General features: G+C 43.8%; 5 protein-coding genes and 1 pseudogene across 12 annotated transcripts; 5 read left to right on the top strand and 1 right to left on the bottom strand.

The window, feature by feature from the left end:
* Positions 1–29,106: 29,106 nt before the first annotated feature.
* On the top strand, positions 29,107–50,897 carry CABP1 (calcium binding protein 1). 6 transcript variants are annotated; one of them, XR_004316539.1, is made up of 7 exons: positions 29,107–29,847; positions 44,665–44,695; positions 44,904–45,047; positions 46,795–46,904; positions 47,149–47,296; positions 48,682–49,902; positions 50,446–50,897. XR_004316539.1 is itself a non-coding variant. In XM_006178103.3 (7 exons), exons 1-7 carry the CDS (start codon positions 37,049–37,051, stop codon positions 50,469–50,471), a joined length of 681 nt encoding a protein of 226 aa, XP_006178165.1. In that variant the 5' UTR covers positions 34,869–37,048; the 3' UTR covers positions 50,472–50,897. The 6 variants fall into 6 exon arrangements, 5 of the variants coding, with proteins under 5 accessions (XP_032327303.1, XP_032327302.1, XP_032327304.1 ...); XM_006178103.3 differs by lacking the exons at positions 29,107–29,847; positions 48,682–49,902 and adding exons at positions 34,869–37,093; positions 41,694–41,870; XM_032471412.1 differs by having other exon boundaries at positions 48,682–50,897.
* A 13,481-nt stretch (positions 50,898–64,378) lies between these two features.
* MLEC (malectin) lies at positions 64,379–73,019 on the top strand. Its single transcript, XM_006178102.3, has 5 exons — positions 64,379–64,781; positions 70,369–70,547; positions 71,104–71,280; positions 71,389–71,446; positions 72,607–73,019. Exons 1-5 carry the CDS (start codon positions 64,553–64,555, stop codon positions 72,834–72,836), a joined length of 873 nt encoding a protein of 290 aa, XP_006178164.2. The 5' UTR covers positions 64,379–64,552; the 3' UTR covers positions 72,837–73,019.
* Positions 73,020–83,540: 10,521 nt separating this feature from the next.
* Positions 83,541–94,946, top strand: UNC119B (unc-119 lipid binding chaperone B). Its single transcript, XM_032472000.1, has 5 exons — positions 83,541–83,840; positions 86,407–86,520; positions 89,128–89,239; positions 89,369–89,541; positions 91,415–94,946. The coding sequence occupies exons 1-5, from the start codon at positions 83,597–83,599 to the stop codon at positions 91,525–91,527; spliced, it is 756 nt and encodes a 251-aa protein (XP_032327891.1). The 5' UTR covers positions 83,541–83,596; the 3' UTR covers positions 91,528–94,946.
* Positions 94,947–97,084: 2,138 nt separating this feature from the next.
* Positions 97,085–108,261, top strand: ACADS (acyl-CoA dehydrogenase short chain). Its single transcript, XM_032471999.1, has 10 exons — positions 97,085–97,306; positions 98,410–98,573; positions 104,978–105,127; positions 105,371–105,482; positions 105,900–106,051; positions 106,350–106,520; positions 106,603–106,740; positions 106,917–107,012; positions 107,222–107,278; positions 107,456–108,261. Exons 1-10 carry the CDS (start codon positions 97,156–97,158, stop codon positions 107,606–107,608), a joined length of 1,344 nt encoding a protein of 447 aa, XP_032327890.1. The 5' UTR covers positions 97,085–97,155; the 3' UTR covers positions 107,609–108,261.
* Positions 108,262–127,393: 19,132 nt separating this feature from the next.
* On the bottom strand, positions 127,394–249,720 carry SPPL3 (signal peptide peptidase like 3). 3 transcript variants are annotated; one of them, XR_004316592.1, is made up of 14 exons: positions 249,060–249,596; positions 179,103–179,180; positions 160,122–160,210; positions 154,252–154,371; positions 153,424–153,502; positions 152,009–152,121; positions 147,432–147,538; positions 146,781–146,944; positions 145,826–146,025; positions 144,657–144,766; positions 140,491–143,909; positions 135,791–135,930; positions 130,592–130,752; positions 127,394–128,603 (listed from the first exon to the last, which is right to left on the bottom strand). XR_004316592.1 is itself a non-coding variant. In XM_032471541.1 (11 exons), the coding sequence occupies exons 1-11, from the start codon at positions 249,080–249,082 to the stop codon at positions 143,838–143,840; spliced, it is 1,155 nt and encodes a 384-aa protein (XP_032327432.1). In that variant the 5' UTR covers positions 249,083–249,720; the 3' UTR covers positions 143,326–143,837. The 3 variants fall into 3 exon arrangements, 1 of the variants encoding a protein (XP_032327432.1); XR_004316591.1 differs by having other exon boundaries at positions 135,791–143,909; XM_032471541.1 differs by lacking the exons at positions 127,394–128,603; positions 130,592–130,752; positions 135,791–135,930 and having other exon boundaries at positions 143,326–143,909; positions 249,060–249,720.
* LOC102514689 lies at positions 231,578–235,375 on the top strand (annotated as a pseudogene).
* Positions 249,721–250,195: the final 475 nt, after the last annotated feature.

Genomic DNA, 250,195 nt, shown 5'->3' with positions numbered 1-250,195 from the left:
AGTCTGTCCCTTCCTACCCCCTGCCCCCTTGGCAACCACAAGTGTGAATTCTATGTCTGTAAGTCTATTTCTTTTCTGTATTTATGCTTTGTTTCTTTGTTTTTTTGTTTTTTTGTTTTTTTTTAGATTCCACATATGAGTGATCTCATATAGTATTTTTCTTTCTCTTTCTGACTTACTTCACTTAGAATGACATTGTCCAGGAGCATCCATGTTGCTGCAAATGGTGTTATGTTGTCGGTTTTTATGGCTGAGTAGTATTCCATTGTATAAATATACCACATCTTCTTTATCCAGTCATCTGTTGATGGACATTTAGGCTGTTTCCATGTCTTGGCTACTGTAAATAGTGCTGCTATGAACATTGGGGTGCAAGTGTCGTTTTGAAGTAGGGTTCCTTCTGGATATGTGCCTAGGAGCGGGATTCCTGGGTCATATGTGTACCACATTATTTTACCATGTGCAGATGTTAGTTTCATAATTTAGAGGAGTTATTGAGCCCCAGTTCCCAAAATATGTTATTACTCATCTGTACCTCAGCCCTGGAAGTACACACTACCATGATCCCCATGTTGCAGGTAAGGAAGCTAAGCTCACTGAGGTGGTCTTGCTGGGCCACCTGATTAGGGAAGGGCCGGCAAGGGGGAGACTGACTCTCAAGCCAGTGCTCCTCTCCTAATTTATCTTAGCCTCCTGGGCTTAGAAGTTTCAGAGGGGAGAAAAGTAATTAAAAGCATGGACTCTAGAGCCAGCTCACCTGGGTTCAAGTCCTGACTCATTCACATGCCAGCTGTGTGACCTTGGCCAAGTCACTTCCCCTCTCTGAACCTCAGTTTCCTCTCTGTGAGAATTAAATGACTTACCTCCATGTCAAGTGCTTAGAACAGGGCCTGTCTCATCATGAACGCTCAAGAAATGTTGGGTATTTTTGTATGTTGTCCTGAATGCTGTCTCCCCCAATTTCAAGCTCAGAGCCATTCCGTCTCCCAGCTGGTGGGTTCCGTTGTGGCTGCAGGGGAAAGTCCCAGCCCACCCTGTGCTCCAGCCTCCAGCAAGTCCTTTGGAACCTATTCTCCTGGGTGATCCCACTGTGGTGGCTGTGATCGGGATTGATCACATCGCCAGAGCTGGAAAAACGGGCAGAGCCGCAGGGCTGGTGTGGCCCAGATCCAGGGCGAGGCTGCGACGGGCGGCCTCCCAGTTCGGGATGTTCCCAGCGCCTTCCCACCGCTCATGCTTGGAGGGAGAAGGGTCTCAAAATAGCTGTTGCTTCCCCAGCACGGCGCTAGGCCAGGGACAGGAATAGACATCTGGGGGTGGCCGCCTCAGCTTCCCTCAGGAGCCCTGGGGGGCCAGGAATAGGCAGAGGCCAGACTCCCCCTAATGTGCTGGGGGGAGATGGTGCAGCTGTCAATATGTAGTGACCCACCTGTGACAGTCCAGCTCATGCAAGGTGTTGCCCCAGCTGGGCTGCGTGTTCAGCAGGTCACCGGCACTGGCCAGATACTGTCCAGGGCCTGGATTCTTAGGGCAATAGGGAGTGCCCTTCAGCACTGGCCCCTACCATCCTCTCTTGGCCAGCGAGGAAACTGAGGCCTAGAGAGGGGTTTACAGGCTTAAGATCACAACGCTGGTTAGAAGCCAAGCTAGAAAGAGAGGCAGGCCTTGGGACTTTGAGAGGCTTAACAGGGTGGTGGTTAGAGGATTAAAGGACTCAGACTATACACGTTCAAATCCAGCCTCCATTACTTATGACCTGCATACTCCCGGGCCTCAATTCCATACCTGTAAAATGGGCACAATAATAGCACCTACTTCCTTTAGAGTTTATGAAGATTGAATGAATCTTGAAACGTGTGGCTATTATGATTGTTACTATTTTCTTACCAGATTTCTCATTCATTCATAAGGCATTGGCTGGACACCTGCCGTCTGCTGGGCACTGTGCTGGGCCTGGGTCAGTGTATCTCAGTGTGGCAAGAAGAGATTGGTTGACATTTCAGGGAAGTTGCCATGTGCCAGCTACTCTGCAAAGCATTTTTACCTACATTGTCTCATTTATTCCTCATGATAGCCTATGAGATGCCATTCCCTTGCCCTATTTGACAGCTGAAGGAGTGAGTCTCAGAGAGGTGAAGTCACTCCTCTAGGGTCACACAGCCAGGAGGTAGCAGAGCCAGGACTTGAAACCTGGGCTGCCTGCCTGCATAGCTCATGCAAACCTCTGCATGATACTCTACTGGGGAGACAGACAAGTCGTTCAGTAGGTGCAGTCCAGGGGTTGCGGAGGAGGTGCTGGGTGCACGGAGGAGGGCTGCACCCTGCCGCCCTTAACCCTTATCACCCCTGCCCCCCAGCAGCCCCTTCCTGACTTCTTTCCTCTCCAGGCCCCTCCAAGTAGCCAGAGCCTTTTCAGTCTGCAGCTGTGTCTCCCTCACACACCACCCCCACGTCAGAAAGCGAGGTGGTCCCTAGCCGGCACTACCAAATTCCCGCCTCTCCTGCTCTGGGTTTCTCTGGACGCCTACTATGTGCCAGGCCTGTGTGAAGCTCTGAGAACACAAAGAGTTCATCTTTGCCCTGACATTGCTCAGGGTTTAGCGAGAGAGACAGGTACCCAAATGGCAAGAGCACCACGGAGGGGAGGGTAGAGCTCAGTGGTAGAGCACATGCTTAGCGTGCACAAGGTCCTGGGTTCAATCCCTAGTGCCTCTGTTAACAAATAAATAAATAAAAATAAACCTAATTGCCTCCCCCAACCATGAAAATCACAATAATTTTTTTTTTAAAGAGCAATACAGGGAGGCAGCTGCTATGATGGTCAAAACAGGGGCAAGGATGTGCCAGGAGGAGGTACCTAACTCAGCCTGGAGGTCAGGGAAGGCTTCCTGGAGGTGGTGATGTGTGAACTGAGGCCCAAAGGAGAAAAAGAGTTAGTTAGCCAGGAGAAGAAAGAGGTGTAAGAAAGAGTGTTCTAGATAGAAGAACAGCTTGTGCTAAGGAGGGGAGGTGCTGAGTTCCGGGAGCTGGGAGGAGTAGGGGCTGGCGGTGTGGGTGAGAGGCACTGGCGCTGCGGAGATGGGTGGGGACAGGTCACTCATGCCTTGCCGCCTTAGGTACTCTCTGGAGGGCAGAGAGAATGACATCAGGGGCTAGAAGTTTCCCTCTGGTTTCAGGGGAGGGTGGACCTCAGGAGGTTGGACTGAATACAGGGAGCTCGAGGAGGAGGCTGTTGCCTGGGGGGAGAAGAGAGACTTGGGCTAGGGTGCTGGAGGTGGGTGTGCAGAGAAATGGGCTGCTTTGTAAAGTTTTTAGAGGTAGAACTGGTTGTTGCTGTGTAATAAATCACTCCACACTTTGTGGCTTAAAACAACAACTTGTTATTCTTCATGATTCTGTCAGGTGACAGGGCAGTTCTGCCTTGTGTGGCTGGGGGGACTGGGATGGCTGGAAGGGTCTCAGATGGCCTCACCTACATGGCTGGTGGTCGATGCCGGCTGCTGACTGTGGGGGTCAGCTCGGGCTATTGGCTGGGGGGGGGCTCAGTTTACTTCCATGTGGCCTCTCCATGGGGCTTGGGCTCTTGACAGCACAGCAGCTGGCTTCCAAGAAGCAGAACCTGCCATGCTTCTTAAAACCGGACTCAGAGGTCCCAGAGCACCACTTCTGCTGCATCATGATGGTCAAAGCCGGTCCCAAGACCAGCCTCATTCGAGGGGAGGGGAAATAAGCACAATCTATTATTATTATTTGTATAAGTTAATAGCATTTAGTCCATTTACGATGTTGTACAACCGTGGCATCTTCCTAATTTCAACTTTTTAATCATCTTCTAAGAACGCCCTGCACCCATTATGCCATTGCCCCTCTCCCCAGCCCCCGGCAACCACTAATCTGCCTTCTGTCTCTGCAGACTTGCCCACTCTAGATATTTCATATAAAGGGAATTACAAAATAGGTGACCTTTTACGTCTAGTTCCTTTCAGTTAGCATCATGTTTTTGAAGTTCATCTCTGTTGTATCCTGTATCAGTGCTTCGTTCCTTTTTTGGCTGAATTATATTCCACTGTATGAATATACCACAATGTGTTCATCCATTCACCTGATGGACATTTAGGTAGTTTCCATCTTTTAGTGATTGTGACTAGTGCTGCCGTGATCATTTGTGTATAAATTTTTGTTTGAATACCTGTTTTCTATTCTTTTGGGTATATACCTAGGAGGTGGGTCATATAGTAATTCCATGCTTAACTTTTTGACAAACCACCAAAGTATTTTTTGTTGTGGGACACACAACACGGCCGGTCGGTGAGCCAGTGACAAGCGGGTTGATAAAAGAATTTCCCAGATAAAGTATGGGAATAGAAAGAAGTTTATTAGGGTGTGCTGTCATAGACAACAGTGGGCCACACAGATGAGAGGTGTCTGTGTGAGCAGCAAGAACTATTGGGGTGTTTTATAAGGTCGGTCACAAGGTGCCTGATTGGCTTGTGCACAAGGCTCTGATTGGCTGCAGGTGAGGTAAGAAGTTCAGGGTCCGAGAAGGGTGATGGGGTCTATGATGAGGTAGGCATTACCTGGGGCTATTAGTTTGTTAGGGGAAGCACACTCAATAAGGAATGTACTTTATCTGTTGAGGGATCACAGGTAGACATCTGAGAGCCCAGAAGTGGGGGTCATTGGACTTTGAAGGACGTCCGTTGGCCCAACATTTTCCGCAGCAGCTGTACCATTTTGTGCTCCCATCAGCAGTGTACGAGGGTTCGTGTTTCTCCATATCCTTGCCGACATTTTTTAAAATTAAAAGCAATCCTAATAGGCGTGAGGTGATATGTCATTGTGGTTTTGATTTGCATTTACTAAATGACCAATGACGTTGAACATCTCTTCTTGTGCTTTTTGGTCATTTGTATATCTTCTTTGGAGAAATGTACTTTGCTCATTTTTTATTTGAGTTGTCTTTCTTTTTGTTGTTGAGTTATCAGAGTTCTTTGTATATTCTGGATATTAGACCCTTACCAGATGTATGATTAATAAATATTTCCTCCCAGCCTATAGGTTGTCTTTCCACTTTCTTGATAGCATCCTTTGATGCACAAAAGTGTTTACTTTTCATGAAATCTCATTTATCTCTTTTTCCTTTTGTTGCTCCTGCTTTCTGTGTCAAATCTAAGAATTCATTTCCAAATCTGAGGTCATGAAGATTCACTCCTGTATTTTCTTCTAATTGTTTTATAGTTTCAGATCTTTAGCTCATTGATCCATTTTGTGTTAATTTTGAAGAAACAGGCACAGAGAGGTTAAGTAACTTGTCCAGTGCCACAGTTAATAAGCAGCAGAGCTAAGATGCAAACCCAGGCTACGTGGCTCCATTGTGCTGACTAGTAGGGAGAGCATTGAGTAGGGCAATTCGTTTGGGGAAGAACACTCTAAAAATGTGACATTTGAGAGGAGACACATGATAAGATGCCAGCAATGAGAAGTCCAGGAAGCTCTGTATATGGAGTGAGGTAGGGGGTCAAACTTCATTCTTTTGCATGTGGGTAAACTCTACCTCTTGATGGGAGGTCAGCATGTCCTTACAGGGAGGGGAAGAATGGTTGGGGGCCACCTTTGGAGACAGTCCAACACAGCATGTCCTGGTGATGTGTTGGCTATGATGGATTGGGTGGGGAAGGGGGAGGAGAAGGCAGGCAGAGTGACATCCACATTTCTGGGTCGAGTCACTGTCACTGAGCAGATGGGGAAGCCTTGAGGGGAGGAGCAAGACTTAGATGAAGGGAAGAAGAACTCAGTGTCCTGGACATGTTGAGTGTGAGCTCCCAGAGGCATCCAGGCACCAAATAAATGATGACTGAAACATGGAATGATGCTAAGGTTCTCATTCATCCAACAAATAGCTATGGAACACCTAATGCTAATACTAGGTGACATTTATGTGGTGCCAACCATAGGCCAGGCACTTCGCACTTTTTCTTTAATGTTTACTGTGTGCCCATTGCTGGGTGCTTTACACATATTATCTAAAATTTTTACAAAAATTCAGAGTGATGGGTATTCCTGGCTCCATTTCTCATACGAGAAAACTGTAGCTCAGTGTGGTTCCTCAACTTGTCCAAAGTTGCACAGCAAGTTAGCTGCAGAGCCAGAATTTAATCACAGACTTTCTCTCTCTCTCTCTTCAAGATCTGGGACTTTGCACTTTAAAAGAAATTGAGCTATAATGTACATGTAGTAAACCAAACAACTCTCAAGTCTGTTCATTACATTTTATATACACCACCTCCCAGGTAAAGATGTAGAACATTTCTGGCTCCCAGAAATCTCCCTCAAGCATAGTTAATTCTCACAGTGACCCTGCGAGGTAAGTAGTATTATTGTCCCGTTCTTCAGATGAGGAAACTGAGGCTTAGAAAGGTGGAGCCACTTGCCCAGGACCACACAAGGGTGGAATCTGGGTTTTAACTCAGGCCAAAGAACATGGAGCTTGGAATACTTTCCACCTGCCCCGAGATTGCTCCCAAAGGCCAGATTCCAGACTCTCAGAACCTCTGAAACCAGGCTGAGGACCACCCCACCCCCTACTGGGTGGGACTGGACTCGCGCCTGGAGGGTCCCTGAGGGCAGGCAGCTGGCCTCTATTGAAGGGCAGGAGGCTTTCCTTTGTGACTTTGTGGGGAGTGCAGGGCCAGGGAGGATACGGATCTAGGGCGAGGAGAGAGGAATGAATTGAGCTTTCCCTCCTGCCTGTCCCCATCAATCACAGAGGATTGACAGCAGGCAGACGAGGGAGGGTACAGCTCAAGTGATAAAGCGCATGCCTAGTAGGCATAAGGTTCTGGGTTCAATCCCCACTACCTCCTCTAAGAATAAATAGATAAGTAAGCCTAATACCTCCCCCATCCAAAAAAAAACAAAAACAAAAAACAAAAAAACGATGGGAGGAAAAAATCTGCTGGCAGAAGCCCAGCCGGGGCCCTTTCCCAGCAATTGGCCCTGGGGGGAAAGCTCAGCTCTGCCTGGACCTGATTGGCCTGAAGTGAGGAGAGGAGGGGGCACCACACCTGTCAGACAGCTCTGGACCACTTCCTCAGCATCCTGTGGACCAGCTGGGAGGATCCCAGGAGTGTCCTCTGCACTTCTTCCCGCCTCCACGTGTCTGCCCCGCACCCATCTGACCTCCTCTCCTGTCCCTCTGCTCCAGCTAAAATCGGCCTCCTTGCTTTCCTTCCAACCTGTCAAGCTCCTACCAGCCGCCGCAGGGACTTCGTATTCAGTGTGCCTCCATCTGGACCCTTCTGCCTCCTGGAATTCCTATGGCGCCTTATCACGCATCTCCCTTCACATGTCACCCCTCAGAGTGCTCTTCCCTGAACAAATTGCCCTATTTAATGCCCTTCCCAGCATCCAGCACAGAGGAGCCAGATGGCCTGGGTTTGAATCTCAGCTCTGCAGCTGATTAGCTGGGTGGCATCGGGCAAGTTGCTTCACCTTTCTGTGCCAGTTTCCTCAGCTGTAAAATGAGGCCGATGGTCACAGCACCTACCTCATCGGGTTGTAGGAGGGATGAAATTATGTAACAGCTATTGCCGATGTTTGGCCCATAGTAGATGCTGTACAGATACTTGCTGTTGTTCACCCTCAACCGGTTGTGAAATTATCCTGGTTCCTGGTTTGTTTGCTTGTTACCCACCCCCTTAGAATGTGAGCCCCATGAAGATGGTGGGCCTGTCACTGCTGTATGTCCAGTACCTCGGACAGTGCCTGAACCCAGGAATAAGCCCCGGTTGAATACATCGAATGGATGAATAAGCCAGGCTACTGGATGATTCTGCTTGTAGCTCCCCAAAGATGCCACGCTTGCTCTTATTTCCTGACCTTTGTGTTTGCCTGTCCCTCTGCCTGGAGCCATTCCCCAGAGGAAGGGAGGGGGCCATGAAGAAAGACGCCCCGCAGCTGCCCAGGGCTCTCTCTTACCCGTCTCCTCACTGCCTCCTGCACAAGGTGCCCACAACAGAGCAGTGAGCAAGAATCTAGACTCTCTGGGAACAGAATCAGCAGTTCCTACCCCCTTGTTCTGCAACTAGGGAAATAGGCCCAGAGAAGGGAAAGGACCAAAGTCCCACAGCCAGCTGAGGGCAACATTCTCCCAGCTGGATCCCCCCCCACCACAGATGTCACCTGGAGGCAGTTTCCAGTGTCCGTGCTATACCTGCCTTCCTGCGTGGGGCCTGGAGAAAGTGTGGGGTGAGGGGCCCCGGGATACTGCCCTCTGCCCTGCCTCACTGAGGAGGGGCCAAGGCAGCCAGGCCTAGGAAAGGGACATGCTTCTGACACTTCCATGTGACCTTGGGCTCTCTGAGCCTCAGTTTACTCCCCTGGAAGACGATGAGATGGAAACCCACCCTTTGGGGTTGCTGGGAAGATTTGTATTAAAATTCCTCTTGCACGAACACTTATTCTCAGCTAATGAATTTTATCCCCATTTTCCAGATGAGAAAACTGAGGCTCAGAATGGGGGCAGAGCAACTTGTCCAAGATCAGCAAGAAATGGAGCAGGGATTCAAATCCAGCAGGCTGAATACAGAGCTCACATTCTGAGCTATGTACGCCAGCCCTGGGCACACAGTAGGCACTCAACAGACGGTAGCTGACGGTACCCCTCTGACTCAGGCCCTAGCAAGATCTTTGACACTAACCCTTGTGTTTGCTGTTCCCTCTGCCTGGAGCCATTCCCCCAAGGAAGGGAGGGGGCGATGAAGAAAGACTGTTGTCCTCGAAGATGGAAAATGGCGCTGCTGTCCTCGAAGACAGAAGCATAGGCACCATCTTCGAGGACCACAGCCCCTCGCTGCAGACCACATCTTTTGTTAATTGTCCTTCCCTCCAATCCCCGCTTGGAGGTACAAGGGCCCTCGCAGCCTCTCTCAGATGGATTTTCGGATTTTCCCCACCTTGATTAGTTCCAGAGTCTCCTGACAGAAGCAGGAGTTATTCTGGGGCCTTGATGGCACCCTCTGGCTTCCTCTGACCTCCCGGTCCCCCAGTTGCAAACACCTCTGCCTTCGATTGCATGGTTCGTTAGGGTTCATTAGCTGCCTCCCCACAGCTCCCTTCCTGCCCCTGCAGCTCTCTGACTGGAGCCCAACACCTGCTCTCTGCTCCTGCCTCCCCGCCCCACCACTGCTCTGCCTTCTTCCCGCTATTTGGTAGAGGCGGGGGCTGTCAAGTCTTTCCTAATCCTGGCCCCCAGACTTTGCCTCAGTGTTGACCCTCCCTCCAGTTTTGGGATTTTTCCAGACTTGAGCCAAACCTCATACACCATTTGGATGCAAATATTTTGCCAGTGTTCCCACTCCCTGTTCCTTTTGGAACCTAGTCCCCAGTGTCATTCAGCCTGGCTCAAAAATTCCCAAGGATAAATTTTATGGTGGGTATATTTTAACACAATTTTAAAAAATTCCCCAGGGAATGCAGGACGTCCTCTCCCCCACCCCAGTGTTATGTCAGTGCGTGGGGCTGACATCACAGGCATGCGGCGTGGGTTCTGCTGTCCCTGTCTGTTCGCTCTGCTCCTGGCTCTTCCTTCCAGCTCAGAGCTCTGCCAGGGCCGCCCGCAGGCCTTGCTGGCTTTGCAAAAATAACTCTTGAGTCTCTCCTTGAGCTGGGGGGCTGCTTCCTTGGTGCCCCAGGCTCTGTGTTAATCCTTTCAAGGCAAAGACTTCCTGAAGCCGACACAGGCTGGGCTGGAGGGCAGGGCATCAGTTGTCCCAAGTAGTTCAGATGCAAACATCCAATTCTAGTCCCTCTCACTTTCAAGGAAAGAGGTTGGTGCCCACCTCGTCATTCATTCATTCAGACATTATACAAGCATCTATTGGTGCCCACTGTCTGCAGAGCACGCCTCTGGGTGGCCTCTGTTGTTTTCTCATTTGTTTCTGAGATAGCTCCCTGCTTCTCTTTGACTTTCTACTTCCTTCTCTAAAGTATGGGATCTTAATGGGGGTGGCCAGTCAGTCCCAGAAGGAAACAGATGGCATGCTCAAATTGGGCACTGAGGAAGGCAGGATAAAGGGAGGATCTAGGTGTGAGCAGGGTGTAGGGGAGTCGCCAGGGAGAGTGCAGTGCGGGAGAGCTGTTATCTCCCTGGGCCTAGTGGGCGGAGGGAGCAGTTCCGGGATGTTAAAGGAGCCGCCTTAAGAGAAGCTGTGACCTTCTGTTGAGGTAGGTAGCAGAGGAATAAATGTCCTGACCTCCCTCTTCCTTCTCCTTTTCGCCTCCTCCTGGGGGTTCCCCATTGACCAAACCTGATTAGAAGCCAAAGGATATGGGAGAGTATTGAGTCTGAAGTGGTCCGTGTCCTTGGGCACAGAGCAGGGTGGGAAAGGTGGAGAGTGTTCTTAGATGGACAGATAGAGGCATCAACTTATCACCTACTGCTGGTAATAGTAGGAGTAATAGTAGGTGCCACGATGCATGCTCAGTACATGTCAGCTACTATTAGTAGGGCTCATATCAGTTAGTTCCTGCTGAAAGTTACCCTGAAACTTAGTGGCTTAGTGGAGGGTATAGCTCAGTGGTAGAGTGCATACTTAGCATGCAAGAGGTCCTGGGTTCAATCCCCAGTACTTCCATTAAGAAAAAAATTAAATTACCAGCTCTCTCACCAAAACAAAAACAAAAACAAAAACAAAAACCAAGCAAACAAGAAATTTAAAAGTAAAACCTAGCGGTTTAAAACAATAAACATGTATTACCTCACACAGTTCCTGAGGGTCAGGATTTGGGATCAGCTCAGCTGGGTGGTTCTGGTTCAGTTTGTCCTGAGGTTGCCACCAAGCTGTTGGCTACTCATCTCAAGAAGTTCAAGCCTGTGGCCAGCAAGCCAGTGCTGGCTGTTGGCAGGAGGCTTCAAGTTCCTTGCCACCCAGATCTCTCCCGAGGGCTGCTTGAGAGTCCTCATGGTGTAGTGGGTTGTGGTCCAAGAGCAGAATCCTCAATGCACATTCTGACCTAGTCTTAAAAACCTCAGACGGTCATTTTGTCAATATCCTGTAGGTTTCACAGGTCAGCTTATTTATAGTGGAGGGGGCCTGGACGGGGGCAGGAATGCCAGGAGGCAGGAACCGTTGAAGGCCTTCTTGAAGGTTGGCTACCACAGTTCCCAATATATTCATGTGTTTGATTCTTCTGAAGTCCCTAGGTTATCTAAACAAAACAAAACAAAAAAACCCCTATGAATTTTATTATTATTATTGTCACTTTTCAGATGTGGAAACAGGCACAGAAAAGTGAAACAACTTGCCCAAGATTTCACAGCTAATAAACAGCCAAGCCAGGAACTGAACCCAGATGGAATATTTTTTCAATGTCATTGGGCTGTAATTTACATGTAATAAAGACACTCCAGTGGAGATATAGACAATTTTCATCCCCCCGCAATTTTCCCTTTGCAGTCAGTCCTCTTGGGTCCTGCTCCAGGCAATCTCTGACCTGCTTTCTGTCACTAAAGATTGCTTTGTCTGTTCTGAAACTTCATATAAATGAAATCTCACAGTATGTTCTCTTTTGTGACTGGATTCTTTTGTTGAACGAAAATGTTTATGAGGTCCGTCTACATTGTTACATGTATTGGTGATTCTTTCTTTTTTATTGCTGAGTAGTATTCCACTGCATAGATATAGCATAAATCTTTTATTCAATTCGCCTGTTCAATGGCATTTGGACTGTTTCCAGTTTGGGGCTATTACGAATAAACTACATAGTATAGTTATGCTAGGAACTTCATGTAAAAGTCTTTGTGTGGACATATGTTTTCATTTATCTCAGATAAATAACTAGGAGTAGAATTGCCAAATCACATTATAAGTGTATGTTTAACTTCCTAAGAAGCTTTTCTAATGTAACTATATCATTTTACACTCCCACCACGAATGTATGTGAGTTCCAGTTACTCTATACCCTCACCAACATTTTATATCATCAGTCTTGTCAATTTTAGCCATTCTAATCTATGTGTAGTGGTATCTCATTGTGATTTCAATTTGTACTTCCCTTTCAACTACTGAGCATCTTTTCATAGGCATGTTGGCCATTTGTATGTCTCCTTTTGGAAAGTATTTGTTCAGTTTTTTTGCCTGTATTTTACTGGATTGTTTGTCTTATTATTTAGTTCTTTGTGAGACATACACAGAGAATGAATATTTTTCTCAGTCTGTAGCTTATAGTTTCATTTTTAAATGGTGTCTTTTGAAGAGAAGTTTAAAATTTTGAAAAGTCCTATTTTAAAAAACAAGTCCTATTTATCAATTAATTGTTTTTATTGTTTGTGCTTTTGTGTGTCCTAAGAAATCTTTGCCCACCCCTAGGCCACAAAGATTTTCTCTTACGTTTTCTTGTAGAAGTTTTATAGTTTTAATCTTTACATTTAGGTTTCTGATCGATTTTGAGTTAGTTTCTGTGTATGGTGTGAGGTAGGGGTCACAGATCATTTTTTTTCCTTCTGAACAGGTATGTTCCCGTGCCAGCTTCCTTTCCCCACTGAATCATCTTGGCACCTCTGCAAAACAATTGATTGTATGTATGTGGATCTATTTTGGGGCTTTATTCTGTTTCATTGATTTATATGTTTACCCTTATGCTGCTACTACACTGTCTTGATTACTACAGATTTATAGTAATTCTCAAAATCAAGTAACATTCAGTGCTGCAATTTTGATCCTGTTTTTCAAAATTGTTTTGGCTACTCTAGTTTGTTTGCATTTCCATGTGCATTTTGGAATCTACTTGATAATTTCCACCAAAAAAAAAAAAAAAAAAAAAAAAGCCCTGTTGGAATTTTGATGAGGATTGTACTGAAAATAGAAATCAATATGAGGAGTAGTGACATTTTATATTGAATGCAGTATATCTCTCCATTTATTTAGAGCTTTAATTTCTCTCAGTGAAGTTTTGTAGTTTTCAGAGCACAAAACTTGCATGTTTTGTTAAGTGTATCCCTAAATATTTGGGGGTTTGAAGCTATTAGAAATGTTTTTATACATTTAACATCTCAATTTTTCATTTCTAGTACAGTTTGCCCTCCTGTATCCCCAGGTTCTGCAACTGCAGATACAGGGGGATGACTGTTTTACCCTATTTTATGTAAGGGACTTGAGCATCCATGGATTTTGGTGTCCATGGGCAGGGGGTCCTGGAACCAATCCCCCGTGGATCGCAAGGGACGACTGTATAGAGAAATACGTTTTTATACATTCACCTTGTGTCTTTTGATCTTGTTAAATTAGTTCTATTTTTGTTTGTTTTGTAAGTTCCTTAGGATTTTCTACGTGCATATCATGTCATCTGCAAATAAAGACAACTTAACTTTGTCCTTTTCCCATTTTCTTTTCTTGCTTTATTGTTCTGGCTCGGTAGGACCTCCAGCACAATGTTGCACAGAAGTGGTGAGAGCAGGTGTTCTTGCCTTGTTTCCAGTCTTGGAGGGGGAAGGATTTAGATCTTCAACATTATATATGAGTTTTGAAACATTGCCTTTTAACGGGTTGAGGAAGTTCTTTTCTATTCTGACACTGCTCAGGTTTGTTTTTGTTTTAAAATCATGATTAGGCATTAATTTTATCAAATTTTTTTATATCAGTCAATATGACCACAAAGTCAACCCAGCTATATATATTTAAATTGAGGTGAACATACACTTAGCATACAATTAACCATTTTAAAGTGAACAATTCAGTGGCAATGCACGACCACCATGTCTATCCAGTCCCTGATTATCTTTAATCCCTGCAAAAAGAAAGCATGCGCTCATGAAGCAGTTACTACTCCCCATTCCCCCTTCCCAAGGTCCTGGCAACTATCAGTTGGCATTCTGTCCTTCTGGGTTTGCCTATTCTGAACACTTCATATAAACAGAATCACACAATAAGTGCTCTTTCATGTCTGGCTCCTTTCACTTAGCGTAACATTTTTGAGGTCCATCCACATTGTAGCAGGTGTCAGTACTCCACTCCTTTTTATGACTGAATAATATTCCATTGTCTGGACACACCACAGATTCTTTACCCAGACAGATTCTTAACCACTCTTCTATGCTGTGTCTCCATGTGCCAGGTGCTGTCTTTACCTCCACAGATACGTGGAGAACAAAGGAGGACTGGCTTTGCCCAAATAGACCAATAAGAATCTTCTGGGACTTAGCCCTCTCTGTGGCAATTATGAATGTCCATCTTTTTTTTCCCTTATGGAGGTACTGGGGATTGAACCCAGGAACTCGTGCGTGCTAAGCTATGCTCTACCACTGAGCTATACCACTCCACCACTGAGCTATACCCTCCCACCCCAGTGTGTGTCCATCTTTGATCACACAGGGGTCCCTGTGTGTTCCTTCTCATTTGTAGCCATAGCCCCAGTGTCTAGCCCAGTGCTGTTAGCTGAAAAGATGAATTCTAATCTGAGAGGGCTTCATGGAAGAAGCAGCTTTTGAGGGGAGCCTTGAAATTTGAGGAATTGAGAGGTTTCCTTCAGCCCACAGTGATTGATAATGACAGCCACTGTTTATCAAGCACATACTATGTGCCAGGCACTGTAATGAGCATGTCAGCTTCCACCCGGACAGCCAATAGTGAGGGGCAGAGGAATGTTTGGATGTGAACCCAGACCCACACCCTTAACGACTGCCTTTCCAAGCCTGGCTCCAGATTAGGGTGGGGTATTTCTTCTTCACATTCTGTCTCCCCTGTCTCTCTTCTGGGGATACCTGGACAGCACTAGAGAGTACAGAATGATGCGCAAAGGCTGGACTTGGAATACCCCATGTCTTGGGAAGGACTGTTCAGCCCCTGCCTTTCTGGGTCCTTCAGACTCAGCAGAGACCTGGGCCTCCGGGGGACAGCGCCTTCCGTTCTTCCCGGTGCCCTCTCCTCCCCAGCCCCGTCTCCCCTTCCTCCTTCCTTAGCCCCTCTGGCTCATCGGGCTGTGCTGGAATCTGTGGGTAAAGGAGCAGGATTTCGGCTAAATATAAACCAGGCTGTTCCAGTTTCCAAATAGAACAAAGGAGCAGGGTGTTAAGTTGATTTTTATAAATAAAGAGAGAGGGAGTGAGAGAATATTTTTTCGAGATGTTTAATAAAATCGCCTTGTGAGAGGCAGGAAAATCACTGGGCTGCTGTGGAGGGTTTGGAGAAGGCGGTGGGGGGGAGAAAGTGGGGACTGCGTCCTCCTCCTGCAGTGGTCCCTGCAGACATCCTCGTCCTTTTCTCGGGACCAGAGACAGGCAGAGGGGGTTAAGGGGCTAAAAGGCAGGGGAGGGACATGAAGGTCCCTGGGAGGAGGACAAGGGAAACTCATCATCACAATAGTTCCTGCATATTGAGCACCCACCGTATGCCAGGTCCTGCTCTTGATTTATGCATCATCTGACCAAATGCGCACAAGTGTGAGAAGTTAGGATTCTCGTCACTGGGCGTTTTGTGATCTAGCCCCTGCCTACCTCTCTGACCTCAGCTCCCTCTCTCCCCCTGGCTTGTCCTATCCCACCACACCAGCTCCACACACCAAGCCGATTCCCTCTTGAGGCCCATGTGCCTGCCCTTCCCTGGCCTCTAGGTCTCCCAGCTGGCTCCTTCTCATCATTCGGGTCTCAGAATGGATGTCACTTTCTTTCCAACCATGTGGCTAAGTGTGAATTCGCTACATGAATGGATACATGAATGAGGCTCAGAGAGGTGAAGTGACTTGCCCAAGGTCACACAGCTAGGAAATGACAGAGCCAGGAGGGAGTCCACATTTGTCTCCCCTACAAAGGCACGCCCTTTCTACTATTTTATAAGGCTTCCAGCATGGTGGGGGAGGGGACTTAAGGAGATTTGTCTGGAACCTGGGGGTTTTGGAGGATGACCAGACACAACCCTGCGGGATCAAAGTGGGCGGGGATGTCAGGGAAGCCAAAATGTCACCATCACCTTCATCCTTAAACAATGTGTGTAACATATGAACATTAAACAGATCTTCTTTAGGTAGCCACCTAGTCAGAGAGAGTTTTACTCAGTCTCACCCAAAGGAGGGGAGGTGGCAGAGGGCTTCTCACCTCAGGAGGTGGGAGGGATGGTCAGAAGAAGCAGAGATATCTGGCACCTGCGCCCACCTGCCCCTCTTCTTTCCCTCGACCCCCCATCTCCATGCAGTGGCACATCAGGCGTGGGGTGGGCTGGGCTGCACACGCCCCCAGAGGGCCAGCGGGGAGATGGTTATGCCTCTCTGCTGATGTCAGATTCTGCCTCACCGGGTACCGTATGGCTTGGACAAGTCACCCACTCTCTCTGAGTCTCAGTTTCTTCCTGTGTAAGGTGGAAGGTTTCTTCCTGTGTAAGGTGGAAGATTTCTTCCTGTGAAATCTGCTTGGATATGAGGATTAGAGAGACTGCAGTTTCATATCAGCGACCCAGCCTTCTCACACATGGAAGATGCTTGGTGGACTAGAGGAAAGCTGCCATTTTCTTATTTATGATTACCCTTCTCTGGATTATAATCTAGTTGCGTACAGGGACTGCCACTCCATTAATCACGTATATTGAACGGCTGCTCTGTGCCGGGCTCTGGGCTGAGCCCTCTACGGGGGGGCGTCTCGTTGAATCCCCACACCGGTTCCATGGAGTAGGTATTATTATTATCATCACCGTATCATAATAGTATTAGTACCATAATACTATTAATTATCATGAATGAGGAATATGGGGCTCCCAGGGGTGAAGTGACTTGCCCAGGGTCACACAGCCAGGAAGTGGCAGAGCTGGGCCTGAAATCCAGGTAGGCCCAAGAGCAGATCTTGAGCTTTTAAATATTATACAATTCTGCCTCCAGGAACGAGAGAGCCAGCGAGCCTCCTGGTGCTGCAGAAGGTAGAGCCTGGGACCCAGGGACAGTGACAGGGCCAGAGAGGGCCATGGTGAGAAGCAGAGGCCTGGCCTCGATCAGGAGGTCAGCAAGGGAGCCCGGGATGGAGTGGTGGGGTGGGGGAGTGATGCTGTGGCTCTGAGCCTCTGACTCATTCAGACGGAGCAGTTTGACTCCCAGCCGTGGGAGCTGCTATTTATAACCTGCAGGTTCTAGCAGCCTCCGGATCCCGGAGCCCTGCAGCTACCTGAGGCCCTTCTCTCCGGGCTGCCGGGCGAGGAGCGAAGGCAAGTGGTGGGGGAAGGCCACAGCCCAGCCTCCCTTCTCCTGGCTCGGGACTCTCTGATCCATTGGCACAAAATACACACTCAGGTACCCTATGGCTCCCTCTGGGGGTGTCTGGCTTGTCATCAGCAGATGCCTGGCAACGGAGAGGCTTGAATGAGTGAATGAATGAACGAATGAATGGCAGTAGCTTCAGACTTTTTTGTTCGATCAGATGATGTCATTTCTCTGCTCCAAATTCTCCAATGGCTTTCCATCTCATGGGAGTAAAAGCCACAGTCCTTACAGCAGCCTGCAAAGCTCATACATGATGTGGCTCCTTTGCTGCTCCTGGGAACATAATTGGTACGTTCCTGCCTTGCAGCCTCTGCTCTGCTTCCTGGGACACTCTTCCCCCAGATCCTCGCATGTCTTCCTCCCTTACCTCCATCAGGTCTTTGCTTAACTGCCAACTCCTTAGTGATGCCTTTTTTGACCATTCTACTCAAAACTGCACCCACACAATACACTCCTTATTCCCCTTCCCTGCTTAATTTTTCTCCACAGCGGGTTGCCATCATCCAACCCACTACATATATTACTAATTTATCATTTTATTGTCTGTCTCCTTCAATTAGACTGTCAGCTCTAGGAGGACAGGAATTTTTGTCTGTTGGGATTACTGCTGTATCCCTCGTGCCTAGAACAGCGCCCAGTACATATATGGGTCTCAAAAATTATTTGCTGGTGGTATGACTTCACTGGGCGTTTTCATGGACTTGCTGTGTGACGTTGGACAGCTAACCTCACCTCTCTGGGCCTTAGTCTGTTAGGCTCAGTGGTCTCCCAGTTTGAAGAGTCATTGGGCTCTATCCTTTCACCCTGGTCCCTGTGATTTTGTATGTGCGTGTGTGTGTGTGTGTGTGTGTGTGTGATTTGCTTAAAGGAGAGCTAGCCAACGCCTGGCTGGATGTTTTTCTCCCAGACCGGACTTCTCTGTGCAGTGCACAGGCCTGTAGGCAGGCCTGTGCTGGCACTCTCCGGTCTGAGATGCGGCATCTCAGCAGAACGTCAGCACAGGTCCTAATTCTGTCTTCCTGCTTCTTTTTGTTTTCAGTGGAGTCAAAGCAGACGTTTCCAAGGGCATGGCAGACCCTTCTCCAGGTAACTGATGGAAACACCCACTTCTCTGAAGATGCAAGGGAAGAGTGTGTTGGCTGTGAGTCCTCATACCTGCAACAGGTTTTTTCCACTTCCTCAGGAGCCAGCTGTGAGAAGCCCACAGCAGCGCTGCCCACCTTTCAATGAGGAAACCTGCCGGAGAGCTGTAGGCCTCAGTGGGGATGCCAGGCCTATTTTTAGATCTCATCTGTTCTTAATGGGAGATGGGTCCAAACTTGCCCAGGTTTCTAGAACAATCCCTGGGACATCCTCTGCCCTCATCTCCTGAGGTCTTTCCTCAGATGCCAACATCTCAGGGAGGCCTTTCCCTGACCATTCTGCTTAACACTGCGGCCACACAATACACTCCTTATTCCCTTTCTTTGCTTAATTTTTCTCCGTGGCACTTGCTGCTAACACACCATATGTATTATTTATGGGCTTTGGAGTTTATTAGCATGTTCATACACTATCTCATTTAATTACACAATCTCTTCTGTTTTTGCACAGCCTGAATTTATCTACCCCAGTACCTGGCATCTCGTAGGCATTACTACATTTTTGTTAGAAGAATTAATTTTCTTAAGTCATGGAGGGCAGGCAAGATTGTCATTTTACAGATGACGATGAGGCTCAGTGATCACATGACTTGCCCAAAGTCATGTAGCCAGGACAGGAACCCAGGCAGGCAGCTGGCTCATAGTCACTGGGGAAGGAGAGAGGGAACCCCTTCCCAGTGGTGACCATACTTTGGGAAAACAAACTTTATTTTAGAAGCATGAGCAAGGGCCTAAGAGAGTTTGGGAGCCAGAGCAACTTGGGTTCAAATCCCAGGACTGTCATTACTTGTACAAGTCCCCAAAACCACAGGAGCCTCAGTTTCTTCATCTGTAAAATGGACACATCCATCCCTACTACATAAAGCCCTTGGGATAATTTAGTCCAATGCCTGCCACTGGGTGATGCTCAATACATCCCAAGCTGGCCTTGAGCTCCCCAGTGACCTCCTGAATCCCTCTCCCGTTCCTACACTGCCTCCTGCCTTCCAGCAGACCAGGCTGAGATGTGCAGCTGCAACATCTGAGTGAGGGTGGAGAGTTCACGTGACAAATAAACCTCCTGCACATGTGCAGCCTCTGTAAGTCACATGTCCGGATGCCAGACAAGTCCAAAGGTGTGAGGTAAGAGGAATATTATGCTTGCATTGGGACACTTGGTCCTGTCATGTTTTCACTTGGGCTGCAGCTCCAGGTCTTGTAGCGCCTGGGTATACGCTTGATGAAGACAGAGAAAGCAAAGACCTTCTAGAACCTCAGAGAGGTTCTTTTGGCCTTTTTGTTTTTGAGGGATGCTGTGCTGGGCCCCCTGGGACCAAAGGAAAACCGACCAAGGAACTGGTAGGAATGGCCACCACAGGCAGGGCAGCCCACTTGGGTTCAGTCAGGCAACAACTGAGCATTTAGGCCTTCACTGGTGTTCAACACCAGGGGTCTGGTGACACAGGCCCAGCTGGGGAGACAGACATTCCCTGGGAAGTGTCAACTGAGCGGAAACGGGAGGGATGAGTCCGAATTCGCCTGGAGCAGAGGAGAGAGGAAGGGGTGGCAGGCGGATCTGGGAACAGAGAGCACAAAGGCCTCCAAGTGAGAAGCCCGGATGGCAGAGAGAACTGAGGCCTAATGGTGGCCTGTGAAGAATTTTGGACCTGATCCTCAGAGCAGTGGGAAGCCACTGAGGTTGGGAAATAACACAGTGTTTGTGGTCCTGCACTGAATAATATGTTTGCCTTGCTTTCTCACTTAAAAAAAAATGGATTTTGAATGCCACACCCGCTGAACTAGTTTTCTTGTTTTTTATTTTTCGGAAGGAGAAAATAAGGGAACGATGGAATATGCATTTACCTCCAGGATGAAATGTGCTAACAGATGCAAACTGCCTAGCAGTCTATGTGGTCTATAAATGGCAGTTCTTCTTATCTTTCCTCTAAATTCCATTTCACAATTTCTGCTATTCCAGGAGCACGCAAGGAGACCAGTCCTCCCTACAGACTAAAGATAAATTTCATTTAAAGTATTCTGGATGGATGAAAAAACTGAATTGGTTCCAAAGATCAAAGGGGGATTATTTTACAAAATTCGTATCCAAATGGTGAGGTTCCCCCCGCCCCATCATCCAACATGTTGTTTGATTTATGGAAATGCAATCTCTATTCAACTTTTCAGGAACACATTTGTCGCATGAAACAAGACCACATTTCGCCATGTTGGAACCCACGGCGATGTTATTCCTCACTATAAAATTACTATCTTTCTGGCCACGTAGCAGGCTTTGGAATATTTGTGTGGTTGTTTTAAATCCTGGAATATATCTTCTACTAAATCTCAAGTCAGGGGCATCAGTTCTGCAGTTCTCTCTTTATAGTTGTTAACATGAATTTTGATGGCATGAAAAAGCTTGTTCTCGAATTATATTTAGCTCATACAAACGCTACTGCACAATTATGTTGTAAGGAGGAATTAGGCCTTATCTCTGAGTTGTTATTATAGCCTTGTGAAAAGGTGAACGCTGAGAGTAACTATAAAGTAGTAGCATATTGTATTATTAATTTTGCTACTTTTTTTTTAACTGTGGTGCAGAGCCTAGAACAGACTGACACGTGGTAGGTGTGTCAGTCAGGTTCTGTATAAGAAGCAGATGGCACATTCAAATTAGATCATGAGAGGAGGGTTTAATAAAGGGGCTATTTACAAAGGTTTGGGTAGAGCGCAGGGCAACCGCAGGGGGAGTGCCACACCAGGGGGCTGGGGATAGCTGGGGTCTTTACCATTCCTAGATCTGAAAGTTGAAGAGAGGGAGAAATTCCAGAACCCAGAGAGCTGTGTGGAGAGGGCTGCTTGGAGAGGGAGCAGTGACCTTTTATTAAAAGACACAACCAACCTGAGGCAATCTGGCAGGGAGGGAGCCGGGGAATCAGTACTTCACCCTCACTCTCCTTCTGCCCTCCAATCTGCTGCTGCTGCCTCCCATGCGAGGTCCCCAAATGGAAGGGCCATGCATACAGGTGAGCGTCCCAGGCCAGAGAGGAAGAGCAAATGGAAACTAGCTGGTACCGTGGGCTTCCTTCCCAGGCTGAATAGTCAACATTTAAATCTTGGTGTCTTAGGCAATGAAACCTTTAGGGATGGCCCTATGGCAGCAGGTTCAAGGTTATTATTCATTCATTCTTCAGATGCACTGAATATATTATAAAAAGTATTGTGCTGGGCATTTTGAGAGAAGTCCAGCGATGGCAAAGGAATTCCGGAAATGTAATGAATTCTCCTTCCTGATGTGAGTATTTTTAAGAACCCATCTGTCAAAGAAGCCCTTGTTTAGGGCTATGAATAGTAAATATGACCCCACTGGTCTCAAAATTGGATGCTGCTTCCCCAGAAGCAAGAGGGTTCAGTTCAGGCAAAGCACCGAGGTTTAGAATCTTGTGGCTGGCAAGTGGCAGTTTTGTTCCTTGTCGTGTTGGTACCTTTTAGGTAGTGGCTGAATGGTCATTTATCAGGCCAGGGGACCAGAAGAGGATGGATCAGTGCAACTCTGGACATTGGACTTGCTCTTATGAATGGAGTCGATTGTGGTCTCGCATTTTCTGAATCTGTGAAATCATCCCCCTCTTTAATGATGTCTTCTTGGAAGAGGAGGGAACGGGTCTCCTTTAGTGACATGACTCTGACAAGCAAATCAATTCGTTCCATTTGTTTCCTCTTTGAAAACAGCAATCCTCGAGCGTTACATAATCTAATCTTCATGCCTCGCTGGTTTGTTCTGTCCTCCCGAGGAATTGGCAGATGGTGCCAACGCCGAGACCCGCACACGCGCCTCGCAAGCCTCATGGTAGCAGGAGAGCTGCTCACGGTGTCTGTCCCTCTGCTGTGGGGTCCCTCGCTGGCATTTGTTTCCCTGGCTCCGTCTGCTCTTTAGCATTCCTCAGGCACCGCTGGCTTCTTGCCTCGGGCTCTCATTCCAAGATTAATTGGAAATACTGAAAGCAGATAAAAAGGGAACAGAAAGTGAAGTTGAAAGGGCAAAGAATTTGCCAGATCTCTCCTAAAAGCCCTCCTCCGTTAAACACTGAGCATCTTTGGCGATTTTAGTCCTGGACCTTCTTCATCCAGCCCGGTCCCCGTGTCCGTCCTTGTTGCTGGGTTACACAGAGCCTAGGGACAGGGCTGGCTGTGTCAGAGCTGGGAGAGAAGGGATCTGCTTGATAAGGTCTCTGAATTTCTCTCTCTCTCCTGTGAGTCACATACCTGCAGGAATGATTGTTCCCCAGATAGGGCAGTTGCCTGGAATCCACCTTCAGGTCAGTGATGTCATCCTTGCTTAAGGAAAATTATCTTAGCACTCTGTAAGGGGAGAAGCATCCAGCAAGGCCCTGTCAGCCAGAACCGCAGTGTTTAGCTGTCCAGGCAAAGATGTTGCCTCTACATCTCAGCTAAAAACCCGAAAACGGCAGCTTCCAAGGAAGCGAAGGCTTGGGCATCGTGGGGTGGGTAGAGCCCTAGGGTTACTTAGGGCCGGAAATCAGCTGACATGCTCTGGTTGTGGAAATACTGAAATCCTTCCATATCAGCTGGTAAACAGTTACATCTTTGTGCTCCCAAGTGCCTCCCATCCTTCTGCTAATACAGACGTCAGCTGAGAGGCTCTTATTTTGAAGTAATTCCATGAGTAACTCTACCTCTCCCTGCAGCAGTGTAAACCTTCTTTGCCATTTCGTTTCCAGCCGTGAGGTACCAGGAGGTCCGCTTGGTGTAGGGCCAGGCACAACTCCAAGTGCCACAGATGTAACCGCCCTGCTCACAGCCTGCACTGTTGGCTGACTCTGATTTTGGATGGAAACTCCAGGCAATTAAAGCATAGAACCCTCCTGCCTGTGGCAAAAAACATGCCTGGTCTTTAAAGGTCACATGTACCCTGATGCTGGCTGGTCACTCAGGATTCAAGTTGTACATACATACGATGGAAACCACCTGTCTGAAGGAGGAAAGCAAACCAAACCATGTAGAACCTTCTGTCAATTCCATTTCCCCTCAATGAGCACAAGCATAGGGGACTAATATCTATAAAAACATTTAACGTTTTCTTCTTTCAATCTGTTACTAGTTCCCTAAATGTTAGGGTAGCACCTGCTGTGCTGTTATGTGTCAGTCACCTTGCTGGATGCTGGATATCCAGGGGTGAGTTAAACCCTGCCTCTGCGTTCACGGAACATACAGTCTAAGGGGGAGACAGATAATAAAGGAGGCTGTTGTGGTTGGGGCATCCTTAGGTCATCTGAACACAGGTTGCATTTCAGCTAATGGAAACTGTACGGATGTAGTGGTGACTTTCGGTGCGTGGTATACAGACTGTCTACATTGCCAGAGTCACAGGGGTGTGTGGCATTAGTATTAAAGGAGTAATACATGGCGGGGGGTGGGGGGAGGAGAGGGGAGGGGTGACCACTTCCTGTATCCAGTCAAGATCTCAGAGAGGCTGAGAACTGCTTTGGACGAACAGATGTATGTATGTGCATGACGGGGACATTGTGCTGTACACCAGAAACTGACACATTGTAACTGACTGTACTTTCAAAAAAAAAAAAAAAAACCATGAGAAGGATGGTGATGATATGTTCTAATATTTGGAGATCTGATATGCTTGTTTGTTTGTTTTATGAGGGGGAGGTAATTAGGTTTACTTATTTACTTATATTTGAAGGAGGTACAGGGGATTGAACCCAGGACGTCGTGCATGCTAGGCATGCGCTCTACCACTTGAGCTATACCTTTACCACAAAATAGAGAAGTGCTGTTCTTAAAAGAAGATGGTAACTTCTGACCCATCAGTCATCTGTGGGGAATAGAATTTCCCTTATCTACGCTTTTTCTCTCCTTTGCCCCTGAAACCAGGGAACAAATAAATATAGAACTTTAAAAAAATAAATTAAAAAAAATTTTTTTAAAAGAGCAGCAGGATATAGCTCAGGGTTAGAGTGCATGCCTAGCATGCATCAGGTCCTGGGTTCAATCTCCAGGACCTCCATTAAAAGTAAATAGATAACTAGAAACCTAATTACTTCCCCCCAAAATAAAAAAATGAATAAATAAAATTTTTTTTAAATACAGAACTTGCTGGCTAGGAGGAGGGGTACAAACTGCACCCACAAAACCACAGGTGGCTAATGGCCTACATAGGAATCAGCTCGTGACAACCTTGGCCTCACTATCAGAGCCTCTTAGCAACTGAATTCAGTTGCCACTATTTTGAAAATCATAATTCATGTCCTCAAGACAGTCCAGTAGTTGGTTCTCCTTGGCGGTATTAATTATTTTTTGTTCTATCTGTCCTGCTTGCTTGATTTTTCTTTTTACTGAGTCTTAATTTATACACAGCAGGGACATCCAGGCTCCAGGGTGCAGTTCAGTTTTGACGCATGCATGTATATTCTTGTAACCCACATCCCTTTTCATTTTATTTTAAAAATCTTAGAATCCTCTTAAAGTGATGAACATTCATGTCCAAAGGCAGACTTCTGGAAAAGAATCCCCTATTCAGTCCACTGACTGTACCCTCCCCTGACCCTCGAAAAAAATTCTCATCCAATCCTTTCCTGAGTTCCCCAATCACCGCAGAGGACTTAAAGCCTTAAGAACATTTTGTAATCCCAGCTTTCTGAAACCTAACAGAGAGATTTTGTCATCAGAAAACAAAGGGAGAGATTAAGTATGGAATTTGATTCCGACAATGGCAGAAAGGAATCAACTAGACAAGAAACGACACGGAGAATTAATTCAAGCACCGTGGTCCAAATGCTCCGCAACCTCTTCCGTGTCTCTAAGCATGACGTACAGTTCTGGTCAGGACAGAACACTTTTTAAAGGAGTTTGCTGCAGGGACATGACATCATCAGACTGAGATATTTTAAATGAGAGATCCGTGTACATTTTAAGAATTTTGCCCTTAACCCTGCCTTCTTCCTTCTGAATGGATGCTCTTAGAAATGAGACACAAAGACAGCTAAACACACTGTTCTCTCTGGACGAATGTCGCGGTCCCAGACCCGTCTTCTCTATTTAACTGCCCTTGTATGCCAGGGTGTCCTTCCAGCGTTCCAAAACAGCTCTTCTTTTGCATAACTTTCACCAAGGGTTATGCAGTCAAAAAGTATAACAACATGTAATTATTTAATAATTACAATTTATATAACATTTAAAGGCAAGTGAGAGGCTTTATGTGAAAAGGATTTTGAAGCTATAAAAGTATGTATAATCCAAAAGGATTATTTTAAAAATCATTTCTATGTGGCAGGATACTCTGCAGTAATATATACTCCCATGATAACTCACAGTCAGAGAGGCAAGCCAGTCTCATTTTCCCCATTTAGAACTTTCCATGTCTTAAAGTTCCCATAATTTTTCTGAAATATTTCCTGAATCTGACCCAGCCTCTACGTCTGGTCATTACTACCTCCCCATCAGACTTAACAATTCATAAAAAGGCATGATGTTCATGTACTGACTGCCCTGTTCCCAAGGCCTAGCACATGGCGGGTGATCGAGCACGTTTGTTAAATGAATGAACCTAATTTCCCAGTTAGTCCTGCCTTCAGTGTGCTTTTAGACTACTCCGCAATGCATCAGCATTCTCGTTAAAGACACAGTTCTACTTCTGTCCTGTATACACTGATAAAACCTTCAAGGACTCTCTATTGTCCATGGAATAAAGGACAGGCTCCTATCACATTCGAGCGCCTTTACAGATTGGTTCCGACCACCTTCCCAGGCCTGTCTTGCCGCCCTTATCCCCTGCCCCCTAATCCACTAGACAGTTCCCAGACACCCTATGCAGGTGCAGAACTCTAAGCCTTCACCGAAGCTGTCCCCCCGCCTGGAATGACCTTCCCTTTACCTGCCTTATTCACCTGGTGGACTTTCACTTCTTTAAAATAGAACTTAAAAGTCACTTTCTCTAATGCCTTCCCCAGCTGCCCTAATGGCTCTGCCTCCGTGCTCCCATATAACCTAGCTTCTCATTCCCTTACTGCGTCTTTCTCATTATGTTACAGCGGGTTTTATCCTCTCTTTTTTATTTTTGTATTTTTTACAAATTCCTTGAGAGCAGGAACTGAATCTTACCATGATTCTTTACACATCTCCCAAACCTGACCGCTGCTTCCCGCCTCCCCCACTGTCAGGCTAGTCCAAGCCACCATCCTCGCTCACCTGCTCCTGTGACAGCACCTGCGCCTAACCCGCTCCATGTTGCCACGGCGGACTTGCTGCAAAGCCGCCAGTCTCTCTGAGTGATGTAAACAACCATATGCTTCTCCTCTACCACAAACTTGCTAGAGGCTTCCCTTGACACCTAGAAAAAACCCGAAGCCCTGGACTCTCTGCCCCCCCCCCCCGCCTTCCTCCCCGTTTTATCTCTCCCCCTCGCCCCCTTGCTCACCCAGCCCCACTTGTCTCTGTGCTTCTCCATGAAGGTGCCAAGCTGTCCCCTCCTCCAGACTTTCCAACTGTCTCCCCTCTGCCAGAAAAGCGCATCCCCCGGATACATGCATGGCTTGCTTCCTACTTCATTGTGATCTCTGCTCACACGTCCCCCACTCAGAAAGGCCCTCCCTCATCACTGTCTCAGATTAAGCCCTCCTCTCCTACCTGCTTTATATCCCTTCACAGCACGGAACGCAAGCATTTGGTCACCATTAGTTATCTGTGCATCTATAGCTGTTCATTTGTTGCTGGGGATACATTCTTTGTTTTGTTCACCACCATGTCCCTGGTACCTAACAGACCGCCTGGCAAACGACAGGCACTCAAGTGTTTGTTGAACGAATAAATAAATCTTTGTACTCCTGGTATCTAACTCAGTGCCTGGTTCTGGAAGTATTTGTAAAGTAAATGACCAAATTAATGAATTTTACAAATGAAATGGAATCTTGGCGTACATCCAGGATTATCCAGGATCTGAATGCAAGTGTTTCATCTATTTTTTCCATGAACATCATCTTTTTTTTCCTTCCATGAACATAATTTTGATTTGTTTTGTGGACTCTGACAGCATAAGTGATATAACCAAGTTCTTCACTTTTTCAGAAATGAGTCGCTGACAGAGGTCTTGCCCAAGAATATTTAGGGACGTGCAGAAAGCTGACCAAGAGTGGCACAGCAGGGCTTTAGAATACCATTCAGCCCACGTCATCCCATCATCGGCTCCAGAGGGATTTGATAAGGTACTTTATCTCCTGTGATTTATCCAGAATGTACGTTTGTTGTTAATCCTGCCTAACACTGATTATGCTGAGGTTTGGAACAGGTGAGACGCTAGTGGACCTCAGACCCCGAGAGAGTGGACCCTTTACATCTTCCTCTCCGAGTGGACATGGCAATGAGGTTTCAGGGCTGCTGCACCCCAGGCTGCCTCAGTATTTGTGCTTTAGGAACCCGAATGGCTTTAATAAGGCCATTCAGTCCTTTAGATGAGGTGAGCTGGGGACCAATTTGCTGGAGAACAAGAGGAACCTACCTGGTTCTCTTTGGCCTCTGGGCAGTTATTTTCCCCACCCATCCTGTTTTTCTTAATTCCTTGCATATGGAATTATATGCCTGCATATGCAGACAATGCAGAGAAGGATGAACCCTTGGCATGACGGACGTGTAGCATACTGGCAATCTGTCCATCTGTCCTTCTATGGAAGCTAAGCAGTGACCAGACTTGTCCTATTCTCATGCATAGATGGCATCTGGGCCAGAAACCAGGACAGGGAGAGCCTGGGAGGGTCACACCCCACCCTCTTCCAATCTCAAGTATCCTGTTAACTCGAGAGTGGTGGGTGGGGCCTTATGAGATGCAGAGGGAAGGGAAATGGCTAAACGGCACAAGTGCCCTATTGCCACCACTGGGCTAGGCCTCTTATGTGACGGTGTCCTTGGATGTTACCAAGAAGTTAGTTATGATTATAATCTGCATTTTACATAACAGGAAAACAAGGTTCAGAGAGGCTGATGACACTTGCCCAAGTTACCCAGATAATAAGTGGCAGAGCTGGGATTTGAGATTCAAACCAGGTCTGTGTGGCTCTCTGGCTGCCTACCAAGAGCAGGCATTTCTCTAACATCTTAGATGGGCATGAGGGTGAGAGGGGGGACGAAAGGTGGAGGGGCAGCTAATGGGTCCTACCTGAGACTTGAGCATCGCCAGACCCTGCAATATCCAGGTTATGCCGATGCCACCTGGCTTCTCTTCTGTTATGAGAACAGAAAATTCTGTGGCTGCTTTACTAGGGTCATCCTGGTCTCACTCCAGGGTACTGGGAGTGGATGAAGGCGCCACAGAGTGGAGCCTTTCCTTCCTGCAGTGTCCTGCCACGCCGTTTCGGCTCCGGCGTTTGTAATGACGGTGGCATACGTAGCGTGCCTTCATTCTCTTCGGGTCTGAGTTTACTGCACCTCTCTCTCGTCCTCATTTCCAAAGTTGTACCCCCTGGGCAGTGCACCCCGCCAGCCTTTCTGGAGGTACCGGCTGTTCCGGGTCATTGGGAGCCTCCGGGCGTGTTAAGGGGGCACTGCTGGCGCCACCGAGGTCTGGGCATCTTTGGGGCCCTTCGCCAAGCCCCTTTACTTGCACTCGCGTCTCCGCGCCGCAGCGCCCCCTCGGCCGCCAGGGGCCGCCCGGAAGCGGGGCTCCTTGAGCGCGGGGCGGGGCAAGAGGCGGGGCGCCGCGGTACCTGGGCAGCCCGGGAGCCGGGGGTGGGCTCTTCGGGGACAGCCGGCGGCCCCCCCAGATCCGCACCGCCAGCCGCCGGGGAGCTCGGGGCTCCGGGCGTAGAAGCTGCGCTGTCACATGGGCGGCGGCGACGGGGCCGCATTTAAGCGGCCGGGGGACGGCGCCCGCCTCCAGCGCGTCCTCGGGCTCGGCTCCCGCCGGGCGCCCCGCTCTCTGCCCGCCGGGGGCCCCGCGCCGCGCCGCACCGCGCCGCCCCCGCCGGGCCATGCGAGCGCGGGCCCCGCCGCGATGAGCTCGCACATCGCCAAAAGCGAGTCCAAGACGTCGCTGCTGAAGGCGGCGGCGGCGAGCGGGGGCAGCCGGGCTCCCCGCCACGGCCCTGCCCGGGAGCCAGTGCTGCCCAGCCGCCGGCTGCCCGGCCCCTGTCCGGGCACGCCGCCGCCGTCCGGGGACCCCAGTTCGCGAAGGCCCCTGTGCCGGCCGGCGCCGCGAGAGGAGGGCGCGCGGGGGAGCCGGCGCGGGCTCCCCCAGGCGCACTGCAGGCCCCGGGAGGCGCCGCCGGCCGCGGCGTCCCGACCTTCGCCGCCGTCGCCGCTGCCGCCGGCCCGCGGGCGGGATGGGGAGGAACGGGGGCTGTCCCCGGCGCTCGGCCTCCGGGGCTCGCTGCGAGCCCCGGGTCGCGGGGACTCGGCTCCAGCCGCCGCGTCCGAGGCAGACCCGTTCCTCCACCAGCTGCGCCCCATGCTCAGCTCCGCCTTCGGCCAGGTAAGGGCCGCGCCTCCCGCCCGCTCCCGGAGAGGCGCTCGGGACCCTGCCGCGGCTGCGCGCCCACAGCCCTCCTCCCGCTGCCCGCGGCCCCCGGGGTCGTGCTCCTCTGGTCCTTCGGCAGCCCGGCGCCCCGGCCCGCGCTCCTCCTCCCCCGTGCCTGATTCAGCACCCTGTGCGCTGTCCACGCTCCGGGCCTCTTCTGGGCGGGCACCACCTCCTAGCCTCCCTCCATGGGCCAGTATGGGCCAGCCCTGGAAGGGAGCGACCTCCACAAACCGCCAGAAGATTCGCAAGGGTCAAGGAGGGGTGCTCCGAGCAGGTGGCGCCAAACGCACTCCTCTGGCCTCCGGCCAAGACGGCCAGTGAGCGATCCCAAGAGAGCAATGGGTTTGGAGTCTAGGGGTCAAGAGTGGAGACCTCGGGGTACACGGCCTTACCTGGGGATGAGGAACCCTAGCCATTTCCTGTGTTGGTCCTAAAGACCTGGGGAAAGTTAGGCGAGCTAAAAATATGAGAAAAGAGAAGTAATGTCTGGACAGACCTGGAGGGCTATGTGGAGCTGTGGTTCAACCTGGAACTTCGGGATGTTTGAAGGAGCTTGTCACTCCAGGGATGATGTTAGGATGGCAGTGGGCAGCTGTTGAGTTGTAGGACGTGCAATAACACCCAGAGACCCCCTAGCCTGAGTTGGTGTACATTCTAGGGTCAGAAAGTTCACTAAGGGTTCGCTAGTGGCTCGTTTTGTTTCCTTTCTCTCAAGAGCCGCAGGCAGCTGAGTAGCTGCCCTTTAAAAATAGCCCCATGGTGTGTAATCCAGGTCTACAGTTTGGGGATGTGCTGCTGGGGAGAGAGGCTCAGCAGAAAGGAACCTGTGAACTTCTGAGCAAAGCTAGGATTTCCTCTAGTTCTGAGTCCATAATTAAGTCAAGCTCTTTGGCACAGCATGGAGACGGTTCTGCGGCAGCTGAGGAGGGATGTAATGCAGAGGTCTGATCAGAGTGTTTGCGTGATGTGTGGGAAAAGAGGGGGGGCCTGTGTGTTTCTGTGCTAGGATGTAGCGTAAAGAAGCCGTTTCAGGCTCCTGGCTTGCCATGCTGGATCAGAACTCCAAGGAGGCCGTGTGTGTTTTGCTTCAGATCTGCACGTTCTTTTTCAAAATACTACGCCGCAGCAGCTGATGCCTGTGGAGGTCTGACATGAAGGCAGCTGCACGTAGACTCGGGTTGCACGGGGCAGCTGTGGTGGTGTGATGGGGCAGCGGTGTGGCTTTGTTCCTGCGGGGAGCCCTCGTTAGCCGAGTTCACTGGAAACAGTTCTCCAGAGTCGAGATTTGGATGCAGAGCTGTGAGAGTTAGTGCGGTGATGTGCTGAGGGACTTCACTGCAGTGGCTTCTGTATTAGTGAGGGGGTGTCGGGTGTCAGGGCAGGAGTGGTCTGTGAAGTCAGTGGGTTTGGGTTGCACAAGGGATACTGTGTTGTTGAGTTGGTGACAGCTATTCGTCTGCTTAGCAAATATTTTTTGGTTGCCTACTTTGCCCGGGCATTTGCTGGGCACTACAGAGATGAAAGTGAACAGGGTAGCCAGGGTTCTGGCTACTTTGGAGCCTTCGGTCTAGCCATTTGGAAGGGTACAATCACACACTTTCTCGTTATTGAGTTGGCTGGTGATCTGACTTGGTTGCTGGAAAAAGAGCCCGTTCTCTCTAGTCTTGCAGAATTTGCCTGCCTGGGCCCTTGGTGAGTTCAGGGCATTTCAGCTCATGTGCTTCCTCCTTCTACCTTCTCAGTCATGAAATAAAGGCTGTTCTCCAGCCTCATGTTCTGAAATGTCACCAGGGTCACCTGATTCAGGAAGACCTAGAAGGTCCCATCAAATATTTACTCCCTCTGGACGCTCTTGCCTCTGGAGCAGCACACTTTCTCTGTAAAGCTTGGTGCGCGCGGTTTGGGCTTCCCGCTGACAGCTCGAAGGCATCTGCTCCAACCACAGTAACGACAGCCAAACCCGGCCTGGGACTTCTGTGTCAGAGTCTCCAGGCTCCTCTGAGAATTAATCTTTCCATTCCTTCTCTTTGCATGGAGATTTCTGTCCTTAGAGACAGGGTTAAGACCAAGAGAAGGGAAATGAGGTTCTGAATATAGAAACCTCCAGATAGGATCTGCTTAGGGCAAAATATAGCCCTGGGGAAGTGTATTTTTCTTGTCTCCCAAGTTCCTTTTTTTTTTTTTTTTTTAACCTTCGGTAAATCATTTAATCTCAGTAAGCCTGTGTTTCTTTATCTGCAAAATAGAATCATAGTATTTCAGTGGGTTGGGGGAAATTCAATGGGATATAGAGATATGTATAGAAACTAGCCCTGTGAGTGGCCCAGAGCAAGGGTCCATGGATGTTAGTTATTATTACTGTTGTTGTTATTGTTCGTTAACCACCAAGGGCTGTGTCAGGACTTCTTTCCATTCATAATAGAGTCAGGGAGGGCCAGAGGCTGAAGTGACATTGAGGGTACCAAGAGATACTCCTGCGTGAGGGAGACAGGAGTTAGGATTCTTCCAGTGACCTCACAGAGCAACCTTACTGCCTGCAGGGAGATGGTGTGGTTTCGAGGCTACAGCAGGGAATGGTGGCTTGGAAGAGAATGAAGCTGCAGGTTCCAGTCCCAGCAATGTCACTTCCTATTGCTGTCACCTCAGGTCTGCTATTTCCTCTCTCTGGTCGGGTTTCTTCATCCAGAAATGAGATTGACAAAATATACCTTGCAGAGCTATTATGAGGGTTATACAGGATTAAGGATGTCAAATGGCCTGGCTCCGAGTAAGTGCTATAAAAAGGTTCAGCCTTCATTAATGTTATTATTATTATTATTAATAGATTAATTGTCAGAATGAGGGCCTATGTAAGATGCTTTGAAAGCTATTTCTGAGCCAAGTGAGGAAGGCCACTAAAGGACGATGCTAAATGACACAGGACCTCCCCTAGTACCCTCTTTGTGGCCAGCTAAGGTCAAGCCACTCAGCTGCCTAGAGAGAAGATGTGGTATCAGAAATTAAATCAGAATAGGCATGACTTGGGGGCAACTCTTGGAAGACCCTTTTAAGAACAGTCTTCCCATTCCTTATCCCAAGTTTGGGAAGAAACACCTCTTGGAGAGGAGGCAAATGTGAATAAAACCCATAGCTCCACCCCATCCTTTCCCTTTCTCTAGCTATAGAGACATCTGTTCTGATTTGAGTAGGCTAGCCCAGTTCCCAAACTGCTTTGCACATAAGGGAATTCAAGGTATGTAATACATGAAAAACTGAATGACTGGTTATGTCCAGTCTTTGGACTTCAGAGTTTCTTAGTTCCTGTAGTTTAGATGAGAGAGGGAGACCACAATGGTTTTCCTCCTAGCAGCTAGAATGAGGGCTTGGATATGTTACTCATCCTGCCAGCCAAGGCGCTCCCTACTGCTCTCTGAGAGGGCTGGGAGCCCCTGTGGCTTTTCTCTGGGGCCTGGGGAAGGGGAAGAGAAGGTCAGTTTGTGGTTAACATCAGTCACAGGTGATAGGAGTGACTTCGTATCAGTTTGTAGGTTTAGTGGAAGCGACACTGGTACTTGAGACCTCTGTCCAGAGCCCAGTAAGCGATGGACCAAGTGTCATCTCATTACCTTATCTTCATAGCAACCTGTGAAAGTTAGCATTATGCTCTCCTATTTTAGAGATGAGGAAACAGGCTCAGGAGAGGGGAAGTGGCTTGTTCAAAGGTCATGGAGGAAGTAAATGGCAGGACTGTGATGTGGTGTGTCTCTCTCCAACCAACCTGCCAGGGTCACGCCATGTCGGCTGGTGGAAAGCCACATATGTGTGTTTCCTATTTGTCAGAAGCATCCACAAAGCACCTCTCAGGTTACGACCCAGCTTTCCCAGAATGCCTTAACACTGGGCCACCATCCAAGTTCAAATGCTGGCGAGAGGACTGGTCAGGGCCCAAAGCCAGCCTCCCCCCTAATCAGGAATCATCAGCAACGGGTTTATCCTTCTCATCCCTCTGATCCTATTATCCCATTCCAGAACTCTAAGTGTGGCTTCTGGAGGCCTGGGGGCTGCTACCGCAGTGCATAGGGTTGGGGAGGTAGGGCCATGCGATGTGCTTTGCTCCTTAGGGAAGCCCCTACCATTCAACCCTTCATAAAATTCCTGCTGAAGGTCGGGCCATCTGCCTGCTCAAGGTCAGTATTTACTCTGGTCCCTCAGAACTACCACCACCGTTATCTGACCAACCCAAAATAGCGTAAGCAAGCTCTGGGTTTGAATCCCAAATCCCCTGCTGCCCTTAAGCCTCCAGCTAGTGTCAGCACCCTCTCCCTAAATAAGGGTGGGGTTTCTTCAAAGTGCATGACTTCTCCATAGGGGCCTGGTTTTGCTGTCTCCGGTTTCCAAGAACAGAGGCAAATCCAAGGTCGACAAACGGGTGCTGTGCTCTGAGCTGGCCTGCAGGGGGCGGGAGTCACCAGGGCTGACCCAGTGGGTGTGCCCTGCTGTGTGAAAGGAGGCTCCTGCCAGGGCCTTTAAGACCAAGGCCAGGCAGAGGAAGGAGCATCTTCTGGGTGCTCGGCACTGTACCAGGCCTTTAGAGTGCATTATCTCATTAACCCCTCACAAGAGTCCCATGAGGGAAGGGTTATTCGAGTACACATTTTATAAATAAAGAAACTGAGGCTCAGAAAGCTGAACAAGTCCTCGAGGTCACGTAGTTGGTAGGCAGCAGGACAAGATTTGAACCCAAGTCTGTCAAATTCTGCGCTTAAGCTCTTTACCTCTATATCAGTGCTTCCCAACACTGGCTGCAGGTTAGAATTACCTGCACTATTAAACAACACCAATACCCAGGGCTCACCTACACCTACTCCGTCAGCATCCCCGCGGATTCTGGTCTGCAGCCAGCACTGAGGACCTCTGCTTTACACCGTGCTGCCTTTTCGTGTATTCACCCATTTAGTTAATATGCACTGGGTTTGTACCTGGAGCCTAACTCATCTCCCCTCTGGGGTCCATGGTGGGTTCTAGCTTTTCAAAAGAGTTTGCAGATGATCAATGTTCTAGATTTCATCTACAAGTCTTTCCTGATCCCCTCAGACCAAGTCAGATCCCTCTGTCTCATATTTTCAGAGTTTTTGTGTTTTTGTCCTTCATAGCATTTCCCTGAAATATAATTAAGTACGTTGTTAGCTCTTTAATATCTCCTGCCCTCCTGTTAGAATATAAGCTCCCTGAAAGCAAGGACCGTGTTTATCTTGTTCCCACAATGTCCCCGGAGCCAAGCATGTGGAACAAGTGAAACTTCTTTCTTCCATTTTAATAATTACTTACCAAGTACCTGTTATGTGCCACGCACTTTTCCTACGGACACCTTATAACCAAGTGTGGAAACAGAACTCAGAAGCTGGCAGAGCCAGGACTCAACTCCAGGCTTCCAGAGCCTTCCCATTCATCTGAGTCCATTGCTCTTCCCCTGACCCTGCCTTGCCGCTCTGGTCTCTGGTTCCGAGGAACAGGTCTTTGAAGAAAGCATTTTGGTTACCTATTAGCTCCTCCCATGCCAGCCTTCAACAGCGTCTTCCCCTCTTTTCCTGCCCTGGAGTTGTCAGCAACCCTCCCCCAGCCCCCTCCTCCTGTCCTCAGGGGGTGCCCCTCCCTCTCCTTATCTCCCTCCGGAGGTTTGACTGTTGAATGACTCCCCTGATTAAACTATTCCATTGTCGTCAGCAGTCCCGTCACAAGAGCTATCCAGGGACTTCCTTCCCCAGCCCTTTGGGAGCGGGCCTGTGGCACCTGGGCAGCGCCCCCACCCATCTTCCCTCGGGGGGGTTCTGACTAGTCCCCAGAAACTGGACTGAAAGTCCCTCTGAGAGGAGCCTCTCTGAACTGAAACTTACAAACGGTGCCTGTAAAGGTTTTTGCATCCTGAGAAGAGTTCAGCCTCCCAGCCTAACCCTGGTGCCCCCTACTGGGAGAAGCTGGGTGCAGGGAAACGGGGACACTTCCTCTTCTGGCTCCCCTGGCTCGGGCTGTAGGTCTCGAAGGTGACAAGTGAGGCTTTCGATGAATTCCCATCAAAGCTGGAGCCTGGAGAGACCAGGAATTGTCAGTTACCTAAAAAGTTCTACCCGTGAGACCTTGAAGACCGGTTTGCAAAGGGTGGCCTCTCTGCTCTGCACCCCGAGGAAGCTGGGGACAGATCCTTGCTCAGGATCAGACAGAGGATTAGAAGGTTCATAACCCTGGCTTGCTCCCGCCTGCTGTGCCAGCACTGCCTCCATCAGGACCCGCTCAGGGCTGGCTCTCAATTTCCCTTGGGTGGGAGAGACAGCACACTGTGAAGGAGCAGAAGGAGCTGCCGTTGGCTCAGCTGTGCGTCCAGCCCTGGAGCCTCATCCCATTTCAATGACGAGGCAAGTGTGAAAAATGGAGTGTGATGGAGAGTCGTCACAAGATCTCCCAGAGCCTCAACTGGAGCTGCCGGCTCTCAATCCAGCTGCAATTACCGGGGGGCAATTAAGATGCGTGTTTGTTCCTGGGTACTTGCATATGCGTGTGTGTGTGTGTGCGTGTGTGCGCGCGCGCATGTGTGTCTATGAATGCACACAGAAGGCTGGAAACTGAGATGCACCCTGGCTTTGGGGGCCCAAAGTAGCCTGCTTCCCCTTCTGGGTCTGCTGGCCTATTTCCCAGCCGCAGCTGCCATTCTGGGCTCCCCTCCCCGAGGCAATCTCCCTGCAGATTTGACAGCGGGAGAGGAGGGGCCGAGGGAAGGGGAGTGAACCGGGGAGCGGACTCAGCTCTAATCTGATGTAGATGATCCGGCTGTCTTCTCCAGCTTGGCTGCCCTCTGCCATCCGCTCTCCAGGCGATTTTCTCTGTGCCTGCACTCTCCCCTCCTGCCTTCATCTCCTTAAGAAAGTGTCCAGAAAGTTAAACCTCCACACACAAACACACACACAATCCACCAAAAAAAAAAAAAAAAATCAGGGAGCAGGAGCAGGCAGACGAGTAAGAGAGCACGCGCGCAAGAGAGAGGGCTCAGATCGGTCTTGGAGGAAGAGCGGCGCAGGCAGAGGGAGGCTGGGGTTGGCGGTGACTGGGACTAAGGTCTCTTAGACCCCAGGAGCCTCCTTCATGGACCCGGGGATCCTGAGAGGGGCTGTCTCAGCTTAGGATGGGCAACTGTGTCAAGTCTCCACTGAGAAATCTCTCAAGGAAGGTATGTTTTTTGGAGTTCCCAAGATGGGGTGAGGGGGGCGGTTGGGCATCTTGCCATCTGCCCCAGAGGCTGGGCGTGGAGACAGTGGGCATCTGAAGCTTGCTACCCTTCCCGTGGGTTCTGTCTAGAGCCGCTTCCCTGTTCCTACCTCCAGATTCCCTCCCCTAACAGTTTTCTATGTCCCAGGCTCTGAGCTGAAGTTGGGACTTAGAGTTGCATGGGGAGCTGCGTTTGGGAATTTGCATGAGATTTAGGAAAGAAACCGCTAGCTCCTGGGCTGTAAAGTGAAAAGCCCGGATCCTTAGGATGTGACTGGACAGACCTCAGCTTGGAGCTAGTGGGATCAGAAGAGGGTTTTGACCGTGCTGCTGCTGCGGTTCCATCCCAGCAGTGGGACGGGGGCTGATTCATCTCCTTTGAGGGTCTCTGATCCTCTCTAGTGGTCTGTAAGCCTTCAGAGTTGTGGGTTTTGAAATAGATCCTATTGCTACTGAAAGGAACCAAGGCGGGTGTCCCCTTCTACCCTTGATAATTCTTGAGTCAGGTCGGAGAATTGCAGCTAGGACCAGACCCAGGGTTGTTTCCACTGAGAAATAGGATACAGAGCAAAGGCAGATGTAAGTTGCTCTCTGTAGTAGACGTATTGCTTATACACCAGGATGATATCCTTTTGCAAGAATTCCTTTCGGAAAGCAAATAATCACCTCCAAAGCGTCTTTCCTGCAAGCCTGGGCTTACATCTGAGGGTCTTTCTTGAGGAGGGCTCTGCCTGTATTTCCAGCCCTCTGTAGTCAGAGAAGAAACTCATAGATGTTATTTAAAGGAAGAAGAAATGGTAGGGATGTTTTCCTCCCATTCTTTCATTTTCCAGACAAAGAACTTGATTACCACTCAGGTTAAGTGACTTACCCAAGGTCTCAGATTAGCTGATGGCACCTCTGTCCCCAACCCCATCCTACCTCCTCGGTTAGTTTGACAGCCTCTTGATTTAGGACATTTTGGGCTTTTCTGCTCATCGTCTTCCTCACTTAGCTAAGCTGCTCACATCAAATTCCTCTTAATCTTCACTGTTCCTTGGATCCTTCCGAGGGCTGACTGTTTCGTCTGTGCACACCCCCCCCCACCATCATCTGTCATCTTAAAGGAGAGTCTTTTGCATCAGAAGTGGCCTCCACACTGTTGCAGAGAAGCAGAGATGGATCTGAATTAGTCCAGAGGACCGCTTCTCCTGGGTTCTGTCCAGAGCTTAATTAAAGAGGTGTACTTAAGAACAAGAACTGTTCTTCTGTCCCATCCCACCCGTCTTCCCTTACACAGGAGAGCCCCTAAGAGTCAGACTCCTCAGGCCTCCTCTTTCTAGCCATATGACCTTGGCTAAATTACTTGACCTCTCTGGGTCTCAGTTCCCTAGTCCATCAAGTGGAAGTCCTAACATCTACCACCTAAGGTGATCTAAAGGGCTAAACTGCTGTGGACACTGCCTGGAATACAGTACTCAGTAAGTGCTAGTTAGTATTATCATCATAATCATCATTTTTCCACTCTGGGTTTTCTGAGAAGGGGGATGGAGGAAAAAAGGGAAACAGGAGAGGTTTTGAGTCTAGAGACCACAGCACAAGATCATAAAATTTGTTGCATTCAATTTCATGGGGTTTTTTTCATAGTAATAATTGCTTTTTTCCTGAATAGCTACAATATCTTCCATATTGGTTATCTCTTCTGCTCTTTTCTGCCAAGTAGTTCTCTTGGCTATTTTATCGAGAAAGGAGCTAGACTCAGAGATAAGAGCTTTCCTGAGATCCCACAGTCCCCTGGAAGCAAGGCTGGGATGTAAACCTAGTCTGTGTGAATCCAGGGCTGGTATTTTGTTTTTATTTTTGTCTCTAAAAGAGGCTGCCTCTCTCTTTTTCCTGCAGAGAAGGTATTCTCGGAGATGGTGTTCATAGAGTCCCGAATCTGACCTTACAGGTCATCTTAGTCCAAATTCCCACTCCCTGCGGCAATGCCCTCTCCCGCCTCACCAGATACTTCCTCACTCAACTTCTCCTGGAATCCTTTCACTGAGAGGGCACACACTCCTGGCCAGCTTGTGTTGTTAGAAAGCTGTTAGGTCATGAGGCGTGCCGGCCCCTCCTGTTGCCCTGCCACACTCGAGAGATGTCCCCTCAGCGCCAGGAAACACTGTCAGCTGTGGGCTGTTGCCCACTTGGCTTCCTAAGTGGTAGCCGGGATTTGGTCACAGACAGAGAGAGGCAAACTCTTACAGGATCTGAGCAGGGCAGGACCGGCTGTCAGGTACCATCACTGGCCAGGGAAGAACAGCAACCTCCCGGGGCAACTTGGTGCCAGGCAGGGTTATGATCAAGAGATGCAGTGGAAATTCCCCAGTCGTCACTGGTTCATCCTTTGTGGGAGAAAATTTTTCTCTACCCTTCTCACTTCTTTCCTGATTGGCAAATATTCTCCCACTTCCTCTGCAGCCAGAAGTAAATGCCTTCTGGCACCCAGTATCTCTTAAGTTGCATCATCATCATTGTCATCATCGTTTTCATCGTCATTGTCATCACCATGGCAACTCCACGTAGTCTGCTCTTACCATGCTCTAGGCACAATGAAATAGCTCATTTACCTCTCACAGAATCCTGTGACGAGCCTTGATTATCCCCATAGTACAGAGCAGGAAGCCAGAGCACAGAGAGGTGAAGTGGCCTGCCAAAGGTCACACAGCAAGCAAGCAAGCAGCAGAGCCAGAATTTGTCCCCAAGACTGAGTCCAAAGCCAGTTATACTAAAGCTCCTCCCGGAGTTCTGTGCCGCCTGCTGCCTCCTCCTGCTGGGTGCGCTTATCTGAGCCAAGGGAGTGAGAGTCAGCCAGAAACGAAGAAAAGGCTGATTCTCTACACACATCTCCTGGGATTACTTCCTGGGGTTAAGCCACTGTCAATTCCTGGGCTTCCTCTGAGCCACCCTCCCAGTCGGGAAAGTCTCTGTGGTCCTGCCCTTGCTCTAGCCTGGTCCCTGAAGCCTGCATGAGTGTGGCTGAGGCGCTGAACCTCTGCTGGCCATTAAACCAGAGTGGACTCCTGGTCATATCTGACACCCTCAAGTTCTAAGATGACCTGGAGTGACCCTTATGGCACTCTGAACTTGGGCCTTGGACTGAGGTCCTGCACCTCGGGTCTGAGTTGCTGCTTACCCTTTGAGGAACCAGTATATTGTTCCTTCTTCTCTGGAAGAAGCTTAGGAAGTTGGAAGGGAGTCAAGACTGTAGCCCCCAGTGTGGGGCTTTGGGGAGAAGGAGCATGAGAAGACAAGGTGAGATGGGGAAGTGGCTCTGCTTCTCCGCCTGGGAGGGCAGCCTACCCTTTAGATCTTAGGATCTTCTGCTGGACGTGGCCTTCTTTGAGCTGGAGGAACCTGGCAGCCGAGGGTGCAGCCGGATGGATGGGCAGGGTGTGCAGGACCCCAGAGCTCTGAGTTTCCACTGCTCTCTCTTTCCTTGGAAGGTTTGGCTTCAAATCCCCATGTAGGGGGGAGGCATCCAAGCTCAGGGCTGAAGGCAGACTGCCCAGACCTGGATTCCGGGGGGACACTGGGCATCCTGGTTGAGGGGGCTGGGGGGAATAGAATGTTATGTCTGGGCGCTGCTGTGGTCCTAAGGGGACAGTCTGTGGGCAGTGCTGACTTTTTATAGCTGCGTGGGAACCATCAGGGAGGAGGATGGGTTGACCGGGGCCTGGGAGCACAGCTATATTCGGTAAGCAGAGAGGGCCCCTGCCTCAGCCTCTGGAGGTCCTGCGGGCTGGGCCAGGCAGGGAGCCAGGGAGGGCAGGAGGGGCTAGGAGGAGGCTTGCTGGTGGTAGAGAGCGTCCAGGCTTGAGGCCACAAACTGGGTGGAATCTGACCCACAGATGCGCTTTGTTTAGCCACTCGGTGCTTTAAATCAGAAGGTCTGGCAACACCAGGCTGGAGTTATGTAATGCTGTCCCTTCAGAAGGGACACACAGCATCCATTTTGCCCCAGGCCCCACCTCTCACACCTGCCTGCTTCATTTCCATTCGCTATGGCACCTGCGTCTGCAACCTCTGGTCCAGCAGACTAGCTGATCCTGCTCTCTGGGGCCAGCTCTGACAGTCCTCACTGCCTTCCAGTGGGTTCCAGAGGAAGTAGGGTCAAAAGTCAGTGGGGGGCTTAGCCCCAGGAATTGTACGGGGCTGTTGGGAGCATCCTGGGAAAGGACATTATTCCCTGAATGCACAGGAGCCTCCCTCTGCCTGTTTCTCTCTCTGAGCTTCTGCATGCACACGAGCGTGTGGTTCTGTGCACGTGTGTGTGTGTGTGTGTGTGTGCCCGCACGTGTGCCACACAGTGGGTATCACACCCAGTTCTCCTTGGAGCATCGTTTTGGTCAAGGATCGGCGACTCTATCTGCTGGACCAGTTTGATGCCTGCCCCCATACATCCTGAGGGCTCTCTGCACCCAGCTGTTTGCCTCTCAGAGGTCTTCTCTTGAGAAGGGCCCCTTCTGGGGGCAGGAGGACCCAGCTGGGCAGAGAGGTGATGCTCTGCCTCTTTTGTATTTGCTGGGTGCTGGCTGAAGATGCGCCAGGAGGAGACCAGCTACACGGTGGTACAGATGAGCGAGGAGGGGCTGGCAGCCAGCGGTGAGCTCCCCGGACCACTCCTGATGCTGGCCCAGAACTGTGCCGTCATGCACAACCTGCTGGGCCCGGCCTGCATTTTCCTGCGTAAGGGCTTCGCGGAGAACAGGCAGCCTGTACGTAAGTTGGGCCCGATGGAGCTGTGCTCGACTTGGCTTCACAGGGCATGAGGAGGTGCTGGGAAGAAGAGGGTGCTCTGTGCACAGCAATGCGCATCCCCCAACAGACACACCTCAAACCCTCAGCTTATGAATCTGACCTCCAAACTTTCCTGCTCGTGGCTGCAAAGCACTGGGGAGTCTGTATCCACCAGCCAGAAATAATAGCAGCTAATATTGTTCGGGTTTTTTTTTTTTATTCAATTATTATGTGCCAGGCACTGTGGTAAGGGCATTGGTGCATTGCCTCAGAGCAACTCCAAGAGGTAGGTACAATTATCACCTCCATTTTACAGATGAAAAAACTGAGTTGGAGGGGTAACATGCTCAAGGTAATGGCTGGTAGGCAACGGAGGTAGGATTCAGACTTGGGGAGTCTGACTCAAGGGCCTCCTGTGCTCTGAACCACAGTACTGAATACGTGGTACCATCCAGCAGAACTTTCTATGATGATGGAAACATTCTACAATCTTCACTGCCCTGTGTGGCTCTGAGCCCTTGACATGTGGCTAGCGCAACTGAGGAAGTGAGTTATTAATTTTCTTTGATTCCAGTTCAGATTTAAATAGTCACCAGTGGCCAATGCACTGGATGGCCTCCTAGAAGTATCTGAACTGTCATGGAGAGGAGGGGGTTAATGATGATCTTACAGATTCAAACACTGGTAGGTTCTGTTTATTGAATACCACCCGCTGAACGCTTTACAATTCTCGCCTCACAAAGGCAATGTAGGGTGGGTACTGGTATTAACCCATTTTACAGATGAGGAGAGTATGACTCACACAGCTGAACGGATCTGCCCAAGGCCTTATAGCTAGGAAGTCAAGAGGCCAAGTTCTTCTCCCCAGCAGCATAAGTTAGGGAGCGAGGAGTGTGGTGGGCTCCATTCCCACCTGACCCCCTGGATTGGTCCTCATGGTTTCTCTGCCACATTGGTGGGCATCCTCGGCTCCACCACACACCACCCCCTGCTCCGCACTGGGGACTGTATGATTCAGGGACCAGCCAGACCAGCTCTGGCCACAGGCACACTGCCAAGGGGTACCCAGGTTTTCTGCTCCCTGGCTCCAGGTTTACAAGAAGTATAGAGGGGGCTGCAGAGCTGGGTCCTGGAGAAGTGAGGCCTGAGGGGTGGGAAAGGACTTGTCCCTTGTCCCAGCGAGCTTTCTCTGCACGTGCGTGTACACGCATATACACGCTGACACTTTAACTTACTGGGGGTACGGGGCATTGGGTAAAACCTCCTTTTTGGTTACCCAGGATTCCGGGTTGCTAGGAACAGCTAGTGGGTGACAGACTTAGGAAGAGGTAGGTGTTAAAGGCAGTGACCACCCCTGCCCTGGGCATCGTGACAGGCTTTTTAAGTGGAAGTCATTACAATCATCCCACAGAGACACACACCTTCAGGTGAATCCTACCCGCAGCTAGAAGCGTCACCGGCAGGACCTGGCAGCCTGCAGCCTGCTCGTTCCAAGCTCACGTACGCTCTCGGCACAGTCCTGCCATGTATGGCCACTTCTGAGTGCTGGGTCCTTCTTGTGCAGATGTTTGTCCCAAAAGATGTTGCTCAGCCGCCCCTTTCTAGAAGATTCTCAGATTTCCCAGTGCTGGGGGCCCTTGCCCCGGGGGGCCACTTTGGAGCGGGTGAGTGAGCAGCAGCCTCTCCTCCCGCCCTGACCCTGTTGGCTAGAGTGGCCCATGTGCACAGCTGAGATGCCCCACACTCACTGTGGCACACTCCTGTTGTCTGTGTTTTGCAGTCGGTGTGCCCACACCTGGAGTGCTCTTCCTCAGGGCAGGCACACCCTGCCCCATGTTCTACCCGCCCAAAGGCAGGCAGCTGTGACATATGGGGAGGATGAGCCCCGTGGACCAGTTCGGAGCCTGCAAAGCATGTCCAGCTGGGCACCGCATCCATTTCATGTCAGTCTGTCTCCCTCCTGGGCAGACCTGGGGCGACTGGCACCTCACCAGCCGGAGCCTGCCCCCTGCTTCCTCCGGGCCTGCTCTTTGGAGATGTCTCTGCCATCTGTTTGGATGCCTCGCCCCAGGGCTGCCTTGACTCCCCAAGGAGACCTGGGCCCTGCATGAGGCTGGAGACTTGTACTTTGGACCCTAGTGGCCACCACCGCCAGAAGCACTGGCTGCCCCCAGGGTCCTATGCTGTGTCTTGTGACAGGGCGAGGTTTGGGATGGGGGTCCAATGGGAGAAGGTGGGGCGGTGCCCAGGAAGCAGGGCACAGCCCTCATCCTGCCTCCACACCCTCAGCTCCTCCTCCTCCTCTTCCTCCCTCTCAGTGCCCATCTGGTCCCCGCTTTCTCTCCCCACTGCCCCTCACTTCTCCCATTGCTTTGCAGGCCGCTTCTCCTCTGCTCTTCTTGGTTTCGTCGTGGGGAGGGGGTGCCCTCCTCTTTCTGTCGTGACCTCCTGCTAACCTTGTTTTATTTACAGGCTTTTGCCTCCAGACCAGCTCTGTTCCCTGACACATTCTTGTGTCTGGAATAAGGAGCCGGGGGCGCAGGGGTTCTGTGCCCAGGCTGGATGGGGGTCCTGGGCCCCTGGGCATCTCCTGTGTCTGCAGGAGATGTGGGGCTGCATCTTTTCCCTTCCAGGACGTGGTCCAGGCACGCCTCTGCTGCTGCCCCATCACATCCCCCCAGGGCCCGCTGCCACTCGGACGGCCCACGGCTGGGCATGGTATGACTGCCGGGCCCCTCGCAGCTGCTAATAGGGTATGTTCTTCTGTTTCAGGACAGATCACTGCGGCCGGAGGAGATTGAAGGTAAGGCCAGCCCCTTAGGGGCCATCCAGGAAAGTGAGGGAAGGGAGATGCGTGAGAAGAGAGGCAGAGACACCTGGTACGGAGCCGGGCATCCTCCGCGGGGCCAGGCATTGGAGGAATGCGCCAGTCAGTGGGCCCTCGGGCTGCCTCTGCCCCAGAGGCTCTGAGCACCCCACCCCGCCACGTCCACCTTCATTCTCCTCCCCAGAGCTCCGGGAGGCCTTCAGAGAATTTGACAAGGACAAGGACGGCTACATCAACTGCCGGGACCTGGGCAACTGCATGCGCACCATGGGCTACATGCCCACCGAGATGGAGCTTATTGAGCTGTCCCAGCAGATCAACATGAACCGTGAGTCCCTCCACTGGGCGCCTCCTTCCGCCCCCGTCCTCACCCCTGCTCCCCTCTGCCCGGGCCCAAGTTCTGGGCCCACCTCTTCCCAGCTCCATGACCCAGGGCAAACCACTGACCCTCTCTGTGCCTTAGTTTCCTCACCTGTAAAATGAGGGGTGCAATACAGGGAGCAGAGCACTGCGAGTCAATCAGGGGCTATATTTATTTATTTATTTTTCTTGTTTATTTATTTATTTATTTTTTGGCAACAGCTTTATTGAGCTATAATTCATATACCATTCAATTTATTCGTTTATTTTATTTTTGTGGGTTTTGGGGGAGTAAATGCGGTTTATTTGTATATTTATTTATTTATTATGATTGTTATTTTTTATTTAACGGATGTACTGGGGATCGAGCCCATGACCCCGTGCGTGCTAGGCTCCACCACTGAGCTATACCCTCCCCCTCAATTTACTCATTTAAAGCATACGCTTCAGTGGCTTTTAGTATACTGTTGTGCAACCATCACTGCCATCTATTGTAAAATATTTTCACTGCCTCCCAAGGAAACCCTGTACCACTTTGCCATCGCCCCGAAGTCCCTCCACAGCCCTCAGCAACCACTAATCTACTTTCTGTCTATACAGATTTACCTGTTCTGGAAATTTCTTTCTTTTTTTTAATTGAAGTATAGCTGATTTACAATATTATATTAGTTTCAGGTGTACAACAGAGTGATTCAAAGTTTTTATAGATTATACTCTGTTTAATGTTATTGTAAAATACTGGCTATATTCCCTGTGCTGTACAATATATCCTTGTAGTTTGTTTATTTTATATGTAATATAAAATATAAAATTGTACCTCTTCATCTTGCCTCTCCCTCTCCCCCTCTCCCCCCTGGGAACCACTAGTTTGTTCTCTACATCTGTGAGTCTGTCTCTCTTTAGGGGACCTGTTTAAAACAGCCCAAAACCTGGCAGGCAGTAAGAGCTGAACAGAGGGAGGCTATCATTATTATGTTTCTCTGTCTTTGTGTGGCTTCTCCCAGAAGCAGAGCAGGAGACAAGGGTTTGTGTGCACAGGGTTTACTCCGTAGGGAAGGACAGTGTTGGTAGGGAATAGGGAAGTGAGGGAGCCAAGATGAGGAGCCAGGGAAGGAGGCGCTCAAGCAACTGCCACTGTGGGTGACGGCAGCTAGTTCCGCTGGGAGCGCAGGGAGTTCGTGTAGCAGGCTCGCCCCAGAGTTGTCCCCCCAGCCCTCCCCTCTCCAACTGGGTACTTATCCCCGAAGCTGCCATCAGTCACTGGCTGATAGTGTTGTGAGCAGGCCCCCAGGGGCAGCTCTCCAGTACTTCTAACTACTGAGAGAGCCTGCTGGAAGGTGAGCTCCATGTGCACAGCGAGGGTAAGGCCTGCGGCCCGTGTGTCCGTGACTTCTCTCTCTGCTTTTCTGCACCCGTGTCTCTGTCTCTCCTTCTCTGAAATTTTTTGCCTGTCTCTGTGACCTCATGTCTCTTTCTCCCATCCACTACCCCGATCCACTTCCTGACTTGGCCCCTTAGTCAAGCCCTGGCCACTCCCATGGGCCACTCTGTGACAACACCCCTTCCATGGTCACCTCTCTGTCCTCATTTAGCCTTTGCTTATCCCCTGGACCTGGTGTGGGGCAGGTCAAGGAGGGCTTGGCAGTTCTCTTGGTTGCCTGGTCAGAGACGGACAATGGTTAGATGGATGACCCAGCCCTTTCCTCTGTCCCCAGTGGGTGGCCATGTGGATTTTGATGACTTCGTGGAGTTAATGGGACCTAAACTCCTGGCGGAGACGGCAGATATGATTGGAGTAAAGGAGCTGCGAGATGCTTTCCGAGAGGTGAGTGGTGGGCAGTGGACAGGCAGAGGGTGGGTAGTGTGTTAGAATTCCAGTCCCCAGATGACTACTTGAAAGGAAACTTGAGCTCTGGATCCTAGACCAGGAGAAGCAGCTTGGGTAGAGAAGGGCTCTGGGAAGGGTCTGGGAAAGGCACAGTGATGCTGGAGAAGGGTCTCAACCTTGGGATCTGCTTCTGAAAGTCTCCGTATTGTAGCTGCCTCTCCCTCCATCCTGCCCTCTCTAGTTTGACACCAATGGTGATGGAGAGATAAGCACCAGTGAGTTACGGGAGGCCATGAGGAAACTCCTGGGTCACCAGGTGGGACATCGAGACATAGAGGAAATTATCCGAGATGTGGACCTCAATGGGGATGGACGAGTGGACTTTGAAGGTAGGTGGGTCTTGAGAGTGGAAGAGAAACCAAGGCAGGAGTGGGCATCCATAGAGCACTCCATGTGTGTATCCATCATGCAACCGTCAGTCCACTTCAACTTTCCACCTCCCTGCCCTTCCATCCTGCCACCTCTCTAATCCCCCTTCCATCCCTGAGCTCATCCTTCCATCTATCTTTCTATCTGTTCATCCATCCATCTCTTTATCTGTCCAGGTGCCCATTTATCCACTCATCCATCTCTAAACAATTAACCATAGAACCACTTATATATGCCCTTATCTATCCATCCACGCATCTATTCATTCTTCTACACATTCATCCATGCATCCATCTACCCATGTACTTCTCCCCATCTATCCAAGCATCTGTGCCTCTTGACATTTATTCATACATTTATAAATCTCTACCCATCTGCCTATATTTCTACCTATACGTCCATTGATCTGTCCATCAGTCTGTATAGTGATTTCCCCATCTGTATCCATCTACCCATTTATCCACCCATCCATCTATCCCTGTGTCCATCTGCCCCAGCCATCTCTATCCATCTATCTGTCCACCTACTCTGGCATCCATCCATGTGGGTATTTTCTGAATGCCACATTCCTCAACCTGACACTCAGGCCCCCTGAGATCTGCCCACAGCTCACCTGTCTGGTCACAGTTCCTACCATTCCTTCACTCACACTCCACCTTAAAACCATCTCACAATACTTGTGGTCCATGAACCTGCAAAGCTCTCATTTGAATATACTAGTCTTTGTGTCAGGATGCCTTTTATTCTGTTCTTCACTTGGGCTAAATTCTGTTCATCCTTCAAGACCCAGCAGTGGGACCACTTCCTCCAGCACCGCTTGCTTGATTCCCCACGTTGACTTTCCTCCTTTCTGGGCCTTCACAGCACCTCAGGCTCCCTCTTATTCTTCACACTGGCCCCTAAATACTAGTTATAGCTCTGCTTGACTCTGAACTTTGGGAGAAGAGGAACCCCATTTTCTTTCTCTCTGTAATTCCCACAGAACTCAGTACCTGACAGATAGTGAATGCTCTGTGTTTTAAAAATAATAGTAATCATACTAGTGATCATCTGTTACAGCACACTTATTATCTACCAGTCACTCTACTGAGTAGCTTTACATGTATTGTCTCATTTAATTTTTTTTTATTGAAGTATAGTTAATTTACCATGTTTCCGGTGTACAGCAAAGTGATTCAGCTATATATATATATTATATATAAATCTATTATTTATCAGATTCTTTGTAGGTTACTACAAGCTATTGAATATAGTTCCCTGTGCTGTACAGCTGGCCCTTGTTGGTTATCTATGTGTTAATCTCACACTCCTAATGTAACTCATTTAATTTTCATGATGACTCTAGGGATTGTACCATTACTACCTCGTGTTGCAGATGAGGAAACTGAGGTTCAGAGAAGTAATATCACTTCCTAACTAGTAAGAGGCAGAGCTGGCCTCATAAACCCAAGCCTGGAATTTCAGCCACTACGTACATTACACCGTGCATGACACTGTTCGAGGCCCATGGGATACAGGGCAAAAAACACAGCAAAACATTGTCTCTGCACTCCAGGAAGTTGCATTCTGAGCAGAAGAGCAAGATAAATGTGTGCTAGACCATGGATGTGCCCAGAACACAAAGACTGGGAGGACTTTTCTGGGGAGTAGCTGGTCTTCAAGGTTGAGGGGAGTGTGGCTGGGCTGAGAGAAGGCTCTGCTCCACCAGATCTGAACATTTTGGGCCACCCCGTGTCCAGGTAGGGACCCCCACAGATGACAGCCCTTCCCTGGAAGCCCAGCACCCCCATTCACTCTACCAGCATGTACTGTATGCCCATGGTGTGCCGAGACCTGATCCCTGCCTTGAGGAGCTCAAGACCAGCAAGGAAAACAGAAGCCAATAGTACAGTCCATGCTGTTTGGGGGGAAGTATAGCGGCAGTTGGGTACAGTGGGGGCACCTTTGCCAAGCTGGAGGGGGATTAGGGAAGGCTTCCTGGAGGAGGCTACAAGTAAGTAGGGTCCTAAGAGATGAGTAGGAGCCACCAGGTGAAAAAGGAAGGGGTATTTACCCAAAGGAACTGAAAACCTATGTCCATACAAAAACCTGCAAGCAGATGTCTATAGCAGCTTTACTTATAATTGACAAAACTTGAAAGCAACCAAAATGCCCTTCTGCATGTGAATGGGTAAATAAACTGGTACATCCAGACAGTGGAATATTATTCGGCACTGAAAAGAAACAAGCTAACTAGCCATGAAAAGACATAGGGAAACTTAAATGCATGTTAGTAAGTAAAAGAAGCTAATCTGAAAAGGCTACAAACTGTGTGACTCCAACTTATGACATTCTGGGAAGGGCAAAACTGTGGAGACAGTGAAGAGATCAGTGGTGGTCAGTGGTTAGGGGGAGGGAAGGATGGACAGGCAGAACACAGAGGATTTTGAGGGCAGTAAAACTCTCCTGTGTGATACTATGATAGTGGACACGTGTCGTTACACATTTGTCAAAGCCCATAGAATGTACAGCACCAAGAGTCAGCCTGAATGTCACCGTGAACCTGGAGCGATGATGCCATGTCAACGTAGGTTCCTTGGTTGTAACGAACATCCTGCTCTGGTGGGGGTGTCGATGGTGGAGGAGGCAGGGGGTATATGGGATATCTGTACTTCCTGCTCAGTTTTGCCGTGAATCTAAAACTGCTCTAAAAACTAAAGTCTAGTTAAAAGAAAAAAGAAGGGAGAGGGGACAGGTTGCAGGAAAGCTGAGGGGTGAGAGGGAGGGAAGGCGTGCCAGCCGAGATGCTGACAAGGAGATTTGTGTGGTCGCAGCTTAGAGGCTGGGGCTGAGCGGTGAGAGGTGAGGCTGGAGATGTCAGCGGGGGCTGGAACAGGGAGGGCTCTGCGGTCGCACGTTATCCAGTGGGGACCATGAGAGGTTTAAGAAGGGTCAGATATGCAGGTTAGAACACTCCTGCCAGCTGCTGTGTGGGATGGATTGAAGAGGTTGAGTGGATGTGGGGGACCAGCACTGGTAGGGACAGTGACAGTAGAGAGAGGCCACTGATCTGAGAGAGGTTTGGGCCCTGACTGCTGCTTTCTCCCCACCCCGCGCTGTGCCCTCCCAGAGTTTGTCCGGATGATGTCCCGCTGAGGCCACCAGGGCCCCTCCAGGACCGCCAAGCTCCAGCGGCGGGGAGAAGAGGAGCGGAGCCCACCTCAGCCCGCCGTAGCCGCCAGGGGCCCAGGACGGACAGGCGGATGGGGCCTGCCTGCACCCCGGGGAGGTGCCCACCCCGGACCCCCACCCCTCCGCACTGTGAAAGACTCACGACTCCTGCAACTGGAAAGGGGGGGCGCCGGCCGTCCAGGAGGCCGCCGCGCCAAGCCGGCAGAGGTCAGGCCAGGCGCCCAGTGCCATGGACCCGGCCGCTGCTGGCTGGGTGGGCCCGGGAGCCCGCCAGCAGGCCCCACACAGCATGTCCGACCCGGGGCAAAGCCTCTGCCGCCCTCCTTAGCTCTGTGCCCATCCTGGCTCGCCTCAGACCTGTTATCTCAGAACCAATAAAAATATTTCCAAGAGAAAGGCCACCGTGGGGGTCTCTGCTTCTCAGGCCTGGTTAGATGACAGACGCATTGCCCGAGTAACAGCTGCACGCCCAGAACTGGCTGAGCATCCCTGCCTCCAATATGGAGCCCTCATTAGGTCCCCAGCCTCTTCCCGGCTCATCTCAGAAGCTGGTACTTTTCATTGAAAGGGAGACCAGGGAGTAATGTCGCTGGGTACACAGCTTTCCCCAATAGTCGGGTTCTCTAAGGAAAGGAGGCGGGCTACGGCTTGGGTCTGCCTCACTTCCTGCCGCCCTGGGGCTTTCACACTAGTCAGGGAGACAGACATGAAATAATTACATCCATATGTGCTTACAAATTGTGATCCTGCTTTTAAGGGAAAATGCAGGGACCTTCGGTGGGGTAGAATAAGGCCTGGCCTCCTCTGAGGAGGTCAGGACAGGCTTTCCTGAGGAAGTGATGACAGGGTTTCTGCCCTGGAGGAAATCCCAGTGTGAGTTGAGGAGACGGACTGAGAAACAGCTGCCGTCCTCTCTGCTGAGTGGGAAACAGGAGGGGATGGTAGTTAGGCCCTGGGTTTACTTGCTGTGTGACTTGGGGCCAGTCACATCCCCTCTCTGAACCTCAGTTTCCTCATATGCAACAAGGGGACAATAAAGGATACTGAAGTCCACAGTAAACGCTCTCAGGGCATTGCACTGTCCGCCTCCAGGGGCCACTATTCCCATGATGGCCATGGAACTGTGCAACGTGGCATTATTAACCACGACCCATTGTAATCATTGTACTTCATTTCTATAAGTGAAGGGCTGAAGTAGCCCAAAGGAGAAGTTTGTGGGTAGAAGTGGCCCAGAATCTTTGACAAGTTTGCGGCCTAATCGGACAGGTATGTGGGATGGACCTGTAGACTCTGAGCCAACGGTTCTCAAACTTGAACTCATTCATCAGAATCACCTGGGGGCAGGGGGACAGTCTAGCTCAGTGGTAGAGTGCGTGCTTAGCATGCACAAGGTTCGGGGTTCAATCCTCAGTCCCTCCATTTAAATAAATAAACAGATAAATCAATAAATAAACCTAATTACCTCTCCTCCACACACTGGGAGATTTATTTGGATTTGTTCAGCCACAGATTTGGGCCCACCCCAGTGATTCTGATTCAGTGTTTGGAGAATTTGCATCTCTAACAAGCTCCCAGGGATACTGATGCCGCCAGGACCTCAATGCTATAAATCCCAGACACGTGGGAGGCAGGTGTAGCTGGGAGAGGCTGTGCGCTAAAGGCTGGAAGCGGGAGGTAAGCGGAGAATCCCTTGCCTGTGTGCTGCGGCAGAGGGGGATCCGTGTCCTCAGGTCTGGCGGGGACTGGCAGGGAAGGACTGTGGGCCCCCAGCCAGAGGCCTGGGTAATCCTCATGTCCCTGAGGCCAGGGGGCCTGGGAGCTCCAAATTCACTTGAATAATCCAATTCTGAGATTAAGCCCTTGGCTCCGTGCCCAGCCTGCAGCCCTGCTTGCTCCTGTACGTCGCTCTGCTCAGAGACCCCAGACCTGCACTGTTTCTGAAATCCAATGGCCTTGAAGGGCCAGAGGAGCCATCTGTAGGAAGGGGGCTTCTGTGGGCATCTCTCTCAGCTGACAGAATGAGCCACTGGGGGCACCGCAGGGAGAGGGTGGAGTTAGGATGTCAGCTAGGACATTTCTGTCCTCAGTATTGTGGCCTGCTAAAATCATAGACGTGGTGGCTGTGATAAAAGACTTGAGAAGATGCCAGGCTACTTCTTGGAGGAGGCCTCCTGCTCAGGACAAAGGGAGGCCTCTCTAATACTGAAACCAGAACTCCTCCCCTTGGTCACGTCTTATATTTAAGCGTTCCTGATTAGATCATTTATATTTACTTTCATGTGATCATGTATTATTTGATCTCACACTTTCCAAGAACTGAGACTCATTTTCCTAGATGGTCCCTATCTCAGGCAGGAATTCTTTCTGCAAACTGCACCCCCAAATCTTCTCCCCTCCAGGGGCTGGGGGTTGGGGGAAAGTTTGGTGTGTGTCATCTTAGAAAGGCTTTCACTGTTAAGGTCTTTTTTATTTTTTACAATAGTCGTAAGTACTCCTTATTTAATGTACTGCTGGTGATGTGTACATATTGCATTGAAAGAGCAAGATGAGATTTTTGCAAAAGAAAAAAGTCTGTGTTTTGAAACACTCTGGGACTAGGATGTTGGCAGCTAAAGACATTTGGATGTCAGCTCATGGTACAATCTATTGTCCATGCAATGCCTTTTCAGGTTTTTTTTTTTGTTTTTAATGAAGTATAGTCGATTACAATGTTGTATTAGCTTCTGGTGTTCGTTGTCTGTAAAGTCTTAAAGTGAGGCTAGATTTGCCTCCTTGTGACCTGTAAAGTCCAAGTCATTGACTCATTCATGTATTCTTTCAATCAGTGTTTATTGAACACCTAGTCTGTGCCAGGGTCCCTGTCTTCCAGAAGCTCAGATTCTAATAGAGAAAACAAATAAGAAATCAGACAAGCCTAATGTAGTAGTACAGATGCTATTTACCCAGTTACTTCTGAAGTTAGCCTGAGAGAAGTGAGGGTACTGATGTGGAAAAAACGTGTTACAGCTCAGTTGTGACAGCAACCTGGATCCGCGGGCGGGAGACCAAGCAGCGCTCAGGTAGTTGCAGAACTCCAGTTTATTACGCCAGCTCGCCTAGGGAAGGTAACCCTTCAAGCTCTTTTTATAGGCTGCCAGTTTTACACTTTGCAACATCATATGCAAATAAAGTATAACAGAAGTTGACCAACCAGGAACAAGCTTTGTAGAAATAGACCAATCAGGAGTGAGCTCCATGCAAATAAAGTACTACACATGGACCAATCAGAAGTGAGAGTAATACCCAATCAGGAGTGAAGAAAATAACCAATCAGAAATGAGCTCAGGGAACCAATAGAATTTTAGGTGTAAGTTAGCAGCTTTAGAGGCAGAAAGTGAGATAGAGCTTCCCGGCCAGGGAACCCGACGGTGCTGGGAGGAGAGCAGCGGCCCTGCCTAGGGGTCCTGCCAGTCTTTTTATGGGGCTTCCCGCCTCAGTACTAAAAGGCACCCGCCCAATCTGGTGGGGTGGGGGTGGGGTGGAAGGGACAGATTTGCTAGGACCTGAAGGATCAGCCGTGCTTAGTCAGAGGAAGTGAGGGGAAGAGGGTTTCTGGTTGAGGGAACAGGAGAAGCAAAGGCCAGGAGGTAAAGGAAAATGTGGCTCTTTTGGGAAACTAAGCAGAAAGGAACTTGCCTGGTGTGCTGGGCTGGAGGGAGGAGCAGAGATGATGCTGGTCAGAGAGGCAAGGCCCGACCACACCGCAGACCTCGGAGGGTGGAGAGGCTCAGGTGGGACTTCTGAGGGGCTGCCTTCTAGTGTGAGCTGGGCCCACGGGCAACAGAAATTTTGGTGACTATAAAAGGCTCACCTTTGGAGACATGAGCAAATCACAGAGCAGATGGAGGCAGCTGAGGGCAGCCAGGAAGCATCTCTATAGGAATGTGGTTGAGAACCTGGGTCTGATCAAAAGTGAAAAACACATTCTGTGTCCTTGATAGAAGAACACACCCCTCGAGGTTTGGCCAAAAGGAGAAAACCCTGAGTCTGACCACGCCTCTGGATCCAGCGGGCAATTGGGAGGACATTTAGAGGACAGAGGACAGAGATTCCATCCATCCTGTGAGTATTCCATCAGTAAAATCCCAGACTGAGAAACTTCACAGGTCAAAGGGCTCAAGTTCTTCAACAGATAGATTACAAGAAAAAGAAAGGGGTGGAGAAGACTTGTAGATTAAAAGAGCCTTGAAAGTTATCACACTTTTAAAAAACTGGGCCTGAGTGAATGACAGTGTCTAGGGACATGCACTTGAGTGAAAAAACCCCTAAAGAAACACCAAGGAATTAGTCCTATAAAAGTCTGAACAGTGGTTGCTTTTAGACAGAGGGAGAGGCGGCTGTGATTGGAGGGGCACAGAGAGGGACTTTTGGGGAGTCGGACAGAGCTCTATTTCCTTCCTTTTTCCTCACGCTTCAATCACTTGTTCAACCTGCCTTTTATTTTATTTTATTTTTTACAGTTGACTTACAATGCTGTGTCAGCTTAAAGTTCTATTTCTTGACCTACTCACGTGATCATTACAAGCATGTTTGCCTCTCACCAAGTCGTACATTTGTTCTGTATGTTTTTCTGTTTGTCTTGTTTTACAATAGAAAGAGGTTTTGTTTTGTTTTTTTTAACTGTGAGCTCAGGAGCCAGCCACCTGGTTTCAAATCTCACCTCTGCCACTTTATAAGTGGTGTCATCTTAGATAAATTTATAACACCCTCTAGGTCTTAGTTTCCACATCTGTAAAATGGGGATGATGTTACAGGGTTGTTTTGAAGATTAAACAAGCTGGTACTTGAAACCCTTGGAACAGTGTCTGGCACACAGTAAGCATATACAAATTTTTCCTATTATTCTTACGATTGCATTGTTTTTCCCCATTCCTTATCCCTCTTTCCCATGTGTCCTCCTCCTGCCTTCGTGATCCCCTCTCAAGGAAAGGGGAAGGGGGAGCCAACCTTGGTATTCTTTAATAGCGGTGGCTGAACCTCTCATTGACAGTGACAAGATAATCACAGCTTAAGTCTGGGATCTGGCTCTATGGCCAGGGAGTGACCGTCTGCACAGTATGGTCCAGCAAAGTGGCCCTGACGCTGTTGGCTGTGCCTGTGGCTTAGGCTGCGAGGCCAGAATATCCCTTCATCCCTCTGGAGGTGCCTGCCACCTGCTCCCATTCTCTTGCTGATGTCTATCTTTCCTAGAATGAGGACAAAGGGGCTAAGTATTATGATCAAGGCATGGGCTTCGGTGGTTACATGAACCTGCTTTCTAACTCCATTTGGGCCACGTAAGGAAGTTAAGGGATATACGTGTTAAGGGAGTCCTTCTTCCTCTTTGAGCTTTGTTATCCATTGTTAGTGATAATTACACATATGGGATGGTGGTTGTGTAGAAATAATCTGAGCATAATATGGAATAGAGGGCCTAACTCAGGGCCTTCATGCATGTTGTTCCCTCTGCCTGGAATGCTTTTCCCTGCATTCATTGAATAGCTGGATCCTTCTTATTTACTGGAGCTGGGCTTAAATGTTTCCTTGACTTCCCTATTGAAGGAAGGAAAGAAGCCACTGCCATATCTCATTTACATTCTTTAGAGCATATACGACATTTCTGGCCTGGCATATCGTATTTATTATAATCTATTACAATCTGTTTTTGGTTTTACTGTTTGACGCCCCTTGCCCCTCACAAGATTGTAAGTTCCATGTTGGCAGAGACCGTGTCTACCTTGGGTCATTGGAGTAACTTCGGTGTCTAGAAGGTATTCGGCAATTATTTGTTGAAGGAATGAACAAAGTCCACAAATATATAAATATATATATTGTTCACTTCTCTGTCACCTGTCTTCCCTGACTGTTTGTAAGTGGCATAAATGCAGGCATCTTGTCTGACTTGTTCTCTGCTGTGTCTCCTGAACCCTTTGCCCTGGCCAGTGTGAACCGCACGCTCAATAAATACTTGTCTGGTGGATGGGAGCCTGGGGTACAGAGGGAGACGGCCATCTGTGACCACTGCCCGCCTGTGAAGGAAAGGCTCCAGGCCCTGTTCGTAGTGATTTTCTGACCTTAGGTCTCACTCCATTTCAATGCTGGATTTTGGGGTGCCATTTCCTTGTGCTACAGGGGCCTCAAAGCCATAGGCTGTGCCGTGGAATGGGAAAACAGACAAAGGACTGGGATTGGAGCAGACCTAGATTCGAGTCTTTGATGATCAGTCATTAACAATCTCTGGGACCTTCAGCCAGTTGCTGAAGCTTCAGTTTTCTCATCTGTAATATGGTAGCCACTAGCTACATGTGGCTATTTAAATTAAGTAAAATTCCAGAAGGAGGGAATGTAACTCAGCGGTAGAGCGCATGCTCAGCATGCACGAGGTCCTCTTCAATCCCCAGTACCTCCACTGAAATAAATTTTTAAAAATAGGATATGAAATTACAAATTTAAAAAAAATTAATTGAAGTTCAGTAAAAATTGAGGTCCCTAGTTGTACCAGGCACATTTCACAAGTGGCTGGTGGCTGCTATTTTACTAGATGGAGCAGATTCGATACGTTTCCATCATGGTGGATAGTTCTAGTCTAAAGGGACAGCTGATGAGTCAACTGGCCATTCACAACCCAATGTGCAAGCGCTGACTGTCATATCTCTTCTCGCTTCCCTAGTTTGTCCAGCTCTGCGGAAGAGGGTAGAGAAGAAACAGCAGCTTCTTTGTTTACTGATGCGGTATTGTTGTACGTGTTAAGCCCTTTTCATTCATCATCTCATTCCGTCCACACAACTGCCCCATTTTACAGTTGAGGAAATTGGGACTCAGAGAAGGGATGTGACTTGCCAAGATTGCCCCTGGTGTTCCCAACTCCAAAAACTTGTGTTCTTAACACAAGAAGAGTCTGGGAGGTGATAAACAGCTAATGCATAAGAAGTGCTGATGATGGCCAGGTAAGGCCGTCTTGGAAGTTTGCTTTATATAATTCTCATCCCAACCCTGGGAGGGTTTCTCACCACCTCATTTGCAGGTGAGGAAGCTGAAGCACGCAAAGGAAGTGACTTGTCCAAGGCCACACAGATGGGAAGGCGCTTGCTTTTTCTGTCCTCATCCCAGGCCTGGCTGGCTTCTTCCCTGTGACTCATATCCTCCTGGGGGAAGCAAAGAAAAGCCAAGTCCATTCTCCCTCCTGTGAAGTTGGAGACCAGGCCAGGTTTCTCTTGGTTCAAGTTGCCTACTTGGGGCCAGGACCAGGAGACACTGTGGGCTAGTTCCCTGCCTCTCTGGGTGGCTCTGGTCCCCCTGCTGTCTAATTACTAGAGGCCCTGGGCAAGGAAACTTGGCTTTGGGGCCAGACCACCCACCTCTAAGACCAAGCGCTGGCTGGGTGGGCTGAGCAGAAGGCAGGGCTGGCCCCCGCCCCCTCTGGGTGTTTACCTTTTGAACTTTTATTGTGAGCTTATCTTTAAAGGGGAAAAATATTCCATAAACTTAAAATAGGCGAGACTTAATTAATAGCATGCTTTGTTCTTCTGATCCTTATCCGTACAGGAAGACACACCCCTTTTTAGTTTTGTGGGTCAAAGTGAAATTGCCCCCAGGGGCTTCCAAAGAGCTGCTCCATTTTCTGCTTTTGAACTCTGGTACCCTTTGGCTTTTTGCTCCCTGGGATGGAAGATTCTTCCCAAATCTTTAGCCTGAGGATTTCACCAAGGCCTTCTCTATTTACCGAATTACCAGCGTTACATGTTACAATTATTTCTTCTTATGTGATTAGTAACCACTGTGCACTGAATAATTACTGTGCATCTGTTAAAGGCTCCCAACACCCTTACATGATGGGTCCATTTTACAGCTGAGGAAACTGAGGCCCAAAGAGAAGAAATGACTTTCCCAAGGCCGCTCAGCTCTAAGAAGTATAGCTAGGCTTTGAATCTGGGCTTTATGCCTCCACACACCCACGACTAATATTTATTGAGCACTTAGCTCTAGGCTCCGAGGTCCCATGATGCTAGCTCTTCAAATATATCCGTTTTCTTTTCCTTGTTTAAAATGTGTCTTTTTACTTCTTACAATCCTACAAAGGATGTACAGTTATTCTCTCCATTTCACAGATAAGGAAACTGAGGCTCAGGGAGGTAAATTCGTTTACCCAAAGTCACACAGTGATTAATGGTAGAGCTGGGATGTGCACCAAGCTGTGTCTGATAGGTACCCTGGCTCAGAGGAAACGTCGTAGATTAGAAGCCAAAAAAAGCCACAGAATTTGGCTCTTCATTGTGTAGGCAATTCACTTAACCCTCTGAACTTCAGTGCTTTATCTGCAAAATGGAGACAGTCTCTATTCCCAACTTCTAAAGGTGATTGTGAGAATCAAATGGCTGGAAACCAGTGGTTATTGAGAATCTTCTCCCTCAGGGTCTGAGTTTATGCCTGACTCCAGTTTGGGATGGAATTATGGTGAATTTTATCCTTGTAAAATTCTCTTCTGACTTTTCCATAAAACATGAATCCTTCTCCCACAAACAGAGAAAAAATAATTTATGTCCATTTTTAAACTATCTCCTTTAATCCTTACAACATCCAGGAGACAGATGATCTTATTTGCATTTTAGGAGAGAAGCGATTAGCACGAAAAGGAGTGACAGTTGGGAGGTCATTGAGAAAGGGACTGAACTCAGTTCTGTCTGACCCTCACATCTCCATTCTTCCCACTCCATGGAGGGCAACTCCTCCATCCTATGAGGGTTCTGGAGGGATTGAAGTTGATTTTTTAAGATAGACTTTATATTTTAGAGCAGTGTTAGGTTCACAGGAAAACTGAGTGGAAAGTACATAGAGTTCTTATATTACCGCCACCTCCCCCTGCACAACTACCCCCGCCATCAACATCCCCCATCAGAGTGGTACAGCTGATGAACCTACATTGACATGTCATTGTCACCTACAGTCCAGTTTACGTTAAGGTTCATTCTTAGTGTTGTACATCCTATGGATTTGAACGAATGTCTAATGACATGGACCTGTCGTTACAGTATCACACAGAATAGTTTCATTGCCCTAAAAATTCTCTGTGCTCTGCTTATTCATTCCTCCCTCCTCCCATAACCCCTGGCAACCATTGGTCTTAGTGTCTCCATAGTTTTGCTGTTACCAGGATGTCACACAGTTGGAATCATACAGTGATAGCCTTTTCAGATTGGCTTCTTGCACTTAGTAACATGCATTTAAGGTTCTTCAATGTCTTTCCGTAGTTTGATAGCTTATCTCTTTTTTTAGCACTGAATAATACTATAATATTCTATTGTCGGTTGTACCATAGTTTATTTATTCATTTATCTACCAAAGGGCATCTTGGTTGCCTCCAAGTTTTGGCAATTACAAATACAACTGCTCTAAACATCTGTGTGCGGGTTTTTGTGTGGATATGCGTGTTCTACTCCTTTGGGTAAATACCCAGGAGTTCAATTGCTGGACCGAACGGTAAGAGCATGTTGAGTTTTGTAAGAAGCTACCAAACTGTTTTCCAAAGTGGCTGACCATTCCCACCAGCGATGAATGAGTTTCTGCTCCTCCACAGATTTGAAGCAATTTTTGGAGAAAACCAGCCCGGCTGAAGAAGCAGGAATGCAGCCACTCTAGGGTCCTCGGGCTCTCAGATGGGGCTGACCTTCCACAGCAGGCAGGAGCCACTGGAGGCCGGAGTCCCAAGTTGTCATTGTCTGGAGAGAAATGGCCTGGGCTTGGTGCCCAGGGAGCTGACACTCTTCTCAGCTTTCCTAGAGCTCATACTCCCTGCCTGTGGACCGCCAGCCCCGAGAGCAGGCCTGGGGCTATTTGGGAACTCCTCTAGGTCAGCAACTTTGGATGTAATCCTGCCTTGGGGTCAGGCCCTCCAGTCTGGCTTGGCAGCTGGGACCCAGCCCTTTTGTTTCCTGCCCTCACCCCCATCCCAGCCCTAAGTCCCACCCCTAATATCCCCTCAGCTCCTAGAAACTTGACTCCCCCCACCTCAGTCCCCTCTTGCCCCCCAGGAGACTGCCCCTGAGCCAGACTCTCTCTGATGAGACCCCATTGTGTAGGCACTAACTTCTACTTGCAGGAAGAATGCCCCCCATTTGAAAACTGCCAGCCCCTATCCCTGTGGGCTCGTTTCCTCAGTTACATGTGGGGATAGTAAGTTATGGGCCTTTTATATGGTGCAAGAATCTCATGAGATAAGACAAGAGAAAGAGCTGGGTGAATTGAGGGGTCCAATTTCTGTTAGGAAATCTCCTGTTAAATGGTACCACCAATTTCACTAGCCCCAGGATAATGGGGTACCATTCTCCATAAGTCATCATCACCCCCAAGGGGCACAGGGTACCCTTGCACAGCAAGGAGTCTGAGGAGGCTGCAATGTCAGTGATTATATTTATCACAAGTTCTGGGCTTTCCGAAAAAGGCCTAACTCTGGCAGCCTTTCACAGTGCAGGGTGAAGGTACAAGCTGTAAAAAGCAAGAATCAGGGACCCTATTCGAATGTACATCACCTCCTCCTCTTCTCCCCTTCCTCCCCCTCCCTCTTCCCTTCCTTCCTCCTCCTCCCCCTCCTCCTCTTTTGCTTCCTCCTCCTCCCCTTCCTCTTCTGCCTCCTCCCCCTTCTCTTTGGTAACAGTTTTATTTAGATATAATTCACATACCATACAACTCACCCTTTTAACATGTACAATTAAATGGGTTTTAGTATATTCCCAGTGTTGTGCAACCCTACCACCATCGATGCGAGATATTTTTCATTATCCCCAGAAGGACACCCCACACCTTTTAGTTATCATCCTTCAATCTTCTTGCTCCCCCAGCCCCAGGCAACCACTAATCTACTTTCTGTCTCTACAGATTTGCCTCTTCTGGACATTTTCTATAAATGCAGTAATACACTATGTGGCCTTCTGTCTGGCTTCTTTCACTCAGCATAATGTTTTCAAGGTTCATCCATGTTGTAGCACGGAGCAGTACTTCATTCCTTTTTCTGGCTGAATAGTCTGTTGGATAGATATACCATAACATTTTAAAATCCATTCACTAGTTGTTGGACATTTGGGTTGCTTCTGCTTTTTGGCCATTATGAGTAATGCTGCCATAAACCTTCATGCACAAGTGTTTGTGTGAACATATGTTTTTACTTCTCTTGGGTGAAATTGTTGCTGAGTCCAAACTCATTCTGCTCACTGCACCACAGGCCAATAAATCGGGAGACAAGGTGTTGGGGCAAGGAATAGCGACTTTATTCGGAAAGCCTGCAGACCGAGAAGACGGCAGACTCATGTCTTGGAGAACCATCTTCCTCAAGTCAGAATTCAGGCTCCTTGTGTACTAAAAAGGGGAGGGGGTGTGGTTGGTTGTTGCAAACTTCTTGCTGTAGGAATTCTTTGTTCTTGTAGCTGTCCACGTGGGTCAGGTCATGGTGCCCCTGTAAAACCTCTAACAAAACAAATGTTATTTTTATTCTGCAACTTGTCATCTTTATATAAATGCAGAAGTGTTAATATCCTTAAAGGCCAGAACCTTGAGAATAGGCTCTCTTGTATATTTCAGGCTAAAGGCAACATTTTTTTACAAAAGGTGCAGAGCTAGCAAAACTAAGCCTAGAAAACAGGGCACAGGGTTAAAGCCAAAGAAACAGATCTTATATGGAGTCAGATTTCTTTTCTGTTACAAAATGGACTGAAATTGCTGAGTCAAATGGTTGCATTACCTTCTCTAATTCTCAAATCTACCCTTTGAAGTAGGAACTATTATTATGTCTTCCACAGCTGAGAAAACTGAAATACAGAGGGGTTGCCCAAGGCCATATGGTGATGGAATGGTGGAGCCAGGCTTGGAACCTAGGCAGTTAAGCTCAGATTCCACACTCATCCTGCCTCCAGAGCCTCAGAACTTTTGTTTTACCTAAGAGGTAGCCTGATCCACAAGCATCCGAATCTCAAAAATGGTACCAGGCTCCACCGTAGCCTAGCCAGGAATGTAATCTGAAGAGCCTAGTGTCCAGGGGGAGGGACCAGCCAAGTATCTTCTTCACCTTCTGGGGTGACCAAGGATCTGGGGGACTGAGAGAAGGCTTAAGGTTAGGCTTTTTGAGTCCTCTTCAAAAGTTTGATTGTTTTGTAATAGTTTCTCCTGGACTAGACTGCTCTGAGGATAAAATAAACATGGGCTCCCGGAGGCCATGTAGTATATGGCCAGAATGTGGACTCTGCAGGTCCACTGCCTGGGAGGGAGGAAGCCCCCATTACCTGTTTGTGCCCGTGTTCCCCAATGCACCACGCCCCTGCTCTGAGGGCTCTTTGAGCTCTGACTTGCCAGGTTCCTCCAAAGATGGCAATTTTCAGAGGAGAGTAGGATTAGAAACCCCAGGGCAGGGCCCCAAAGTGGCCTTGGGAGGGAAAACATGTCTGTGGGAGGAAGCAGGTCCAGATCCTTGCAAAATAGGGGGAAAAAGTGAGACTTCAAGTTACCTCTGTGGGATCTGCTCTTGGGGGCTGGGGAAGGAATTCAGGTGCATTTAACCCCCCAACCTATACTCTATATCGGTACCCTACTTTGTTCCTTTAGCGCCCTCATCATTGTTCTAACTAAATAATTGAGTCGTGGGGCTGTGATTCTCATATGAGACCCTGGGTGTGTTTTTGTTCACTGCTGCACAACACTCATTGCCTAGCAGGTAGTAGGTAGAGTTGTCAGATAAAATGCAAGAGGCTCAGTTAAATTTGAATTTTAGACAAGCAATGAACTATTTTTAGTGTAAGTATATCCCATTTATTTGAAATTCAAATTTGACTGGGCTTCCTGTATTTTAGCTGCAAAATCTGACAACCCTAGTAGTAAGGTTTAGATTTTTGTCTGGCTCTGCCCTAAACTTGCGGCTTGAACTTTTGGGCCACCCTCCGCCCCTCTCTGGGTCTCAGTTGCTCCACCTGAGAGGTGGGAGTTCGGACAGCGACCATAGCGCAGGGATCGCCAAAATAGGACAGCGCTGGGTGAACCGCCAAAGAGCAAGGAGGGAGCTAGGGTCAAGCCTGTGTGGGAAAGCCTGGACCTCCAGACTGGGCACCGCCCTCGACCCATTTTGCCAGGGCTGGGGAAGCCCCGGCCCCGCCCCTTCATAGCTGGGGCTGGCCGGAGGCTGTTGCCATGGAGACACGAGTAGCCTAGAGCCCCTCCCCATCAAGGCCACGCGTTTCCGCTGCGTTGGAGCTTTCTGATTGGGCGGCCGTCTGGACGCTACCACGAGCCCCGAGTCCGCTAAGGGGTGGGGGCGGGATCTTGCCCTAGTGGGACCCTTGCCCTGAGAACCTGTGCACGTGGCCTCTCTAGGGGAGATGGGTTTTCTGCCCTAATGCAGGGAAAAAGACTGAGTCTCAGGTCGGAAGAGTGTTCATTGCTTCTCTTACTAGAGCTTATGCTTATACCTCTCCCTGAGAAAAGAAGAGGGGGGCAGGAAAATAGGTAACGCCCCCCTCTCGAGCCTATTCAGTCCCCCAAATCTGGAGCACCGGAAGTATTGGCGACGTGTCTGTGCGCCCTACCCTAAACCTTCCCCCCTAGGCCACCTTTCCTACTCATCTGCGGAATTCCGGGGCCGCTTGGGTGCTGCACCCCACCACTTCCGCATCAAACCGCCGCTTCAACCGAACTCCAAACCTCTGCGCGCGCTCCCTCTTGTGCCTGATGGTTGGGCCGGCGCCTGAGCGTGGCCACGCCCCTTCCCGCATCTGGCAGCCAGTGGGAGGGCGCCTTCCGGCGAGGTGGTGGGTAATTAATGAGGGCCGGGCGCTGATTGGCTGCAGGGTTGTGACCGGGGGCTGGGCGGTAGGGTAGGTTGTTCCTGAGGTGGGAGGCGGCACCCGTGGCTGAGAAGGAGGCCTGAGAGCGACATGTCCCCGGCGGCTGAAGCACAGCGGCCCGTGGCGCTGTTTTTCTGAGTCCGGGGCGGCCTGGCGGCAGGCTGAAGACGAGACTTGGCGGAGGCTGCCCCCGCGGTGGTGGCCGCCATGCTGGGCTCCCAGGCGGTTGAGGGAGCCGCCGTGGCGCTTGTGCGACTGCTGCTGCCGCTACTACTGCTGCCGGCGCTCCGGGGACCGGGGCTCGGCGTGGTCGGCTTGGCGGGGGCCGGGCTGCCCGAGAGCGTGATTTGGGCCGTCAACGCGGGCGGGGAGGCGCATGTGGACGTGCACGGGATCCACTTCCGCAAGGACCCTTTGGAAGGCCGGGTTGGTCGAGGTGAGAACCCCTCGGCTGAGCCGCGGGATCCTGGGCCTTCGGTGTTGGGCGCAGCGCGCCGAGGTCTGCGGGCCCCGAGCCCCTTCCTCGACCCTGGGGCTCTGTCTCTGGAGCGAAGTTTCTCTCTACAGTTCCCTCGGGGACCCGATCAGAGCCCAGAGCCTGGCACTGGCTCGAAGCTACCAGGAGCCATCGAGGCAGAGAATTGACCAGAAGTTATATTTGGACTTCGCATCCTGCGTTTTTTAAGCCCTCACCTCCACCCGAGCTGGGAAAGTAAAGACACGGGCGGCCTATTGCCACCTCAAGGCCTCACGGTTTTTAGGTTATCGGTGTCCCTGGCCCGGTGATTCTGCTATCCTATCAAGTCTGTTCCTGGTAGATTCCTGCCGACCTAGAAATCGGCCGCTTTCCATACCCCTTCTGCAGGAGCAGGACTTGATTCTTAGCCAGAATAGAAAGGAATCTTAAGAGGATGGGCCAGGAAAGTTTGATTGTAACCTCCTCCCCCGCCCCCCTTTGGAGGGAGGAATATGTGTGCTTAAAAGTAGAAGCTGCAGGCCTCCCCAGAGGGTGGTTATATCAGAACTATACTGCACATAGGGCTGGTGGTGTGTCAACTGGGTCAGCCAGTGTAAGATTGGATTATTCTATCTGCAAGTGCCGAGAACCTAGCCTAAGTGGCTCTGAGAGGTGTGATTCCAGCTGATGGGAAAAATGACTTTGGCTTAACTGAGCAACAGGAGTTTTTACCGAGCTGGTCGGTTCTCAAAGTTAGCGTACGAATTGCCAGGGAAGCTGGTTAAAAATGCATATTCCAGACCTGTAGATTAAACCCAGGTTTCTGCACCAGGGCCCTCTGATGGAGGTCATCTGCAGACCACTGTTTGGGAAAATCTGCCCTTGACTCTGTTTCTTCTGTCAGTAGGCTTGGAAAATGGGTTTAAGAAGGAAGTTCCTTGCTTCATGTGTTGGAAGGAGATGTATGCTGTATGTTGGGTTCAGAGGCTGCCAAATTGGCAACATGCCATCTCCAGAAAACTGGGAAGCAGACTTCTCTCACTCTTTTTTTCCACGATGCCCAGATTTGGCTCTGGCCTTTCCTAAAGGGTTTAACTTAGTTCTTCCAAATTAATTGCAGCATTCTGGAGTTTGTTATATTAGGGAGTTTATTGCTTCCAAGCATGTGAGGGTGTTGGGACACAGGACTGTTTCTGAAGCCCCAAGTTTGTCTTCAGTTTAGAGCTGGTATTTATTTAGTGCTGGCATGTAGGTCTCAGTAGCTTGGGTTCAAGCTGAGTCAGGGCCATGGTCTTTAGCAACTGGAACAGCAGCCAAAGCCAGACTTAATAGCAGGAGAACATTGCTGTTATCTCCATCCTGGACCCTTCCTCTTTCTTCAGGGGTGTGGACAGGGAGGAAGGAGCCCTTGAGGAAATTAGAGACCGTTTGTGGACTTTGCATCTTGAGATAGCTGTGGTGAGACAATGCAGATGGTTCCTTTGACTTAACAGATACCAGGCTTACGGAGGTTACATTCTCCTGCGAGGTCCATTGTGCAGGGGAGGGAGCTAAGACCACGCAGGTTTAGTCCCCAGCTGCTCTCCGTATTCAGAAATCCTGTTTTAATTTGCTGGTGCTGGTGGGTTTGATTTTGTTTTCTTCTTCTCCTTCTTGGCCTGGTCAGCAGTCAGCCAGGCTCTCTGTCCTCAGGTTATTGGCTCATGGTGGCAGTTCCTTCCCAAGAGTTTAGCAGGTAAACGTGTGCAACTTACCAAATGACCAAAGCTCACGTGTGCTGGAGTCCCGTGTCGGACCCTGGCACTCTGTAAACGGGGGTTCCGTGCTCCGCCCTGGCAGTCCCTTTGGGTATACATTGTAGCAGTATTTATGCATGGTTGGGGAAGGGAGGGTGGTTTACTGCTTGGAGGTGGTTGAAGCTCGGACCAGCCAGTTCCAACATTGCACTCAGCGGGCTCCCGAGAGGAGCGTTTTGCTGGCATTAGGTCTGGGGCTGAGGAGGGATTAATCTTCCTCTCAGAAGGCAGCTCTCTGGTTTCTTTTCTGTGCTAAGGAGTCGGCACCACAAGCGGGGTGCAGCTGTTCACCCTGCCTTCCCTTGCCTGGTGCTGTCTGGATGAGGGTGTGTGCCGGGTGTTGGGAGACCCCTGTCTCCTACAGCTACTTACACTAATTGCAGTAGGAGCTGTGTGCCTTTATTTCTTTTCCCACATACCCACGATACTGTTTCCAGCACACGAGGAAAGTCCATTTTTATGCTGAATGAATTCAGGTAGTCATTGCCAAGTTAATCCAGATAGGAGTTTGGCCTGCTTTTGAACTTGCCGTTTCTCTGCAGCGTCTTTGTAGTTCAGCGTTCTCGCAGCTGAGTGGCCCCAGGCACCTAGGGGCTTTTGCTTTCAAAGGCACTTCGTAATGTTTATATTGAATTTCATTTCTGCCTGGCGGATAGCTCTTGCTCATAGAAGATGCTGACAGCCTGGGAAAGGCTTTTCTGCTTGTGTGCTTTGGCAGACTGAAGCCGACCGAAGCACCATTACAGAGAGTGACTCGGGAGCACTCGGCTTGGAATTTTGGCCTGTTGCACATTCAAGGTTCTTTTAAACTTGCACTTTCTGGGTTCCTCTTGACTCTGAGGAGGAAAAGACCTGGTTATTTGGCCGGAGGGCATAGAATGGCTTGATTTTAGCATAGAGGTGATGTCCTAAAGGAGAGATGCCTGCTAGTTCTCTGTATGACCTGGAAGAACTGGCTTTACCTCCCTGAGCCTTGCTTGCCTTCTTCATAAAACTTGTTTTGCTTTAGAAGTCAGTGACATGAGTCTGAAAATTCTCCTGTCCAGAGTAGGTTAAAGTGTCCCCTACCTTTTTCTTTGCTTGATCACCTTTCACATGGAATTAAAAGGCCAGAATGGGGCTCTGAAGGGGAGGAAAGCTGGTGAGGGGCCTGAGTCTGTTGGATGACAAATTCCAGAGGCCTAAGGAAGACCCTTTCCTTTTGGCTGGGAAAGGGTTTGGCCTCGGGGAGATAAGAGCTTGAAAGATAGCCTGAGAATCCTGCCTCTGATTTGCTTCAGGCCAAGAGATGTGTTTAGAATTCTCTCCCTGAACTGCCGTGTCAGGGGCAGGCTTCACTTGCAGGCCCTCCGAGGGGCAGAAGTTCACAGGTGGAGCATTTAGGTGGGTGATATCCCCATTTTACAGGTTGAGAAAAATGTAGAGAAGACAGCTTGTTCTGCATTGCATAAGAGGTGGCAGGGTCAGGATTCAAATCCAGGCCTCGCTCACTCTCACACCTGGGCTGATTTTCCAGGTAGCCTGGTGACTCCATCGCTCAGAATAAGACAAGCAGTGGACGTAGCATAAGCCCTTTGGCCTCTTCCCTCCCCCCACAGTCTGAGCTCTGTTGTGCCAACTTCAGTCATGTGCCGACTGTCTACACTTCACTGTATCTTAGAGAAATCTGTTAGCTGTGACTGTATTAAGGCTAAAGGTGGAAGAAAAAGTCCTTTTTGCTATTGTCTCTCCTGGGACTTGGGCAGATTCCACTTTGCACGTGGCACATCGCATGGGAAAGCCACTTGGGCTCTAAAGGGAAAACACTGAGAGGCTCTTCCAAAGTTAAGTCCGTTTTGCTCACAGGGATGAGTTTTCTTAGTTGTGTATCTGAGGCCACCATGGATTGCGTCACCGTCAGTTTCTCACTTTCTCCACGCTGCGAGGGGAACAAAAAAGATTCTCCACACGTGCACACCATTTTCTGTGTATCTGAAGAGCAAGTCTCGTTCCCGTTCCCGATCTGTAACGATCACGGTCCTCATGGAAGAAGGGGATTCTCAGAACTCAGTTGGAAAGCGGGTAGCAGTCCTTTAATCTGTCTAGGTTTGTGTCCCGGTGTAGTGGTCTGAGCCCCGGGAAGCCTGCTGGCAGCACATCCTTTGTAGTCCTACTCAGCTGCCCGTCTTTGATATCTTGAGGAGAAACAGGCAGAAGAAAAGTCTGGAGACAAAAGTGCAATGAGTTTCCTGTTCATTGTCTCATGTGTTCATCTAATCTCGTGGCTCCTGTTCACTTACAGGAACTGTTAACAGTTCTGTTTATTTTTCTGAGCGCTTGACCTTAGTCACTGGGTCTTTCAATTACTCTTTTGCCTTCCTTTGGAGAGGAGAGATCCTCTCCCCGGGAGTTCCAGAGGAGAAGGCTCCCCAGATGGCAGCTCTCGAACATCTCTTGAAGAAGCTGGGTGTCAAATGTCTTCAGAGTCACCGTATGTGATTGGAAGGTGGCTTTGAAATCTGAATTCCAAGATTTCTCCTCCAAAGTGGAGGAGAGACGAGGCCTGTGTACTGAATCACTACCAAGTCTGCAGTTTGGAAAGTAGATTTATGGAGCAGTAGCTAGCATGAGTACTCATCTCTGGGGCCGGAGTCTGGAATCTTACATTTGAGGAAAGACCTGGGTTTAGTTGGTTATGTGGGGGAAAGAAAAACACGTGCAGACCTGTCTCCTACTAAGGTTGTGCACAGTAGAGGTTTTTGGCCCTTCTGATAGCCACCCGAGTAAGTAAGAACTTCTTGCTGTTACCCCGCTTCATTCCTAGTCTGTCTGAAAGGGGTAGAGTAGCTCCCTCTGGACTTGGGCATCTTAAGCCAGAGGTGCCAGTAGGATCGGGGCACATTTCCCTTCCCCACTAGGCTGGCTCCCGCCCTGTGGAGAGGACGGTGAGGCGTCACTGTGCTGCACGCACCTTCATTGTTGCTATATGTTCATTCAGCGAATCACATCAGGTGCCTCCTTTTGAGTCAGGGACTGTGTTAGGGGCTGGGGACACAGTAGGAAACTTCTTCTTTTGGTTTGACTCAAGGAATGTTCAAAGCTTGGATGAGGTTGAGTTTTGTGAGTGTGGGAAGCTAAGGCACTTGGACCCAAAGGAAATTCAAGAGCATCGGATCCTTCTTTTTATGAGCATGTTTCTTTTGACCAGCCTTGGGACTTTTTGAATGAAAAAAAGGTTGTAAAAAGCCACTAAAGCTGGTATCTTACTTGTAGCAAAGACAATGAAGACTCTCCTAACAGATATCCTGTTTTTCATTTAGACTGAGCTTTTCTGAATGAGGAAAACAACACTCTTTGAACTTAATCTAGTGCTCCTGGCGCCCCCCCTTGTTTTATGAGGTTTCTGTGCAGCTCTCCCTCACTGGGGAACCGGCAGCTGGAGCCCCGTGCTTTGTTCTCATAATGAGTTAGACTTGCTCCCTTCCCATCACTCTGGTTGTAGTTAGGGGAAGTCGGTTTCACGTGCTTTCAAAAAGTTCCACCATGAGAGTTACGGGAGCTGTTGGGGTGATTAGCTTTTGGTTTCTTTCATTTTCCTCTTCCTAGGTGCTGGCTGTCTGCTTCTGGCCTTTGTGTCTGATCTCTTTGGAGCCAGGTGCAGTGGGGGTGGCCCCTTCCACTGGGGAGGGTTATTAGCTTTGCCCTGGAAATGCCTCTGGCGTTTCTGGGGTCTCTGCTCTTCTTTGTGTGTTTTGCCTCTGATGTGGTTTCTCTTTGTCTTTTGTCCCCAGCCTCTGACTATGGCATGAAACTGCCAATCCTGCGTTCCAACCCCGAGGACCAGATCCTGTATCAAACGGAGCGGTACAACGAGGAGACCTTTGGCTACGAGGTGCCCATCAAGGAAGAGGGGGACTATGTGCTGGTGTTGAAATTTGCCGAAGTCTACTTTGCACAGTCCCAGCAGAAGGTGAGGCCTGTTTGGACCCCTGCTTAACCAGCGGACATTGGCACTCTTCCATAGCCCTCTGCTGAGAGCTTCCCTAGAAGGGAGGAACAGAGGAGCTTTGAGGAAAGGCTGGATTCCTTTTGCCCCCTAAGATGCGGTGTCCTGTTACTCACAAGGCTGCACTTGCCTTGGGGATGGTGACAGAAGGCAATGCCAGAATCCTCGTTCTTGGCAACTCTTAAGGCTCTCTTGGTTATAATCTCTCCCTCCTTGTCAGCATGTTCTTGTTTTCAGCCCTGTTGGTTTCTTGTCCCTGTGAATTTCCTTCTATCCATGTTGAACTTTTTGTTTGTATTCTTTGTTCCCTAAGGCCAGTATGAGACCATGACAGTGAAAAAAAAAAAAGTGGCTTTGATTTGGCTCAGGTAAAGGACTCTGGCCGCCCTGGAAGAGATCCAGCCCTGTCATTCCTTAAATTACTTTTGAACTTGAAGCCTGGGCAGGGCCATGATGTCCAGCTGCTGAAGGAGTGTGACGCAGGTGATTTTGACCTTGTCTCCCTTTCTTCTCTTGGAAGGTATTTGATGTGCGACTGAACGGCCACGTGGTGGTGAAGGACTTGGATATCTTTGATCGCGTGGGGCACAGCACAGCTCACGATGAAATCATCCCGATGAGCATCAGGAAGGGGAAGCTGAGCGTCCAGGGGGAGGTGTCCACCTTCACCGGGAAGCTCTACATCGAGTTCGTCAAGGTGAAGCCGCTCCTCTGCCCTCACAGCGGGGGAGGAGCTCGAAGGTGTGGGTGCAGGGGGTGGGGTGTTTGCTGCCACGTGAGGCTGACCGCTGTTCCCGTCTCCTAGGGGTACTACGACAATCCCAAGGTCTGTGCTCTCTACATCATGGCCGGGACCGTGGACGGTGAGTTGTGTTTCTGATCTGCTTTTTTGACGTGGGCTGAAGGACATGATTGAGGAAACCCCTGGGGGATGATTTAGCTGGCTGCTGTTTTGAAAACCCTAATACTTAAAGCCAGATTGTGGGGAGCGCAGAGTCAGTTGGCTGGGATTGAAGGGTAGTGGGGTGCTAGCTTTGGAGATAGATCTGTGTTCCCATCTTGCTGTCGCCTTTTAATCAGTGGTTTGGTTTTGGCCCAAATGCTTTAACCTCACTGTAAATTGGGATTAATAATGGTACCGATTGGTGTGCCCTGACCTTCGCAGTCATTTGGAATTGCCCAAAACTTGTCCTTGTACTGTTTCTTTGACATCGACGTCCTGGGGGCAGAAAGAGAAAAAGGCAACAGGAAAGGTCCTTGCGTGTTTGGTATGCTCCGAGAGGGTGCAGTGTGCTGGGCTGCACTGAGCAGAAGTTCATTTATTAGTGTCCGTTGTCCTTGGGATCTGTTCTTAGAGGATTTCTCCTTCTCATGGATGAGGTGATCCTGGCTGCCAGCTTTCCCAGGCTGATTTTTGCAGAGAAAGCTTATTTATGTTTTTGTGACTTTTCTCCCCCATCCCACCTCCATGCCTTTCCCCAGCTCATCCTGGATACACTGAGGCTCTCATCCTGTTGTCTTGATGTCCTCCCACGCGCTGATGTTGTGACATCCCAGAGGATGTCTTGCCACCAAACTGATTTGTAGCCTGAGTCCCTCAGGAGGGGACAGTGTGTGCTGAGAACCCGGAACTCTATGGATTAGCTTTTCCTCGGTTGCTGTGTGATCAGAAGGGAACATGGGATTGTGGGAGCGGGGAGAAGGGGTTTGAAAAGGTTAAGTTCTGGGTGTCGGGTCATTGTCCTCGTGTGATCTGATTCCCTCTGGGCTCTGAAGTAGGACAGGAAGGGGAGACAGTGAGCCTCTCAGTGTGCAGGGCTTTGGCTATGTTTTCATTAAATCTAAAGAAGGCACGTGTCTGCAGCTGTCTGCCGTTCTCTGGGTGGGAGGCTGTTTCTGCTCCTTCCTGTGGGACCTGCTTAGGTTGTAGGGTCTCTTTATTGTGGCTCATTTACTGCTCTTAAGGGTCTCTTGTAAGTGCTGTGGGTCTCTAACTTAAAAAGTTTCCTCTGTCGTGCGTCAGATGTACCAAAGCTGCAGCCCCATCCAGGACTGGAGAAGAAGGAGGAGGAGGAGGAGGAGGAGGAGTACGACGAAGGGTCTAATCTCAAAAGACAGACCAACAAGAACCGGGTGCAGTCGGGCCCACGCACGCCCAACCCCTATGCCTCGGACAACAGCAGCCTCATGTTTCCCATCCTGGTGGCCTTCGGAGTCTTCATTCCAACCCTCTTCTGCCTCTGCCGGTTGTGAGAACAAAGTACCGTCCTGAACAGGGTGGAGGGGTGTGGGAAAGAAACCAAACGCGTTTTGGGTTTCTGTATTTTTCACAGTGATTAACAGACAAAGACACACACACACACACACACACACACACACACACACACACACACACACACACACACACACACACACACACACACACACACACACACACACACACACACACACACACACACACACACACACACACACACACACACACACACACACACACACACACACACACACTTAAAGGAGATGAAAAGAGGCAGAGTGAGGAGAGAGTGGCCCTCATCCACCGCCTGGTCGCAGACCTGCTTGGGTCCTAGCTCTCTGTGTAGCAGTCTCCTACTGCCTCTTCCTCTCTAGGGTACGTAGGGTAGACCGGCTCCTCCCTGGTCAGGGGTCCTTGTCTGTACACCCAGTGGAAAGGACTCTGGACTCAGAGCAGACACGGTTCCTTTTCTTTAGGTTACAAATTAACAGCAGGGCAATGTCATCTTCTTACCCACAAAGACCAGCGCTGGGAGTTGGGTGTGTTCTGAAGTTTTGTCCAGATAAGTTTTCAGATGTCCTGGGATTGAGAGTGGAGTGTGTGTGTGTTTGTGTAAAGGTGTGTAACTTGTATGATAAATTTTAAGACAGAAGGGGGATTAAAAAAGAAAAGTAGGCGCCTCCTCACTTGGAAGCCTTTCTGGTTTTAACCCAGCAATGGTTCCACCTTAAGTGTCGAGCTTTGTCGTTGCTCGTCTCCCTGACGCGTGCTGGTGAGAGGACTGTCTGGTATCCGAGACAATTAGTTTATGTCAGGTCCTCAAGTTGCCTCTGGCTTCTTACCGCAACAGATCATTTTGATTTCAGTGCCTGTTGGGGACTTGATTTCCTCTCTCTCTCTCTCTTTTTTCTTTTTGTCTTAATCTGGCTCAGTTGAAAACTCTTTTCTCACTCAACCATCCCGCTAAGTTATTGCCAAGAAGGGAAGGAGACTTGGGGATTTGGGGTTCCCTCTGCTTGAATGTCTTCCCCTCCACCACCTCACCTTACTGGTACCTCCCTCCCTGGATCTCTGAGCCAGCAGCCAGGAGGACCTGACCCAGCAGTTCTTTTACTGGCCCCTCCGTAGGGTCTTGCTGCCAGGGGACAGGGATGCTTTCCAGCCTGCAGCAACAGAACACTTGACCTTAAAAGTCTCTTCTAGTCTTTGGATTGGAAAAGGCTTATGTTAGCATAACTTAAGAGCAACCTCAGAGACTTGAGCCCTACTAAGTGACTGACCACTGTTGAGAGTACCTAGTATCTGACGTTCATTTATTCCCATGTCCCTCTGCATCACAGCCAACTGGTTTTGGTTTATGCAGAGAGCTGCTCCCAGGAGCTAGACTGACTGTCTGTATCTGGCCCAGTGATGCCTCTCCCTGACCCTAATGGTGTGCCCCCTGGTCCTCTCATTTACCTGTCCAGGGCACAGCCAGGTTCTTGGGGTGACAGGGCTGAAAGATTGCCAGTCAGCCATAGTTCTGGCAGCTCTGAAGCCACCCTTAGCATCTCGGTGTCTGTCTTGAATTCCCTGAGAACATCTCTGCAGGAAATGAAGCTTCCTTGTTCCCCTCCTTTCTGGTCCCCGCCATCCTTTTCCCAAGTAGGGTAGCAATGAGGGAGGACCCCACTGAGCTACAAGGAATTATGTGGATGGAAGGATTAGCTTATGCTTGGGCCAGAGTAGCCCAGAGTCTCAGGCCAGGCCCATCTTTTTGAAATGTGTTTGATTTTGAGTTTTGTCTTTTTAAATATGTTTTCCAAGAACTCCATGTATTTGAACTGCTCATTATGTGACAAAGTAAATAGCTCTTAGGCTCATGTCCTGGGTTTCGGTTCTTAATGAGTTCCTCCAGGTCATTATTTAGTCCTTTGAGTTGTTCTCCTTTATTTTGGCTGTGACTTTGGGCCTCAGTATTCAGGTATTGAGTCAGGCAGCTGGACGGTTGCAGCGTGAAACTGTAATCAGAGGAACACTCCTGGAGTGCTTCACACAGCTCCCTGTGTTAAAGGATGACGTGCTGTGGCCTGGATCCTGGGGACCACCTGCCTGGGGCAGTGGACGTCCTATTAATTGGGCTTCTGACAGTGGCTTCGATTCCTTTTCCATCACAGCTCCCCAAAGCTGTAGGCCACTGCCAACAGAGTGGACAGGGTGAGGAAGGTGGACTCACTGCCTCCACTTTGCCTTGCTCATTAGTTTGCTTGGGTCTCTCTGAGGGAGGGGTCCCCGCCTCCTCACCTCAGCCATCCCCTCAGTGACTCAGAGTCTCAGAAGGAAACCCTGGCTCCTGGGGCCATTTCCTAACGGTACTGTAAGCCAAGCAGCTTCGCTTCTGCCTCTGTTTCCAAGCCCGCTCCCTCCCCCTGAGTTCAGGGATAGGGATGGGCACTTTCCTCTTTGGTTGCGTCGGAAGGAAGGGACCTCTTTCTATGGCTCAAAAACTAAAGGGGAAGTGAGGAAACAGGAAGAATTATGGTGGGGGCTGGGGTAGAGTCCCCTGGAGCCAAGCCCACCCAGCTCCCAGAGCTGCCCAGGGCTGGTCACAGTTGGCTTGTGATACTGAACTTGAAAGCTTTTTTTTTTTTTTTGGTTCCTTCACAATGATATAGGTACATGAAGTTTAGGTTAAAGGGGTGGGATGGGGTACACTTTATTTTTATTTTCGTATCGTGTGTGTCAAAAATTACTCTGTTGTTCATCTTTTGCTTTTTGCACTGTTTGTCCCCACGTCTGTTTGAGCTGGTGCTAGGACTGAGAGGCTGTGCTGTAAGGGAGTCTGACTGGAGTTGGGGAGGTGATGAGTGATGCCCATTAAGGGTGGGGAAGGAGAGGCCTGGGCTCTTCTGCTGGATCCATGCTCTGTCCTAGGTTTTTAGATCCTCCTGAGCCCAATGGACCAAGCCAAGAGCAGACAGCCAAGGTGAAACTCCTTTTGCCAGAAGCGTGGCTTGGGTTCACTTTCCAGGTGGACCGGGCAAAGTGTCTGCTGGAGATGGGCTGAGAGTCTGCAGCGTAGCCTTGACTTGGCTCGGGGACCAGCTGGCCTCTGATCAGACTTTTTCTGGGCTTCCCTCATGCTGACGGAAACACGCCAGGAAACAGTCTTTGGGACCCATGTACCCTAAACCAGATACATTTTTCTGAAAAATCTCCACCATTGCGGAGAAGCTGCTCAGTGTTAACCTTGAGTTCTGGTGACTTGAAAGATGGTTCTCTTTAAGTGTCAGTGGCGTCAGACTCGCAGGAGGATCACCGGGCCCACAGGCCCACAGACCCACCTGTTGGTTTGAGAGCATGACCTTGTTTTCTTGTTCTCACTGTTTGCCTAAGAAATACTGGCCTGAAATTGGGGGATCACATTAGAGGTCACTTAGGCTTTGAACAGATGGAGTGAAGTTTGAGTTAAGTTTACCTCCCCCTTTCTGTGCCTGGGAACTGTTTAATCCAGTTTTAGAATCATGATTTAACTTCTTTTTGGAGAAGCTTCTGTTTTAAGGAATTTCTCTTCCTCCTTACCCTGCCTATACCCTCTCCTGGGAAGGCCTGGTCGTGGCTTCTAGAATCTCAGTTGAACTTCAGAAAACAGCAGCAGTATTTTCCCTTTCCTAGCACTCATATTCCTTTCCCTAGAAATCGGCTCATCTTGGGAAGCCCAGGGGGAGAATCCGCAAGTTCTTGACTCTCCCTGGGGGTTGGGGAAGGACCCACCCGGTCAGCACAGTGCCTTTTCCTCTCCTGCTCTGAGCCAGGGTGGGCATTCCCTCCAGATTCAGGTCTGGGCAGGGGGTCTTATGGTCCCTGCCATGGGGCTGCTTCCCCATCCCTTCCTCCCCCTCCCCTTGGCTGGCCAGCTCTGATCTAATTCAAGTGTCTCCTTGCCTCGAGGAGCCTTAGATGGCATCAAATGGCAATGTGTAATACTGTCCTCTGTGCCTCTCCAAAAGGACTCTTGAGAGCAGGTGAGTGTTCTAGAGTGAGAGATTAACAGATGCTCCTGTTTTAAAAAAAGAAAAAAAAAAAAAAGATTGAGGTGGGAGCAAGGGTGAGCTTTGGGCCTCCTTCTGCTGTGGCCGTGAGGGTAGGAGCCTAGGGGGAGGCTAAGTGATGGTGCAGAAGTAGAATCAGCAACACCCAGGATCAGTTCGGAAACCTTAGAAGAAAGCTGCTTATCTTCTATGGAAAGATGTAATTAGGGATCAAAAAGCTCTAAAGAAATTGCGAAGAAGCCTTAATATTCAAGCTTTGGAGAGATCAGAGTAGCTCCCTTTCAGCCCGAGCTAGGACTCTCTCTGTATTTAGACCTCTCCTGAGGCAAGAGGGCGAGATTTCCTCATTTTGTTACAAGACTTCGATTGGCACCAGCGGGTCAGCTGCCCGGCGAGGGCGGGTTTCTTCTCTGGACACGGGTGACTTGCTGCTGATTGGGTTTGTCCTTGCCCAGCTGCCTGTGCCTAGCCTGCTTTGGGTGGCCAACGCATTCTGATACGGGCAGGTGATCTGGGGACTGTCTGGGTTGGCAGGAAGAGCGCAGGCTGGATCTCTTGGGACGGGTCCCCCCTCCCCTGAGCATAAAAACAAGGAGCCAGGATGGTGCTGGCTGCCAGGGAAACAGTAGAGCCTGTTGGAGTTGGCAGAGAGGCCTTGGCACCTCTCGCATCCAGGCAGTCTTTTGAGAGGGGGGCACGGAGCACCGGGAGAAGCAGAACTCCATTCTCACCTCTATTTTGAGCTTCAGGGCTTTATTTCAGTACGAGGAACAACAACAACAAACTGGAGTGCGCTTTCCGCCCTTTCAAAGGACAACTGTCGGGAATGGAGGGCTGAGTTGCCAAGCGGGAGGGGAGAGCTGGCGGGATCGACGTTGCAGCAAACCAGGAATGAGGTGTGCTCGACTCCTCTCTTCCCTGGTGTGTCACGATCCAGGGAATGAAAAGAAATTTGACCCTGGATTAGTTCCCTCCTTGGATTTTCCTTCCACCAAGTTCTCCCACGCTCAGACCAGCGGCCCCTTCGAGCGCCAGGCGGCCCCTTCAGCCATTATTGGCCTAACCGGCTTGTCAGGAAACCAGCAAGCCCCACGCCCCCCAGACTGGGCCTGGCTGCCCTATTCTGTACCGAGTACTGCAGAATTAGTGTCAAGTTCATGGTAGCCCCTGTAGCTGCTACTCTAGGTTCCCACCCTCTCCCTGCAGAGGCCAAACCTTACTACTATGTCTGTAGCCACAGCGCATTTACGGTGACACAGTGAGACATGATTGAGGGGCTTTGAACCTGGCTGGCCCGGGCAAGCCGTAGGGGTGGATCGAGCTGTCTTTCCTTCTGGGCTGTCTCCATCTGTCCCTACCCCTTCCATGCCCCACCCTGCTCCCACCAAAAAGTTACAAAATCAGGATGTTTTTCACTGTCCATTGCTTTGTGTTTTAATAAACAATTTGCAGTGACACTCTGTGTCGGGATTGAGTTTGATCACAAAGAGGGGAGGTGATGGGGTGGGAAAAGGGAGGCCCTAAGGTTGCCTGAGGATTCTCTCTGATGAATTGGGGAGCTTTTGTCCATTTAACCACGTGTCTTGTTTTTCTTTTCACTGGGATGTTTGGTTAAGGGAATGACGTTCTGTAAAACGCTGCCTGGCCATTTCACCCAGCAGCGCATTCAAGGGAAAATAAACAGTTATTTTGTTTCCACTTTCACTGGAGCACTAGGCCATGACTCTCACTTCCAAGGCACACAGAGCCGGTAGCTGCCTCCCCTCCTGTTTTCCCCTCAGCTTCCACGATAGCTTGTGGACAGGCTAAGCCATGGGACGGTTTTCTCTGCTTTTTCCTTTTCTGGTGTGTTGTCGGTGTTGACAAGGGAAGGGGCAGAAAGAGCAGGAAGGATTTTTCCCCCTATAATTCATCCGTCACATTTTACAATTGAGGAACAAAAACTTCAGTAATTTAGCTAGTCAGTAAACGATCAAGCCCAAGATGCAAACCCAGTCTGTCTGCAAAACCCATGTTCTCTCTAAGGCTACAAGAATAGTAATGACAGGTATCACTTATTGAGCCTTTGAAATGGGCCAGGCACAGTGCCAAGCACTTTGACAGTTGTTATCTCTGTTTAATCTTCAATAGACCAGTTGGTATTAGCCTTTAAGAGGCCAGGTGACTTGCCCAAGGCCATACAGCCAGCAAAAGGCAGAGCTGAGATTTTTACGCCAGGACTTGATCTTAAATCATTACTCTCTACTGCTTTCCATTCCCCTCTGATGCCACACGACATGGCTCCAGTGCCTACTGCTGGATTCTCCAAGCAGGAATGGAGGCTGCTGGTTTGGGGAGTGGGAGGGAGAGCTTGGCCTCCTCCCTCCCTCCCTCAGTTATCCCTTGAAGGGTAGAATTCAGTGCTCAGCCCCAATAATGGAGCCAGTGTTGATGGAGTCTGTTCTCAGGGCCCAAATAAGCCAGGAGGCCCACAGAGCCTCTTTCTTAGTTTGAGCCCACCCATAACTGGAGTTCTTTACTAATTTAGACTTGGCTGTTACTATTTCAAGTAGCTTCGCATGAGCTGCCAAATGGGGAAGAGACCTGAAGAAGCCCTGCTCTAGGCACTCGCAGGCAGGGAAATCGTCTGACAGAAGGTCTCGGGCCAAGAGCCGGGGTTGGGTTAAACCACTCTTGGGTCCAGATCTTAATCTCTAAGGAAATCAGGCTCCCGGTTGGCTGGAGCCAAAGTGTCGGACCTTTCTCCATACTTAGTACCCCACGCCCCTCCACCCGCCATAGAGGAAGAGAGATGAGTTTCTCCATTTACTGGAAAGCCTGTTGCCATGGCAGTGGCAAGGGGTCAGGGCAGAACGGAGGTGGAGCGGGAGGTCTGGAGCGGGTGCGCCTTTGTTCTCTAGCGACCTGAGGTGGTAGGCACCTCACTGTCTGCTCTGGCCCTAGAGTCTTAGTTGTGTCTGTTGCTAACCACTTACATTAGTAAAAAATAGACCACTTGCTTCTTGGCTGGGGCCTCATCCTAAGACTCTCTTTCCTGGGTTTCTTTTCACAGCTTCTACTGGAATCTGTTGCTTGCTTAAGCCTTGGTCCCTAGCTCATTTCCTGTCCGCTCTGACTTGACTGTTCTTTTCAGTCACTGCACTCACCCATCCAGCTCCGTGGCTTCTCCCTGCCCAGGGTGCCTGCCCGCCCTTAGCAGAGGGGTCCTGGGGAAAGAGGCCACTTAAACGTATGGCCACAGTGACCCTTCACAGGACGCTCTCTCTGGCGCCAGCAGAGGGCTTTTCACTGCCATGTTCATCTCTTCACCATAACCCGAGGAAAGACTAGCCTGACTTATAAATAAGAAAACGAAGGCCCAGAGAGCATAAATGACCTGCCCAAGGTCACCTAGAGTGAGGACCGGAACTCAGCTCTAACCACAAAGCCCATGCTCTTAACGTCATGATGTACTGTTTTTAAGAGGGAACCTTTTATAACGTAGATAACTGAGGAAGCTGGGTGGTGGTTACATGGAGGTTTATCATACTATTCTTTCTCTGAAAAACCAAGTAACCTTTTAAGACGTAGTGATACAAAATGCATAAGTACATGTAAAAAAATTATATGGGCTGCAAAAAGGGAAAATTCATCTTTCTTAGTCCTAGCTCTTTAATCCCAAGAGGATAATGCAAGTGACAGTTTGGTGTGTATCTTGAGTTTTATATGTATGTATAGATAGGTTCATATACACATATCTACATATATATTTATTGTGCACATGTGCAAGTGTTCCTTTGGAATTCCATTAAGGAATTACTGAATCAAACAGTATATGCCTTTAAAAATTTTGAAAGTTCTGCCTTCAGCAAGATTACATGCACTTCCATTCCGCTCAGCAATCTTGTGCTGTATGACTTTGGAATGTAACAGGAATCCTTCATGGAAACAGGTGGGATATAAATAACAAATTAATGCTTAAAAAAAAAACAAAAAAACCCAAACAGCCCTCAGCCAAGGAGAGAAGTGACTGGGTACTAGGGAAATGACTAGTTCTCAGTTTCCCGGACCACAAAGCCTGCCTGCAGTCCAGCCACAACTCACTGATCCAGCGGATGCCACCTTTAGGGAGGCAGCAGGAAGGAGGACTGAACTTCCCCATCTCAGCAGAAGAAAGCCCTCTGAGGGGGAGAGCATAGCTCAGTAGCAGAGCACATACTTAGCATGCACAAGGTCCTGGGTTCAATCCCCAGTCCCTCCACTAAAAAAAAATAAAATAAAATAAAAAATAAAACTAATTACCCCCAAAAAAAGTTAAAAAAAATTTTTTTAATTAAAAGAAAAAAGCCCTCTGATGTCCTTCTTACCTTGGCTGCACCAGCTCCAGGCCCCACCTGCCTGGCCTGATTTGAGGCAGACTGCCTGGCTACTGTGGGACTGCCCTGGAAAACAGCCAGCGTCGCACCTCTCACAGTGAGGGAAAGACCCAGCTGAAGGAGAGGAGCTGTAAAGCCCCGAGCTGGTTAAAAGGGAGGCCAGGCTTTCTACTCCAGTCTTCCCATGCCTGGCCCCAGGAAACCTTGGGGTTGCCATTTAATGCAGTAAATCTCTATTTTCCTTTTTCCACCAAACAGGCTACTAGTATATGTCCTTTCCAAAAAAAGAGCCTTTTAAAAAGAGCCTTTTAACATACCTTAGGAAGATTTGGTGTGGGGCGGCAGAGGCAGATTGGTGGTTTCAGCCCTAATTTTTCCTAGTCCTTTTTAAAAAGGAATATTTATATATAGATTTTTCTTTTTGGTGTGTTTTCTATTCTCCAAAAGATAGCGTTTTTTTCTTTTTATCCACAGTTTGTAGGTAGTGACCAGAGAGTATAGGCCTCAACTCCCATATGAGGCAGTATTTATTTAAAATTCTTTGAATGGAAAAAAGTGGTCAAGTTTGAGGTTACCTTTTTTTTTTTTTTTTTTTGAGGTTGCTTTTAAACCTTAAGAGATAATAAAGCTACTTTGATTTAGAGTCTGCCTTCCAGACACAGGTCCTAAGATAGATAGATAAAATATTTAAAAAATACCCCTTCCTTCGCAATTACAAATACAAATATTCATATTCTTTTAAATTTTAAACAAATGGAATTATGTGCCTTGTCCCCCTCCCCTTTAGCGTACCTATCTTTGTGATCTCTCCACACCAGTACATAGAGCTGGATCTCATTCTTCGTAACAGCTGCATAACATGAATGGATGCAACTGTAATTTATTGTCATTTTTCAATGTTATGAATGGTCTTACAGTAAACATCTTAGTTCATATATATAGGCTAAATTCCTGGATATGGAACTGCAGGTAAAGAGGTTAATAACGTTTGTTATCATCCCTAGTAAGAGAAAATCTCAGGTCCAGGTAACTCTCATCCTGATGCTCTGAGAACATGGTTCAGTGAGCAAGTGAGTGTGGAAAATGGCTGTATGCTAAAGCCCCCTCTTGGGGATTCACAATCAAATATTAACAGTTCTGGAAATTCTTCAGTATCCACTCACTGCTGAGTAGTTCAAAAAGAATTGTTTGCAAAGGGAAAGACTTTAATTCTTTGTACACATCTTAAAATTTCCCTGAACAGTTTGGTAAGTCCCACCTAAGTGGTAATCTCTCAAAGACAGGATAGCATTTAGATAGGAACTGGGCAGCTGAGGTAGAGTCAGGCTTGGATTTTGTCCAGGAACCAGGCAAGGCCTGTTAGCCCCTCCCAAACCCCTCATGTCAAGTGAGGGGGATCCAGCAAGGCCTGCATAAATCATGTCTTGAGGCTGACCATGGGGAGGGGCTGGAGTTTCACTTCGGCCTAAATCCAGATAAGAGGTGACATCAGACCTAGCAGACACACTTTACATCATTCAGGCCCAGGCCTCCAACACAGAAGAGTGTGAATCCACAATTTCTAGAGAAGGAGTCACTTAGGGGTAGGAGGGCAGCATTCTCCCCGCTCCCACCCACCTCCTCCAATTGGTGAAATCATAATTAATTTCCAAGGCTCAGTGCAGATGTCACCCCTATGAAGCCTCTCTCTGATCCCTCAGGCCCCTCCTGTGTACAGCAGTTAGCAGTGTGGTTTGTCTTCTAGTTCATTCGTACTTACTGGGCCGGTCAAGAGGAAGGACCACGTGATGGATTAGGTACTTCACCGTCTTTCCCAACAAAGTGGGAACTCCTATGTAGCGCGGTGCTCTTCTGGCCTGTCTTCACTCATTCATTCATTCAATCATTATTGAGAGCCTACCACGTGTCAAGCATTAGCTAGACTGCCGGAATACAGTGGTGAATAAAGTGGACCCAATTCCTGCCCTCTTTTGTATTCTTATATTTCCAGGAGCCTGGCCCAGCGTCTAGTCCAAAGCTCGCACCGTAGGGTTTAGGAATGGCAATCTAATTGGAAAGCTGCCTTTTCACAAGCAGTGCCTTCACTTACCTTCTAGGCTACAGATGAAAAAACATTTTCTCAAGATGCCTCATCTACAGTTTATATGACGGAAAAATCATTTGACCGTACGAAATATTTTTTAAACATTTAGTTTGACCTTGGGGGCTTGATGGAGAATCTGGAGCGCTAAAGATGCCCGCCACCTGGCTGGACCAACATGGGCGAGAGGCGGGGCGACGCGGCCCGCAGCCCCGCCCCGGCCCCGGCCCCGGCCCCGCTCTCCATAGTTACGGCGCTGCGGAGGCGGCGGCCATCTTGGCGGCGGAGCGATGAGCGGGTCGAACTCCAAGGCTGCGTCCGCGGGCTCGGCGGCTGGGCCGGGGGCGCTGGTGGCTGGCAAGGAGGAGAAGAAGAAGGCGGGCGGCGGCGTCCTGAATCGGCTGAAGGCGCGGCGGCAGGCGCCCCACCACGCGGCGGACGATGGCATCGGGGCAGCGGTCACGGAGCAGGAGCTGCTGGCTCTGGACACCATCCGGCCCGAGCACGTCCTGCGCCTCGGCCGGGTCACCGAGAGTGAGTGCGGGCCGGCCGCGCCCTCCCCTCGCGCCGGGTCCCGGGCCCCGGGTAGCCTTCAGCACAGCCGGCCGCACGCCGCTCGCCCGGCCCCGCGGGTCCAACCAGGCGCCCGCGGGCCGGCCAGGCCGCGCTGCCCACTGCTCCGCCCGGCCGGGTCTGCGCCCCCCACCCTCACCTAGACCTGGTTGGGACGGGGTTCTCCTTGAGCTTGACTGCTCTTCCCTGAATCCGGCCACGCCGGGCTTCCCCGTGACCGGTCCCCGCTGGGCCCTCAGGCCGGGCCGTTCTCAGCTGGATCTGTTCAGGTAGGGAGCCTCCTTAGCTTAACCGGATCCTCCCGGCCCTGGTAAATGGGCCGCTACTCCCTCATTCCTGGAAGCTGCCCCCAGCTGTTAGTGAAGTTCGTGCTCAGCCAGTCCCCCTCGCCTCGTCTGCTGCCAGCTTCTGCAGCCCTCTGCCAGTCCAGACCCATACCTGCTTTCTCGGCCTTTCCCTCCACTCCGGCCCCTCCCCCTTTCCCACCTGCCTTGGCCCCCTGCCTCTATGGGTCCCAAGCGTCCTGCTTTGTGTGCAGGTGGGCTCTTCCTCAGATACACTGCCGTAGCATTTCATGCCAATTTAAAACTGTGCCGCCTTAAAAAATAAATGTTAATAAAGTTTCACTTTATGTACAAAATGCAAAATGTGAATCCTGCTTTTGACACTTGTTCTAGTGAATTAAGAACATGGCAGGGTGTCAGAAATGCATTTCTTGCATAAAATGCAACCGTCCTTCATCTTTTCATTGATGGGAGGCGGGGTAGGACGTAATGATTGCCCACCCCCTGTCGTGGTTCTCTTCCCTTTTTCCGTACGTTTCTAGGCCAAGCCCTGACTTGATGCCCTTTTTCTTGCTGCTGTGTCCCCCTAAGAGTTTGCACTCAGTGGGTTAGACCCTGCTTGCCCCACCCATCCGCTCTGTTCTTCAGACCTAACCTTGACGCAGGAGCACTCCCTTGATGGATTTAGGCTGCTGTCCTGTTACCTGTTGCACTGATTGAGTCGGCAGCCCAGGGGGGCTCAGGTGTACCTCAGGGAGCTGGAGGCTGCTCCAGTGATTTGAGGATGGCAGTTTGCAGGGGGCGGGCCTTGGTCCAGCCTGTATGAAAGGGAATGCCCATCTCCTGAAATAGCTTTAATTTGATTTTGGGCATTTTCATAACTCCATTTTCCATCACTGTTTGAATTGGGACTGTTCTTTGCAGGCCTGAGTATATCTTTAGAAGGTCTTGCTATTCTGTTTCATTGAAACATTGTGAAAAAGCTGCTTCTGTTCTGACCCAGTTTTCATTTGGGGCTCAGGGTACAGAAATGCTTATCACCTGACCTCTCTAACCTCATGCTTTCTCCTGATATCGAGGGTGGATTAGGTCCCTCTAATGCCTGGCCCTAAGCAGCACTCTCGGTGGGCACTCAGTTCCTGTGTAGGAACTTGAGATTGGTGCTGTTACTCAAACCCACCTCAGCAGCTGATTGAAGAAAGTCACAGGTCAGAGCTTGGTGACCTCTGGATTTTGTTGTACTTCTTAAAGTCTGTTCGATTCAGCGTGCTATTTGAGTACCCTCTAAAGATACAGGACCAATCTCAGCCCTCTTACGAGTTAGAGAATAAACACTAGTGATCAAGTTTGCCGTCTTACTGGAGAGACAGTTTGTAAAACCTGAAACAACTAACCCAAGCAGGTAACATGAGATGAAGTGCCAAAGTGAGTTGTGGAGAAGATGCTGTTGGGAGTCGTGGTGGAAAGAAATCAGTGACATTTTTTGTGATCAGTACTGTTTCGTTTAGCTAACCGGACTGTCGTAGGCCCTGCTTCACTTTGGCCTTATGCCCTGCCGCCTGCCTGGGTGTGGCCCACCGCCTGATTCTGTGCAGCTCACAAGTTAGGAACGGTTTGTACCTTTTCAGATGGTTTGTAAAAAAACATCTTGGGACACATGGTTATAAAACATTCATATTTCGGTGTCTCTAGTTTTATTAGAATACAGCCACGCTCACTCATTTGTGTGTTTGTGGCTGCTTTCTTGCTACAGTGACAATTGAATAGTTGTGCCGGTGACTCATCTCAAAGCCTCAATTATTCACGATCTGGCCCTTTACAGAAAAAGTTTGCTGATCCCAGCTTCGTAATACAGTCAGCAGGCATGCACTGTATTAGCCATTAGATCAGGATACATGTTTATAAATGAATTTCTAAAAGAATTCTATCCTGTTGTGACATCTGGGTTAATAGGTCATGAAAGGTCTGCAGGCCGTTTTTGAGGTATTTCCAAAGAAATTCCCTATTACCACCCCTGCTCCTAAAGTGTCACGATAATCTTTCATCCAAACCAAGTCCATGCATTTTTTCTTCCTTGGATCCCCTAATTCTCTCCACACAACTTTTACTTATAAGAGGAAGCTTTGGGGGTGTATTTTAAGTAAATTACGTAAGAAAGAACCCTGAGTTTGCTTCGAAACTTGAGGAAGAAATGGTAGTTTTGGAGGGTCACTTAATGGCATTGGTTTCTCTCTCATTTTCAGGTTATTTGTGTAAACCTGAAGACAACGTCTACAGTATTGATTTCACTCGCTTCAAAATTCGAGATTTGGAGACAGGGACAGTGCTTTTTGAGATTGCCAAGCCTTGTGTTTCAGGTAGGCCTCAATACTGTAGCGCTCACTTGACAGTTGGAGCAAAAGGTCACTGAAGCTTCATTTTTGTGTGCATCCTGTGTCATGGACTCCAGCGAGGCCCGCTTCCATGCCTCCTGCTAATGCCTGGCCTGCAGGCGTGCTGGCCTGAAGCTGAGTGGAGAGGCTGATGTGCTTTGAGTATCTGCTCTGTGTTAATCACTGTGTTCCCCATCCTTCTGTTTACCTCAGCCTTTGTGATCCTCATACCCCTGTGGGGAGTTATCACCCTCATTTTAACAGATAAGGAAACAGAAGCCCCAAATTTCCAGGTGACTTTCCTAAGGTCCTGTGCTCTTTCGTCCTCCCATATTGCCTCCACTTAGGAAAGGAATCCTTGAAATTAAACTACAATGAGGAGAGCCTGCCTGAGCCTTGAGTCCTGGGGACGCTGAGGAGGGTGATACGGAGTCCAGTCCAGATCACGAGGCACGCTCTTTCCTCTAAGTAGCGTCTCAGACTTCCCAGAAAGCCGTAGTTTGGGTTTTAATGTCCACCATTTTCTGGATGAACAGAGACCCAGACCTGTGAATTCATCTACCTAGGACTCCTTAAGTCCGCTTTGAACGGGCACTTCCTGTGCTTGGGATACAGTCCCAGGGTGCCTGATTGCAAGACCTGGGACCACACGCAAGTCTTTGGAGCTCATCCCTGGAGATCTAGCACCCCCTGGAGTTAGTCTATTAGAACACCAGCCTATTAGAACATAGTCCTTCAGAGGATCCGCCGTGGTCTGTGTTAATAACTCTTTTTGCCAAGCTTTTCGCATCTGATTTGCTATTCAGAAAATGCCAGTAAATTTGATAAGATGGTTGTTAGTATCCCAGGTAATTCATGAGAAAGTTTCAGCTCATGTTTTTACACATTCACAGCTAGAGCGCTGGCCTCCTCGGCCCACCCCATGTTCTTTGTGTTGTCATGACCTCGTACTGACCGGGGCACCTGAGGGCTTGAGCTTATGGGTACGTGTATTGGGAGGGTCAGAGCCAGCCGGCTTCCTGGGTCTGTGCTGTTCACTCCCCTGGGCTGCACGTCCCAGTGCTTAGAATGTTCCAGGGACCGCCTGGGGCTACTTGAGGTGTGTGGATTTGGCTGAGTCTGGGCTCACAGTAGTCATTTCAGTACAAAACTGAACTGTCTCAAGGTCAACTGCAGATACTGTAAAAATACCTTAATTTTCAACCTGTCCAGTCTTGACCTTTAAGGCTCTTGATTCACTAAGAACATGCTCACACTGAACCAGTGCCCTCCTGTGGCACCTGTTCTGAGGAGTTCAAATCCCTGAGAAGATTGGGTCTGATTCTCTTTGCGTTGCATTGTTGGAGCCAGGGCTCTAGGGTCCCTCGCTTTGAACCCCTACTCAGTCTGGTTGCTCAGTTGCTCTTGGGCTTACCACAGGCAGAGATGTTTGACGCTAAAAAAGACTTCTTTGATACTGCACATATGCTCGGCTCAGACCTGGAAAAAATACCCTTGCTGGACACTGGGTGGCTGCTAGAAGGAACTAACTCCTTGCTCACGTTAGAATGGTTCTTGGATTAATTTTTCAAATCTTTCATTTCCTGTGCTGAGGATGGACTAGACCAGAGGCCATGGTTACCCTGCGGACCCTCACTCAGGCCCCACACATCGGTTCATGGCCCATCTGCCTCACCCTTTCCCAGGTGCTCGGAGTGTTGGGCCTGGGCTGGAATAGGCATTAGTCCAAGGACGTACAGTATCCCGAGGCTGTAGGTCAGTGCCTTCTGTTTAAATAGCAAAATTATTTCTAGGAATTTGTCTTTTCTGCCTGTCAGAAATTTTTGCATTCTTTGAAGATGCCTTTTGACTAATTTCAGCTTCTGTAGTCGCATTCTTTTGGTTAGCAGCAAGCAGTTTAACCTGATCAACAGCAGCCCTGGTCTGTATAACACAGACCACATCAGGGGCGCAGGACCCAGCCTGTGTTCCAGACGTCACTGTTACATACAGCCCAAGCCCCCAAGTTACATAAAAGGCAAAAAGCTTAGTGTTTAAGGACCTGCATTCAAATCCCTGCTTCCTCCATTTACTACAGGCAGACCTCATTTTATTGCACTTTGCTTTATAAACTGAAGGTTTATGACAACCCTGCATTGAATAAGTCTATTGGCATCACTTTTTCAACAGCTTCATTTTTTAATTAAGACATGTACATTGTTTTTTTAGATAGACGGCTGTTGCACACTTAATCGACTACAGTACGGTGTAAACATAACTTTGATGTGCACTGGGAAACCAAAAAATTCACGTGGCTGGCTTTATTGTGGTGGTCTGGAACTGCACCTGCAGTGTCTCTGAGTCTGCCTGTGTTTGGGGGACTTGGGACACGTCAGCGAAGTCTCTGAGCTGGAGCTTCCTGATGTGTAAAACAGAGACAACGCCTACAGGGGTGTTGGGATCCTGTGAGGTGTCCGCATGGGGTCCGGCATTACAGCGGGTTCACAGTGAGGCTTGGCCGGCCTGCTGTCGGTGTTGGGACTGCTTAGTGGTTGTGCTGTCTGGACTGGAGGTGCCGAGACGGTGCGCTCACGATTCGGTGTGCTCTTTCAGACCAGGAGGAGGAGGAGGAAGAAGCAGGAGGAGACATGGATGCCAGCGCAGGCCGCTTTGTCCGCTACCAGTTCACACCAGCATTTCTCCGCCTCCGGACCGTGGGGGCCACGTGAGTACCAGCAGGTCCTGAGGGGAGAGCGGCTGCTTGCTCACAGAGAAGAATGTTCTCAGTTGGGTTTGGGGTTGGCTCTAGAGGAGGGAGGAGGCAAAGTTGGGCTCACAGAGATTTATTTTGCAGGGTGGAGTTCACGGTGGGAGACAAACCTGTGTCAAACTTCCGGATGATCGAACGGCACTATTTCCGGGAACGCCTGCTGAAAACCTTTGACTTTGATTTCGGCTTCTGCATCCCCAGCAGTAGGAACACTTGTGAACACATCTATGAGTTTCCCCAGCTTTCTGAGGATGTCAGTACGTATCCCCTGAGTTTTACAGCAATCTGGATTCCTCAGGCTTGAAATCCATCTGGTCCAACGCCCCTGTTTTGCAGAGGAGGGAAATAGTGACATGACGCATCTCTAGTCATTTGACCTCAGGTTCCTGACTCAGGTTTCAAACTCTGGCTCTGCCTGGATGGGAGCACCGAAGGTTTTAGTGATACAGGCCTCCTGTTTAGATGCCTGCTGAGGGAAGGGGAGTGGCTGAGGGAGATAAGAGTAGGCCCAGTCCCTGATTAGATGCTCCGATTAGACACAGCACCTCTCCTGCCCACTGTCAGTCCTGGTGCTCACTGTGTTCTAGTCACCAGCTCCTGCTCAGCACTCTGTTAGCATTTGCTTTTTCCTTAATCAGAGCTGCATGTGAAACTGTGGGCTAAATAGAATTCTAGGTCTGAGGACCACCTCTTTCTCCTTCTCTGTTAAGTTGAAAGTTCACTTGGTAAACTGTTAGAATAGAGCCAGCAGGAATTAGGGAGCTGTTAGAGAATTTGGAGCAGGAGTGGCAGGATGGAAGCAGCGTCTTGGGAACAGTAACCCTGTGGTTCTGTGGAAGAGAGACTGGGGAAGGCGCCTGAGGGAGAAGGCTGGGCGAGGGAGGAGATGGACTTCCTGGCAGAGAAAGAACAGGTGGAATCAGTTCCCATGGCTTTGGTCTGGCTCTCTCATGTTAGCACCTGCTGCGAGGCATTAGGGAAAGTTGTTCCAGAACAATGAGGCTGTGGGATCCTGTGAATAGTGGTGGAGTTTAGTTGGATTGTGAGAAAGGGTGTACATGCACCGACTAGTCTTCTCAGAATGCCAGGTCCTTAAAGTTGTCATTTTCTGACAGGTGTTCTTTACTCACTTGGCAGTGCTGTTCCCAGGTCAGGTGAGGGTTGCTGAGAAGTGGGCACGGTGTTGACAGCAACATCTGACCCTGGCTTAAAGTCCTCTCCCCAGGCTGGGCTGGAATATGTGGATACTTGCGAGGAAAGATGACGTATAGCATTTCGAGTTTTTATCCAAGGCTCGTATAGCTTTTCTTCTTGAAACCAAATAAGCTGAAAGAGGGTGGGGGTCAGTATCTGGATATAAACTAAATAACTTGGCCTGGGTGGGTTCAAAGAACTTGAAACAGTCAATTCACCTTTTGAGAACTGTGGTGAGCAATAGCATTTCCTCCAGAGGATTCAAAATAGCATGTAGTCATCACCTCAAAACTGACCAGAGGTAGTGACTGTTAATTCCCTTGAGTCTCCAGTTATGGTTAACGAGGTCAGGGCAACTGCCTGAACAAACAGAAGATTTAAATCTTGATTCCCAAGACAAGCAGATCTTTTGCTGGATCATTTGCGAGTTAGTACCCTGAGCTGTCTCTGAAGAAGTCTCCTTGCCCTCTGTGCCCCTGTGCTGGCGCATGCCTAGGACTCCCTTGTCGGGGGCCTGTGGGAAGTGGGCACAGTGAGGCACAGCTTTCTGAGTGTCTGGAGGTGGGGAACAGACCAGAAGCACTGAGTAAACAGGCTGCCGTGGTATGTGTTGGCAGAAGGGTGAGCACACCTCCCTGGGGTTCTGATGAGCAGCGGGCTGGCGGTGGCTACAGAGGGCCGGGCCATAGAACGGGCTGCATCCTTCTGTTGAAGTGGATCGCATGTTCAGTTTGGGGGCCTCTGGGGTCCCCAGTTCTCCCCAGCTCTCAAGGCCTGTCTCCCTCTGTTCTGACCTCATTGTTCTAACAGCAAATACACATTTTTGGGAAGGGCTGGCTGTTGAATTTTAGAGGGGGTGCTAAGTTTTTTCCTCGTCTGGCCCACACGGCAGACTCACACATGAGTCTTTGCTTTTTCCCTTTCCCCCACTTGCAGTTCGTCTGATGATTGAAAATCCCTATGAGACCCGTTCTGACAGCTTCTACTTCGTCGACAACAAGCTGATAATGCACAACAAGGCTGACTATGCCTATAACGGGGGCCAGTAGCTGCGGCAGGAGCGGATGGGGAGGTGCTTGGCTGCGGCCCGAGGTCCTGGCACCCGGAGGCGGTTGAAGCTGCTGCCTGTCAACACACATCTGGAACCCGGCCCTAGAAGCCAAGGCTGGGGTGGCAGTTTTCTGCGCTCTGAGAGAGGGGCCAAGCAGTGCTGTGTTTCCTTCCCTGGTATTTTTTCTTCCCGTTTTTCCCTGTCCCTTAGGTCACAGAGGTACTACAGTAAAGTAAAAAATTAGGGTAAGACTCCTGGAATCCAGAAAAAAAGAAAGTTTATTTTCAGGTAGTCATCGCTCCTGGTTGTCCTGACAAGCCTGCGTCTCTCCAAGCACAGCTGTGCTGGGGAGAGAAGGCTCTTCTGCAGGTGCAGGGACGCCAAGCCTCCTGACTCGCGGGGCCACCATCAGCACACTCTGACCTCGGCCTGCACGTGGTCCTACAGCCGCTGGAGAGAAACTTGAAAAGGGACGGCAGGAAGGAGTGGTGCCCAGAGTGGAGGTGCTGGGCAGGCAGGGGGGCCAGACCAAGAGATCTTTATGCAGAAGCTGTTCATCCGTTGACGCCAGGGGGCGTAGCCTATCGTCCCGGGGCTGCACCGTGCTTCCAGCCTGGCAGCGCCTTCCAGCTCTCCTTCTGGAAGAAAGATGAGCTGGCTCTGCTTCTCCTGGCTCCTGACTTTTGAGTTTTTCCTGAAATGGAATGCGTCAGTTTTGCTCTGGGAACTGTAGTATCTCAAGGCCAGAGCAGGTCTCAGTGTTTTGGGTTTTTTTATTTCCAGGCTCTTTGAGGGGGAGGTTTTATAGAATGTCAGTGGTATTCCCAACGTATGTGATGTGTCGCTAGACTTCTGATAGTATTAACCAGGCTCATGTCCCATCTGCTTTTGTACTGAAGTAGTTCCTGGAACCATCCTGGCAGGTCAGACCTAAGAAATGTGTGTTCTGGTCCTTCAGACTGCCCGTTGGAATGGTTTTGGGTGTTGGGAACCGGGGAAATTAGCTGAGGTGGCCTGTCAGAAAGGTGTTTCTGAAATAGCTTTTTGCACATCCCTCAGACCCTCATTGGATAGACTCTCCCTGCCTCAGCTCCCTAGGGTTGCCTGGCTGTGTGGGTGGATTTAGGTGCTCAGCCCAAACTCCTGAGCCTCTGATGAGATGGTTGCTATGGCCAGGATTTAGCTTTGTTAGAAAGGTCACGGCAGGAAGGGCCCAGGTGTGTGCTTCTGTGACAGGAGAGCTGTCTCCCAAGGGGCTCGGGAGAAAGGCCAGCTGGGGCCAGGGGAAGAAGGGCCCGCACTTGGCCGCAGAAGGCCCTGTGCATTCACTCACTGACCAGTGCTGCTCCCTGTTTGGATTCTAGAGGGTGAATGGCCTTGCACCTTGGTCCAGTGCTTTGCGCCAGGCCAGAGTCCGGGCTGTACCAGATGCTGGCAGCTTGCTCACTGAGGAAACCCTGGTTAGTCCTGTGTGCTGGCGCTGGACCCAGCCCCTGAGGGAGAGGAGACTGAGCTCCTTGTGGGCTGCACATCCCCATATGGGGCGAATCCGAGAGCTGGAGTCGGCTACAAATCCAGGTGCCTTATGTGTGGCTCCGTCCAGATGCCGGCGGACGGACACCAGCACTGCCTCTCTCCCTTCTTTCTCACTGGGGCTCCTTTAACGGATTTGTGTTCATTGAGCTTCAGAATAGCCCCTTCTCTCTGTGACAGAAGCCCATTTGGGAGAATTTCTAATTCTTGAAATTTAATTATAACCTAGGTTGTGGTTTCTGGAGCTGCCTGGAGCTCTGCTCCGTAGCGCCTGCCTTGGAAACGTGTCTCAGGGCAGACCACAGCTTGTGCGCGGGTGGGCTGTCTCTTATCTGCAGTATTAGCTGTTGCTGAGAGGAGGCCCAGGAAGGCAGAGAAGGCAGGCATTCTGGCATAATAGTGCTGTATCCCTCTCCCCAAGAGCTCACCTCCATCTGACTGGAGACCATTTGGAGCCTGAGCGCTCGGTCTGCGCCCAGCAGGATGGGGAGTTGCCCTTCTCTGCTCCTGAGGTCTGGTGTTCTGTACCTGAGACTCTGCATTCGTGTGTCCAGCTAGGCATGAAACCTTGAGAAGCATTACAACTCTGAGGTGGTAACCAGCAGGGTAAGTTGGAAGTTCAAGCTTTGGTGTCTGAACTGGAGAGAGAGTTGGAAGTCACACTTTCTCTGAAAGTAGCTGAACTCATCAGAAGTTGAATCAGGAGGCCGTGTTATTAAGGAATCTGGGCCACTGGTAGCAGTTACCTTGTGGGTGATGCAATGGGAGGAAAAAACCTGCCTTCCTGGGGAGACCATGCCCTGAGAGGCAGCTCCTGGAGGGAACACATTCCAGCAGGCTGGCAGGCCCAGCTGGCGCCAGGGGGCCTGCTGCCTGCCCTCCCTCTCCCGTCCTGCTCCTGTCACTCTGCCTTGGAGCCTTGGAACCTCCTGGTAGAGCACCTCTCTTCTGTAGAGCAGTTGGGCTAAGATGACCTTTTGGCTTCTGCAAAGAAGATTCTGGTTTGTTTCATTCTATGTTTTAAAGAGTGAACAGAGGAAATATCTAAAAGTAGTTCTGGAATAAAATAGGTCATCCTCTCCTCATGTGTTAGCTCAAAGCTGTCTTGCAGTGAAGCAGTATTCAGGAGCATGGAAGACTTCCTGAAGACACCCACAGTCTTCGGGCCATCTGATTCTCAAATAGGGGCAGTGATTTGGGGACTCGGGTGATCCAGAGACTGGAGATTTTGTGTGGCAAAGTTGGGGGAATCTTCAACTTGTTTTTTCAGTTGAAGTGGGACTCGTTTCTGGAATGGATTTAATAGGCTGTGTCTAATGTACAAATTGGGTGCGTTTTGCCTTAGTAGGTCTTACCACCCTTGCTAGGCTCCCAGGGTACTCTTTTTTTTTTTTTTTTTTTTTTCCCTGTGTAAAGTCACTTTCTTCTGGTGGCCACTGTCACTATGACTTCAGTGAAGTTAGGGGGATGTGGACAGTTCTCAGAGTCACAGCACAGACTCATTGCCTGTGGGCGAGGATCCCGATGCAGAGGGTGCCGCTGTACCTGGCATAGGAGCTGGGTCATCGAATCATTGTGTTACTTACATTCCATGTTACAGGACGTCTTAGGAACAAGAAGGGTCCGGTGGAGGTGGATTTACCCCTTGTTGTACAAAGGATCATGTAAAGTCATTGAACTTGTGAAAGTCTATTTTTTTCTCTGTAAATCTATTTTTCACAGAATATAAGAAATGTCAGTGACCTGATCTGCCTTCCCCGCCTCCCCCAAGCTCCTCATTCCAGTTTGTATTGTCTTTGTGTCCAAAGTAAACTTAGGTGACTTATTTGTATAAAATGTTATTTTGCCACAAGAGACAGTAATAAAAGAAAGATTTTCACAGTATGTGTACCCCCTCTTGTCTCCTGACCGGCCCCTTGTGTCGGTGGGGGAGCAGGTATGGGGTGAGAGTGGGGGCGGGCTCAGAGTTTCTTTACATGGCCTTTACGTAAATACTGGTTTAATGAGCATAGCTGGTCTCTGGGGTCATTAGTGCATAGTATCGTGCTTTAGGCTTAATTTTTTTTGCTTTACATTTTGCTGGGGTGCTTTGAGAATTAAAAATGTATATACATGTTTTAAAGTTAGGTTCATTAAGAGGTATTTTAACTATACCTCCAAGAGTAAATTCATCTCACGTAAGAGTACAGTTTGATGAGTTTTGACAAATGGATTCCTGATCACAGTCATGATACAGAGCGTTTCCATCACCCCAGAAAGTTCTTTCAAGTTCCTAGTATTTGCAGCCACTTCCCTCCCTTCACCCCAGTCCCTTGTAACCATCTTCTGATTTCTGTCTCTATTGGAGAACTTGCACACTTTTAATATAAAACTTATATCCATGTTTGAGGTCACAAACAGTACCAGTTAAAAATAAATCTGTTTTAGATGGTCTGTGGCACCTGAAGGCCTCTGCCCACAAACACCACTCACTTATTTTCCCCCCTCTCCTGCTTTTTCCTCTTTTCTTCCACCCTGGGCTGGTGCCAGGTTGGGTGATGAAAGGTTAGGAAGCCTGGGATCATTTGCCAACAATAGTCATTTGTTGGCTTTACAGTAGTATGGATTTAGAGGCTTTCTTTTGAATGCATTTTTTTTTAATTGAAGTATAGTCAGTTACAGTGTGTCAACTTCTGGTGTACAACATAATGTCCCAATCAGGCACATATATACATGTATTTGTTTTCATACCGTTTTTCATTGAAGGTTATTATAAGATATTGAATATGGTTCCCTGTGCTATACAGAAGAAACTTGGCTTTTTATCTATTTTTACATATAGTGGTTAACATTTGCAAATCTCAAGCTCCAAAATTTATCCTTTCTTACCCCCTTCCCCCCAATAACCATAAGATTGTTTACTATGTCTGCAAGTCTGTTTCTGTTTTGTAGATAAGTTTATTAGTGTCTTTTTTTTTTTAGATTCCATATATGAGTGGTATCATATGGTATTTTTCTTTCTCCTTCTGGCTTATTTCACTTAGAATGACAATCTCCAGGTCCATCCATATTGCTGCAAACGGCATTATTTTATTTTTTATCGCTGAGTAGTTTGAATGCATTTCTTTTTTTAACTGCAAGGTAACATCAGAAAGACGTTGCCACATCTTTTGATTGATCTCCAGGAAGCAGAGCAAGTTCTTGAAGGAAGACAGAACTTCTGTCCTGTGGGTCGATGCTGGGCTGAGTTATGGGGGGAAAAGGCAGCTGGAGGGATGTGTGGGTGCCTGGGTGCACGTGGGTGGTATCCCGGAGCCTGGGGAAGTCTGACTCACACCTGTGCCCATGGAAGACCCTTGTTAGACAAGTGAAATCGCCATAGTTTTGGGAGGCAGGGTGAAGGCATCTTGATGGACACTGAGGACCAAATGCACGGCAGTAGGGTACAGTGCCCCCACTCCCGAGGGGGCTCTGCCCCACAGCTGGAAGTGAGACGGTGAGACCACATTGGATCAGGGAAGCAGCAGTGCCACCCCACCTTCACAACGTCCCATCAATCCAACTACCCGGGCTGAAGTACTGAGTACCAGAGCAAGACAAGATCCTTGCCCTTCTTGGAACTCACAGGCTGGTAGGGGACTTGATAAGATTTCAGACGATGCCAGGAATAAAACAATGGGATGGGAAGTGTGGGGCGGGGTGGAAACACTGGCCTCATGAGGTCGGGGCAGGCCTCAGTGAGTGAGGAAGGGAAGGAGCGTTCCAGCGAGGGTACGATGACCGCAAAGGTCCGAAGGGTGGAACCAGCTAGAGGTATTGGAGCTGCCATGTGAGGCTGGAGCAAGGACCGCAAGGGGGTGGTGGGCGTGGGATCAGGGAGGTAGGCGGGGGAAGGCTTATAGGGCTTTTTAGGCCACGGAATTGGATTTTAGGAGAGAGACGCCCACTCTCGAAAGGTTTTAGGATCGGAAGAGAACCGACTTCGGCGACTTCCGCAAATGCGCGGGAGAGTCTGGTTTTACCACCGGGGAGTGAAGCGGGTCCCACAACGACCCGAGGCAGACCGGACGTGAGCGTAGGACGGCCCCGCCCTGAGCCACGGTGGGCGAGGCCTATGACCTGCGCCGGCCCCGCCCCCGCAGCCTGGAGCCCACGCTGGTGGACCGAGGTGGCTGAGAGGAAGTCCGGCACTGTCAGGAGTATCTGGCTTCCGTCCTCTATGGCCGCCGCACTGCTCGCCCGGGCCTGCGGCCCCGTCCGCGGAGGTGAGTGCTCACCGGCCAGGGCTCCGCCGAGCGGGTACGGCTCCCGGCGGCTGGTCCTTCTCCGCGGCGGCCGGGTGGTGCCTACTCCGGGAGCGCGCGGCCTTTGCCCAGTTAGGCTGCTTCTCGCGCCTGCGTGGCCTGGGCGCCCGCGCCGACCTCCTACCCCCAGCTCCGTTCCCACTGCGGCATCCGCATCCCCCTCCCCTCATTGCACCTTCGGCGGAGGTTCAAGGTGCGCCCTTCTTCCTGTGCCAGGCCTGGGCTTGAACCCAGACTGCACCTGTGACCTTGAGCCAGACACGGCTCCTGTCAGCCTAAGCTGGCCCTTATGTAAAACGGCCACAGTAATGCATTACTGCTGTTCTTGTAAATACGTTATAGAGCGTTGAATCAGAGGGTGTGCGCAACACTTGGTACAATGCCTGGCATATTAACAGGTGCTTAGTGAGTATTAGAACTTGCAGGTGATTTCATACACTACCTCTCCCATCTTCCCATTTCTCTCCAGCTGTGGCAGCAGTGACACGTGGCCAGGGCTTCCTCTGCCTGGTTAAGAGCCACTCACCCTGAATAATAACAATAAAGGGGACCCTCATTGAGAGGTGTCTCTCCAGGCCCTGCACCAAGTGCTACAGTTAGTATCTCAGCCTCCCACCCCAGGAGCGAAATGCTGTTGGCCTCCACATTTTAGAGAAACCAATGAAGTTAACATCCTTGCCTGTGCTCTTACTGTTACTGGTGTTACACTGATGATTGAATGGGTTAAGTTGTACAAACTATTTAGCAAGCACAGTAAACATTCAGTTCTTTTCTAAACAGTGAGCTGCTGACATTTTGGGCCCATGATTCTTTGTCATGGAATCTGTCCTGTACAGTGTTTAGCAGTATTTCTGGTGTCTACCCACTCCACACAACCCTTCGGTTGAGACAACCAGAAATGTCTCCAGACGTTGCTAGTAGTCCCTGGGGGCACAAAATCATCTATGGAGGAGAACTGCTGAGTTAGTGGAACGCTATTATTATTATTATGGTTAATTATTAGTGTCATCACACAAGATCTCTCGCATTCCCCTTCTACTGACTCCTGTTGTTTTTGCTGGCAGCTCTCCGGCCTTGGGACTGGCGCCTCTTACATACCATCTACCAGTCTGTGGAGCTGCCCGAGACACACCAGATGCTACGTCAGACATGCCAGGACTTTGTGGAGAAGGAGCTCTTTCCCATTGCGGCCCAGTTGGACAAGGAACATTGCTTCCCGGCAGCTCAGGTGAGAGTTCCAACCTCAGCAGCCCAGGATGGGCTGTGCTCTCGGCTCCCAGACGACTGGTGACAGTGACAGCCAGAGTCACTGAGACTCCAGCCACAGAACCCTGAGGCGGGTTCCTGGGGCCCAGAAAATTCTCTGGAGGTTCCCCTGGTCCAGCATGAGGCCTAGAGCCAGGATTTGACTTCTGGAATAACAGCAGTAATGGCGGATGGTGGGTACGCGTCCTACGTACTGGGCATCGTGATGATGATGGTTAATGCTGACGGAACACTTCCCAGGTGCTCAGCACTGTTCTCAGCGCTGAGATGGGTTAGCTCATCTGCTTCTCCCAACAGTCTTCTGAGGTGAAGACGCCATTAATACAGACCCTGTTGTACAGTTACTGAGACTCAGATTGATGACAGGCTCAAATAATGTGCCCCAGGTCACGCAGCTAATGAGTTGCGGAGCTGAGACCAGAGCCCAAGTCTGTCTGGTGCCAGCCGCTGAGATCCCAGTCAGTGCCCTCCTTCCTGTGTCCTTGTGTCCGTCCATCTGTAATGACATGTTTGAGGTGTTCCTGCTGTATCCATCCCCTGGCTTGACAAGATGTCTTGCACACAGTACAAATATTCAGGAGATATTTGTTGTGATATTTGCGAAAGAACAAACCTTCCTGGCCTCTTCTCCACGTCTGTTTTCCAGTCAGAAGAATTCAGGAGTTGTGGTTGCCACTCACATGGCTCCTGGGCTTTGGGGCTCCTTCCCCCGCTTAGTGAATGTTACGTGTTCACAGTGGAGCAGGCCCTGGGCCTGGACTGGGAACACCCAAGGAGCTCAAAGTGGAGGAGGCAGGTGGCACTGTGGGCCACCCAGATCAGCTGGGCGACTTGTAGGTGGTAAGCATTGAACATGCGATATGTCATTTAGTCCTAAGGACATCCTGCCTGCAGCTTTAATCTCCATTTAGTGTCCTGGACGGCTTGCAAGATCACATGTGTCAAGTTCATGGTGACTGGTGCTTGAAAAACAGTCGCTACTAATACTGTTATTTTCATTACAGTCGAGAAGATGGAGGCATAGAGGGGTGAGGAGATTTTCCACGGTTTAGTGGACTATGGAGTTAGAATTCGGACCCCAAGTGTGGTTGGCTCGAAAGCCCCCCTCACCCCCTAGCCCCTGGTTGGCCCTGAGGCCCCGCTAGCAGGCTGGGAAGCCTCGTCTCGTTGGGATGTTATTGTCCAGGGCCTACACTACCCCTATATCCTCCATACGCACACTGCTGCTGCCCCCGAGCAGTTGTGCGCTGGGGCTTTTCCCGCCAAACGACACCCACTTGATTTATTTTTTATATGTTATTTCTGTACTCCCTCCAGTTATTTATGCTGTTACAGACACAGACTTGCTTTGGGCAAAAAAGCTGGCAGTAGAACCAGACTTTTTACCAGCAGACTCTTAACCAGCCCTCTGGCTTTGTAGTCTCTTACTTGCTTTTTCTGCTGAGGAATGTGCAAATAAATCCTGCCACTAACAGAAGTGGCAGAAGTGGGTATGGCAAGAAGCCCTCCTTCCCTTCAGGAATTTCTGGCACCCAGAAGCAGCAGAATCCTGGCTCAGTCAGGATTCACTGGAGGCAGAGTAGCGACAGATTAGTAGTGGTATCCTGTATTATCTCGGACAGGTTTTTTCCTGTCTGTATTCTCACCAGGTTATCAGGAGCCCTGCAGAGGATGAAGGGGCAGTTGTATGAGTTGCCCAGGGTGGTAGAGCTCAGAGAAACAGTGCTCCATTCCTTAATCTTGCCTGCACGAGCTGGACTCTTGAACTGGACTCTGGTTTTTGTTGGCTGATGGGATCCAGTGGTTACTCAGCTTTGTTTGTTTCCCTTGTCTAAGGATCAAACCCCGGTGGCATTTTGCTTTCATCACTGTCTCTGTTACTGTGGATGGTGCTAAGCTCTTAGTTACAAGCAGGAATCCAGGGCTTAAACAGGCAGAAGGATCAAAGAACCAGACACCCAGGTAATAGGGCAGGTTGCAAAATTCACAATAATGCCATTCGTGTTTTAAAATCATGCTAGTAATAAATGCAAGAGTAACTGTCATTTGGAGATAGTCCAGGCACTTATCCATTCCATCCTCAGCACAACGCTGTGAGGTGGTCACTTAAATGATCTCAGCTTTCAGACGAGGAAACGGGAGCCGGAAGTTATATTTCCTTTCTTTCTTTTTTTTTTTAATCCCTTAACAGAGGCACTGGGGATTGAACTCAGGACCTCATGCACGCCAAGCACACACTCTGCCAGTGAGCTCTACCCTCTACCCTCCCCTGAGGTTAGATTTCTTGCTCAGCAGTCACACAGCTGGGATCAGAAGAGCTAGATGTAGACTCAGAGCTAACCTCCAGCTACAGTAGTTGCTTAATTAGTGATTTCTAATATTATTTTCCCCTGAAGAATGTTTTCTGCCAAGAAAAGTGGGTTTACTGGGGCAAGGCTCAAGGGTAGAAGAGCTGAGAGGTGGGCAGTCCATGAATGAGGTAGAAGGCTAGTGCCAGTTGCTGTCCCCTTGGCCAGTTTTGTTATCTGAATTGAACTTTAGTCTTTGTGTCCAAATCAAAAAAAAAAAAAAAAAAAAGATAGAAAAAAGAAAGAAAGGAACAATTACAGATTTACAATGCTAGTTGTACAGGGAAATAGGAAATAGGATGGTGTTTCTAAACCAGTTTTGGACTCCGGAACCTGGAAATGTACATGTGTGTATTTATATGTATAAAACTGAACCCAGTTTCTGCTCCTTTACTCAGTGAATATTTACTGAATAACTTTAATGTTTCAGGTGCAAAACCCACTTTTTCTCCTCTTGCCCTGTCTCAGATGGTAGCCACTGAGAAATCATTTTTCTCTTCCTTGTGCACACAGACTCTTGTTAATTCCACCCTTTGGGCGCCCCTCCTCCCACTTCTCCCAGCGACAGTTCATCTCTCTGTGTTCTGGCAGTGGTCCGTTCATAATCTCTAAGTCCCTGGGTGTGTTTATCACCCGATCATGTCCTATGTCACAGTCATTTCCAGCAGTCAGCTTGCTGAAGGCGGGATCAGTCTTGTTCATGCTTGTTCCTCCCTGTCCAACACAACACCTCACACCCAGTGAGCGCTTGGCCCTCACCAGGCGTTTGCTGAATTCTGTGGACGCCATCCTGAGTGTCCTTAATGTGCCAGCACTCAGCACACACCAGCACAGAGTGGGGACCGGGGAGGCGGCTCCCAGGGCCTCGTCCCCTCGAATAAACAGCAAATCTCCACCAAGTTAGGAAATGTGATTCTCTCAAGGGAGTCCGTTTTGACTCTAGTGAGCATGGGCACCCTCAGGATAAATTTGATTTTTTTAAAGACGTGCGCTTTTGAAGCCACTCTAAAGCACCCTGTGTATCCGGAGTACCCGCTACAGGTGTCCCAGATATGAAGGCAGCAGGCACTGATGGCTCGCTCTGCTGAGAAAGGGGTCTGGTTCTTTCTCACATTTTCTCTTGGGAGTTTAGGGACCACTAGGCTTAGCCTAGTCAGGGATGCCTGTCCTCTAGATGCAGATGTGGTTCCTGGGTCACAGACGCAAAGGACCGAGAGTCACCCCCGTGGGTGGTAGCTCTGAAGGTCAGGCTGCTCGGATGAAATATTAGGGAGCCAGGCTGCTCTTAGCCGGTCACCATCAACGTGCTTGGACCAGAAATGCTTTGTAGAATTGGGCGTGCTTTTTTTTTTTTTGCTGCTTTTTATTTTGTTTTTGTTTTCCTCTTTTTCATCATATTGTCTCTCTTCCCCACTGCCATTCGGGCTCCAATTTTTTTTTTTCTAGAACATTCCTGCGGCTGGCCATGGCATGCTGCCAGAGATCTCGAGCTGTATTTCAGAATGGGAAAGGTTGGGGGAAACAGCATGCTCGTGAAGTCGCTTGGTGCTGTAGTTGTGAACTACAACTTGGTACCCTGGCCCAGAGCCGGAGGGCGGCGGTGGTAACGCAGAGGGACGGTGAGAGACGGTGCCGGCCGGGAGCTCGCAGCCCCGAGGTGCCCTGACTCTGAGGGTCCTGGGCGTGATCCCCGTCCGTAAAAGGAAACCAGGGTTCTCCTCGTTCTGCCTGCACTCCCTCCACCTGGGAGTTTTTGTTCCCTTTCTGTGTCTTGGGGTGAAATGGAGTCACAGTGCGATGGGCTAATCTGTCGTTTATTCCGGGGTTGGGTTCTGAAGCTACAGGGTGAGAAGGAGGGCATGTCCTGGTGTCAGGGAGACACTGGGAGCTTTTTTTAGCTCAGTCGGTTGTGCTCTTTGGCCAGAGAAAGCCCGTCCGTGAGGTTCCTGCCTTGGCCTGAGCCTGACTCTTGGGCACCTACGTGTCTGGCACCTGGTTCCTGACCCAGCACAGGCAGCCCTAATGAAACACTCTTCACCCTAGAATAGGTTTGTTGGATGTCCAAAGCCTGGGCTGCCAAGGTGTTCTGTTCCAAGGCCACGTGTCTACTGGCCCTGGGCTCCGAGTCCCCAGGTCCTGTCCGGAGCACAGCGCCGTGTCAGCTGTGCTCCGCTTTTGGCTCCCACCGCCTCGTTGACTCCTGCCCGCTGAAACCATGCAGGTTTTCTGAGCAGCCTCACGCCCACATCCCCCAGGTGTGTGGTGACCACAGAAATTTTTTTTTTAAGTGATTCTCCAAATGGCACAACCCTGGTAGTGGACTTCCTCTCACTGCTGTGATACATTACCCCAGCTTCAGTGGCTTAAAACAGGACACGTTTATCATCTAACAGTTCCTGGAGGCCAGAAATCCAGAGTGGGTCTCACTGGGCTAGAGTCAAGGTGTGGGTGGGGCTGTGTGCCTTCTTGGGGCGAGTCTCTGAGGGAGAACCACTTCCCAGCCTTTTCCAGCTTCTGGAGGCTGCCTGCCTCCCTTGGCTCCTGGCCCTGCTCCAGCCAGCCTCTGGGTCACTCCAACCTCGGCTTCCACTGTCCCATCTCCTTCTCTGCCCCTTCTGTCTCCCTCCTTCCCTTATGAGGACCCTTGTGATGACATCAGGGCCCCTCTGGATAATGGAGGGCAGTCCCCAGTCTCAGGTTCCTCAACTTAATCTCATCCACAAAGTCCCTTTGCCCCATGAAAAAAGCAGTTTCAGAGAGGGACACCAATTATTATGGAAGCACGGCAGGTTCCCAGGTGCCCCTCTTCCAGACATCACTGCCGAGACAAGAGCTCGTCAGACGCTTAATGACAGCGAATGCCATTCACTGATCAGTCACCCTGGGCCAGGCACTGGGCTCGGTGTTTTATATATGTTGTCTCAGTCAGTCCTTAAAATAGTTCCATGAAGTAAGTCCTCTTTGGGGAGGGGGTGTAAAACTTATAATCACAGAAGTAATGTTAATTATAGACAAATGAGAGAATACGGCAAACTTTGTTGATTTATTTCACTTAAGTCAAAATAGTCTCAGAATATGGTTACAGGAATCAAATGATATAAAATGATTTTCTAATGAAAAGGGACCTTCTCCCTTCTCCCCTAGCCTGCTCCCTAGAGGCCATTGGTTTTTGTTGTTTCTTCTCGAAGCTCCGTAGGCTCTGTCGTGGTCCCTGTTTCCTGGTCGTCTCACCTCCCCAAGCTCCGGTCTCCTCATCTGTGACATTGACTCAGCATTGTTCTTGCAGAGTGTTTGGCATATTGAAGGCACTTGATAAGTAACTGTTACCACTACTGACATTCCAAATCAGAAATTCCAAGCTCTTTTCTTTATGCATTCTTTCACTGGCGTTAGAATATAGCAGTTAGCAAAACCCCACAGTCTTTGCCCGTGTAGCCAGGGGGAAAGATCTTAAAATAATCACATGAAGAAGTGTGAAATTTCAGCTGCACAAGCACCTCGGAGGAGAGGCACACCTACTGAGGTCAGAGATGGGCGCCCAGAGGAAGGGATGCTTAAGCTGAGATCCAAGGGCAGGAGGAGATAATAACTAGCTGATAAAGGGCATTACTGACAGGAAGCAGCATGTGCAAAGGCCCTGTAGTGGGGAGGGTAGTGTGTGGTGTGTGTAAGGGACTGAAAGAAGGTCAGTGTGGTGCTGCCCTGCCCTGTTCTGCTCCTTCCCTTGGAGGCTTCTGAAGGCATTTTGTGCCTTATGCCTGCTCAGTGGCTGTGGCTGTGGACACAGAGGTGAGCTCAGGCGGGAGTATGAGGACAGGACAGCTTGAGTGAATGGTACTGTCATGCAGACTCAGCGTCTTCAGCCTCAGGGATCCCGGGTGGGTGGATGGGGCCACGTGACCTGAGTTTCTGCAGGCGCTGGGTCCGGGGGAGGGGGTGCAGGAGGGTTTGGGGTTGGACAGGGTGGGCACCAGCCCCCAGCAGCTGCCCTGGCTGTGACATCCTCCCCTGGGGCCAGGTGAAGAAGATGGGTGAGCTGGGGCTCATGGCCATGGATGTGCCCGAGGAGCTGAGCGGTGCTGGCCTCGATTACCTGGCCTACGTCATCGCCATGGAGGAGATCAGCCGGGGCTGCGCTTCCACCGGCGTCATCATGAGTGTCAACAACGTGAGTCTCCTGCCGGGGCCCTGGATACACCGGTGGTGGGCAGGCCCTTGTGGGCAGGTGGGCCCTCTGCCACGAAGCCCAGCGTCCGGGGCACAGCCTGGCCTTGGTTCCCAGCCCCTGACCACCGCCTCTGGACCTGGTCCTTCCCATGGGCCCCTGGAGAGCCTCGGGTCGGGGTATGCCGCAGGCCAGCAGGTGTGCTGGGCTGCAAGGCCTCCAACCGCCCCCCGCTGTCCTCCCTAGTCCCTCTACTTGGGGCCGGTCCTGAAGTTCGGCTCTGAGAAGCAGAAGCAGCAGTGGATCACTCCTTTCACCAGCGGCGACAAAATTGGCTGCTTTGCCCTCAGTGAACCAGGTACCATGGTGGAATGGTGGTCTGCCCCCTTACCTCAGAATCGGAGTGGCCGACTAAGGCCGGAGCCGGGCTGCCCGGGGCAGAGGCTTACCCGGCTCGGCTGCTCCTTGCTTCCTGGGCAGGAGGAGCGGGGAGAGCAGGTTGAGCTCCGGTTGCTGGGACCTGCCCAGCTGAGCTGGAAGGAGGGACCTGGGCTCTGGGGTCCCTTTGGCTTGAAGACACTCCCCGCCACACCCCAGCCCCGAGAGCTCTTGGAGCTGGCACCGCCCTTGAGCCTTCTCTTGGGAGCCAGACCCTGATCCTCTGGACTGGGGTCTGGCTCACCAGCTGAGGGTGAGGCTGGTTCCCCGGGTGAGTTGGTGGCAGTGCTCTGGGGGTGGAGGCAACAGGGGGAATCTGAGTCTAAGTGTGGGGCAGGGAGTGGCAGCGACGCGGGAGCCACTGTCACCACCGCCAGGGAAGACGGTGACTCATGGGTCCTGAATGGCACCAAAGCCTGGATCACCAACGCCTGGGAGGCCTCAGCCGCCGTGGTCTTCGCCAGCACGGACAGATCTCTGCAGAACAAGGTGGGAACCCGAAAGGGGGGGGTCAGTGAGACGTTCAGGGTGTCTGGATCCAAATCTCTCTGGCCCTATTGAGCTGTTCCTGCTCTGAGATACCTCTCTGTGGCCCTCTCCCTCCCTGGGCTGCTGGTGGCCTGGGGCAGAGTCTGCACCTTCCCAGAGGAGCCAGCAGAGGGCGTCTCGGCCCAGGTTCTGGGGGAGATGGAGGGAAGGGACCAGAGTTTGTGTCCCTGGTGGTCCGTGTGAGGGGCGTGGCCTTGGGTAGCCTCTGAGAGAGTCACTGGGTGTGTTTGCCCTTCAGGGCATCAGTGCCTTCCTGGTTCCCATGCCAACACCTGGGCTCACGCTGGGGAAGAAGGAAGACAAGTTGGGCATCCGGGCCTCGTCTACCGCCAACCTCATCTTTGAAGAGTGTCGGATTCCCAAGGACAACCTGCTGGGAGAGCCGGGGATGGGCTTCAAGATCGCCATGGTGAGCCGGCCAGCGGGTTGGGGACCCTGGGACGAGGCCCTGGGGCCTGGCTGGCCGACCACTGACTGGGCGGTCCTCACAGCAAACCCTGGACATGGGCCGGATCGGCATCGCCTCCCAGGCCCTGGGCATCGCCCAGGCCGCCCTCGACTGTGCTGCGAACTATGCGGAGAACCGCGAGGCCTTCGGGGTGCCGCTCAGCAAGCTGCAGGCCATCCAGGTGAGGAGGCGGAGCCTTGCCTAGATACTGGAGGGAGGGGATTCTGGCCTTTCCTCTCTGCCGCCCAGACAGCTTTCACCAGCTCCCATGTTCTCCGCCCTCCTCCCTCCTGTCCTTGCAGGGAGTGTGGAGGGGGGACGACCACTGACTGGTGGGGTGGGGCGGGGTTGTTGCAGTTCAAGTTGGCGGACATGGCCCTGGCCCTGGAGGGTGCCCGGCTGTTGACCTGGCGTGCTGCCATGCTGAAGGATAATAAGAAGCCTTTCATCAAGGTGCCTGCTTGGCTGGGGTGTACCCGGGCACAGCCCAGGGCTTTGGTGGCGGAGGGACTGAGGGAGATGCCCTGGGTGGGGTCCCAGTTCCTTGCGCCCCTGGCTTTATTGCTTGAGGGGCAGCTCTCCCAGGCCCACCCTGCTGTGGGGCCAGGTGCTGGGGCTCCCCTCCAGGCAGGGTGTGTGACACCACCATTCCCTTTGGTTAGGAGGCGGCAATGGCCAAGCTGGCTGCATCAGAGGCCGCAACCAACATCAGCCACCAGGTGAGTGTCCCCAGTACGTGGGCCAGGTGCCTGGGCAAGGCCCCGAGGGTGAGTAGCAGTGAGTGTGCCAGCTGCCCCTCCCCCAGTGGGTCCTTCTCTGTGGCTGGTGCTGCCCTGTCTTTCTTTCCCCACCCGGTGAGGGTCTTCTCCTCCTGAGTCCCCTGCCTTCCACTATAGGCCATGCAGATCCTGGGTGGCATGGGCTACGTGACCGAGATGCCGGCTGAGCGGCACTACCGTGATGCCCGCATCACCGAGATTTACGAAGGCACCAGTGAGATCCAGAGGCTGGTGATCGCCGGGCACCTGCTCAGGAGCTACCGGAGCTGAGCCCTCTGTTGGGCTTACCAGTGCCCACCGGGAGCCACACCTGCCTGAGGACCGTAGGAAGGTGGGGTGGGAACCCCGTGGCCTTCACCCTGACTCCCAGGCAGACTGTGGGGCAGAAGGGCGGGGGCCACGTCTCCTCTTGCTAGGACCCAGAGAGGGCCCAGCCCCTCCGGGTGGACCTTCTGCCCTCACCTCCCTCCCCTAGACCAAACTGCCTGGGTGTACAACTCGGAGAAAAGAAGGCAGGGCTGTGACCTGGGCTCAGGACACCCATCTTCAGCTCAGTTTCTTGGCTTCGCTCCCTCCCACCCACCGACTGTGCCTTATTTCCTTTATCCGGTGGCGGGGCCGTGGGAAGAATGAAATGACCACTCATGGACTCCCCTGTTCTGTGGGTCCTGGTGCTCAGCTGAGACCGCTCTTGGCAGTGTCTGCTCTTTCCCCTGAGGTCAGGGGTGAGGAGGTGTGGGGTGGGGGCCAGAATGACCAGGCCTTGAGGCCGTCTTGGGGCTGGGACTTTGTGGAAGCCCCCCTGTGCCTCATTAGCCTGTTCTTTGTCAAGTATAAGTGAGTGCAGGTGGGTGGAATGATTCGTGCTTTGGGATAATCATGTGTGGCAACCGAGTGTAAGTAATAAAGCGTACCTGCCCCCAGCCCTCGTTTCCTTGCTTGAGTGCTGCTGGGGAGGGAAAGACGGGCCTTTAACCTGCTCTCCTACACACCCCACCCTGTGTGAGTCTGTGCGCCCGGCTGCCGCAGGAGAGCCCATCTCCACCCCAGGAGGGCTCCAGCATGAGGGGTTGATGAAGCTGAGGAGTAAGGAGCTGGGTCCTCTGGGCGAGGGGGTCTGGGAGAGTGACTGCCGAGCAGGGAGGGCCGGCCAGTGCCTGTGGGCCCAGCTTCCAAGCAGGAGGATGGAGGATGCCAGATGGGCTAGGGGTGGAGGCTGGGGAAGGAGCAAAGCTGAAAATGGCCTGCAACCGAGGCGCAAGGGAATGGAGACCTTAAAAGCATCCGTTTTGCTTACTATTTGTCGCCTGAGGGCTGGCAAGGAGTCTGCAGTGAGAGGGACCTGTTACAGAACGGGACTCAGGCCTGCTCACCCAAGGTGCAGCAAAGCCCATCTACTGACAGCAGGTTGTGGTGGAGAAAGTGCAGCATTTATTGCAGGGCGCCCAGCAAGGAAGCGAGAGAAGCCTCAGATCCACTCTGATGTGGTCTTTGAGTTAAGGGTTGTTCTAAAGGGAAGAACAGAGGCTGGGATTAATCATTGTGGGAGTCAGGGAATAAAGTTTTGGGTAGAGAGATTAATAATAAACTCAGGAAGGGAAGTTGGTTTTGGGGGGACTCGGTTTCAGTCCAGGTGCCAGCGGGGCTGGCTTTGGGCCAAGGGTCCTCTGGATCCGGGGCCCTCGCTTTTAACCGCTGCGGCCCAGCGTAGAGAGTGGAGCTGCTGGAAGGGAAAATGGAAAAGGAGTGAGAGAGACCAACCCCTAGGGCCGCCGCTGTACGCGGGTTTCCGGGCCGGGCGCCGCCCCGCCGGGGGAGGCAGCCTCCAGCCCGGCCTCCCGGGCCCAGGAGAGGAGGCTCCCCAGCTCCCCAGCTCCCCAGCGAGCGGCTGGCTGGGGCGCACGTGTCTCCGCGGCACGTGCTGTTGTGGGGCGGGGGGGGGGGGAGGGGGCGGGGCGGGTCGCGGCCCGCAGGGCAGAGGCGCTGCGCGCTAATCGAGACCAGGTGTCCCCCGCTGCGCAGCCGCGCGGGGCCAGGATGGGCAACAGGTGCGGGATCCTGCCAACGAGACGCGGCCGGGCGCGGGCGGGCAGAGAGCGCTCTCCCGCTGCCTGGAGGTCCGGGCGATCTGCGCCTCCTCCTTCACCAGGTAAACACCCAGCTTTCACCTCTGGGGGGCCCTGGGTGCAGGTGGAAGGTGCGGGGAGTAGGCTGGGATCAGGGCTTCTCCACACCCTCCCGACCCTGAGCAGCCTGGGTTGACTCATCCCACCTGGGAGGCAGGGGAAGGACAGGCTCTCCTTGAGCCTTTGATCCCAGAAACACGGGGAGGAGGCGCTCAGATGGCTCCTGGCCTGGACTTCAGCCACAGGCACGTGGCTGAAGCTGTCCCCGGGCCTTTCCTCTGGGCACTGGAGGCGGGTAGCCGGGTTGAGGCTCACAGGGGAACAGAGGGAGCCCAACTTGAGCCCGAGTCCCAGGTGGGGACACTCAGGCCGGGAACCCAGCTCTTGTGCTCAGGACTCTGGCCCCTCCTGGCTTGGTGTTCAGGCTCACTTGCCCGACCTGCCAAAAAGCTTCTGGGCCTTGAAGGGCCCCTGCAGCCAGCCAGCTAGAGCCACCGCACTCCTCCAGGGCCAAGGGCTAGGCCAGCGGAGGCAGGGAGTCAACCACGACCCCTTGGAGAGCAGCCCGCCTTTAGTTGAAGCTTCTCCAGCCCCAAATTGAATGCTGAACTCGGCCCCGGGTCCCCTGAACCTCAACTACCAGGTAGGTCACGGATGTCATGTTGCCTTGTGCCGGGTGCCCAGTGTGTACTTCCTGAGAAACAGGGACAGTCAGTTACATGACAGCCGGACACTTACCGGAGTTGGGAGGCTTAACCGTGGTGGGATCCACAGGCCTCACACATTTGCAAGCCCTCCGTGCCCTTCACAGCTTTCTGACGTTTAGTATCACACGTTGCATTTAGTTGAGAAGTTTGTTTCTTTCATTCTAGGATGGTCTCAGACTGAATTTGTTTTTCGTGACATTGGCCTTTTTTTTGATGGGAGGTTGTTAGGTTTATTTTTCTATTTATAGAGGAGGTACTGGGGATTGAATCCAGGACCTCACGCATGCTGAACCTGAGTTCTACCGCTTGAGCTATACCCTCTCCCTGTGACTCTGGCATTTTTGAAGTGTCCAGGCCAGTTAATTTTGTAGACTGGCCCTCTGTCCGCAGCAGTCTGGTGATATCTCTGTAGTGACATGTTTGGCAGTGGTTTTTTGAAGTACTAGTTTTATTCCTGATGATTATTAGTATTTTCTCTCCTTAATAAAGCTGAGGTTTGTCAATTATTCTCATCTTTCTAGAGAGCCAAATTTTGGCTTTACTGACATTCAGTACTGTGGTTTTAAAATTCATTAAGTTTGATCATTTCATTGTTTCCATCTACTTTTGTGGGCTTTAATTGGCTCTTCCTTCCCCCAGCTTCCTGGGGTCAATGTTATTTTTTTTTCCAGTCTTTTTTCTAAGAAATGAATTTAAAGTTAGGCATTTCTTTCTAAGCATGGTTTTAACGTCACTTCGTGAATTGCAATAGATTGTATTTTCATTATCACTCAGTTTCTATTACTCTTTCTCCTTTGACTTATCAGTTATTTTGAAGAGTATTATTTTATTAACAAAGTTTTTATTGATTTTTTAAAAAAAAAATTGTGGTAAAATATACATAAAATTGACCATTTTAACCATTTTTCTTAAAAAAAAAAAGTGTACAATTGAGTGGCATCTAGTTACATATGGAGTTGTGCAACCATCACCACTGGCTAGCTCCCCAACATTTTCATCACCCAGAAGGAAACTCCATACCCATTGCTACTGATTTCTACCTTAATTGCATGGTGGTCTCACAGCGTTTTCTGCATTATTTAAATTCTTTGAAATTTGTTGATATTTGGCATCATGGCCCCGTGTCATTTTTTTTTTCTATAAAACCTGAACATTTTTAAAGAGATTCTTTTTTCCACGTGGATACCCAGCGCTCTAGTTCATTTATTTTGATCGCTGTATGGTGTCCCCCTGTGTAAATATACTCTATTTAGGTAGTTTCCGGTTTCTCCGTTATAATCCATGGTGCAGGGAACATTCTGGAAGGTGTCTCCTCGTTCATGTGTGAGATCTGAGAATTTAAATACAAGCAGGCTTGTTGGGCCTTAGGCTGTTTGTTTCTTCAGCGCTACAGGTGTTTGCCACATCGCCCTCCACCATGGTCTGATCAGCACACAGCCTTCTATCTGGGGAGGGGAGGGTCTGGACCTTGAAACCATCAGATTTTGCAATTTTTCTTCACCCTGACTGTGATTTTTCCCTTGCGTCTCTCTGGTTGCTAGAGGAGTTGCCTGTATTTCCGCCGCTGGTCGGCCATCCTGGCTCCGGCTGTGAATGGCCATGTCCATCCTTTGTCTGTTTCTTTCTGGGTTATCTGCTCCTTATTGATGTGTAATTATCCCACGTGGGTATTTTGGATGCTAATCACCTGCCAGCTGTATAGTTGCAAAAAAAAAAAAAAAACTGATATAATGTGATATAAACTTTCACTTTTTAAAGTGATTTTACATTTTAATGACCACTCTGAAACTTTAAAAAAAAATTTCAGAAGTTGTAACTATACCCTGCAAACATTTCAGATACACATTCCATGGTCAAAAGTGAGAGTCCCCTTTCCTGGGGTTAGTTTGTGGGCACCTTTCCAGACATTTTCCTGTGCATCCATGAACATCTCAGTTATGTATTTTCCCCCACAAGTGGGATGAATACTCTGTGTATTATGTGGCCTTAATACCAAGTGACCTCTCTGAACCTCTCTTTAGCAGTAAGATCCCCCCCCTCCACATACACACACACCAAGAACTGGCCAGCACTAGAGAGAGAGATTGCTCGTGGGCCAGCCAGCCTGTCTACACATGCTCCTTTTTTTAAAAAAAGTTGTGGAAAAATATGTGTAACACAAAATTTACCATTTTAACCATTTTTAAGGGTACAGTTCAGTGGCATTAAGTACATTCACATGGTTGGGTAACCATCACCACTCTCCATCTCCGGAACTTTCTCTTCTTCCCAAACTGAAACTCTGTACCCATTTAACGGTAACGCCCCATTTCACCCTCCCCCAGCCCCCGGCGCCCTGGCAACCATCATCCTATTTTCTGTCTCTATGAATTTGACTACTTTGGGAACCTCATATAAGTGAGATCATACAGTATTTGTCCTTTTGTGACTGGCTTATTTCACTTAGCATAATATCCTCAAGGAACCCTCATGTTGTAGCATGTGTCAGAACTGCCTTCCTGTTAAGGGTAAATAATATTCTGTTGTATGAACATTGTATGAATATTCCACATTTTGTTTATTCCTTCCTTCACTGATGGACTTTTGGGTTGTTTTCACCTTTCAGCTATTGTGAATAACGTTGCTATGAACATGGATGTACACATATATCTGTTTAATGACTCCCTGTTTTCCGTTCAATTGGGTATGTATACCCAGAAGTGGAGTTGTTGGATTATGTAGTAATTCTCTACTCATTTTCTAAGGAAATGTTTTCCACAGTGACTATGCCACTGTACATTCCTACCAGCAGTTCACAAGGGTTCCAATTTCTCTACATCCTTGCCAACACTTGTTATTTTCTATTTTTTGTTCATTTGTTTGATAACACCTGTCTTTTTAATTTTTTTTTAATTGAAGTACAGTCAGTTACAATGTGCCAATTTCTGGTGTACAGCACAATGTCCCAGTCATGCATATACATACATATATTTGTTTTCATATTTTTTAATTTAAAGGTTATTATAAGATATCAAACATAGGTCCTGTGCTATACAGAAGAGACTTTTTAAAAATCTATTTTTATATATAGTGGCTAACATTTGTAAATCTCAAACTCCCAAATTTATCCCTTCCCATCCCCTTCCCCCAGTAACCATAAGATTGTTTACCATGTCTGTGAGTTTGTTTCTGTTTTGTAGGTGAGTTGATAGTGGCCTTTTTTTTTTTTTTTTTTTTTTTAAGATTCTACATATGAGTGATATCATAGAGTATTTTTCTTTCTCTTTCTGGCTTACTTCACTTAGAATGACATTCTCCAGGTCCATCCATGTTGCTGCAAATGGCATTATTTTATTCTTGTTTATGGCTGAGTAGTATTCCATTGTATACGTATACCACAACTTCTTTATCTAGTCATCTGTTGATGGACATTTAGGTTGTTTCCATGTGGGGTGCATGTATCTTTTTGAATTAAGGTTCCCTCTGGATATATGCCCAGGAGTGGGATTGCTGGATCATAGGGTAAGTCTATTTTTAGTCTTTTGAGGAATCTCCATACTGTTTTCCATAATGGCTGCACCAAACTGCATTCCCACCAGCAGTGTAGGAGGGTTCCCTTTTCTTCACACCCTCTCCAGCATTTACTGCTTGTGGACTTTTTTTTTTTTTGAAAGATTACTTGAACTTTTATTTAGAAAAAATCCTAGAATGGGCAAATCAAGAAGCCAAGAAGCTACTCACATAGTACGATTGTAGAATGTAGTTAGGGCAGAGAGTAGTGCACTATGGTTGAGAAACAAATTGGTAAAAGGGCTTTTGCTGTTTTCCTCTGCTCAAACACAGTAGTTGGCAGGCTTTTTTTTTTTTTTTTTTTTTTTTTACTTTTCAGTATATCAACTACCTACTCTCCGCACTGACTACTGAAGACAGCAGTGCTCCCCTGGATCCAGAGCCCTGCAAACCCTGGTCACTCTGGGTTGCTGATGCTGGTCATGTCTTGCTTGGGGGGAGGGGGAGTGGTGAGAGTGTGGGTCAGGAGGAGGGCCGTTTGTGGACTTTTGAATGATGGCCATTCTGACTGGTGTGAGGTGATACCTCATTGTAGTTTTGATTTGCTTTTCTCTGATAATTAGTGATATTGAGCATTTTTCATGTGCATATTGGCCATTTGTATGTCTTCATTGGAGAATGGCTTGTTTAGGTCTTCTGCCCATTTTTGGACTGGGTTGTTTGTTTTTTGTTGTTGTTATTAAGTTGTATGAGCTGTTTATGTATTCTGGAAATTAAGCCTTCGTCAGTCGTGTCATTTGCAAGTATTTTCTCCCATTCTGTTGGTTCGTTGGTTCATTGGCTCATTTTGTTTTATGGTTTCCTTTGCTGTGCAAAAGCTTGTAAGTTTAATTAGGTCCCATTTGTTTATTTTTGCTTTTATTTCTATTGCCTGGGTAGCCTGCCCTAGGAGAACACTGCTGAGATTTATGTCAGAGAATGTTTTTCCTATGTTTTCTTCTAGGAGATTTATCGTAGCTTGTCTTATATTTATAAGCCTTTAAGCCATTTTGAGTTTATTTTTGTGTATGGAGTGAGGGAATATTCCAACTTCATTGATTTACATGCTGCTGTCCCGTTATCCCAGCACCACTTGCTGAAGAGACGGCTTTTTCTCTATTGTATATTCTTGCCTCCTCCGTTGAAGATTGATTGACCATAGGTCTGTGGGTTTATTTCCAGGCTCTCTGTTCTGTTGCATTGATCCATATGTCTGTTTTTTATGCCAATACCACACTGATAACAGCTGTCTTAATGGGTGCGAAGTGGTCTCTCACTGTGCTTTTGATGTGCATTTCCTTCATGACTAAGGATGTCAATCATCTGTCTTTTCATGTGCTTATTGCTCATTTGTGTGTCTTCTTTGGAGGAACATGTTTGTCTATTTCTCAGTTGGGTTGTGTGGTGGTGATGGTTTTGCTAACTGAATTACAGGAGTTCTTTATATTAATCTCTTATCAGACATGTGAATTGCAAATGTTTTCTCCCTTTCTGTGGGTTGCCTTCTTACTCTGATAGTGTCCTCTGATATCCAAAAGTTTTGAATTTTGATGAAGTCTAATTTATCTTTTTGTTTTCTTTTGTTGCCTGTGCTTTTGGTGTTCTATCCATGAAGTTGCTGCCAAATCCAATGCCATGAAGCTTTTCCTCTTTTCTTTTTTTGACTCGTACACTTAGGACTTTGATCCATTTGGGGTTAATTTTTGTATCTAGTGTAAAGGAAGGGTCCAGCTTCATTCTTTTGCATGTGGATGTTTAGTCCTCCGAGCACCATTGTTGAAGACTGTCCTTTCCCCATCGAGTGGCCTTGGCCCCCTTCTTCAAACGCCCCCCCCCCAATCTTATCCACCCTTCACACAGTCTCACAGCTGGGGCCCCTGCTTTCCCTCTTCCCTCAGTGGGGAAGAGGCTAGAGCGATGGGGCAGAGAGAGAAGTGCAGAGCCCAGGGTTTTCCCCAGTCTGTGTTTCTGCTGCAAGCAGAGTCAATGCAGCTCCCCAGCTCTACTCAATCTTTGCTGATCTCCAGTGGCACCTGGAGCCACGGTACTGACCCTTGGACGAGCCCTGAGAACTAAAGCCTAGGAATGTTCCCGTAGAATAATGACGTTGCTCTGTAGGCTTAGGGCACTGGGGATTTTATGGAGCAGATGATCAGATGTCAGAATATTTACTGTAAACATTAAGGCTGATGATGTGCACCTGGTGCCTGGTTTGGAGCCCTAAGTTTTAGTCACCGTGCCGGTCAGACAGGAGGAATGTGACCACCTTCTCGTACGAGCTCTGGTCTAAGATCTGAGTGGCTTTCCTTGGGCAGGTACCTCACATCTCTGTGGTTCACAGAGGGTCCCTGGAAAGCTGTGTCCCCTGGGATTCCTGATCAGCACGATGCTGAGGAATGACGGTAGACTCTCCCCGCAGTCACAGCCATCTCCTGTTACTCCCTGACTGGATCTGGCTTTCCCCAGAGGCTGGCACGCTGGAAGGATGGCCTGTTGTGCTCCGTCCGTCTCAGTGCTGACATCAGGGCCCCTCTGCCTCTGGCAGCCTTGATCTGCCCTCCGCTAAGACCTTGTGCTCTCACAGGCCGCAGCGTGACTGTGGGCGAGGGAAGCAGCAGGGATGGTGAAAAACTCTCCCCCCAGCCCCTGCCAAGCTCCTGGCTGTGCCCCGTCTCCTTGCTGGTACGTGGATGCTGCTGTGATTACAATTTGTGTATTAAACGGTTTTTATATTAAGTATGTTTGGATGATCTAAAAATGAAAACCATTTCATCTAAGCAACAAGGACAAAATCTAATTTCCATCTTGCTTTGCCTGCATTTGAACTTCATATAATTACAGTGATACAACATGAACTCTTTGGAGTCTTAACTTTTTTCACTCAACATTGTCTATGGGATTCATCCATGACATCAGATTACGGTCAGTAGTTTATTCTTTTGTTTCTAGCTGTATATTTGCTGTATGAGTTTGTTTATTTATCCAGGATTTATTTACCCACTCTACTGCTGATGGATTTAGGGCTTGTTTCCAGTTTTTGCCTATTACAAATCACACTGAAATGAGCATTCTTGCCTGTGTTTTGGGAACGCAGCACTGAGTTCTGTTGCATGTCTGCCTGGGGTGGATTGCTGGTCCTGGGGTGCACACACGTTTACGAGGTCCTGCCTGCTTCTCTACAGAGGTTGTATCTGTTACTCTCCCGCTCATGAGAGGGTGCGCTCCAGTTGCCCCACATCCCCACCGACACTTGTTATGAGATGCTTTTTTATGGATAAGGGATGGATTTTTTAAAACTCAGTTTTAAGACTTTATTTTAGAGAAGTTTTGGATTCACAGCAAAATGCGGAGGAAGGTACAGAGATTTCCCATATCCCACCCGCTCCCAACATGCACAGCCTCCTCCACTATCAACATGCCCAATAGAGGGGGACATTTGCTACAAGGGATGGCCCTACATTGACACGGCATCACCCAGAGTCACCAGAGTTTATAGTACAGGACCCTTGGTGTTGTACGTACTGTGGGTTTGGACAAATGGATAATGATGTGTACCCACCTTTATAGGGTCACACAGGGTGTTTGCACTCAAAGGGAAGATTTTTTTTTTTGTCAAACCTTTCTTTTTTTACTTTTAATTTTTTAAATTGAAGTATAGTTGATTTATAATGTTTCAGGTGCACAGCAAAGTAATTAGTTATACATATATATATAAAAATATGTATTCTTTTTCAGATTCTTTTCATTATAGTTTATTACAAGATACTGAATATGGTTCCCTGGGCTATACAGTAGGTCCTGTTGTTTATCTGTTTTATATAGAATAGTGTGTATCTGTTAATCTCACATTCCAAATTTATCCTTCCCAGCCCCTTCCCCTTTGGTAACCATAAGTTTGTTTTCTCTGTGAGTCTATTTCTGTTTTGTAAATAAGTTCCTTTGTATCATTTTTTAAGATACCACATATAAGTGATATCTTATGATATTTGTCTTTCTCTGTCTGACTTCACTTAGTATGATAATCTCTAGGTCCATCCATGTTACTACAGATGGCATTTTCATTCTTTTTTATGGCTGGGTAGTATTCCATTTGTGTTTGTGTGTATACACACATTATATATATTCAATTGTATATATATGTATATATGAAAACCATTTCATGTGTATATGAAAAAAATTTACAATGTTGTGTCGATTTCCAGTGTACAGCATAATGTTTCAGTCATACATATGTACATATGTTCATTTTTGTAATTTTTCATTAAAGGTTACTACAAGATATTGAGTATAGTTCCCTGTGCTCTACAGTAGAAACTTACTATTTTATATAGAGTGGTTAGTATCTGTCCCACATCTTTTTATCATCCATTTGGCTTGGCGCTTGGTGAACTCCCTCCACCTGGAGATGCATGCTTTTAACTTCTTGGAAAATTACATTATTTCTTTGATCATTTTATTCTCTTTTGTTTTCTTTCTAAAACTCCTATTATTCCTTCTTGTTTGAACCTCTAACTTTCTTTTCTCTCCTATTTTCCTTCTTTGTCTCTCTGTCCTACACTCTGGGGGGGTGTCTCCAGTTTCATCTTTGTATTTTCATTTGTTGATTTGACAAATACGGATTGAGTGTCTATTCCCGGTGCTGGAGGTACAGCAGTGAACGACAACGCTCTTGCTGTTTTCAGTTTCTAGTTTTCATGTGTACTTCTAGTCGTGTCGTGCAGGGTCAGAGAAAGCAGTCGGTTGTTTCCACTTTTCAGAACAGGAGATCTAATTTATGATCAGTTTCCACCCATATTCCGTGAGAACTAAGAAGGTTATGTTTTCTAGGGCAGTAAGCAGAGATTAATAAGATCTAATAAATATTGATACTTTGATTCAGATTCATTCATGGTACTCACATTTACTGCTGCAGCTACTATATTTGAGATACCATGCAAACCACTGGAAGAAATAGTAGGAGAGCAAAAACAGGATTCTTTTTCTCACAGTCCTTCCAGGCTAGTGGTGGGGGTAGCGGCGGGGGCAGACATTAATCAAGTCATAGCCTCAGTGGGGTAAGAACTATCCAGGAAAGGCGCAGAGTTCTCTGAGAGCGTTAGAGCTAGAGTGGCGGGGCACGGAGGGCTTCCCTGTCCAGGTGAGCTGAGCTGAACTGAGCTCTGAAGGATGAGTTGGCCGTAGGGAGACAAAGAGCCTGGAGGTGGACAGTCCAGCTCTAGGGGTGGCTTGTGGAGGTAAATGCCCTGTGGTGGGAGAGGAGTGTGTTCTTTGAGGAATGGAAGGACATCTGGAGGGCAGAGCGATGGAGTTTGGTGTGCGAGGAGCTGGGAGCCTGGGAGGGGCCGTGTTGGGCGCTGACGGGGACGTAACAGATTTCTGCCTTATCCTGAGAGCAATGGGAAGCCCTTGGCTCATGGACCCAGAGGAAGGGTATGAGAATATTTCCATTTTGAAGAGATCACTCTGTGGTGTGCAAAGCAGGTGATGGGAGATGGAAGGATCTTGAATCCGACGGAAACAGAGGCGATGGACAGAAATGGAGTGACGCCAAGGGCACTGAGGAGGTTAAATGGGCCAGTGACGGACTGACTGGTCATGGGGGTGGGGGGACTCATCCAGCTGCACGGATGGGGGGGTCTCTCGTGCAGAAGAGGGACGCCGTTGTTGGAGGTGGTGCTGGGAGAGCACAAGATCTGGCTTAGGCAGGATGAGCTTTTTCTTTCTGGACTTTTTCCTTTTCCTGCTCGCACTGTCCGGGACTGAAAGAGACTGCGTAGTTCTTCAACTACGTTTTTATTTTTATCTTGCATTTTTGCTTATAGTTTGATATGTTTGACAGCAAAGGTTCATAATGTGTTTTTAAGATTTTTACTTTTAATCATTATAGAAATAATGGAAAATGTTATCATTAAAGGTATGAAATTATGGGACAGTCTGTATGTTTAACGCCCAGCCCCATTTCCCTCTCTGAACGTAACACTGGTTCACAGCTTAGGCTGCATGATGAAATCCTGTGTGGGTTGTGGTCCTCACCTTTATGAGACCCTTGTTGTATTTACTGCTTTTTACCAAAACTCAGCATTGCTGGATGTGCCTATCACGCCCTTGTTTTCCTTTCATGTGTATTTACTCCATGTATCTTTGCTCGAACTTTTACTTTGGAACTGAGTCACAAGTACTTGGATTTATCTTTTTGGTCAAATATGAATTTTCTCTTCTAATAAATGACTTTATCCCACCTCCATTAATACTGGTTCTTGATTTTAACTTTCCCCTTTTTCGTATTATCTCCTTTTTTAATGCTTCCTTATTGCTTTCTTTGCTTTTCATCTTTTGCTGTAATGTCTTCCCCTGGGTAATTTGGGAATTAAGGCATTTTTAGTTCTTCTTGTTGCTATCTTTAACTTTTTTTTTAATTGAGGTATAGTCAGTTTACAATGTTGTGTCAATTTCTGGTGTACAGCACAATGCTTCAGTCACACATGAATATACATATATTCATTTTCATATTCTTTTCACCATAAGCTACAAGATACTGAATATAGTTCCCTGTGCTATACAGTACAAACTTGTTTATCTACTTTATATATACCAGTCAGTATCTGCAAATCCAAACTCCCAGTTTATTCCTTCCCACCTCCCTCCCTGCTGGCAACCACGAGTTTGTATTCTATGTCTGTGAGTCTGTTTCTGTTTTATATATAAACTCATTTTTTTTTTAAGATTCCACACATGAGTGATATCATATGGCATTTTTCTTCCTCTTTCTGGCTTACTTCACTTAGAATGACATTCTCCAGGGACATCCACGTTGCTGCAAATGGCAGTTTTATCATTTTTATGACTGAGTAGTATTCCATTGTATATACAACTTCTTTATCCAGTCATCTGTCGATGAACATTTAGGTTGTGTCCTGTCTGTAACTTTAAATCATGTACTTAGGTCTGTATTTCCAGCTTGTCATCCTCAGCACTGGAACAGGGTATTTTCTCCCAGAAACAAGAGATCACTGTGCACTTCTGCTTCCTTCTCTGCCTGTCACCTCACACTTTTGTTGTGTGACTGCTTTTGCCCCAGTTATTACTGCATCACGTATCTTCTACTTCAGGGATGATGACAAGAGACATCATTTTATGACTTTAATTCCTTTCCGGGAGGAGGAAGTGAGTGTATCTTGCTCTTTTTCACCACTGGGAGTGGGACTGGCCTGAGGCACCTTCGCCCGGAGGGGAGGCAGCTGGGACCCCTTCAGTCCCGGGAAGCACACAGGCCAGGAGTCTGTGGTCAATGGCAGGGCTTTCCTGGGGGCACAGACGCGGTGGTGGACACTCAGTGACTATTGGCTCTTTCCTGCCTCCCAGCCCTTGCACTGGTTGTCCCACCACCTGGCAATACTTTCTTTTAATAAAGTCTTTTACTACTTGATACAGGCACGAATTTAAAAACTCAAACAGTACAAAAGTGCCCAGAGTGAAGCCAGCCTTCTTCTGGTCCCACCTCCTGGCAGAGCAGTGACCATCACCTTGTAAGTCACATCCTTATAACTTCCCAGAGCCGTCTGTGCCTGGACAGTGGTACCTGTGCTTTGTATCATTTCATGAACAGGCCACACTACCTACTGTTCTGTCCCTTGCTTTTTCCGTTAACAATGCATCTTAAAGATTGCTTAGAAATGAATACTTGTAGGTCTGCCTTGTACTTCTTTAAAAAAAAAAGCTCCATGGCACTTTTATGGATGTACCATGACTTAAATCTACTGATTGGAGGGCATTTTCATCAGGTCTTTTATCTTTACTACAGTGATGACTGCACGGAGCATCCTTGGCACAGAGTAAACATTATACATGTGAGCTTTTATGTTCATCATCCTCTTCTAATTCTCAGAACAAACCTGGCTGGCGGGCACCGTTTCCATCTGGAATTCCTAGGAGATGCCATTCAGACCTTCCCACTCTGTCGCCTGTATTTCTCCACCTCTTGTTCATATTTCCATCTCCCTTTGTACTACCTCCTGGGTCATCTCCTCAGCTTTAGCAGTTCACTCTCTTGTTTACTCAGTCCATCAATTAAAATCTTCCTTTGTGGTTGTTTTAGAATTTGTAAGTTTATTTTTATACCTAAAACATTTTACAGATGATTATAAGCGCAAGCATATGTAAGAAAAAAAATCTGACAATGTCATTCATACAGTTGATTAAAGCAATGCTTAGAGGAATCATGAGCAAAATTCACCCCTAAACACGGATTTCTGAGTAATTTTTTCCTCAGACTCTTATTTTCTGCTCATTTCTTTCAACATTTACTATGATGCTTTTTTTCATCTATAGGAGTCCAGTACTGCCTTTTTTAGACGTATAATTGACTTACAATGTTTCAGATGTACAGCAAAGTGATTCAGTTATATATATATATGTGTGTATATATGTATACATATATTCTTTTTCAGATTCTTTTCTATTATAGGTTACTATAAAACACTGAATATAGTTCCTTGTGCTATACAATAGGTCCTTGTTTATCTATTTTTATATAGTATTGTCTATCTGTTAACCCCAAATTCTTTATATATATATATATATATATATATATATATATATATAAATAAATTTTTTTTTAAATTGAAGCATAGTCAGTTTACAATGTTGTGTCAATCTCTGGTGTACAGCACCATGCTTCAGTCACACATGAACATACATATATTCATTTTCACTATAAGTTACTACAAGATACTGAATATAGTTCCCTGTGTGATACAGTATGGACTTGTTTTATAATTTAATTCTTAAATAATGGCTATATATCTGCAAAAGTCCCCCAAATTTAGCAGTCAGCTCTCAAGAACAGTCAGCTCTCAAGAACTAGTATGAGTTGGTTTCAGGAAACTACTTAATGTTTCTCTCATCAAGCCTCACTCATTTCCTTCCATATTTTCTGTGTTCTAGTCCAATTACCTGAATACACTATACTTAATTTTTCCACCAGCTTAGCTCTTAAAATGGCCAAGTTCTCTTCTCGAGGCAGTAATTTTGCTGGAAACTGTTCCCTTTGAAATATTATGTTTGTTTTTTTCTTGATAATATGGCTAATACATATTCACTCTAGAAAATTTGTAAGTATAAAAATCACCAATAATTTTATTAATTCTGTAATAACTTTTTCATTCTATAATAATAAATTCCAAGTACACTGGAATTTTATTCTATGCCAGTCTTAGCTACAGAGAACCAAATAATTTGTGTGTGTGTGTGTGTATATATACAGTCAGTTTACAATGTTCTGTCAATCTCTGGTGTACAGCACCATGCTTCAGTCATAAATGAACATACATATATTCGTTTTCATATTCTTTTTAACCATAAGTTACTACAAGACACTAAATATAGTTCACTGTGCTGTACAGTAGAAACTTGTTTATTGCTGTGATTCTTAAACTTTCCCTCAATTTGGAAAAATTCAGCCATTTGTTCTTTTCAAAAATTTTTTTCTTCCTAATTCTCTCTCTCCTGTCACTCTGCGAGTGTAGTTATGTATGTTAGGCTGCTTGATGTTGTCCCACAGATCAATGAGACTCTGATTACTTTTTCAATCTTTTTTTTTTTTTCTCTCTGTTCCTCATTTTGGATGTCTGCTGCTCTATTTCAGGGCCGGGGAAACTACAGACCACCCCAGGCTGAATCTGTTTATCCCCACTGATTACTAGAACTCCTTTCAGGCTAGAATGGCAGAGATGAGTATTTGTAATTGAGACCTTTGACTTTCAAAGCCAAAGGTATTTACTATTGATTCTTTAAGGAAAGGTTTCCTAACCCCTGCTCTTTTTCAAGGTTGATGATTCTTTAGTCTGTCATTTTCAGTGTGCTGTTAATCCCATCTATTACATTTACTTCAGGTACGTAATTTTTATTTATCTTTTTGTTACTATTTTTTCAGTTACATAACTTTTATTTATCTTTTTGTTACTATTTCTCTGCTGACAACTATCATGCATTTAGTATAAGCGTATTTTCCTTTATATTCTTGGGCATCTTTATAGTGGTTCATTTAAAAATCCTGAGTGTTAATTCTAACATCTAGGTCATCTCAGTTTCCATTAATTGCTTTTTCTTATGAGTATGGATCACATTCACTGGTGTTTTCATATGTATAATAATTTTGAATTACATCCTGAATATTGCTGTGGTAGAAATTCTGGTGAATTAATATTTTTAAAGGAGGCAGTTAACTTGGCTGAACTCAGACTTAAAACTCTGTCCCCTGTGGTGGGCAGCAGCAACTAGTATTTCTCTCTAGTTCTTTTAGCTGGTTGCTTGGCATCTGCTTCACGAGTGTGTATTTAGGGATCACGGAGTTGGGTGGAGTTTGTACACAGAATGTGGAGCTCCGTTGCTCATTTCTGGAATTTACTCCTTTACTTGTTAGGTGCTGGGTTAGGGTCATTTTGAACCCTTTCCTTTGCTTATTGGAGCCGGTAAGATTCTAAGTTTCTATACAAGTTTTAACTACCCCCACACTGGTGTCTGTCAGGGCCTATCCTCAAGCAAAAAGCCATAAAAATGGGAACTTACCCAGAGCTGCTTTAGCTCCCGTCCTGTTTCTCCTGAGCTCGGCTGCTCCTCACTGCCTTAAAGTAGCTGCTTTCTGTATTTTGTTGAGAATTTATAGTTGTCGCTTACGGGAGGGCTGGATGAATAGGAGTTCTTTCCTCCACTGTTAGCAGAAGCAGAATCTTATCCATCTCTTTTCCAAAGATACTTAATCTACATTTTAAAGTCACTTTAGCAGGAGGATTGATTTGAATCAGTCTGCCATTACTGGCGATCAGAACAGCAGCTGAGAGTTGTTCTCATTTATTTTATGGTTTGTTGTTTTAATGACAGTAATGGGGGGTTCCTAACTTTCACACTGAAACCTGGTTGGTTTGGCTGCTAGGAGGCGTGCACCCCTGCCCCCGTGAGGCGGCACCTCTCAGTGAGGAGCGGTCCATGTTGCTGCAGCATCACTGGTCGGGTGGTCTCCGCGCGCCCCTCTGGACGGCGGCTGGGTCAGCACAGGGCTCAGGCAACCAAACTCCAGCTCTTCTCTGCCTCCGAATAGGGTCAGTGGTCCCGCACTTCAACTGTGTTTGCACAGTCCTTCCCTGTTTACCTAAACTTGCCTGCTTTTGTTGAAGCCAAACAAAACCCGGGTGTGACTACCTTTTGATAATGAGCTCAGGCTCTGGAGGCAGAAAGACCTGGGACAAATTAGTTGGCCTTGAAACTTGTTTCCTGGTCTGTAAAATGGATAATAAAATCTGCCCTGCCTATTATCGTATCATGAGATTTTATTAAAAGTCTGAGATGGCTGACCACCACTCTGGCCCCCAGTGTGGGATGTACACTGGATTTGGGAAGACCAGGGCAGAGCTTGTAACAATCCTTGGGCCGTGGCTGGATTGAAAATGTTTTGGAGCCAGGAGTAGGCCATCGAGCTGTCCGAGTGTTTAAAGACTTCCCTGTGTTTCCTGAGGGTGGGGGCCATCTGTAACTGCATGATGGGGAGGAAGCGCAGCGGGTAGGCACACAGTCCGCCAGTGTTTAGAGCTTACTCTGCCACTGACCAGCCGGCGATCCTGGGGGCGTGGCGAGTTCCTCTGTAAAACTGGGGACAGTGGTAGCACCCACCTCGGAGGGCTCCTGTGGGCTGTTGCTGATGTCTGGGATGTGGCTCTCATTTGCAGGGGAGGGGCTCTCTCCATCAAACTTCCCTGTGCTTGACTCGACCCCCTGTCCCAGCCCTGGGCGCTCTCTTTGAGTCATGGTTATGTTCTTTCTCCTTGCCTCACGTCCTCCTCAAATGTGCTAAACCTGGCAGTTGTGTCCTCAAACAATTTATCAAGAGAAATGTTGGGCAGGGCGGGGCTGAGGACAAAGGCTAGGGCCATTCCTTTGCTCATTGGGATAAGAGAGTCATTCAGCTCATTATTAATCTACTTCATTCATGATAGCTTGATGCCTTGATTTCCCCACCTTGACCCAGAGGATAGAGAATCTTTCAAATGCTTTGTTGAAGTCTACACCTAGACCTAGTCTGGTTCCTGTCCCTCTCCTATCTTGTGGATTGACTTGAGTCAAGAGGCTTAAAATGGCACTGCTTTTAATTTGAAAACAGGCTGAGAGTTTGGCCCACTGAGTCATTTAAAATATATATATATATATATATATTTTTTTTTTTAATTGGAGTGTATATAGTCAGTTTACAATGTGTCAACTTTTGGTGTACAGCACAATGCTTCAGTCATATAGGAACATACATATAATCATTTTCATATTCTTTTTCACTGTAACTTACTGCAAGATTTTGAATATAGTTCCCTGTGCTATACAGCACGAACTTGTTGTTTCTCTATTTTATATATAGTAGTTAGTATCTGCAAATCTCAAACTCCTTTCTAACTTATCCCTACCCACCCCTTCCCTCCCCGGTAACCGTAAGTTTTTCTATGTCTGTGAGTCTGTTTGTTTTGTAAATAAGTTTGTGTCTTTATTTTTTTTTTTTAAGATTTCACATATGAGTGATCTCTCTTTGACTTACTTCACTTAGAATGACATTCTCCAGGTCCATCCATGTTGCTGCAAATGGCATTATTTTATTCCTTTTTAGGCTGAGTAGTATTCCATTGTATAAGTATACCACAACTTCTTTATCCAGTCATCTGTCGATGGACATTTAAGTTGTTTCCATGTGGGGTGCACGTATCTTTTTGAATTAAGGTTCCCTCTGGATATATGCTCAGGAGTGGGATTGCGGGACCACAGGGTATGTCTGTTTTCAGTCTTTTGAGGAATCTCCATACTGTTTTCCACAATGGCTGCACCAAACTGCATTCCCACCAACAGTATAGGAGGGTTCCCTTTTCTCCACATCCTCTCCAGCATGTACTGTTTGTGGACTTTTGAATGATGGCTGTTCTGACTGGTGTGAGGTGATACCTCACTGTAGTTTTGATTTGCATTTCTCTGATAATTAGCAATATCAAGCACTTTTCATGTGCCTATTGGCCATTTATATGTCTTCACTGGAGAATTGCTTGTTTAGGTCTTCTGCCCATTTTTGGACTGGGTTGTTTGTTTTTTTCTTATTAAGTTGTATGGGCTGTTTATGTATTCTGGAAGTTAAGCCTTTGCCAGTTGCATCATTTGCAAATATTTTCTCCCATTCCATAGGTTGTCGTTTTGCTTATGGTTTCCTTTGCTGTGCAAAAGCTTGTAAGTTTAATTAGGTCCCATTTGTTTATTTTTGCTTTTATTTCTATTGCCTGGGTAGCCTGCCCTAGGAGAACACTGCTGAGATTTATGTCAGGTAATATTTTGCCTATGTTTTCTTCTAAGAGGTTTATAGTGTCTTGTCTTATGTTTAAGCCTTTAAGCAATTTTCAAGTTTATTTCTGTGTATGGTGTGAGGGAGTAGCCATTGAGTCTTTTGTTCCAAGAGTGTTCAAGAAAAGCTTTCAGATTTGGGAACACAGGTTCACAATGACCGAGAGGGTAGTTTTACAGTGTAGCAGTTACCTTTTCCCTCAGAATAAGCATCAGAGCTATATAGTACAATAAAGTAAGAAAGTGTATATATGTTTAAATGAGTATTTTAATTGTATTTTAACTCCATGAAGACTGGTAAATTGTCTGTGGAGAACATGAAAACTCAACAATCCTGAACAGTGCCTAAAATTCATTTAATACTTTAAATAAGGCATCTTTATTCCCATTCCAGATTAAGAAACCAAGGCTCAGAGGGGCTCTAAGGCAAGGTCACATGGGGCTGTGAGAGGGCTATGTGCTGGCAGGTGCCTTAACACACAGTTCCCCTCACTGCTAAGAACATCTTGTATGTTGCTCAAGCCTTTAAATACCACTTCTGTGCCTTCATCCGAATTTTTTAGCTTTAGTTACTCCACTGGCTAGAACAGAACTCTTATCTTTTCCTTATCTCAGTTGTAGCAATTAACTGTTGAGGTCAAAAGCCAGAGTCACCTTCTGGTCCCCACCTTCTGCATCTGATGTGGTAGCAAGTTTTGGCACTCAGCATCCTGAGGCTGGAATGCTGGCCAGGGGCCACCTTGTTGCCCTCTGCACACCCACTTCCTGCCTGTCTTCCATTCCTCACAAGGCCAAAGTCTGTGGCACAACACCTGGCCCAGCTCGCGACTCCTAGTCTCAAGTCGGGCTTCCTCTCCCTAACTGGCTGCCACTCCTCGGTCTTCTTTAGGGCAAGTGAGAGCCCAGGACTCAGTGGGGACTGGAGCGAGCTCAGGGGCTGCCCTATTTCAGGGCCCCCGCAGGGCCTCTGTTTGCCTGTGAACCAGTGGCACAGGAGCATAAAGCAGTCTAACTTCCCTGATGAGGAATAGCTTGCTGATTCACTCCTTACTGAGAGTAACTTTAACCCAGAGGCTATGCTCCAGGAAGGAGAGAGTTCCTCTTGAAGATTCACTGAGGTTAAGAGGAATACAGCACCCTATAAAACGCCCTGATTGTTACCGCCTTTTCTGTTCCATCCAGTTTGTCTATAAACTCTCAGGACCCCAACCCCAGCTTGGGCTCACAGTCTTTAAGGCAGCAGCCTGCTGTGACTCCCTTCGCCGGGCAAAGCAAGAAAGCTGCTATTTTCTTTGCTCCCAAAACTCTGCCTCTTAAGTTTGAATTCGCTTTTCCGGGTACAGACTGATTTTTCAGTAACAAACCTTGGGCCCCTCTTCTTTTCTAAGAAGGGCATTTCTGCCTGAGCCCCCAGGGTCTGCCGCGCCGGAGTGGGGAAACAGGAACAGGACAGATCAAGCCCCAGCAGCCGCTGGAATCTCTTTGCTCTGGGGACTTCTTCCTTCTGCTTTCCGGCCCCAGCCTGGACCTTTGACTCTGACGCATCTTTGGGAGAGAAAAGACCACTGTTAGGACTACAGCGACTCCTCGGCCCAGACTAGGGGGCGTTTCCCAGTGATGACTGAGGCCCCTTGACCCTACCTGGGGATTCACCTGGCAGGCTGAAAAATCCCCATCTGTTGGGATCGCCTTCTTTGAAAGCGACTCCTGACTGAATAGGTGCCAACTGGATAGGAGGTCATGGGCTTAGAGAACTTGGAAGCCCCTTGGAATCTGTACTTGTGTTTTGAATTCCTGCTGGCATTTGTCTTCTGTAATCTGTTATCTGTAAAGCCTGCCTCTGTGATCTGAAATTTTGGTCTAGTGCTTCTAGCTACCAGTAAGTTTTGAATCTGTACGAGTCCTTTGAAGTTTTCTGCGTGTAGATGTGTGCATAAATTGACAAAATGGGTGGCACCGTTTCAATTCTATCAGACGGTCCCTTGGATCTGTTTGTGTTTTGTGCGTATGGCCGTGTGAGCTTTGGATCTTGTGTCTCATGTTTTGTGATCGCCCTTCTGTCTTGTAAAATGGGAATTTCTGGTTCTGTTCCACCACAGGGCCCTTTTGGCCGAAGTCTGTCTGACTGGAAAGATTTTAGTTGTACGATCACTTAGGAGAATGGCCCTTGAATGGTTCATTGCTTATACATGTTTGTAAGTACTGAATGGCCAAGTTGGGGTTCTTTTGACACCCCAAAACTAAATTTTGAGCACTTAGTTAAAACTAGCAGTCTTCTGTGCTTGCAGTTTACTGGAAACAACAGTGGTGTTTTTCTTTTATTCTAAAATTAGATTAGCAGGGAAAAATATTTGTAAGGCTAACTCCATGGAGCCTTTGAACTGGAGAAGCATCCAAACTGTTAATTTCAGAGAGCTCTTAAACTACCGCCCCTAACGTAACTGGCACGCGGAAGTCCCCGGAGGCCTCAAGCCCAGCGTAGCCTCCTGGAAGGCCTGCGGTGGGAGGCTGTTGGAACCCATGCTATATGAGGTGCCTGAAATGTGAACACTGCTCCCCTCTACCCTTTCAGTACTCATTCTAGTACTCTTCTGAACTGCCTTTCTACTCAGAAGGTGCTATTACATGGGAGCATGTGAGGTTATAGGCAAGCCTCTTCAGATCAAAGGCTTGAACTGAGAGCCACAGTTAAGAGAACTTTTTATACCCAGGGAGGATCCTCAGAAGAGTCTGTACATGGATTACCAAAATGAGAGGGCACTGGTCTGACTAAGCTGACCACCGCTGATACTGAGAGCCTGACAGGAATTTGGGGGGAGGGGAAGTAAAACTGTCCAACATGCTGGAATAGGTGTGTCAGTCCTTTGATACCAAGGACCACCCAATTTTTTGAGGGAAAAGAAAAATAAACAGAAAAACCTCCCCTACTTAACAGACTTTTAAGTATTGAGGGAAAATAAAGCCTTTTTTCTGGCCTCAAGGGAACAAAGTCATCTAGGAAGAATGTACCTTTCTATGCCTTTGAAATGCAAATATTCTACCTGGTCTTCTCCTTGTCTCTGCCATCTTTTTAAAATGCAAATTTTGAGAAAGTGGGTAGGTAATTTGGAACTTGGCTTGTCGAGGACAAATAGAAATCTTAAATGTCTTCCATAGAAATTAGTAAAAATGTTTAGCCGTCTAGACAGGCAACTTTGATTTGTTCCATCTGCCAGAAACCCAATTTGAATCCAAACTCTTCTAACTGATGGGTTAGATGTTGGGTTTTATGTTACGTACCCAATCCGTGGCTCACATTTTGGAATGAGAACTATGAGGTCTCTGTGCTTTGCGTGTCACAGATGCATGGTATTGACAAAACTGATTTGTAAAAGAGCTCTATTTAATTGACTTAAAGGAAATTAAATGCTTATATAAATACTCAGAAATATAAAAGAAACTGGCTACTGCAGAGGCCCTTTGTAAGTGGGAATATTAATCCAAGAGTCAGTTCCTTCAATTTCACTGTGCGTAAGCTAGTTAAGTAAGAGTACCTGACAAAGCTCCTTCCATCTAGGCTGGAGACAGTCCTTAAATTGTGTCTCTTCCAGTATGCATAATCTTCTGGTTGCAGGTCCTGGGGCATTGGATCTTCATCCAAAGAGATTTATGAGATGAGCTTCAGAAACAAACTTAGAGTGTCCTTTTAATAATTCTATAACAAAACAGCAAATGAGTCTTAGGCCATAAATGCAGACCTCCATTAACAAAACTAGAATTTAATATTCACTGAAATATAATTTTTCCTCTCTAAAGTTACCCTCATTTTTATCAAATGTAGCCAAATCAAGATTAATCTGTCTGCAAATTAAGTCTGATTATGTGATCGTCTAGGCTTTTTTAAATTGGCTGTGCCACAACTTTTCATAAGGTGTCTCAGGCTGAAATTTTAATATGGTCTCCTAGGGCCAGGAAAGCCATGTCAAGGGCTTGTCACAGATTTTGCCTTACAGACTTAGGTACATTCTTCTCTTTTCGAGGTCCCCAAAATACCTTGAGATTCCTATACCTGTTAGGAGGTGGTCTTCCTAACTTATCTGATAAAGCCACTAGGAACCTAAGAGAGAAAAGATAACTATTCCAAGTTGGCTTACATAGGTATAATTTACCAAATTGCTGTGGATCATAATTAGCTTAAGGAGAAGGTTTTTTGTTTTTTTTTTAAGTATCTGGAAAACAGAGATTAAAACCAGTTAAAAAAAAAAAAAGCCAGTAGTGTTTCAGACAGGAATCATAAAAATTACAACCATTATTTACCAGTTCACTCAGTCCTATGTAACTAATCCTTTTTGTTAACAGTTTTATGAACCCATCAGGTTTCTATTAGAATTCTTTAATTTCTTACTCAGTTCAACATTATGGTCTGAAAGTTAACACAGATTGTGCTTATTAAAGAAGTCTTTTCTATAAACATTCTTGAAGAGGAGGCATTTTGCAAAGGCAACAGAGTAAACCATATCTATGAATGATAAAAAACTTAAGGCACAGTTAAAAAACCTTATTAAAATGCAACTGACAAACTTGGGTACTGCTGTGACATACAATATTTTAAGATAAAAGCTAGAACTATGATTGATAGCATTTTGCCAGCATATATCAGACGTCTTTTCAAAGAATTCCATAATTTTTAGAATATATATATTAGTAACATTTTTCCTAATATAACTTAAGAAGATTACTTATTTGACAATACCTCCCATGCAATTTAACATACCAAATGAACCAAATTAGTTTAATATCTCTTTTGGGGATGTTGCAGGGGAAGCACCCTGAAAGTTAGCCAGAGGTCAAAGAAGCTTTATTAAAATTTGATATGGGAAATTTGTTTAAAAAAAAAAATATCAAAAAGGCTTTAAAACACTTGGTCAGATGGGCTCATAGATCATTGTGAAACAATACTTATTCCCTTAGCCAAAGTGATAAACATTTCAAAGGCAAATATGGAAAGCTGTAACAGGTTTATGATTAAAGGTAAAAGAAACATTATATTCTGTGATAAGAGGACAAATTTTTCATAAAATGTTGATCCATTTTTGATAACAGAGAAAAACTAAATTCAAGGTTTGCACCAGCTTACTTTTAACAACCAAATCCATTTACTTATTTAAATTAAATCTAAATGTAACCAATCCTGATGATGCACAAAGCTCTCTTCTTAGGGTTCCTTTTCCACAAACCTTTCATTACTTTCTGTATCCATATTAGTTTGTTCCTTATTTTTCTCCATCTGGAAACAACCAGCTAAAGGATAAACCTACTTTTACTTTCCCTTAACAAAATGCAGTTCCATTCCTCGTAACTTCTTTACTGAATCACATATCCTACTTTCCTACTGTATACTGAAATGTTTATTTTTCCTAGTAGCTTTAAATTTTTTAAATAGGATCCTCAACTCTTAGAAATTGAGATTTTTAACGAAAACTAAGTAAGCAATTATGAACTGTTTTTTACATTAGTATTCTGTTGGCTGGCAAACAAATATCAAGAAATTTCTAAACAAGTTTTCTTATAGAAAATATCTCATTTTGGCACTAAACATAGTAATATTCCTAGATACCTTTAGTTTCTCTGCAAACGGAAGCCAATACTATGTTTGGGAATAACCTAACTATTCAATAAACTTCCGTCATTTAACTTAATTTAGCACAACTCTAAAATTTCAAGTTAGTAAATATCTAGAGAAATTATATTGAAGTAGACATCTCTAAAATATATTACTCCTAAAGAATTCATCCAAAGGCTCTTATCTCATTTGCATTCAACTTACTTTTAAAAATTTCACAATATTGTTATTTTTCTTGCTGACAAATTTGCAACATATAGTAAGATCTTATTTGACTTCTACTAAACCTAGGTACAACAAAGGTGTTATACTTAATGTTGATGACTAGAAAGACATATCTATATTAATTAAGTCAGCAAACTTTAATACGGGTATTGATTTAATATTGCATAGTTTCCCAGTTCACATGAACCTGAAGTTCATTCTGGCCAGTTTCCTTTTATATTTCTATAAAAGAATTTATATAAACACTTAATTTTCTCTAGGGCAACCAAGTAGAGCTCATTTACAAATTAATTTTCATAATACCATTCAAAGGTAAACACACACATAGACATATGGACATCCAGACAGATACAACCAGAGATCCCATAGCTCCACTTTATAAACTTGGTCAAGAGGTCAGGCACTGCAACATAAAACTCACTAGTCTTCACAGCTGGAATAGGCTAAATTTAAAAAGCCGCCTTTTTCTCTTTCTGCAGTCTCAGGAATTAGAGATGGTCTGGATAAAATAAATATTCCTGAGAGCCTTGGTCCTAAGCCACAGGGTAAAAAAAGCAAGTTCTCCTAGAAGGACCTGGTCCCTCAAGTGTCAGAATTCTGAAAACATTGTCTAGGTCTGCTTTTAGTATCTGGGAGAAGTGCGGCTTTCAGTATTGCCCTGTGGCACAACAGTCCACGTATATCGCCTCTCAGTCCAAGTAAAGGCGTAAAGAAGTTACTGTTTTTAGGAATATGGACAATAAGGTATGGGGGTCTGGTACTACAGAATGACAAATATTTTAATGAGTGATGCAGAATGTATTCTTCCAATGTCAGCAGAATCAAGTCCTCATAATTGTTTAAGTACTAAGCCTAGCAACTTGTCTTGTTCAGCATCATCCTCATTAGGAGTCACGAACTTTATATGGTGAAGGAAATCTCATTGGTCCTTCAGATCTAGAAACATTTCTCCCTTAAGAGTGAAGGAAATACGGGCTTCATAAGTTTCCAATAGATCTCTGCCTATCAGGTTAACGGGAGCCCTTTTCTATACAAAAAAGGGGTACCTTCCTTTATGTTCCCCTAAGTAGAATTCTACAGGTAATGATTTAAAAGCCTTAGTAGCTGCATTAGAAACCCTTACCCTCTGTACTGAGGAATACTCTGAGGCAGAGGTCCTTTAATTTTGGTAGGGTTCAAAACTGAAAAGGTGGCCCCTGTAGCTATCAGGGCTTTAATTATTTTTCCTTGTAGAACCATTTCTACTTCTCCTAGGGTGTCAGAGAGAAGGGGAAAGACTCCCCAGCCCTATTCTTGTTTAACTCGTAATTCTGGTCTAAAATCCAGTTTTCCTTCTAGGCTTCTGCCTTCTTAACTTACAATTCATCTTCTGATGCCCTGGTTTTCTGCAGTAAAAGTAAACTTCGGTTTTCTCTATCAGTTGTGGATTGCACAGGGATCGGTTAAACTTCAACTGGCATTGAATACTTGATGTTCATGATTTTTGTGGATATTCCCTTTCTTTCTTTTTAATGGTCCTGAAAAGTTGGTCAGCCGGTGTAACAAGGGCGTTTGTAGGTAATGCGGACCAACCTAGATTGTCTTTTGACTAGAGTAGTCAATTCCTCATCTAAGCGTTCTAAAAAGGCAGTTAATTAAAGGATCATTTTGGTGATTAGAGAATATTCAGGTGTCAAGCCAGAATATCGCTTAAAGGTATTTTCAAACCTTTCATAATAGTCTGGAATTGGTTCATCGGGTCTTTGCTTGCACTGCTGAATCTTTGTCCAATCTACGGTTTCTGGAAAAAGCTCTGGGATATGTTTAAGTAATTTTTGAGCTAATTTCTTGCATTTAAGTGTGAGCCTGTGGACTATGGAATTCAAAGTCCGTTAGAGGTAGTTTCCAATCTGCTTTCTCTGTCCATTCCCTTGCTCTGCTTTCAGAAATCGATATAGATCTGAAAACCCAGGCTTGTAGGTTCCCGATGGGTTAACTTAAACTCCTTAGCAAATCCCAATAGATCCTGACTTGGACTGGGAAATTCCTTAGCCAAGGCTCTAACTTCAGCTTGGGCCCAGGGTGTGTACATAAGCACTGAGGACAGTTCACCTCCCCCTGTAGTAAGTTTCTCCTTAAAGGGAGCTATCATCACTTCTGATTTTTTATCCTCCTTCACCAGGGGAGAGGGAACAGCAGGAGGTGGAAGAGACGCAAGAGAAAAAGAGACAGTGTCTGGACCAGGCAATTCAGATAGGAGAGGACACGCAGGGGGAGCAGAGGGAGAGTGTGTCAGGGCTAGAGGCCTTTTTTTTAGTTCTGGTACAGTTTCAAGCAATTTCTTGGTTTCCTGCAAAGAAGTTACTTTATCATTTTCTCTTTTAGAAGCTTCTAAATACCAAATAAGCATTCCATTCAGTCTATTTGATTTTATGGCCCGCCTTTTCTAACTATGTACACAAAAACATCAATTTTGGAGTGTCAAAAGAACCCCAATTTGGCCATTTTAGATTGAGATCTCCTTTAGTAGAATTTCCCCAATTAAGGAGGTACTTGCGAGTATGAGCTCTGTATATCAATCTGGCTGGGGTGTTAGTTGGAGGTTGGTTTTCTGACACCCCTCATTTCTGTTTGAAAAACTCTATTTCTCATTTTTCAGTTGAATTTGTTAGGGATAAAATTTCACTTTTATCCCTGGCAAATTCTATTCAGGTAGCCAAACTGAGAAAAAGTGTCAGCTCAGCCTCTTACCTAACCACTCAGTCCAGACCCTGGTATCTTTCAACCAGCCCCACCCAGGACATCTCCACTGGGTGGGTATTTCTCCCCAGTATCTCTCAACTGGAGGGCGAGGTACCTGGATACACTGCCCAATAAAACTCAGGATCATCAAGCATGGGAGATCCAAGAACCAGAAGAGACTCACCCAAATTCGTCAGGATTCCCTGAGGAGAGGGGGATGGGCACAAAGGGCCTTTGCTGGTACCAAGGCTCCGGTTCCTTGTAGAGTTCAGGTGAAGGAGAAGTCTGCTCTGGGACCCTTCGTGGGGTCGCCAAAACTATCAACTGAAATAAAGTAACACAACGTGAGAGTTGTGGGTTAAGTTTTATTTGGGGCAAAATGAGGACTATAGCCCGGGAGACAGCATCTCAGATAGCTGTGAGAAACTGTTTGAGAGAGGCGGGGGAAAGTCAGTATTAAGTATGATTACAGTGAAGTGGGGTACATGCAGTCAAGCACACATTTGGGCAGAGGCTTGCTGCTAGTCATGAGGAGCAGATGTCAATGTTAATGATTTTAGTGATTTTCTAGATACAAGGAGACACAAGAATTTGGGCTTACAAACCCTTCTCCTCAAAATATCCAACTCTCTGAAGGCCTGTTCAGCCAGTTTTCCTAGAGCACAGGGCGCCTTATTCCTGACCTCCATCCTAACTCCTTTCAGGGAGTGCTGAAAGCTGCAGCAGCTCATGAGTCAATCCAAGCAGAGGTAGATGGTAGGTGCCAATTTTTAGTTAGCACTAGAAAACCCATAAAATCATTACTATTGACATCTGCTCTGGCCATTAAGGAGAGAAATGCATTTGAAAATCAAAATGGAATAACTAGTTCAGACATCCAAGGTAAAACTAGGTAACCATTGCAGGTGTGATTTCAGACACGTGTGTGTATCGCTGAGAACTTGAGTTTTCTGAGCTGTGTCAAACTTGGGACACCACCAGCCCTTCTCAAAGCAGTGTCTGCTGGCAACTTGTAGTTGCAACCTTTTGGCTTTAAGTTTTCTTGTAATCATTAAGTTTCTAGACAATGAAATTCCTTTAGATCAGATATTAATAGAAAACAGAAAAAACTTACTGTAGTAGTCATAGCTCCTATTATGTATATGTAAATACCACATCAAAAGTTGGCATTAGACAACTGGCTACTTGGCTTTAAGTCTCTGTTGGGTGATGTCATTCAAAGTTCCATCATCCCCATTTCTGGGCTCTCAGATGTCTGGCATTCTTTGCTGGGTGTGTTTCCCTTAACAAACTAACAGCCCCAGGTAATGCCTACCTTATCAGAGTCAAAACCTCTTATCTCACCTACAACCAATCAGCGACTTGTGCACAAGCCAGTCAGGCACCTTGTGACCCTCCCTACCTTATAAAACTCTCCAATAACTGGCCCTCAGTGCTCACACAGACACTGGTCATCTGTGTGGCCCGCCATTGTCTGTGGCAGTGCACCCTAATAAACTCCCTTCTATTCCCATACTTTATCTCTGGTACATTCTTTTACCAACCTGTGTGTCACTGGCTCACTGACCCTGCCACCCCGTTGTGTCCCACAACAGTCTTCCCAAAGCAACAAGACTTCCCGAGAGGTCATGGTAACTCAGAGATAAAATGAATGATGACAGTAAGTAAAGGGAACACAGGGTTCCTGGCAGTGTTAGAGACCCCAGTAACTGGAGCTTCACAGGAGCTCTGGGTACAACTAACTGTGGGGTCTCAGTTGGTGAATTTCTTAGCCACCTACTCTGTTCTAAATTGTAAGTTAGCCTCTTTAAGCAAGACCACCATTCCTATATTGGGGGTACCTGGGCGATCACAACATCAAAGTCTCTTTAATGCGAGAGGCTTTAAGTGGCAGCCTCCCTAAGGGAGCCTCTCTCTGCTGAACACTAAGGTCTGAGGAGGAAGGCAGCACTGCAAAACCAAATGGCCTCGGGTATTTCACTCTGCCTCCCAAGAGGGAACTTGTACTGGGATTCACACTGCCTACCTGTTGTACTTTTATACCTGATGAGTCTAGAAATGTTACCTTACTTTTAAATGATACGAGATCTCAAATTCAGAGCAAAGGAGATGCAGAGGCCTGTGTACCAGAGGTGAGTGTCAAAGTCTCCGACTGGTTTTCGGGTGCCCCAGATGACGCCCCAGTCCAGAAGGAAGCAGCCAGAGGAGAACAACGCCCGTTTCCCTATTTCCATAGAAATGGAAAAAATTTAACCAACAGCGGGGATTTGAAGGAGCACAAAGCAAACTAATAAGCTGACTTCCCGATGGGAAACTGTGCTGATTCATTCTGTGCTGAGAGTAACTAACCCAGAGGCTGGGCTCCAGGAAGGAGGTAACAGGCTGATAATCTCAGAAGAGTGGACAGACCCTCCAGAGTTCCTCCTGCAGATTCACTGAGGTTAAGAGGAATACAGCACCCTATAAAGTGCCCTGATTGTTACCGCCTTTTCTGTTCCATCCAGTTTGTCTATAAACCCTCAGGACCCCAACCCCAGCTTGGGCTCACAGTCTTTAAGGCAGCAGCCTGCTGTGACTGCCTTTGCCGGGCAAAGCAAGAAAGCCACTGTTTTCTTTGCTCCCAAAACTCTGCCTCTAAGTTTGAATTCACTTTTCAGGGTTTAGAGGCTGATTTTTCAGTAACAGTGGCAGGTTTTACAGGCTTGACCCAATAGGGGACAGATTTCTTGGAACTTAAACTGGGCAGAATCCAAACAAAAGGAACTCAGACAGGAGGGCAGAGGGCAGAGGGCAGCATTCAAGGAAGGAAGGCAACTGACACCAGGACGGCAGAAGATTCAACTCCCGGTAGGCCTTGAGGGTTAACGGTAAGCCTTGAGGGTTAACGTGGCCAGGAGGTTTGACTTCAGGTAGACCTTGAGCTTCATTGTGTGCTCACAGTAACATATTAACATGATAAATAACACGCCCACAGGCACCGTGACTGTCCCAAGGCTAACCACAAAAGGTCAAAGAGTGGGCGGTGGCCCAAATTCCTGGGAATCCCAGCCCCTTCCCGAGGGTAGTTGGAATGGTCCTCCCACTTATAGGCATGTGAAGCTACCAAGCCAATAAAAACTGGCAACATCACGCCCTGTGGTCACCTCTCTCTTGCTCCCTCTTTGGAGACGGCCTGCACCCTGTCTGTGGAGTGTGTACCTAGTTTTACTTGAGCCTGAGCACCCAACCCACACACCTCGTGGCCTTTCTCTTGCCTTTTGAAACAGCCTACACTCTATGCAGTATGTATCTCTCTAAATAAATCTACCTTTACTCAACTGGGGCTCGCTCTTGAATTCTTTTCTGCACAAAGCCAAGGACCCATACCTGGCAGGGCACGTCCCAGGGGCCCCACTGAGACCTGGGACACGGCCCTCCTCAAGCCCCACATCCGTTTTGACTACATCAGAACCGTAACAAAGCCTGCCTCTTCCACGTGAATCTTTCATAACTCAGATACCCAAGATCTCCACAGGACAGTGGAGGGGTCACTGCTCCAGCTGCATCCAGTTCAAACTTCACAACGGGCCGCGGGACCCTGACGAAGTGCCTGCTAACTGCTGGCTTTAAAGTCAGGCTTCCGAACCATGCCTGGCGCTGCTCTCAGCTGTCATTGGTACGTCTGGCCCAGTGCTGGCCTGTGTCCATCAGGAGCACTGGGCTTCAGCTGCACCAATGGTACAGGAAAAAGGAGCACTTATTGTTGGGCCCACACATGTCCTTCAAAGTCCAATGACTCCCATTCTTGGGCTCAGATCTATGTGATCCCTCAACAGGTAAAGTACATTCTTTACTGGGCATGTTTCCCCCAATAAACTAATTGCCCCAGGTAATGCCCACCTTATCAGAGTAAACCCCAAGGCCCTTGACAGACCCTAAGCCTCTTTCCTCACCTACAACCAATCACACTTGTACACAAGCCGATCAGGCACCTTGTGACCTGACCTTACAAAACACCCCAACAACTGGCCTGCAGCGCTCACACACGCACTCCTTGTCTGTCTGGCCTGCTGTTCCTTATGACGGTGTACCCTAATAAACTCCTTTCTATTCTTATACTTAATCTCTGGTAAATTCTTTTACCAACTCGCGCGTATCACCATGCCACCGACTGGCTGCCTCGTCGTGTGCCCACAACACTTACGAACCTGCTTTTAACCTTCCCCTGGCAAGACTCGTCGAGTCCTACGAAGTGTGCCCAGCCTCGCCTTTGCTGTTTGCCACTAGGCCCAGCGTCGCACACAGAAAGCTGTGGGTTGTTGCTCTGTGCTGCGGGGCTGAGTAACCTCGCAGGGGGACGACCACCACCCTACTTTCCCCACAGGCCACGCCAGCTGGAACAGGCCTGCCTTAGACCACAAGGGCAGGGATCAGGATGTCTGGTTTTGTTCCAGGAGCACCCAGTGCCAAACAGCTTAGGCTGGAACGTGACTGAGTTACCTCAGATGGATGGGAAAAAGAGGGCTTTGAATTCCAAGGGAAAGGTGGAGGAGGAAACAGATTGTGGCTTGACACAGCCACAAGGAGTGGGAAAAAGTACTGTCCTGGGAGAGGCTCCTCTCCACACACATGAGAAGTTGGAGTCTGAACCCAAAGTTAAGCGTTTAAGTCTTGCAAGTAGAAAACAGCCTGCAAATTGTGTAGGAATGGAAATAATTTCTGGATTAAAAACAAACAGGGCGGAGGGTAGAGCTCAAGTGGTAGAGCACATGCTTAGCATGCACAAGGTCCTGGGTTCAATCCCCAGTACCTCCTCTATAAGTAAGTAAACCTAACTACCTCTCCCCTAAAAGATAGTAATAATGTTTTAAAACGCCCCCCAAAAAACAAATAAACAACTCTTACCTGGCTCATCCGTCCCAGAAAAGGGAAGGGCCCAAGTTCTATGAGTAGAATTGCGGCTCTTCAGTACAAACTCCTGCGGCAAGGCTGACACCTGCGTCAGGAGCCGGGGAGCTTGCAGAGATTTCATTGCTGGAAATTGCTAAAGAAATGGGACTGAGTGAAGGCAGGAAGTTGCCCGGGCCAGAATGCACTGGAAGACCAAAAGCAGAACGGGCTGCTTCCCTCTGAGCCTGTGCTGCTGCTGTGGAGAACCGCACAGCTGATACTCACACGTGCAGAAAACTGCCACGTTCTGAGGCGCTGACGTAAATGTTAAGCTTTATGAAACACACACATTGACATACAGCACTGGAGCTGGTCGGCAGTAATGTGACAGCTGCTCTGCAGACACGGCAGATTCTATTTTTAACACTTTATTGGCAAAACAGGACTCCCTTCCCTCCACCCTTAGAAAACAGAAAAACTGTTTTTCTCCTGAGTAACATGACTTACCTGCCTAAGGCCTGTGCTGGCATGCCGCAAAGGCAACTCACACCCCCCTACCCCCAACCCAAGCTCCCCCAGTTTGAACTGGTCTCACACAGGGAGCTGTGTGGCTGTCTCATTCAGAAGAGGCATAAGCGGTAATTAATTGTGATGGAACATGCTAGGCTTTGGGTAAATTTTGCTGTCCTATCTCCATTAGCTCACATTAGTAAGAAGAAAGTTACTGTAAATAAGTGAGAATTCCAACATGCAGACTCTTTGTGGGAAGAAGATCCTCAGACCAGGGAGGGAGGGTGTGGGTCTATGCTGGAACTTTGTCAAGATGCCTTTCCTAATGCAAAAGACTTCTTAGATAGAAAACCCCCAAACTCCAGAGAATCTGAGAAACCGGGAAAAGTAAGATGAGGAGGTAAACATACCAGGCAGGGCAGAGAGGCGAGAGGGAGGCTGTAAGGAGAAACTAAAAGCACGTGCTTTAACCGCAGCTCCCCTCAACCTTTGCCGGTCAGGAGAGCACTGCACGTCACAACCGGACGAAGTCCAGTGTGTCTGCTGTCCTTAATTTAAAACAAAAGGGGTGTTTGCAGTTCCTCTGCCAAAGTTTTAAGGGCTTTGAAGACTAGAACTGGAATCCAAATTACATTCAGGAGTCATGTGTGCGTATTTTCAGCTCTAAACCCACACAGAAGTGAGGATGACAAAAACTGAACATTCCTTCTGTCTGGAATTAATTTTGTAATGAAAAGTTAGAAATATTTTATTTTTGAGTATTTATGAATAGTCAGAAAAATTAAAATGACAAACTGCCAGGACATTATTTTTAACTGTTATTGGCACTTACCCTTAATCAGAGTCGTTCTGGAAGAGTCCCTCCACCCCCTGCCCCGTTGAGCCGTTAGCATCCTGCAGGGCTCAAGTACAGCCGCTAAGCAGGGGGTACAGGGGTGTACTTCTGGTCTTCACCAAACCTGGAGGCTGTTTTGAGTTGTGTGGCCAGCAGAAGCCTCCGTTCTCTGACGTTGTAGGAAGAACCAGAGCTGCAAGGGACCCGGTCTACTAGAGACCGACAGGGGCTTCCTGTCAGTCCCCTGAACAGGCAGAGCAGGCAGGAGGTGACGGGAGCTCTATTTGGTACCAACAACCAAAAGTGAGGATAAGGTAACAAAAGCTAGAAAGGAGTCATTTGTTTAAAAAAACCAAAAAACCAAACCAACAAAACCACCAGCCCACAACAGGATCTGAACACATGAGGGAGGAGCGCGGCGTCCTGTCCACCTGGGGCTCCCCACTTCCAAGCTCCGCCCACCACCCCTCCCAGCGTGCAGTCGCTATGCTGGACAGGGGGAGGGTCACCTGCTTCAGGAAGAAACCAGGACATGCAGGCCCTTCTCCGACCCCTGCTCTCAGGTGTGCAGGCCCATCCCAGGTTTCTCTCTGCCTCCAAACAACAGACGATCTTGCAGCTGTGGCTGCTTCGACAAAGGCAAGCGGACATACTCACACGAGGGACCGCCAGGACACGGCCCTCCAGCAGAGGCCACGGCACACAGTCAGTCTAAGGGTCATGGCAGCTTGCTCATCCCATGACTCCTGGAACGCAGGGCCCATCTCGGGGAGTGTTTGACATCTGTCCCCAATACCCAGCTGTCACCACAGGTAAGCCCAGACTATAATCACAACAGCAAGGACAGGATCATGTTGCTTTTTTCCTTTTTTTTTCTTAAAGGAGTGAGGGCATGGAAAATACAGCACACCAATGAAACAAAAATGCCAAAAAAAAAAAAATACAAAAAAATAGAAAATAGAAAAATGTATTTACAAGTAGTACATTACTATGATCCGAAAGCACAAAGACACCTGCTGCTATAATACATGCATTGGTTCAAGAAGAAATTACCAAAAACCCTGCAAGGGAGAAGCCTGTAAAAACAAAAAAAAAGGGCCAAAAAGTTTTAACTTTTCATCCCTAATTTGCTACACTGATCAAAACCAAATGACAGTCCCCTAAAGTCCATGAGTATATCAGTACAAATACTATACTGGTTTTTAACTGCACGTTCAGTTGTCGAGGGAAAGACAGCAGCTTATCCATATACAAGGAAGCCAGAGTGAACTGCTCTACATGCTAAAAATTACAGCAAGCCCCTGTCTGCTACACAGCATGATCTTAGCAGGTTTTAATTTTTGTTTATTCATATATATTTATGTGCATGTGTGTGTATGTATGTAGGTATAAAAACCGTGCCCTCGTTCACTGCCAACACGATATCTGGGTGGACATGAACTCATTACAACAAATTCTTATGTGTATGTTGTAAGAAGTCACTCAATGTCTGTGGATTTAATAAGTCACTTCACACCACAGAAAATATTTAATAAATCCAAAAAAAGGAAAGAGGAATATAACGACAGAAGAGCTTCTGTCTTAGTTCTCTGAAACTGAGTCCCCCATAGGAAACTGGTCCCAAAGTTCTTGAGGGTTCACTGAAGAAACAAATTTGCTAATGTTTTTCATCATTTTAGTGTTCAAAAGATATAGAACGACTCTTGGTCATCAGTTTTAAACAGTCACGTCTCCATCCCCCACAGGTAACAGTCTGGTGCAGATCCATAAAAACAGTGGAGGACGGAGCGCTGGGGAGGGCCTGTCACTCCAGGAGGGGGGTTGCACCTCTCCAACAGCAGGGAGAGAGGAAACCACGCAGGGCTCCAGCACCTCGCTCCTGCAAATGCAAAATCCGGTCACACGTCAGTCCTTAGACAGGTATGTCTCCGAGTACCAGGCCAGCTCTAAGAGGAAACAAAACCACGCGTTGACAGAAAAGGACAAAGAGGCCACTCTGGTCACTCTCTGTGATCCATCATACTTCCAGGAATCGGGAGCTGCTGGACTTGGAGTGGAATGGCTCAGACCACATCCGCCGGAGGTCACCCTGGGAAAGAAGGAACTCAACTAAGTTACAGGTCTAAACACAAGGCACACATATCTACAAGTCCTTTCTGATTCCTGGTCTCTGGTCAGACTGCTTCTGGGAGAATCAAAGAACATTCGAATTTTACTCACTGAAAAGTAACCCACCATTCTTTGAAGAACTCACTAGAAGAGCTAGCTCTCAGGCCCCTTGAGCAGGGAAGGGCTTTTACCCACTCTGTCCTGGTGGCAGGGCTATCACTTAGGGCGCAGGTGACCTAGGCAAGTTAATTAACCTCTGTGTTGGTTTCCTTATCTGCAAAATGCAGATGATAATTTAAATCTTATAAATCAGATAATGCTCTTAGTTTTAAAAATACATTTCTTAATTAGTCCAAACTTTAATGCAGAGTATTAGAGCTGTTGAGGGCAACAGGGTGCTGCTTTAAAGAGAAACAGGAAGTCTCTGCGGTTGGGCTTTAGGGATTTAACTGGCCCACGACCAGGTGCTGCAGGGGTCTACTCGTCAGTATTTTCCACCAATGACCGGAAGAATCTGGAAGAGGCCGCTAATATTAGGTTAGCAAAAATAAACCAACAAACCCTCCTAAAACAAACAAAAAACAGAAATAAAAACAAAAAGACCCCACTATCAAGATTAAGAGCTTAGAGTCTTAAGCAGAACCACCTCCAACAGGAAGAATACGTACCCAAGTGCAGGGTCAATGCCACGTCATTGCTTTCACTGGTTTACAAGTGCTTTTCTCACCTTTAAATAGGCCATCGTGAGGAGTGGCAATAAGGTAAACGGCACCAAATAGAGAAGAGCAGGCTGCGCTGCACGGTGGATCCGGGACGCCACAGTGGCCGTGAGCAGACCTGCGGGGGGAGAGTGACTCCCAGGGGCAGCCCCGTGAAAGCGGGGCCTCTGTCCCCGGTTCTAGGCACAGTCTTCAGACTGTGTAGCTCAACGTGACACTCTGTCCAACAGTAGGGAGTGAGATGCCCCCGCCTGAGCAGGCAGAGAAACAGGGAGCAGCAGTTTTTAAAAACCTACAATTCCAAGGACCCGTGAGTGGCCCGAGACCCACTCTGTGCTCAGGTCCCTGGCTCCAGCCCGCATTTCAACCCCACGTGCGCCCAGCCCCGCCCCGTCTCCTGTGGTATATGATGTCAGACTCGGAGGCAAAAGACTTGGGTTCAAGTTCCAACTCTGCTGCTCACAACAGCTACGTAACCCTGGCAAAAGCCTTTCACATCTCTAAGCCTCGGCCTCATCTGTCAAAGGGGGTAACACCAGCCGCCCTGCTCCTCTCAAGAGTGTTTGCAGTGGAGTGGAAATGAAGCCTGGCCTGTGGAAGTGTGACGTGCCGATGTTAAGGAGGAGGCACAGAGGCGAGAGAGCTGCTCTTTTCCACTCACTTGGACGGAGCTGCTGCAGGACAGGTTACTACTGTTCCTAGCGAATTATAACCGTCTCTTCCTGTCTGCCTGTAATGGAGCTGGGCTAAAGACTAGCACAGGAAGAGTGAGATCAGAGATGACAGAAACGTTAGAGCAGATGAAGGGGAGGTATCTGTCTAATAAAGCAGGAAATAAATATGACATTCATTACACTCAAGCTGAAGATTTAACTAAGCACAGGCTGATTCACAGTCATTGTGTGGTAGGTGTTCTAAACCTCGAGGTCTGACCACACTTTTCCTCTAGTGTTCTTTAGACAGATTACTGGGAACTGGGCAGGCTGCTGGCCAATACAGAGAGCATCTTTGATCTGAAGGGCCAGTGTTTCTGTTTTTCTTTGTGGTTGTTTATAACAGCAACCAGAGTTACTGTTCTCCTTGCATCTCGTATCTGCAGCTGGAAGATCTGATTTAGTTCCAGGGGTTGGAGGACAGCCAGAGGGGAGATCACGTGCAGCCTCTGTGGTTCTCTTACCTACAAAGTATCCAATGAGGGTGCAGTGAAAGTAGGAAACCTTCTGCATGCGTCCAGAGATGTTGGCGGGTCCAGAGGCACCACACGAGTCACCGCTGGCTTGCTTTTTGTAGTTGTCATAACGAAGGACAAAGCACAACAAGAGTCCAGGCATCACGATGTCTCCAATGCCCAACATAGAGAAGTGACTGCCAGTGGAGCTGGAATGTAGTGTCACGCGTCAGCGGTGCCGCCCTCTACAACCCCCTTTCTCCTGTGCAGTCTGTTCACTTTCTATGAAGTCAAAGAACTATTCTGAACAAGAGATGGAAATCTCTACTGGTTTAACAAAACTAGGTGGGTTTTTTTGGTTTTTTTTTTTTGTTTTTTTGAGTTTAGAGATTAAAAGCCCAAGAGTACTGGCAAAAGAGGTCTTCAACCCCACCCCTCAGTGATTCGGGAGAGCGCCACACGACTGACTGTGGAAGACTGCCTCCTGTAGAAACGTCAAACAATTCACTATTTGTCACACATTCACTGCTAAGACTTCAAATAAGCACCTACTACCAGACGTGGGAGATTAAAGCAGCACATTAATTTTTCCAAGATTATAGTTTCAGGAACTGTATAATTTTAGCATTAGGACATATTTTCTTACAAACGTCTTAGAAGTAAAAAAGATCCAGATTCTCCTGCTGATGGCCTCCAGCCAACTCTGAACTATGGCAACAGCAGTGACATACGGTTGTTTGGTAACATTCAGCAACAATAAAAAGCAGCACCTGTAGCACTTAATGATCAATCTCTGCAAGTCAAGTCAGCGTTCTCTTCCTCACTGTAAAATGGAGATGACTCACACCCCTTTTCCAGCCCAGAATCAGAATGCTGATGACAAAGACAGACTAACGGAGGAACAGGGGCAGGGGAAGACAGTGTCTTCATCATCACAAGACAAGGCCTGACACACCAGTCCTACCTCGGGAAGACCAGTTTTCCAGGCAGAGACAGGCGAGGAACATCACGTCCAACGTTGGGCCCCAGATGGAGCTTCCGGGACAGAACGTCAAGGGGATTGTCAGCCGGCTGCGTGGCCACCTTCACCATGACGTTGCTATTAAAGATGTAGGCGGAGAAAAACACCTGCCGAGTGGAGAGCGACCTTTAACACAGGTAGCTGGAAGCACCCTCATCTCAGCACCAGCCCTCTTTGTTCCTAACAGAAGAGTCTCAGTCCTACATCATCAAGCTTTTTTGACTGTGTGCTTTGAGGAGGAAGAAACTCTGCTCCTGTGTGTATCTGCAGATTTCTTCTCTCCACACCCAAGATGAACCCCTTACGGTAGAGCTGGCAGTGCTCCCAGGGCGGAGAACCTTGCCTGCCCACTCCCAAGAGTCACACACGTACTATCTACAGTCACAAGTCTCAGCAAACGAAGGCGCGGATGGCTGCCTGCTCAGCTTTTAACAGGTACAGTGCAGGACCGGTGGAGTGGTATTAGACGGGAGGCAGACTTTGGATACTTACAGTTAACAGTTTTCAGGAGTTAATGTTCCAATTGAAACAGAAGAGAGCGGCAGCCTTGGGGAAACAGAAGAGAGCGGCAGCCTTGGGGAAACAGACACTCACCCAAAAGACATCATAGATGAGAAGCCCTGAGAGAAGCAGGCAGGAGACCTTGAGGCTGGGAAGGCGGACGAAGGCGATCATGGCGACACAGAGACCCATGGCCAAGGCTGGGGAGGAGACAGCAGTCAGTGTGGAGCAAGGTTCAGCCTCTCTCCACAAGCTGTTCAGCTCATAGACCTAACAGAGTCGAAGTCCCTCAAAAGATCAGACAGAGCTAAGTCCAGTCTAAGACATTTACACCCTACTCCTGCTGCAAAGTGCCCACTTGAGTCCATTGTGACTGGTTGGAATTTGGGGAAATCCCTTCTCTCGTGCTGTAAATGGTACTCAAACATCTAAGACCCAGGAGACTCTCCACTTTGATACAGCTCTAAGCCAAGCTCAGTTCGGGACCTCACAGTCCTTGCTTCCTGCCTCCCCCATCACTGCGGATACATCACCCTTGCTCCTTTAAAGCTACTCACACCCTAGATCACATCCTCTTCATTTACTTAAGGATGCTCGCTGTTCCAACAATTCATTCCTCTCTCCCTGTCCTCGTATTTCCTCCCTATCCCTGCACCAATCAAACTCTGACGTAGGATCTTTTTTTCTTTTAAAGTTATCTCTCAACTAAAATCTTTTCAACTAAAACGTAAGGTCCCTGAGGGCATGGTTCCCTGGAGTCTACATGGAGTCTACAACAGGCCTGGCAGATGAGTGGTCTCTCACCGCCTTCAGTTCTTTCCCTCCACTCTTCTGAAAACACAAGTCTCATCAGGCCACGTAGCTGCTTACAGACTCTTCCCACGGATTCTGTCACGGTGGGACAGAAGTGGAACTCCTGGGCCAGGCACTGGCAGGATGTACAGGAGGGCGTTCCCTGCTGTGCAGTGCAGCTCCCCCTCCTGCCCTGAGCATGCACTTCCTGCTGCTCTGTTCTCTAGCCTCTCAAAGATGATCACACCTCTCAACACATCCTATGTTTTTTCATGCTCTACACAAAAGGCCCTGTCCTGGGCTTCACCTGGCAATTCATCCTCATTCTTTAAGAGCCATGTCAGAGCCCTTGCTTGGGGGTCTTTCCTGACCTAACCAGAGTAAGCTGTTTCTGATTTGTGATGCCACTGAACTTTGAATCTCCCTCAACTCATCCATCCACTCTAATAATAGTGGGATTATATAAAAGTGAGTTCATTCTCTGAACTAGGTGCTCCCAGTAGACAGAAACCATGGCTCATTTTTTCTGTGGATCCCCAGCACTTAGTAGACATTGAATAAATATCTGCAGAATGAATGAAAAATTATGTTTTATCAACTTCGAATTTCAAATTATAATTTCTAAACAAAGTAAGAAAAGCAAGTAAAGCTATGATACAGATGCCTCTCATTTTAATCAAACTGGCAGTAAACTGTCAGTGTGTGCAGCAAGGTGGGCAAACAAAGCAGCCTGGCAGACCCTGGGCACTAATATTTAATGAGTTCCTACTGTGGGTATGGTGTTGCGTAAACAAGAGAAGAAAAATTATTCCTATCCCTACAAGAGAGAAGGGCTGGGAAGAAGGCAGTAGAACAAGGAAGAAGAACAGACCATCTCTGCCCCCATCACTGCTGTCCTCAAGCATCCACTGAGGTCCACAGCGTGTACTGCGGTATGAGTTTTGGACTGATGCAGTCAAGACATAACTCCTGACTTTATATATTCTAGGATGCCCATTTTACTAGGGTCTCCTTTAATTAAAAAAAAAATAATAAATTTATGAAAACAGAACCAAACTGGTAAAATGTATGCAAATTCATGCCATTTGAAACAAACGTAGTAAACTGTATTAACCAGTTAGGATCAGTTAGGCTTGGCAGGAGACTGAAGCCTTCAAGGTGCAAAGGGACAACTGAAGTACAGTGCTGAGATGTCCCAAAGGCCCACGACACAGCCAGTCCATGCCCATTTTTAAGTAACGTGATTCCCCATTATAGTTATCTTAGGAAACCAGTGTTTGCTGTGTTGTGAATCAATAAACAGGATGCTGGCAGGGGTAAGCTCAGCGGGCTTGAGGAACAACTGTGGTAAGCGGTGGGTGGGAGGCCCTGGCACAGTGGCGGGGACTGACGACCAGACAACAGGTCAAATGTGCTGGGTGAATGCCGGCTGGGGTGATGGCGGTAGGGCAGCAACAGCTGATCTGCTCAGGAACCTGCAAGTGAATATGTGGAGAACAAAGTATCAAAAGAACAAAGGAAGAAATGAAGGCTTGAGATGGACAGACACGCGTGTGTGGGCAGTGAGGGTCCGAGGACTGACTGACGAAACCAGGAGAGGAATATGGAAACCGAATGGACAGACAGGCCAAAGGGCACGCTTCCAGCGTTGCACGTATATGCCTCTGCAACTCATGCAGGTGACTGGTCCCCGAAACAGACTCTCTGCTATTCATCTAGTCTGCCTCTCTTTTTCTTCATATTTTCATTCAAGTAATCCTTAAAAATCTTACTTTCTCCTTTGGGCTTTTCCAAGCCAAAATGAAGAGAGGTGGTAACTTCCCTTGTGATACGCTGCTTGAGAAACTCCTAAGACTTTGCTTAGTAGCTTTACCAAGAAGCTTAACTTTTGGTTAAATGTAAATTAACCTAAAGTATTAGGGAAGTAAATTAATCTCAGCCACTTAGCTATAATTACTTCCAATATATTATTGATATAATCTCTGTCTTCCACAAACAGTAGGGCCAGGGACAGTGACACCAAACCAAGCTAAAATGTTCTCTAAAAGGATTATTCAATCTATAAGGTCTTAAGCAGGGCTCACTTCTAAAATAAAAGATCTCTCAGAAGCTAAGCCTGATGTGGACTAAGGGCCAGAGTCTGGAATCTTAAAACAAGAAAAAAAAATCAATTGCTAGATTTCTGGGACTGAATATTTTCTAATTACAGGTTAGTAGCAAGTGCTATAAAGAGAGACATCTGTCAGGGCTCTTGCAGGCCCTGAACTGGTCAGGGGAAGCGGACTGGAGTCTGCTCAGTGGTCCGCGAACATAGGGTGTGCATGCACAAGATTCCTCAGCTTTTGCAAACATACCAAACCCAGTTACTGGTCAAATCCTTTCAAGTCTTCCCAAATTTAAAAGGTTAATTTTTCAGACAGAACTGAGTAGAGTAGATAAAAAAGCTATAGATTTAGTTCAAGAAAACTCTGAAGTCTCTTCTTAAAATTAATGCTTCTTGGTATAACCTTGAAAATATACTTTATGCCTTGCCCTTTAAAACAACCATATTTACCATTGTCATTGTAAATTAACTTCAAAGAACAGGCTTTAACTAAAAAACACTCATTTAAAAAACTACAATCACATTATTTCTGCCTATGAAATGATTTCTGATTCTGCAGAGAAGTCTGGAAAGACAATTTACACATGTCAAAGAACACATTTCAGAATGTCACAGACACATGGCTAGAAAGCTCCTTTCTGCAATAGCAGGAAACAAGGCAAACACATGTCGAACACTAATCTGAGAGACAAACTAAAAAGCTCAAAGGCGCTCTCTGTTTTTTTGAGGGAAAACTCTAAAATTGGCCACAGGGGCAGTTTAACTAGCGTAAATTGTAAGAAGAAAAGATCCTTGGACAAGTTAATATTGGGAAGTAACAAAAATGACAGAAAATGATATAGAAGTCTACAAGTTAGGGCCAGTAAGGGTTTGGGGAGCCTCCCTGAACACTCAAAATATTACAACCATGGGGTGAATTTCACAGTGGAAGTTTGTTTTTGATCTTGGTCACTGGGAAAATAAAAGTTTGTCCTTTATGGCCAATATTTATTGACTGTGGTCTAGAGCAAAGAATCCTGTAGAGAGACGGACCCTTGAGAATGGCTGCTGGAGAGCTGCTTACCCCACTCTCCTTTCCTGCAGTGAGGCTACTCAGCCCATCCCCACCCTTGCCTGCACAGGGGTGCAGGGAGGAAAACCCTGCTGACCTGCTTGCTCTCCAATACGAGTTTCAGACGGCTGTGTAAATCAGTTTATCTTGTAAAGAATGCCATCCTCCCTCATGCCAACCTTTTCTTTTTTAGTGATACACTACTTTGGTATTCCTCTGTTCCACGTAATGCTCGGGGAAGGGAGAGAAGAGAGAGTTAAGAACTGCCTGCTGTCTTGAGAGGTATCCGTCTCTCTCTCTAAATAAACTTGCTTTCACTTAAAAAGACAAAATTGGGTCAGTAGCTTAATAAACTTAAAACCTTTAGCAAAACCTGTAAACAGTATCACATGACTAAAGAGTTCCATGAGAGCAGGGCCACCAAAATTCAGGGGTGTAATTACAGAGCCCTCAGACCACAAACCAGCCACATTACTACTCTTAACATCTAGTGCGTATAAAACAGCCATTTAACCTTCTCCTATCAGCTGGGCAAGCAGCTTGTGTGACTTTGGATGTGATTTCCTCTTCTGATTATCAACCTTCAAGAAGCACTGAAGCATCACACACCAACCCACAAGAATACTGAAAGCACAAACTCTCGATTTGGGAAATACAGCAGTTCTGGTAACCACTTAACTATAAATGATATTACATTTTCAACTGGTCACGTTAGTTACTTACCATCCATGAGAAGCCAATGGCCAGTGAGAACCCAGATGAGGACGAGCATGACAGACAGAGAGAAAGACAGTAACTCAGCCGCAGTGAAACGCCCACAGCAACCAAAGGAAATCCTGGAAAACACACAACATTTATTGGACTCATGGACAACAAATTACATTCGATAACCAGACTCCTTTGGTTCTTCATGATCAGAATACATGACGGCCTTTTAGAACAGTAGGCAATACCTAGATACCCAGAAATTCAAAATACCCAAATCTCTCTGGAATAAACTACAAAAAGTTCAAAAGAATTACACTTCTGCACTCATTCAAAAATGCATTTTTCACCCCAAATTATCAACATGGATACTGAGGAGTCCAAAATGATAATATCAATTTTTGGAGAATCTAAGCATAGGGGAAATTTTAATTCTTATGAGGAAAACAAAATGAACAAAGTCAACAACTCAATTCATTAAGCAAAAATGAATAAAATTTAAGATGGTACATCTATTTGGTTAACACTAATTTCTGGAAAAATCAGCTGCCCCAAGTGACTGATTTCCCAAGTGCATAGAGCATCTCCACTGAGATGGCATTTTGTCTCCATGGAGCAATGGCTTTAGGAGTTAAGGTGTGAACACTGGGATTAAACCTAAACGGCTACAGAGAAAACAAACTCATGGTTACCAGGAGGGAAAGGAGATGGGAAGGGATAAACTAGGAGTTCAAGATCTGCAGATAGTAATTACTACATATAGGATAGAGAGACGACGAGTTTCTACTGTATAGCACAGGGAACTATATTCAATATCTTGCAGTAACCTACAATGAAACAGGGTAGGAAAAGGGATATATGTATGTATACATATGACTGAAACATTGTGCCATGTGCCAGAAATTGATACAACATTGTAAACTAACTACACATCAATTAAACAAAACATGTTTTAAAAAAAAATCATATCAATAGGAGAAAAAATATGTGAATAAATAGCCAGAAACACACACACACACACAAACAAAACAAAACAAAAACCCTAAGTGGCTAGTATATATTTTAGGTCACCAAAGACAAAAGGCAAAGAAGAATGTTTGAGTCAAGCACTATTTTGTATTCCATTAACTCACTAGTAAAGGAATGAAAATGCTGCTTCAAAAGAAAACTGCTCATCTTTTAATAATCTAAGCAAGGAAGCATATTACACTGCCTCTGACTTCCTAAGACTTACTTGTATTTCCTCTGCTATGAAAAGGTAAAAAAAGAAGTACTACCTTCCAGTTTTTAAAGATCAAACATTTCACTTCCCAGTGTTTAGGCATTTGTGTGCTTCAGTCAATAGCAGAAATTTAGACTCCTAATACTGTTATCAAGTATGAGAGAAAAACATACACAAGTTTACAACTTAGAGGAAAATCCCAGGTCCTTACTTGTTCTGAGGTGAACAGGGTCTTGTTAAATACTGGCACATTGGGAGCAGAAGAAAAGCAAAAGCTATCGTTGCAAGAACTAGAGAAAGAAGACGTATGGTTAAATTCTTTTTGTTTATTATTTTACTAATCATAAGAAAAACTGCAATGACTTATGGAAACAAGTATTGCCCAAAATACTTTTCTCAACAACTGTATACAATAATATTAACTAAATAAGAAAAGTAGCTTCCCTTTGTAACTGCACAGATGACCTCTTTAAAAAAAAAAAGCACTTGATTTGAAACAGGAGAAGCATGGGTAGGTTTTTCTCATTCTCTTCTATGTCAGCAAGAAAAGAAATAGCGGGCTAGGCTATGATCTTCTAACAAGTCTAGTATTTTGATGTTTTATACACATCCATCACTGCTCAGCCTGCAAACTGATCGGATAGCTTAAGTTGAATTGCTGTGATTAGCTATTTTACTTTGATTAGCTATCAATGTTTCTATCTGCAGAAACATGGGTTAGGGTTGCTAATGACTATTCTGCCAAACTGGACCTTCTGGTAACCTACCAGACAAGGAGCTACAGCCAAAGCAATCCTGCTCTGGTGTCACAAAACTCAAGAGTTTTCAACCCCTTGGCCTTTTGTTCAGATTGCGTTTGGCAGGTCCAAACTAATGATACGGGCATCAAGTGGTTGGGGGGAGGGGGGAGAAAGCCAGACTATCAACAAAAACTTTCATGGTATCATGTATAAATCTTCATTTTTGAATGATGATTTTTAAAAGAATAAAAATTTTCCTTTTAGCTTAACGTTAAGAATAGACAGAGGCACTCATTTACCTGCTGTACATATTGTAAAAACTACTTGAACTGAGTCAAAGAAGAAGAACATTACTAGGAGAGAGACAGATGCTCCAATTGGAAGAAACAGGGCCTGGGTAGAGTCAATAGTTTGGATACCTGAAAGAGAAAAAGGGACATATTAACACCTTACGTAACAGGCACGTAACAGGCACCGTACCCATACTTTAGATACGTTAATTCATTAAAATGCAGACAGTTCTAGGGATTAGCATATAAAATGCAGATTATCTAGGCCCTCTGATTCTTTCTATCCCTAAGAGACCATGAGCTCCTTGCTATCTTCATAGTGTCTTCTTATAGTAGGTGCTCAAGAAATACTTGGTGAGTTGAATTACTATCTCTGGGTGCTAACCATCTAGATGACAGAGTACCAAAACAAACAAACAAAAATCAAGAACAGTAAGAGGTAGTAAAATTTCATAATAGTTAATTTGAGTATATTTGTGGTCTTGTATATATAGGTTTGGTAAAAGAGGTGGTTTAAATCCCCTGACTAAAATAACTTCTCATCATTGGTGGATTTAATGTACTTATGTTCATTCTTTCCCATTGTTGCTAACAGCTGAAGCCTGACTGGTTGGAGGGTAGAGGAGGAGAGAATAAGATATACCTGGAAATAGCAAATCAAAAAAATTATTTTGTGGGATCATTTTAAGGAATAAATAGGAGATAAATGGGGGAAATAGAATCTCCTGGAAAGACACAGCAAAATTTAGCACAGTAGTGTTCAAGTCTTGGCTGCTCATTGGAATAACCTGGAGAACTTTAAAAAAAAAAAATCACAGTGCCCAAGCCCAACTCCAGATCAACTAAACTATGAAATATCTGGGGGCTAGTAGGCCCAGTGAAAATGCCCCACAAAATTTTATTTTGCATCCAGGGTTGAGAAACATTATCAGATTATCTGTTAGAGAAGGAACATACAGCAAAATCTGATAACCACTGAATGAGAAGAAAAAATTATCCATTTTAACTTATGTGGTATCTACTTCCATGCTGAAATGTTATAAAGTTCATGGAAGAAACCAAAGAAGAAATTTTCAAATTAAAGAAATATTAGAAGTAAAAGCCTCTCTTCATTAAATTAAGGTGATGAATAAAATACTGTGCAACCAGGATGAACATAAGTAGACACAAAGAGCTGCAATCATCAGCCAACATTTAAAAACTGCTCTTCAGTATTTAAATTCACCTGTCCCCAAGAAAGTTATTTTTAGGGATTCTGGTGAAATGAAGTATTAAATGTTTCTACAGAACAAAATTCCTTCCTATTGGCTAGGCAGTTGGGTCAAATAATTCATTTAGGAATAGGGCAATTCAATTTAGGAAGAGTGATCTGTGTGTTAAGACAAGCAGAAATGATCTGGAGAAGAGTCTGACCTGAACTTCAGTCAAAGCCACCTGGGGCAGGGGAGGGGAGGCACAGGGACGCAAGTGTCTTATGGGCATTTACAAGGCAAAACTATGAAATCAGTAAATTTCACTAATTTTTTTTAACTTGAGTGCTCTACAATAGTTCAAAGAACTACTTGAGGAAACTAGACTTTAGGGGCCTTTCACAACAGAAAATAGTGGTTTCTCAAAAAAAATTGTTATGTAAGAAACAAATCTTGAAAAAAAAATCTATAAATCTTAAAATACACACCCACACCGCCATCTTCTGTAAAACAAAGCATCAGATAGCCCACAGGTTAACTATACTGGTTTAAAACATGAACAGAGAAATCAAATGACTGGCTAAAACAAATAATGTTCATTAAGTCAGGTATATGAGAAATATTTGTTTATAATACACCTAAGTTTTAGAAGTTCAGTCTACAATTAAAATGCAAAACTGAATACAAAGAACCTTTCTAAAAAATATTAGACAAAATGAGCAGATCTCTGTTTTTTGAAAGCATAGATTTTAAACCAGTAGGCATTAGACATTGTTTCCATTAGTTTTACAGAAGGATGCTCAAGAGAGTTTATCAAACAGCAATGAACTCCTTTAGTTGCTGATAATATGCTACCAAAAATAATGTATACAACTTTAATACTGCGCTTCCTAAAGGTCTGGAAATAATGGTCCTGCAGGGGAAGGACCTAATTAATCAGAAATTTTAGCCAAACTCCAATGACTTAAAACAAAACAGAGCAAAGTAAAACAGAACAGTCATAACTGAGAGACTTACTCAAACACAGTTGCATTATCTTTTAAGGCAAAATCAGCTTAAGAAATAGGCAGGGTGATGGAATTAAAAATTATGTACAGAGATATTTTTTGTATTCAGTGAACAAGGCTGCAGACTAAATATATGTCTGGTCATGAAACAGATGTGGAGCCATACACCACTGTAGTACTGCTAACTGTTAAAAAAGTTACTGATTTTGTACCTCCATGAGAGAAGCATGCCTTGACTAAATATTTATTGACCATTTACACAGTAGGCAACATAAGGGATTTAAAAAGTCACTTTCAGAGCTTATGGAGTTTACAGTCTAGGTGGGGAGATTAAGTTATGTTTCTCTGTTAATGACGAGAATTCCAACTGTACATCATCCCCATCAGTCTTCATTGTCCAAATAAATTATATGGGAACCAAGAAAAGGACTTCAAGATATCAGGTAATGGGGGGAGAAGGGGAGTCACTTTTTTTTTAAAGAAAACCCACTTAATGTTAATTAAGTGAAGGACTGGTGTGCTGGGAGTGGCGGTGGGTGGGAACCTCTATACAGGTTTCCTGGGGCAGATGTAGAGATGAGACAGGAGTTAGAAAAAAGGTTAGGGAAAATCAGAGAGGACCTGGAGGGAACTCCCCCCACCCCTACTTTCTAACCCTTTTTATTGTAAAACATAACACACACAGAGAAAAGTACATGAAACAAAAATAGAGTTCAGTGAATCATCACATGGCTAATACCACCAGGGTCAAGAAATAGAACCGTGCCAAGGTCCAAAGTCTTTCTCACGCCCTTCCCAATCACTGTTCTTTCTCCTTCCTCCAAAGGGAACTACTCCTTCCCTAGCTTTTATGATACTTTTACTTTATGCTTTCTACCCAAGCATGCATCCTAAAATGTTAGTATCTGTTCTGCCTGTTTCCTTATCATATACGTTGAAGTATGTAGTATGTATTTTCTTTTTGGTCTGGCTTCTTTCACTCAACATTGTGAGAAACAACCATGCTGTTATATGGAGCTGTAGTTCACTCATTTTCATGTCTTTTCCACAAATTCCTTGATTCTTATTTATCTTGGGAGTAGGCAACTGCCAACTTAAAAAAAAAAAAAACCCTCTATCTACTCACTTTCTCCTTCATACATTATTAGTTCACAACACTCTTGACAAAATCTTAATTCTAAAGTCATACCTTCCTTTTCTCAGAACTTTCCCCCCAATTCTTCTACATTATTCATCACTCAGTATTTCAATCTCCTTCGCACCTACACAATCCCATGTTCCTCTGTTCATTTCTCTGGCTATTATCATTTCTTTGATTTTTGATAAATGCATCCTGTTTTCCATGCCACCCCTTCAATCTGGAATGGGGTCATACTCCATAATCAAGTACTGGCCTTCTCTGTAATGGTCATTTCTTTCTGTATTTTTCCTGCGTGGACTGCGTTCTATCCTGATCTGTGCTTATATTAGCCCTTTTGGTATCCGTGGCCCAGATTAGGCGCTGAAGAAATACATTTGTTGAGGATAATTTAGCACATCACAGGAGGCAGATTTAAGAAAATGACCATTTAAATAACCATCTACTACTCTTTAGATATTGATTAACAATGAGAAATACAAAACTAATGTCACCAGGTAAATTCCTTCCACTGTGTGGAATGACTTAACCATTTATTTATTTGCAGGTAAAACTGTACTTAAACACATACTATTGATTTCTCAGGTTTCTGTGATGCAATGCACAACAGATTTACAATCTGTTTTAAGTACATCATTTGTATATATGCTGTATAACACAGGAATTTAAAGTGTATGGAGTGACTGGGTTTAAAATACTGATAGAAGAAAAGTTGCTATGTAATAATTTAACCTGAAAACTGGATATTGACACTGGGTTTTAACTGGTTCCTGGTAAGTTACTGGTATGGTATTTTACTATGCAAGGATCTGTGTCATAAATTTAAGAAAAGGCTCCTTATATTTAAATGATTCTACTTACTGTATTTATCATGTCCACTTTATACTGTTGGGGACAATGAAACACATTTAACTGGGTAAAAACTGGGCAAGCATAATTTGGTTGATGGAATATTAAAATAACTAGAGAAACTGAAATAGGCATTAAGTGATCTCTTTTCAATTTAATTTCTAAGATCCTCCATCAATATTCTAGCCAATTTTATATTAGATCTCCAGTCTTTCCTCCCTATTAGGTGGAAACTTTAATTTGCCCTGTAAGTCCCGCTATCCTCCTTCTCTGGGCCTGTTTTTACATGTTCTTCTTACCTGGAGGGACTTCTCCAGCAACTCAAGTTTACTGCGTCAAGTCAAACTCACCTTCTGCCGGAAAGAGTCCCTTACTAACCTGACCCACTGTTGCTCACCCTGGCTTGCCTTTCTCTTTACTCTCTTTGTACCTGGCTGTCTAAATGACTTCACCTCTAGTGTGTACTCTGATCTACTGATAGCAGATGTTTGTTCAGAAGGATTCTGAGGCTATGGTAAGAATCCATAAGAAAAAGTAGCTGCTCTAGTACAGGGTGGGAAGTGGTATTTGGGATGTCTTAGCACTTTATTAACACCTTGGAAAGTATTCTGGCCACACTGCCTAGGTGACAGTCTGGGTACAAGCTCTTGTACTTTGCATCTTTCAAAATATCTAATAAATGCTGAGTGCATATTGGGAGGTACCCAATATGAATGTCTTAATATTATCAAGTCTCCTTATTTCTAATTCAGTTCTCTTTCTATAATAAGCATCACCAATTTTCTACAACTCTATCAAGGCACAACTTACATTCCATAAAATGTAGCCATCCTAACTGTGTAATTCAATTTTTTTTTTTTTGTAAATTTACCGTGTGAAACCATCACCATAATCTAGTTTCAGAGTGTCTTCATAACCTCAAGAAGATCCCTCATGCCAGTTTACCATTAATTCTCCTTCCCATCTCTTGTCCTAGGCAACCACTCATCTACTTTCTGCCTCCATATATTTCCTTTTTTGGAAATTTCATATAAATGCACTCATACAATATGGAGTTTTTCCATCTGGATTCTTTTAGTTAACAAGTTTTGAGGTTCACCCATGTTGTAGCATGTTTTGTACTTCATTCTTTTTAATGCTGAATAGTGTAGACACACCATATTTTGCTTATCCATTAACTAGTTTACTGGTCTCTGAGTTGCTTCCTCTTTTTGGCTATTATGAATAATGCTGAACACTTGCCACATAGCACACTTCTATTTTTTTTTAAAGCAAATATTCTTATAAAATCTTAAATATCAGGAGAGACACTCACAATACTTAGTTTTACAAGTACTTCACGTAGCTATTTTTAACAGTCACTAGAAGAATTTATGATCAACCCCTACAAAATTATCAACCTCGCCAAAGGATTCAAATGAAGACATAAGCAGACAGATACCTATCTATCCTGCTTGTCTTTAAGAAAATAAAGAATCAGGACAGCAAGCTTTTAGGCATGAATTAAAAGCAGTACACAAGAATTCTGTAGTTCAGATTCAGAACGTAAGACTTTAACAAACTATACGATACAGATGAGATTTTATCTTTATAACAAATAATCCTTGAGCCCAGTAAATTATCAACTGGAGTTACAGAAAGAATCAAATTAAGACAACTACATGTATGAAAGTCAACTGACACAAAATGCCTTACTATTATTGGTGCTGTTGCCATTGAAAGACCCAGAAGAACTGTTACTGTCCTTCTCCTTATCTTGATTTTCAAAGTCCATATTAAGAGACCTGTGGGAGAAATTGAATAGGTAAGTTTTAGTTTTGCTTAAGAAATTGACCAGAAAAGTCAGCAAATGAGACATATTTTTAAATGCAAAGCATGAGCTCTCTGGAACAGATCTGCAGAATAGTTCTTGATGCCACATTTTAAAAAAAACTGTCTATATTCCTTCTAACATCAGTTCAAGAGTTTTCTTGACTGCAGATAAAAGCATTCCATCGTGACTGAATATTCCAGCCATATCTCTGTGCACATCTTTATTACTTCCTTATGCTAAATGCCTAGGAGGAAAAATACTAGGTCAAAACACAAGCACAATTTTGAGACTTTTACACAACTGCTTCCACAGAAGGCGTACCAGTTTACTCTCGGACAGACAGCAGGTATGACAGCACTTGTTTCTCTACACCTGGCCAGCTTTCATTCAACAGCAGCATATACCCGAGTCTGTGCTGTACCTGGGGCTGTTCTAGGTACTGAAGAGACGATAAATAGTGAGTAAAACAGGCTCTCCTGGATTTTACATTTGGGGAGGGAAACTAACAGTAAACACGAAAAATAGGTTAAATATGTGGTAGAGTAATGCTAAGAGCTAAGGAGAAAAGGCAGGAAATGGAGACAGTAGGTCTGAAATTTTAAACAGCGTGGACAGGGAGGACCTCACTGGTGCGATTTCTGAGTCAAGACCTGAAGGAAGTAGTCACCATCAATCTGGGGAACTAAAAATGCTATTTCTGTTCTAATTTAGAATTCTCTTAACTGTTGAACAATTTTATGTACGTGAGTTTGCCCATGTCTGTCTTTTTTTGTGACATAACTCTTCAAGTCCTTAGCTCATTTTTTACTGCTGTGTTCCTTTAAAGCATTTGTGTGTCCAAAAGAACTTCCTGTGATGGTGGTAATGTTTTGTATCTGCACTGACCTATTTGGTAGATGTGAGCCGTGTGAGCACTTGAAATGTGGAAGCACAACTGAGGAACTGAATTCTACATTTTACTTTTACTTTAATTAATTTAAATAATTTGAAAGCTAAAATTATTAAACTTTAGACAAAAATATAGGGTAAATCTTCGTGACCCTAGATTTGGCAGTGGATTCTTACATATGACACCAAAAACACAAGGAAAAAAGTGATAAATTAGACTTCATCAAAATTAAAACCTGTATGCTGCAAAGGACACTTCCAAAAAAGTGAAAAGACAACCCCACAGGAAGGGAGAATACATTTGTTGTTATGTGTCTGATAAGGGCCTTGTATTTAGAATATATAAAGAAGTCCTACAATTCAATAATAAAAAGAACATGATTAAAAAAATGGGCAAAAGTTTTGAATAAGTATTTCTCCAAAGAAGATAAGCAAATGGCAAATAAGTACATGGAAAGTTCTTAACATCATTAGTCATCAGGGAAATACAAATCAAAACCACAATGAGGCACTCACTTCGTATCCACTAGGGTGGCTGTGACCAAAAAGTCAGATAATAACCAAGTGTTAGCAAGCATATAAAATTGCTGGTGGGAATGTAAACTAGCACAACCACTTTGGAACAGCCTGTCAATTTTCAATTTCTTTAATAAATATAGCACTAGTCAGGTTATCTATTTCTTCTTGAGTGAGCTTTGGTAGACTGTGTCTTTCAAAAATTTTGTCCATTTCACCCAAGTTGTTAAATTTATCAGCACAGAGTTTAATCTCTTATTATCTTTTAATATCTGTAGGCTCTAGTATTACCAACTCTCTTATCCTTGATGGTAGATTTGTCTTTTTTCCTTAATTAGTATGGCTAGAGGGTTACTAATTTTACTGATTTTTTAAAAAAAATCAGCTCTTATAGTTTCACTGATTTTTCTCCAACAGAGAAAATCTATTTGACTTTGATCTTTTTTTTCCTCTTTTATTTTTATTTTTTGATTTCCCATGTTGTATTAGCTTCTGGTGTGCAGCACAGTGATTCAGTTTATATATACACACACGTAAGTATATATACTCAAACACATTTTTTTTTATTACAGGTTACTACATGGCTTTGATCTTTATTCTCACCTTTTTTCTGCTTAATTGGGTTTAACTTGCTCTTTTTTCCCCTAGTTTATTAAGAAAGGTAAAAGTTTAGATTACTGTTACTTTTTCTTCTATTCTAACCTTGGCATTCAGAGCTATAATTCCCTAAATATTGCTTTTGCAGCATTCCATAAATTTGGTGTGTTGTGTTTTTACTTTCTTTTAATTCAAAAGTATTTCCTTTCTTGATTTCTTAACACATGGAAGTGTGTTATTTTTGCTTCCAAATATCTGTGGATTTTCCAGACATCTTTGTGTTCAACTGTGATTCATTAGGAACTGAATGGTGGTGTCCCCTACAAGGTTCATTTGTTGAAGTCCTAACCCCCAATGTGATGAATGGTATTTGGCGACAGGGCCTTTGGGAGGTAATTTTGCTGACGTCCTGAGGGTGGGTCCTTGGGATGGGATTAGTACCCTTCTAAGAAGAGACACAGAGAGCTGCTAGCTCTCTCCTGGAGCTACACACCGAGGAAAGACCATGTGGACACACAGCGAGAAGGCGGTCATCTACAAACCAGGAAGGGAGTGCTCACCAGAACCCACCTTGGATTTCCGGCCTCCAGAACTGTGAGAAAACAAGTTCCTGTTGTTTAAGGCACCTAGTCTGCGTGTTTTGTTACGGCAGCCCCAGCGGGCTAGAGATCAGAGATCATACTATGTATGCCTTGAATCCATTTACTGAGACTTGTTTTATGTCCCCCAAACACGATCTATCTTGGTAAATGTTCCAGGTGCACGTGAGAATGTGTATTCATTCCACTGCTGGAATGTTCTATAAATATCAATCAGGTCAAACTGGTTGAAAAATATTGTTTAAGCCACTATATCCTTCCTTACTGATTTTCTGACCACTCTGCTTTATCAGTTATTGAGAGAGAGGTATGAAAATCTTCAGCTACACTTGTGGGTTTCTTTTATTTTTCCTTGAAGTTGTATAAGTTTTTGCTTCATGCATTTTGAAAATCTTCTATTAGATGCATTTAGGATTATTATGTCTTGTTGCGTAAATGATCCCTTTATCATTATGAAATAAAGGTTTTTTTTTTTGTCTTTAGTAATTTTCCTTGCTCTGAAAGCTGCTTTGTCTGATATTAATACAGCTACTTCAGCTTTCTTTTGATGAGTATAGGGGATATCTTTTCCCAAACTTTAACTTTAAATCCTTTTTCTGGCTTTATACCTATAGCGTGCTTTTTGTAAGCAGCGTATCATTGGATCTTGCTTTTTAATTCAATCTGACAATTTCCATCTTCTAATCCGAGTTTTTAGGCCAATTTATTTAATGTGATTATTGTTATGATTAGCTTTGAGGCTACGTTTTAGTTTGTTCTATCTTTTTTGTTGTTGCTTCCCTTTACTTGCCTTGTTTTGGATTAATACAGTTATTTTTCTAGGATTTGGTTTTATTTCCTTTGTTGTCTTTCTAGCTATAACTCTCTGTTCTTTTATTTTAGTGTTTGCTGTAAAGTTTATGGTATACATCTTTAACCAACACAGTCTACCTTCAAGTTATATGGCAATACTTCATGTATAGTATAAAAACCTGACAACAGCTTATTTCCCTCTCAACCTCTGTACTATTATTACCATGTATTTTATTTTTATATGTTATGATACAAACTTCATACTGTATTATTACTTTTGTTTAGACAGTTATCTTTTAAAGAGTTTTAAATAATAAGGAAAAAACCCTTTCACATTTATCATTGTAGGTACTATTTCTGGTGATCTTCATTCCTTTGTGTAGACCCAGAATTCCAACTGGTACCATTTTTAATCTGCTTAAAGCTCTGCTCGAAGAACTTTCTTTAACATTTCTTGTAGTATAAGTTCATTAGTAAAGAATTCTTTCAGGTTTTGTATGTCTGAAAACATCTTTATTTTGCCTTCATTTCTGGAAGATGTATTTGCCATACAATTCTATGTTGACAGGTGTTTTCTTTCTGTCCTTGAAAGCAGCTGTTCCACTGTCTTATCTACACTGTTTTCAATGAGAAATCTGATCCTTCCCCTGCCCCCTAGCAGTTCCTCAGCCTCCTCACCCTACAGCTGCTTTTCGGATTTTTTTTTTCTTTTATCACTAGTTTTGAGTACTTTGATTATGATGTACCTTGGTGTAGTTTTCTTTATGGTTCTTGTGCTATGGGGTTTTATTCAGTTTCTTGGATCTGTGGGTTGTAGTTTACTTCAAGTTTTGGAAAAATTTTGTCCATTAATTCTTTAAGCATTTTTTAGTCTGTCCCTTTCTTCTCCTTCCCTTCAGGGACTCCAATGACCATATACTCTGATGAATGTTCAAGAGGTGCACCTGCAGATCGCGGGGGTCTTCTCTCTTTGCAGCTCCCTTTTCACAGTCAAACACATTCATTACCTCTCATAGTTAACTTCTGTGTGTATGTGTGGGGTCAGAACTCTTGAGTTCTACTCTCTTAACAAATTTCAAGTATACATTATTATTAACTATGGTTACCATGATGTACGTCAGGGCTCTAGAACTTATTAACTGAAAGTTTGCACCCTTTAATCAATCCCTCTCCTTTTCTTCTACCCTCCAGACTCTAGTAACCATCCTACTACCCTCTGTAACTGTAAGTTTGACCTTTTTTTCTGGTGGGGGGTCAGAAGGGCAATAGAAATTGTCTTAAGACAGCTGGGAAGATTGTTTATCGTCTCTGTTTTTCTATGAAGAACAGAATGGCAAATCCAGTTTCTGTTACTTCAGCTTGGCTAGAATTAGAAGCGCCTCTAGACAGTTCTTTAAATACTCAGGTTCCAAACTGAGCAGATATTGAAGTGAAGGAGAGGTCTCCTTTCATTTGTTTATGCCGTGTACAAGTCCCGGTGGGTACTGGCACCTGGTTGAGTTTTATCCCTCTCTTTAAGGAGAGTTTAAGGATAGAGTATCCCTCTATTCTCAAGAGCTCAGAATTCTTCCTGAAGGGGCTCTCAAGCAAATCACTAGGCTCAGGTCCTAGTAATGCTCTTCACTTCATAGTTTCCTACTCCTGTGACTCAAAATCTCTTGCTGGACTCAAGAGAATGGCCCTTCTACTACAACAGGTTGACTCTGTCTGCCATTTGCTTTCCTGTACTGTCATCCACTGTCTGAAACTACTGGTGCAGAAGAAGCCTCCACTGGCTATGTCTTCAGTTAGCACTGGTGACCTGGCTAGGAAAGCCTGGAGCACAGACTGGTCAGGCACACTTCACCCTGTCCCCTATAAATTTGGCTAATTAGTTATTTAGCAAACTGTTCCATTAGAAGGCCAGCACTAATGGGTGACAAATTCCCCAGTAAGACCAAAGAATGGATAGTTTTCGATGCCTGAAACATGGTTAAACTCTGAAGTGTGGTTAAAACTCCTCTTCTGTATATGGTCAGGACTCTGATGTGCTGGCTTTCCGGGGAGTTTTTAATTTTTAAAAAGCCTTGGATTTTAGAACATTCAACTTCTCGTATCTAATTTTTGGGGCTTTATATTTCTTCTGCCATCAGAAGACACCTTAACAGAGATCAAAAAGTACACTAGATGCTCCCACCTCAGTCAACCCTGGAGAATTGTTATGGTGATTCGTCAGCTCCTGAGAACTTTTCTCTGTCAACTGTGATTTGTTCCATACAAATTAGATATAATATTTTGAGTATATTTTCCCTGCTAAGAAAACTGTTCTAGTTTTCAGTACATGGTTTCATTGCTATGATCCTTTAAACTTTAATTCATGCTTTTCCTGGAAAGCTAATCATTTTTGGAGAGCTCAACTCTCTGGTGATGCAATTCATGGGAACCTGTCTGGAATCACTGGAACATGAAGACTGCTTCTTCCCTGTGGGCATGCTTTGGAAAAGACCTGTATTAATTTAAATTGTGTTTTTCGAATTCCCTTACATATGAATGGACGACAACAACAAAACTTGTTATGCCCACTCTGCTGCTCAGAATCTGGAGGTAGCATGGTAAATTTACAGAAACAGTTACCCATATCCCTACCCTGGGGGCTGGCAGTTACAGACTGTTAGCTTCTCCTTTGCTTTCCTATTGGCATACTGATGTCCTGGACTGGAAAGCTGCCGATCATCTCTGGTTTGACCCTAGGCACAGCTGTTCAGAGCCTCTCTCCTAAGACTCGGTAAATGGGACTGGGTGCCGAGAGTTATGTAGGATAGGCTTAAGGGTTATCTAACTCCATTTCAATCTGTTATTAGTTGAGGACTATTTTAAACTCTATTCTGGCTGCTCTAAGGCAAGAATTTCCCCGTTTTTCAAGTACCAGTAGGTGTGGTTAACTTAAAACCAATTTTAGCCGTTCCATTTCCTTAGAACCTAGTTTGATAAGAATGGCTGCAGGGACATGAATGCTTTAGGCAAGCTAATGAGGTAATAATATATCGGGGAGTGGAGGACAAGCGCTTATATAATTTAAAGCTTTCTTTCAATTTCTCATTGCCTCAAAAAAGCTTAGCTCAAATCAAGCACTGATCATCAGACGTAGACCATGGGTCATTATTCACAAAACAGTAATCTGGCTAAATGAGGTGTAGGACCCCACAAATTTGCTCAGAGAAGATTCATACATTCCAGCTTTACAAACAGTATCAGTGGACCTAAGTTTAGCAGATACCAGGCCACGGTGACTGGGGTCCAATAACGGTTACCCATACTGCATAGCTGACAGCAAACTTAAGCTATTTAAGTAAAGCCTTTGCAGAAGACCCTGCTTCCTGAGTGAACCAGGGACCATTTTGAATTACGGACCTTTATCCCAACTTACTTGGTAATCTATATTAACTCTACAGAGTTAATATAGGCTTGGCCTGACTTAGAACAGTGTGTTTCATCTTCACAGAAGACTATCCTTCAATCCCGTCCACGCTGCCACCACAACCTTATTGTTATTACTGTGCAGTAATATACGATGTGATATTAATACATCATAATCTTATTACTAGATATTCCAAGTAAACTGCATCCTGGCTATGTGCTTAACAAACAGCAAGTCTGGGTTACTGAAATTAATGTTTAAATACTAACAGAAAGACTTTAGCTATGGCTATTCCATTAAAGACAACCATTAACCATCCCAGAAAAAGCCACCTAAATTATAGCATATTATTTGCTATTTTCATTAACTATAATGGAACAGAAAATAGTTATGGGTCAAGCTGTAGGAGGCAGACAAATTTCCAATTACTGATGCTCATATAGAACCTACATTAAGAACCTACTAAGAATCCAGGTAGAAGAGATGGTCTTCTGACTAAGCAGCTGAGGATTAAAATAGTAATAGTTAGACTTTATTGAGCTTAAACTGTCAGGCTCTACGCTAGGTGCTTCACAGGCAACATTACTTCTGATTCATAGAATACTATAATTAATAATGTGACTGCATTTGGAGACAGAGCCTTGAAAAAGCCTTCCAAAGGTAATTAAATTAAAATGAGGTTGTTAGAGTGGGCCTTAGTCCAGTGTGACTGGTGTCCTTGTAAGAAGAGAAGATTAGGACAGAGACAGACAGAGACACACACACCAGACACATGCACACACAGAGAGAAGACGACGGGAAGGGCACCATCTAAGTGTGAAGGTGGACGTCTACAGCCTTTTCAGAATGAAACCAACCCTGCCGACACCTTGATCTTAGACTTCTAGCCTCCCAAACTGTGAGAAAATAAATTTCTGCTGTTTAAGTCACCCAGGCTGTGGTACTTTGTTACAGCAGCCCGGGCAAATTAGTACAGAGATGCTCTATTATTAGCCCTATAATAAGGAAGCCAAAGGTTCTTATTACACCACCCTGCCTTGCCTGTACTATCTCCCTTTACAAAACAAACTTCTATTTTTTTTCTGAAAAAAGTAATATATATGATTACCACCTCCAACAACAAAGAATGCTACAAAACAACAGACTCCATAATCCCTATCCCAGAGATACATAAACTTGGCATATATTTCCCTTTTTTAAAAAAATGAAGATTAATATACGCCATCTCACAAATTAATTTTTCATTCTATACTATGTCAACCATATCTTTGCTCGTCAATAGACACACCTCTTTCATTAAAAAAAAAATAGCTAAGAACATTTCTCCTCGAGTTAACGTGATATCGCTTTTGGATGAACTGTATCTATTCTGCCTAATTAGAGAGAAATAGTAAGAAAAGCAACCTTTTATTAGGCAGATAATACGGTTTGATCTTGAACTGGGTGAGGTATAAATGCAGCTGAGCCTGGCAGATGATCAGTGTCAGAAATTGATCAACATTCAAGGTATAAATCCCAGTGTGCATTTTTTGGTCACTCTGATGCACGTATAACAAGCAGTTTATCGTAGACACTACATCAGGAAGTAGTTTAACATTCTCTGAGTGCTTTAATAAGATATTTGGCTGAGATGGAGATCTGGTTATATTTGCGCTCAATTTTTTTCAGGCTAAAACTAATTCAGCTATAAGGAATAGAACTTCAGGAATCAACTACTCATATCTTTAGGCACTAGACTGGATTATAAAGAATTTTCTGAGTAAGTCCTAGGCCCACGAGAACTTCCGCTGCTTGCTCGGGACAAGGGGAAATACGGGCTTACAGTTTGGCTTTTTTAGGTTCCTTAGTTGTGAAAAAAAAATGCAAATATGCTGTGAGAACTGTTAAGACAAAGAGGTCAGTATTCAGCTGGCCACAGAGTACATGTCTGGACCGCTGCCAACATTTATCAAGAGATCAATATTGAGGAATAATCAGCTGAAGAACTAGTAACCCATTCATTTCTCCAGATATCATAAAATGTAACATTAGACCACAGTAAGCTAGCAATCTGGACCACACTTTTCTGCTGCTGGTTGTGTCTCCAACTGTAGCTTTTGCCGAAATCTATTTTCACAAACGCCACCAGCTTATACTGCAGGGTACTTTAATTCATTCAACAAACAATGAATGCCTGTTATGAAATGCTATGAAATTCAATGTTGCATCCTCTTTCTGAGTATCTTTGAGACAACGGTCTGTCTGATCTTAAGACTAAGTTGCAATTCACCTAAACAACTGGGTTCTTTTTATCCAAGGGCACTGTGAAGTTTTTTTTTCTTTCTTTCTTCTGAAAGTTGTCTGCTAGGACGCTTACTGTGGTATTTGTGGACCACTAGGAGCAAGGGTGTTGGCCAATGTGGCTTGTATTTTTAGACTTATTTTTGGCTCTACTTTGTCTCCACCCATACTTTTCCCTTTTTTTGGCCCCATTTTAATTTACCTTATCTCATCACAACTTGTAAAACTTAATGAATGGTCAAATCCTTTTGAACAGAGCAGAGCAAAAATAAAGAATTGCAGGAAGCAAAATGGAGCTGAGATCATATTTACTGAGAGTTAAACTTGTTCATTTGTTTGAATTCTGATAACGGAGTACAATTGTGAATGCTGAAAGAGAAAGGCAAATCAATTTTTTATTTTAATTTTTTAAAAGAATATCATGTTTTTTGATTATCCTAATATTGGAAGTAAGCACACTGAAGGGGAGAATTCACTCAGTCAAGGTAAACACTCTGTTTGACCTCGGCTTTAAACTAAATGTGTGTGTTCCTAGATAAGTTACAGTGGTTTTTATAAATGGAACACTGAAAAAGGAATTGATGAAACTGTTAAATATATCAAGGACCTTGTCCATATATATTACAATGTACATAACCATTCCCTACAGTATCTAGTAACATTCAGATTTCTGTATGTTTTCTTAAAGTAAGACAGGTTAAGAGATGGCAAAAAGAACAGCTCAAAAGATGAACATATCATGACATTTATGAACCATAGTTAGATTTGTTTTGGTTAACCTGGTCTAACCTTACAATTACATGCATTTAGTATGAAGGGTAACATAATCATAGAAAGTGCATTTCTTATTATCTCTGCAGTCTTATTAACCTGCTGACACTGTCTTCCTAGAGTAGGTCTGGGTATAAACAAATAAACTACCCTCATCATTAAAGAAAGCACAGGTGAGTGCTTGCCTTTAAAAAAAGGGTAGTAGTTACTCTATAAAAGTGTTTTTAATTTATATATCAACTTTATATATATAGATATATAATCTATAGATTATGAAGTGTTTCTTCCTTTTGATTTCCTTTTAGCTCTACTGCAAAGCTGTTATTTTTTGTTTATCATTCCTGATGGGACAGAACTTAAGTGTCTTGACAGTACTAAGCTGCCTAAGAAGTTCTAAGCCATGTTCACATTGTGCTTCTTGGGTCTATGTGCCCATCAGAACAGTCCCTTTCTCTCCCTGTACCCCACCCACCAATTAATGTTCTCCTCTTGGTTTGTCAAAGGCTTTGGGGACATACTGATTAGATGTTAATTATGCTATTTTTTTTCCTGAGCAGCTGGAAAGATTAAGGAGAGACAGGTGTCATCTTTAAGTAATATAGCAAGTCTAGCAAACAAAACTCAGCCCAGGGATGGCAAACATAAGGGTTCCTAAATCAAAGATTTGTTTGGGGTTTTAGAATCTAGTTTTATTTGGCACAGTTTCCCTCTCTGATCTGAGAAATGTGAAAGCTTAGGTGGGGAATAACCAGTACAATCCACAAGTCTTTTATCCTGTACTTTATGATTTTCTCCATGTCTTCACAGCTCTAAATAAAATGTAATAATTTAAATGAGCAAATGATGTATTTTTATGGTCTCAAATCAGAGGAGATGACATATTTGGCTGGGCATTTGGGTTGGGTTGGGGGGGCAATAGGAACAGAGCTATTCAAATTCAGAAAACATGTTTTGTGCATGTCCCATTTGGAAGGGAGCATGAAAGTGAACAATGGAAGCCAAAGGAGGAGAAATTTACATTAGTGACAGTAAACCATCAAGGCTTATCAAGGATGAAGACTGAGGGGAAATCTTTTTGACTTAGCAAGAGGAGAAACTCTGAGAACTTCAGAAGACTTTCAACAGGGTAGGAGGTAAATAACATATCAGTGAATGGGTCCTTAAAATGCTATCAGCAATCAAGAAACAGCAACTTAAAAAACTGTTAGGAAAGAGTTTATCAAAGTGTGTTATGCAGGTCATCTGAATGAGGCTAGGGTGCTGTGCTGGGCCTCCATCCTAAGCCTACTGAACAATCTTCCCCAGGTGGTTTTTATGCACAATAAGGTCTGAGAACCACCAATGTAGGGGGAAAAATCATTAAAAAGGGGTTTTTAAGAAATTCCTTCTGACTTTACTACCAAATCAATTTATTTGCTTCATATTGGAAATTTTATTATTGTTCTCAATAGCCAGCAACAGTAAAGTACAGCTTGAGTCTGAATCCCAGCCCCCACTTACTACTTGGGTAAGCTACTTAACATTTCTAGGCCTTAGTTTCCTCATTTGTAAAATGGGAACAGCAACATCTCTTTTGCTGAATTGATGTGAGGATTAAATGAGACTTTATGTAAAGCAGTTGGCACATAAATGCTCAGTAAAATATTAGCTATTTTCTTCATCAGGTTCCTTTAATAGTCAATTTCTAAGTTAAAAAAATTATAATAGCCAATAAAAATCAAGCATCTCTATCTAACCGCCTCATAGTAAGAAACAGAAGTCACTCACAACAATTAAGAGGCATCTAAACTGATAAAAATGGTAGAAGTCAGACAGCAGGATAGCCTGGGAAGCATCATTCAGCACCCTACGGTACCCAACTGGTTATGACTTAATGGAAAACTCCCTGTAAGTATTCTCATCAGGAAATCCATGTCCAAGTAAGTCACAGGCCAGTTCTTCACCCAGCTAGCCCTTGTTTATGTTAAAGCAAGAATCAAGGAGACTGCTTTGCTACCAGTTTTACTTCATTGACTTCTGCAACTTTCATTTGTTACCACAGAGATATTTTTTTTAAAAGAGGCATTCCTAAAAACCTCCACAGGATCCCAGGTCAATAAGTAAAAATAACCTATCAGTTGAACTACAATATTTGACAAGTTTTGACCTATCAAAACAGTAATCTCAGTATGGTTTGTTTACTGAATACTTAGAAAGAAAGAGATGTGAAAATTGGTTGTAAAAATATGTTTGAGCACTACTAAAACAGTGCACTTACAAATCACTCTAGAAAACTTGGAGAGCATTACAAGCCAGAATATAGTTAACACTACACTACTACTATCATAAATTATCATTATGTCATAACTAATTAAGTAACAATTGTCACGATATGGGTCCACAGAAGTTACTTGCCCCAAATTAAACAGTGGGAAGAGCCAAACTAGAACCATATCAGTCTCTTGACAAATTGTATTGGCTCCATTTATCAAGTTTCCATGAAAAATCTGTTTTTCTTAAAAGCGTTTTCCACCTCAAAAATGGCACTACCACTGGCTCCAGTTGTTCAGGCCATAAACCTTGGAGTCATCCTTGACTCTTCTCTCTCACACACACCATGTCCACTCCACCAGCAATCTTGTCCTAAATCCACTGATACCTCACTCTACCCTGATTAGCATAAAGTGCCACCACTTTTTGCCTATTACTAGGGCAGTAGGTTTCTTTATTTCACTTTTCCCTCTTACTCAACAAGCTATTTCCCACACAGAACCCAGAACAATCTTCCTAAAACACAAACCAGATTTTGTCACTCCCTGCATTCAACTCTCTGTGAAGGCTGATTTTTCCAAGTGCATATGGAACATTCTCCAGGACATATCATATGCTATACCACAAAGCAAGCTGCAAAAACTTTAAAGGATTGCAGTCATGAAAAGTATCTCTCTCAACACAATTCAAGAATTCAAGAACTGAATTAGGCTGCTGAAATTCTTTTAAACAACAGAGGGAATTTTGAAATTTTCCAATTATTAGGAAAGTAAGAAGAGCATTTATAAAGAACCCATAGGTCAGGGGAAGGGTATAGCTCAGTGGTAGAGTGCGAGCTTAGTGTGCATGAGGTCCTGGGTTCAATCCCCAGTACCTCCATCAAAACAATAAAATAGTAAATAAACCTAATTACCCACCCCCCCAAAAATAAGAAACCATAGGTCAAAGGGAAAAAATCACCGGGAAAAGTATCTTGAATGGAATGAAATTCATACAATACAAAATAACAAAATACAACATAACAAAACTTATGATACAGTTAAAGCAGTGCTTAGAGGGAAATTTGTAGCTTTAACTGCTTGTGCTAAAAGAGAAGAAAGGTTTCAAATCAGTAACTTGAGCTTCCACCTCAAGCATTTAAAAAAGCAACATAAACTAAACCTCAAGCAAGCAGAAGGAAGGAAATAATATTAGAGTGGAAATCAATGAAAAGTAAAAACAGAAAAAGGAAAAAGAAAAAAAAATAAAATCAGAAGTTGGTTCTTTGCCAAGATCAACAAAACTGGACTGCTCTTTAGCTAGAAGACATAAATGCCTAACATAGAAAACGAAAGAGGGAACACTCCTGACCGATAGAGATTAAATGGATTATAAGGGAACAGCGTGAACAAACTAATGCCAACAAATGAGACAATTTAGAGGAAATGCAAAAATCCTAGAAAGATAAAAATGACCAAAACTCAAGAAGAAACAGAAAATCCAAGTAGACTTACAGGGAGTAAAGAAACAGAATTGGTAACTAAAAATCTTCCCACATGCAACCGTAAGAGAGCTGGAATGGCTATACTAACAACTGATGGAAGACTTTTAAGACAAAAACTGTTGCTAAAAATAAAAGAGGGACATTTTATCCCAGTCAGGCCACCAGGAAAACATAACAATCATAAACAAGCAAAAAATGAAAAGACAAGTCCACAGGCCGGGAGAAACTCTTTGTAAGCATTTATCTGATAAAGAATTTGTATCCACAACATATAGGTGACTCTTGAAAATAAGATTTGAACTGCATGGTTCCTCTTATACATGGATTTTTGTCACTAAATATGTACTCCAGAACTACATGATCTGTGGTTGGTTGAGTCCTGGGATGTGGAACCATGGCAGCAGAAGGCCGACTATGAAGTTATAACATAGGTTTCTGACTGCGCGGAGAGTTGGCACCCCTAGCCCTTGCGTTGTTTTAAGGTCAGCTGTATAAAGTACTCTGAAAACAGTAAGAACCCACCTAATTTTTAAATGAGCAAAAGACCTAAACAGACACTTCATCAAAGAAGACACACAGATAGTAAATAAGCACAAGAAAGACACTCAACATCATTAGTCATTAAGGAAATGCAAATCAAAACCACAATGAGGTACCACTTCAAATGCACCAGAATAGTAGAGTATCTAGAATCCAAAAGACAGATAATAAGAGAAATTGGGACCCTTATACATTGTTGTTAAGAATGTAAGATGGTGCAACTGCTTCAAAAAACAATTTCTCAAAATGTTTAAGCACAGAGTTACCACATGACCCAGCAATTCTATTACTAGGTATCTACCCAAGAGATGTCCACACAAAACTCATACATGAATGCTCACAGCAGTCAAAATGTGGAAACAACCTAAACATCTGTCAGTTGATGCATGAATAAACAAAAGAGTATTATTTGGCAATAAAAAAGAATGAAATACTGATACATGCTACAGCATGGATGAACTCTGAAAACATTACACTTTGTGAAAGAAGCCAGTCACAAAAGGCCACATATTGTATGATTCCACTTCTATGAAATGTCAGAGGTGGCACATCGAGAGCAGAAAAGAGACTGATGGTTGCCCAGAGCTACGGAGAGAGGAAAGGGGAATGACTGCTAATGAGTACTGAGGTCTCTTTGGGGATGATGAAAATGTTCTAAAATCGGTGTGATATGATGATGACTACACAACTTTATAAATATGCTAAAACCACTAAACTGTACACTTTACATGGGAGAACATTACAGTACGTACATTCTATCTCAATAAAGCTGTTTAAAAAAGGGGGGGTGGGAAGCAGTGAACCAAGCAGGAAAAAACAAAACTAAAAAAATTTCCCACAAAAAAAGGTCTGGCTTAGACAGGTAAATTCTATAAAACATTTAAAGAAGAAATACTACAATTCTACACAATCTTTTCCAGAAAAAGAGATGAAAAAGAAACACTTCTTGACTCATTCAATAAGGCCAATATTACCTGGATACAAAAGCCATAAGAAGACATAAGAAAACCACAGAACAATATCCCTCATGAATACAGACCCAAAAATCTTCAACAAAATACCAGCAAATGGAATCTGGAAGCATATAAAAATGATTACATACCAAGACTAAGTGGGATTTATCCCAAGACTACCAAGATTGGTTCAATATTTAAATAATCAATTAATATGATGTATGCATATTAATAGAATAATGGACAAAAACTACATGATAACCTCAATAAATGCATGAAAACATATGGCAAAATCCAACATCCATCCATGATAAAAACTCTTCACAAACCAGAAACAGGAGGAAATTTCCTCAGTTTGATAAAGCGGTTTATGAAAAACCTACAGCTAACAGCATACTTAATGGTGAACAACTAAACACTTTCCCCTCAGGATTAGGAATAAGGCAAGGAAGGAGGTGTACTCTTGTCACTTCAACACCGTACCAGAGGGTCTAGCCTGTACAGTAAGACACCCCCGTCCCCGCCGCCAAAAAAAAAGAGGAGAAGAAGAAAACTTAAAGGCATTCAGATCTGAAGAGAAGCAGCAAAGCTGTCTACCTGCAGACCTCATCGTCCTGCATGTACGAAACCCCAAGAAATCCATACACAAAAAACTACTGGCACTAATAAATGAATTCAGCAAAGCTACAGGTACCAGATTAATATTTAAAAATCATCCGTAGTTCTATATACTTAGCAATGAATAATCGAAAAATAAATCAAGGGAAAAAACTGAAAGCTTTATACACTGAAAATTACAAAACATTAGTAAGAAAAATTAAAGATCTAAATAAATGGAGAGACATTCCAGGTCTCTGGATTGGAAGGCTCAATATTATTAAGATAGTGATTCTCTTCCAACCAATCTACAGATCCACAATACCTATCAATCCCAGAAGAAATTTTTTTGTAGAAATTGACCAGCTGAATCTAAATTTAATATAGAAATGCAAAGGCTCCAGAATAGCCAAATGATTTTGGCAAAGAACAAAACTGTAAGACTTACACTACTAGATTTTAACACTAACTATAAAAGCTATAGCAATCAAGACTCCAGGGTGCTGGAATAAAGAAAGCTATATGGATCACAAGTACAGAAATGGGGAGTCCAGTGACAAACCCTTACATTTATGGTCAGCTGATTTTTGACAATGGGTGAAGAATAGTCTTTTCAACAAATGGTGCTGGGACAATTGGATAGTCACAGTCATAAAGATGAACTTAGACTCATATTTCACACCATACACAAAAATCAACTCAAAATGAAATTATAGACTTAAAATGTAAACAGTAAAACTATAAAACTTCTTAAAGAAAACACAGGAGAAAATTTTTGTGCCCATGGACTGGGCAAAGAGTTTTTTGGTACACCAAAAGCATACTCCATAAGACAAAAAAGTAAGTTGGACTTTATCAAAATTAAATATGTTTATATTTTTAAAAGACACTATCAAGAAAATAAAAAGGCAAGTTAGAGATCGGAAAAAAACATATCTGCAAATCATATGAATGAGCGAGAACCTGTATCTAGAATATTTAAAGAACTGTTATAATTCGGTATAAGACAACATAATTTTAAAATGGGTCAAGATTTGAACAGGCATTTCACCAAAAAAGAAAAACACATGGCCAATAAACAGATTAAAAGATGCCTGCCATCTTTTCAATATCCTGATCTCAGTTATCAGGGAAATGTAATCAAGGCACAATGAGATATCATTTCACACCCTAGTACTAGAATGGGTATAGTAAAGAGACAATGTGTTTTAAAAAGCCCTTTCCTGCTACTAAACTGTATGCCTAAAAATGGTTAAAATGGTGAACTTTATGTTATTTATATTTTACCACACACATAGCAAAGCCCTTACCAATACTTAGGAAAAAAAAAGATAAACAAAGCAGGAAAAACAAAAACAAAAACAAATCTTCCCACAAAGAAAGCACAACTTTAGACAGCTTCGCTGGTGATTTCTAGCAAATATTTGAAAAAGAAATAACACAATTTTAAACAATCTTTTTCAGAAAACAGAAGAGGTGGAAATACTTCCAAACTTACTCAGTGAGGTAAATTTAAATGTGTAATTAAAGGCAACATGATTTACTTTTTGCAGAAAGTGCTAAAGTAAAAATACACAAGGTATTGATCACAAGTTTTGAGAATTGGGTTTCAATCCAGACTTTGTTACCAACTAGTTGTAATACAATCTTTGTCAAGTTACCTCATCTCGTTGGGCTTCAGTTCCCTCATTTGTAAAATAAGGAGACTCACCAGAGAAATTCTTTCCGTCTATATGATACAGTTCTATGGTACATTTACTACATAAAATTGTGTTTAGAAACTGCCCCGTTCTAAATTGGTATAACCCTTCTGGAAAACAACAAGGCAATATGTAGTAAGAGCCAGTTTATATTTTCTGGAGGTTTTCAAGTTTTTGATATTTCTCTTAGGGATACTTTTCAACCAAAGCAAAAGAATACATAAAAAGACGGTCACCTTAACAACCCATACGTCCAAAAGAGTGGAAGACAAAGAAATATCAAATTACTAAAAATCAGTGTGAAGATGACACTGGAAAATATTTTTATTAGATAAAAATAATCAGAATATGAATGATTTAAACTATAAAAATGTACACAGTATGTAAGTATATGACAAATAAAAGATCATTTGAAATAATGAAAGGAGTCCAAAGTTTTTTTTTTAATTATAAAGACTTTTGAAATGTTGACATATTATATACTCAAAAAAATAAAAAACTTGCCCAAAGGATAAAGATACAAAATATCAGGATTATGCTGATAAGGTTCTAAGTCACTCTGGCTTGCCTAATGCTTCCAAGAGTGGTTATGAACCCAGGGAACTCCACAGAAGTCTCAATGATGAAAACTTTTATCACCTGATACTGGAATTACCAGCAGTACATTACTTGTTCTACTCAGTGTTGAGATAAAGCCTGGAAGTCTATGATTTTACGAAGCACCCATTAAAGTTCAGATATGATCCTGGATAGTTCAAAATCCTTATGCCTTATTATTTCATTTGTCACTGTTACTCCCTTTCATGTTTTCAATGTAAAATTTCTCAAGCAGCCTTCACTTTTAAATGTATCAGCCATAACTTTATAGCTACTTGAGTTATACAACCACTAAAGTTCCTCTCAAGTAAGAGTAGTGAAAAAAAGAAGTGAAAAGTTTCCTGATTTTCATTTGTATTCCTACGGCTGCCTGCTAGGATGGGAATCCTGAGAAGATCCAGCCTCAGCATTAAGGTCAGCAGAGAGCATACTTGGTAAATGCTACCATGCACAATCCTCATAACAGTATACTGAACCATATGAAATTAGGACAAAAAAGCTGACTATGAGCAGTTTCATATGGCTCAACTTAGGTCAGTGCCTTTTTTATTATTATTATTATTATTATTCAGAAAAACTTCGTTTTCTTTGAGACTCTGTAGGATCACGGTCCTCTCTCCTTAAACCTTCTTAATGACTGTACTTATGTGAGTCATTATTTTCAGAACCAGAATTTAAACAATTAATTTTTGCTTGCTTGCATTAAAATGCCAAAGCAGTAAGCAAAACCAAGCGTTTTAACAACAGCCAACTAAAGCATAAACATCAGAATTATTCCGTTCAACTCAATTCCTGTCAAAGTCATGTTTCTCCTCCTCGGGCAATAGGTTTTGGTGCCAACACATTCAGAGCAATGCTTCTTCCACCTCCAACTGAAATCAATCCCATTTGAGAGCATCTTACCTGAAGCTACCATAGACTATAAGTAGAATGGAAATCAGAAATGTAGACACTTGACTGGAATCCACCAGGGAATAGGCCCTAGAGAAATAAGAGGAAAAAAAATTTTAAGACATGGCAGCAAATCTTCATGGGGTTTACAGCCTAACAAATTCTACAAACCCCACTAAGTTTTATTTTTGTCTTTAAGAAGGAAAAAAGGTGTAAATTAGCACTAACAAAATACATAATTAAAATAGATCTGCTAGTTTAACATAAAAAATAAATGTACAGATTCACAGCTATTATTAGTTAACACTCATAGGGTGTTAAAATGTTACCAGTGTAAATATCCTATCCCTGTATGATACACAGTAGGTGCTTGTAACATCCACTCCCAAGTTAAAAAGTACCAAAATATGTACCAACTCAGTACGCTTGAATTAGCAATAGTATTTTACTGGTTTTACTCAGTGATGAAGTTAAAGCCTGTATCTCTCTCCTGGATTCTAGTTCCATTTTTACAACTACCTACTGGTTCTCTCCAACTGGGTGTCCTATGGGAGGATCTTCAGAGTCAACAGGTCCAAAACTGAAGTCATTATTTATCCCGTCATACCTGACCCTCCCAAGGAATAATAACATGATTCCCTCGCTGTCAAAGCTAGAAATCTGTCGCATTCTTGACACCCCTTCACTTACTTCCCACATGTGATGACAGGCAGCAAGTCCCACAACTTCCACGTCCCCAAATACCTTACTTCTCTCAATCCTACTGCCAGTTCCTCAGCTCCCTTCTATGGCTTGACAATCAGAAACCTTATCTGCTAGTCTGCCTTCAGGAATTCACCCATTCTTGTTAGGGATTTTCGTAAAACAAATTCCTCTTCATTTTTTTTTCATTCAGCAAATATTTAATGATGCCTCTGTGCTAGCTAGCCCCGGCACTCTGCTAGCTCCCGGGGATATAGCAACAAACAAGACTGTCTTGTCTTGTCCCTGGATGTCTTTCCTAAAAGAATTTAAAAATTAAATTTTGTTCTAAAGGGAGAAAACAAAAAGCTAACATAAGCAAGTGAATATTATTGTTGAAAATGTTTAAAGGGGAGAAAGAGAAGTACAGGGTACCCTGAGAATGTATAATAGGTGGACGCTATCTAAGAAATGGGAGGTTGGGGGTGCTTTCCTCAGGGAGGTAGATGAATGAGAGAGAGACAAGACATGCTGATTGTTTATGGGAGCTAAGAGAGAACACCCAGGTTTCTGCTAAGCAGCTTGTAGATGGTTGTACCATTTGGCAAAAAAGGCAATACAGGAGGGGCAGATTCAAAGTTAAGTTTGGGATGTGCTGAGGTAACAGTTGGACTTCTGGGTCTAGAGTTCAGAAGCAGCTCTAAGCTACACACAATGTGTATCTAAGGACACATACTGGGAGCTCATAACCTTCTACATGGTAGATGAAGCCATGGATTTGGGTGATAAGAGGGTCAGGATGAAAGCCTCAAAATTAAAAAATTTAAAGATCAGGAAGAAGGAAGAGCTGCAAAGAAAATAAAAATGAAACAGAAAGAGGAAGAAACCCCAGAAACCCCAAGGTAGCAAGGTAATTGATGAGTTGTCAGAGAGGCAGCAGGATCAGATGAGATGGTGCCTTAACGTGCTCTACCCCTTACCAGCTGCTGGACTAGTTACTTAACCTCTCTAAACTTTAGCAACTTCATCTATAAAACGAGGATAATGACAACACCTACCTCAAAGAGCTGTAAGAGAATTAAATGAGATGATTCATACACAGAGCTGAACAAGTAAGTACTCAATGTTCACTGTTCATTTTAGGAGGTAGCCTGTGTTGAAGGCTACTGAGATGCCAAGCAAGATGAAAACTGAACTGTCACTGGTGACCTTAGCAAGAACGGTTCTAGTGGAGTGGTGGGAATAGGAGTCAGGTTAGAACAGGCTGAGGAGCTAAGGAAATGGATACAGACAGTTTTATGAAAAGTACAGAGAGGAGAATAGCAGTTAGAGGGGAATGTAAGGTAAGGAAGCCTTAAATATTTTTTTAAAGACAGAAGATACTCAGTCTGTTTTGTATGCTGACTAGAAGAGGAAAGACTAGTGAATACAGTGAGGGATAAGTTTCCTTTAATCTTTCTTAAAAAACATGAAATATAATGAAATTTCATGGTAAGATATTGTGGTCTGTAATGTCATTTTTTTATCTTTAGTTATTAGAGATATATGCTTAAGTATTTCTGGGTGAAATGATATGATTTCAGATTTGCTTTAAAATATTCCAGAATTTTAAAAACGGGTAGGAGGAACCATTTTTTAAGGTGAAATTGTTTTCAACTATTGAAGCTGGGATGATAGGTGTCTGGGAGTTCATTATACTTTTCTCCTTGCTTCTGTGTGTTCTGAAAACTTCCACAATAAAAAAAGCAAAAACTTTTTTTTTTTTTTTTAAACAGCAAAGTCTCTGAGATAGTGAGACAATGAAGAGCATGAGAGGCAGACGAACACAGGAGTGTATGTTCTGGGTCATGAGTTCTGTCCCACAGCATCCCACAGAGGGCAACCATCCTTTCCTGAAATTTCCATCAGCAAAGGGAATGGGAATGCACAAGACAGGGCGGACCCGCCAGCCTCTCTGCAAGCCTGTCCAGCAGTGCAGCTGTGGCTGGCCAGGGTGTCCTCTTTCAGAAAACCAGATGATGCAATGCAGACAGGGCTTACCCACCAAGAGATACCTGAGACAGTACATTTCATACATTAGGAAGATTGATTCAACTTCTCTTTAGTCTAAAATTATTTCTTGCTATGCCATAATCTTTGTGCGTATCTTTCAAAATTCTGAAAATAAATAACCTGTTTAGAAGGAATATTTTCTTAAAGTTAAAAAATATTTTTGGGGAATAGCTCATATATTCATATGGCACAAAAATCAAAACTACATATAGTACACACTAAGAAGTCTCAGTCCCACCTAGCCCCTCCCCCATGTCTTCAGAAAACCACTTTTATTAGTTTCTTGTCTAGCCTTCTAAAATATATTCGTATAAACATATTATTTCTCACCATTTCTTACAGAAAAGACAGACCATTAAATATACTACTCTATACTGCCGCATCCCCTCCCCTTTTAAACTATAGCCTAGAGATCTTCCTGGATTGGTACATGGAGATCTTTTTCTTCTTTATTTTTATTCTCTTTAAACATCTGCATAGTATTCCATCATGTGGATATCCCAGTTTTTGTTTTTCAAGAAACAAATCCCTTTTAGATGTGGTTGTTTCCAAAAATTCTGTTACAATTCTGTAGTAAAGAGCTTTATAAATTACACCCGCAGTGCACACCAGAAATGACACATCTATGTAGAACGAAGTTCCTAAAAGTGAGACTGAGGGATGGATGAGGAAGTGCACTTGCAACTTGATAGATGTTGCCAAGCTGCCCTCCAGAGAGGTTATATTATTTTGCATGCTCACCAGTAATAGATTAGCATCCATGGTTCCCAAAGCCTTGTCAACAGCGAGTGTTGTCTAACTTTTGAAGTTTTACCAATCTGACAGATGAAGACTGGTATCTCAATATGGTTTTCATTTGTATTAATTAATGTTCTGATGTAATTAAATTTTAAAATAAAGTGAGTTTGAACAGCTTTTCGTAAGACTAAGGACCAGTAGGCATTTTAAAAAGCAATTTAGAAGTTTTTCAGACTCCTGTGCTACAAAACATAAAGGCAGCCTTTTTTTTAACTTTCCTTTTGCTGGTGTTTTACTTGGGTGACTTGGCTTTTTTGTACTCTTTGTATTCTGAAGCATACTGTCAATCCTTATAAAAGGTAGATTAAATGGCCAAACTTCCCAAACGCACTGTCTTAAGCTCTGGTACTGTTTATTCCTTTTGCTATCCACTCAATGGAGACTCTCCAGAGACTTGTCGCTTAAGACTTCTAGAAGTCTGGGTTCAATTTTTGTGAAACCAGCTCTTCCTCCTTCAAAAATCCTCTGTGCTGTGCTCTAGTCTGTGTGACTGACCATCCTTAGTCACTGACTTTCTTGTGAAGAAAGTCTCTTTCAATGTCAAGGTCTGACTATGTGCAGAATACCTTATGAAGAGGCTGATGAGTGCTACCAGGTCCTGTCTCCATTTCCTGGCAAGAAGCATGTCACCCCTGCAGAACTATGTGCATGGTTTCAGAAAAAACGTTCTGATGTTTCATTTCATGGTTTCTTCTATGCTGGACCATTTTATTTTCAAATAAGTCTATACCAAGAAAATCTGGTTAATGCTGATTCTTAATATAGTTCATGGTATTTTATAATTTATAATAAAACTTAAAAAAAAGTTTTAACAACTTTGTAAACTGTACCAAATGTCACCTAATTAGAAGTTGTAATTTATTTCATGGTGTTATTTGAAATTTTATGTATTTTCAACTCAAACCACCATTACGAAAGTTTTACAGAAAGCCCTTTAACAGAAAGAATTTATTATAAAATACAGAACATGGATTAAAATTAATTTTAGCCAATTTCCATTTTAAAATTATTATCAGTTTTCTTTTTAAAAATTATGAAAATAACTGTTCATGTAAAAATTCAAATAACAGTTAAGAAGCAGAAGTACAAGTGCATCCTCTCTCCTCCCTTTTCTGCATCTCTATTCCCAAGAAGACTAACACTGTTTACAGTTTGGTGTACACATACTTACATATAAATTGTATGCACAGTATAGACACACACCGTAAAAATGAAAACACACGTGTTCTTCTATAATTTGCTCTTTTTAAAACTCAACTGTGCATAAGGAACTATTGTTTTCTATGGCCTTACCTTACTGGCCTTTTGCTATGAAATTATGACACAGAACACCTGACATTATAGAAAGCACTCTTTCTTTTTTAATAAAGAGGAATCTTCTAGGTTCAGTGAACACAACTTTTAACTACATGAACACTGTCTAGAAATCTTCATTTCTAAGTTCTTAACAACAGCGGTATCTCCCAATGTTTCACACTTACTCATCTTGACTTTCTGAATGAGGCAGGTATTCTGTTGTTTCTAATCTCAATAGAAACAAACGTATGCCTTTGCCTAAGTCATTCTTTTTAGTCAATTTAAGATTTAGTGAAGACACAAACATTTCTATTGCCCTTTTATCAAAGGCAAATCATAGAATCCCAAAGGTATAAGGTAATGCCCGTATCATGATACTGAACATTCAAATCTCTGTGAAATAATATTAGGAAGAAGTGCATCTTGTACTTTGGTAGATGAACCCTAACAACTCCAGTCTAGCCTAGACGAGAATCATAAAAGCACTGATACTGTACATAATGTTACATTTTAAATGTGTATAGAAATCATTTTTGGAAAGTAACACCTGCTTCAGTGTGACCATATTAGTAGATTTTATTACCAACATTGAACATGTTAGTACATTTTGCTATCCTAAAACAACTTTATAATGAAGTCTTTCTTTTTCCTCATTTACCAGAAAACTTTCTGCCACTTAAGTTCTCTTAATTTAGGGACTTCTTGGCATAGATGTGTTATATTTTAGGTGTCACCTAAGCTGATTTCATTAGAGGTTGCCTGTGTCAAGTTCTAGTAGAAATATTTACACTTAACTATTAAGTCTTTAAAAACCCCCAGAGATACAAGGAACTATTGGCTGGTGATAAACCTAGGACTTAGAAACACAAGTTCTCCCTCTCACACTAGCTGCCTGAACCAATAAAAATCTGCTAGGTCATGGTGTACTTAATAAACAGAAAGAGATCATTTTTTATAATTAAAAATAGCCAAAGTGAAGTTTGAATGGAACATGAACTCAGATGAATCATTACAGAGCTATGCTGTCCAATATGGCAGCTACTAGCCACGTATGGCTATTTAACTTCAAATATAATTAAACTTAAAATTCAGCTTCTCAGTTGCACTAGCTGAATTTCAAGTGTTCTAAAGCAGGTGGCTTCTGTACTGGATGGCCAGATAAAGAACATTTACATCACTGCAGAAAGTTCTAGTGACTGTGCTGACATACATCTGTATAGAAAGATACACGTGTTATATATATTTCAAAACTTAGGTTCTGGGGTTCTATTGGTAGTAACAGTAACAATATCTAACATTTTACTGAGCATTTATTTAATTACCTACAACCATTTTATGAAGTAAGTCCTACATGTCGACAGCCCCTTATCCAAAAAAATAGCTTGAGAATAGATGTGTTTCAGAATTCAGATTTTGGATTTTGCAAAGAAAGCATCCCCAGTGGGGTCTGGAGCAGTACTTGCTAATCAAATATTAATATTTCTGTAAGAAAACATATGAATAGTCACAGTAAGATAAAGATTATAAATAGCTTCATATCAGTTTAGATCAGCTTTTGCTTCCAAATGAATTACAGAAAAACTTGAGGTTTTCAGGGTTTGGGGTTCGGGGAATTGTGGACTACCACCTTTTTGAGATGAGAAGCCAGGTACAGTTCTGAGCAAAGGCAGCCTAACTCCAGAGTCTCCCAAGTTGACTTCCTCATCTACCCTAAACCAGATGACAAATCTGCAATCAGGAGACTCCAGTTTCTGTCTTTAATTGTACCATAACCAGTGATTTGATCGTCCCTAGGCAAGCCTTTACATCTTTCTGGTCTTTATATAAAGTCCTCTTTTGGCCTAGATGAACCGGAAGGCCCAATTAAGTTTTATTTTCAAGATTCCAGGTTTTTACATTGTGAGAAGGAAGGAGTGAGGGAGGGAGAGAAACCAGAAATACCCTTCTACAAGATGACTGTCTTTCATTTGGTTGATCACTGGCATGTTACAGGTAAAACAGTACTGACAAAGACAATGCTGTTTCCAGGCTACTGGAATATTAACTTTCTTCCTTTAAACACCCAATATTTACAGATTTAAAAGTGATTTCTGTAAATCATACATTATTCCAGCAGAGACAGATGAAGGTAAGCCATTACAGGGGTAGAGTCTCTTGTGGGCTTAATCATCCCAGAGTAAATTCTTCTCTTGGGTTACCTGTTAAAAAATGTGGCCAGCCCTGGGGCCTAACCCAGAGCTCCTTTTTCCCTTTGCCAAAGAGATTGCTTTGTCCAATATATGTATACGCCCTTGGTAGGATACAGGCTCACTTTTTAACTCCTCTAAAAGATCATAAAAATTACCAAATAGCATTTTTTAAAACATCTAAAGGGTTTTCACTGCTGACAGTGGAGGGGAGGGAGAGGGCCTCACCCATATCTCTCTATTCTTCTCTTTGCCCAAAGAACTAAAGTAAGAGTCATCAGCACTTCAGAAGTCCACAGAGATCCTACAGGAATGGGATCTGGGCTCTAGGGTAGGACTAGAATGGGGTAGGCAGGGAGGGTAGTCTGGCCAATTCTAGAAAATCAAAGTCCTGCAATCTTATTTATTTCGCAGCCTCTCCCTATCCTACACTTCAGGCTCCATCAGTGCATCAGCAGCAGTGTGTCATCTCTCAGGCCCTCCTACTGAGGTGTCTGCTTCCAGAGACTCTGGATGCACATTAAAGACAGGAACTACTCTACACTCTGAAATAAGGAATTCTTACAGAAATGCAAAAAGAAACTAAATACATGCATTCGAGACACGTTGAAATCAGGTTAGCCAAATGTACTAAAAACAGACTTGAAGACTTTCCAAATGATGTATTAGTACAGGTCTGCTGTTGAGCTGAAGTGTTTTATATGATCATTATGAAAACCATTATGAAAATTCTTTACCTACATTTTCCCAAGCATTCATAGACAAAGAGCTACCAGAAAGTTTTCTGATATGTAAGATTATATTCTACACCCTAAGATTTTTTAGAACCAGGCTGGATTTTAGTAGCTGCTCCATAGTCAAGCATCTATTTCTAGCTGCTTTACTAGCAAGTGCTTAGACACATATCCTGCTAAAAATCATGCCAAACTGAGACACAGAGAGCACTGTTCTATAACGTGCTCTATGTGTCAGCCTTCCAGCTATACAATGAAAGCATTCTTGTCCACCCAACAAACCAAGCAACCACTATTCCAACCCTGCAGAGATACTGACCTAGAATAGCACTTTGCAAAATTTTTCATCTTGAGACCATCTACACTCTTAAAATTAAGGACCCTGAGAGCTTTTGTCCCTGTAGGTTATAGCTACTGATATTCACAATACTAGAAATTAAAAATGAGAAAAGTTTAAAATATTTATTTACTAATTCATTGAAATATAAAAAAATCATTACATGGCCACATAAATAAGATTTTTAAAGGAAAGATAACTATTTTCCAAAACAGACAAAAAATACTTTTACATTTCTGCATACCTCTTCAGTGTCTGGCTTAAATAAAAGACAGCCAGATTCTCATATCTGCTTCCGCATTCTGTCTGTTGCCATATGTTACTTTAGGTGAACTGGGGCGGGGGGGGGGGGGGGGTCTGGCCTTACACAGATGTATAGATGGAAAAGGGATGAACTGTAATAACCTCTTCAGATAACTGAGAATATTCTTCTTTGATACTACACTAAAATTCAACAAGTGGTAATTTCTTACAACTTAGTTGCAATGTGTAATCTGAAACCACATCAGAACTTTTTTTAAAGCCTGTATTATGCTAAAATCCCATGAACTATGCTATATTTTGAATGGACCTTTTACCCATGGATGATTCTGTGACATCATGCAGTGGTCATTTGGAAGATATTGGTCACTGAGTTATGCAATCTGAAAAATCACATTTGTTAATTTTACTTTTTAAAAAAATTTTCATTCTTGAGGCTAATGATAAATGGGTACAAATTTTTCAAAATTCCTATTTTCACCTAAAAGCTCAACTTTGATCATTGGCAAAAATAACCTTTTTTCCCCTTGAAGTGACAGGCTCACTTCATTCATTTTTTAGAAACTGTCTGCTATATACCCAAATGTGAGTAACTCTAGTTTGTCCTCTTTTCATTTGTCAAGTAAAAACAAATAGTTCAGGTAGCACTTTTAATGAATGTACAAATGTTAAGATTTAATAAAACCAATGGTACTTTATCATATAGCAGACGTCCTTAACAGGAAGTTTCCATTTTTTTCTTTTCTTTTTTTGTTTTTGTTTTATTTTTACTAAAGTACAGTCGACTTAAAATGTGAGTTTCAGATACACAACACATAAGTGATTCAGCATTTTTATAGATTACACACCATACAAAGTTGTTATAAAATACTGACTCTATTCCCTGTGCTGTGACTTACTTATATGCTAAGTTTGTACCTCTTAATCCCCTTCACTTATTTCATCCTACTCTTCGCCCCTAGTAACCACTAGTTTATTCTCTGTATCTGTTTCTGTCTTGTTTCTTTTGTTTTTTAGAGTCCACATACAGTGTTTTGTCTTTTTTTGGACTTATTTTAATAAGCATAATATCCTCCAGATCCATTCCTTTCGTCACAAATGGCAATGTTCATTTTTTATGGCTGACTAATATTCCACAGTGTGTGTATCTGTATATATACAAACCCCACATCTTCTTTATCTAGTCATCTATTGATGGGCACTCAGGTTACTTCCATGTCTTAGCTATTGTAAATAATGCTGCTATGAACACTGGGGGGCATTACCTTTTTGAATTAGTGTTTTTGTTTTCTTTGGATAAATAGCCAGGAGTGGAGATGCCAGATCATATGGTAGTTCTTTTTAATTTTTTGAGGAACCTCCATACTGTTTTCCACAGTGGCTGCACCAATTTATATTGTCACAAAGTGTACTAGGGTTCCTTTTTCTCTACATCCTTACCAACTCCTGTTATTTCTTGTCTTTTTGACAACAGCCACTGACAGGGGTAGTCATCTCTCACTGTGGCTTTGATTTGTACCTTCCTGATGATTAGTGATGTTGAGCATCTTTCCATGTGCCTATTGGCCATCTGCATGTCCTCTTTGGAAAAGGAGGTCCTCTGCCCATTTTTTAATCAAAGGAAATTTTTCATTTTACTTTTTTTAAATGTGTGCTCAAGGGTTGAGATTTAATAAAAGCAATTTTCACTGCTTTGCCCTAAGTGAAACTGCCTTTCTTTTTTTTAAAGCAGTGTGTGCACAGTGGTTAAGAGTACAATGATTACAGTTTGGTGTCACTATCTTGATTCATGTTACAGCACAGCAGTGGTGGTTTTTTTACTCACTGCTGCTTTTTGGCATAAGAGGGGGAAATGTCAAAATGAAGAAGACAAATAATTTTAGTAGTGCTATGAAAACAGTTTGACCTTAGAGACTCTCTGAAAGGGTTAGAGGAACCCCCAGTGATCCACAGGCCACACTCTGAACTGCTGCCTTACACATTTACCCACACGCGTGGCTCTACAAACTGCTACTATTTCCTCACATGAAATTCTGAATTCTAACACATCACAAAATACTAAGAGGTAGCTATAATTTTTCTTGCAATGCAAAATAATTTGCAAAGCATAAAATATAATATGCAGAAAATGACTTACATTCCATGCCTAAGAAATGCTACAATCTTTCTCTTCATGGTAGAATATGTTGAAATAGGATTTAATTTGCACTTTTATCTAAAATATTTGAGTATCATTATGTCCACAATAATTCTCTTCCACATTTTCTCTTACTTTAAGGCAAAAAACCAAGTTATTTGTTTTTTTAATAGAAGTATGGTCAGTTTACAATGTTGGGTCAATTTCTGGTGTACAGCATAACATTTCAGTCATACATATACATACATATATTCATTCTCATATTCTTTTTCATTATAGGTTACTATAAGACACTGAATATAGTTCCTTATGCTACACAGTAGAAACTTGTTATTTTATCTATTTTATATATAGTAGTTAGTATCTGCAAATCTTGAACTCCCAATTTATCTCTTCCTACCCTCTTTCCCCACTGGTAACTGTAAGTTTGTTTTCTATGTGAGTCTGTTTCTGTTTTGTAAGTAAGTCCATTTATGGGTTTTTCTTTCTTTCTTTTTTTTTTTTTTTAGATTCCACATATAAATGATACCATATAGTATTTTTCTTTCTCTTTCTGGCTTACTTCACTTAGAATGATGATCTCCAGGTCCATCCATGCTGTTACAAATGGCATTATTTTATTATTTTATTCTTTTTTATGGCCAAGTAGTATTCCATTGTATAAACCACAACTTCTTTATCTAGTCAGCTATTGATGGACATTTCAGTTGTCTCCATGTCTTGGCTATTGTAAATAGTGCTGCTATGATAATTGGGGTGCTTGTGTTTTTTCGAATTAGACTTCCCTCTGGATATATGCCCAGAAGTTGAATTGCTGGATCATAGGGTAAGTCTATTTTTAAATTTTTTAGGAATCTCCATACTGTTTTCCATAATGGCTGCACCAAACTACAGTCTCACCAACAGTGTAGGAGGGTTCCCTTTTCTCCACACCTTCTCCAGCATATAACATTTGTGGACTTTTGAATGATGGCCATTCTGACTGGTGTGAGGTGATATCTCAATGTAGTTTTGATTTGTATTTCTCTGATAATTAACAATACTGAGCATTTTTTCATGTGCAAATATGTGTTCTCAGCATAGTAGTGGAACAGGTATCTTATCAAATAAAATTTAACAAATTAAATCTTAAAATTTTTTTAATGGAAGTACTGGAGATTGAACCCAGCAACTCACGCATGCTAAGCACACATTATACCACTAAGCTACACCCAACCCTAAATTAAATCTTTATGTGCGTGTAAAATACAAAAATTAAGACAGTCATTTAAGAAAATTACAATCTAATAAAGATACATGATATAAGGTGGCAGAGTGTAATGGTTAACAGAGAAATGAAGTGCTCTGGAAGTGCTCTGGGGTTGCCACACACCAGGAGTGGGCAAATCAGGGGCTTCTGCTATTCCAATAAACTCATTCATTCAGGTGGTGTCTATGGCTGCTCTAGAGCTTCACAGGCAGAGCTGAGTACAGCTGACCTTTGAACAATGTAGGGGTTAGGAGTGCTGGCTTCCAGCTGGCCCTCTGTATCTACAGTTCAACTGTATCCATGGATTCAACCAACTGCAAATCACGTAATACTGTAATATTTGCTACTGGGAAAAAAATCTGCCTCTAAGTGGACCCACACAGTTCAAACCTACGTTGCAGAAGGGTCAACTATAGGTGTGACAGAGACCATATGGCTCATGAAGCTCAAAATATTTCCTATCTGACCCTATACAGAAAAGGTCTGCCAATCCTCGTCATATACTGTATACTGTCATTACTGCATGATGGTACCTGGCCAGAAGCATTAAAATACAACTCACAACTTTCCTCCCGAGGGATGCATCCCCCTCCACACTGGGCACACTCTGGTGAGCAGAGCATTATGTCCTAGTGGACTGATGCAGCCACCTGGAGGAAAGGCATCCTTTCCTTTCACAAAGGTGATATTTATGAGCCTGAGCCCAGCTGGCCAGGGAGGAATTATTATCTATTTTGCACAAAGGGTATGTGTGTGTAGAGGCTAGGAACAGTCATGAACATCTCTGAGTCACACCACAAAGATGAGATGGATTTCCACTATCAGAATAGTTTGGATTAGAAAGGAAGAATTTTCATTCTTCATATTCCTTCATTAGCACCAAATACTTTATGGAAAAAAACATATATGAGATGCACCATATGTTAATATTACCAAACTGGTACAGTGAAAAAATAATTACTTCCATCAGAGATACAAAATGTGACTGAGCAAATTCCCATGAAAGGCATTAGTCTCCAAGGCAGTAAAAATGATCTGGAGTCATTCTGTTTCCAGACGTATTTTATTGCCCAGAAAAGATAAGAAAGGATTTACCGGGTTTTGGTGAAGCAGAAAGACGACCCCACACTGAAGGCTTCCATGGCAATATGCTTCTTTTCTCTCCTGTGAATTCCTCTCTTAGATAGGTCCTTGTATTACAATTTCAAAAGCATGTATGTGCATTTTTTTAGTGATTTGAGAATACACCCAGCAACCTAATTGTGACTCCTGTAATAAAACACCAGCAGCTAGAAATAGCTCTATATTGGCTGTAACAGACATATTTATAAGGCAGGCGGAAAACTGGACAGTTGGTTTCCTCCAAGTATATAGGTAAAAGCTGGAATAAAGTGGTTTAATGCATTTTTATTTGACCAAGGGATTCATTTTCAGAAAAGAAAATTATAACACAGCTTTAAAAGACATTTTTGTATCACTATCCAAGACTGCTTTAGAACTTGAACTAAATACATTTTCTTAAAAACTTGCGGAAAGTTGTGTTAACATGCTGGTCAGGATTAACATTTCATAAAGGAACTGTTCCTGAATATCTAAATAGTCTTTCAGGATATGTGCCCATAAAACCGAGTAAGGCTTAGGTATATACCCAAAACAATTAAAAGTAGGTACTTGAACAGTTATCTGTACATCTATGTTCACAGCAGCATTATTCACAGGTGGTTACTGAAGGTGGAAGCAACCAACATGTCCATCAATGGATGAAAGTATAAACAAAATGTGGCATATACAGACACTGAATATTACTCAACCTTAAAAAGGAAGAAATTCCTACAACATGGGTTGAACCCTGAAAACATGCGAAGTGAAGTAAGCCAGGTGCAAAAGGACAAACGGCATAATATCAGTTATATAAGGGACCTAGAACAGGAAAAATTCATAAAGTAGAAGAGAGGCATCCAGGCCTGACAGGAAGTGGAATGGGGAATTATTACTTAATGGGTACCGAGTTTCTGTGTGGGATGATGAAAAAGGTCTGGAAATAGTGAAAATGGTTGTGTGACACTACAAGTGAATGTACTTAATGCAAGTGAATTGTATACTTACAAATGGTTAAACTGGTAAATTTTGTTACATTTATTTTATCACAATAAAAATATTTTTAAAAGAAGGGTTACACTGATCATTTCATTCTCATTAAAAGATTATTCTCCGCCACTTAATGCTGTTAATAGCTGTAGCAACTCTAGAAATAATTCTAGAAACGAAATCTTGAAAGCATCCATACGATTCCCAAATCTGGACTCCAAGAAGAAAACTTCCAGTGACTTAGAAAAATGGATGCTACATGTTGACATTTAGTTACTTCCTGGTAGTTAATATCTCCTAGTGACAAATCTATTTCTGTGGAAAAGCAAAAAGGAGCCTGAAAATTTAAGTCACAGTGCTTCCATTACTTTTATCAAAATAAACTAGAGAAGTTCAAAAAGAATGTCCCAGAACAAGGGGAATTCCTAAAACAGACTGAATTTCAGTCATAAATTTCCAATGCCCGTGGGGTATTTCCACCTGCATATATTATTATGGTCGCCTCAAATTCAACACATCTAAAACCAAACAGATATCCCCATCATCTTGCAATATCTAATGTCTGTTATAAGCTCTAACTAGTATTATTGCTTCTGCTCAGTGTTCCATCCTATCTTTTGCATCACTGCATATGTAGAGACTCCAAGATAAAAACCCAGCGAGTACCACCCACCAAGAATTATCTAATGAGGATACAGAGAAGTAAACAGGCTATCAAATTAAGCCACGATATAGACAGGTATAGGAGCTCGGCTTGGAGGCCTATGTGAGAGTGTGGCCTACTGGGAGACTACAAACACTCACGTAGTTCAGCTGGGCTACAGAGGAGAGAGCAAGAAAAGCAAGAAATGTGAGGGAGCAAGCACGCGCAAGACGGACAGTGAATGAGCAAGAGCTAGGATGTACTTCCACAAAAGTGTGCGTGCATGTTTATGTGTGTGTTGGGGAAGGGGGCAGGTGAAAAGGAGAAAAGCCAGAAAAGTTAATAAAAGCCAGGCCATAAAGGGTTATCAAGCCTCCTAGGGGAACAGGCTGTATCTGCTATCTCCATTGGTGTCTTCTTGACACAATCTGGCTCATGCCCTCAGTGGTCCATGGGCCATGCTCTTCCCAACATCAGCAACAATCTTGTTGCTTCATCTAATAAACTTTGGTCAGTATCTTGCTTGACATGCCCCACTCTGGCCCCTTGCAGGATCTGACAACAGTGGCCACTTCCTTTTGAAATATTTTATCCCAGCTTCCACAATATTCTCCTGGATTTCTTCCTATCCCTCTGGCTCCTAATCTTAATCTCTTTTCCTCTGCCCATCATCCGGGCTCTGTCACCAGTTCTCCTCACTTCTTACCCCACACATTGTCTTTGGGGGATACTGTCCACTGTCGTGTCTCCAGCTGCTACCTACAGAGCTGGTGACTCCCTCTCTCTAAGAATAACAAGTCTTTTATTGAGTAGCATGTCAAGTGCTGTATTAAATGCTTTACATTATTATCCCCATTTTACACATGAAATGAAAAAAATGAGGTTTTTTTTTAAACTATAATCACTATGTTTTGTATAATCCATTCTTCTACAAAAAAAATTTTAAAGAACAGCATGGAAAACTCTTACAGGAAGAAGCAGGCTGAAGACCAATATCACATAATCCTACTTTTATTGAAAATGGGACTCACTATTTCTACATTTCTGTTTTATTTGAAATTTTTAAATAACACTAAATGTTTTAAAAATTTTGTTTAGGATCCTAGTGTACATTTTAAGAAAAGGACTAAGAAGTGTTTGTGGTTTCTGATTTGGCTATATTTTTTATTTATTTTAACCATATGCTAGAAGCTTATGTTTTACAGTTAAATGTACATCCCATCTATAGTAGAATTTTATTTCAAAGAGCCAAACTTAAAGATAAAAGTTTTCTAAAACTTTTTAAAGCATTAACAACATTACAACTACAGATATATTCAAAAATTTTTTTAGTCACATAATCATGTAAATTTAGATCTTGATTCAGCACTAAATGCTATTGCAGGTAAATATTACTATTCTGGTTACTGACACTGCTTTTCACATAGGAAACAGCAGCAAACTTCCATACCCTATTTCACTTGAAAAGGGAGCTAAAAAATTTTAAGCAGCTACTATGACACAGGTCATAATTGAATTCCAAGTTCCCCAAACCCCATCCCATCTTCATTTGGAAAACCATCCTACCCTCATTTGAAAAGCAACCCAATTTCTACCACAAAGAGTAACCCCTCATAGGAAGAAATGTAGTGTCTACTTCACAATTGCTTTTATTATATTGAGGATTTAGTGACCCAGAGAACAGAAATGGTAAGACAGAATTTTAATCAGTCACGGTGGGCTAATGTCTTAAGACAAAAATAAGGGTGATAAAATTTATTTGGCAAGCTTCAAAGTCACTAAAAACAGACAAAAAGACTTCTTAAATAAATCTGTTTCCCAGAGCAGATTCTATGGGACAGAAGTTTCTCAGGCAATTTAATTTATCTGTATGACTAAAAGCAGTGATGGACAAGTACGTTTGGTAAGTGCTAAGCTAAACAAAAATTTTAAGAACCTCCTGAAGCTCATAATATATTTTTCCATAAAACCTATCCTTCTCCCCCCTTTTTTCTTAGAGTACCTAAACAGATTTTATGTTCCACAGCATACTCTTTGGGAAGCTCTGCCCTAAAAGATGGAATCTTTTTCCCAACACAAAGCCAGGTAAAAACCTGGTTGCTAACTCTTGATTCAAAAACTAAATACAAATAATAACAACCACAATAATAATAGCAAGTAATAATTGTTAAGCATTTATTATGTGTCAAGTATCACTATATGGTTTTTAATTTCATTATGTCTCATTACTACCCTTTGAGATAGCTAACTTTTATTATCCATAATTTAAAATGATGAAACTGACAAACAGAGAAGTATCCAGGCACTTGTTCACTGTCACACAGCTACTAGATGTGATGAGAAAAACAACTTTTGAGAAAACTCTGTTTTTCTGAGTTGCTGTGTAGACATTTTACAGTATGATGGCCCCACTCACACCAGTCTGGATTAACGATCTGAGTTTAGGATGCCTGCCGTTAAGTTTCCACTGTCTTTCCCAGGGTACCCTTTAAAATAATCATTTAGAGTTAAGCTCAAGAAAAGTTAGCAACCTTCGCCCAATCATCTTATAAGTTAAAGGTGCTTGCCACCCTGCTCTATCTCCCGCTGCTGGCTTGTGACCAGGGATGGAGGACTGCCCTTCCCCCAGCTCACTGCGCCCCCTTGCTTCTGGTCTGTAAGTCATAAATCTGTGACTACTTCCTTTGTGTGGGTGCACGGAAACTGAGCCTTCCATCAGAACAACCCCATGGGTTTCCCTCCCCGAAAGTGGGAGCTTGGGTGCTGAGGGAACTTCCTGCGGACCCTGTGTGGGTGGCTTGTGTCCCCTCACTCATCAGGTCAAAATACATATTCCCAATTCAATACACCAGCTCCAGCTTCACAACACAGTAGGTAACAGAGTCTGGATTCAAATACAGACAATTTGAGCCCAGAGCTCTAAAGTACTCTATGCTAAATATCTCCCCAAACAGACACTTGGCTGCTTGGAGAGGGCTCTTCTGTCCTTAGCAGTAACAAGAATGTTTAATACCCTTGTTTTTTTCTCTAGACATATACACAAAGAATCAGTGACTGAGGTCTTTAGCTGGAATTAACCCACTTTCACTCCTCTAAAAGGATTCAGATCAAATAACTACTGTCCAGGACTCCAAGAGGTGGGGGACCCCAATACAAATATACTATTAGAAACTTAAAAATGAGAAGCCCTGAGTGATTTTACTTATGAATTTTTTAATTAATCTTGAGAAAAAGTAAGGCATTCATAAGGGGAAATGTCAAAATTTTAAAGTCATACTATAAGAAGACTTCTTCTAGTTAGTAGCTATAAAGGATGCTGGACTCTGTTTTATGGTTAGAGACATCTGCCACTTGTGAGAACACTATCACAGAAAACTTGGTTTATTAAGAGTCAAATTCTCATTTAGAGATTAAATTATGGTGTTTTAAAAGCTTGCATTATATAGATTTCCCAAACTTTCAATATTCCTCTATACCTTGGTGCCACAAACACTCAAAACAGATGTTATCTGGCCTCCCATAAATAATAAATGTAAGAACAACCTTTAAAAGATGAGTAATTCTTTAAAAAGTGTCCAAGCAACCAAACAAAGCCCTGTCTAAAAGGTCTATAGGACCAAGAAATAAAACTTCTGTTAATAGTAACAGTCACAGTTAACAGTAACTCGCATTTCTGGGGCTCTCACTATGTGTTCCACATTATACTAGCTGTTTGCTCTAACTCATTTTATCTTTACAATATCCCTTTGAAAAAGGCACTTATTATCCTCAGCTCTAGAGATGAAGATACTGAAGCACAGAGAGGTGAACTAAGTTGGCCAAGGAGGAAGCAGGGCTAGTCCACCAACCCAGGGGGTCTGGGGCTCCAGATCCAGAGGCCATGCTCTAAACCATTTCATAACACTGTAGTACTGCCCCCAACCAAGGTTTCAGTTTCTGCAGTTTCAGTTACCTACGGTTAACTGTGGTCTGAAAATATTAAATGGAAAATTCCAAAACCAAAACAATTCATAAGTTTTAAATTGCATGCAGTTCTGAATAGCATGATGAAATATCGTACCTTCCTGCTCCATCCTGCTCGGACATGAATCACCCCTTTGTCCAGAGTATCCACTCTGTATACCTACCCTCCCGTTAGTCATTTAGTAGCTGTCTCAGTTATCAGATCAACTGTCATGGTGTCTCAGTATTTGCATTCAAGTAGCCCTTATTTTAATTAATAATGACCCCTAAAAAGCAAGAGTAATGATGCTGCCAATTCTCCTACTGTACCTAATTTATAGCAAAATGGTACAGTCACTTTAGCATCAGTTTAACACTTTCATATAAAGTTAAACAAGTTACCATATGACCCAAGAGAAATGAAAATAAACCCACACAAAATCAGGAACATGAATTTTTACAGCAGTTTTATCCAGAACTGCCATAAGCCAGAAACTATCCAAATATCCATCAACTAGTGAAAGGATAAACAAATTGTGGTCCCTTAATACAGTGGAGGACTTCTCAGCAATAAAAAGATACACACTACTGACAATGCAGCATGGATGAATCTTGAACGAATTATGTTCAGTGAAAGAAACCAGACTCAAAAGACCACAAACATGTTTCATTTATATGACGTTCTAGAAAAGGTAAAACTAAAGGGAGAAAAAAGAGACCCACTGCCAGGCGCTGGAGATGGGAGGAAGAGATTGATTACAAAAGGGCATAAGGGAACTTCTAGGGCAATGGACATGTTCTATTACTTGATTATGGAGATCAGTACAAGACGTGTGTTGTCAAAATTCACAGAACTCTATGCCTAGAAAGTGAATTTTACTGTTTGTGAATTATACCTTAAGAAATTTGACTTCTAGAAAAGTAGGGGGGAAAGGGATGACTGGCTGATGTATTAAGAACAGATTATAGAAGCAACCTAAGTGTCCATCAACAGATGAATGGATAAAGAAGATACAGGATACACACACACATACACATACACAAGTACTACTCAACCATTAAAAAGAATGAAATTTTGCCATCTGCAACAACACGATGGACTTGAAGGGTATTATGCTAGGTAAAACACATCAGACAGAGAAAGACAAATACTGTATGATATCACTTACATGTGGAATCTAAAAAATAAAACAAACTAGTGAATATAACAAGACAACTCACAGATTTAGAGAACTAGTGATTACCAGCAGGAGAGGGCAACACAGGGGTGAGAGATTAAGAGGTACAAACTACTATGTATAAAATAAATAAGCTGCAAGGATATATAGTACAATACAGGGAATACAGGAAAATAATCAATAATTTATAATAATTCTAAATGGAATATAACATTTAAAAATGATGAATTACTATGTTGTACACCTAAAACTTATACCTCAGCTATACCTTAAAATAAAATAAAATAAAATAAAATAAAATAAAATAAAATAAAATAAAATAAAATAAACCTTGGGAGAAAAAAGAACAGATTATAGCGAGGTACAGCAGCAGAGAGAACAGGCTACTGTGGTAATCCAGGCAAAAGATGACAGATGGTGGTTGGCACTGGGGTGAAAGTCATGGTGTGGTGAGAAGTGATCTGATTTTAGTTATATGTTGAAGATAAAGTCTACAGAACTTCCTGATAGACTGAACATGGAGCATGGAGAGAAAGAGGAGTGAAGGCTAGGTACCATGGTTTTAGCACAAGCCAAGTGGAAAGATGGAGCCCCCATCAACTGAGATGGGAATGCTATAATGAAACAAGTGGAGGGGAGGAGGGCAGAGGTCAGGAACTCAGTTCTAAGCTCAAGTCGGCTATAAAATGGAGACAAGTGTCATTATGTAACTCATTGTTTTGTTTTTGTAAACATCACTGCATTCTGCATTTCAGCTGGAAGCCTTACTATGCAGACTTTGTGACCCCACAAAGGAAGCCCAGCCATCATATAGTTCTGCTCATCGAAGCGTGATGGGTCCGCAAGCTCTCACACCCAAGTTAAGCATGCTCCTCCTTATCAAAAGGGAAAAGCTACTGTGTATAGCCCCTTTAATCAGGCCCCACTCACAGCCCTTCAGAAGAAGTTCCTCCAAGTTACTATTTCTATATTTCACTCCTTACGTTCAATGTTTACCCCAGTGGTTTATGTGAAGGAGAGGTTGGATATTTTGGGAATTCGTGTCTGAATCACCTGTATTTCTGACACAGCCTTTCCTTCCTATTATGAAGTTTTTCATTTCCACTAATAGAGCGCATGCTTAACACACAAAAACAAAGCAAAACAAAAACTGCTTCTCATTTCTGCCATCTCTTAGCAGTTCCTCTGAAGTTCTAGAGCCCCTGATCCTTTCTGCAGAGGTTCTCTATTCTCTCCTTTACACTGACTATCATTTCAATCTGAGAGTTGGGAAGAATCTGATAGCAAAACAGAGAAGCTACTATGGATTCCCACTGAAAGGTTTTTTTTCTCCAAAGGGAGAGCCAGTCCTGTTTCTTATGGTAGCATTGTCTGTCACCTAGAAACCAAAATTCTCAGCTGACATAATGTTTCAGGGCTAATCTAACTCCTAGGAAACTACTTGGCACAGTTCAATATGTAAAAACCAGTAGCACACTTGCCTCTGTACCATCAACAATCTGAAATTTCAAACTGTAAATTCCTAATAGTAGTCACACTGTTTAGTTTTACTGACCATTTAATATATGTGGGGTGCTGTGCTATGTGCTTTTAGCAAATTAGCCCATTTAATACTCAGAATAACCCTGTGACAAAGTTATCATTACCATTATACCTATTCTACACATGTAAAGTCAGCATTCAAGAAAACATTCATAAAAACAGGAGGTATTATGTCAACCTTAGAAATAAGCAAGCACCAAGTACCTAAAATTTGGTCTGAATGACTAATATTTAGGCAGTATACTAAGCAGTAGGACACTTAATTAATCCTTAAAAGATTATGAGAGATTGGGTTTTACCTTATACTATTATCTTCTGGCTCTAACATTAAAAAAAAAAAAAAAAAGAAAAAGAAAAACAGAGGTATGCCCCCTCTTAAAGAAAGTGGGTTATTTGAAAATGTCAAGGCTGCTCTCACAGCAGTTCAGGACTCACTGTAGTACACAGGCAGCTTGTTTCCACACTGCTGTTTAATATTAGAGATCTGAACTGCACAGGAAGACTCTTTAGAAACAGTGTTTTGGACAGATGTTTTACTGAACCCTTCTGAAGTATAAGGGACTGCTTTATGCACTACATTAGCACCATGGGGATACGGTGACAACTCATGGCTCCTGACCTTAAGATTACAATCTAAGTGGGAAGATAAAATGTATATAAACAACTCTAAATGAACCAGAAAGAGATCTAAAGTTCAATAAAACAGACAGCTACAGGAGAGGAGGAAGAGACTATTTCCAACTGCAGAGGTCAAATTAGCTTCTTCTGAAGACACGATATTTGAATTGTTCTCAAAGGATGAGCAGGATCTGTGTATGCGGAATCCAACAGAGTTGAAGAATATCCAGAAGAAAAGGATACAGGAGGAATGATGGCATAATGACAAGAAAGTGTGGGGTTTGTTAGTACCTGGAGGTCACTTGGAGCATGGGGACCAGAAAGGAAATAGAGGGAAACAAGACTGGCCAGATTGGTTAATCTTGGTGAAGACAGGCCTTAAAAAAGGAGTGAGACCAGGAGAAAGCTCAGATGGGACGCTATTAGGAAGAACACCAGACTCATTTTAAGAGGCAGAATGGACAGCAGTTGGCAGCTGACTTGGTATAGCGGAGCAAGAGAGAAACAGTAGTGAAGGTGGGCAAATGAGAGGGTGGTAATACAACAATAAAAATAATAAACATATGGAGCAAAGGAGGAGAAACAGATGCATGCAAGTAGAGGCAGGGAAGAGAGTTGTTCTTAATATACTGAATTTCAAGAGATAGAGGGATATATTAAAGTGGTGAGACCCACTTTTGTTTTATTTAAGTAAAATGGGCTGCAAATGTGGGGCTAGAGCTCAGGAATGAGATTTCATTTTAACACAGACATATGGAAGGTGATTTTAAATTTGCATAGCACCAATCTCTGAAGACTCAGAATAAACAGGTGTCAAAGATTAGACACTTTCATTTACATTCTCTTTGATCCTAATGAGATCAGTAATCTTTATCTCACAAGGTTACTTATCACTCTCTCCTGAAATTGTAATATTTGACCTATAAATTCTTCCTAGTTAATGAGTTCACAGTTAGAACTAGCTTTATGTTAATCACGATCTGGAAAGCAGAAACAAAGGAAATCTCACCTCACAGGTTTAAAAGTCTTCAGTTCGTAACATTTTTACTCCTCATAGCTCCCTGATCCTGATCCCTTCAGCACATGTATGTGTGCTAACTAGTTTCAAGCCAACTGTGCCATGGTTAATAAGAGGGCAACAGATTGGTGAGATGGACTCACTGGTCCAGGAGTCCACTCAGTTGTCTCCAAAACGGGTTGAGGTGGGCTGTGAGTAGGGGTGATCGGCAGGGATTCTGCCCTCTGAAGTACCCTTCGAGAGACTGCCAAAAAACAGGCCACGACAGCTTTCACGTGAACACCTAACATTCAGGAGGTGGAAAGCAAAAGAGGATAGTGGATGTTGCCAAAGAAGAAGTTAGAAAAGTCCACCAAAACAAAGGAAGACATTTCCTCCCCACTGCCTACGTGATACTTCCTTCTGCAATTTAAAATTCATTCTCCTTCCCTATCAGAGGGAACAAGGATCAGCTGTGCTATTCTCACCATTATGAATGGTATGAAAAGCACTAAATGAAGGTCTCAAACTGCTCTGGTTTAACCAAAGATAAAAACAACCTTCTGTGTGTTCCCTTCCTGTAACTCTTGTTTCATTAATGAATAACAAAACAAGTGTTCATCTGTGTACACAGTACATAAAAGTGCCAAAAAATACACAGTAATAAATCTTCCATGTCACATGGAATCTGATGCATCTTTATAAAAAAGTATAAGCCTCTAACTAATAACCAAAACAAACGTTTCAGAAGTACAGTACTTTAGAGATGGAAGAGAACCGGTCCACATTTATTTTACAGTGGTGAAAAATGAGCCTCAGGCAGCTTACCTTGTCTGTTAACATTCTCTCCTTGTTTTGAACTTCTATGTTATCACCTTGGTATTGTGTATCAGCTATTTGTGTACATCTAATTTGTCCTGTAGGACCATAATCTCCTGGAGGATAGGGACCCTTGAGAGTGCACAGTAATTGTGAAATCAGTTATCACTCAGAAGGGAAGGCAGGAAGGAAACTCTCAGCCAAATAACATTGTTCTAAAACTCAGAGTGAAGATTTCATTTCTATATCTGCAGCAACAACTATACTTAATCATCCTCATAATTTACTAGAGGCTCTTTAAGCATGTATTCCTCCCTGAGCAATAGCTCTTAAATTCTCTCCCCTTCCACAAATTCTATGGAAGTTTATTCCTTACAGTGTAAGAGATGATCAAAAATTCTCCCAATGAAGTCCAGACTCTCTAACCTTTGTCCCATTCTACTCTCACTCTCACAACAAGGGAAGTGTAACATTTCATAGTCAAAAAAAATCTTAAGAGAAAATGCTCTTCTGGTTTCAAATCCTTAGCTGAAATGAGTATCTCTTTCCTTCTACAACCTTATACCCTCTTAAAAGATCTTTTCTATGAAGTCGAAAATATCTTGAAAAGCAGTATCCTTATGCCTACCTAAAAAGTTTAATGAAAAATCTGTATGTCTCTTAAAGTTGGTAATATAGAAAGCTGGAACTATGTATACAAGCCCCTGCTATCTTAAGATCACAAGAAAACAGCTGGCCTGGGAAAATAAAAGAGAGGTGAACCATTCCTAACATCTTAACAGCCACTTATTCTGCAAATACCACGGGCCCCCTGAGAATCCTTAAATTTGGTAAGTAACTTGAACTCTAGCAACTTGCTCTGCAAAGGAGAAGTTCTATTTGAAACAAGCATTAATTGCATAAAGTTATATAATCTTATCCTATTCTTTGTACTTTTTATGGAATTCAAACTTCAAAATGAAGTAAGATAACATTTACAATAGGTAAATGCCTTACAAGGCAATGCATGCTTCTACTCATCCTTCTTAAACTCCTGCGATCTTATGGGAGAACATGTAGCCACATGCCCAGGTAGCTACTGCCTCTCAGCCTAGGCCTCAGAATAAAAACTTAGGAAAGAGACCTGAACCTGGCCCAGCTTGGCCTAGATGAGCAAAGCCTAGATCAGTAGAACTACACCAACCTGAATACCCATAAGAACAAAAATAAATGCTGTGGGTTTTAATTCACTGAGGTTTTGAGGTTGTTACGCTTGGGGGCCGGGAGGCGTGGCAATCGAGTTCTACAAGGAAAGTTATTAAACTGGAGACAATTCACGTGACAGGCAGAAACTCAATGCTCATCTGCATTCTTCTCACTGATGCCCAGAGGATGTCTAAGCCACCATATTTAGATTTGTCCTGTTACTTATTAGAATTAGCTGGAAGGGTCATATAGAGAAGCTGCTTCAGACAAAACTCAAATTGCACCAGCCACTAAAAACCCAATCCTTGTATCAAACAAGACAATCACTGAGCAAAAGTAAAACATTCTTCACTGTCTCTTCAGAATGAAAACTCAGATACAGTGATTATGAATACAGACCACATTTACCACTTAAAACAAAGGAACTAGTTTTGTTTAACAAAGCTATAAAATACTTTACCAAAGCAGATACTTAAGAATAAAAAGGCACAGACATCTAAAGATCTGCAGGAAAGCCTAGAAAAAGAGTTGGTCTTCTGAGGAAAGATGGGCTTTCTGAATTCAGCAGGTTATCAGATACAGACACGAGTGCAGTGAATGTGTATTTATTTCTTCCTTATCAGCTCTACAGGAAGAGAGGTGTGATCCTGCAGTGGGCACTTGCTGGTATCTCTGCATGCATTCTTTCTTCCTTTCCTAGCAGAACCCTGACTTGGACTGCACCCATCGCCAGCTTGAGCTTATTCCAAATCCTGACCCAAGATAAGGACATGACAGAAGGCAGATCAAGAAAACCAATGAGATGCACCTGGGCCTTCTGTCTAAGCCACCAGGGAACACTAAGAGTGAAGGAACAAGTCTTGCCTGAAGCCAGTGCTTCCTGGCCTTTTCAGTTACTGTTCTAGAAAAGCCTCTTATTGCTTAAGCCACTGGGTTTTCTGTTCTATTACTTGCTTCCAAACATTCAACTGATAAAAATTTTTGAGCTACCAAGAAGCAAATGTGAAATGAGAATTAGAAGTATTATCAAAGTACATAAGCCATCATTCCAAGAAAATGGGCAGTCTCAAAAAACCCAAAGAGTTTTCCTCAACTCATGTTTAAGAGACTTTCTCCTTAAACAACCAAAGGTGAAAAAATAGCATAATAATACCCTTAGCTCCATGGCTAAATTATTTTTTCAGTATGTAGTTACATATGACGTATTCCATTCAATGGACTAGTCAATAACTGTTATTTAACAATAAGATAGACTATAAAATGGAGCAATTCTACTCCTAGGTATACACTCAAGAGAACTGAAAAAACATGTTCACACATAACATGTACACAGGTGTTCATAGCAGCATTATTCATAATCACTCAAAAGTGGAAGCAATCCAATGTCCACCAGTGAGGAATGGATAAACAAACTGTGGTATATCCATGTAATGGACTAATGTGGGCCATAAAAAAGAATGAAGTACTGATACATACTACAACATGGATGAATCTTGAAAACATGTTAAGTGAAAGAAGTCAGACACATAAGGCCACATGTTGTATGATTCCATTTACATGACATGTCAGAAGAGGCAAATTAATACAGACAGAAAGTAGATTAGTGGTTGCTTAGGGCTGGCGTTGGGGGAGCAGACGAATGACTGCTTGTACATATGAGTTTCTTATGGGGGTAATAAAAATTAGGTTATAATGATGGCAGCACAACTAAAAACTACACAACTGTGTTCTATGAAAGGATGAATTTTATGGTATGTTAATTACATCTCAATAAAGCTGTTATTTTTAAAAAGAAACAATAAAAGCTTTGAATTGTTCATATCTTTATTATTCACTGGTTTCCCCTGCTTTGCACTTTTAAGTGAAAATAGACTACTTATATCCAAAACATCTGGGTTGTCTCCTCCCTGCAACTGTTTTTCATTATTATAGATTTCTGAAACCTTCATGTTGTATGAGGATAAGAAATAAAAGGCCAAGTTACACATTTTCCTTAAAAGAGTGAAAAAAGAAACTGCCTCAGTTTACCCATTCACATGAATTGGGTTAAATTACATGACTGTGTTAGTCAGAAGTTCTGGAATATGAAACAAAATGTGTTAATTGGGCAAGTCCCAGTCTGTGCTTTATACAATTAGCCCAATGTTACAAAAACAACTATCCCTTGTTATCCAAATCTATTCAGTTTCTGAATCTGGAAAGTGAAAGGTCAGACACAGAGTGATAACTGAATTCTCCTTTGGTCAGAGTGTCTCAGTATCTGACTACCTAGCAATTACAACTTTTTTCTTCAAAGCATCAACATAATATGTCTTTATACTCTTACTACTAATCAATAGCATGAGTCATAGAACTATTGGCTTGCACATTTAAACGAGCACCAGTACTATTAGGCATTTAAGGCAAAATATGACACAGTAACTATCACTTCCTAAAGCTTCTCTCACACCCCAGTACTAGCTTACTATCTAGGATAGTAAATCTAAGGATCTGCAGGCTGAATTCACTTTGATCACCAACACAGACTGCCTGTGTCAGCTGGACTACTGAAGTTCAGATAAAAAATAAAGTGCAGCTATAAACTGCGATGGCAAAACGAAAAGGAGAGTTCAATTTTTGAAATGATGGGTCAGAAGCACACACAGGAAGTTGACAGTTTTTAGATAGAGCAGTAAGAGAGAAAATAGTCACAAAAAGTCCTCTGATGGTCTATCTGATTGATAAAAGTAATCATGCCAACTGGCACCACAAAGTTAAAGACATCTACAAACAACTACCAGAAACTCTTGTTCCTCAACGTAAGATAGCGGCCGAACATTATACTACATACGAACAAGATACAGCCGGGGCTGGTGGAGATCTTACCAGTAGCTTATAAAATGCTCCTAAACAAATTATTTTTCAAAAAATAGTGGAAAGGAAAAAAATACAGTATTAAAGACAGAGCAAAAAGAGCTCTAACAAACATTCAATTAATGGAAAAAACACCAAGAAGGTATTTTTTTTTAAATGCAGAAGAACAGGACCTGATCAGTGATTTGGAAGCTGCAAGAGGCAGTACACACACACACACACACACACCCCTTCCAACGGTATGTTTTGCACTATTTCTAGCTTGAAATATATTAAATTACAGCCTCAGACTAGTAGAGTGAGTTACTGAGCACATCCCCAGGAGTGCAGCTACATGCGGGACCTCTGTGCCTCTGCTCCATTCAATAGCATTCATACCGTGGTGGATCGCAGTTCTACTAATACATGTCTGGGTCCACAGGTAGGGAATACACATATATAAATTATACAGTGATATTTCTGTTGATTTGCATTAGGAATAAAGTATGTGTTTGCTATTCCTATTCTCTTAGAAACATAATTACTTGTTATATCTATTCTTGATATAATCCTTTGTGATTTAAGAGCTATCTATAATCACTGTTCCTACCTCACTTCTATTCTCTCCTTGACTCTACTGAGAATGCTCTTGTCAAGGACACGAATGACTCTCAAAGCCAAAATGTCTGTTGTTCTTATTTAACTTGACCTCTCAGTAGTAGGTTGGTTTCTAACCCTCCTTCTTGAAACTTTCAACTTTTGGATTCTCTGATCCCACAATCCACTGGTTCCTCCCACCTCAATAGTTGTACCTTCTCAGTCACCTTTGCTGACTCCTTCCCCTGCTCTTTTCAATCTACACAATTTTGCTAATAATCTTATAAAGTCAAATGGCTTTAAACAGTACTTGCTCTCTACTGCTTAATCCTAAATCTATACCTGTAGGCCTAGCCTCTCCTTGGAACTCCAGAGTCATATATTCAATTGCTAATTTGAGATCACCAGTTGGCTATCTAATAATAGGTATCTTGAAACTTAAAATGGACAAAACAAAAACAAAAACAAAAACAAATTTTTTTTCCCCAAAAGCTACTCTTTCCCCAGTTTCACCATATCAGTAAAGGCATCAGCCATCCTGGTACTCAAAAGTCAAAATCTACAACACAAGTAAATCAAGCATACCTCCAAAACCTACCCCAAATCCTTCCATTTCTATCTCCAGTATAAGCAACCCAATTCACATCACCACCTTCTCTATCCTAAACTACTACTACAACAGCCTCCAAACTGGTCTTACATCTGTCCTCCTTCTGCCAACACATGCACAATTCTTTATGCCTCTGTTTAAAATCTTTCAATGGCATCCCACTGTACTGATAAAATCCTAGCTCCTGTCTGCCTATCTGACCTCAATCTCATCCTTATTCGCTGAAACACGCCTTCCCTGGCGCCCCCTCCCCCATGCTATAACCAACACAAACACTATGATGTGGCTTCACTAACCACATTTCTATTGTGGGTACCAACTCATTTCAACTGTAGGACTAGGCCCTCTGCTTAGAACATGCTGCCTCTCCCTCTGATATTTGCAGGGCTGGCTCTTGTTACTGGGACATCAGCTTAAATGTCACCTTCTCAGACAGGCATTGCTTGCCCATCTAACATCAGGGCCATCCCAATCACTGTATCATTCTCTGCTTAGAATTCCTTCCCAGTACTTTGTTTGCTGCTCCCCAAGAGAAGGTAAGCTTCACTGGGGGGACCTTCGCTTTGTTCACTGCTGTATCCCCACCACCTACAACAGTGCCTGGCACATAACTGGAGCTCAGTACATATCTTAAATGACTGAATAACAGAAAAGTAGGGACACTCTAAGGGGACTGATACAATAATTTTCTAATCTCACAAATTCATTTCAAACACATGCACAGTATGGCACATTTATTCAGTGTATCACTTTATCAAATGTATATGTCAAGCTCTTTAAATAGATATTTAATTACAGTAAAAGCAATATTTAACTGTTTTAAATTGATAAAATAACCTCGTTTCTGGTTTACTTAAACAGCTGCTACTTCACTTTAAAATAGCTGTGTGAGAATTCTAAAGCCTGAACATGTTTTATCCTATAAAGGATTTGGAGAGTGAGTCAGGGATGGTTTACTTATTTAGTGTATGATACTTAAGACTAGAAGGAGAAACAAGTCTTAAAAGTGGAGTTTTAAAAACTTGCAGCAAGTAGGGTAAAATAGTCAGTTTTTAAGAAAAATAACCAATTCTTTTTTTTTAATTAAAAAAAGTGGCTTGGAGAAAGCTGGCAAGACATCAGGGAAGTAGTAGAGTTTTGAGCATTTAGTTGAGACATTTATAAGGTTTCTAAACCAGTTTCACAGAAGCTCTTGGAATGGATTTCATATTTTTGTTTGCCAGACAGAAGGCAGGATGAGAAAGCCCAGGAGAGTTCACAGGGGTGAAGTGTGGAGGCTTCTCTCAGGCTTTCATCTCGGTATTTGGATTGTGACAGCAAACCCTGTGCTTAAGCTTGTGTGGTAATTAAGTGGTGTGTTTATAACTTAAATCTCAATGGCATTTTCTAAGATCTTCCCTCAGGCTCATGAAGAAGTGAAATAGGATTCTGACTTATAAACACAAGTAAATGAAGTTTTATGTTACTGAACACCGGCACCAACAGGCTCAAGGCTTACTACACACAGAACCAAACATTAAGGAAAACGAAGATTCCAACAAACAGAATAACTACCATCCCCCCAAAAAAGATGTAACATTGCTTTCAACACTAACTAGAGAGAAAGAAAAAAAAGAAGAGGAAAAAACTAATTTAGTTAGTCTCTCTGGGGAGGCTGGAAATACAGATTGGATTTAATTTTAAAGTAGCCATTTGAACTGGCTTTTAATCTAATAAAAACAGTGCCAATATTCATAATTAATGTTCCATAGCAGAGCACTGGTCTTTCTGTTCTCCTGGACCCACAAATAATCACCTTGGGTGTGTACCCTTACTTTCTAAATGCCACAGTAAGTATAAACTGTGTTCACCTTAACTGCTGAGATAAAGGGGATAATCTCTGATTGGGTAGAGAGTGATTCATTTAAACAGCTGAATGGTGGCACTATGCAACAAAACAAAACAAAACTAGTCTTGTTCATCAACACTGGCGTGCGCTGAGAGGGTGGTATACATGTCCAAGAGCAGACCCTGATCTGGACTGTTTACCACCTCCTGATGAACAGGGCAGCCAGAATCTATTAAAGGAAAAGAACATGACTAGGACTGCCTTGACAGAGAAACTCAGGGCTGTTTTAGCTGGCACTGTAAGCAAAGTCTTGCAATGTCTAACCTCATTTTCCCCAATAGCTTCTTCTTAATATACAGAATCAGGATATAAATCTCAAAGAAAGAATCTGAGAAAAGAGGCCAAACCACAACTACTAGATCCTAAAACCCTGGAGTGTGGACTGAGGAGTATAGGGATGCATATGGGTCTAGAGTTACTCTCATACTCACAGAACTAAGACCTCAAATTAAAGTCCTTCAGTGTGGGAAAGACCCAAGGAAGGTGGGACATAAGCACTGCTCCTTCCTGTCTAGTCTGAATGACTGTGAACAGGGGTGCTGCTATGAGAATGGAGTTTGTTTTTACTAATTTACCTTCCCAACACCCATTTATGATAAAAATTCATACTAAAGTGGATATAGAGGGAACATATCTCAACATAACAAAAGCTATTTATAACAAACCTAAGCCAGCACAGTACTCAATGGTGAAAAACTGAAAGCCTTCCCACTAAAATCTGGAACAAGACAAGGATGCCCACTCTCACCACTTCTATTCAACATAATCTTCGAAGTCCTAGCCACAGCAATCAGGCAAGAAAAATAAAAGGGATCCAAATTGGAAGAGAACAGGTAAAACTGTTACCTATGGATGACATGATACTGTATATAGAAAACACTAAAAGCTTCATACAAAAACTGCTAGAGCTGATAAAAGAATTCATCAAGGTAGCAAGATACAAGATTAACATACATAAATCAGTTACATTTCTTTACACTAACAATGAATTAGCAGGAAAAGAAAGTAAAAAAAACAATCCCTTTTAAAACCCCATCCAAAACAATAAAATACTTAGGAATAAATCTGACCAAGGAGTTGTGAAAGACTTACACATGGAGAACTACAAAACATTAAGGAAATTAAAGATGACTTAAAGAAATGGAAAGATATCCCACGCTCTTGGATTGGAAGAATCAATATCATTAAAATGGCCATACTAAAAATAAATAAAATAAAATAGCCATACTGCCCAAGGCAATCTACAGATTTAATGCAATCCCTATCAAATTATCCAGGACACTTTTCACAAAGCTAGAACAAACACAATCCTAAAATTTACATGGAATCACAAAAGACTCAGAATCGCCAGAGCAATACTAAAGAAAAATAAAGCAGGAATAATCCTCCCAGAATTCAGATAATACTACAGAGCTACAGTAATCAAAACAGCATAGTATTAGCATAAAAACAAACATATGGATCAGTGGAACAGAACATCCCAGAAATAAACCCACAGACCTACAGTCAATTATCTTTGATAAAGGAGGCATGAATATGCAATGAAGAAAAGACAGTCTCTTCAGCAAGTGGTGGTGAGAAAACTGGATAGCAGCATACAAATCAATGAAGTTAGAAGACTCCCTCACTCCATACACAAAAATAAACTCAAAATGGCTTAAAGACTTCAACATAAGACAAGACACAATAAATCTCCTAGAAGAAAACATAGGCAAAACATTCTCTGACATAAATCGTAGCAACGTTTTCCTAGGACAGTCTACCCAGGCAATAGAAATAAGAGCAAAAATAAACAAATGGGACCTAATTAAACTTATAAGCTTTTGCACAGCAAAGGAAACCATAAGCAAAACAAAATGACAACCTACAGAATGGGAGAAAATATTTGCAAATGATGCAACTGACAAAGGCTTAATTTCCAGAATACATAAACAGCCCACAGAACTTAATAAAAAAAAAACAAAAACCCAATCCAAAAATGGGCAGAGGACCTAAATGAGCAATTCTCTAAAGAAGACATACAAATGGCCAATAGGCACATGAAAAAATGCTCCATATCGCTAATTATCAGAGAAATGCAAATCAAAATTATAATGAGGTATCATCTCACACCAGTCAGAATGGCTATCATTCAAAAGTCCATGAACAATAGATGCTGGAGAGGGTGTAGAAAAAAGGGAACCCTCCTACACTGTTGGTGGGAATGTAGTTTGGTGCAGCCATTATGGATAACAGTATGGAGATTCCTCAAAAGACTAAAAATAAAAATAGACTTACCCTAGGATCCAGCAATCCCACTCCTGGGCATATATCCAGAGGAAACCTTTTTTTTTTTTAATTGAGTTTTTTTTTTTCTTTCAGAGGGAACCTTAATTCAAAAAGATACATGCACCCCAATGTTCACAGCAGCACTATATACAATAGCCAAGATGTGGAAGCAACCTAAATGTCCATCGACAGATGACTGGGTAAAGTTGTGGTATATTTATACAATGGAATACTACTCAGCCATAAAAAGAATAAAATAATGCCATTTGCAGCAACATGGATGGACCTAGAGATCATCATTCTAAGTGAAGTAAGCTAGAAAGAGAAAGAAAAATGCCATATGATATCACTCAAATGTGGAATCTAAAAAGAAAAGAAAAGAAAAGAAAAGAAAAGAAAAGAAAAGAAAAGAAAAGAAAAGAAAAGAAAAGAAAAAAGAAAAGGACACTATGAACTCATCTACAAAACAGAAACAGACTTGCAGACATAATAAACAATCTTATGGTTACTGGGGGAAAGGGGTGGGAAGAGATAAATTTGGGAATTTGAGATTTACAAATGTTAGCCACTGTATGTAAAAATAGATTTTAAAAAAATTTCTTCTGTATAGCACAGGGAACTATGTTCAATATCTTATAATAACCTTTAATGAAAAAGAATATGAAAACAAATACATGTATTTATATGCATGACTGGGACATTGTGCTATACACCAGAAATTGACACATTGTAACTGACTGTACTTCTATAAAAAAATAAAAATTAAAAATAATTTACCTTCCCCCTCCCCCAACCATCCAAGTGAGCTAGCTTAACAAGTATTATTCTAAAACTGCTACACTACTGAAATCATCTGCTTATTTTACATGGGCTTGTGGAATTAATCCATATATTTAAGAGTAAAGGAAGCCAAATTTACAATTTTTGTAACTACTTCCTGTTTCATTTCCAAAAGTCAAACTCAAATCCAGAAGGTACAAGGGAAAGGCTAGGTTTTTCAAGGGTACTTTAAAAATACTGCTCTTGTAGAATACCTCATTATATCTAAAGAATAAGGAAATAGTAAAGAAAGTAGGCAAATAGTAAAGAAAAGAATTCTCAAAAAAATTGTGTGTAAACTATCCTTTATTACCTTTTTGTGATACAACATTGATGACCAAAAAATGAGCAGACTAGAGATGATTTATGACATTTAATTATTTATTTAACCATCTTTTGGGGCTCAGGACATAATATAAACTTGATTTGTATGTAAACGTTTTTACATTAATGAAAGTAAAACTAAAGCTACATTTACACATACTCCCATACTCTCCCTTCCCTCTAACAAAGTTACTAGAGATGGGGTCATCAACTCTAAAAAGATTTTGTGTATCAAAGCAACTAAGTCAGTTTTCTAAAGGTAAAAAATTCACATAATTTGTACCAACTTCTACAAAGTTGTAGTCAAATGGCAGGATGTTTCCCAGGCTACTAATATTTAGGTAGCTACTAATGGATTAATGAGCCACCACAGAGGCAGATGAAATGGGTGATCTGTTTACACCAGGAACTGTTCAGAAGATCTGGGGCAGTTAGGTTACTAACATATAGGAAATACAGGTAAAATCATGACTATTACTTAGACGGTCAAAATTGCTCTGAAAAACAGAGACCAACATATTCTGTATGGTTTTTGCATGCGGCATCTGAGAATATGTCCAAGAAAATGTCTGGCTTTGTACCAGGCATTCTGGTTAGCTGTGAATGCTACATGCAGTCTACACCTTTTGGAACTGGGCAAACCCTACTGAGCTGAGACTCCTGAAAACAACTCTGGGTTACAGGCTCCAAATCTTTTCACATGCAACCCTTCCCCTTAAGTTTTCATGTCCTCAAGCCTTACCACTTCTTTATGACAGGTGCTGCTCTGTAAATCCGTAATTCTAGTGTTAAATATTTTTATTTGAAAATTTAAGATTGAAAGGATGCTGACAAGGACTCAGTAAAAAACAAACAAAAAAACTAAAAGAAAAAAAAAAAACAAAAACCAAAAAAACATTCCTAACAGTGTAACAGACACATACAAGGCAGACGCTGGTCAGACGCTTCCCTCAGCTGAATCGCTAGGCCAAGGAAAACCCCAAGTTTGTACCTCAGAGAGGTTCTGAAATACTACCCTCTGGTGTGCAAACTTAAAACACATTAGGCTTGGAGAAACTGTTCTAAAGTAACTTGCTAGACCATGCCAGGTTTAGAAATAAGATGGATGATCAATAAAGGACAGCTCCAGAAGGTACCAAGGGAAGTCTGTTCCTAGACCCCTTCCCACTAAATTAAGCCTCTGGAAACACTCTTATGTTCCAGAGGTTTATGAGTCCTCCCCACTACCCCTTTCAAATCTACTTAGTCTCTGGAGCCATCTGACTGTTAAAGGCCAAAGGAAATCGTCTCAACATGTACACACCATGTAAATTTATGCCACAGTGTAGGGAAGTCTAAAAAGTCAACTGCTGCTATGCCAGACTTCACACTACGAAAAAGAACGCTGAGTCTCTGGATAACGGACTAATGGTTTCTTAAACAAAATTTCCGCTTTTGAACTTAACACTCTGTATGAATTTTCTATTGCTCCTGTAACAACTTACCACAAACTAAATCACTTAAAACAACACAAATGTATTCAGGAGGTCATAAACCTGCAATGAGTTACAGGGCTAAAAATCAAGGTGTTGGCAGGCTGGTTCCTTCTGAAGGCTCTGAGGGGAAATGTGCGGCTTCCAGAGGCCTTCCTGTACTCCCTGGCTCATGTTCCCTTCATCACATTGCTCCCACCTCTTGCTTCTGTCATCAAATCTTCCACCATGCACTCTGAGTTCCTGCCTCCCTCTTCTAAGGACCCCTACGATTATACTGGGCCGACATGGATAACCCTGGATGGCCCCCCATCTCAAGATCCTTAACTTAATCACATCCACCAAGTCTCTTTAACCATATTCCCAAGTAACAGGAATTAGGAAGTGGACATCTTTGAGGGGCCATTATTCAGCCTACCACACACCTGTACAGAGATTTTAAATTCCATAAAAGCACATTTACCTATAAAGGTGTCACATTTCATTTAAACCTTATGAGTTGTTATCATTAGTATTTTATTAATGATCAAGTAGATCTAGAAAAGTTAATTTCTCGGGCATCATAAAGTCAGACAAAGAACTGGGACTCAAAACCAGAGCCACTACTGGCTTCTCCTCCACACTGCTGTTTATAATTCCCTGGCCTTTCTCCTCTCATTTTCTTGAATTTTTAACATACTGAAAGTCCAAACTGCAAGTTACCAAAAAGCTTTAGACCACACCAGAGATTCTTAAACCTTCTCAGGCCACTGCTCCCTTAGAATGTTGGTCACTTTCTCATGGCATGCCATAGGCCAAAAGAAATGCCTAATAGTCTGTTAGATCCAAACTTAGTAAGTACTCACGTCCTAACAACTTAAGTTAGCACCTCTGGGTGCTGATTCTAATAACTTATGAAGTAGACCTTCCCAGTAGAAGAGCTTCCGGACAGCACAATAAATGAACAGAAATAACACAGATTAATGGCATTTTTCAACTACCCAATTAGAAACTGACAAATATATGTAAGCCAATTTTTGTCAAGTAAATCATAGATCCCTGCTATTTAGCATCATGACTTAAAAGCTTAATTTTCAAAAGTTATTGGTGTCAAGTAAAACACTTGCTACAGAAATGTATTCAGTCTTCTTTCCGGCAGTAAAATAACCTTACTCTTTTTCATACGTGGAGGAAATATGTCACTCCTGCAAAGAACTGGAGGTGCACTTGAAGCCCAAGAGCCACATCATGATGGAATCACTGTCAGATACTGTGCCTATTCCCCATGCAGATGTTCCTGCAAGGCAGCCGAGAGAATTCTAGTCTTAAGAGTGTAATTCTGAAAGGCCCGAAGGGTGAATCATGATTAATATAAGTCAGCGCTGTCTAACAGAACTTCCTGTGATGATGAAAACATTCTAAATCTGCACTGTCCAGTAGATCTGCACTTGAAAGTGGTGAGTGCTACTGAAGACCTGAATCTGTAATTTTATTTAACTTTAATGAATTTAAATTTAAGTAGCCATGTGTGGCTACCTTACTGGACAGCACAGATCTAAGCAAATCCTGGAGATTCCAGGCCCCTTGGTAGTGATGCGGGCTTATGATGCAATTCTGACCAACGAAACAGGAGGAAAAGGTTTCTCTTGTACCAAAAAAAAAAAAAAAAAAAAAAACACACACACACACACAAGAGAAGGTTCTTTTCTCTGGCTCTGGATGTGGCCTCTGAGGACACGATGTCTTGGAAATGTTGCAGCCATCTTGCAAAGAGCAGGGCAACAAGCCTACAGGTGAGAGAGATACACTGAAGAGAGCAGAGCGGAAGAACAGAAAGAACAACACAGCCCCTTGAAACTAGCAATGAGCTGCCTGGCCACTGTTGTAGAGACAACATTTCACCTATTCATTTATTAAGATGTTTTAGATGCTTTCATTTATTTAGGTATTTCCTAAGCACTGACTAGAGACACAGCAAAGAGCACAACTGTCCATAGGAGTAAAACCATATTATTTAAGTCAGTCAAATCAGGACTTTTCGGTTAACTGTAGCTGAAGATATACTAATTCACAAAAGAAGGTAAAAGCGGATGAAGTAAACTGTTTTCCTTAGGCATTTAAAGGTCAGATACTGATGTCAATTTCAAAGGAAATACTTCTAGAACAAACAGATCCTAAATAATGGGTTGTAAGTACTTTGTTAAAAATCATTTGTTAGCAAACATTAAGACCTGACTACTAAGGAACATTAATAAAATAGTTAACAGTAAACTAACCACCTGTACACTACCATCCAAGGACTCATTTAAACTTATCACTATTAAGATGTAGGTACAAACAAAAATTTTCTAACTTAATTTCTCCTCCATTCACCTCCCTACCGTTTTAAATTAAACAATTATAAAATTTGCATTAAATTATCTAATTATTCTCAAACCAAAGAATACTCCAATAACACATTATTAATTTTACTAATCATATAAACACAGACTAAATCATGTTCCCAAAGTGAAATAATTCAAATCTGTTTGGTACCCCTAATGGATCAAGATAGTGTATCACACCAGAGCTTTCCCACCATATCATGTTAAACAGACTACATGCAGGTTTGAAATTAAAAAAGAAAAAAGACTATTGGTTCTCAGTTTTCCCACTTTTCTGCTAAACAAAAAAAAAATTTTAATATTTAATTATGGGGCAGGGTTCCAGAATGATGGCAGCAGCCAGGGCATAGCTATTTTTGAATCCTCCTGAATTCTCCCATAAAAACAGGTTGAGCAATCTGAATAGCAAAACTTAAAGTTTGCATTTACAACAAAACTAAGTGATAAGGTATCCTTATGAAACCCAAAATACAAGCAGGTGGGAACAAACTACTGACTGCTAACGACTCTTGTGCAACTGCTACTTGTGTGAGAAAAACAGAGGGAAACAATGGGGTATTTGATGAGCCTGAAATTAGGAAAATCCCAAAGAGACAACAGATAATACTCACTGGAAAGTGCCATGGGCCAAACTAAGAACAGCAGCTGAAACTGAAAGGAGTTTTGCACATTCCAATTTGTGGTTGAGCACAAGGAGACTGGCAATCTGAAGGGGACGGAGTGCTCTGGGCCCTATAAACTCAATGCTAACCACGCGACGCTGCTTTCAGGACAGAGTCTCGTACCGAAGAGAAACTACTGGGAACAGAATCCAAGATTAAGCAGAACAGACAAGAGTGGTACAGGAAGAGGTAGCCCAGATAAGGAACTTTGGGAGGGGTAAGGCCCAGGAAACGTCAATTTAAGTACAAGGCTTCTCTCAGCTCTTCCCCACCAGAAAATTCAGAAGAGGGAGCTCTAGAACCATGAAGCTAGAAAAGCTCTCAAGACTCACCTCTTTTTTCTAATAGTTTAGGAAAATTAATTTCATTTAAAAATGAGCAAGAGAAAGTAATGTGGTTATACCTGAAAGTTATTATAAGAAAAAAAGGAGGGGGGCGATGGTGGTGCAGATAGCATTCCTAAAGATAATGAAAGCACCCTACAAAAACAATCCTTTAAAACAGGAAAATTGTATTTCAAAATCAGCTTTGGAATTTTTTAAAAATGATGTAACAATGTCACAATGTCCCAAAGGGAAAAAAATCCAAGCAATGGAACATAAGAAATAATTTAAGAAAAGTTTTATGGGAAAAAAAAGAAATTATATTGAATCAATCAATCCCTAATGACCAATTCTGAGAAATAATCTAGTAAAATTACTGGATGTTTTAAAAGCAAAAGTCCTGGCATCCAGGCAAAAAGCCCAAACCACTCGTAATGTTAAGACTATCAGAATATTATTAGTCTTTCACAGCAATGCTAGATGGCAGAAGACAACAGAGTAAACCAAATGTGAGCCAAGAATTTACAGGCAGTCAAACTAACAGGAATGAAACTGCATGGTCATAAGGTAAATTTGTTTAATTTTTTAAGAACCAGTTTCTTTTCAGAACCTATTAGTGTTTCCTTTACTTATTTATTAACTGTATTTAGGGTCCTTATTAAAAAGTTATGTTTTCACTTTTTATTGTCTCCTCATGTTTCTTGGAGGCACAGTAAAACAACTTTCCAATGGGGAGATTATATCTATAAAGAAAATTTGAAGTGTGTTATAAGCAAAATGTAAGAAAGCGCTAACATCTTCCTAAATAAGATAAAAATTGCTGAATCTAAATGCTTTTATCATGTGATAACTGAGGTTAAAATTGTGATAGTATAGTACAGTATACATACTATAGTAGTGTGTGTACACAGTTTATTTTGCACCCCCTCCAAACAAAAGCAACAGTTCTTGAAACAGAAATCCTGTAAGAACCATTGATTTAAAAAACATTTTTGGAACACTTATACCTACAGCCATACTGTCTCTATTAATAAGGAAGCTGTTAAGTTTAAACACAATAGAAAACATACAGAGTCAAAAAGTCTACTCAGTCACTGAGCAGGGTCTTTAGGGCGTCAGAGAATACATAAATTACCTAGGAAGGACTTGGCTCACCACTGGAAGACTCTCATCACTTTCATGATATATCTTCATCAATTTTTGGCATATTTAACCAGAAACATATAAATGTATAATATGCCTGGTCTACAAAAATACTTGCAGGAAAGCCTCTTGAAAAAGACTGACTGTCTCTGTGCTTTCTTGAGAAAGCGTATTTCTGGTTGAATCAGTCTCATAAGGTTGTGTAAACTGTGTGTCCAGAAAAGCTGGTGGCTGTTTTGAAGAATCAAGGATTACTGTATTATTAAACTTTGGTAAAATTTTCTAACTTTATACCCATCCTATCTGGAGAAAGAAAATATAATATTTTTTAAAAACTTGCAGGAAAAGTGAATAAACTGTACAAATACAAAAGTTTTTGAGTAATGCACTGACTACTAGAAAAGGGCTATTCAAAGTGTGGTTCAGCACTGGCGTTAGTTCACAAACCATCGGTAACTGATGCACTTCAAGGTAAGCACAAAAACAGAATAAATGTTTCAAAATCTATTTTATTTTATTTTACTTTATTGAGGTATAGTCAGTTTACAATGTTGTGTCAATTTCTGGTGTACAGCACAGTTCTTCAGTCATACATGAATATACATATATTCATTTTCATATTCTTTTTCACTGTGAGCTACTACAAGATACTGAATATATTTCCCTGTGCTATACAGTATAAACTTATCTATTTTATATATACCAGTTAGTATCTGCAAATCTCAAATTCCCAGTTTATTCCTTCCCACACCCCTCCTATGGCAACCACAAGTCTTCAAAATCTTTACAGCAATTTGGTAATTTTATGTCTGTTAATCCTAATAATGAAAATTTGGGACATGCACTTTGTAAAGTTTTTTTTCTGGTAATTTATTTTTAGTGTATTTTATCAAAAAAAAAATCTGTTTGTGACACACTGGGAGGAGGGAGGGTAGGAGAAACCAGTACTTTACCAGTTTGAGAAGCAGAAGCCAGCAAAGTTCTCTGTAAAGGGCCAGAGAGTAAACACTTCAGGCTTCACAAGCCATACAGTCTCTGATGCAACTACTCAACTCTGCCACCATAGCAAGAAAGCAGCCACAGATGACGCGTAAACAAAATGGCTATGGCTGTTACAACAAAACTTTACTTAAAAAAATAGGTGGTGGGTTGAATTTGCCCTGCAGGCCATAGTTTGCTGATTCCTGTATTGTAACATTCAAGAAAAGTAGAATGAGGAAGGAGACAAAGCACACAATGTTCCAAAAGGACAAAACTTTAGAAAGGGTTTGACAATAAAGGGGGAAAGAGTACGATTTTTGGAAACCAGTCCTGAAAGACTGCTATCAGACTGGTCTAGATATCATTTAGCTATGCCATCAGCTATGTTTCTAGTTGCATGTTAATCAGGCCGTGGTGGATCCTCACTTTATTATAATAAACTATAGTGACCTATGTTGATACTACACAGGTAAGACGTCTTCCTTTATATACATCCTACCAAAGGACTGAATCCTGGTTTAACAGGCAGGGGAGAACACTGTCTGATATCACACTTAAACAATCAAATCTCTGGTAGATTTTTCTTTTTAATCACATCTTTGAAATCATAACATATAAAAACAATCAAATCTCCTAACATATTAGTCCTGTCCCTCATTATTTGTGTTAAGAAATAATTTCTGTGCCTAATAGGTGCAAAACTCCACAGGTGGTAGATTATGGGTACAAAAATAAGATTTTGCCTTCAAAAAAGTTATTTTCTAATGATTAAAATAAGATACATCTATAAATAGCCAAAATACAAGGCAAAAATGACATTACTTCTCCTACTAGACCCTAAGTTACATAAGAGGATTCCTGTCTGATTCCTCTTTGCAGCTCCTCTACCAAACACATAAAATCAATCAACCAACCAATCAATTCACTATTTGATGAATGAGTGAGGTCTGAGTAAAGGTGAGTAAATGTCACCTGCCTTTCACAGACGAGGAAACAAATTTCACAAGTGGTTAAAAGCAAATTTAAGACCAAAATTCAAATTTCCTAACCCCTATTACTCAAACTTTCTCACCAGACCCTGACTGCCTCAATATAAATAAAAAACAAAATTCCACCATGAGCAGATTTCCAACCATTAAAAATAAAATTCAGAAACTTAAAAGATACCTAAAATATCTCTGAAGAACAATCTCTCAATTTTAAATAGCAGGCCAATAACTGTACTCCAGGAGCAACAAGGATAACAGATGTGGTAGAGAGGACAGAAAAGCACGTAGTACCCTTCAAAATATGACCTGGATCCCTCACACCCAGGAGTTCCCAGTTACCAAAAAGAACAAGAAGAGGGGCTATAAGGAAGTTAAGGGTAAGAGAGAACTCTTAAAGGATTTGTAACACAGGTTTGAGTAGTAGTTCTCAACATTTTCATGTTTTCCATATAGTTTCAATTCTAGAATTTTGGCCAACATGCTTGAAAGGACCAAGACTCAAAAACCACGATAAATTAGTCAACAATAATTGTAATGCAACCAGTACAACTGTAAAATAACGTCCATAGTGTCTAGTGAAGCTGTTCTCAAATTTTTGTTTATGAACATTATACCTACATTCTATTGATATTTACATTAGAATTAAAATTGAGAATGTTAAATTTTAAGTAAAAAAATCCTATTACATATTCACATAAATCACATGTTTTAGTGAAACATAACTTTTCCAAAACAAACACAAAAGATAGTAAGAATGGCACTGCTTTACATTTCTGCAAATACCCTTAATGCCTGGTTTAACAGAAGTCAAGTGCAATTTCATATCTACTTCTGCATTTAATCTGTTGTGATAATTTGTTCTGGATGAAGTATAGGAAGAAAATCTAGCCTCAGTCAAATCTGTAGTTTAAAGGGGAAGTATTTTAACAGCCTTTCAGATAACTGGATATTGTTCTCTAATACTGCAACAAAACTCAACTGATGGTCGTTTCTTAAAGGTTACATGCATGTAGAATCTGATATCCCACCAATGAACTTTTTGTCTTCCGTTACACTAAAATCCACCTATTTTGCAATTTGAATCAATGTTTACTCAGCAAATAATTCACTGAGTTGTGTGTGTGGTTCCTAAAATGGTGATACACTTCACAATTCAATACTAAAACTTCCTATTTAACATTACCACTGATCTCCTCAGAGAAATCTTTAAATACTAGGAAGTTGTCAAGCTTCAATTTCATCGCTGACAACAATTATTATCAGTTCCTTCATTTTTGAGAAAATTCTGCCAAGTACCGAAATCTGAATAACCACAGTTTTTCTGTCAATTATTCTCTCAAGTAAAAATGGTGTTCCACGAAAAATGCTGCTAGGTCAGCATGCAACTCAAACAATCCTCCATGTTAAAACCACATAGTTCTTCAAATTGCAGAAGAAGCAAGTGCCTTACACGTACTTCCCATTACATCACAGAGACTATTAAAAAGATGTGTGCTCTAGTATCAAGATTTAATAAATGGGCCGGGGGCTCAATTTCCTTCATTAATGTTTTACAGTTTTCAGAGTATAGGTAACCTCCTTAATTAAGTTTATTTCTGGGTGTTTTGTTGTTTTTGATGCAATGAAAATGTTTATGCCAGTTATAAAATTCTGGTTTTTGAAGTGAAATGGAAAAAAAAAGTGAAGGGCCACAAATGGCAAAATATTCTTCTCTCTTATGGGTGAGTTGTGTTCCATTGCATATATGTGCTGCATCTTCTTTGTCCGTTCATCTATGATATGCACTTGGGATGCTTCCGTATCTTGGCAATTATAAAGAATGCTGCTGTTAAGAGCAGGGTGTATGTATCTTTCTGAATTAATTCTTACTTTATGGTTGGCTTTATTCCTTTGATAACTGTATAAGTTTAAAAAGCTAAAGCTTTGAACGTTCTTAGAAACAATGAACAGTACATATATGTAAATTTAAAAAATATGAGCAGTATATTGTGTACATGTATTTACATAAAATATATTGTATATATGCAGTCAAACTAACAATTCTACCTAATAAAACTGAAAATGGAAAAAATTTTAATACAAAAATGTTAAAAATTGATGAAAGAGATTAAAGACACAGACAAATGGAAGATATCTGTGTGCTCAAGCTGGAAAAATTTGTAACTTTTTTGTGAAAATGTCCATAGTACACAAAATTCTACAAATTCAATGAAATTCCACAAATTCAATTAAATTCCAATCAAAGTCACAATGACATTGGATTGTTTTGTTTTTATCCATTCTGCTAATCTCTGATTTTTGATTGGAGAGATTAATCCATTTATATTTAAAGTAATTACTAAAAGGAGAGACTTACTTTTCTCATTGTGCTCTTTGTTTTCTACATGCCCTATGATATTTTTTTCCTCATTTCCTACATTCCTTCCTTCTTTTGTATTTAGTTGATATTTTGTAATAAAATGTCTATATTCCTTCTTAATTTCCTTTTGTGTATATTCCACACCAATTTTTCTTTGTGGCTACTATAGGGATTCCCATTTAACATCTTAATGTTTTAACATCCTAATATGAATTTACAGTTAGTTACCTAACTACAAAAACATACAAAAACTCTGCTCTTTCCAGCTCCATCACTACGCATTTCAGTTGCTGATAACATAAAATCACATCATTATATATATGCTTGAAAACGTAAATAATTTTTTTAAGTGCATGTCTCCTAAATTATGTAGAGGTCACTATCTGAAGTCATAAACCCAAGTTACAGTAATCCTACCTTTTACACTAAAATTTTTTCACAACTAATTACAAAATTTGTTGGCAAATGAAATTGATAATCGTTGAAAGTATTAATACAATTTAAATAGGAATACTTCCAATTCTGAACATAAAACTATAAGTAGCATAGGAACTGCCCTCCTACTACAAATAACTAGAAACCAGACAAAAGACATGAAACAGCAGTTTTTAGACAGTGGGCAAAAAAGCAACACACGACTATGATCCTTGAGAGAAAGGAAAGGAAGGTAAATTCTATGATTAACCAAACTGACTGCCTGGAGGCAACTTCCAGGCTTCACCGCAGAGACAGAACACTGAAACAAAGCATGGCGTCTGATTGTATTGAGGAGACAACAGAGTTGGGGGAAGCTGAAGCAGCTAAGTAAGAAAGAGCAAGGTGTTCCATGCATAGAGAGCCCTGGAGATCTCCAAAGGGGTTCCCCAGAATCTCAGATTTGCAAGTGAAATCTTCCTCCCAAAGGCAGAGAACAAACTAATGGGAAGCAACAGACCCAACAATTCCCAGAGGTCACAGAGGGCTGAAAATAACTTGTGATCCTTTTGGTCAGAAGGGAGAAACAGTGACTAGGATCACACCTTAGCAGTGGGGCTAAATTAGTCCAAAGATAAAAGACTGCTATGATCAGCCATAAAAAGCTTAAAAACAAGCTTCACAAGGATCAAAATGACCCAAAAGTTACTTAAAACTGTGTGACAGTAACACCTAACATTCTTTTAAAAGAATACACCAAAATTCAGTGCCCAGAAATGTAAAATTCACAATGCCCAGGCATGCAAAGAAGCAGGAAAAGATGATCAATGTCCAGAAGAAAAGTTAATCAACTGAAACAGACCTATTAATGATACAGACAATGAATTAGAAGATAAAAGTGATGAGATGAGAGCATCAACTGGCTGACATGTGAGTGAGTAAACCTTGGGATAAACCCAGTGCCCACTTTGAGCAGCCTCAGTGGCAGCCACAGACATCATGGAACACGCGTAAATTATTTCCAGTGTGCTCCAATCAAACGCCTGACCCACAGAATAGGTATGCAAAATTAATAGTATAGTTTTAATTAACTCACTCTGCTGGCTTCTTATTATTCCATGAAAGAAACTGAAACAGAAAAAATTAAAGTGTACCATTGTAAATTCCTTAAACTACAGGTGAACTGGTATAACATTATTTCAGCAGAGATGGTGATAAATTAAAGATGTATACTGTAAAATCCTCTATCAACCACTAAAATTATAAAACAAAGACATAAAACTACTAAGCCAAGAAAGAATATAAAATGGAATCATAAAAATTCTCAGCTAGTGTTTTAAAAAAAAAGGGCAGGTAAAATGGAAAAGGAAGAAGATGGAACAAATAGAAAACAAACAGCAAGAAGGAAAATATGTTTAATACAAGCCTATCAATAATTACAGTAAATGTAAATGATCTAACTACTCCAATTAAAGGCAAAGGTTGTCAAATTGGATTAAAAAAGCAAGCCCTAACCATGTGCTATCTATAAGAAACAGTTTAAATACAAAGACACAGATAGATTGAAAAATAAAAGGTTGAAAAAAAATACATATGCTATGCAGGCACTAAGCTGGAGTGGTACAAGTATCAGCAAGGTAGTCTGGAACAAGGAACATCAGGAGAGCTATTACATAATGGAGGGGGGTCAATCCATCAAAGGACACAACAATCCTAAATATGTATGTACCTGTTAACAGAGCTTCAACACTCTAAAGAACTGAAAGGAGAAATAAAGCAATTAAAGTTTGAAACTTCAACACACCTTTCTCAGTAATTGACAGAATTCTTGAAAAATCAGCAAGGATTTGAACACTATCAACCAACTTGACCTAATAGATACTTACATATTTCACCCAATAACAGCAAAATACACATTCTTTTTAAGTGTACTTAAAACATTCACCAGTATGGACCATATTCTTGACTACTGAAAAAACAAAACAGAACAAAACCAACCAAAAATCTCTCAAATTTAAAAGGTCTGAAATAATAAAAAGCATGTTCTCTAACTACAAGAGAATTAAATTACAAATTAATAGAAAGATACACTTCTAAATGTATAAGCGATGGCTCAAATGAGATTATAGGAGACATCAGAAAATATTTTGATTAGAATGAAAAGGAAACAGATCAAAATTTATGGGATAGAGGTAAACAAGTATTTGGGGTAAATTCATAGCTTTAAATGCTTATACTGGAAAAGAAGAAGGGTTTCAAATCAATCAATGAACCTTTCACCTTGAGAAACTAGAAAAAGAAAATCAAATAAAATGTCAAGTAAGAAGGGAGGAAATAAACATGAGTAAACATCAATACAATTAATAAAAAAACACAAGAGAAAAAGCAATAAAAACCAAAAGTGATTCTTTAAAAAGATAAATAAAATTAATAAAACTCTAGCTAGACTGGTCAGAAAAAAGGAATAAGAAACAAAATACTAATATCAGGAATGAAACAAGAGATGTCACAACAGCACAAATATAAAACTTAATGAGAAAATAAGAAAGAATATTATGAGAATAAGAAAATATAAATTTATGCCAAAGAATCAGACGACCTAGAAGAAATGAGAAGACAAACCACCAATTCTAATAAAAAGTGTGATGAGATATAGACCATAAACCCTAAATTAACTTCTAGAAGAAAGATAACCCAAATAGCCCAGTCTCTGGTAATAAAATTGAATTTATAATTAAAAATCTTTCTATAAAGAAAACTCCAGGTCCAGATGGCTTCACTGGTCAGCTATCAACTATTTACAGGAAGCATTTATAATCAAGTCTACACAAACTTCCAGAAGAGGGGGAAACATTTCTTAACTCATTTTATGAGGCCAGCATTACCCTGAAGCCAAAACATTACAAAAAAAAATAACAGCTCAACAGATCTCATAAATATAGATGCAAAAACCTGTAACAAAACATTAGCAAATCAAATCTTGCCACATAGAAAAAGCATAATACGTTATAATCCCAGGAATGCAGGATTGGTTTAACATTCTAAAATCAATCACTGTAATTTACCATATCATGATTTTTAAAAATCCGTATGAACATCTTACTAGATGCAGAAAAAGCATTTGACAAAATCCGATACCCATTCCTGACAAAACCTCATGACAGTAGGAACAGAAGGAAACTTCTTTAACCTAGATCACACACAATGGTAAAGGCTCAATCCTTTCTACCTAAGATCAACAATGTCAAGACGTCCACTTTCATTACTTCTATTCAACATTATACTCAAAGTCCTAGCCAGTGCAATGAGGCAAGAAAAAGAACCAAAAAACAGCCAAATTAAAAAGGACTATGTAAAAGTATTTTTATCAGTAAATAATATAATCGTGCATGTACAAAATTGTAAAGAATTTACCAGAAAGTAGAATAAGTGTATTTAGCAAGGTTGCAGAGTACGAGAGAAATTAGATCAACTATATTTCTATATACTAACAGTGAAAAATTGGAAATTGAAAATTTGACAAAAACACCATTTACAACTACATCAAAAAATATGAAATATGAAAAGAGATACATTTAACCAAATATCTGGAAGAACTGTATACCAAAAACTACAAAGCACTGACTGCTGTGATAAATTCAAGAAGGTCTAAGCAAACTGAGAGATACACTATGCCCATGGAGCAGAAAATTCAATATTGAATCTATAGATTCAACACAATCCCAATCAAAATTCCAGCAGGCTTTTATGATAGAAATTAACAAGCTCACTCTAAAATAGAAAGGACCTAGAATAGCTCAATTTTAAAACAGAACAAAATCGGAGGACCTATACTATCTTATTTTAAGACTTACTATACAGGTATAATACATACAGCTATAATTTAACACTGTTTTAATCAACAGTATAATATTGCTGTAAAGACAAAAACACATAGATCCACAGAACAGAACAGAGCGTCCAGGAGTAAACCCACATGTTTACAGTCAATTGATTTTTGACAAAGGTGCAAGTAATTCAATAGGAAAAGGATAGCCTTTTCAAAAAATGGCTCTGGATCAATTCACATGGAAATAAAAAACAAACATTATCTTACCTCATATCATACAAAAATTTAGCTTGAAATGGATCTAAGACCTGAACAAAGGACATAAACTTTCTGGAAGAAACCACAGCAAAAAAATTATGATGACCTTGGTTTAAAGATTTCTCAGATAGCACACCAAAAGTATACACCATGAAAGGAAAAAAAAAAAAAAAAGGGTAAGTTAGACCACAACAGAACTTTAAAAACTTGGTCTTTGAGAGGGGAGGGTATAACTCAAGTGGTAGAGTGCATGCTTAGCACACATGAGGTCCTGGGTTCAATCCCCAGTACCTCCAGTGAAAAATAAATAAACCAAATTACCCTCCCCCCCCAAATTTTTTTTAAAAAACTTTGTTCTTCAACAAATGCCATTAAACATAGTGACAAGAAGTGGGCAGAAAGACATGCTGAAATGTAGTATTTCTTGACCTAGGATACTGGAATGTCTTATTGGTTGGTCTTCATTTAAAGGTGTTTTCATTTTATGAAAATGAATGGAGCTATACACTTAAGATTCATGTGATTTTTCTGTATTAATGTTGCACTTCAATAAAAATGTTAATTTTAAAAAGTTAAAAAAAAATGCTGTTCAGAAAATGAAAAGGCAAGTTACAGACCTGCAGAGCATGTGTCTGACAAAGAACTTGTACCCCAGAATATATAAAGAACTCTTACAACTCAGTAAGACAGAGCCAATGGAAAAAATGGGTAGAAGATTTCAACAGACATTAACAAAGAAGATACATTAATGGCAACTAAACCCCTGTAAAGATGGTCAGTATCATCAGGCACCATGGAAATACAAACTAAAACCAATAATGAGATCCCATTACCCACCACTAGAATGACCAGAGAAATGAAGCAACTCGAACTCTCTGGTATGAGAATGCAGCCACTGGAACTCAGACACTGCAGGTGGGAACAGAAACAGTTTAACAGTTTCTTTAAAAATTAGACATTTCTTACAGTATGACCCTGCATTCCCACACTTAGGTTTTATACAAGAGAAATAAAATCATGCATCCACAAAAAGACTTGTATTTGAATATTCATAGCAGCTTTATTTATAATAGCCAAAAAAATTGAGAAATAGTGTCTATAAGCTGGTGAATGGTAAACAAAATGTGATATATTTACACAGCAATAACAAGAACAAACTTCTGATACACTCAACAACAGAGATGATTTCAAAAACATAATACTAAGTTAAGCCAGGATCAAAAGACTATTGCTGTATGACTCCAGTTATATGAAATTCCAGAAAAAGCAAAATTACATTATGTAATGCCAAAAGCAAATCAGTGATTCCTAAGAGCCTAGGAGTGAGAGTTGAGAATTAACTGTAAAGGGGCACAAGAGACACAAGGGAATTGCTTAAGAGTGATGGAAATAAATGTTCTGTATCTTGCCTGTGATGGTACTCTCGTTAATAGTATGTATTTGTCCAAAACTCACTGAATTATTACTTTAAAATGGGTGAATTTTACTGTAGGTAACTGTAACTCATAAAGCTGACTAAAATTTTGCAAGCTAAATTGGAAAAGAAAAATCTCATACTGGGAAGTGAGAGAGAAATCATAAAAGCCTAGATAAAACAGATCAGATTAGAGACTACTATGCACATTTACAAGCTAATACATTTAAGGGTGTTAAGTTCAATGAATAATTTGCTATTAAAATATTAAATACCAAAACTAATATAAGAAAACATGAAACAAATCCATAACAGAAGACAGTGACCAAGATAAAAAATTACCCAAACACCCATCTTTACCCCATAAGAGCACTAAAACCCTATGAAATTACACAGAAACTTGAAAATTTCTAAATATACAAGATCTTGTGGTAGCTCACAGCGAAAAAAAAAATATGACAATGAATATACGTATGTTTATGTGTAACTGAAAAATTGTGCTCTACACTGGAATTTGACACAACATTGTAAAATGACTATAATTCAATAAAAAAATGTTAAAAAAATTTTTCTAACAAAAATGTGGCATACTGATCTCCAAGTGCTGTGGAAGAAATATTATTCAGGTCTTCGGTAAAATTTAAAAAGAAAACTACAGAACAAACTTGTTTATCAATAATGATGTGAGAATCTTAAAACTCAACCAATTAAGGCAACACCTCAAAAGATTTACTTAAAACTATTAAATAAGTTCCGTTCTAAGAATGCATGGTTTTAAATAAGTAAAACTATTGATATCGTAACAAGCAAAGGATTCACGCAAAATGTCACGACAGCAATACTCTAACTTTTATAAAATTCAACCAATCCCACTCCTTTTTTTTAGTGATTCTATAAAAAGCAGTAAAGATTTTTTCTTCTTTTTTAATATAATTAAAACAATCCACATCACAAATTTGATTGGTTAAACACCTTCCACTTAAAAGACCAAGGGACACTTGATTCAGTTATTTATAACAGTATATTACAGATTCTTCACTTCTGAGTAATTTTTTTTTGGAAGGGGCAAATAAAACAAGAGAAATTACAAAAATTACTGAAAGATATTTATCACTACTTGATTCTATACAAAACTCTATGCAAAGAATGATTAGAATAATTTGTTTTCTATAGTTGTTGGATATAAAGCAAATCTGCAAAAATGAGTGCTACTTCTATAACCAGTAAAAGCTACCCAGAGAAAGAATGGGGCAGTATCTCATTAAAACAGCAACAAAAGTAAAAACTTGGTTAGCTGCAGAGAAGAAATATACCATAGTATCATGAAGGAGACAATTTTGTCCAAGTTAAAAAAGAGATGCAATGTACTTCCAATTAAAACACTAGCAAGATATTTCACAGAACTGTAGAACCTGGGAAAATAAATGAAAACTAAAAATCAAAGAGCAATATGTAAAAACAAAAAGATAGGATCAGCCCTATGGAACAGAAAAAGCAATGCCTTATCAAGGGGTTGGGTCTCAAACTGATAAATGACTCCCTTACAAAACAAATGCAAACAGGCTACTGACTCATTCATTTGCTGACCATCTCTGACACCAGTTTCTGTGCAGTGTTTAAATGGTACCCTCATAACAGACAATCTTTCATTTCCTAAATCATAGTTTATGCTATCTGTGGTACAGCTAAAATGAACAACTCATGACCAAGATAGAATCCTTAACACAAGGCTCATGCATAATAAGTACTGCAGGCCAAATATTATTTTTTCTTAAATATTTCTAAATGAATGTCTTAAATCCTTCTATTGTATTATAACTTTACCATATTATACAGACTGGAATAAAGCTAGAGCTTAATACTTACTTGTCATGTGGACACCGGAAGTTGCAGTCACACGCAATTCACCTGTGGAACAGCACCTGTTCTTCTGAGTTACCTCACAGTAGCCTCTGGGGTATAAGCTGACTCTCACTCCCCAAAAAGCTAATTCTACAGGCTGTTCCTTTTCTTCACTAAATTAGTATTTAATTTCCTGTCCTTAGTCTTTCTTGAGATTTGATCCAAGAAACTGAACACAACTGTTAGTGGTACTTCCCAAAACAGTGTTACAAGGGAACTGCTTCAGATATTGTTAAGATATCAAGCAAACTCTTCCCTTGAGCAAGTGTCTTTTAACATTTAAAACAAAATTAAACAGGTTTCTTTTTTATCACTCAACTTACCAGGGCTCATAATATGCTAATTCAGACTACATATTTCCAAAAGAGAGATTTAATATGCGGTCTTTCTCAAGCTTACTTGATCAAAGGTTCCCTTTATTCTCAGAGAACCATTAATGGCAAAGAGCCCTGGCTTTGGAGTTAAAAATACCTGTGTTTAAATTCTAGCTCTGCCACTCATTAACTATATAATCTTGGGTGAGTAATCAGTTTTTTCAATTGTAAAATGGGGGAAACAATGTACTTTTGAGGACTGATTTAAGGATAAGTTATATACACACAGAGTGTTAACAACGCATCTGGTAAACTTTCAATGAAATTGCCATTTCCCCCTTTTTCACGGTGCCTCGGAGGCAGTCGGCTGCTTCAGAATGAAGCTGAACATCTCTTTCCTGGCCACCGGCTGCCAGAAACTCATTTAAGTAGACGATGAACGTAAACTTTGTACCTTTTATGAGAAGCACATGGCCACGGAAGTTGCTGCTGACGCTCTGGGTGAAGAATGGAAGGGTTATCTGGTCCGAATCAGTGGTGGGAATGACAAGCAAGGTTTCCCCATGAAGGGGTGTCTTGACCCATGGTCGAGTCGGCCTGCTACTGAGTAAGGGGCACTCCTATTACAGACCAAGGAGGACTGGAGAAAGAAAGCGCAAATCTGTACGGGGTTGTATTGTGGATGCCAATCTGAGTGTTCTCAATTTGGTCACTGTGAAAAAAGGTGAGAAGGCTATTCCTGACTCACTGATAATACGTGCCTTGTCACCTGGGGCCCAAAAGAGCTAGCAGAATCCGCAAACTTTTCAACCTCTCTAAAGATGATGTCTGCCAGTATGTTGTGAGGAAGCCCCTCAACAGAGAAGGTAAGAAACCTAGGACCAAAGCTCCCAAGATTCAGCGTGTTGTTACTCCACGTGTTCTGCAACACAAACATCAGCGTATTGCTCTGAAGAGACAGTGTACTAAGGAAAACAAGGAAGAGGCTGCAGAACGTGCTAAACTTTTGGCTAAGAGGATGAAGGAGGCCAAAGAAAAACGCCAGGAACAGATTGCCAAGAGACGGAGGCTTTCCTCTCTGAGAGCTTCTACCTCTAAGTCTGAATCCAGTCAAAAATGAGATGTTCTAAGAGTAACAAATAAATAAGATCAGACCAAATAAAAAAAAAAAAAAATTGCACTTTCTCCTTCTGTAAGCAAAAGTGGATGATACTTAGTCACATACATTCCCTCTCTCCTTGCTTTTGTCTTTTCCTTTCAGTTGTGATACCTGTGTTTAACATTCCTATGTGATTTTCTTTTAATTTAACTATTAGTCATACTCAAAAGCTCTCCTACATATGGGCTCACACATTTCAACTGAATATTGGAAGACAGAACAAAAAGGAAACAAGTTACTGAGGTTAACATAGATTACTAAGGGAAAAAAATGCAAGATATAGCATCACAGTGTATAGTATGTTATCATTCTATTAAAAAGGATTACACAAAAGAACAAAAACAGACTCAAAACAGATCAAAGTCCAAAGTGTAAAGAGCCAAGACAATAAAACTCTTAGAAGAAAACTTAGGAAAAATCTTCATGACCTTGGATTTAGCAGTGATTTCTTGGATATGATACCAAAAGCAAAGGCAACGAATGAAAAAACTGAGACTTCGTCAAAATTAAGAACTTTTGTGCATCAAAGGACGCTATTAACACAATGAAAAGGCAACCTATGGAATGGGAAAAAATATTTACAAGTCATATAACTGATAAGGGATTGATATCTAGAATATATAAAGAACTCCTACAAATCAGCAACAAAACTCAACAACCTGAATAAAAAATGGGCCAAGGACTTGAATAGACACTTCTCCAAACACACAAAAATGACCAACAAGCACATAAAAAGATGCTCAACATCAACAGTATTAGGAAAATGCAAGTCAAAACCACAATGAGATACTACTTCCTACCCATCAAGATGGCTGTTACGGGGAAAAAAAAAAAAAAACCACCACCAGAACAAACACCTAGAAAATAACAAGTGTTGGAGAGGATGTGGAGAAACTGGAACCCTTGTGCATTGCTGATGGGAGTGTACAATGGTACAGCTACTATGGAAAATGATATGATAACGTCTCAAAAAATTAAACATAAAATTACGACATGATCTAGCAATCCCACTTCTGAGTATGTATCCAAAAGATCTGAAAGAAGAGTCTTGAAGAGATACTTGTATAGCCATGTTCACAGCAGCATTATTCACTATAGCCAAAAGGTGGAAGCAACCATGTTCATTGATAGATAAATAAACAAAAGGTGATAAATTCATACAACTGAATGTTATTCAACCTTAAAAAGAAAATTCTGACACACAGTACAACATGGATGAACCTTGAAGACATTATGCTAAGTGAAATAAGCCAGTTACAAAAGGATAAATATGACATGATACCATTTATATGACTTACCTAGACTAGTCAAATTCATACAGACAGAAAGTAGAACAGTGGCTGCCAGGGAACAGGGGTAGGGCAGAATGGAGGAAATGGGGTTTCATGGGTATGGAGTTTCAGTTCTGGAAGATGAAAACGTTCTGGAGATGGACGGCAGTGATGGCTGCACAACAATGTGAATGTATTTAATGCCAATGAATTACACTTAAAAATGGTTAAAATGAAAAATTTTGTATATTTTACCACAATAATTTTAAAAATTACATTGAGTTATATACATACATGTGCCTTTAGCATACACTTCTAGAAGGGTGGAGAGAAAACATGTTACAAGTTTTCTTGGAGAGGAAGGTAATCAGGAATGAACACAATATAATGAAGAGGGGCTGAATATAATGGTCTCCTATGCACACAGTAGAAACTGATCTATAATATGGTATGAAAAGATGTTCATGACATATTAAGTAGATAACAAAGTATTATTTACCACTTATAACAAAGTACTATTTGCCATTTAACCTTACATGCCCCTCCCCACCCGCCAGAAGAGTCTCATAGGTGACATTAGAGATCACTAAGGAAAGAAGGAACTATTCCATAAATGGTACTACAACCGAATTCCTCACTCATGCACAGATAAATAAACTTAATTGTAGATGTCATTTAGTCTTATCTAAAGCCATCTTAATTTAGACTACACTCTAAATTTAATCTAGACTCTAGATTAAAAACTAATACATGAAAGGTAAAGTATTACCCCTGATGCTTACCCCAGCCCATTCCTACGTAGAGGAAAATATAGGAGAGATATATAGCAGAATAGCCTTAAAACCTCAAGCCAGAAAAGGATTTCTTATCACACAAAAGCACTCACCATGAAAGATACTAATTCCAGCCCTAGGTATAAACCCTAGGAAAACTCATAAACATGAACACAGGGAATATGTACAAAAATGCTCACAGAAGAACTCTCTGAAATAGCCCAAACTAGAAAAGCCTAAATATTAACAGGAGAATAGATAAATTATGGGCTATATATGGGATGGAACACTATACAAGCAGCAGTAAAGAGTGTAATAATTCGGACAAGTCTTGGAAACGATACTGACTGAAAAAAGAAAATTATAAAAGATATCATCTTTTTAATACTCAACTTTATAAAAATAGAGCAAAAAGTAAACATTATGTTGTACAGTAAAACATAAAAATGTATTAAACATAAAACTGGTTTGTTTGGCTTTTTTTTTTTTTTTAAAGCAAGGAAATTGTAAACACAAAATTCACAATAGTGGTTGCCTGGCCGGGGTAGGGGACAGAGGTAAGAGGAGGGATCAAGGAGTACAGTTTCAAGACTACTGGTAATCCTGTAGTTCTTCAGTTGTTTGGTAATGTTCATGAATGTTTGTTTATTGTGGCTCATAACGTACATACACAGAACATACATTCTTCTGTAGATATTAAACATAAAAATGAAAACATCGTATGAACCTGTTTCTATTTTTGTGTAAAAAATGATCTATAGTTCCTATATATATAATTCCCAAAGAGTAACATGAAATGTTACCTTCAGTTTTCTAGGTAAGTTAAGTTTTAGGTAACTATAATTTTCTAATTGCCCCTTACTTAGGATCTCTGATTTTCAATGCACTTGTTTTATGCAAATAAAATTTTCTTTAAAAGTCACAAGCATGTGCATTTTTTTAAAGCCCTGAATGGTTAAAAAAAAAAAATTTAATAAAGGACTTATGTGGGTTGGTAGGGTTACCAGTGGTATACTTGTCTTTTACTGTTTACCTGCATTTTCCAAAACTGTACCAATATAATATGTATTACAGTTCCATAATCTCTTATCTAATATTCTTGCAGCCAGAGATGTTTCAGAATCCTGACTTTTTTTGCTTTACGAAAGGGAACACAGTACATATACTAGGATTACCTACACCCCCAGCAGGGTCTCAAGCAGTACTCCATAGTCAAACACAAACATTTCGGCAGCAAAGAGTTAACACTAAGTGGAATAAACTGGTAAATAACTTCACATCACTTAAAGTCTTGTGTTTTTACTACCAGAAGAGATCTAAATTAGGTTTTACCACCAAAGGAGTGGAATTATTTAGTCCACAGGACCAGAGAAGTGAAGTTTCCAATTCTGTCCCCATTGGTCCAACCAACTTAGAGCTTAGCCACTTGCAGACTGTGCACTCAGTTGAGAACAGGTAAAATAGCCTTTAAATTTATATTTCATATTACCAACAAGTCAAAGCATTTAACACTCAACAACTGAAAGACCCTTCTCTCTTAGAAAGGCTAAAGCTTTCAAGTCCATTTCAAAAAATGAAGAAGTTAATAAAGAGTCAAGCTATATTTGGAAATTATCAAAATCATAATGTGTATCAAAAACACAACAAAGGCACCAAGTAAACTGCTGACCAAAAAAGTAACACCACTCATGGTATTCTTTAATTCCACAATTGTGCACCAAGGACCTACAATATGCAGATTTCACGTGGCCTTCAAATTCAAATCCATGAACTCACAAATGGGCCCTGGGTTCACACTATCACAAATGTCAAAGAGTTCAAAGATGAGTGCAATAGGGTTATATGATGTAAATTCAGTAGTGACCCCATTCTCTCAGTCAGGATACCATTCATAGACCCCAATCCAAAGGCATGTGAATTCCATTTAGAGTAACTGCAAGTCCACACTCAGAAAACCAGAACAATGGCTGATGGAACATTTGTTAGAACATTAAGGTATCCAATAGTCTGTGATACTTAATGCAATGGTCAAATTTGGTGAAAGTATGTGTGTCTAAGTATGCACATGCCCATATCTAGTGTCACTGGGGCACTGATCAACTATCTCCTTATCCCTAACCTATCCTTGAGGCGATGAACTGATCATAGACATCAGGGGACCATAAACTTAACTGCCTTCAGGGGCTAGGTAAATAATATAAAGTAGTGATGTAGAGAGTCACTGTACAGGACCAGAAAGTGGAGGGACTGGGGCAAATTAGAAACTGTATGCTACGAGTAAAGGTACTCAAATATTAAGACACTTTTGACTAAATTCAGTCCATCTAGTAATAAAATGACTGCTTGGGACACACAGACTACCTAAAGGCCCACTCTGAAATCTGTTTTCTCTCAAAGTTGTCTTAATTACATTTGCTGGCATGTGACCCAGCAAATATCAACAGTCTCTAACAACATTGCAAACTCATAGAAGAGAGAGGATCCTGTTTATTCTGCTTTAGTTACTATGGTGGATCCCCAGCAGGCATAAGTCATCCATTAATTATAAAGATCGAATCTACAACCTTATTCTGTCTAACCAAGTGAGTTATGTGGTCAAACAGTTCAAGTAGTGTGTAACTGATAAAGAACAAGCCGAAGCAAACCCTGAGCATACAGAACAATTACAATAAAGACCAAACAACAGCAGTTCCAACAGATTTAGTTCATTTGCTAAGAACTATGGAAACTGGTACATCCTTAATGATGACAGAGACCAAATTTTTTTCTTCCTTCTGCTAACTAATTCCTACTCACAATCAAAAATTTGAGCTGTAAGGAGCATGCCTCTCTATACCCCTCTACAGATCCTCTTCCACATTAAAAAAAAAAAAAAAAGGGCAGTAACAACATAAAATTAAAGAACCAGAAATACAGGTTGATCAAGCACTCATCTGTTTTTCCAAAAGATACACAGATCATCATACCTGTCAGCAGAAATTTAGATCATAAGCTCTTAGACCTCCAGGACTATGTTGTTCAATATGGTAGCTGCTAGCCACATATAGCTCTTGAAATGTGGTTAGCATGAACTGAGAAGACTTTGTACTATAAACATATGTAAAATATCTTAATTTTTGTATCGATTACATCCAATAAATAAATGGTAAACATTTTTGATATACTGGGTTACATAAACTATATTATTAAAATTAATTTCTACTGTTGCTTTTTACTTTTTAATGTGGCTACTAGAAAACTTTAAATTATATATGTGGACTGTGCTGCCCAAGAAAAGGTCATATTTTACAACCAATTCCTCCTCCTGGCAAGAAGACACATAGAGCTCCCCACCCACCCCGACACACACACACACACACACACAGAGCTCCCCACCCACCCCGACACACACACACACACACACACACACACACACACACACACCCTTCAGTCGTTAAACCAGGACTACTGATGACGCAGTAGGTTGCCAGAGTAGTTTGGTCATTCACTTACCCAAAGGGAAGTAACTAGTTTAATAATCATCTGAGACTAATTTCTTCCTAAATGATTCTAGCACGTAAAAGAAATAAGAAGTAGTCTGAGCAAAAACCTGTGAGCCAAAAGATCGTACTTTTTTCCTCAATGATAGATTTTTAGGTAACTAAAACTGAGGTTCAACTTTGGTACTACACTATTAAGAACAAGCAGATCTAAAGTTCTCAACCACTGCTTTTTCCTCTTTCATAAACTCTTCAATATAAACATTAGACAAACCACTTCATACCCACTATGGAGGCTATAATTAAAAAGATGGACAATGACAAGAACTTGCGAGGACGTGAAGCGATCAGAACCTTCATACACTGCTGTGGGAATACAAAATGGCGTAGCCGTTTTGGAAAACAGTTTGGTAGTTCCTCAAAATGTTAAACACAGAAAACCCTATTAGCCAGCAATTTCACTGCCAGGTATTTACCCAAGAAACGTAAACATATACCTGCACAAAAACATTTACATGAAGGTCCATAGCAGCATTATTATTCGTAAGCAACCAAAAAATGAAAAAACCCAAACAACCGGCAACTGATGAATGGATAAGAAGAATGTGTATATACATACCACTGACTGTTACTTGGCAATAAAAAGGCATGACACACTAATATATGCTACAACAGGATGAACCCTGAAGACATCTTGTATCATCTTGCCTATTCAGCCTGGGCTCCAAAATGAACACACATGAAGCAGAGTCTTCCTCCTGACTTTAGATCTGAAGCAAGAAGCAAAGTTGCCCCAGCCAATGTGCAGATCAATTAGTATTTTAATCACTGAGTTTTGGGGCTATTTGTTATGCAGTATTATTGTGGCAATAATAGTTAACCAATACTGTAACCAATTCTCCCACTGTATTTTGAAGAGGTTCTACAAATGAAAGTGATTATCAAGTTCCAGACTAACACCTTGAATAAAAAGTTTCATTAACTTGAGAGAGAGATCCATATACCTCAAATATTTAATGTTTGTCCCTTTAAGCTCTTAAACTAAAGGTTGAGAGCAACTCAAGATATCATATACTCTTTCCATCTTACTAATTTTATTTTTAGGGTTATTATCCAAAAAATCAAATATAGAATAATACTAATTTAAATAAACTATGTATCAAACCACTGAGGATAAAGACATGAACAAAATACAATCCACGTCCTTAAAACTTAACAGGGAGATGAACAGGGAAACAACAGTTCAAAGAGGCAAGTGTAGTGTACCAAGGGAAACCAAAGCAGGGCCATCCTGGAATAAAGATGAGAATGAAGAGGCAGCAAATTTTAAAAATTTTATCTATATATAGTCATATACAATTATAACATATAATAGTTAATAACAATTATATCTAATTACAGAAAGATAGATACATAGGTATCTCAATCACCAGGACTTAGTGACTTGTTTGATGAGAATCGAGAATTTCTTCAAGGTCTCTAGCTGTGACACCCAAACCAGATGCCTTCAAAAGCTATGGGACATGTTAAGAGATGGTGACTCATTATCAATTTAGTTAAGTCTAAACGGAAGCACAAAGCTGGATTTCCAGAATTGCATGGGCCAACTGTACCTTGGATACATGGAGACTGGCTTGGTTTCCTGTCCTCTAGCAGCTGGCTCTAAACCATTTGGTTTCACTACCTGAATGTTCCTGATGCTGGAGTCTCTTTCGCCTTTGTTCCACTGTAGAGTCACATCTGCCATTCACTGTTGTCCCACTTCTCCCCTACCTGATACTCCCTTTTTTATAAACTTGTTGATAACCTTTAGCTTGGCTTTGAGAACGTTTGATATCCATGAATACCAGCCTAAAACATCATCATTAGGCCCGTAGGTTATTTTCACCATTGCACAGCATGCAAAGGTTCAAAAACAAACTCATAATCCCCCAAACTTCTGGTTTATGCCTATTCCAGATGACTAGATTTTTAATTCTAACCTAAGACTGAGGCACTACTCTATGAAATTTAAAATATGCCCACACCAGGCCAGGAGATTTTTTAATAATTGCCCTTTGTGAATAATAATTATTAAACACAAGAAAAAAAATGAGTGAAAAGAGAAAATAGTCTTTTAGAAACAGGAAAAAGATGAAACACAAGTTTCTATTTTTAAAAACATTAACTTTTAAACAGAAGCTTAAGTACAAAAAGTATGAATTTCTGAAACAGTAGCAAAAGAGAGAGAAAATGTTAAATTGTTCAGGAGCCAATTTCTACATAGCTTATGGCTCTCCTCACACCTCAAAGGGAGTTTCCTGCAAAATATTTCATTTGAAAAAATTTTCCCTACAATAATTTGTTTTGCTAATTGCAAAAACAAAAAAGCAGAGCTTCTCCATTTATATTATGTATCATATATGTCACATACTGAACAAGTGCTTATTTGGGAGATAAATTATAAATAAATAGTAGCCAGTCTGTGGGCAGCTAAAGAAGACTGGAGATAAATGCAGGTGTCTACAGGGCCCGTGGTCCTTTGTAAGTGCCCCCTTTAGGTGATCAGTTCCCAGGTTGAGCTACTTTCATTCTCTAGGTGCTCTATGGATATTAGGAAGGTAGGCAAATCTGGCCATAACATTTCACTCAACTTAACAGTAACAATTCTACTTTTGTATTTTCTTCAAAGAGCAGTGAGATCATTAGGTAAGTATTCTTCCTCTCTTCTATATGCCCTGTCATTATATTTTTAAGTAAACATTCTATTTTAAAACCCAGCACCTGGCCAACTTCACCTCTAAAATATCCATTCTTGAAAAAAAAAAACAACTTAGTATCTGTCATGTATATGGGTCCTTAAACCATGGAATTAATGACTGTGATCTTACCTTTACAGAGTTCATGGTCAAGGTGGGAAGATAGTTACATAAATACATTCAATACAAGGTCAGAAAATTGTAAAAGCACTGCCATCTGACAGGATCAGATAAAGAACTACAGGCATCAGAAGAGTATCTTTCCTGGGCCAATCAGAAGGCTCTGTAACAGGAGGACAGCATTTCAGCTGGACCTTGAAAGACAAGGTCTCACAAATTTCAGAGACGGGAGAAAGCCTAACCAGGCATACTGGTCAGCTTAAATAAAAAGGTAAACAGTGACTAATCCAGTTTGGCTGAAATAATGAGTTTTTAAAGAAAATATAGGGAAGTAGGGTTACAAGGCCAGGTTGTTTAGAAAATCAGAACAAAGACTGGATTTTATACAGCAGGCAATTTAAAAAACCCTAGGAATCCAAATGCAATAGGATCCAGACTAGAGACAATGTAAAGACAAAAAGAAACAAAGAATAAAATGTACACACATAGCATTCATTCCTCATTAAATTCTCTTCACAACTAACTGAAACTCATGATTTAAAAAAAAAGGTAGAAATCTCTATAAATTTAAACAACAGCAAAAAAAAATTTCTTTCCAAGACCAATTTCTCCTCCTTCAAATACACAATCCTCTCCCTTACTAAAATAAAATAAAAAGACTCTTATGACTCTGCTGTCTGTATCAAACCCTCTTTCCTTATGTCCTTCTCATCTCTCAAACAAATGGTCAGCACCCAAAGGATGCCCTTATTTCTTCACCACCATCCCTAATTTAGCTTTCACCCTCACCGCTCTGATCTTTATTAGTGCACTTTCAGTAATGACTTCCTTCGCAAATTCGACAGCCTGTTTTTCCTTCATTCTTTTTGAACCCTGTGGCTTTTTACACTACTGCCCCTAGAAATTCTCTCTGCCTCTTCTTTCATCTCTATTGCACTTTCTGAATTCTCCTACCTCTGATGAAGCTTCCTTTGACTCCCCTTCCTCCCATTTCTCAACTGTGAGTTTCCCAAGCCTCAACTATGGTCTTCCATTCTGTCCTCTCTACACTCTCCCTCCTGGGTAACTGACCTTATCTCAAATCTTGAACTCTAGTTGGCCTAGCTGTGGTTCCAGGAGGTATTTATAATAAGACGAGACTGAGCTCTATGAAAGTTACGTTTGAAAATATTTTTAAGGTTATTAGACCTTAATATTTTTAAGGTATTAGTCCTTACGCTAATCAATGGCATAGGTAAGAGAATTTGTTCTCTAAAACTTGTTTTTTCTTCAAACAGTATTTTTGCATGCATTTTTTTTGAGAAATAAATGTAAATTTCTAGGAGTTTATAAAATCAGAGAATCCAGTCAAAGCTTTAAAAGTTAAGGTTGTCAGGCAAAGCCTGAAGATTTAGTCAAGTTTGGAAGGTCAAGCTAGACAATTTGGGGCAAAAACTAAGATAAAGAAACAACAAAAAGTCAAGCATTGTATTTAGGTCAAAAAGTCTGTATAACCAGGTTGAAGAAACAATTAACAAAACTTTGCTACATATGTCCTATTTAGGTCAAGAATGAAGCCCAAACCTGAAGCTGTCAGATAAAGGGAAGTGGGTGGGCCTGGCAGACTTGGTGTGGAGTAAGGAAACAGATAAGTGACTGCTAACAGTCCCGCCTCAGGCATTTTAAGATAGAAAACTTTCCTAAGCATTCCAAAAACAAAACAAAACAAATAAACAAACACAGGCAAAGACCAGGATTATCCACACCACTAAGAAGACTATGAGGGAAACTGCCTTCAAAAGATTTTTAAAATTAAAATAAAATTAAATTAATATTATCTTATGAAAAAAATTTAGCCTTTATTCAGTTCACATTGTTCTTGTTTTGTGGAAAGTAGCAATGGACTATGAAACATGGGACTAAAGATGACCTTATATCACATTTTGGGGGGTCATCAGGGTTGTTTATTCAACGGAGGTATTGGGGATTGAACCCAGGACCACTGAATTATACCCTCCGCACCTCAATCTTATATCACATTTCAAAGGCAAAAACAGAAATCAATGATAACTTTCTATTTCTTTCTACACAGCATTATTCAAACTAGAATGGACATCTCAACGTTTAAGTGCTGGTTAAATTGTGAAACAAGACAAATCTTCACAATTGAATACTTTGATCACTTATATCCAGTATAATTCAAAAACATGTAAAAAACAATTAAGATATCTCTATTTTAGTGCATTAAAAAAATTCTTTAGTGGTTCTTTATTATCAATACTGGAACTCTAAAACAGAGATCATCAAGTTTTCACACAAGGTTAGGGTGAACTCTACAAACCAAAAACCAAGTCTCTGTTAGGGTAACTCACATTCATAGGTCTAATGCCTTAAAAATATTTTGAAACCTTACTTTTTCACAGGGGCTCAATCTAGTCTTATCATAGCAAATGAGTGAGCTGCGGCCCTAGTGAGACCTATTAACAAAATCTGAGAGGTAACAATTTATTGCAAGGATCATGGGAACTAACTAGATTTTCCTTGTGAAACTGAATTTGGTCACCTGGAGCCCCTCTAGACACCTTACAGGTTAAAATTCCAGAAGAGAAGCACTCTACATCTAACTCTTTAAATGAGAATTAGAAAATATGCTATAGAAACTCAAAGTTGCAAACATTTCTTGATTTATACATACAACAAATAAAACCACTATTTTCCTTTAACTCCTAAGAAGGAACCATTAAACTCCAGAAAATATATTACACGATTTTGAAAATTAAATTATACTTATGGCTCTACTTTCAAGGACAGCAATCACATAAAATTTCAGATGCTAAATACAGCCAACTAAAACAGCACTTAGACACTCTCTTCTTAGGACATCCTTGACTTTTCATGAGATGGTTTGATGAAATGTAAGAATGATAAAAACTAAGTAAGCTACTAAGGTTGAAATAAAATACAATTATATAGAACTACATTAATACCTCAATTCAGTGACATTTATCAGCTCTAAAATAAATGATCACAGAAATCTATTTTGAGAAATGCATGAACATTGGACATTTTAATTCACAGTACTACTTGATAAATTACAGACTGATATGGTTACAAACTCTCCAGCTCCCCACCCCCCACTGCCATCAAACACTGAGGAAAATTATTTCAATACAAATTTATTATCTTACCTTTGGCTAACAGTTTAAATTACGCATGGCATCGCCAAAACATTATCATAACATTTAACTATAGGCAAAACATGTCTTTAAAACAAGAAGTAAATATAAAGTCTATAATGCTAGACAAACATTTTCAACTAAATGTTTCTCTCTGAAAAACTTTCATCAGATGCAATGATCACAAGACAATTAGATATGATCATAACAGATACAGAGATACATAACAGAAATACAAAAATAGAAGAAACTTCCATTTGTTCTGGAGATCTTTATTTTTCATTCTCCAGTTTATCATTATTTGTAAATACCTTACAGGACAATGTATCACCTCAATATAATGCAGTCCTTAGCACAGATCTTCAGACAAGCACCCCGGAGGAAGGCATGCTCATTCATTTGTTCAGTAAATATTTGCCAACCACCTAGTATATGCCAGTCACCGAACTGAGCACCAAAACAGAAAGACTCTTACCCTTCTGTAACTTTTAGTTTGATTATTGTCTGTCATTCCTCCGAGACACACACAAAATGAGACCATGAAGAGCCCTACTAAGGAATTTGGATTTTATTCTAAGTGTGGCCAAAAGCCATTGAAGAGTTTTAAGCAGAGGACTGACATGATCTGAGTTACATTATGAGAAGTCCGCTCAGAATAGATGGCCACTGTGCAGAGAACAGAGGGAACCAGTGAGGAGGAGAATGGGGAACTCAAGCAAAAGAGGAATTGGTTTGGAGCAGTGACTGTGCACAAGGAAGCAGACAGATTCAGTGTTGGAATCTTGGTGTCAAACAGTCTTGACTTACATCCTTGGGCAAGTTACTAACACTCTTTGAGCCTCAGTTTCCTTAGTTAGCAACGCCTGCTAAGTCCCAGCACACAGAAAACATACAATAAATTATTGTTATTCCTTTGGCAAAGAAGTTAATCTGAGTGAGGTTCATGTGGACTGACTTTTTTCCCCTACACCAACATTAATCCTAACATAAGTAATTTTTACTAAGATTCAAGCACAATTATATACGAGTACCAAATCTACTCCATCAAGAGACAAGTTCTTCCTCACAGAACTTATGCTAAAACAACTGCTCATAAATATACATTGAGCAAGGTGTTTTTCTCAAATTAATGAAAGTCTAGTTTGCACTTTCAATGTGTGTTTTCACATGCATTCTTTTATTTCTTCAGTGTTTATAAGTAAAAAAGGATACAAGCATCATCTTGTGGTTAATCATGATAAAGAATTGTGGTGTTACTACCAATTATTATAATTTCTTCTGTCAATTGCTTTCATTTAAAATGTTATTAAGGAATGTTATTCTTCATTCTTACAGCACTATTCACCAGGAAACTAAGTTACCAAAAGCTCTCTTTTATTTTAAGTACATGGATTACAAATACTCATCTATCTGTAGCTCCTCTTATTAATATTCTTTCAACAAAGGATGAACCATCCTGAAAATCTATCATATTCAATAGTTCAGTATTACTAAGCAGGAGCTATGGGCAAGACAACGTGTGAGGCACCATGGGAGGACCAAGGTTAGTATAGTTGCGTCCTTACCCTCAAAGAGTTTACAATCTAGTGACGAGATAAGGTATTCACACAAAAGGAAGGAGTGATACAGACAGAACAACAAGTGTCAAAAATAAAGAGCTCACTTTCAGTTGGGATGGTCAGAAAATACTTCACAGGTGGAATTTGAGCTGGAGACCTTGGGTAACAGAACTTTGATAGAGTTTTCTAGGGAAAAAATCAAGCACAAGAAACCAGAACAGCATGAATTTATGATTGGGGGCTTTTTTTTAATGCTTTTTATAAAATATTTTAACATGTAAAAGTATACACAATAAAATAAACCTCTGTGGACTCACCACTGAGCTTCAACAATAATCAACTCACGGCCAAGCTTATCTTATAATTTATGTGTCTTATTATACAAAAATCCTAAAGGAACCTATTTTCAGTATGTTCCTACATTCTTCACTAATTCCATCCTCAGTCAAACCCGTACAGCCACAGTAGTCTCCACAAGGTTGATTTTCCTAAAGGCCACATACAAATAAAGTACAAATCTATTTTCAAAAAAATCAACTCTTTTGATTGCACAAACCAAGGGAACAGTGACAAAGTGATTGCAAAATGATAGACAATCCAAAACTCAGTTTACATATGCTTTGGGAATACCTTTTCCATATTTGTTTCAATGAGAATGAATAAAATGATGGGAGAATTCACATCAAACAAAACGAAGCATCACAGGTGAAGTACCTCAGACAAATCATCTGGCCTCCTGAGCCTAAGTTTCCTCTATAAAATAGGGAAAGATCACACCTACCTCAAGGAATTGTGATAATTAAATGGATGCATAGTTAAAAAAAAAAAAAAAAGCTTTCTGATTAGACTGTCTTCACCTTCAGCTGTGATCATGTATTTTCCATGTGTTCTGTAAGATTTTCCTATCATGTCTCAAAAGTAAAGGCTTTAAGAAAAAAAAAATTCCATAAATGCCACATAGATAGTTCTTTATGTTATTACCCGGTGGACTTGGGAAGAACCAGTCAGGAAGAAAGCTGCCTGGTTTCTCAATCCTCTCCCCTCACATATCACCCTTTCTCAAGATGATGTAAACACTTTCTCCATCTCAAAACATGCTAAAGGTAAGGAGTTAAGCATTCTGACTTCAAGCAGCTTATTTCTTTATCTGTAAAGCAAATAAAGGGACCTGAGATTGAAGAAAGTATTCTAGTAGAATAAATCTTACAAACTATCAAACTTCACAAAGTAATTCCCCCTAACTAGCAGAACCACCCAACATCACACAGAGGCGGTGTGTGGCCAATCTACCGGTGTAAAACACTCTCATTATCCCCACTTCTTGGCCCCTGTGTTTACTCTTTGAACCATCCATGGCCTCTACACAGCATGGTACAAACAGCAGGGCCATACGTCATGAGGACTCTCAACACCCCCAGAATGTTATGAAGCTCACGACTAGTTAGTTACAATGCATGCAGGGGCACCTTCACTTCCTTTCTCACTCTGACCATAAGAAAGCTGGAACTGTAATTTTGTATTGCATCTCACCTGTTACTGAGAGGCAGCTCACTGTTGCGCAAAACGTTCGAAGCAGGTTAAACATTTTTTTAAAAATACATATGCTGTCACAACTGTTCACTAAGATTTTAATTCTTCCTGTAGCGTTACCTTCTTTTTGAGATTGTATATAGATCACTGAAGTTCCCTTTTGAATAATCTTCAATCACCAATCCTCTTTCCCTATGTGAAGACACGATGAGTTCCTGACTTAAAATAACCCCAACCACTACAAATAATCCACTCAGTTAAAGCATTCTACCCAAAGCCATTCCTTGTTTTCAGATCCCACCCATCTCTTTGCTGTTTCCCTAATTATAATACAGTAATATATAGCATCTTACAGTTTACCCTGTGCTTTGTAAAGTTATTCATTTAATCTTTACAGCCTACGAAAAAGGTAATTCCCCTATTTTGTAGGTAAGGCGAACGGAATGGGGAACTCACTATCTTGTCTAGTCATTAAGAAGTTAGTGAACACGATCCTAAACCCCATGTTCTTCCCACTCTATTACGCTCTTTGCAAATAAGGGAAAGGCCACAGTTCCGTCCCAAACCACATTTACTTCAAAGAGTAAACCATCCTCGAACAATCTCTCTAGATTGCAACCAGATTTTCCAATCCTGCACCTACAATCACCTCATTTCTTGCTTCCTCCCCACTATCCAATTTCCACCCCTCACAAATACTATCAACATTCCTTCCAGCCCCTCCTGCAAATATTCCACCTCCCCCTGCTAAAGGGAGGCGTCTCGTCCCCCTTTCTCCAAACCTCTGCACTCCCTTCTCAGGATAGGTATGTCCTCACACCATAAACTACATACTACCCTTCTGAGTCCTTAACAAGCTATCTTATAACTTTAAAAGTCCCATTAAAATGAACATAAGTTGCAGATCCTCCATTCTCGTACTTGACCCAGGGTACCGAGTCATACTCTAAACAGAGTACCAACCCGTACAAAGATTTCTGCCCACGCCCCACTGTTACCAACGACTTCCTTTCCAGAATTTAGTTATCCAAAGAGGCTCCCCTTCCAACCTCTTCACCAGGGAGTCCCCTCCAGGGTTTCCAAGATACTCTCCTTCCGCGGCTTTCCTCCGTTCACATTTGGGCCTCTGTCCACCTTACCAACTCTCCCTTCACTCCTCATCCCAGGGCTAAGCAGCAGCCCCAGTAGGTGAGGCTCCTCCTCCCTCCCAACTTCCAAGTTCGGCCTCTTATCACCTGTTCTCAGAAAATGACTCTCAGCTGGGTGGCCCACCTGTGCCCCGGCCCGCCCCTCTCCACCGTTTCAATCCCTCCTGCCAGGGAGCCACCCCCTCAGGTCAGTTCCGGGGTTCCCCTGGGATTCTACTTCTCAACCGTGGGCTTCCCACCCCCGGGGTCATGCTCCCTTTCTCCATCACCTGCTCCGCCCATGACCAGATGACATCCGCCGCGGCCGCCGCCGCCTCTTCCATCCCCCTCCCCGGACGCCGGGTCCCCGGCCGCTCACCTCCTCCCACGAGCGCCAGCCGCCCCCTCCAGTGGGGGCGAAGGGGGCGTGCACCCCTATCCCGCGCCCCCCCCCCCCAGCGCGCACCTGTTCCTCCTCCTCCTCTTCCCCCCACGGCCGGCGCCCCGACCCCCCACACTCGCCGCGCCCCGGCCTCCCGGAGCCCCGCACTCACCACGAGTAGGTCTGCTCCGCCATGGCGCTGACTCTCGAGGGCCTCCACTGCAGGCTCTGCCGGCGGCGGCGGCGGGGAGAACGAACGGCCGGCGGGCTCGCTCCGGCCCGGGGCGGAAGGCGCGGCCGCGGCCGGGGCGCTCGCTCGCTGACACCGCGGGCGGGCGGGCCGGGAAGGCGGCTGGCGGAGAGAGGCCGGGCTCCGAGGCGGCCCCGCTCCCTGGGCCCCGGGGCGGGGCGGGCTCCGCTCTCGGCCTCCCTCACCGGCGGCGGCGGCGGCGGCTCGCTGCGGCTCTAAACCCAACATGGCGGCGGCGGCGGCGGCGCTGAGAACAAGGGGGCCCCCGCGGCGGGCGAACGGCAAGAGGGCCCTGCTCTCACTGCGCGCTGGGCGGCGGGAGCGCCGCGCTCGCGCGGCGGCGGCGGCGGCCGGGGTACATGGCCGGCGGGCGGAGGCAGCGGCGGCGGCGGCGGCGGCAGCTGAGGGGGGCGCTAGGCGATGAGGCGAGGCCGCTCGGCTCACACCCGCGGAGGGGAGGAGAGGAGGGGGCGGGAGCGAGCCTTGGACCCGCGCGAGTCACGTGCCCAAAACACACTCACGTGACGCGCGCGCCCCGCCCCTCGCGCCGGCCCATGCGCGGAGATGTCGGTTCCTTGGCTCCCGGCGACTGTTGCTAGCATCGCTGCTGGCGGTTGGGCCGCCTACCGCCGCCTGGTGCCGCCCCCTCCTCACGCGGAGCTGTCGCCTCGGACCCCTTTCTCTTACTTTTTCCGAGGGGCTGCTGCAGCCAGCCAGTCAGGAGCCCGGATGCACGTCTGTTCGCTGCCACTCAGCTGTCACTCATCAATCAAGAGTCTTCTGGCCACGGGTTCCCAACTGTCAGTCAATCTGTCAGTCAGCAGGGAGAACGCTGCGTCCCTTCCTTCGTACATTCGTTGGTTCATTCATTCGTTTAGCAAATATTCCACGCAGCCAGGTTTTATTGCGCCCAGGCTCTGTGCCAAGTCCTCCGGGGGGTGCTAAGTTGAATATCCCATACTTGCCTTCATGTAATCAAATCAACAGAAATTTATTGGGTGCCAACTGTGTATCAACTCATGCTGCTGGGTCTCTGCCCTCTGAGAGCTTACATTCCA

The sequence above is a fragment of the Camelus ferus genome, chromosome 32 (assembly GCF_009834535.1).
Source record: "Camelus ferus isolate YT-003-E chromosome 32, BCGSAC_Cfer_1.0, whole genome shotgun sequence".
In the NCBI taxonomy this organism is placed as follows: domain Eukaryota; kingdom Metazoa; phylum Chordata; class Mammalia; order Artiodactyla; family Camelidae; genus Camelus; species Camelus ferus.
Note: the sequence above shows the minus strand (reverse complement) of the source record. Positions and strands in the feature narration are given on the sequence as shown.

What these genes read in the sequence shown, in the direction of transcription:
- CABP1 (XM_032471411.1), top strand. Translation starts at nt 29,200, where the DNA reads ATGGGCGGCGGCGACGGGGCCGCATTTAAGCGGCCGGGGGACGGCGCC. An exon ending in TCAGCTCCGCCTTCGGCCAG is followed by an intron (nt 29,848 to 44,664) that starts GTAAGGGCCGCG and finishes CTTCTGTTTCAG; the next exon opens with GACAGATCACTGCGGCCGGA. An exon ending in CCAGCAGATCAACATGAACC is followed by an intron (nt 45,048 to 46,794) that starts GTGAGTCCCTCC and finishes CTCTGTCCCCAG; the next exon opens with TGGGTGGCCATGTGGATTTT.
- SPPL3 (XM_032471541.1), bottom strand. Translation starts at nt 249,082, where the DNA reads ATGGCGGAGCAGACCTACTCGTG. An exon ending in TGGCAACAGCACCAATAATA is followed by an intron (nt 154,372 to 160,121) that starts GTAAGGCATTTT and finishes TTTCTCTTTCAG; the next exon opens with GTATCCAAACTATTGACTCT. An exon ending in TCACGATGGCCTATTTAAAG is followed by an intron (nt 143,910 to 144,656) that starts GTGAGAAAAGCA and finishes CTTCTTTCCCAG; the next exon opens with GGTGACCTCCGGCGGATGTG.
- UNC119B (XM_032472000.1), top strand. Translation starts at nt 83,597, where the DNA reads ATGAGCGGGTCGAACTCCAAGGCTGCGTCCGCGGGCTCGGCGGCTGGG. An exon ending in TGCCAAGCCTTGTGTTTCAG is followed by an intron (nt 86,521 to 89,127) that starts GTAGGCCTCAAT and finishes GTGCTCTTTCAG; the next exon opens with ACCAGGAGGAGGAGGAGGAA. An exon ending in CTCCGGACCGTGGGGGCCAC is followed by an intron (nt 89,240 to 89,368) that starts GTGAGTACCAGC and finishes TTTATTTTGCAG; the next exon opens with GGTGGAGTTCACGGTGGGAG.
- ACADS (XM_032471999.1), top strand. Translation starts at nt 97,156, where the DNA reads ATGACCTGCGCCGGCCCCGCCCCCGCAGCCTGGAGCCCACGCTGGTGG. An exon ending in CTGCGGCCCCGTCCGCGGAG is followed by an intron (nt 97,307 to 98,409) that starts GTGAGTGCTCAC and finishes TTTTGCTGGCAG; the next exon opens with CTCTCCGGCCTTGGGACTGG. An exon ending in ACAGATCTCTGCAGAACAAG is followed by an intron (nt 106,052 to 106,349) that starts GTGGGAACCCGA and finishes TTTGCCCTTCAG; the next exon opens with GGCATCAGTGCCTTCCTGGT.
- MLEC (XM_006178102.3), top strand. Translation starts at nt 64,553, where the DNA reads ATGCTGGGCTCCCAGGCGGTTGAGGGAGCCGCCGTGGCGCTTGTGCGA. An exon ending in GGAAGGCCGGGTTGGTCGAG is followed by an intron (nt 64,782 to 70,368) that starts GTGAGAACCCCT and finishes TTTTGTCCCCAG; the next exon opens with CCTCTGACTATGGCATGAAA. An exon ending in TCTACATCGAGTTCGTCAAG is followed by an intron (nt 71,281 to 71,388) that starts GTGAAGCCGCTC and finishes CCCGTCTCCTAG; the next exon opens with GGGTACTACGACAATCCCAA.